Genomic DNA, 288,358 nt, shown 5'->3' with positions numbered 1-288,358 from the left:
GAAAATGTACAACAGAGATTTGAAATGTTTAATGAAGAGAAATTTGGTTTGCATTCATACAGTGTTTTTTATTTTATTTTCTGAAAATAGAACAAAAGATGGTTTTATATGTGGAATTACAGAACTATTAAACTAACATTGCCTCAATAGCAAAAGCCATTGAAAATATTTTTAAATTTTACAATGAAAACTCATATAGTTTAAGTGCTACAGAAATTGTAATTTTTAAATTCCTCTTTCCTCTTTATGAATTTAGTGTAAGAAAGCTATGGCTTGATGTTGATCTAATTGAGCTGCCTGCGCAGTTTTAATTTTAAAATAATCACAAAATGTAGGTCATTAGCTGTTAGCTTCTGAATTTTTTTCAATATATTTTTAAAAAATAAGATTTAAAAATTCAGTTGCTGCTTCAAGCATCTTTTAAAATTTTTTAGTTCACTCTGACAATTGAAACATATACAAGTACAAAAAATAAAAAAATAATAATACAAACGCATGTAAAGTCCAAATGATATTAAAGAACTTGAAAAGTTACAATACTATTGCGAAACAATGTTTTTGTAATATTAATAGTTCTTTTGTAAATATTAATGGCATAATTGATAGCAAAACGTTTTGCTTCTCACTTCCATTCTATTCCTTTGAGTATAAAAAAATGTTACTGCAATTACAAAGTTACAATAAAGAAAAAGATTAATATAAATACGTACAAAAACCATGACCATTCCGGAATGCGGAACCGTTATAAACCCTAGAAATCTTATGAATGGAAATAAAAACGTGCAGCAAAATGGCTACACGATGCACTATAGGATTAAGTACACTTTTTCCCTTTTTTTACATAAATATCAGATATACCAATGTCTTAACCATGAAAAAGTACTTATTTATATGACCATTTAAAAAATTCATTTTAGAATATTTTTCAGTAGGGCTTAATTTAAAGAACTTCCATTGCAATTGAGGTGACATATGCTTATATTTTAAGGGTATTGTTACAGCTTCACGCCGATAGATGGCGTATCTGTCGAGTACAAAGTTTCTGTTAATTCTTTTTGTATCTGAACGTAGAATGTGTAAGAACGATTCTGTGACCTGGACGTGGCACCAATTGCGAGAGGTGTCCTAATCTGTAACAGTCTACATGAAGAGGCACAAAATATGTGTCCGAAAATAAAATGGTGTTCACCAGAAGGAAATGAGTATTATTTGAAGAGAATTACAGGTATCTCAAGGACTCCTTAAGTTAATTCTAATTTCTTTAATACAAAGTACTTTATAACTGTGTTTATTTTGAATTTTCAAATATTTTCGACTTTTATTAAGATTGCTCTGATGAGCTCTGGGACGGTATATTGAAGAAGAAAATGTAATTAAAAAATGCATCGAAACCTGTAGTTTACATGCACTTGTAACTGCATGTACTGAAAGAGATTTACGAATTCGAAAAGGGGAGAAACGTGTTTCAAAAAGTGAAATTATCTATTTTTTATCAGATGCAAAAGGTTTGCGACTAGAAAACTCGTAACTGTTTTTATGATTCAGAAACTCAGTTTTTATCATCAACAGTGCAGTGGGATTCTTTCTAGTAAATGTTTTGTATGCCATCTTTAAGGTTACTGAAAAAAGGGTATAAATAATATCTTTAATTTTTCTTTTCGCGAACCGTAAAGGAATTTCTTTCGGTTACCTTCCTTAAAGGAATCCTTTCTTAGATAATTTGGAAGGGTTTAGGAATCATATTGACACAAATAAAGAGATGTGGTAGCATTCATTTATCAAAATAACAGGGGTTACCAGAAATACAAACTTTCACGCATATAATATATATAGCATGTGTATAGCTTCTAAATTATTACGACTTAATGTCTATCATAATTTGATGCTTTAGAAATGCCTTGATGTGGACATTTTGATAATCAAATTGTACATCACAGATCTAGTTGAAATTAAAAGCAGTCAAAATTCCGAGGAATAGCCAAAGACTTTAAATAGACAATACTTCTTACATGAAATATTCTGAAAAATTATTTCATGAATTAAAGGTAAAATCTTTTCAAATTTCCAATTCTAATGCAAGTTTTCTACGTAAGTCTAAATAATAGATATAGTGAAAGAATGTTTTATTAATGGTATATAAAACTATATTTCTATTAATCGAAAACCTTTAATAAGATGACACAAATAATTTTATTTTATCGCTTTATAAATATCCAGAATCATAAAAATTATTTTTTCCCAATAACCATCATTAATTTATCTTCCCTACACAAACCAAAAAAGAGACAAAGATTGTCACTTTTCATTTTCTAATAATCTTTTTCTTTTTTTTTTATTTCTAGAACTCTATTTTTTTTAAACAGATGTATCCTATTTATCTATCTATATCCTGTTACGATGAGAGAATTTTCTGGTTGTCTCTAAAAGTCTCCCTAATGATGGATGAGGACTTCGGAATTCAAAATGGTGAAGACATCTATAGACAAAGGGTATCGGAGATTCGAATCGGGACTTAAGCCTGCTCGTCTAAACTTCCTAATATATTAACTGAGGTGTTCTTTTTTGAAAGGGGTAAGGCTAAGGAGAATTAATAGGTTCTTAAGTTCGTTGTTTCCTACTCGAAGGTTATTGAATCATTTTCTCTATGCTCATTTGTTTTACTATGCTGCTGCTCAATCAACATGATGTTAAATTATTCTTCAGCTTCTTAGGTTTCTCTACTATACGATATTGTTAAAGAATCAATACTTTATTGAACTTTAGATGTGAGATAATTTGACTGCAATCTTTAGAAGGCTATCTTAAGAAGGATTTTTGATATTTTTATCATTCTCGAAAGATCTTATAATTTTCATCAAGATTTTAAATATGCCTGACCTGATATTAAAATAAAAATGCATTGCTCTTTTACTTATTGTAAAACTTTTTTGGTTTATATATATATATATATATATATATATATATATATATATATATATATATATATATATATATATATATATATATATATATATATATATATATATATATATATATATATATATATATATATATATATATAATATTATTTGTTGTGAAGCATGATGCAGTTTGAAGACAATGAAGATACTTTAATTTCGTGACGTCGTTTTATTTCATTTTGAAGAAGCAAGCATATGAAAGTATAGGAAGCACAGAAGGACACAGAAAGGAATGAGGAAAAAGCTCTTGGACATTTTATCCCTGGTCTTATATAACCTATGATTTTGATAGGGAAAATACTTCTTTACAGTGCTAATTTATTATGAGATTTCGATAGGGATTTTCGTTATACGGTTGGACAATTTAGGGGAAACACAGGGAGATTTTAAAAAAGAATTTGCTTGATCAGCGGTATGTTATCTCTTCACGCGTAGTGTGGGAAAGTTAGATTTTAGCTGATTCAACAATTTAACAAAGCTTCTCTTGAATTAATTAAGTAGAGACAGTGGAATTGGATCACGAAATAAGAGAATATTTTAGAATGAAGTTACTATGGGCTAAATTAAGATGAAGTTACTATGAAAATTAATTAAATTGAAATTAGAGTTAAAATATCATTACACACACACACACACACACACACACACACACACACACACACACACACACACACACACACACACACACACACACACACACACACACACACACACACACACACACACACACACATATATATATATATATATATATATATATATATATATATATATATATATATATATATAATATAATGATATTTTAATTATAATTTCAATTTAATTAATTTCCAAGATTTTATCTTAATTTAGCCCATAGTAACTTCATTCTAAAATATTCTCTTATTTCGTGATCCAATTCCACGTTCGTTTTAATTAATCCCTTTGTAAAAATAATGCGCTATCAGTACTACATATTAAATGAAAGTGATACTTTTACCCTTCAAAAGGTGTCAAAGGTCACACGTGTATTGAATTGGCGCCTGGCCAGAAATCCAATGTTATATAAGGCTAGTGATCATCTGTTTGGCCCTTTTTTCCCTTTTCTTACTTCTGTGAGTGTGGCGCTGCGTTTTCTTGAATATAATCATACCAGCCACTCGGAATAGAATAAAACGTAATTAAAAATGCCAAGTCTTTTCACTGTTTCGAACCTGCATTCTACTTCAATCAAAATATGTTACATATATATATTGAACGATAACTTAAATGCACAAAGTATTTCGTTATGAAGTTAAAAAAAAAGGAAGCATCTTTCCTCCTCTTCAAACTATATTTCCTTTTGAATCGTTGGGAAAAAAGCCACAAATGGGAATGGCTGAATCAGATAGTATTCATTGTATGTAACATAAGTTTATGAAAATTCCAAAAAATTGTTTAAAAGAATACCATGATCATAAAAAAAGCTGTCATCACCAATGAATACGAAGAAAATACAAGATAAAGGGTGTTGAGAAAAATTTAGTAATGTTTAAGGAAACTTAATGTTTGAAGGATCGGTGAAAATATGAAAGAATTTAAATTTGACCTCAGTCGCATTCTATCTTTTAAATATCTTGTACTGGTTCAATTCTTTTAAATGGAGACACTAATTGCACTTATTTTCATGCAGATTGGAGATGGATTCCACTTTTCAAGTTCAGTGAAAATATTTCTCTGGATTGTTTAGTAGATAACTAATGATAAGGTTGTACAATGACGCTAATAGTAAGGCAATAATATAATAAGATCAAGTGACAACCACAGTCGTCAAATTTGAATCTATAAGATTTGCGATTATGGGAGGTTATTTAAAATTCATTTTACACCAACTCATATCTGTCATTTTCTTACATGATATTTGTGAGACCATTAGATGAATACATCCAAAGACGACCCACTCTACCACTTCTTATGTGACTCGCTTGGTTTTGCTTGTATCATATAATATATACCAAGTTCACAATTTTTTTTAATCTATGTAAGAAAAGTTGTAATGTCGTTGTCTTCCAGTAACCTCATGTTTTGACTTTCATAAATACAATTGTCTTAACAAAAGATCTAATTATTAATGGAAGCCAAACAGGCATAGGATCATGTATTTTTATAACATTTATGAAATGTAACCGAATTTATGCAACAAACGCAACTTATACACTCCTAATAAGTCCATATAAGACGAGAAGCATTTTCCATCCTGATCAGTTGAACTCGTTGACATATTAATTAATTCTTGCTTCCATCATCCGTGCTTAATTTGTTGTGATAAACAGGTTCGGTGCTCTTTTTTAAGTGAGTTGTTCAAACAGCATTTACTTGGCTTCCAAAAGACCCATAACATTTGAATTTTAATTGAGATAGCAAGAATTTTGATGCCCATATTTAATTTCAGACTGAAAGCCGTTCTCTACTGCCCGAATTACCGAACTTCAAAATCATGTATTCATAGGAGATTGTTTTAATTCAAATTAAAAGGCAGTATCACCTGGCATCGGCAGCACAATTTATTGAAACCCAGACAACGTGTCAGGATGACCCATACTCAGAATATTTTGATTTTAAATTTAAATTAAACATCAGCTTACTGAGCTTTGTAAACACATTTTGTCGAAACCCAGGTAAAATCTTATGATGATACTCTTATCAGGATGTTTTTCCTTTTTAAATTCAAATTGCATGGCTTACCGGGCCTCGGCAGCATAACTTATCTTAAACCAGAGGAGCATCTCCTTATGACCTATTCTCAGAGTGTTTATTATTTTGAAATACAAAATAAGTGTCAGGTTTATTGGTCCACTTTCAGCACAAATTATCGAAAAACTAGATCGTGTCTCATTATGAACTATTCTCAGGATTATTTTATTATTAAATTTAAATTAATGCCAGGCTGATCGGATCTTGGCAGCACGAATTGCCAGAAATCAGGAGGGTCCATGATGATCTTTCTCGGGAGAACATTTTAGATTAAATTAAATGCCAGGCTTAAAGGCAAGAATTGTCGAATGTCTGAAGATGCTTCTAATCTGCTAAGTTCAATTGCTAAAAAACTTAGTTAAGACGAAGATGTTTGATCTATGCTGATAGCGGGTATAGAGTCATAACAGCAAACGTTTTACTTATTTACTTTTTTTTTTTACAATTTCCCATATAGTATAGAAAATTATAGAGGAATTCAATATAAAAATTTTATTTTCCTCAAGATTGTGGTATGAAATTCAAAAATCAAATTTCATTATTCCAAAAAATAAAATATATGAAAAATTTCATGAAAAAATACAACAAAATTATAACTGAAACCTTGGTGTAGAATGTATTATAAACACCTCTGCTTTAACAAGGAAGAAGCAGAAATTTTTCATTCATATAGAATAATAAATTGAAATAATTAAGCCTTTTTTTTCTGTAATTTAATTTTGGGATTCTGTGGCATCATGATTGTCTAAGAAGTAGTATTTTTCCTGTCCTATTTCTACTCTTTATACAAATAGATGCTAGCTGACTTCTAATTTCTGCAATGGTTTCACAAAAAATATTTAATAGAATATAAATATTTGGCTTATAATTTTTTTAAAAAATATTATGTTGATTTAAGATTATCAGAAAGAATTAACCATTCCATATTTAGTTCGAAAATTAACTCTTTTCACAGCATTTTAAGTTAATTACTTTGTCTCTAAATAATTATAGTTTCCTTATTACACTTTTTTACGATGCAGATAAAAAAATAACACAAAACAAATTAATTGTAATCGTTTGTGACGCATAATTATAAGCGTAGTCCAGAATTCGAAATTTCTTCTGCCCTTAAAAATAAAAATCCTAAAAATAAACATTATCCTTGCCATAAAAAATTATATTCAAGGAACGCAAATCTCATATATCCATAAACATAACTATTTATAAATTATTTTAGGACTTTTTGACTTCACTTTAGGACTTTCGATGGAGATAAAATTAAGGGCTTCTGATGCTAAAATACATGACAAATACATAAACTTTAACGATGCTTTCAGAGTTTCTGTTTACTTAATTTTAACTTATTTACTTAAACTACTTCATAATAACTGCAACTGTGGATGTTCAGATAATATTCCCATTTTATTACGGAATTCCGCGCCAAATGTACACAGTTAAAAAAAAAATAGCAACAAACCCGTTGAGTATCAGAGACACTCGTAATCCTTTGCGCTAAAAGTGATTTACGAGGCTAAAACAGTGTGAAAAGTATTTTTAAAAAATGAAATTACTTCATGTGTTTTATCAACTTTGGTGGGGTTATCCAGGAGAAAAGTCGTAAAAAGTTTTATGATGTCGAAAGTTGTTGGCCTGAGTTTTTATCATCGGGTATGCAGCTTTTAATGCGCATTTCATTTTCAGGTTGAACTTATGCACGGTAACTTCAATTTTATTAAGAAAAAAGTAATTTTTTTCTGTTATTAATTTTTTTTTCAATTATTCCAGTAGAAAATGACTGTTTTTGGATACCGGAACATTTAGTTTTTTTAATCATCATTAAACTAATAAAAATGAGAGTTTGGCTTGATATTTTATTTAATTAGAAATTTATTATTCGAAAAATAGAATATTATATATTTTTCATTTTGAAAAATTCTTTCTTGAGAAGTAATTTTGTTTCTGAAGTTTTTTAGTGTTCTTTTATTATCTTTCATCTTATTAACTAAGAGTCAATAGTATTTTTTCGTTCGACGGTTATTGCCTTAAATATTGATATACAAAGATCCAAAGAAAGTAAATAACGATAAATAAATACATTGTTTCTTTATTCCTGTTTCTTTATTCTTTATTCATATAAAATCCTTTTTTAGAAGGAAAAAGGAATATTTTTTAAAAAAATTAATGACACAGAGAAATTATTGCCTTACTTTGTTATACCGAGCAATCTCTATAAAATCTAAATTTTGTTCAGAGCTTTTAAATTTTATTGTAATCTTTATTAAACATAATATTTATAATGAAGTATTCTTTCTCAAAAATATGATAATCAAGATCTAAAATGACGATAATCATTTTGATAATAATTAATTAAAATTCAATAAAATATTAAATAAACAATTCAAAGAATTCCTTTATTATTTAAAAAAACCATTACTAACGAATTATCAATTTTATAACCTATATTATAATCCTGTTGCTGTTGTATTACTCTATCTTCTTTTTTGGATAATAGATGGCAGTGCCTGATTAGGTACGTATCCCATAGTGCATTGCGATTTAAATAATCAGATGAGAGGCTGTTCTGTTAAGCTGTGGGCACGCTAATGTCTTGCATTGTCTTCGTGTTTTATGTGAAATGTGATCATTAAACAAATATTTTCGAAAACATCTTGCTTTTACTGCACGGATCATAATGATCTTCATTCCATCACAATCCTCGATATCAGAAGTTAATAAAATCAAAAGTTTTGTTTCATAAAGTCACAGAAACTTAAAAAGATTTTTAAAAACTTTCGTTACAATTTTATTTACACTCTCATGTTCATTTTAATAATCTGATTATTTGCTTTGTAAAATTCCTGTTAATAATTGCATAATAAATTATTTTGCAATATTTCTCACACCTATTTATATGTTTATAAAATCATAGCTAAAAAAAATTAAAAAATTGAAATTAAAAAATCAATCAATGTTGTACATGTTTCGTGTTTATATGTAATGATATTTTAAACCCTTAATTTAATCCAATTTAATTTAGCCCATAGTAACTTCATTCTGAAATATTCTCTTATTTAGAGATCCAATTCCACTTTCGGTTTAATTAATCCCTTTGTAAAAATAATGCGCCATCAGTACTACGTATCAAATGAAAGTGATATCTTCGGTGCCCTTGCCAAGGTGTGAAAGGTCAGCACGTGTATTGAATTGGCTCGAGGCCAGAAATCCTATGTTATATAAGGCTCGTGATTTGTTTCGTCCCTTTTTCTTCTTTCTTACTTCTGTTTTTGTGCCGCGCTGCGTCTTCTTGTAAAATAATCATTTTATCTCCCGGGAGAGAAGAGAGAGAATAAAACGAAATTAAAAATACAATGTCTCGTCTATGTCTTCAAACCTTCCTTCTGCTGCAACCAAAATAATGTTATATAAAATATATGAGAGAGACAACTATTTCGGTTCCTGCAGAGGATAAATATATTTATTAATGCTAAGTTAACATTAATAAGTGTGCTTGATAAATATGGTATATAAAATAAGCTATGTGTAATATGGTATATAAAAGCTATATTTAAATATAATTCGAAAATTTTTTAATTGATTTAAAGACAGAAAAAATCTACAAAATTTTAATTCATATCGAATCATAAAATAGCCTAAAAGAGAATTTACTTTTCTTGGTGGAAACCTGCAACCTTTAAATTAAACTCTTTTTTCCAAATAATATCAGGTCTTCTTCTATCAATTAATCTCCCAGCAGAACCACTTCGAATCACGTCTTCCTTTCATTTTCAATTTATCTTCTCTAGACCATATAAAGAAGTTTAAAAAAAAGTCGCTTTTTATTTTCCATTTATTATTTTTAAACAAACCTTTCTCTCAATTTTGTAATTTATCACCCGATTCCAATTCGGTAATCGTCATCGTAATCACTGATCTCCCTTAAACCAAACTTTAAAAAGATTGATGAGGATTCTTACGTGTTAAGTTGAAAAGACATCTGTGGACAAAGGATGTCCGAAATCTGAACTTCACCTTAAGCTTGTCCTTTCAAGCTTCCTAATAAATCAGCTGCAAAGCCCTTCTACAAAAGGATCAAGAGGAAGAATTTATCTTACGAATCAATGATCTTAAAGCCATTGTTACACACTCGAAGGCTCTTGGTCACCACTATGATTTTCTACGAAGAAAATGGCATTTTATTTCATCGATATTTGATCAAGTTGATTTTGAATTATGCGACAAAATGTATTAATTTATAATTTATTAATGTGTTTAATATTTTAATAGACTTTTAGATATGAGAGAATACAATTCAAAATTGTCGCCGCATACTTCTACCTTTTGTGTTTTTATTCAGATTCTTTTTTTTTGAAACCCTGTAAGTTTTTAACAATTGAAATAGGACTGTGAAAGCTTGTATGAATATTCATGAATTGCATGTAAAACTTTTATGAATTGCATATTTTATAGAATTTGGTATGGAATTAACTCTAAGAAGAACTAACTCTAGCAAAGATATTATTAGCTTTAAAATAGGCATTTAATATATTGTGTCAGATATTTTTTGAAAAAAAAGTCAAAATTAATGAATTTTTGGGAATTTTTGTGCATTTAACAACAACAACAACAAAAAGTAAATACTAGTAGAATCAGTTTTGTGTAGGCTATTATGAGATACTTGGGAGAACATTTTTTTTAAAAAAATTGCATATCTAAAAAACCCCTGAATTTAAAAAAAAATCAAAAATTCAAAAACATTTTTGTCGGGTGATATAAAAATATTAATTTACATCAAATAATTTATAATATAATTTCAAATATTAAAATTATAAAACGGTAAACCTTCGTCTTAAATTGTTCTTCTTTTAGTTTTTATCATTGAAATAAATTCATGCGTTTAAATATTTTAAGAAATAATAAAAACGGTTTGAATTTCATTACAAGAAAGAAAGATATTATTCTGAACACAGTTAATATCTTTAAATAGACATTTTTTTAAAAAAATTAAAATGGTGTAAAAACCATTTTTGTTCAAATATAATTTTGGAAATTTGTAGTAGAAAAGCATCAAAATATTTCTTACTTTTTTATTAAATTTAATTCGAAATATCATTTCGAAAATAATTTCGCCCAGCGCACATTCTCACCCTCCATAATATATTTATGTCGAATTGGTAAATCTTACTGTAACGGTCATGACTATTGAGAATCAATAGCCACATATTCTTTTATATTGTTGGTAGAGGCGAAGACCTAAACAATTATATAGTATTAATTACAAAGTGCTTAACAAATGATTTCGTTAATATATTCGCTTGAAAATTTTAAAGAGAGTTTAAAGGGAAAATAAATTTTTCGCGCTACAAAATTTTAGGGGAAATAAACCATTAAATCTTAATTCTTTTTTTAAAAGAATTTTATTCCAGCTTTAGAAGGCAATTTTGTAGTCATTAAATTGTCACGAAAGTCTGGAACTTTTTAGGTCGAGTCTGGAGGAGCTTTCCACGCAATGACTAAAAAAAGTGCTGAATCTGAGGAAAAAAGCATTTTTCAAAGTGCTTTCAGGCTCTAAAGAAAAGTCATTACTCTCTTTAGATTTCTTTAGATCTTAGAATTACTTCATTTTGCAATGAACGGATTACATTCAGCTAATCGAATCTTCAATTTCTCTTGACTAACACCCACATTCTGTTCCTTATTGCTTTTAATTTTTCCTTTACAATCTCTTTTGGAGAACTTTCTGCTTAATTTTGTATTAAATTCCATCGAATTTATTTCTTATTAGTCCGCTGAATTATAGTGATTTTAAAAGATAAAATTAAACTGGTGCTTATTTTATTTTATATAAGTTATTTTGAAGGAGGGGTTATAATGATGTAGACGAAATAAGTAGATTAATTAACAGCAATTCTATTTTCTCTTTACATTCTCATATTTGAAGCATAAGAAAAGAAAACATTTAACTTACAATATATCCTACCTTCATATTTTGATGATTTTTTTCTATTTTTATAGTTTTAAAACACCGAAACAGTAACAAAAATTTGATAATACACATGTGTGTCTGATATAACTAAGAAACAGAAAGAGATAAAAATACACATTTTGGTTATGGTATTTACAAACAAATAAAATTATCGTCTTCCGAAGATATGTTTTGTCTCTTTCGTCTATTTCTCTACAGAATACAATGACTCAAAAATGAAAAAAAAGGAATATGGAAAATTTGTCTGGTGAGTGGACGAATAATAATATTAGAGAAATCAATAAAGTATAAAGTACAAATCATTATTAAACAATCACAATACCATAAAAGGACTTTGAGAGATCTCATTGGAGATCAACATCTAAACAGAGAATTCATTCAAATAATCATCCATATGTGCACTTTCGCTTTTATAACGTCCATGATAGGACATGGAATATTCTAGAAGAAACTGCGAATCTAGGGTTATAATAGAGATGTCGCCAAAATTCGTGTACATTCGAGATCCATCATACTTGTCAAGGTTTTCAAAATCACCTAGGCTGGCTTATTGATGTGGCCTTGTCTCATTGATTCATTCAGCAACCCTTAGAGCTATCCGAAAATCTCTCTTCCTTCTGTAAGACCAACTGGCCTGAGAAGTTATATAGCAGATTCGAAAAAATTGATCAAATTGTATATATATATATATATATATATATATATATATATATATATATATATATATATATATATATATATATATATATATATATATATATATATATATATATATAAATATTTATATATATATATATATATATATATATATATATATATATATATATATATATATATATATATCCAGAATTGCATATTTGTGATGAATTTATCCCGGAATCTTGGAATACGAATTTGGCATATTCTTGTTTCATTTGTGGATATCGAGCTATCTATCAGTTTAGGTAATCCGCTGTTTACATTTAAAGAGATACATTTAAAGAAAACAATGCCTTTATTAGTTTTATTGTATTAGCGTGAGAATGAATTTCAGTACTACGTAGAAAGTAAAAGCGTGAGAAAAATTCCGATCAGTATAATCAGTTGTAGTAATAATCATACCGATTAAAATTTTAAATGAAAATTAAAAAGAAGGATTTATTTGAAGCAAATTAATTTATTTTCTATATACTAAAAAACTGCTACTGTTCGTTTCCTGTTTAAAAAAAAGGAAGTATTGACAGTAAGAAAAGTACTGGTTTAAACATCATATATACCGAGTACGATTTAAGAATAAGGTAGTGAATGTAAGCTTGGAGTTTTAAAAAAATTAATATATTAGTCCCGGTTTTTACGTATTATGCTTAAATCGTTTCATGCAATAAAAATTCATCAAACGTTCACTATCTTCGAGTCAAAAGTTTAAGGTTAAAATAAAAATGAATCGGGCTACCAATTTTGGCGATCTACCTCCGTAGAATAGTTAGTTCTCTGACGCTGCCATATATCTCAGTATAGAAATTATTTTAAACATTTATTATGTTCATTAAATCAGTAGAAGGTTTCTCTCTAGAATGGTGCGAAAATTTCGAAATATCTCACTGTCATCCGACTAGAGATGAAATGTATGTGGTGCCTTCTGAAAACAGTATTCTCTTAGTTTCAAAACGGATGTTAATAGTCGCTACATTTGAGTTTAAAGAAATGGTTGACAATTTTCGATAATTTTGGAATACTACTCATTCGATTTTGATAATTTGCTAACAAATACGCTTTTCATATAAAAAATACTTATTATTCTGATTAAAGATAACTTGCGAGTTATTACTTCCATGCTGGTTTGACACCATCATTTCAAATTCAAAAGAGAGAATTTGTGTGTGTGTGTGTATTTGTGTGTGTGTGTATTTGTGTGTGTGTGTGTGTGTGTGTATTTGTGTGTGTGTACGTGTGTGTATGCGTGTGTATTTGTGTGTATGTGTGTGTGTATGTGTGTGTGTATTTGTGTGTATGTATGTGTGTGTGTATTTGTGTGTATGTGTGTGTGTATTTGTGTGTATGTGTGTGTGTATTTGTGTGTATGTGTATGTGTGTGTGTGTGTTTGTGTGTGTGTTTGTGTTTATGTGTATGTGTGTGTGTGTATTTGTGTGTATTTGTGTGTATTTGTGTGTATTTGTGTGTATTTTGTGTGTTTGTGTGTATGTGTATGTGTGTGTGTATTTGTGTGTATGTCTGTGTATTTTGTGTGTTTGTGTGTATGTGTATGAGTGTGTGTATTTGTGTGTATGTGTGTGTGTATTTGTGTGTATGTGTGTGCGTGTATTTGTGCGTGTGTATTTGTGTGTGTGTATGTGTGTGTTTGTATTTGTGTGTGTGTATGTGTGTGTTTGTATTTGTGTGTGTGTATGTGTGTGTTTGTATTTGTGTGTGTGTATGTATGTGTTTGTATTTGTGTGTATGTGTATGTGTGTGTGTGTGTATGTGTGTGTGCATGTGTGTGTGTGTATTTGTGCGTGTGTATTTGTGTGTATGTGTGTATTTGTGTATGTGTGTGTTTGTATTTGTGTGTATGTGTATGTGTGTGTGTGTGTATTTGTGTGTATGTGTATTTGTGTGTATGTGTATGTGTGTGTGTGTATTTGTGTGTATGTGTATGTATGTGTGTGTGTGTGTATATTTGTGTATGTGTATGTGTGTGTGTGTATTTGTGTGTGTGTGTTTGTATTTGTGTGTATGTGTATGTGTGTATTTGTGTGTGTGTATGTATGTATGTGTGTGTATGTGTATGTGTGTGTGTGTGTATTTGTGTGTGTGTATATGTGTGTGTGTGTATTTGTGTGCATTTGTGTGTGTGTGTGTATTTGTGTGTGTGTGTTTGTATTTGTGTGTATGTGTATGTGTGTATTTGTGTGTGTGTATGTATGTATGTGTGTGTATGTGTATGTGTGTGTGTGTGTATTTGTGTGTGTGTATATGTGTGTGTGTGTATTTGTGTGCATTTGTGTGTGTGTGTGTATTTGTGTGTGTATGTGTATGTGTGTGTGTGTGTGTATTTGTGTGTGTATGTGTATGTGTGTGTGTGTGTGTATTTGTGTGTATGTGTGTGTATTTGTGTACATTTGTGTGTGTGTGTATTTGTGTGTGTGTGTGTGTATTTGTGTGTGTGTGTGTGTATTTGTGTGTGTGTGTGTATTTGTGTGTGTGTGTGTATTTGTGTGTATGTATGTGTGTGTGTGTATTTGTGTGTATGTATGTATGTGTATGTATTTGTGTGTATGTATGTATGTGTGTGCATTTGTGTGTATAATTCATTCCTAGGTATCATGCGCATCTTTAAAATTATTTTGTAGCTGCAATTCTTTTAATTGAATTCCTTAATATAAAAGAAACAGTAAATAGTATTTACATACGTTTAATATTTGTAGGTTTGTTGTAAAACATAGTGTAAACCCTTTCTCATTTTCTCCTACACCAAATATACAAACAAAAAGTCATGAAATCGTCAAAGAATTCAAACTCGAGATTTTGATGATTTTTGAGAATATCCGGTTTTCGCAGCCTCCTGAATCCGAAACATGGATTTCTGAAGTTATATCTCTGTAGACACGATAAAACACTGCTCTGGGTGGATTTAAATTGGTATCTCACCGTTATACCAATTTTATGTTAAATTAAATTTTGGAGAAAATCCATTTAGGAAAAGACTATCTGTTCCACTGTTGGAGTACAAGTAAACTAGATATCTATGAAACATAAAGAGCTAGATAGATAAAATTTGATATATTGAACTAATATCTAAACTGTAGATAAATATACAATTTTTAATGAAGTCTGTAAGAAGGTGTAACCGTTTGTAGGTATGTATGTACTATATCAAGCATGTAAATGCAATAACACAAAATCCTTGTGACAGTAATTATAGTCAGATGTCAAATAATGATTTGAAAGGGTAGAATAATACACCCAAAATATAATACATATTCTATCACCGTGCATGGGAAGCGATTAATCGCTAATGATTGTAAGCTAGATTATGTAGTTTCACGCCAACAAACTATATTATGCAATTATTGTTTGCCAATGCCTTATTCAAAGTACACAATTTTAATTAGGGTTTTGGAGGTTAATACCATAAGCAGAAAGTTTATAAGAAGGTTTTGAGGAAATTATTAACACTTGTTAAGAAAAACAACTGTTGAATTATTTTTTAAAAAATGTACCTTATCATTTTTAAATGGTAATAATAAAAAATATCCTTGTACCTTATCATTTTTAAATGGTAATAATAAAAAATATGCTTGTACCTTATCATTTTTAAATGGTAATGATAAAAAATATTCTTGTACCTTATCACTTTTAAATGGTAATAATAAAAAATATTCTTGTACCTTATCATTTTTAAATGGTAATAATAAAAAAGATTATTGTACCTTATTATTTTTAAATGGTAATAATAAAAAATATTCTTGTACCTTATCATTTTTAAATGGTAATAAAAAAAATATTCTTGTACCTTATTATTTTTAAATGGTAATAATAAAAAAATATTCTTGTACCTTATCATTTTTAACTGGTAATAATAAAAAATATTCTTGTACCTTATCATTTTTAACTGGTAATAATAAAAAATATTCTTGTACCTTATCATTTTTAAATGGTAATAATAAAAAAGTTTCTTGATGAAAGAACTATGAACTCCTATTCCAAGACATCTATTGTTTTCAACAAACTCAAATTGCATAAAACACATTTAAATGAGAACGCAAAAAAAAAGAAAAAAAAGATGAACGCCTTATTTGTGTTTCGTTGGGAAACACAGAACTGTTGAGAAATGCATGAATTATTTCTGCTTTATATATATATATATATATATATATATATATATATATATATATATATATATATATATATATATATATATATATATATATATATATATATATATATATATATATATATATATATATATATACCCCCTGTTTCTAAACATTTCTTTAAAGCAGTGTTCATTCATTTATCCTATTAAATCACGGAAAGAACATGCCATCCGTACTGTTGTCATCGCTATATTCTCTCATATCGTTTAAATGCTAATCTAAATGAATAATTTATGAAACAGAAATGTCATCTGTTTATGATCCGCAGTTCCGACAATTTGTATTTTAAAATTTTCTTATGCACCCTTTCATTTTAAAAGGAATTAATTTTATTCAACCTAAATAAATTATATGCTTTCATTTAGTATGTGTTTTTCTGCACAGAAACTCGTTGTTTTTTCAAAACATCCTTTGATGCCTGAATATAAATAAGAAATGTGCGTTGAACTGTTGGTTCATATTAAAATATTTCCAATTTTTCTCATCTGAAAACTTTTTTTATAAGTGTGTAATATTCATCTAACTTTATGACAATTATATAGATTGTGAACAGTTTATATCCGTGCCATTTGCCACACACACTATCTACATTGCTCAAAACAATTAAAAGATATTGTAAGTCTTGTATAAAATAACAATATAAGCATTTGTTTTGCATAAAATGGGAGAAAGACACATATTTTCTTATTTTCAAACATCGCAGTTAAATATTTTGACGTCGAAGACGACGCTTTAGCGGCAGCGAATTTGATTTGGCTTTCAACTTAATGTAAGAGAAAGCGGAAAAGAATGATCGACATCCAGTAAGGGCGTTGTTTCGATGAGAGCGACAAAAAACAAAGTCATTTAACCGCAGTCAACAAAGTCATCTAACAGAATCAGAAGCGTGTAGAGTTGTTGACCGATTAGAGGAGGCGGAGGGGCAAACACAAGCCGAAGTAGCAGTAGCCATTGGAGTTTCACAAAGTGCGATTTCCAGGATCTGGAACCGCTTTTTTTTTTTTTTTTTTTGGAGACTGTAAATGCAGGCCGAAGATCAGGTCAAGGAACTAGACGTTCAACAACGTTCAATGAGAATCGTTATTTAATGCTTACAGCTCGGAGACACCGAAGTATGAAGGTCATTCTCCTACACCAACCACTCCTTCACAACCCACAACTACTGTCCTTCACCTTCGCTCGGCTACTGCCACCTCAGTTTTGCATTCACGCTGCAGATCTGCAAACCGCATTCACGCTGCAGATCTGTATGTTCGCCGACCAATGGTGTGTGTCATGTTAACAAAGCACCGTGGTGCCCTCAGGTAGTTGGCGATAGAGCATGTGAACCGGAGGAGAAATGAATGGCGCAATATTCTTTTCTACGACCAGTCTCGTTTTTCTGTTCATCCTGATAATAGGCATATTTTCATCTGGAGGGAACCTGGCACTAGAAACAATCCTGTGTTCGTGCACGAACGTGTAATATTTGGCGGTGGGGGAGTGATGGTCTATGCTGGCATCTCCACTGACTCGCACTGATCTCCATATCATTCGATATGGAGTTCTGACCGGCCGCCGATATTTCAATGAAATCCTGATAATTATTGCAGTTTTTTACGCTGCAGCAATTGGAGATGCCTTCATGTTAATGGACGACAATTGCAGGCCACATCGTGCTAACATGGTGAATAATTTCCTTTTGGAGGAAGGAATCATACGAATGAATTGGCCAGAGTGTTCTCCGGACGCGAACCCAATCTAGCATGTTTGGGACATTCTAGGTAGACGAATTGCTGTGGGCCTACCATCCCCACAAACTCTCCAAGATTTGGAAAGAGATCTTCTGGAAGGGTGGGACAGAATACCCCAGCCCCTCATTAATAGCCTCATTGAATCGATGCCTCAATAGTGTCCGACGTTGCTGGCCCTCCGGGAAACCTATATCCCATACTAAAAATTATTTTCATTTAAGGAAACACCTTTGTTTATTTGTTTTTCTCATATACACAAATTGTGTGGGTTTTATTTTCCATTTGTACATAAATTCACAATAAAATGCCTTTTTTTTCTGCCAAACAAATGTCATTTTTATTCTATATAGCCTACTACGTCTGTCCATAATGTATCAATCATTCATACAATTTTCCAAGTGCAAGATCAACCCACAACCTGAATATTCTTTCATTGTTTTGAGCAGTGTATTTTACATATATAGGTGTACAAAAATGTTATCTGTTTTAGCTATCCAATCAACAATCAAATCGTTCACAAAACAAAAATTTTTCAAATAATTCTTCTATATTGTGTATCTATCTTCTTTGAATATATCGTCAGTTTATTCATTGATAAAATATGTTATTTACTGTTTTGTTTTGTATTTTCTTAATAATTAAAACAAATAAAAATTGAATGTCAGAGTATAAAAGCCCTCTCCCCCCAAAAAAATGGCAAAGTAGTTATGTCTAGATAATTAACAATTTTTTCTCTTTTATTAAAAAAAGAAATATCTTAATATTTCTCTATAACACAATCTAGCTTATTTATTTTAAATTTTAAGTCACCGAGTAATGTTTGCATAGCTTTTAAAAGTTATATCTTTATAAACGATATTAAACTATAAACGAAATCTTGATGATTAATTTTTAGTTAACAAATTTTAGTACTCACTTCATTACATCTTTATTTTAGTTTCATTTTCAAAATGTTCTTCGAAATTGCTATTAAAATGAATTTTTAGGTAATAATATTTCCATTTTATTAACAAACTTGGTGTCCTCTCTTCAATAATGTTCTTTACATAGAAACGAGGGCATCCAGACTCATGGTAACGTAATCGTTTGCAGTAAAAGTGATTTACGAATTCAAAAGTGTGGAAAGTGTTTTAAAAAAATGGAATTACCTCCTGTCTTTTATCAGTTATAGCATGGCAAGCACTCCCTTAGCTTCACCCTACAGAACGTCGTAAAAACTTTACGATTCCCAAATGTGTTGGCGCGAACCTTTATCATCGGCAATTTGGCACGTTTCTTTCTCGAGTTAAAACTTCGAATATCCACATTTAGGTTTATTCGAAAAAAATAATGGAGATTTCGTTCAAACTTTTTGTTTCCGCCGGCGAGACCAGTTTTTAACTCCTCAGATTCTAGACGCAGGATTTTATGTGAGGCAGCTGTACTCATTTAGAAATTCTTCAAATTCAATATTTGTTTTCAAATTAAATGTTTATTTATTTTTCGTTATCAAATATGCTATTCGTCGACTCGAGGAAAAAAATTAAAACTTATTCTTTACTCGTTATAATTTATTTATTACTCTGTGTTTATATATATATATATATATATATATATATATATATATATATATATATATATATATATATATATATATATATATATATATATTCTTTTCTACTAATTGTTTTGTTTCAAAATTTTGCTATATGATCATTCAATTACAAATTAAATGATTTTGTATAATTTTGTTTGTTTTCATGCTTATAAAAATTAATGCTATCATTTCGTGCTCATTTCAGATACACCAGACTTAATTTTCTATGAGATAAGTTTTCCTTTAAAATTATATTAATCAGATATCTTTTAGGACGATTCTCTTTCAATTAATTAATTTTTATCCCATATGAAGAACGTCATCTGGTAGCGAATCAGTGAAAATAAAAACATTTTAAGATTCTATAATATTTGAAATGTTTTATAATAAAATATAAAATATTAAAATTTAGAAAAAAAAAATCTAAAATAAAATTTCACTAGCCTGCTAAAAAGTGTGAAAACAAATTTGTATCTATTTAATAAATAATCAAATTGTTATTATTTATTAACAAAGCCATAGAACAGTATAACTCTTAATAAATATTCAATTTGATGGTGATGATGATGTCGTGTCCGCATTACAATGGAAAAGGGGGTGCAGTAGCTTCTGAGGGCAGAGACCCCTGAACATCCGAGGGTAGAAGTTTGACTTCTAGCTCACATGAAGATGGCATTCACGCATTCGCTTGCACAATCCCTTTTTACAGGGGGGCTCTTTGACACACCGTATAGATGGAGTACAAAGGGAACCACAACCATGCCCGAACCTGGACTCGAACCCTCGATGCCCAGATCACGGGGAAAACGCGCTATCCCTAAGCCACTACTCCTGCAAATAATCAATTTATTGTTATTTATTAAACCAATCGTTGTAGGAAAATAATTAAAATAGAAATTATAAAACTCTTTTTTTTTATTTTCATATGACTTTAATATACTGAAAGCTTCTCCAATACATGCCCTACAAAATGGTACAAATATCTCTAATATCAGTTAAGTATTTTTCGAGTTTTTTTTTCTTTCAAACATACAGACGCTTTCAGGAGACTTCATTTTATATTATGTTTAAATTTATTTTCATCTACATAAGCATGTCAATCTTCCATTAACTAATCAATTATAAAAATTTAAATTCCATTATATAGGATTCTGATGGTCAACATTAATTTTAACTTTCCCTATTATATTGAGAGCTGAAGAAAAAAATACTGTCACTTTCCATACTCTTTTCATCCTCTCGAAATAATCCTTTTTTTGTGGAACTTATATCCTCTGTCGAACCCACTCCCTCCTTGTATTATCCGATTACGGTTAGAAATATCAGCACCCTCTGTAAAATAAACTCGCCCGGGATTGATGGGAATCATCCGCTCTAATCTACGAAGACAGCTGGGGCCTTGGGCTGCGAACAAAGAAAAGACTCGAGTCTTAAGCTTGTTCCACGAAAACCCTCAATAAATCAACATCTGGATCATTCGGAGCTTATGGCCACTGTCCCGTAGTAACAAAGAATTGGATTGGTCGTCAGAATTCGTTTTCTTTTGGATGTCAAATGTAAGATATTTATCGCATAACTAGCCGTTTTGGGCAATCAGCTGGTTTACCAAAGTAATGGTTATACTTAATTTAAAATAATTCTTTTTAGCATTAAATTTTTATATACATTTAAGTCGTGTTTTTAATAGCCTTACACATGGTATGTTTATCGTGTAAATGAACCATCATAATAAAGTCGATCTTCTAGAGAATATCTTAGAATCATTAAAAATTTAAATGTCTGGGAATCTATTTCAAAATGTATATTGTCTTTTGCGATACCGTAATTTTCCTTTCTGATTCTTCATCGAAACTGCACAAATAATGAGCGAAATCTTTCTTCTTTCATTTCTATATGGAAGAAAATGTTCGTTGAATATTTTTTTAAAAAGATGTAAACAGTTTATATTTCATTTCAACAACGAAATCAATTGTCGAAAATCATGCAAATATATATATTTTAAAATACTGTCAAATTTAAGACGTATTTGCAAGGTAACGAAATATAATCATTAAAAAGAATTTTTTTTTTTTTAATTTTAAAAAGGCGTGAAAATTAATTTTTTGGAATAATAGTTTTAGAAATTCAAAATTAAAAAAAACATACACAAAAATTTCAAAATATAGATTAATTTTTATTTAATTAAAATTCTATTTAAAATTTTAGAAAAATCACCCTGATATGAATATTTTCTCCTTCTTAAATATAACTGAAAAAAAAGATTGAAATTTTATACCAAATTGTTTGTCTCATTAAATACCAATATAAAGAAAGGCACACTCATCTACTTTCTCTTTAAAAGTTAATAGAAATATGAAAAGCCCTTAATCAATTTGATTTCGAGCTGTTGCTCTACTTTTTGCTTAATCGTGTACATTTTTTTTTCAAAAATTATTATTGCAAATTATACTAAATACATTTTTTGCGCACAAAAAAATTTGAAATGAGAAGAATTAAATTCCGGATCGCAATTTCTGCTCTTTCATTATGCGTAATGTGTATTTTGGAGTTTGTAATTTCCGTACACTATTTAAATCAATTTTCTACAAGTTGTATAAATATGATTAAAATCAAAATAAAGTAAACTATAAAGGAATCGCAGAACCTGACTAAGGGAGGGACATACGGGGTTAGTTGCCCCGGGCCCCCACATCAGAGGAGGGGACCCAAATTGAATAGAAAGTTTATTTTACGTTTCTTTTTTTAATGAACTTTTTTTAACATTGCTTTTTAAAGACAAAAAAAAAAAAAAATACATACGGGCGCCCCAAAAAACGTTTTGCCCCGGACCCCAATTAGGCTAAGTCGGGCCCTGAGGAAGCGTGAATACCTATTCAAATTTCGCTTCTATTCACGCCAAAGAATTCCAACACATTCAAACTGAATTATAAAGAATTTCGAGCTGTTTTTAGTTACAGATCAAAGTGACTTTAAGTGATATTCAAAAGCATTCATTACACTTGTCGAAATGCAAATTATACAGTTATTAGGAGCAAATGATGTTTACACCATTTTCATCGGAACTTCAGGGTTTTAGGGTTTTGCAGCTACCAGGGAAAGTAATTTGTTAGAAAATATGAAATTAAAATTAAAATTGGAATAAAACTGATATATAAATTTGATATATAAGATTTGTTCTCATTATAAATATAAAAAACTGAATTTTGAGAATGTTACAATAATAACAGTAATAAATGTGTTTAAAATCTGCAAATGCCTTCTTAAATTAAAATATTCGTTTTTTTAAAAGACTTGTTTAGGTACATTTCTTGCAATTCTTTTAAACATTTAAAACTTATTTGGAAATTTAAATCATATATCAATCATCCCATACATTGTAAAGAACAGGAAAATATTTATTTCAATCAATTATCATCAGAAGTTAAAAAAAATTGTTACTTTATTTTTCTCGTATTCTTTATAGAAGCACAACATGTAATATTTTCTGGAATTAATGATAATCTAATACCTGGAATATAGTCATCGTTGCAATTATGCAAAATTAAAGTAATATTTCTCCTTTCAAATGAGTAATGTGAGAAAATAGTAAGAAAGACATTTCAGAACACAATTTAGAATTCTGCAAATTTTTAACGTTATTTTATGATGGAATTAGTAGCAACTTTGTCTTTAATAATTAGTCAGCGTGCACATAATTAAACGTTAAGTATTTTACAATTATTAAATAATATGTTGTGAATTATTTTAATTTTACTTCATTTCAAACCTTTTTGTATTTTTTAATCACATTATACTTAAATTTTGCTGCTAAATTTATTTCAGTAATTTTAAAACGGAATATCAATTAATTTAATGAAATAAGTTATTGAGAAAGTACTCAATAGTATACCAAAAAATTAAAATTTCTCAAATTCAATTTTTTTGTTCTGATTTTTAATTTTTAGATATTGTAAAAATATTGGAGTTATGTTTTACTAATTTTGAAAAATAATTTTGCAGATAATTAACCTTTAATTTTGAAAAATAATTAAATTAATGGATTACTTATGAATGAGTTCTAAAACACAATAAAGCATTATATCATTATAAATAATATGCGAAGTTTCAAGACCATGCATATGAATAAAAAAGGGAAAGTATCTTAAAATTATTTAGTAATACAAAGCTATAATGTCCTGATCTTGACTGATCAAATAACGAAGAAGAATTTCCAGATAATTCTTTATTTTACAGCCCTATATATACAAAGAACAACTTGTTCTAATCTTGGTTAAATAAATAGTTATTTACACCTGTAGTAGGAGATACAACAGTCAAAGTTGAAGGGTTTCTTGAAACACAGTTGGTTCACGGACTCCGAACTCGTGGGCGTAGTCCAACAGTCTCCTGCAATTCGTTTCTTCTTTTCTCCTAAAAAAAATATCCGCACTTTATTTCGGCGACAATCTCCGCCTTTTAATTTACATTGGTCATTTGAGCTCTCTTTCGGCCAATCTAGGTTCAGCAATATACTTTCTCATCGGCGCCAGTGGGTCGTGGGAAGGTCCTTTCACAAAGAGAAACATCTAGCATCCAGATGTTTAGGCACCCCTTTCTATTTGAAGTTACTATCAATACCTCTTGGACGAGGAATTCCACATGTGGTCTTTCATTGTAGTCGCTAATGAACAGATGCAAGACCACTCAGTTGAAAAGATCCACCATCTGGCTACCTCGAGGAGTTTAGTAAGTAACAGCGACGACACAGCTGGCTGTAAATGTCTTATCAGTACTAGGAACCGGGGAATGTTACAATATTGTACAGTATTTTATTTCAACTTTATTTTAAACATTTTGTATTTATAAATCACTTTTCACTCAAATTTTGAAGCTTATTTGTTTCGGTAATTTTAGAATTGCAAAACAATTAACTTAATAAAACAAATTACTGAAAAAATATACTTCAGTAATAGAAATTTTTCAATTTTGATATATTTCTGATTCTTAATTTTTAAATATTATAAGTATCTTTGCAAATTTTCAAAAATAATTTTAATAACTAACCTCTAATTTTGAAAGATAATTAAATTATTGGATTAATTAAAGAATCGGTTTTAAAAAGTAACAAGAATTATATAATTATTGATAATATGAGAAGTTTTCATAGTTTCAAAACCCTGCATATGAAAAAAGAGGAAAAAATCAATTTAAAAATTCTATCTTTAATAATATGAAATTAGACAAGTTCACTAAAAGCATCTAAAAACTAATGTTAAAGGGAAGATAAAAACTGCAGTTAATATAAAAAGTTAACATATTTAAAAAAATTCTGCATATGAAAAGAAGAAGGAAAAATAATTCCATTTTTATTCATTCCGTATTTACAAATATGAAGTTAATCAGGTGAAATGAAAGTATATAAAAACTAATATTAAATGGAAAAAAATCTCTCGCAGATTATGAACATGCAATTTAGCTTTAGATATCTTAGTCATTGCATTTTCTGTAGATATTTGTAGAAGTGTATTTCGTGTTTACATATTCTAATTCGTGTTACATATTTTACATATTCTAAACATTTATATTATTTAAATTTAATATAGAATTAGTTATTAATTATCTCGCTAAATATAGCATTCAGTATCAAACATTTTAATTTTAACATTGTTTTTCATGCAAATATCGCTTATATACCCAATGTTCCTTCCTTTGAAATCTTCCTTTGTAGCTTGAAATATCAGTTCTCGAAAACCTAAAAGATCTCAAATTACACTTCCTACAGTAGCTACTAGATAGCAAGCGAGTGTGTTTGCTTACATGCTTTTAGTCTAGAACTTCAACTTTCAGGGGAAATCAGATTTCTCGCCTGAGAAGGAAATGTGTTTATGTAACTTTGGATGGAAACATGTTTTTGCCGGTTCAGAGAATGCATCTTCAGGATACCCAAAGTCCCATTACGCATTCAGTTCACCAGTGCTCTTTCAGGCTGGATACAGATTTATATATAAAAACATGGATGGAGTTGGAGCCAACAAAAAAGATACGGTGATTTTTTTTTCAGATTAAATCATATTCAAGTCTTCTATAGACTAAAAAATGTTGCAATTGTTGCGTTTTCACATATTTTTGCCGCAATATAAAATGTATAAAATGATTTAAAATCTTAAAAAAAAAAAAAAAAAAAAAAGAACAATTGACATCGAGCTGTTGAAAAGCATCGTCACTACAGACCTTCCAGATTCCAATAAAAGAAGCATTTTTTGAATTTCGTCTGTCGTTTAGTACATCTGATTGTTTATGAACTTGAAAATTCAAAAAGATCGTGCTAGAAAAATGAAATTTGGATGCGGTTATTGTTATGTTTATTGTGTCGTTGTTTGAAAATTATTTGAATCAATTTTTACATTGAATTTACAAAATTTTGTAAAATTTTCTGCAAAATACGTCAAAAAGAAAAAAAATCTATGAAAACATAAAGCGACGAAACTTAGCGTATAATTGTATCATCAGAGTTATAAATGCACCTCAAGTTATAAACTAAATCGGTAATTGTGTTAATCGCCTCTATATTCGTGATTTGTGAGCCATATAACTTACAAATACAATTAACAGGATTAATGAAATGCCATGTAAAATATTTATAGAGTTTTTTTAGTTCTATATTAATTTGTGTACATAATGGGTAACATTGAAGAGGTCCGAAGACATTTCACTTCTCTGCTATACCTATGAACTTTATTACAAAACGTGCTATATTATGCATGTGTAGAAGAAAGGGGAGGAGATAAAACTTTCATTGGTCAAATTAATGTTATTTCCTCATCGAGAAAACAGCAGGCCTTTTTCTTTACAAGCTAATCGTTTCAAGGATTGAAATATCATAGTTAGCTGCCAACAATTTATGCAATAAAACATTTATTAGGTATAATCAGTAAATTAAGTGCCAGTAGATATTTCAGAGTAAATATTTTATGAAATTAGAAAATAGTGTTCTCAATTGTTCGAACTTTGATTCTACTTTGATGCTAAAAATAGAATGAATTATTTTCGCTCTTGTTTTAACCAATTGCGCGTACACTCGTTAACTTCTTAGTCCTATTCGAATTTTTTCTCAATAATAATTTTTGAGCTCATTGAAAATGTGGAACTCGTATGGGAACACACAAATTGGATATTCTGGATTTCCCTCCTTCTTGAAATTCCGCAGACGCTCCTTTTCTGTATCTGATTTTTCCTTCAGTATTTCAGAGATGTGCTAAAAAATCTAAACCCTTTTATTCATAATATCACTAGAGTTCAAATACATCGCAACACTGAAATGTTTGAGTTTCTTTTTCAAAGATAAGAAAATTCTCTGACATTAAAAAAAACCCCGTGATATATGTCTGTTTTATTAAAGGATTGTTAAGCAAAAGACATCTCCGCTAATTATTAAGCAGACGCATGCCCAGACATTCTTTGAGTGTTCTTATAAAATGTTTTTGTCCCTCAAATGCACATGAGTGAGTATCTCTAATGACACAAAACACGAACCATGATCGATCAATCATACTTAACGAAAGGGGTAGGAATTTGGCAATGATATTCAGATAATTAGAGCAGATTCCGTACATTCGGCTTTCCGTATATTGATAGATATAGTGTTTACCAAGTCGACGTTTCGTTTTGATTGTTTTTCTGAGATTTTTTGATGTCTTATTCCTTTGATTCAGCAAATTTCGGAAAAAAAATACACAATATTTCATGTCATGGGAAAAAATAACTCTTTTGTTAAGCCAGAGAAATTGCATTGTTATATCTTTTTCTGTGAATTGTTGGTAAATGTTGTGAAACTGAACCCCGCCGGCCGAAGACTCTCCGTGTATATGGTGACTGGTGCGCATATAAATCTATTATATCCACAAAATCCTCCAAATCGAGACAATAACAACACCACTGGGGGTACTGGATCAGAGGTGAACGTTTTCTGATTTAGTCTAAATTACGATCTGTATATGAGTAAATGAAATGTCCGTTCCGTGAAAAGAGCTGAGCCGCATAAGTAGCTAAGACATACTCTTGGCCCTATCTGGTGATACTGAAACAAGAAACGCTAAAATTCGGCCGAAAATCGCGGACTTCGTCAGCGGGTTTGTCTGTGACAAGTGCCATAAGCAACAACAACAGCAGGCTTTACTTTGCATTAATCTTGCATATTTTTAGTGGGTTAGAATCTGTATGTTTCCACTGAAGATTCGGCAGTTTCGACTCGAGTTCAAAGTGATGACAACATCATTTGTAGCAAATTCTAAGAGAAAATCCATTGTAATTGTTGTTTATTGATTATACCAAAAATTTACTTTAGTAAATTTCTAATACATCTTTGATTCTCTATTATGCTCGAAGAATCGTAGCAGGAAACATATATATGAAAAAGATGAAATGAAAAAACTTTCTTTTGTCAAATTAATATTATCTTTTGTTGAGAGAAGAATGAAATTTTTCCAAACGAACTAAGCTTTTTGAGAATTGAAATAACATGTTATTCCTAACAATTTACTTATTTATTTAATTTACTTAATTAATTATTAGTTTACTTATTTTCTTTTACAAGGTGATATTTTGTATCTGATGGTAACGAAACTTTTCCCCTAAAAAAACATTAATAATAAAGTTATAAAAAATATGAAAGCAATACTTTATGTGTGGTAATAATTTTATATATTTCACAAGACAGTGTTGTAAAGCAAATCTCTTTCAAATGGAAAAATCGTTTCACAAAATAAGAGCAAATACGACAACACGAGTTGTTTCTTCAGACAATATTAGCGGTGAATGGGAAATTTTCGTTATAATCTAATATATCTTATGACAATGCTTTTCATTAATATTATTTCAATAAAAAATATAAAAAATTCAATTCAATGATTTTCCTTTAAAATATTTTCACACAACCATTAAAAGTTGAGTTGGAAGCGATATTCTGGAGTAATTTTATATGTACCATCCTACGTTAAAAACACTGGTTTTCGACCACATTGGCGAATTCTTCTTTTATTATTATTTCTTGTAGTTCAGGCTTTCCTCTTTCCAAAATAGTATTTTCTAGGAAAAGGAAGGTCTGACCTATCATCCAGGAGAATTTTAAACAATTTTTTAGCTAAAATATTTCTTTAACTTCAATTTTCTCAAACTTTAATTTTCATAAAAATTATCCACCGTTAACATGATATCTCAAAATCTAATTGAGGTATTTACACAAAAATTTCAGCGTGTGTTTTAAATAATATGGGTAATGAAATGAACCAAAAGTTTTATTGTTGGGAAAATACGTTTTCATTTATAGGGGTTTTTAGATAAATTAAGTTGTAAATTTATGGAAAAAAATGTATATATACGTACGTTTTTACCCATAATTTCTTTGCATCTCAAAATGTTTCTTAGATTTTGGTTCATTTCATTCATCATTATATTCTATAACTTGTGTACAAAGAAAAATAGGATTGCTGCATTACAATTGTGTGTAGAGTTGTAACCGTTTAGGTTAAATTTCATTAAAATTTACTACAAATTTTCCTATTTCTCAAAATATATTATATTTCCAAATAATTCTTTTGTATATGTAGTGTTTATAATTGGCAATACATCTAAAAACCATAAATAGTTTTTAAAAAAATCCAATTTTTCAAAAATATTGCTTCGAACGTAGTCGGCTACCTTAAATGGAGAATCAATTACCGTTTTCATAGACAAAAATTTCACAATTTACATTTAAGTCTGCAGATCTAATTTTGTTGAAATTACGCTGGTATCTTGGTAGAAATACGACTTTGAGGCCAGAATAGTACGGCTTCAAGACACAAATCCATGGTATTGATACAAATTAAAAATATTGCTTACCTGCATAGTTAGTTTCCTGTTCTGGTAGAGGAAAGTAACTGTATGCAAATGAGTGATGTCTTGGTTCAAAATATGGTGAAACAAATTAAACCATAATATTCAAGAATTTTGATACTATTCTTATTAGAACTCGACTTCTGCAGTATTTTACAGAGCATTGTACGATCTGACAAGGGATATACAAAAAAAAGAAGTCGAGAAAGGTGTAAATAGTTGAATTGAGCTCAATGAGTAGTCGAGCGAAATCTCTTCTGTGAGTTTTCATTTCCTCTACGCAACACTTGATATTTGTGCTTTGTTCTTTCGTGTAGAGTAAAGTGTCCTTTTTTTTTACTGGATCTTCTTGGACTTTCCACCGTACATCCACTGAATGAATCTTTTTCTCTTAGTAATATCACGCAAATAACTGTCTTAGACTAATAGGAATATATCTTCACATGCTGATTTGTCAGAATTTCATTTAAAATGCGTCATTTTTGTATTCTAATTTTAAGGATATAAGACAAAAATGTTATATAAATCATTACATAATTAAGAAGAAAGTAAAGAAATTGTCTGCAAAGTTTCGAAGGAAGTACTACATAAAGTCAACAAGGAATTTCATTTTTTTAATGAATATAACCCGTTTCCTCATTAATACAAAAAGCAACAGTCACGAAATCTAATTAATATCATTCTAGGATTTTTTCATTTCTAATTCGAATAAACTAATCGACATCTTTAATAAAAGCGAGAAATAAAAAAAAGAGATTATCACGCTAATCAAATTCACTTAATTGCTCTGGTAAAGCAATTTTTTTCTCATGAGCTTAGAGTAAGTATTAAAAAGGAAGTTGAATTAATCTTCTTAAGATTTTAATTACATCTTCGGGTTTTAACAGAGAAAACGTAATTGGTAGAGATATTTTCTTTCTTAATGTCATTGCTTATAATTATCTCTGTAGTCTTGGTGTTTTTATTTAATAATTAAATGTGGTTTGTGTAAGAATTACCTTGATTTTTAGCTTTTGTGAAAGGTATTTGATTATTTCAAACCACTTATTGTAAAATATTAAGATTAAAGTCGTTTCAAATGTATTTAATACTTAATTTGAAATTGAATTAAAAAGAAATATGCCTCCAGATTAATTTTAAAGTTAAATAAATTATATTTTTTAAAGTCGTAACAAATTAAGAAACAATTTGTCCATCGAAATATGGAAATAAAGTTGAACAAAAAATTTATCTTATTATCTATCCATTATATAAATATTTTTTTTATGTAAAAGTTGCGCTTTATTCTCTTTGTGATTTATAAATATCGAGTCATCTGACTCATGGCATTTGATGTTTGTTTTGCTTGTATTGTTTTAATTGTTATATATTTGCAAGTATTATAATTATTGTTACATATATTGCACTTAACAGTAAAATGGTGACAGGAAAAAAAATCGAAGATTTAGTTAACAGCAAATGAGTATAAAACAATATTATTTGTTAATTCTACTTTTAGACAAACATGTTTTGGCAACTCTAATGAATAATGTTCCAGTTTGTTTATTTTTTGAAGTAAAGTACTTTTTTTTTTTGTCTCTCGGGTAGCAATCGTCTGAAATCTGAGCAATACACGTGTTCATCCTGCATTGTTTTAAATGGGGACGACCAGCTATATAAGCGGAAGAAAAAAGGCAAAGAAAGTCCAAGCAAGAATCTGGCAATTTGAAAAGATAAAGCTAATCGCGAAGCTACTAAGGTGGCGCAAAGTGAGAGAAATTGATTCAATATTTAGATATTGGTGATGTTCGAAAATAATGTTCTTATTTTGGGATTTCCAGTTTTGAAGTGAATGTAGGATCGGAAAAAGTATGTTCTCATCATGGAAATATTAAGCTTTCAGCACTGAACGAATGGCCAATGGGGTTTTAAAACTTGCTAACAGATTTTACGAACATCGCGTATAGTATCGGACAGCATCGGGGTTGGGAGCAAAAGCGAGTAGGAGGCAAAGAACCCCTAATCTATAAAAGACGACAATCTTTATTTTTATTATGTTATTAATCAAACAGAATTTTTAGGGTGATATCGAGATAGCAATATTGTGGATTCTAAGGAGGTATATTATGAGCATCCTTGCCAAGGTTACACATTTCTTAGAAGGTTAATTTACATATAAAAAATTCAAAATTTTATATCAATGTCCTGTTGGAAATGCTTGCCAGATATGGAATTGTGCTTGCTTGGATTTTCCAAGCGCTCTTACAGAAATTCATCATTTGCCTTCTATGGCAATTCATAAACATTGACGGCATATCATAAACAACAATTAAGATGTTAGCAGCTAGTCATTAAACCATTTTTATACTTCTTTTTTGAAATTTATTTTTTGATGAAGGACAAATACACAAAAAAGTGGTCCTCGCTGGGTGTTCCTTCTCATGTTTTCTTCATATGATGTTGCTGGATGTTTATTATTATTTAAAATCATTGCTGGGTTAACGCGTTTATTACTTAGGCATTTATACGATTGCTAACCGAGGGACAAAAATATTCTATTATTAGGAGAAGGTAATCAAACCGGAGAGCTATTCGTTAGTGCTGCCACAAATGGTGTGTCTAAAGCAGAATTAGCAAATAATATTGTTTCAAAGTCATTTAGTGCTAATAAAAGCTTTACTCTTCCCTTTTATTGTCTCTTAATAGCTTTATGTTTGTAATTGTGTACATGGCATTTCTAGTGAAATCCCTTTATCGTCATAGATTATTAAAAACATAAAAGTCCAGATCACGTATCTTCAGATTTGTCGATATTATCACATAACATTTTTTTATTTTTTAGACAGATATTAAACAGAATCCTTCTTCTTCAGCTTTCAACATTCGAAGAAAACGGCTCGAATTACTTGATAAACAATGAAAACGATTTGAATATCGTGAAAATGCAATCTTTTATTGGATAAATATAAATAAAAAAAATATCATCATTTTCCTCAAAAATGATTTGCAATAACTGTACGAAACATAACCAAACAAAAATTGAAAAGATCTGGAGGCTCTGGTCGATATTTATCATATAAAAAAATTGAAAAGAATGAATATAATTTTAATGTAAGATAAGAATTTTAGAATACATTTTAGGAATTCCCATCTTTTACAGAAGTTCTTGATCTCCAAAATTTATTCCTATGTTCTTGGATGTTATATCTTAATTTTTCAAGAGAATATTTTCCCTTTTGTGTAAGAATTTTTGGGGGGAGGGAGATTATACTTCGTAAGATTAGCAGTGATGAATTATAAAAGAAGGGGAAAATGCTGGCAAAAATTCAAAAGCTCGCTTTGAAACTGTATTATAAGTTAGGATTATTTTATGTTCCATTGTATGTTGCAACAAGCATGTAAGATCAATTTATAAAATCCAGTTTGATACTATGTATATTTTTAAAAAAAATCAATTTAATTTTTTTAAATAATTATACATAAAAACTTGCGTTTAATATTTTCAAGAAATTAAAAATTGAAAAAATTGAAAAAAAAATTAAAAAATATTTTTTAAAAAATGTATCAAGCAAGAATAATTACAACACTGAAAATAGTATTCTTGCTGAGAGGAATATATAATTGCAATTTTAAACTACCCAAATCGAATAGAATCAATTGATCTTCAAATCACGCACATCAAATTTGTCTTAACGAATTAACTTTTCTATCTACTAAGCATATCACGAGAGAATAAAGGAATTTTATATTGAATAACTTTTTTAATGATAGAAACCAAATATATTTATTATGGTTTCAAATATGATGTTATATCCCTGTAAGTAACTAGTTCGAAGATAAATAGCTTATGACAACTTAAAACTATTGATAAAATTATTCAATTGTTGATTACATCATGCTCCTCATATTTAACTTTGCCTGATTTAACTTTGCCATCTGTCGCGCATACTGCAAGGAAACAAATGAATTAGAACTTGATATTGCATACATTTATTTTAAATAAAAGCCAAATTTATTTACTAAGGTTTTCGGTGAAATGGTTACAGTTCCAAAAATAGATTTCCCAAAGAAAAATTGTTTATGGTAGTTTAAAACTATTTTTTTTTAAATATTCAATTGGTGTTTCTATCATGTGTATCTAATTTATTCTATCAGATTAACTTCGCTCTCTACCGAGCATATTGCCAGAGAATGAACGAATTGATTATTGAATTTTATTTTTTAAATCTTACGTATATATATATATATATATATATAAATAAACATTATTTTTTTTTGGTTGCAGCAGAAAGCAGGTTTGAAGCAGTGACGAGATTTGGTATTTTTAATTTCGTTTTATTCTATTCCGAGTGGCAGGCATGATTATTTACAAGAAGGCGCAGTGCGACACAAAAGCAGAAGTAAGAAAGAAGCAAAAAGGACCGAAACAAATGATCAATAGTCTTATATACCATAAGATTTCCGGCCGCGCGACAATGGAATGCATGTGTTGACCTTTGACACCTTTTCAACGGCACCTAAGTATCACCTTCATTTGAAATGTAGTTCTGATGGCGCATTATTTTTTACAGAGGAATTAAATAAATCGAAAGTAGAATTGGATCATGAAATAAGAGGATATTTTACTGTGGTCTAAATTAAGAGTTTAAAATACCATTACACATACATACATACATACATACATACATACATACATACATACATACATACATACATACATACATACATACATACATACATACATACATACATACATACATACATACATACATACATACATACATACATACATACATACATACATACATACATACATACATACATACATTAAACAAAGATAAATGGGTAGCTAAAAGAGAAAGAAAGAGAAAAAGCTAACATTAATTTAAAAGTAGCCCAAAAAAGTAATCAATAGATGCATACATTTCAAATTAGGCGCATCACGTTCTTAGCCTGTCCTATCTACTGTGAATATTAAAAGAGAATAAAAGATGTGAAATTACAACTCTGTGAAAGAAACTATACAATTAAAAGACAGTATTTATTAACAGGTTATGATATATCTAAACAGAGTTTACTAAGCAATATATCTAGACTTATAGGCATTTATTCAATAAAATAGAAAAAAAAATTATTAAAGCAACAATTTTGTTATAAAGCATTTCTTTAAATTTTTAACAATTCTTTAAGATCCTTAAATTTTTTTAAAAATATTTAACAGTAATTTATTTTATTTCCCAATACTACTGCCAATTTTGAATCCAACGGAAAATACCCACCCAAAACTAAACAATAATAATAATGTTGTCCCCATGAATGCCTTATTTATTAAAGTTTATGAAGGCATAAATTAAAAAATAAATAAGAACAATTCTAAAGATTTTTTAACTAAAACTAACCATTCGCAATAGCTAATTAATGTCTCCCTTATTATTATTCATAAATATATTTGATTTATAGGAGGGTTATTAAAAACGAACTAGATTGTAAAAAAATGAATAAATGTTTTGAAACTTGGCAAAACATCAACATATCTATTGCCCTATTCTTTTGTTAAGAATAAATTGGACATGACTGTCACTTTTAACGGTATAATAACCGGGGTGAATTACAGATGATAATGGAAATTATTGCCATTTTTCACGTTAATAATATATATAGGAAAAAAAATCAAGCATTGACATTACTAAGACACTTTATCAAAATTCAATTAATGAATCTTAATTATTGACCTGCTTCTATTTACAGAATCTTGGTTTTAGGAAAATACGAAGAAAACCAGCCGTAGGGATTTACACAAAACTTTGTCGCATACACTCTAATAAAGATATTATCTCAGAGCACACCTTGTATTGTAGTGGCGTATATTAGTTTCGAAATATTAACTTTTGGCCTGAATTTAGCATTTTTTACCGAATCCATCGAATAATCCTTAGCGAATTTTATGACGGATTAATCTTAGCCGTATGGATAATAGTATCTAAAAATAGAATTTCGAATTTTAGACCCATTTGTCCAAACCGATTGGAACAAAAACGTCACATGAAACTACACTTTGATATATTGAAATCACTGCGGTTTTGATTTGTCGCGTTTACATGTTTCTGAAAATACAAATCCTTTCTACACTCTACTTACGTTTTGGTGGATTTAGCTCAAAATTTGATAAATGTCTACAAAATAGATGTTAGATCTGTGTAACGAATTTTATTTATCTACCTCTCCTTTTTTGAAGTTATCCTGTTAACATATATGTGAATAAACGAACATAGAGATCTCCTTTCATCGTATTTTACTCCAAATTTGATAGAAATTTACTAATTTTGTATAAAGACCATATACCGAGTTTCATTCACCTAATGCAAAGCGATGTTAAGTTATCTTTGTCAGTGATGGACAGACATTCTTTTTAAATGTGTTTTTCGAATTTATGGTCTGAATCGTGGAAATACTTCAAAATTTCAATTTCCAATATTTCGAAGATGACTATACTTTCTATGTACTTGGTATATGGGAGGTAAAATCTCGGACAACCAAACACAAGAGGTCTTCTCCATTCCATTCTTACACACTTTCCAAATAAAATATTATTTTCTGGTCTAAATCGAATTTATGGTCTGAATCGTGGAAATACTTCAAAATTTCAATTTCCAATATTTCGAAGATGACTATACTTTCTATGTACTTGGTATATAGGAGGTAAAATCTTGGACAACCAAACACAAGAGGTCTTCTCCATTCCCTTCTTACACACTTTCCAAATAAAATATTATTTTCTGGTCTAAATCGAATTTATGGTCTGAATCGTGGAAATACTTCAAAATTTCAATTTCCAATATTTCGAAGATGACTATACTTTCTATGTACTTGGTATATGGGAGGTAAAATCTCGGACAACCAAACACAAGAGGTCTTCTCCATTCCATTCTTACACACTTTCCAAATAAAATATTATTTTCTGGTCTAAATCGAATTTATGGTCTAAATCGTGGAAATACTTCAAAATTTCAATTTCCAATATTTCGAAGATGACTATACTTTCTATGTACTTCGTATATAGGAGGTAAAATCTCGGACAACCAAACACAAGAGGTCTTCTCCATTCCATTCTTACACACTTTCCAAATAAAATATTATTTTCTGGTCTAAATCGAATTTATGGTCTGAATCGTGGAAATACTTCAAAATTTCAATTTCCAATATTTCGAAGATGACTATACTTTCTATGTACTTGGTATATGGGAGGTAAAATCTCGGACAACCAAACACAAGAGGTCTTCTCCATTCCATTCTTACACACTTTCCAAATAAAATATTATTTTCTGGTCTAAATCGAATTTATGGTCTAAATCGTGGAAATACTTCAAAATTTCAATTTCCAATATTTCGAAGATGACTATACTTTCTATGTGCTTGGTATATGGGAGGTAAAATCTCCCAAACCAAACACAAGAGGTCTTCTCCATTCCATTCTTACACACTTTCCAAATAAAATATTATTTTCTTCCCGTTTAAAATCGTGGACCTAAGGTACAGCAGCGAACGCTTTGCATGGTATTGGCTTATATCACTTACGATATTTAGATCTTTGTTGAAAAACTAACATTTTTACTGAATATTTATATTTTTTCCAATCGAGTATAACCAAAATTTGACACAGAGTACTCATTGTTGTTGTTGTTTCTAATGGCACTTGCCATGGACAAGGTCTCTGACGAATCAGTAAATTTTAAACCGAGGGTGCGTCCCTTGTATTTTGGTAGCGCCAACTAAGGCCAAGAGAACGTCTTAGCTACTCACGCATCTCATTCGCTTGCATAGCCCCTTTTTACAGGGGTGCACATTCACACATCTCACAGATAGAACAGATGAAGAACAACCATGGCCGAACCGGGACTCGAACCGAGGATGCCCAGATCACGGGGAAGACGCGCTACCCCTATGCCAGGACGCCGGCATTTGTACTCATAAGATCACATATCAAATTTCAAGGATTTATGTGAATTCGTTTATGAATAATTATTTTTATTGGAATGCGAAAGTACAAACAGTCAGCCTTTTCACATATTTGGTTTAAAATTTTATAAGTATATACATTTTAGATGCTAAACCCGCGAACTAAATTTTATACACTTCACTTCAGACTTTGAAGTATAGTTTCATTCGACAGCCGAGCTGACAAGACTTCCTCTGGATGGATTTCGTTCGAAACTGAATAGAAATCTAAAAGCATGTTCTAAAGTTCTTATGCCAATTTTTATCCGTCTAGCTCAAAGCAATCTTTTTTTCACCTTCAGCGTAAAACCTAAACTCAAACTGAAACTTCAGAGTGTCACAAAAACACACAGACAGATAGATTAATTTTTTCAATAATATACATAAGATCAAACTTTATTGAATTGTGAAATAATTCAATAAAACTTTAGTAAAGCTTAATTATAGAAGAATTCAATAAATAATATTGGGAAATATGTAAGAATATATTTAAAATCGAAGCTTTAATTATAACTAACTGTGAATATAACTAACCCTCGATTAATTATTACCCTTTTTTAGCTCTAAATAGCATTGGTGTAACTTGGCGTAGCAAACATCGATATTGTTTGCCATGGATCTAAAATCTATTCAATGATTCGCCTTTTTAAATTTTTCATTTTTAACTATAATAATGAGCTCTTATGGGACTGAAATAAAGTATTTTTGTAAGACAAATTATAACTACAATACGTTAAAGGTAACTAAAAGACAAATATTGAATGCGAAGATGATAGCACGGATGGATAATTAAAACAATTTTTACAGTCATATTTTTATGGATGTACTAAAAAGAGTTATTATTGTTAATATTTTCTATATTTTGAATCTTAAGAAAAATTATTTTTTCAGAAGCAAGTGACAAGCAGATATATTTAATCTAATTGATAATCAAATAATAATTAAAATCTGCAAATTTTAAATAATGTATTGTCATAGAGAACAGAAAAGTGAATGAAAGACTCTCATGAACTAGAAATTATTGAAAAAAAAGTAGATTAAAAATGACTACTTTTAAAATATAAAGTAATTTGACTTAAATAAAAAAAAGGTTTAATACAACAATTGCTGATGTTATATATATATAAAACTTTATTTTGGTTGAAGCAGAATGCAGGTTTGACAAGCAGTGAAGAGACTTTGCATTTTTGCAGTAATTTTCACACAGCCTCAGTTGAACCAATTAAGCAGAAAGTGGAATCTCGTCAGGAAATAAGAGAATGAAATCATCATGGGCCTAATCAAGACAAAGCACCAGAAATCAATTTGGTTTTAAATCAAGAGTCCAATATATATATATATATATATATATATATATATATATATATATATATATATATATATATATATATATATAATCATAAGAAAAATATTATTAAATTTATGAAACTTAAAAGAAAATATATGAGACAAAAGTCAATAGATAAACTACGAAGATTATATAAATTTTTTGTTCTTTATAGCCAATAATTTTTTAAGTATATCTATAATTCTATAAATAAATAAATATCTATAGTTCTTTATTTTAAAACAAACATATAAATAAAGGACTTTTAGAATTGCAATTGGAAAGTCATCGATTGCCTTTGAAATATAATTTTTTTATTGTTAATATCTTTAAATATTAAAAATGTTATACCTTTAAACTTTTAAATGTCATTTACTTCTTCAAAATATCGTAGCTATTATTTATAATTTAAACATGTCCCCCCTTTTAATATTTTTATGTTTGTATTAATGCATAGCATTCATGTGTAGACTCATTAAAGTGATTTTCCCACCTCTACCATTTTATTAGAAATTTATTGGATTTCTGTAACTGCTTTTTACAACTTTCGACTACATATATATGTATATAAAAAAGCAAAATATTTATGAAAAAATCCAAGAAACAAAATATCCAAGAAACAAATATCCAAAAATAAAAAAGCAAAATATTTATGAAAAAATCCAAGAAACAAAATGTATAGTTAGAATGTTCATAATTAAAGCGAAATATAATATTTTCTTTACTTTTAACCCATTTTACAACTTCAAATATTACCAAAAACTAAATATTGAAAATACAATTGATATAAATTATGAACCTTCAACACGGTTTGGATGTAAATAAAATATTAATTATTTTACTCAAAATTACAATATAGCTTAATTTCTGTATATTTGACATATTCTAACAGTAGAAAGATCATTTTTTTAAAACAATAAACATTTTTTACTATTGTTAATACATTTTAAAAATGATAATGATAGTTAAGAAATCTTATTATTTCTCATAAAATGTATGAAGCATAGAAATAATTTTAAGTTTATGTAAAAATTTCCAATCAAAAATTTAATTAAAAAGAAATTTAACATTTTCATTGCTCATTTTCAAAAGGTATAAAAATATATAAATTCACTAGAGATTTAATATCAAAATAAAATTGAGAACAAATTCTTATTAAAATATATTTTACCCATTATAATGGAGTTCTTGGAATAACAATTTTAAGCGTATGATCCGAAAAATAAGTTTTATTAATTTATACAGAAAAATTGAGATAATATGCTTGTAGAAACTTATTATTTTCTGGACGTTTTCTTCAAAATTCTTCACTATTTATTATCTACTCAAGAATGTACGACAATAAACATTCAATTAATTATTACTAATATTTTTAAGAAAATAAATCTATTGAAGAAGGGTAAATTACCCATTTTTAGTTCACTCATTTTACTTCAGCTCATTTTAAGTTAACTGAAAATATTTTCCTTATTGAAACCTTAGAAATATAATAGCTAATGATGAAATTGATGAAAAGAATAAGATTTAACTGAATATTTCAGGAAACTCAGAATTTGTCTTTTTGAAAAAGAGATAAATTATAACACTTCTTTAAAAATAACTTCATTCTCTTCTATACGATCAATTAATTTTCGTCTGCTAATTATATAATACATATAACACTCGCATGGTATTCAGAGTCCAATAGTCAACTTAAAAATTTTTAAAGATAGGCATATGTGTTGTTCCAATCTATAAAAAAGGTTTAATTTGTGTAAATAATTATATTTTATGCTGTTTGAGTCAATAAATTTAATAGTAAAAAATTTATAATGTCCCTTTTTTTTTATTAGAAATATATTTTGAAAAGCATTTTTGGCATCATAGTATTTCAAAAAAAAATCAAGTTCTACAATCTCCCCAAATTAAATGAATATTTCTATTTTAAATTATTGTTTTTTCCTCGGAGCATTTCATCTGTTGCCTCAAGAAAAAAACACCAATCAAAGGCTTCCAATGGATTATTTAAAACAATAATACTCATAGTTTTATAACTTTATCAGCTTTGGCATATATTTATTGATTTAAACTGCATAAAATACAATTCCTTACAACATTTAAAATCTTTTTCAAACTGAAATTATGTACCAATTTTTAATGATTTAGTAATTTATTATTGGTCCAATAAAATTTTAAGATAAATATTAACTCATGACAGTACCGATACAAATGCTTTTTTTGAAAGAATAGATAAAGAATATCAGTAAATAGACAACCTTTCTTGCTTCAGAATAGTGACTATGCACTTAATTAAATCCTTTTTTTAAAATTCCATTTCCATTTCTCGTTCAAATTTGTTTGAATATCTGGTATTATTGTAAAATATCCTTTAAACATAATTAAAAAATTGAACAATTATCTAGAAATTTCCAAATGGAATTCTTGCACCATTTCTGCAGCAAATCATTCGATGGCTGTTTAAAATCCAACACATTTGACGAAAGTTTAACAAACATAAATTTTAATTTAAACTTCAAGTGACATTTAATTAAGAACTTTTGCAGAGTATCTCTTGACAATCTCGTTTATTTCACAAGACATACGATATAAAATGCCCAAAATGCAATTTAATTCTTGATGTCTGAATCGTAGAGTTTCATTTCAAAATTAGCATTGTGACAGAACTGTCGTTGCAAATAAAAGGGAAGATACTAATTTAAACATGGCTTAAACAAAATTATTTCTATATATATAATGATTAAAGAAGATTTCTTTCTTTTGTAGATAAATTTAGAAAAGAATGAATAGTAAAAAATATATTTAATTAATAAATAATTTAATTTAAAAACGAAATTAGATATAAATACTTACTTACTAGATTAAGTACTTTTATTTTGATAATTTCATGCTAATACATTTAGTAGCAGAATTCGAAGTTTGAAACTTTTCATTTATAATTAACCATGCATGAATATTAGGAATTCCCTTTCTCTAAAATCTGCTCAATCCTTAAAATGGAAATATATAAGATTTGGAAAGCTCCAGACAGCCATGCAGGATAAAGATTATAAAGTGTATTTTCAATTCTAGAGCAAATTTACCAGAAAACAGCAGACGACTTTCTCACAATGTATTAGTGAATACATCAACGCATACATTTTCCAGCTTATTTGCGAATTCTTTAAGGAATGCAGTTGTTATAAACTACTTAAAACACCTTCCCTTACTCATTTTTGATTGTTTGTGTTTCATCAATGGCAACGATTTAAAAGGACTCGATTATATTTATCAATTTTTTTTAAAATTGTTTCTTGGTGATGGTGTCGCAAAACTAGACGCCAATTATCGCCAACCTCTCGCAGAAAAGTTAGGACTTTCTTTTTTTTTAAATATTGTATGAATTGTAAGCTTGTAATTTGCATTTCGATATCAAATAATTAGCATAAGCAAAGTGTGATTACATCACATTTAATTATTTGCGTTCTGTTTTTCCTTAGAAAATGATTTGAAACTATTCGGAAACTGCCTTAAAGTAATAAGAAGTTTTTAAAGACTACTAGCTGCCTTTGGCGACAAGATGGATCATTGGGAATTTTGATTATATTTAACTTGAATAAACCGTCATTTCATTTCGTTTGTTTCTCGTTATTTTTCTAGACAATTACAAATAACAGAAATTGAAAGTTCACCGAAATTCTACTTTATTGTGTAATTATGTAAAATTAGAAGAGATAGGGAAAACGCATATTAGATGGTAAGTATATATTTAAAAGAAACATGTAACAATTACTTACAAAATTATATTTTCTTTTAAATGAAACATTTCCTGTAATGCATTACCTTTAAAATATAGGTTTAAATCTTAAATAGGCATTAAATATAATTAGAAAAACATCATTTTTGAAAATAAACTAAGACAGTATATATTTATAAAATGCATTGCATTTTTTTCATTGAAAATTTCAGCAAAAGCCGTTGTGATTTCCAATGATTTAATAGCTATTTTACTATCTCACATTCAATGGAAAACACAGCATTGGAACGGCGCTTTTCAGAGAACTTGTGATGACTTTACAGCATAAGCTGCGCTCGTATCAGTTTTATGTGACCAACAAAAGATTAAAAAGAACAATCAAAATAAATTGGAAAAGGTTTTATTACTTGAAATACAATCATCATGTTCGATAAGAATTTCCTTTACGCTGATAGATTTATTTCACAAGATAATACTTACACATAACTGTTATTTCCAATCAGATTTCCATGTTTTTATTTGATTGTATTGCACTAATTTTATTCTTAACGAAAATCAATCGTTTTTTACTATAGTAGTATAAACTAAGTGGAGAGAAAATTAGTATATGATTGAAGTAAATAAATTTAAAATCTATTTAAATAAAAAAAGATTTAAAGCACTCTATTATCTAAATAGAATATTTTTTTTTAATTTTTTGCTTTTTCTCGTACATACAAGGGGTGTTCAAATGAAAAGGTGCGAAACGACACTATGGGTATAAAAGAAGAATTCAAATGATACACCATAGGCCTGAGCACACCGATCCCATTGATTAACGTTCCGAAGGATTCCTTGTTCCCGAATTCCTGTGGCCGTGACGAGACCCAGTCCTTCATAGCATCCATGAGTTCACCGTCCGAGTTGAAACGCTTCTCTTTCAGATGTTTTTTCATGGTACCAAACAAATGAAAATCGCAGGGCGATATGTCCGGGATGTAGGGTGGATAGTCGAGCTGCTTCTACTTGAATTTGGCCAGTTCCGCGTGTGTAACCCTGGAGACGTGTGGATCCTCGTTATCGTGGAGCAGAACCATACCCTCCATGAAAAGCCCGGTCTTTTGTTCTTGCTGGACCTGCGTAGTCTTCAGGGTGTCTCATTGTGCACATCAGAGATAATGGTTTTTCTGCCCTTGCCATGATTGCACTGCCGCGTCAATTGGACGGCGCTGTTTATAAGAGTATCTGCTCTCTCCTGCGCATGCTACGGGGACTTCAATCGCATCCCTAGATGTGTCGCTACGTTTTTCCATAGCGGCATAGGCAAATTTGTTGACGGTTACGTTGTTACGACGTTTCGTACCTTTTCATCTGAACACCCATTGTAGTATAGACAAAGCATTATAAGCGTCAAAAAATTCGAAATGGCGATTTTGACTAATCTTGATGCTTTAAACTTCCATGCTTTCAACAAATTTGAAAAATTGTCTGTCTGTTTGTCTGTGACAAAGATGATTCAAAAATTATTTGAACTGCATAATTGAAATTTGGTATGCCGTCTTTAGAAAAAAATTCAGATTTCTGTCAGATTTTGTGTAAAATCTGATCATCAAAAACGGTTGTTAACTCTTTGAGGCAAACAGTTAAAAAAAAATCTTTAGTACGCAGGCACTATTTTTTTTATTATAAAAATCGAAAAAAAAAATTATTTCGAATATTTATCATAATACCTTATGCAAAATAAGCAAACAAATAATAACATTTTAATAAGTCCCTTCTTACAATGTGGGAAATAGATAATCAGATTACTTCACAGTTTCCAAATTAGTATAAAACATCAAATAACATTTTTACTTCCTCGATACGTTGTATGGAGAGAGTATAGTAATCGAACATGAGATTTTGACGAATCTCCACGTTTTAGACCTACCGGAGTTCGAAAAACACGTTTTTGGAAAATGTCCGTCTGCCTGGGTGTAACAAAGATAACTAAAAAAGGATTTGAGCTAGTCGGACGAAATTTGCTTATCGACTTAAGACCAAATTTGCAGATTGCGGTCAAATTTTGAGTAAAATATGTTCAGAGGAAGTCAGTGTGTCTGGATGTTCAAATATAAGTTAATACGGTAACTAAAAAACGAAGAGAGCTAGATAGATAAGATTCGCTGCATCGATTTAACATAACATCTATAGTGTAGACACCAGATCCAACTAGATAACTGTCTATCGGTCTGTATTTTCAAAAATAGGTCAACTCGATAACGGAAAAATGCAATGATATAAATATATCAAATTTGGTATGAAACTTTTGATAACAAGTGAAGATTTGTGTCAAATTTTTATTTAAATCAATAGGGAACACAAATTTTCGGATACTATATAGAGATAACTCGCCAAAATTATCGCTAAGGATCCCCTTCCCTTTAGCGTTAATTTAGCTAATGGCTAAGTTGATACCAAAGGTTAATATTGGTAACAATGTCATACAAAGGGTAACGACTTTATTAGAAAGTATGCGAGAATGTTTTAGAGAGACCAATCCTGCCGGTTACTATTTACGATTTTGTAGTAAGTGTGAAATCAAAATTTGATATATTTTGTTATGGATTTTTAATGAAGCTTTAAAAAAATGCATACGTGCAAAATTTTTCAAACTTTTAGTCCAGAAATAATAAAAAAAAATCAGAAATCGCTAAAAATAATCAGCTTTTACAAAAATGAAAGAAATCAAATTAAATAAAAGTATTCGATAAAAAAATAATGTAGAATATTAATGTAAAGTAATAATTAGTATAATTAATGAATAGTAAATAATTAGAATAAATAATGTAAAATCAGAGAGAGGGTACGTAATCTTTCAAAGAGCATCTAAGTAATATTATATTTCAAAATATCTGCCAATTTCTTAGAGTTATTTAAATTGTATAATTGGCGGTTTAGTGTTTTATAGTTGCATGTCATATTTTCGTTGTTTTCCAAAAATTAAAGTATTAATAGGTGTTGTATTATTCTTGAAAAAAAAATACTGCAATTGTTATCACCTATGGAATTAAATTTCTTTCTAAATTTAACACGGGACTGAAATGAATCAAAGTTGCGTATTGATTACAATTTTTTATTTCACGTTTTACCCACTTGAAAAATAATTTTCATTATTGTAATTTTAACCAGTTTAATTAATGGTCATAAAGCATGTTTTCTTCGTTTCATTTATTAAATATCAAAATAACGATCAAAGAAGAGAACATTATTAATTATTAGTTAATGTAAAAGTAGTTAATAAAAGAAAACACGGCTTGTTATGAATGTTTTAACATTCAAATATTACTAGTAAAAATGCGAAATATATAATAAATCATATTTGAAGTTATAAAAATAACAAGCAAACCAGTTACAAATTTTCATTTTCAATCAATCCGTCGAATTCTAAAATTGATTTGAGCAACGAATTTATCAAACTCATTTTCTCGAATCCAAGCATAAAAAATTTCTTTTTCATTTTTTATGGGTCCCTATCAGTACATTATTAAATAATAATTAATTAACACTAACTTATTATTAAAAGAAAATACTACTTATTATGCGAGTTTTACCATTCATATATTACTAATACCAACTGGATAGTTATGCTTATATTTTGAGTTATATAAAATAACAAGCAAACCAATTGTGATTTTCATTTCAAATAAATTTTCTAATTCTAAAATTGATTTGAGAATTGAATTTATCATATTCATTTTCCCGAATTCAAGGCTAAAAAATTTCATTCCCGTTTTTTATATGTCCCTATCAGTACCTCGTTAATTAATAATTAATTAAAATCAGAGTAGTTAATAAAAGAAAAACGGCTTATCAAGTGTGTTTTCCCATTGAAATATTACTAATACAAACTCGAATGGTATGATTATATTTTGAGTTATAAAAAAATAGCAAGCAAACCAACGGTAATTTTCATTTCATATAAATTCTATAATTTCAAACTTGATTTCAGCTTTGAATTTAACATATTTATTTGCTCGAATTCAAGAATAAAAAATTCCACTCCTATTTTCTTATTAGTCCATATCAGCAATTATTTAAACAAAAAACAGATAGAATATATAACTTTTATAGAATAAATTAATACTTTTATATAAACAAACACTCCTCAACAAATTTCCAATTAAAACCGATTAAATCTTATTCCAATACATTCTTTTAAAACACTAGAGTTTCAAATGAATAAATGTATTTACCTGCTTGTACTCCACCATAATTAATTGCATTCTTCTAGTTCGAATTTAAGAATAACAGCAAACTTCGAATGGGGTGTTTGAATTAACCAAACTCATTCCTTATTTAGTCTTATGCTTCAGCTCTTTCCTCCTTAAATAAAGTATCTAGTTAGGATAAGTGTGACGCCTAGAGTCAATTTTATTCCTGGAAATAACCTAATTGATTTCCTTTCATTGGAATCTTTCTTCTCTTTCAAGATATATCGCGATTGCTGCGAAGTATTGAAAAGGAACAGGTTCGTTAATTAAATCGCAAGCATTTGTGAAAATATTTATCCTAATTGTGTTTTGCCAGAACTAATGCATAGGATAAGGAGTTGGAATCTTTTATTTAGGATAATCGAGTCGAAATTTTGAACATATAATGATTTCTACCGGAATTTATGACCTTCAAGATTGGAAACATTTAAGGTACTGAGGGAAATAGTTTGTTGAATTAATACTTTGGTAATTGATTAATTTGATTTAAGACCGTTACAAAATGATTAAGGAATTACTAATATTATGTTTAAAGTCCAGAATTTTGACTAGATGCTTAAAAGAGATAAATCGCCTCTTTTTTTTTTTTTTCTTTTCTTTCTTCTTTTCCAAATGTAACTTGAAAATTTGTATTTATAAGGGATTTTGTCATAATTTATGGTTTTAAGTATAAGAGATATTTAAGTTAAAAGGATAAAGAATTCATAGAATAAATGCGTTAAGGATTTATTGATTAGATTTGTGATGTTTTTGGTAGATTCCTATAGGAAGACTACCTATTCCAAAGAGTCTCATGACAAGACGACAAGACATCGAGAAAAATTTTTCATTTCTTCACCGATCATAGTTTGTAAAACTCCAAATTACTTTTCATTCAAAAGTTATATATATATATATATATATATATATATATATATATATATATATATATGAGTATAACACTTCGTCCATGATATCTTGTGAACAGAACTAACTAGAGTAATTTTGTTTGAATTTTAACTGGCTTGGAATATGTTGTTAGAAATGTAAAACTCTCTCAGACCAGTTCGTAAATGGTTCATCCAGCTGAAAGGGGTTAGCAATTTTCATTTCGCTGTAACTTTCTTAATACTGAAAATTGAAAAATAAATCCCATTAGTCAAATTGGAGCCTCATTAAGACGAACAACTGTTGTATTTCCGGTAATTTCAATATCTTAGATGTTCGAAGCTATAATGTGACTTTCAAGTCCTACTTTTGACTGTTTCTAACATCAACAGTTTTTGTTGCCAGAGAGTAACTTAAGGATGTAAAGAAATCTATCTATGCCTTCCAGCTTACTGAGAGGAATTTTTTTTAAAATTATCCAGATCGTTTGGTATTAAGTTTGAAGCTCAGAATTACAATCAAAATATGAAGAGACCTAAATGCTGGGGAAGCCATACAAGCTCATATCCAAATGTATCGATCAAAGTAATTTATTGTTTATTTCAATTTCGCAGCGAATTGTTACCAAAGAAGTGAAAATCTTTACAAGAACGAAGAAATATAACTTTTAAAAAGATAATTAGTGATTCCCGAAGAATCCCCTCTTTTGGAGAATGGAATGTTTATGCTTCTAAAGTATAGCATTTAATTTTCGCATAGAATGGTTTGAAAAATCTCTTCTGGAATAATATCGTTTTATTCTAGAAAGATATTAAAAATTTTGAAGATATTTCCGCACCACTTTTATTTATACAATTAGCGTAATGAACGCTGCCTCCAATGCAAGAATTTCTGTTTAGCAAAATTTCATTGTTAAGTTTCTGAGAGTTATAAATAGTAAGTACTGACATTTGCATGGATAAATATTGACAACAAACGCTTTAAACTAACTTTGTGTCATCTAAATGCAAATGATGAATGTCTCTTTCATTTTTTTAAGTCGGTTATATTAATTCTATGGGCATTTAATTTTATCACTGGAAAAAGAAATTTACAGAAATTTATAAATAATACTGAATGGCGATAGGTTATTAATCACAACTTTGGCGAGACTTTTTGAAGAATTAGTGACTTTGGCAATAAAAGCGAAAGCTTTAAAATTTTGCAATGATTTTGGCTCTATCTTAGAGAGCGACATCTGGCAGTTTTCTGAAAAATTCCGCGCCTTGTCAGAAAACATATGTAAACATGAGAGAGAGACTGAAGCGATTCAATCAATCCTCTCTGTATGTTGATCGTGGAGCGAGCTGCCTAGCTATTGCTTTTGCACTTTTCTCCAGCTATTCCTATTTCTCTTTTCTCTACCGTATATTGAACCACTTATAATTGTATTCACCGTATTGAATTCACTTATAATAAGTCATTTATTGTACCCGCCTTATAAAAAAGAATCTGGCAGAATAAACGCCGCATAGCATTAATCTATATATTTAATATTTAAAAAAACCGTATACTTACATTGCACGTTTATACATGCTCTTTATACAAGGCAATATTTTTGCTACTACTGTCTCATGTTTTCTTGTAGAATATAGTGTCTTCTTTCTTTATCCAACGTTTTGAAATTTTTTTATCATAAGTCCACTGTCAGATTTTTCGTATTGATATTATTAAGTGGACAATATGTTAAAGCTATAATGTCTGCATTTTGGGGACAAAATTCTTATCATTTACTGTCTAGAAAAAGCATTTCATTACTAAATGTTAAATATTAAAGTTAAAACAGTGTGAATTAACATTTACTATATTCACTACCTGAAACATATCTTAAACACATAACTTATGACCACCACATAACACTAATCTATGTTTTATATTTAGAAATGCCTTTTATTTATTTTTCCAATAACTACAGAAACCTAAAGTATAAATCTTGCTTATAGTTCCTAAAATAAAATTAAACTTCTAAAGAAGTAAATACTGCATTGCTGTGTAATTCTAAGAATTATATTTTGGCTTTTATCTAAGAAATATGGGACAGATCATAAGTTATTTATATAACGTTTTACTTACTTTTCTGAAACATTTCGAAATGACCACCTCAGGCTCTTGCTTTGTTGTGAAATGTGAAATTATTAAACCAAATTCTAAAAGGTGTAAAAAGACGACCACCATTAAATAGGGAGACCAAAAAAAAAAGAAGCAATAAAAGTGACAGTGGAATATTTTTTTTTCTCTGAAAAGCATTCGTTCCTCCTTATTGATACCCACTGCATTTTTCATGATGTGTTTTCCATACAATTTTCCCTCTTGCTTTCTTTTCTACTTCATAGGAGTGGGAATGTTTTTCCAAGAGTGTCTTCTCATAAATATCGTAACACATTCTCAATTGGGATTGATCAGATGCAAGTCACCTTCAGGGTAGCCATATTAGGCCACGTCTAATTAATTTGAAGGATGTTTAGATTGTATATTGTGAGTAATTCGCTTAAAATTAAATAAACACTGGAGATTTCAGAAACTGAATTAACTTAAAATTTTCAAGAATAGAAACAATTAAATACAAAATAAAGACAAAATTATCTTCATACTATTGTTGGTTTAATCTTTAAAAGAGATCCATTAATTAATTTACAAGTACTTAGAGAGAAATCGTAAACTTCCAATAATCAAATAATTCTAAATATATAATTTAAAGAGTTATGTATTATTTAAATCAATGAATCTATTATAGATAAATTAGAACTCCTAAATTTTTACGCAGTCCAAAAGTTCAATCAATCATATCTAATAAAATAGTTTTGACTCACTAACATTTTAAGCAATAGAACATCATCTGTTTCCGTACTGAAGCTGATTCTATAATGGAGCTTTAGAAACAGATTTAGACTATATTAAATAGGAGACGAATTTAACTACCTTATTAGCTGCCTTCAGAAACATCCATGAGCTATTGTGTAATACAGAGACCAATTTGTTGATTGGTTCAGAATAAAAGAACTCAAAACTTCATAACTAGGTCAACTTTAGTTTCAAAATAACTTTTTTTTCTGTTTAAAGTATATGTGCTTCAAAAAAGTTTTATAAAATACAATTAATAGAACCAGGATTTGACCATTTTTAGATAGGGAACTGTCTAAAAATGTAGACTTAAAAAATTTCCTAAATATTTGCTGAATCAAACAGTTAAAATATAATTATTTAGCCCAATTAATATGTTCTATTGAAATCATATGCTTTTTTAATAGTTCCGTAATTTACCATTCAGATCATATTTAAAAGCAACACCTTCTATGTAAAAAATAATAAAAATACAATGAATTTTACATTCGCGAACATTTAATGAAAGTTAAATAACAGAGAAAATCTCGCTAAGACACATGAATTAGATACATGAGTTGGGATCCTTATAAAAAATTAAAACTTCTTTCTTTTATTCCTTGATTTATTATATTTCCTTTGTTTTCTTACTGTTAATAATAATTTTTCTTAAGAACTGAAATGTTATTCACAGATATTAACCACTTATCTAACAAAAGGATAATAATTTATTTCATTCTGATATATTTTCCTTTTTTGACAAAAACGATGATATCAGAATGATTTGACCTTTGAATTTTGTTATAATTATTTGAAAGAAAAATCTTCTTTTAATCTCAGTAGCACAGGATCATTGACAACAACCCTTTCCCCCAACCTCCAGAATTTTTAAAAAAAAATCAAATTCAGAAAACTTGCAATTTGGCAGAAAGGTTCCAGTTTAATTCCAACAAAATGCAGATATCAGAATATACAAAATAAATAAATAAAGCTAAAATGAAAACATGAAACTAACCTATTAAGAATAAAATTTCTTAGAGAAACATTATTTTTGAAGGAAAACGGATTTTTTTGATTCATTAAACATAGATAATTCTATCTTAACGATTCAGTGTTATCCAAAACAATTAAAATTAAATGAGATTAATGAAAACCAGCGCAAAAATTGGATATAAAAATAAAATTTCCTAAAGGAAAGACTTTGGAATGATTTATTATAAAAGATAAAAATTTGTTCGCAAAGTTACTAAACTTAATAATAACCGTTAATATTTAAATTATAATATTTTCAAAAATTTAATTATCTTGCTATTTAATCGGATTAAAAAAATTAATAACGGAATTTTTTATATTGAGTCAAGAAACAGTCTTCTTAAAAATTTTATATTTTAAAGATTTTCCTTAAAATTATTATAATAGAAAGATTAATAGTATTTCGCAATTGAAAATATCCTTTCTAGTTCTTTTTTTCGTTTTTTTCTCGTTTAATTTCATTTTAACTCAATAGATGGCGCAAAATCTTTTCACACTAATTCGCGTAATGTAGGTTTGCTTAGTTTACACTTAGTGGGCGTTTCAGCCTTATACGCGGGATCTTTCAAATTGCTTGTTTTAATCTGTAATTGGGGGTAAGTTAAATTTTTGATTTTCGGTTTTTGTATATAAATGGTTTTAGAGAATAATTAATGTCAACTTGTTTGTTTACATTGCAATATGATTGCCTAAGTTTCTGCATTTTTAATGTGTTTTCACTAAATTCAGAATTTGGTATTTCAATTCTTGCTTATTTAGATTTAAATTTCTTAAATTTATTCGTTCTTTACTGTATTTAATTCTTTTTTCAGATTTTCGGATATTGAAGTTTGAATTTTAAAATGTCTTTTACCAATTTCTTTATTTATTTTTGTAATTTAAGCATTTAATTTTTTATATGTATATTGTGTGCATTCAATCTTATCTTCCGAAAGCCTCTATATCATGGGATTTTTTTTGTCACGAGAAATCAAAGTTTGGATGAAATTCAAACCCTTCAAATATTTTAAAAAAACCTTCTTGTATACTTATCTCGATAGAGTTTCAAAGTAGGATTCACTTTTTTCTATAGTTTCTTATTTTCATTCCAATCTTTTAGTACACAATAATCTTCACTCTTATTTAATATTTTTTCTACTATGGATAGATTTCTTTAAATGTAGCAACATAGTTATACCCTTAATGCTGCGTTCTTTCTGAGAAATTATTTTGTTACCACTATAGGTTAGTTTCATAAGATATAACTTTATCGTGTATTATTTTGTATTTAAGGTTTCTACGCAGGCAATCTAAAAACATTAAAAATATATTATGAATTTAGAAATTGTGAACCTTGAGCCTTAAAGCGAAATATTTTATTTCCGTTTAAATAATCATTGAAGTTAATCACTTTAGAAATTCAAAGTAATCACTTTAGAAATTCAAAAGTTGAAAACTTTCAATCATAAATCTTTAAAAGGCACATTAAGAATTAAAAATTGTTTTTTAGAATACCAAATTACATATTAAAAATATCAGGTTCTGCAGAAAATTACTTGAACATTTTAGAAAATTTATATAATGAGAAATTATCAGTAAACTTAATCAAATACATTTCAAACACCATGTTCACTCTAGTATTTTAGTTAGTGGAGTAACATATTGTTCGGCATGACACTACTATTAAATATTTCGTTAGTGGAGTAATATATTGTTCAGAATGACACTACTATTAAACCTGCTAGTGCTGAATTATAATCCCGCAAGAAAAATCATGGTGCGATTTCAACTTATGAATGTGAAACACATTACTTGGATAAGCTTAAGTTAAATTATGCGAGTACAATATATCATTTTTTGTAAAGCAAAAAATCGCATAAATTTAATTGATATTCTAAAATTTCAATATTTATTGCTAAGATCAAAGCTCGATCTGCAATAATCGAAACTTGATCCATGTTAGAGAAATATAGAACTTTTAAAGACAGCTCATTACAATCCTGTAGTTTTACGTAAGAAAAATCCGAGTTTTTTTTTAATAAATTTTTGAAATTGTGACATGAGCTTGCTTTGAAACCTTTTATGTCAACAGCTCCAAGACAAAAAACTGAATCTTATAACTTAGACGAAGCAGGTTGATAAATAAGAAACATTCTAAGTAAAAATGAATATAACAAATAAGATTTAATGTTTTTGACGTTTTTTCAACATAATTATAATGTTATGCATTCATTTTAATAATATTTTGAATAATGTTTCTGAAATTGTAAGAATACGTATGTCGAACAAAAACACAGAACAGATAGCCCCTTGCTAAAAGTTTTGACCAAACATGGTGACCAGCGGTGAGATTGCGATTTAAACTCAGTTTTTCCGAACAGCGATAAAAATGAATCGGTTGAAAAACAAAGCAGTAAAAGATTCTTTTCGCCCACAAATGGATATTTATATTCAAGAAAGACAAAGCGATGCTCTTCGGAACCCATAATCAATCAATCAAATAGCGAATTGGACATGCAGGAAAGACCCTGAATTCACTTTTCCTTTTCTAAAAATGTTTTGTTTTAAAGAACTCTGAATCTCAGATATGTTTTAGTTCACGAGTGTATTATTTACTTATGGATTAAATGCATCTCAAATGCTTTAGGGTATAGTAAAAACTCCAATGTTTCAAACTGATGGCTTAGCGAAATGTCCACAAAACAATAAATAAATAAAATTAAAAAGTGGAAATTTTTTTGTAAATGTGTTTTTGTGAATAAGAATAAATTTTTATGGAAAGAAATCTATTTTGGAGGGATATTTAGGATTGAGGTATATTGGATTAGATTTTGTTAAAAATATTAATAAAAAAAATAAGTTCGTATCATTATCAAATGAATGTGTGTGCGAGTGTCTCTGCGTGTGTGTTGAAGCTTACCAGGGTAGATCATTTGATCGGAAATGAGTACACTGGAATAAATTTCTTGAAATAATTTAAATTTTAATTATTTGAAAATTATGCAAAATTCTGTCTTTTCTCGATAGCTAACGGCTATATTATTTGACAAGTAACTATTGCATCATTTTAAAATTTTAATTTTTAATAGTGCCAATTAATTTCCTGACATTAATAGTGCCAATTTAATTTTCATATTTCCAAGAATATATTTTTTAATTAAAGGGAAATTAAAACCGTAATTATTACTTCATCAAATATTTAATGATTGATTGATTTTTTTCCACTGTTAACTCTAAAGAAGGAAGATTTTGTTAATTATCTGTGCAATTCGGATGTGAAATTTTAATTTGAGATACATTGCGTACAATTATTGTTTTTTATGACATTGTTAAATAATTGGGTTTAACCGTCCATTAAAAATATTGTACTCCATATTGTACTCGCATAATTTAACTTTAGCTTATCCAAGTAATATGTTTCAAACTCATAAGTTGAAATATTCATTTACATAATAAACGGACTGTGTGGAAAGCTGTTAAAGTAATATGATATCTATCATAATTTGACGTTAAAAAATTATTTGATGTAAGAACGATGAATATCAAGTTAAAAATAAGGGATTTTTCTGGGAAATAATCACTGCTAATATTCTTGGATAATCAGCTAGTCGTTGAATATTTTCAAAAACGCCTGGCATATTATGGACAATGCCTGCACCATATCCGCAGAAATATGTAGAATCAATATGATGGAGTTTCAGATCACAGCACAATTGTAGCGCGTGATTACTTGAATCGAACACATTCGGAGCTCAATGGACAGGTGGAGGTGGACCAATCGCTTGGCCACCCAGATCACCTGATTTATCGCTCATGTATTTCTTTTTGTGCTGGGTCGTGAAAGACCATGTGTAGCAGACTTCTGCAGACAACAAAATGTATCTTAGTGTCCGTGTAGTGATCGTCTGAGGCATTGTCCGTGATATATCAGGTGTTTATAAAAGCGTTCGGTGGTCAATGCAACGGCACTGTGAATCCTGTATTCGTGTAGATGGTCACAATTTTGAGCATTTCCTGGTAACGAATGTATTTTAACTTGTTGGAATAAAAATCACATTCGTTACTACTTAACTGAACTGTTTCTTTGTGTTCACTACCATTTTTTGTTTTGCCCAAGCAGATGACGTTTGTGGACATACTTTCCTATGTGAAATCAATTTCCTGAAATTTTCCTTACCTCCTCACGAAATGTGAACGATAAGTTTTGAATCATCCTGTATATGAAATGCTAACGTAAATGGCATAGAAACTTTGGAATGGTTTGTATTAAATTATCATGCGAGTTTCATATTGATTCATTAAGCATTTTTACAGCTGCATTTAGTTCAACAATTCTATTATCTAATTAATGGATCTGCAAAATATTGTTAGAAATATTCTGGAAAGGGTTCGCCATATCATAAAAACATCCATTCAGTTAGAGGAAAGAGGATTTAAAAGAAATAAAGAAATATGCTTCAGGCAAAAGTTTTTAATTAAAGCACAGAAATAGGCTTAACTATCGCCAAATAATCGTAATGACCTGCCTACAGAAACTATTTATATTTTCCAAAACAAATAACTTACAAAATTAGTTTTTGTATAAAGATTCAAAAACTTACATTTTTAGTTGTATAAATTTCATTGTTGTACAATTTTCTTTCTATCCAATTTCTTACTCTATCTATAACAATGGTCTTAAATGATATGATGGAATTGAAACTCATCCATTAAAATATTCAATCGCGTATTTTTTTACTAATAATTATCTCCATAGTAGGATTTCTAATTCTATATTTATTTCATAATAAATAAATGTTTGATTTGCAGTAAATTTAATGGATTAAATCCAAGCTTTTCATTTCTATCAGACAAAAGGTGAACTATTTATTTTATTAATAACATTCCATATTTATCATTGAGAAGCACAAAACTCTAATAATCTGAGAGAACAAACTGGTCGCCGAAAGAGGCTAGATCTTTTAAAAAGAATATAACAGAACAAGATTGTATTTCACTATCGAAAAAAAATTGTGGATTGACTGGAAAAGCTGAAAATTTTAGTACGGGAAATTTATAAATGATAAATACTTAGTAAATTTCAGAATAAATCACTACTGATAAATCTATGCATCCATTGTTGAAACGAAACTGATCCTGCTTTACATTATTCATGTACAACCTTTTCATATCAAATTTTCAAGGCATTTTTGTATAATATTGTTATCACTAGATACAGACATTGAAACACAGATGCAAGCCGTAATAAAAAGATAATACTAAAACTATCGCAAATTATTCCTTTAGCTTTATTTGCAGAGGAAACACATGAACTGGGTAAAGAATAATTCTAGTCAAAAATTCTTTTTCTTGTTTTACACAATGAAACTGCCAGATACCGAATTTGCTAACTTTAGCAAAATTTCCTGCGAAATGCTAAAAGAGGGAAAAGAAAGATAAATCAAACAATCGTTATCGCATTTATCTGAGGGCAAAAATGTAAGGTTGGGGTATTCATCAGACCATCGATCATCGTTAAATAATGATTTATTTTTCCGCGGTGCATTTGAATTCTCTGGTGAAAGTGAGACCAGAGAAAACTTGTTTTTATTATATTTCTATGCTTTCTTTAGTTTCTGCAGAATTTTGAATGCAAAGTGTTCACATTTGCTTGCTGTTTTTCCCTCCCGTGAAATTCTAAATGCTTAAAAAGAGGGCAAAAAGTATTTATCACATCAAACTCCGCTTAATATTCAGAGTACGAACTTATTTTTTTAGTGCATTTATATTTTAAGATTCTCCAGTAAAAATTCCTTGTATTATCACTTTCAGGATTGGTAAGACCGTCTTTGTCCCACCTTTTTAAATATTTTTTGAATAAAAGATTTTTTATCATTATTTTAACAGCTTAACTATTTTGCCCGAGTACCATACGTGAACCGATTTATCCAATTTTGATAGTTGTATGCAAAAAATAACCCATTCATAACAATTATAATTCAATATTAAAATTACTTCGAATACATAGATAAGTCAAGTATTCAATGGATTTCCATTTGAATCAAAATAAGAAAATATTCCCAAAATAGAAGATATCATCTTATTAGATAATAAAGAAAATAAAACAGTCAAATGGTTAATAAGTATTTGAATGCTTCTAACGTTTTAAAAATGCGGGAGTATTTCAAATTAATTAGAAAGTCTCAAAATTAATTTTAAATGTTTGTCATTTCAGATCCTAAATTGTTATTTGTATTTAAAGAAAATGTTTTTGTTTTTTAATGTTGAAAAAAATTTTTAATATTTAATATATTTCATACAATTTCACTGATCAAAATTTCAATTTCTTTAATAATTACGGAAATTGAGAGACAAGTTGAACTTGCTCCACTAGCCTTCAAAATTTTGCCAGCCAATAAAAAGTTTCAACTTAAATTTTGTGCATCAGTTACTTTTAGGTTCCATTGAACCATATACCATTTTTAATAAACCTTTTAAAATTTTCACTAATTTTTATCTTAAAATGATGATATTTACAATGAAATTAATATATATATTATAGGTTATTAAAGTAAAAGTAGTTCACAAAAAGTAATTCTTCAGAATCAGAGTATTTGTAAAATAACTAGCATGTGTGATCTCCCCAAACTCCCCCCCTCCATTGGGGGGAGGACATCAGAAATGAGAATGAGAAGATTCCGGTATGGTGGTTGGTTCTAGCCTCTCAGGTGGATATAGAAAAAGATGGGGTTGGCTACCTCCCATCGATAACAGAACGTCCTTCCTTCGCGAAGGGTTGTACAGTGGCAGGTGATGACCTTTAGGACTCAATGACGGTACCCGCCAGTGTTGCTGTCGCGGTGGTCTAGTGATTCAGTATTTTTTCCTTCCCTTTCGCCTTATCGTGGGTAGGAGAAGACAATTTGTGATTATAGCGCTTGTCTATTTTATTATACTTAGATGCAAAATTTGTAGCAATAGTTGTAGTTTAATCATAGAGGAGTAGAATATCTTGAATGCATATCATGTACATAAAAATGTTCAATACAACAGAATGTCCACACTATAATTATTCAATCGATAATAAACGCATATATCTTTAATGCAAAACTGAAAAACATAAAGCTCAATTTCGATTTCTTTTTTTTTAATGCCACCGCTAGAAATAGAACAAATTAACCTGACCAAAATCTGCTGCCATCTGAAAAAAGTAGGACAAAAGAAGAACAATCAAAGAACCATTAGCACATTTATCAGAGGACAAAATGTGTGGTTGAGGTATGCTTCTGCTCATTGATCTTTTTTAAGGAATTTTTGTTCTTCACCTCTAGGCAAGGGGTGGTTGAGGTTAGAAGGTAGGTCAAAGAAAATCGTTTTCTTTCTGCATCTTTTCATTTTTTTTTTTTTTATCTTGGAAGTAATTTGAATAGAATGGATTTTGCTCCCTATCTAATGTCTTATTGAAAGCTGAACAAAAATGAATAATTTTTTTTTAGATGGCATCTCAAAATTCTCTGGTCTGTACTATTTACGTTAGAGGTTTCGATTTCACTTTTTATTCTACGAATATACAAAAAAGTATTATTAATGTAATGTAATCATTAATGAATTAGATGTGGCTGTTTTGACAAATCTTTAATTTCAAATCGTTTCTGAATTCAAGATAAAAAAAGATTCTTGAATATGTTAGTGAACGCAATTATTTGATAGTATAAAAAGATGTAAAACCGACTTGTTGGCATGCAATCTTCTCACAAAATTTAAATGCCAAGTCTCCGATGTATCTGTGAATGGAAAATCTATATCTCCATCCATTTTCGACCTGTATGTCAAAGTCGCAAAAAATTATATGAGCGAAATATCGAGTATTACTAAAAATTAGAACAATTATACATCAAATTTTAGAAAATTTTCCAAGGGCTGAAGTCGGCAAGTGAAACTATTCGTATGTAGTTGCGTTAATAAATCAAACGGTACAAGTTTCATGGTAAAACCTGATATGCGGTTATGACACAAACTACATATTTTTATCAAATTTCAACTTAAAAATATATTTGATTTATTTCGCTATAAATGATACTAAAGTTAAAACATGCCATGTTGCATAATTCCGTAAGAAATTCAAGGGCACACGCTTATTTTTTCCATGTTTTACTTTCTGTATAGCGAGTGTAAAAAGAGGATATAATATTGTAAACATCAAAAAAATTTCAACTCAAAATATTGCTGAATCTCCACGTTTCAGAACTTTACAAGTCGGTCTGTCAATCTACCTGTAAACATAACTCAAAAATATTTTGAGATAGATAGATGAAACTTAGTACATAAACTTAAAATCAAATTTGGAGACTTTTCTCAATTATTGAATGAATACCATTCAGAGGAAGTCTGTCAGTCCGGCGGTCTGAGTATAAGTGAAAAATATCACTACAAATAAAGAGAGCTGGATAAATAAAATTTTATGCGCAGATTCAAAATTTAAAATGAAGATAGGTATCAAAATTTGAATTAAATCCGACAAGAGTTTGTTCTTCTGTCGGTTTGTTCTTTCGCTTTTATGTAAACGCTTATACACAAAATCACCATAAATGTTGATATATAATCTAGTGAGCACAATTGTTGTTATGTGTCAATTTCTATCAATCGTCGGTAAAGACATTTTAATTGAATATTTCATTTTTTAAACTAGTGTATTAAACAGAAAGCAGCAATTAATCACAAAATATCGCATTCTAAATTCAGTAAAAGCACTCCACACGAAAGATCAATATTTCTAATTATTATTCGCCAATGTGACGAAAGGCATTTACAGCCATGACCAATATTTACAATTATTATTTGCCAATGTGACGACAAGCATTTACGGCATTGACCAATATTTACAATTTTATACGGGGACGACCTTAAAGACTTCGCGAAAGGGTTGGTGAAACCATTCCCTTTGGTTTTGACTACTGATTTTCATTTCTTTCATTTGTATACTTTTATATTCTTCACTAAATTTTGCCCTGGAATATAGAAAAGAATCAACAAAAAGGTTAGATGCTTCATTAGCATTTATTAAATTACAAAAATAGGACTCTATTTGGAAATATTAATATCTTCATTGCCTTTTTTAAAAAACTGTTATAGAAATCGAGTAGTTTTTGTGATATACTGTTTCTAATAGCACATTCTGAATCCACAAATTGTTTTAAACGCTAAAAATTCTGAATTCCGCTACTTATTCTTGTCATAAATTTCTAATAGCGTTTATTTAGATTTTAAAATTTGTGTTTTATGTTTAATATTTCCTTTGTTCGGCAGATTTCTATTTTTGTGTAAATTGCTTCTAAACTTAAAGGATTATAAAGAATGCTTGATTGAAATTTTTGATACTTCAATAAAAATTACTAGTTTTAAACACGAATAACTTGACTTTTCTGTCTAGAGATATCAAAATATTAATTAGTTTTGCTTAAATTATGGAATGTTTTATTCTTTGACTCAGTATTTATCTTAATTGATTATTCAAGTTCAATTATTGAATTACCAGTTAGTTACATTGAATCACCACCCCCAAAATTCTGAAATCCTTCGTTTTATTTCAAGCTGTTTCTAATGGTGGTTATTTCATTTTAAAATTTACTTTAATTTTCTCGCATTTCCTTTCAACTATTTCTATCAAGAATAGTTCCTTTTATAAAACTTCTCTCTCTAGTGCGCGCACTTGGCCTGATTTCAGAAATGATGAAGTTTGGGTAATCCTTAGATGGACTAGAACTTGATTATGACTGCCATAATGATGCATTGTATTTTTGCAACGACTAACAATGCTTTTTAATTTTTAAGTTTTTGATAATATTATAACTCGGTTAGCAATAAAAGAGAATGTATGTATGTATTGGCACTCTGAAGTCCAGACCGTTTGACATAATACTATCAAATTTAATGCAAATTGAGCATGGAGTATGGAAATGGGCACCTCGGAATTATTTTTAGGAAATTACGACTTCAATTAATTAAAAAAATTTTTTTTTTCTCCAACTCTCAAAAATATTATTGCAGAAAATTTGTTTTTAAATAAAAAAAAAAATGCTTTAATAACAAATTAAGTTATTTTCTAAATTTTGATATTTTTAATGATTTTAAACAATAAATTTCACTTCTTACACTGAAATTCAAACTGCTTTCATTGTTTCATCAAATATTTACTCGCATTCTTTACTTTTATCTTTAGGAGAAAGAAAGATTTTGTTTGATAATTTGTATTTTACATGAGGGGTGTAAGAAAATGAAGTTATCATAATCGAACGTTAGAAAATAAATGAAAGGTTTTTTCTTTAATATCAATATGATGGTATGATAGTTGTTTCCATTAGGAAATTTATGCATAAAGCGAACAGAATTCGCTATCGAAATAGCACAACTTTAATATGTTTCAATTAGATACTTAAAAATACGCCGTGGAGATAATCCTAAGTATCAAGTTATGTATAAGAAATTTATTTGAAATTAAACACAATCAAAATTACAGATGACAGATTTGGTCACCGAAGACAAATAGCTTAGTTAAAAGTTAAATTTGTTGCCAGAAATAAAGTTGATTAATGTAAGTTCTTCAAAATTAAAATGAACATGCACTGACTTTCGGATTTCCGTTGGTTGTTGCCAACATATGCCTTATTCTTAAGAATTACTTCAGTGCTGCCATATTGGAGTACCCTCAGAAGTGATTTTCCACGAAGTTTCAACAATTTTTTTGATAAATAAAATAGCTGTCATTGCTACTAAACGTTGGTATTGTTGCTAACTAGAAATGCCTTTGCTATCCAAATAAGAATAGATGAGTTGTATAAAATGTTTAAAAAATTGTAATTCAGATATGATTCTAAATAGCAAAGCAGGAGCTTATTCTATTGTTAGCTTGATTTCTAAATCAATACCTCTAAACACATTCTGAATCATTCGCACTATTATGAAGTTAAATACGTATTCTTATTTAAAACATGTTACAAACAAGAACCCAGGTAATTTTAATATTATTTTTCATTCTGATTCTACCCTGTTAACTCAAGATTTTTTTCGAACAAACGATATTGTTGGATATTTCAATAACTGTATATTATCCTGAAGACAACATAATAGTATTGATGGGAATTTTATGCTATTAGGACATTTTCTGAAATATTAGCTATATATTAATTCTAAACCATTCACTGATAAAAACGAAATTAAATACGCAACTTTATATAAAACATGTTACCGACAAGAGTTTTTTTCCCCCTGATCACTTTCATTTTGATTCCATTTTCGAAAATTATGAATTGTAAATTCATACTAAATCATTCACTGATAAAAACTAAATTAAGTATGAAATTTTCATAAAACATGTTATCGACAAGAGTATTGTTAACATAATCATCTTCATTCTGATCCTGTTTCTCAAAATCATTAATTGTAAATTCAGGCTAAATCATTTACTTTTAAAACTGAAATTAAATATGCAATCATACATAAGAAAAGAACATTTCTCATGTAATCTTCTTCATTCTCGCTCCATTTTCCAAATTATTATCTACAATTCATGCTAAATCATTCACTGATAAAAACAAAATTAAGTATGCATCATTTCATAAAACACGTTATCGACAAGAGTATTGTTAACATAATCATCTTCATTCTAATCCTGTTTCTCAAAATTATTAATTGTAAATTCAGGCTAAATAATTTACTTTTAAAACTGAAATTAAATATGCAATCATACATCAGACATGCCACTGAAAAGAGAATTTTTCGTATAAACTTCCTCGTTCTCGTTCCATTTTCCAAATTTTTATCTACAATTCATGCTAAATCATTCACTGATAACAACGAAATGAAACACGTAACCTTACATAGGAGACGTTACATATAAAATTATTTTTCACATAATCATCTTCATTCTAATTCCATTTTCTAAAATATTAGCTGTATATTCATTCTAAATGAATCATTGATACAAACGAAGGTAAAGATACAAATTTACATAATATACATTACGTACAAGAGTATTTTCCCATAATCATCTTCATTCTTATTCCATTTTCCAAAATTATTAATTGTAAATTCATGCTAAATCATCAACTTATAAAAATGAAATTAAATATGGAATCATACATAAGAAAAGAGCATTTTTCATGTAATCTTCTTCATTCTCATTCCATTTTCCAAAATTCTTATCTATATTCATGCTAAATAATTCACTGATATAAATGATTTTAAATGCATAACCTGTCATCATTACGAGCAGGAGTATTTTCCATATAATTATTAAAATCATCTTCATTCTTGCATGCTCATTCCTTTTCCGAGTAAAACAATCAGTTCTCTGAAATCCTTCAACTAATCTCGCAGTTTTCTCTCAATGTACTCAACTTCTAATCTCGACTTCATGAACCATGGAAGCAATGTTCCCAAAATGCCTTCATTATCTTAATTGTTCGTTTCCATGGATTAGGCAAGCAGTGGGACTAAATGGATTTTAAGAGGAATCCAATCTAGAATTCCAGATAAGCCGTTTATACAGCAGTGCTTTCCGCAAGAAATATGATTAAATGGACTTTATTTCGTACTCGAATGGAGAGGTACAGGATTTATGATGCGGGACTTGCCGATTGCAAATGTAATTAGCAGTTAAGTATTCGTCAATCAATCAATCTTTTTTAAAATGTTGCTACACAATCCATTTGCGATATAAATTTAACTGAAAGAAAGAAGAAATTTAGGTAGAAATTAAAAAGAAGATATTTAAATATCCAAAGCATGATATGATTCTGATAATTTAAATGGTCTTATTTGTTTTTAATTTTTGATCAGAATATTCTTCTAAACTTAAGGCTTTTAAGTAATGATTTGATGGAATAAAGGCTTGAATGTTCACTATTTAAGAATATTTAAAGTAATGAACTATATCCATTGTTAGGCAAAAAGCAGTATTTTCCTAAAATTTTTATCTGAAAAAATTATATGCCATCAAAAACATAACTTGTAAAAAAAAAACCAAGTCTCGCAACTCAGTTCTTCTATCGAAAAAAGTTTCGAGATCCATGTAATACCAAGTCGGTCAATTTATTCAGTCCCTACTTAAGGGTTCTTCCGTCTTAAGTAATTATGTAATTAGCTAACCTAACAACATCTTATAGTGACCATATCAATATTAAAAATCTTTTATGGTAGTCATAGAAACATCGTCTTCATATTTTTTTATGCATTCACGAGCTCTTTTTGTTAGGTATCTGGGGCAATCTATGCTATCTACAGCTGTAAGTTTTATTTCGGGATGTGGAAGAGATTTAAGCATTGCAGTATTTAATTGTTGACACATGTTTTTTGCAGGTAATAAACAAACGATATCATCAGGAAGTTACGAGAGGTGTTCAATTATTTCAATTAATCTGTTTTCATTTGAATTGGATTTGTGAGTTATTAATCTAGTCGAGAGTAAGTCGCGGTCATTTTGTGTAGTCACACCAAATCTTATTCTATTTAGTATTTCAAGAAAGTCAGAATCATTGAGCTGTTGCATGTTAATTCTAAGTTCATCGTATATAAACAGTCCAATCCACAGATTTGGTATACCTAGGGAACCTAACAATTTGTTAATTTAAACAGTTGATAGTTTTTCAAAAGGTGACTTTTCACTTACCGGCGGAAGCTGTAAGAGATATCAGAAAACTAAAATAAGCTTTTTTTACAAACCACCCATTCTAATCGTCGCTTGTGTCAAATATTTCGGATAAGCGTAAATGAATATATGTTAAAGTAACATTGGATATCATCGGCACTTCGTCTATGATAAACAACACTACTTCTTTCAAATCTGATCTCAGAACTTGGAGCACTTCATGAGAAAGTGGCTTGTACTTCGGTGTTTGCTTGTGTTCTACAGGAAGATGCAATAGTATATGTATAGTCAATCCATTCACATTGAATGCAGCTATTTCTGTTGTAGCACTAACTGCCATTTTTTTGTTTAAATAGTCTTAACCAAAACTTTCGGAGTTTTTATTAAAAACTCTTTCCAGTGCCACCAATTCCACTCACAAAACAGCGTAAAACGTCAGCGTTATTATCAGTTGTGCCCATTTTATTTGTGATCAGATCGAAGACTCTTTTTTGATCGACATTAAGTTTTGCGATCATACTTTGAAGATCAGTTTGTTCTTCTTCTACCAGATTGATTCTCTGAAAGTCAGCCATTGCGTTGGCAGCTTCCACAGCTTCAAATTGAATGATTTCAAATTAGATATTGTTACAAACCTGTAATTTTGATTCAAAGCGTGAATAGTGTCATCATAAGAAAGACCGTTTAACAGTAATCTGTATTGGATGCTGTTGGATGCCGAGCTAGTGATCCCAGAACTTGGTAACAAACTTGGTGACCATTTGGCGACTTGGCGACGAATTTGCCGACATAATAGATAATACTCGAAACTTCGAGAAATTTGTCGATCCATCCATTATTACACGCATATTTTAGTTTTTCCTTGATTTATACACTAAACACTAATTGTATTCTAAATGTGAAGCTTCTATGTCTGCTAGAAGTGCCCTAGAGTTTTGGTGATCGGTCAGTCAGTGACAAAATTCACAAACTTTTACTAGTTATAATTCTTAAACTACTGGATTAAATTTAATGAAATTTGAAATATACGGTGTTTATATAATTCCTGCTTGGTTACTGAAAATTCAGGCTTCTAGTTTTATCCACAACGATGTTATAGGGGGTCGAAAATGGCCTGAACTGCTTCGAGAAAAGGATGGTACGGCCGTGCGGTTTGTTTTTGCTTGACTTGGCGGGGGCATTGCCGTGCATTCAGATACTAGAAATAAAGACTACAAATTTAGAAAAAAATGTGATAATTTATATTATAATACATAACAATTCATTATTAAGTGAAGTAGATAATGTGCAAAACTGAAGAACATATAATCAAGAATATATACACCGGAAATGTTTTGAATTTTATCTGCTTCAATGTGATATTTAACTACTTGTAGTGGAAAGATGTTCCTCACAAGTAGAAAAGCTCTTATCTCAGATTCGCCATGCAGAAGTAAAAATGATGCGAACCGTCAACTGAAATTGTTTGTCAGAACACAGTTTACAGAAGCAGAGTTACAAGACGAAAATTAATTCCTTTAGAGCATTGAGATCTTTTCCCAATTTCTGTAAGGTTTCTAATACTTGGAGTGGCCACGCTGAGAGTCACAGTGGAGCGCATACGCACGTTTGAATTGGCACATGCACGTGTGAATTCCCTGTCACTGCATTGTCGCGGTGGCCTGGTGGTAAGGTCTCGGCTTCGGAACCGGAGGGTTTCAGTTTCGGGACACGATTCCACCGAAGAACCGTCGTGTAAGAGGGCCTGTTGCACGCTAAATCCGTCCTGACCAAACGCCCTTCCGCTGGTGTGGTGTGGTGTGGAGAATGGGGTGCCAGCTCAGGTTTCGTCCTCGTCATCTGACCCGCGGTTCAAAATTACGAGGTCCGTCCCAAAATAGCCCAAGTATTGCTTCAAATGGGACGTAATATAACCAAACTAAACTAAACCCTGTCACTGCAGATGGTTAAAATTCATGAAATTAATCACAGAAATGATTAGCGATAATTAGATCATTCTAAACTGATTTTCAACGCTTTATACCAGGAACAGATTTTTTTTTAATATAATAAATAATGGACCTCAAGTACAATGTAGACATCGTAATTCAGTATGTGCGTGTGTGTTTGTGAGTGTGTATGTTATTACTTAAACTAGATCGTTTGATCTAAAACTACAGGGTTTGTTTGTTTGTTTTAAATTTTAATTAGAATCATTATAAATTAAATATTTTGCAAGTAGATATTCCTTATTCACTATGCTTTCCGGAAATGTCAGCATACTAAAATTAAGATTAAACAATTTAAATTATAGCAAAAATTTACTATTTTCATGATACTAATTTAATTGTTATATACAAATATCGTGAATTTGACAATTTTTTTCGATAGAATTTTTGCAATAATGGTTTTCGAAATTTTAGTAAAATTCAAACCATCTTCTATATTTCATTAAATGATTGATCATTTTCATTTTGATCATTGATCATTTTAATGGTTGATCATTTCTTGATAGATCATTGATCATTTCATTAAATGACGATTTTTATTCTACTTCTTGGTAACTGAAGACAAAAGATTATGATTATCATCTGTTTAATGTTTATATGATTCATAAAAATGTGACAATATAGCGAAAATATTAAACTACTAGCTGTTCTATCCTCGGCAAAACTAGTCTTATTTGTTCTACGTGTATATATGAAAAATAAGCACAAATACTTTAATATGGAATTAATCACAGTTTATTTAAATCAGCCTTGGAAAAATTTATTGAAAAAATGAAATAGATATTCAATTTTGATTAGTTTTGCATATTTCATATTTCTAAAGAGGTAATTTTATAATAGATTTTTCGCTCAATTCTTTATATGGAGAAATTCAGAAATTCCGATTAGTTGTGTATTCTTGGTGACAGCATAGAATTACCATATTCTTCTTCCTTTCAGACAAATTATCCATTTTAATATTGAAATGCAAATCTGATAAATTATTGAATTTTCAAACAGAATATCAAACGCAAAAATTCATATCAAAACAAAATGAACAAAAATCAAAATTATTTATTTCAAACACTATTGTAAATAAAGGAAACTAAAAATTATTTTGAATTAAATCTATAATATTATATAAGGTATGAAATTATTAATTAGACATTAGGAAATTGTATTGATTTACATAGTTTTTTCAAATACAAAACTGTTCGTATGAAAGTACATGTTCGGGAAGGTGATATTTCTGATTGCGCTCTGAATAATATAGAATTTTCATCACTCATTAATATGCTTATTCTATCTTTGGTCATTCCTGTATTCCTCAGCATTCAGTTAACTATTTAACAGGTCTCAGGCAGTCGAAGTAGCGAACTAAATGGTTTTTAATTTGTTCCTCCTCAAATAATCATTAGAAGAATAAAAGCATTTGCAAGCAATCATCGTTCACGGAATAGTTCTTTGTATTTCCGGCAATTTCAGCGGACAACTGATCTTGATTTAATTTCCAGAATTATCATCTAAAGAAACGTAGTGAACTCCACCATAGTGTCATCATTGTGTGACACATATAACAAACAAGAAGCAGTAAAAGAATGTGTCGAAAAAATATATGAATGATTATCCCTCGCTTATTGTTGTTTTTTCAGTCTTCGGGTGGTCCAGGGTTCAGTAGTTCTCAGCCAACTTCTGAGCCATTTCCTGGCATCCGAAGAAACAAAGCGAGTACTTTCTTTTCTTGTTCCTCCAATTAGTAGCAGAAGAGACAGGCGTAAAAGTCTGGTCATCAATAAGCAGTTCATTGAATTGCTCTTTGTAAGGAACTCTCACCGATCTTTCAAAAAGAGAAATCGTCATCAGAAGAATAATAGTGAGCTTCCTTATAATGTCATCATTTTGTGTCAATATCACAAATAAACAGTAATAGATGGAAATGTCAAAAAATATCTGAAATAGTTGCCCTTCGCATTTTGATTTGTTCTTTCAGACTTCGGCTGGTCCAGTGTTCAGTAGTTCTCAGCCAACTACTGAACATGTTTCTGGAATCCGAAGATAAATTCTCCATTTAGGAACGGAGTTTGGCTTTGATTTCTAAGGAGGCGCAGATCATGTAGACATCCTTAGAAAATACGACTGGAATTTCGCCATTTTTGGTGAGCTCATAATCATTTGGAAATTCCAGTTTGGCTTTCATGCTTAGCTTTTTGCAGAAACTCCAAACTGTTGAAGAGCGCACTGTTGGAATTGATGTTTCAGAGAGCATTCCAGTCTCGGTATCAGTAGTATGTGCCAGTTCTGCTTTTATGCCCAGAGCATGACAGAACAGAAATACAGATCGATTTTGTACTACGGGAACCGCAGTGTTGTTCTCTGCGTTTTCCTCAAAGACGTCTGTTTCGCACATTATCATAGATTTTGCATATTTAAAAAGTTCCATTAGCAAAGCATATACCAATATTGGGAGTACAAAAATAAATTCTCCGTATGTTGTGATCATCATACAGCACAACAAAATATGCAGATAAACTGCTATAAAAACAAAGGCATCCATAGTTTTTTTGTTCCAAACTCAAAATTCACTAAAATAAATTATGCAGCAAATTTCACTAGCACGAAAGACCACTCGCTCAAAAACAATTATAAAACATTCCATTATATGATTGTTATTGATTTAGCATTGTTTCAAATTTTTAAATGGATCATTGTTAATAAAATAATCATGTGATATTTTATTCTTACATTTCAACAATATTGCTATTACTGATAAGTCTCAACAATATACGATTGAAGATTTATATTTCAACAATATTTAAATATGCAAAAAAAAAATTCCTTTCATAATTATAGTAACTATTGTTCATAGCATTTTTAGTGATTTAAATAAGTAGAAAAGCTGGAATCTGAAACTCTATGAAAACTCTATTAACATGAAATTTGTTCATTTGATTCTAATAAAATGATAAGACAATTTTTTTAAAAAATAGTGTTTCTAAAAGAAATTAAAATGGAAGATTTTAATATTATTTAAGATGAATATGACTTTAAAAGTTGGTGCAATATAATATTCAGTTATTCATTAACTGCCTCCTTTATTATTTAATGAATCCTTATTTATTGAGTAAATCGGCATGATTAGAATTAGATTTTATCAAAATAGAAGTGATATCGAAGATACATGAAACGCCTATATTTGCTTTGCCATAGAGCAAATCCCAATTATTAGTGTAGTTTTACCCAGACCAAGCATAGTTAATCAGTAAAATTGTATTAGTAATATGAATAATACGCATTTAAACTTCGGGGCTAAAAGAAAAGAAATAGTACAGAATTTACAAATTATGAGATATTAATTTAATATAAATTGTATTATGTTTTCTACGATATTATCCTTGCAATACTTGAGATAATTATAAAATTACATTGATAACAAGCATGTTATTAAATTTCAACACTGTTTTGCGATACGCATAGATATACAGGGTGTTCATTAATTATTGTCGGGGTTTCCGTACCTCATAACTTTCGAATAGAAAATATTACACAAAAACCGATTACGTATTCGTAAATTACAACTCAAAGAATTTTATGAATGATATTAAAGTGTAACGCTTGCACAATTTGCACTTTGTAGGCATTCAGCTGAAGACGATTATGTATTCGTAAATTACAACTCAAAGAATTTTACGTGGCAACAATGCGAAGAGGTGGACCAATCCCATAGCCTTCGAGATCACCAGATATAACACCGCTGGACTTCTTTCTATGGGGGTTTGTCAAGAACATTGTGTTCAAGACCCCTGTGCTCTCCCTTGATGAACTGAAGCGCAGAATTGTTACTTCGATCCAAAATGTTACCCCACAAATGCTGCAGAACACTTGGAGGGAAATCGAATTTCGTATCGATGTGTTACGAGCCACGAAGGGCAGCCACGTGCAAATTCATTAATCATTTTAATATCATTAATAAAATTCTTTGAGTTGTAATTTACGAATACATAATCGCCTTCAACTGAATGCCTACAAAGTGCAAATTGTGCAAGCTTTACGCTTTAATATCATTAATAAAATTCTTTGAGTTGTAATTTACGAATACGTAATCGGTTTTTGTGTAATATTTTTTATCCGAAAGTTATGAGGTACGGAAACCCCGACAATAATTAATGAACGCCCTGTATATTTTAAGCTCTGTTCCCCACCTCCAACCATTTATTCATTCTATACACTACGGCTGCGAGGAATAGTAAGTACGCTTTTTTTAATGAAACGCAAATGCGTCCTTTACGAAACTTCGATGTCCATTATATTGATATCTTTCTTTTGTTCCGATTTTTACGAGGGCCTGACATCAAATGGCTATGTTAGTTATGACACAATTCTTTCATGTGATACACATATTGTGGCTCAGCAATTACTGCTTAATTGGTGTTACATCCTATGCTCTACGGAAGATTTCGAATTCTTCTCAACGAAATTTGAACCATTTACAATTTAACCGATAGCATGAGTGCATTAAAAGTGTTTTCTTGCTACAACTATAGGATGTTTTTAATTGCAATCCAAACTCTATACACTTCATTTTTGTAGGCGGGTCCAGATTCGAGACGATTCCATCTCTTACATTATAATGCCATGTTTTATATATATATAGCTCATTGTTCTGGTGTCGTCCATTCGCATAATTGGTTTTATAGTTGGACAAATCCTTCCAGACATAAAATATTATTCATTTCACTGCTCTTAAAAAAATTAACGAGTTTCCGCCACAGAAAATTATCATTTTAAATTTTAATCAGGCTTTCGAAATAGGAAATAAATTGATGAAACTAAATTGAATACATTTTTTTCTGATAGTCGACATCAGTTATCCGGCTATGAATCTGTTTTACCGATGATTAAAAGGCCGACAGTCTTCTGGGTGATACTGTACATATCAGTTTAGTTTAGTTATATTAACGTCCCGTTATAAAGCAACATTAGGGTTATTTTGGGGCGGACCTCGTAATTTTAAATCGCGGCCAGATGACGAGGGAGACACCTGTGCTGGCACCCTCCTCTCCAAGCTTCCACATCACACCAGCGGGAGAAAGTTTGGCACCGAGGGATTTAACATACACCAGACCTGCTTACACGACGGTTCTTCGGTGGAATCGAGACTGAAGCCCTCCGGTCCCGAAGGTCTCACCGCCAGGCCACACTGTATATATATCAGAGGCACAATCATTTCAGTGAAATTGCTCGAATTTTACTCTTTATTTACATTGGGAACATATTCCATGTACAGTGTTGTTAAAATAGTGGTCACAGATCACAAATTATTTTATAAATAGATTCAAAAAGCGGAGTTGAATCGATGGAAATTTTTTCTCCTTCAAACAATTCTTTAGCCCGAAAATGCATTGAACTTTTTTTTCTATTTTTTTAAGGCATGCATGTAGATGCTTTATTGGATTCCTGAAAATTCAGATATTGCAAAGAATGAGATTGCTTATAAAGTTGCTGCGAATCCAATAATAATGGTTGAAAATTTTGTGCTAATAAATGGCAATTTGCATGCCATTTAAAGAGCGATTGGCAAAAAAATGAAGTATTTAAGAAGAATAAAATCATGATAAACATTATAAAATTAGCAAAAATCTTTAAAATTTGGTAATTTAAGTCGAAAACAGACTATCATCTTAAATGCCCCTGGAATCGCACATACTAGATGAATTCATAAACATTCATTGAACTCCATCAATATGTTCGCAAATTTCAGTCTTTCATCACTTAAACATTTCGGAAGGAAATGCTGACATTTTAGCAAATATAGAGACTCAAGTTTGGTTGTTCTGACATCAGTATAAAAGATTTGATTGGAGATAATCCGCAACAGCACTCATTTTTTTACAAAATATTAGAAAGAAGCCAATTTGAGATTCCTTTCTCCTCAATGCCCCTTTTGATACTTTGCATTTACTGGTTCTTGGTTAACAACAAATTTGGACATAAATTATTTTTCTGCGATTTAACCAAACTACCACTACCTCAGGTATGTAATACATTATCAAGTAAATAATTATGTAATTTCTTATATCATCGCAATCCGAATTACATTTTTACTGTCTTTACTTTCTCTCATACGTAGTAATCGTCAAAAAATTCAAATTTTGACAAAACTCCTACTTTTAGACCTCTCCGACTTCGAAAAACACATTTTTGGAAGATGTCCATCTGTGACAAAGATAACTTAAAGCTTTGATGAAATTTGGTATATAGTCTTTGTACCCGATTTGTAAATCTCTATGGCATTTTCAGCAAAATTCGCTCAGAGGAAGTCCATCTCTAAGCTCTAATGCTACAATGCTACAGAGCTCTAATGCTACAAAGCTAGACAGAAAAAAGTCAATGTATTGAATTAACTTCTATAGTCTAAAAATTGTCAAATTGTGAGGCAAATCCAATAAGGGATTCATCATCTACCTGTCTGTAATTTTAGAAACATGTGAAAGCAATAACTCAAATGCATCCAATATGACACGTGATTTTTCGGAAAACAAGTTTTTTTTTTGGTCAAATGTTTGCTTCAACCGCTAAAAAGGATTTTAAAACACAAATTCAATATTCGGACACTATTAACCCCATGCCGGCGATTATTCTCTAAATAATTCGCCAAGGATGACACGAAAGATTCAGTAAAAAAGCTAACTTCACCTTAAAATTTGATATTTGTAACTATTGCACGCCACTGCTATAAAGTCGCTATTAGAGTATGCGAGAAAGTTTTGTGGAGACCATGCCTGTTCGTTATTAACAGATCCAACATGCATTTCCATGTTTACAGACTTCTCTCGGGATGTATGTAGTATTTGCATAACATATGCTGTTTTATCAGCAGAATCAATGGTGATTTGAATTGCTATGGAGAATTTATCTACCATTGAGGAGACGCTTTTTCATTCAACATTTTACACACTCTAGTGCTTTGAATAGCATTTTTTTTTACGTATACTAATGATTATTATATTTTATTCGGTTGATTCTCATGTCCCTTGGGTATCCATGGTCATTTCCCTCAGCAGACTTGGAAAAAAATTACTCTTGTTAGAGTCAGTCATTAGCATCAATAATGTGATATTCAAGGCGCAAATAAGCTCCTTTCCAACCTTAATAAATCTCCGGTCATTTAGCAGTGGGCGTATGCTAGATGTTAAATCGATTACATTCACCTTCGGTGCACTCGTTTCAAGCAGAAATATTGTTACGAATCTGTGATGCTGCTTTCCAGCATAGTTGGTTCCATCATCAGAAAAACTGTTTTACAGTCATCTGTATATGACGAAGTCCGGGTGTCGCGTCGGTGGTCCCATAGCTTGGCGACCGTTTGGCGACTTGGCGACGAATTTGGCGACTTTGGCGCCAAAATAGATTACACTTGAAACATTGAGAATTTTCCCGTTCATTAGGAACCGAGATACGCCTCGAACTTTCCTGATTGGTTGAGAGGCTTCTAGACCCGCCTCCCGTGACCTATAAAAGGAGGCAGTCTGCAGCTGATGGAGTAGTCGTCACATCCTGTCATAACGATCATACTATTCACCCCATTTCAGTCTTTTTAACAATCCTTCACGAACGAAGTTCTCCGCCCGCCTTCTACATTCGTCACTATGAGATTAGAAGAGAACGAACGCATGTATGTGCATTTCTGAAAGCCATTAGCCTTTATGATTTTATATGGAATTAAGTGGTTTTAATTATTTTTGAATTGATAATTTTAACATTTTGTTTAAAATCATATTAGAGCTATTTTATATTTTTTTCCGATTTATAGCTGAAAATTTTCCCGCTGCAAGAGCAAGCATGATAATAAAGAATTTCAAATTTAGGGTAGGTTTAGTGGAGCGTGACCAAAATTGAATTTTGCGGAAAAACCCCAACAAGAGCCATCTGTTACAATTTTCGAGTTGCGGCTTTGAACTCTTTGAATTTCCACCGCCGAAGAATTTAACAGTCGTGAGGAACAGTCATTAAGAAATTTCAAAGACGGAAGCAGATATATAACTAGATAATAAAAAAAATGTAATTTTTCAATAATTCCGAAAAAATTTCGTTTAAATACCGTTACCATTATGCTGATCGAGAAAATAACCATTTATCTTGCAATTATATTAGGAGATTATTCCGTGTTTTAGGTGAAGTGTTCAGAATAGTTCAATTTTCAGAATGTCTGAGTTTAATTGCCTATTTCGGATGTAGTGCAGATGGTGAGTTCTACAGGCGTTGCAATTTTTAGGACAATGAGAGAACTTCCACCTAAAAGTAATCCCATCAGAAAAATGAACGAAGAAAGCAGAATTGACGAAATTGGGGCAACATGAATGATCCATTTTTATGTCTAATCCACCTTTTTCAAGCTACATTCACATTAAAAATTTCAGCAATGCTCCTAATAAAATTTTCTCTTTTGGTTATTAATAAAAACTAAGCATCTACAATTTCCCTGTACTATACTGTTTTTATCTAGAGCATATTGTAACTTTTCATTTTGTTAGGGGAAGGAAATTATTTTACTCGTCTTGTTTCAGACATTATTAGACGCCTCGAATCAGGGTAGGGAAATGGTCAAAGCAGTGTTATTTTTTTCATAAAAAGGTTCACGTTGCTTTGTTTCCCCTTTTAAGAAAAGACTACAATGACGATCACACTTAGCTGTCGCATTCCGGCTCATAACTTGAACCAACAACGTCCGAATGCGAGAGATACGAATACAAAAGAAGATTCTATACAAAAAAAATCTGTAAACAAGATGCATTTTCTTTCGATTTTTACCATAAGCCATTTTTGTTTTTGAATAAAGGTTTATAACACATGGAGGAACCGGAATTTGAAGTATGTCAACAATACTGGGTTTAGAGGTAATCTTCCGATATTCATTAAGAATCTTTTGAAGGTGCAAAGAAATCTTTTTATAGTGCAAATTGAAAATATTTTATCTCAGCTTTCATCAAGAAGACGTTCCTAAGAGCAGAGTTCTTGCGTTATTATATTTATTAACACCCACCTATGGCAACCACCCGGGTTATCAGGATTAACCGCGTAAATTGATCGTCGCTTGTGTCGAATATTTCAGATAAGCGTAAATAAATATATGTTAAAGTAACATTGAATATCATCGACACTTCGTCTATGATAAACTACACTACTTCTTTCAAATCTGATCTCAGAACTTGGAGCACTTCATCAGAAAGTGGTTTATACCTTCGGTGTTTGCTTGTGTTTTGCAGGCAGCTGCAATAATCTATGCATAGTCAATCCATTCACATTGAATGCAGCTATTTTTGTTGGAGCACTAACTACCACTTTTTTGTTTAAATACGTCTTAGCCCAAACTTTCAGAGTTTTTATTAAAAATTTCTTTCCAGTGCCACCAGTTCAAGTCACAAAACAGCGTAAAACGTCAGCGTTATTATCAGTTGTGTCCATTTTATTTGTGATCATATCGAAGACTCTTTTTTGTTTGGCATTAAGTTTTGCGGTCATACTTTGAAGATCAGTTTGCTCTTCTTCTACCAGATTGATTCTTTGAAAGTCACCCATTGTGTTTGCAGCTTCCACAGCTTCAAATTCAATTATTTCAAATTAGATATTGTTACAAACCTGTAATTTTCCTTCAAAGCGCGAATAAGAAAAACCGTTTAACAGTAATCTGTATTGGATGCTCTCGGATGCCGAGCCAGTGATCCCAGAGCTTGGTAACAAACTTGATGACCATTTGGCGACTTGGCGACGAATTTGCCGACCAAATAGATAATACTCAAAACTTCGAGAAATTTATCGATCCATCCATTATTACACGCATATTTTAGTTTTTCCTTGATTTATACACTAAACACTAATTGTATTCTAAATTTGAAGCTTGTTATGTCTGCTAGAAGTGCCTTAGAGTTTTGATGATCGGTCAGTCAGTCAGTCAGTCAGTGACAAAATTCACAAACTTTGACTACTTATAATTCTTAAACTACTGGATTAAATTTAATGAAATTTGAAATATACCGTGTTTATATAATGCCTGCTTGGTTACTGAAAGTTCAGGTTTCTAGTTTTATCCACAATGATGTTATAGGGGGTCGAAAATGGCCTGAACTGCTTCGAGAAAAGGATGGTACGGCCATGCCGCTTGTTTTTGCTCGACTTGGCGGGGGCACTGCCATGCCCTCAGATTATTTAAAAACTTTCTAATGCAAAATATTCAGCATTAGAATTTCTAATGCAAAAATCAGTATTTTTTACATTATTAATATACGCTTTTGAAATCTTAGATACAAATCTTTTGATTTCATATATTTCTGAAACTTGGTTTTATTAATGAAAATTCTTCTAAAATGATGTAAAATTAGAAACCGAAAACTTGATTTCCGTAATATTTCAATAAATTAAATCGCCTGAAAAAATAATCCGAATTTATGCATCTATTAGTGTGAATTTTGTCAAATAATAATAAACTGCTTCACATTGTAATAAACATTTATTTTAAAAACATGTTTTGAAAACAAAGTATAAGTAATCTTCATATAAAGAAGATAATATTTTCATTTTAAAAATGTAACAACCCTGTTAATGAAATAGATGTGACATAATAAATACATTTACCATGCAAAGTGACAGCAAGAATCAGAGATATAAGGGTAACATCCAAACACTTAATATAAGTTTAAATGCAAAATGTTTTGGTTATTGATGTCAGCTGGAATGATGCTCCATAGGATAGTCATCAGTAGGAGTCAAACGATGATTATAATCTTTTGTTCTGTCGTCGGTATCGGTGCTACCTTCTCGATTTTTAAGCCGATGTCTAATCAATACCCATGCAATTATCAGGCCTGACGCAAACAAAACAACTGCGGCCAAAGTTATGATTAGTGAAAGGTACTGCATCCCTTTTGCCAGGGGATGGCAATTAGCTGCAGATTCATCGAAGCCAGATGGACAGTGGTTTGTACCATCGCACCATAAATGTGGATCGATGCAAGCTCCGATTTCAGGGCACTCAAATATGCAGTCCACATTTCTTAATGGCCGCCCAGTCAAGCTTCTGTAGAATGGTTTGGTCACTTCCATCCAATGAAAATTGAGTTTGATGCCTTTCCAGTTTGAGCTGGCTACTATTTCAATGAACATAAAATCTCTCCGGTTGTCTATGATGCTATATGAATCATTATACCAAGATTGTGAAAAGACGTGGTACTCTTTCATTGGCAATCGATTGCTGAATAACTCAGAAATGACGCAAGCACTGACAGTTGGCTTTATTAAATGAGTTTCGAGATATATTAACACTAGTATACCATCTTTGCAGTTATCCACGCTAACCTCATAGCCACTGAATTGAAGATACAAATATCTTTCAGTCAAAGCTTTAATCTGCCAGCGGCATCGAAGAGGCTGAAGCATATCTTCACCACTACTAAAGTTTGTTCTACCTTGAGGCACATGAAATTCAAGGTTACCTTGGGTACTTAAACCTGTGCGGCCATCAAAAACGTGGGTGTTGCACAGAGTTGAGTTGAAGAATTCAAACTTAGCATCGAAATTAAAGTGATTAAAATCTTCAAAGGAATTCATAGAATTCACTGAAAATACAAGTTTGACGTTGTTTACCAAAGAGTCGAATACAAACTTTCTGGATTTATCCAAAGAAGTTGTATTGCATATGCATCCTATTATGGATGAGTGGCTGTCCCAGTATTCAATGCCACGAAGATATGCCATTCTACCATAACGATTGTTTGAAGATATAGCACATATATGTCTTTGTGTAAAATTGTCATATTGTGCTTCGCAGTGTAATTCAGACGAATGAACAGCCAATCTTGCATTGAAAATCGTAATACGTACCCTCTCGGAGGGTAAACCAATGAAATGGAAAGCACATGATAAATTTTCACGGCCACCCCTTCCGTACAGAAATATATTCTTGGGATTCGATATGAATCCTCCTTTTGCAGATCGACTGTCAAATCTTCTGTCACACTCTGTCCTACCAATAGCAATGCCGTCTTGTCTCGTATCCACAAATTCATACCGCACCACGAAATTACTGTAGCTGAAAACATCAACAACATCTAAAGTTGAAAGAAAAATGTGCTTCAGGGCAAATGTCGGTCCAGAAGAGAGATAGCTTTCTTCTGGGAATTTGCATGGTCTTCCAGCGGAATATAATGGTGGAAAGTCTGCTGCATGAAGGCACATTCTTGGAATGTTGATTTCACCACAGAACTGCAAAGGAAAACTATCGAAGGTATCACTGATATCAAGCATGGGCCATCGTTCGTGGCTATCAAACATTTCCAGTTTGCTAAATGTACACTCATCTAAATCATCTTTGTTATTTGGTGTCCTCTGTTTTGTCCTTGAAAGATAAGACACGAAGTACAACCATATGCGATCGTAACTGGATGCTCCTATAAACTTGTAAATACACGATGAATTTTCAGGCATAGTGTACTTTGGGCTGATGATCACACCCTGGCGCCTATGCCTGTTAGCATCTATGATATAAGCACATCTGCTTCTATCCTTTTGCATGAATGGTGCTGTTTCTGGTTCAAATTTGATGGAAATTTCAATCTCCAGTCTTGAACTGCACAAAAAACTGTATGGAGCACTGTACAGTTGAACAAGCAATTCAGGGCCACTGGATATCACAGAAGGCATTGGTCCATCACCACAGAACTTAGCGAGAAGAGACATATCTGTTGTTGCCCCATCATAGACCCTGACTGCATCACTAATACCATCAGCACAATCCGTTGACAAAGAAGAACTTCCCCTTGTATTCAATGTAGTGCTTGAGGGAGAAGATTCTCCACCTCTAGGAACGAATATCTTGTAATCGTTTGGCTGATGCAGAACAATCGAGGCAACACTACCATGTGGAATCTGCATTTGTTTGATGTGGTAATTGCAGGTGATATTTCTGGGATAAAATCCTGGGAAATTGGGACTCCTCAGTCTGCAAGGACGTAAATGGCAGTTGAGGAACATCCTGTCACAAAATGTTCCTGGTATAGCCGTTCCATACTGGTAACTTAAATGACCAGAAATGGAGGAAACCGCTTGCTTCTGGTACCGAGTCAAGAATCGGTAGGTGAGAAAGAGGCTGAAAGTTGTAGAGGGTATGAAAGCTCGGCTTGGAATCACAATGAAGAGAGAAACATTGTTGGATTTGGAATGAAAAGTGGCACTCCTTTCTGTTAGCCGGCCGCAGAAGCTTCCAAAGTAAGGATATTCGACTGGATCGTCATTTGTACTTGGAAGTGGCTCATATATCCTCATGTAACCTTTCTGGCAGGCAGAGGTTAAATCCCTAAAAATAGAGAAAAAGAAAAAAAAATATAATATTATACATTTAAATGTAATATTGGGTTCAGATTTTATGTAATAAATTAAATATGTTTCAAAAATAAAATTAATTTCTCTCGGCAAGTTGGAAGCCAAAAATAACTTCATTTTCATCTTATATTTCATGAATATAATTTCAGATAAAATTTGGACATGAAAATCACTTTCTAGGCCTTAACTTCTACGCTACTGCAGTTATAGAAAAACTTTAAATAAAAAATTCGTTCGTCTTTATAAGGCGCTAACTTAACTCATATCATTTATTTTTCCTGTCTTCAATATTAGGGAAGTTATAGCGAATTGAAAATTTCAACTCCCCCCCCATTATTTCCATCCCCCTTGAGATAGATGGTCATTTACAAACTCATCCGATGTTTTTACATTTCCTATGATATGTTACAAGCCGATTAAATTCTAAACAAAATTACTTTGGTTACCTTGTACATAAGATAACATGGGCAAAACATTATACGTAAATATAAACTTTTGAACGAAGAGTGGTTTTGGATTCCAGGGACCATGATAGATGAAGATCTGAAGAAATGTTTTTAAAGTCATGTCATGAGAACCATTCAATTCTTTCTATAGAAATCTACGTAAAATTCGTTTTGTTCCTATTAAATCAGAGCAGTAAAATTTGAAATCGATGTGTTAAAAATATTTTATTATTTACACATTTCCTTTAATGTTTGTCGTTCTCTTCTACAAGGATAATATTTACTTCTTTGCTGTCATAAATTTAATGTAAATATATTGGAAATAAATACTACCATTTGACGTAAATAGCTTGTGGAATGAAATAGAATCAGATTTGCGTTTCGTTGAACGTAATTTTGTTTTGCAGTATTATTTTAAAACTCTTACAGAATCATTTAAAGTATGAGAAATGTTTCGCCCTCGTTCGTTTATATTGCTATTTCAAATGTGCAAAATTGGAGTAAGTAAATGCTCTCATTATAAGTAATGAAACAGAAAAATGTATTAACTATTAATATTGAAAATGTTCGCACACAGATGTTAAAAGTAATTATTAATAAAATAAATGGTGAAAAATATTATAGCAACAAAATCTCTGGTACTTAAGCATTCATACCTTTATATTTAATACCTATTTCTGTATAATTTTATTTTTACATTTCGCAATTGTTAAAATGAATTTAGTCTATTTTCACTACTGTAAAGAAAAGCTTTAATTTTATTTAAAAATATTTTGGAATTAGTATTTTGGTTTAGTCTAGTAGAAGAATTATATTTACAAGCGCAGTATTATCTGAAATGTTTATATAAGATTAAAATATTTTCATTCGAAAACTGTAATACAAATTTAAGAAACATTGCAGCATAAAAGATAAAAATGTAAATTTATATGGGAAACAATAGATTGTGGTGTTTTATTCAATGAAAAAGAAATTTTTGAAAAAAAAATATTCTGTACTTTTCTCAACTAGAAATCGCATTTTTTTTAAAGTTCATCTGTCAAAAAGTTCAGTGTGATATAATATCTGAAAAATTGTGAATGGTAGGCATTTTTTTAAGCATCGAAATTTCCGCTTCGACAATATTTTTTTATAAATAAGACACAAACCAGCAGCAACATATATCCAAATACGTAATGACTGTTTGAGAGTTCGGGAAACGCTATTTTCAAATCTACAAAAACATGTTTCTTTACGATATATAATCATATCTTCTACTCAAACGTGAAATCTGATTTGCCATGAATGTTGGATTTCTGAACTAAAAGCATGTAAGAAAACACATACACTCGCGTGATGTTTTAGAGAAATCCAATAGCTGCAAGAAATACTATTCCAAATTTTGTCTAGGCGACTGATATTTCGAGCTTCAAAAGAATATGCCAGAGAAGTCTTTCAGTAGGACACAGACGATGCCATCAGTTGACGGTTACGCTTTATAATCGGAATGATGTTTCTTAACATCATTCGTGGTCTTTGATAAAATATATCATTAAAATGTCTGTGACTAGATGAATGTTTTTGAAAAATGCCTGAAAATAGTTATATTTTTGAATATTTGCATCAAAAAGATTGTATAAATATCTACGACAGTAAAATATACCAATTAAGTTGTAATTTTTAATTTGAAAAAAAAAAACCTGTCATTTTTGGATGTAAGGAGATGTAAAGTAAAATTCTTTTAGTTCAGAGGTATATCAAATAATTTATTCAAAATTTTGCAAATAGCTTAAAAATATATTATCTAGTTCTTAAGCTTTGAACTAAAAATAAGCTGTATTTTTATCCATTTTTTTAAATATTGGGTTCGACTGATAAATAATCCGAAATTTCCATTTTTTTACAATTGTGAAGCACTAAAAAACTATTATAAAATATTTCGAAATGAGTATATTACTTCTTCTCTTGTTCAGAAACTGTAGAACGTATGGAGAAATTATTATGATATATTTGATCAAAAATTATGCATTAGATTTTAATTTATGAAGGTATTTTTGTAAGAAAATTCTGTGAAGTATTAGAATTTGAGAAAATAGCATTTAAATAAGTGAAATATATCGCTACAAATACAAATATCTGTATAACTTCCCAAAAAATGGAATTAGAAACAAAATTTTAATTATTTTATACAGAAACTTGTTCAACTATTAAGAATATTAAATAAAAAAATCATAGTTCCGCAAAAAATAGACTTATTAAAGTAATCACTTAATTCTTTTTTAAAAAAAATGCATCTCTACAAATAATAAAAATAAAAGTATTTGTGTTGTTTCTCCATATGTTTTACTGTTAGAAATGGAGCAGCCAAACTTTTAACAAATATACTAAAAAAGATTGCGATTTGCACCTTGGACAGTTTTGGAAATTTTGATTTAAATTTTAATTATTTAAAAAAAAACGAAATATTGGTGTTTTCTCGCAATAATTTCTGCGAGAAAAAGGAATTTTTCAAAATATGAAAAGTTTTTTAATACCATATTAAGTATCGTGTAATTTTCAGGAGAAAATTATTAATTCAAATTCTTTTATCTAATTTATCACAATAAATAACATTGTTGCTTTGAAATTCAAACAGTTTTGTTTAATCCAATATTTAATCACCTGATTTTCTACCATTGCTGAAAGAGGAAGAAAAAGGAATCTAATTTCTGAGTAATTTAAAGAGCAAATAAAAAGTGAAATTACAATATCGCGAAATGTATATGAACTGGATATTTACTTTTTTAATAGCGATATAATGTTATGGGTCTGTCTCCATTACAAAGTTTCATGCACACAATAACTAAACTCGGAACAATAAGAATGACAGTTAAAATATTATGGGTTTAATTCAAATTAGTTTTATGGTGTCTGCGCTTGCAGTTAGCCAGATCCTGGCGCTTTATTTACGGACTTTATGTATTTTTTTTTATTTTGATAAAATTTTATTGTTAAATAGTGATACGTGTAATGCCAAACCTACGCTATTGATTTAGCTTTGATTGTCAATCCTGATTTTAAATTGAAATTTGAGATTTAAGTTAATGCAACTCTGCATGCATTGAATAATGAACTAAAAGAATTAGGCTGATTATTCCGTCAGAAAGATAATAATAGATAAAAAAAAGGACTTCCTACTTTCAATTCTCGCCAATATTCAAATTATATAATAAAACTATTAAAATGGTTTATTATTTCTAGTATCTAGGAATGATTATAAATAATCGCCTTTGTGGACCTCTCATATTCTTAATTTACATAGAAATATTTATGTTCTGACTAATAATTTTGATGACATAATTAGGCCCAAATGGGATACAAATATTAACTTATTCAAAGAATAATACTATACTGTGATAGAAAAGGCACTCCTTTATCAATACTGTATACTCTTATACTGCTGTAAGGGAACGATACTTAACTACGAAACAAATTCTTACTTTTTATATACCCCACATATTCTTAATTTACAAAGAAATATTTATGTACTGACTAATAATTTTAATGACATTACTGGTCCAAATGGAGTACAAATATTAACTTATTCAAAGAAAGGTACTATACTGTGATAGAAAAGGCACTCCTTTATCAATACTGTATACTCTTATACTGCTGTAAGGGAAAAATACTTAACTACGAAACAAATTCTTACTTTATATATACCCCACATATTCTTAATTTACAAAGAAATATTTATGTACTGACTAATAATTTTAATTACATAACTGGTCCAAATGGGGTACAAATATTAACTTATTCAAAGAAAGGTATTATACTGTGATAGAAAAGACACTCCTTTATCAATACTGTATACTCTTATACTGCTGTAAGGGAAAGATACTTAACTACGAAACAAATTCTTACTTTATATATACCCCACATATTCTTAATTTACAAAGAAATATTTATGTACTGACTAATAATTTTAATGACATAACTGGTCCAAATGGGGTACAAATATTAACTTATTCAAAGAAAGGTACTATACTGTGATAGAAAAGTCACTCCTTTATCAATACTGTATACTCTTATACTGCTGAAAGGGAAAGATACTTAACTACGAAACAAATTCTTACTTTATATATACCCCACATATTCTTAATTTACAAAGAAATATTTATGTACTGACTAATAATTTTAATGACATAACTGGTCCAAATGGGGTACAAATATTAACTTATTCAAAGAAAGGTACTATACTGTGATAGAAAAGACACTCCTTTATCAATACTGTATACTCTTATACTGCTGTAAAAGAAAGATACTTAACTACGAAACAAATTTCTAATATATATGCAATTCTATTAAAATAACTGTTAAATGAAGAGCTTAAATAATAAGTATTTTTCTTGGGAATACCTCCTTTCAATATCGTTGCGAAAAGTCTTACGTTCCAAATTTGGCATCAAAGGTCTCTAAATATTTATTTTAGATGTTGATAAATTAGATAAGAACGTCAAAATTAATGATATTTCTATAGAACGTATAGAAAACTATCGAATTTCCACCTTGTATCGAATATCATGAATTTGAGGTATACACCGATGGCTTAGAGATTGACAGCAATATTGGTAAGGCAGAGTGTATTTTTAAAAATAATAAACTAATTAGTTTCAAACTAGTTCCCGATAATTTTGTTTTCCAGGCGCAGCTGGCGGTAATGAACTTTTAAGTGGCTGGGAATAGGGAGACTGTGTTAAAATTAGCATTTTTAGATATAGTATTTCATAAGTTGGAATTGTAAAGCCAAATAAGTGTAACTCGAAATTCATTAATGATATTAAACTATACATGCTTAAGGCGGAAAGGTGAGTCGGCTTGTCTTGGGTTAAAAGACATACCGGTATTCTTGGTAATGAGTTGGCTGACCAATTTTTTAAATCTGCAACCGTCAAGGGAAAACTAATTGCTTCCAGCCCCTTATTCTTACTTAAAAATGCAATTGAAGAAAGAGTTTGTTTTCGATAAATGTCAGCTTCTTCTTTCTTCTTGCGTACAGCCGACCACCCCGCCACCACTGAACGTAGCAGTATCGACAGGATGATAAATGTCAGCTAACTCGAATGGCTCAGACAAAGATATAAGAGTTAAAGGGTATGGTCCCATAGTTGATTTTGATATATTAATATATAACAAACACATATTATATATTTTATCTGGGCGTGACCTGGGAGACGCCGACCACTTCATCTTTTAATGTATGCTTACCAATTCTTATCTAATTCGACCCTCCAATAAATCCAAATGTATCTTGGCGTAGCATAGCCAAATTTGGTTTTTGCGCCATAAAAATCCAAAATTCAATTCAATCCAATCCAATCCAATCCAATCAATCCAAATCTCACTAGTTCTGTAATATACTCAAAAACGATGTTTTGTTGAGGACGACGGGGAGATATCTGAAATATCGAGATATATTTATAGTGAAATTAAGAAGGTGAAGTGATGGTCTATGCTCTGGTTGCTTGTGGACTTGTTTTATATAATGATTTATTTATTTTGGAAGATTTTCTTTTATGCGCGGATGCACTGTTTCTTTTATGCACTATTGAAAATTTTTGTGCACTTCTGCACATGCTCTTAATTTAATTTATAATGTTTTTTTTTCTTGCTATCTATGCCATATTGGAATCAATTGCTCAGTTTTTTTTTCTGTTAACTCTGTATTTCTACCTTGCCAGTTTTTCGTATTTTAACTATTAACACCACTATGGCTGCTCGCACAGCATGTGCGTGACAGCTGGAATAATTGCTATTGCCAGCTCACACAGCATGTGCGTGACAGCTGGAACAATTGCTTATGTTAGCTCACACAATATGCGTTAATGCTACCGATGCGTTATTAATGTATATTCGCATATATTGAATTATCTCATGAATTGACATTAAGTTTTTTTTATTTCTCCAAATTTCCGGTCCATGCTATTAAATTTTAATGTTGATGTCTGACATTGCTGTACAATAAACTATATATTTCTGCCTTTTGGGAGCTGTGACTATGCCTTTTTATTATTTTTTATGTAAATTTCAATTTTAATCCCTTGACTCCAGAGTTTGCTTGCTTATTATTTATATATTTTATTTTAATCAAGCGAAATATAATGTATACCCTTAATCTCTGCCTGTATTCTGGTGATGGCTGTAAGTTTTTTTAGCAAATAATGATTCTCTCTCCAGTGGCCTTATACGTCTGGAGGAGCCTTTCCGGATAGACAGGTTGTCGGGGGGTAAAACATGAAAAATATTTAAAGCTATTAACCATGTTTTCAACTGTTGAAATATTCCACGAAATCAGATTAAGTCACATCACAAATGGTATATAAGTTTGCCAAAAGTTTAACATATATAAGTGAATATATTCTGTTTTTATATTTCTGCTCCAATAAAAGCCCATTTTCTTCTTTTACCAAATAATGCAAATGGATAAAAAGCAGAGTCTCTTTTAAAACCTCATTAAATTTATTTCCTTTCGCTATTCTGAATGAGTTGCTTTAAGTATCAAAAACATCTCCCACCTCATTACTTTCTTCGCTGAAGAAATGTGCTAAAAGGGCACTTTAAGATCCCCATTAACAAGACGACGTGTTCCAGTATCGATGTGTAACAAATAATTATTTTTCCTTTTAAAAGGGTTTCAAATTTTTCACGTTAAATTGTCGAATCATAGCATCAATTTATTTTAAAGCATATATAGAAACGCAACTACAACTTAATAAGAATTTTCTATGAAAATGAAGAATTTTCTATGAAGCGGATCGATTTCGGAATTTAAATCTTTTTTATTATATCTGAATGTTGGACTATGTAAAAATGTGAAAAGAATAATTTTTAAAGCATAATTAAATTTTTGTCGTTTTAATCTTTTAAGTGATGGAAAATTATAAGATTAAAGAGAATTTTGGAGTAGTAATAGTATAAATATGTCATGTTTTGTGTTTTTCATCACTTCTGTGCAATATATTTCTTACATCAGTACTTGTCAAGTGGGTGTATGATATAGAAAGTTCAACAATTTCGGTAACGTATAGCGATTCTTTATTTCTCGAAGCTGAAGAAGCAGAAGTAACCAAAATATAGATGTAAGATACACAATGTACAAAATGTGTAGACACCATTAAAACAACATACAGAATGTAATTATTGCGCTAAAGATGCAGCTAGAGATCTCGCTCCGCGATCAATACTCATAAGAGAGAATTCGAACTCGTACTAACGCTTACTCTTATATAGTTTCCATATCAGGTATAAAGTTTTCTACAAGGATATGCGGGGTTTTGCTCCTAAATGAGATATCACCATCATTATTACATTGACAGAACTTTCATTTTTTCGCCGCAGTAGTATTCGTCATAAATTAATGGCCATGTCGGGATCATCGACTTGGCAACCATTATAAATATGTTTTCAACAATGTTACTATCATTGCAGAAATCAATATTATAGATTTGTAAAAATTTCAAATTATGCATAAGCGAATTAATTGAAGTCAAACACATCCAATATTCTAGACGAATCGGCTGGTCACAAACTACAACTAATATAAAATAAAGACACATTTTAAGTCGATCATAATTGGTTGGTTGTTTTGTATTTTTTTTTTTTTTTTTTTTTTTTGGCACAAAAGCCACCTTTGGCCATCCATGTGGTAAAGAAAAGGTTAAATATTAAAAAAAAAAAGAAAAAGTGGATGATAAAGTAAAAATTTTCTTCTGTATGTTTCACTTATCCTAAATAACTTCCCTGTATATTAGAATCTTCCAATATAAAATGAAAGCAGATATCTAGATATTTTTGCTTTGTTAAAAACATTATTGAGCTTTTTTACGTTTCATAAAGTTAATTAAAGTATTTTTGAAATATGTTACTAAAAATTTTACGAAGACAATATTTTATTTTTATTTATTAATTTACTAAAAACACTTCTAGCTATTTATTGTGTTGAAGCAGATCTAAATACATGAATATTAACTACCACAATACAAGTATCTAAAGACATGTTCATCGTGTGAAGTAAATATCAAGAAGTAAATGTATCTCATTTTATAATCAGTATATTTTAGATATTTGGTAAAATGAAATAATAATAGTGATTTTTCGTCTTCAACAATTGATCCAACTTCAGCATTTTTTTTTCATGTGATAGCTTATGACTCCTGAATATATCATAACATTATCATATGTTCTCCATTCCCATTTTCAAGAAAAATCTTAAAAGTGCTACTTTTAATATTTTTATAAGGAAGAAGCCACGACATTTCCTTAGCTCCATTCATTGAATCGATTTCCCCAGTTTTTATTCTATTTAAACACCTACATCATTTATATATGTCATCAATGACCACTGCTCTCCTCTATCCTTCATTTTCTAAAGATATAATAAAACAAAAGATTGATGCAGAACCCCCGTCTCAATAACTGGGTCGATTTTCCCAAGTAATTTCGCCACTTTGTATGCTTAGCAAATCAATCAGATCCCTTTATACACAAGTATAATTTAAAATTGAAATTTAATTTATTTTCAAAAAATGTGGCTTATCAATGTTGGTTGGTATTACTAATTTAATGCGATTAATACCATGGGAAAAAGCTGATAGACGAAGGCGGCTAATATAATTTTAACTTCAGCCACATTTAATTGTTTAAAAGAAATATAACTTTCTTTAAAAATTATTTGTCGCGAGCTATTTTTATCATAAAACAAAAGGAAGTTAAATATATAAATTCTCTATTTTACAGTTTTTTATAATCAAAATACGTTAACTTAAGAAAAAAATTAATTCTAACTTTATAAAAAAAATTGTTAAATACTAAAAAAAAAAAACTATTTTAATTCTTTTTTTAACTTATAAATTATGTTAGTAACTTTTAATAAAAATTAAATGTATTGTATTAATGAACTTTTATTAGGTTTTGTTTATATTTGTTCTTAGTGATTAAAAGAGCCTTTCTTATTTTTGTCTATGATATTATCCCTATAATAATTACTTTTAAGAAAATTGATAAACTGTATCGTTATAGACCACGGTGGCCTGGTGGTAAGGTCTCGGCTTGTGAGCCGTAGGGTTTCAAGTTCGAGACTCGATTCCATCGAAGAATCGTCGTGTAAGGGGGTCTGTTGCACGTTAAATCCGTCATGTCAAACGTCCTCCCGCTGGTGTGGTGTGGAGAGGGGGGTGCCAGCTCAGGTGTCGTCCTCGTCATCTGACCCCGGTAAAAAATTAGGAGGTTCGTCCCAAAATAGCCCTAGTGTTGCTTTACAACGGGACGTTAATATAACTAAACTAAACTGTATCGTTATATGCAAGTTATGAAGTTATAGTTAATATTTTGAGTCTGATAAAAATTATTTAATTATTAATGCAATATATGGAATTGAATTTAACTTTCAAATTCGAAAACATCTATCATCTTATTAAAATCTAAATCTTTAAATCTAATTATGTAACAAAATACTTATGCAAATATTCAACAAAGTATTTATATTTTCGGTCTACATAGAAATTATTTAAGGAATAATAACATCTCTGGAATGGAATTTATTTCAACCATAGTAAATATTTACTATCTTATTAAAATCTAAACATTTTAAATAAGTAAAACAAATAAAGTTTTGTGATTTATAAATTTTTGCTAGCAAGTTACTAAAATATGCAAATAAAAATATTAGAACATAATGTTTAAATATTTATGTTCAAGAACAGGAAACAAATTTGAGGAATTTATTTAACTCTTGAACATTTACTGAAAAATTCAAATGAATGAATACATATTGCAAACTTTTAAACACAACATTTTAACAAATACGGAAGAAAAATAGTAAAATTTCATACATTAATTTGACAACAAACTATTAAAACATGCAAATGGAAATATTGCAGATAGAAAATTTTTCAAATTTATCTTTCAATGCACCTTCAGAACACAACGTGGAAAAATGAGATATTTCATCACAACCCCGGGTGAGCAGTAAATAATTCTAAAGAGTTGAGATGTTTCCAGCCTGCTGCCAACGAAATTCTTAAGTAAGCATTGAATAAATCAAGAGAATAAAAATCGATTTCCAGCTGCTTGGACTAATACTTCTCAAGTACATTTTCGAAGTTTTAAATTTACTCTGCTTGTTTATGATTATACTTTTCATAATTTTCCGAACTTTAGCAAAAGAACAAGATTAATGTGGAGCAATTTAGTTGAAGAAGTAGTTTTCTGAAGAAAATGAATGATTAGGAAACAAAAGTTCATCCTATGAAATAATTTAAGGGGGAGTTGTTCAAAATGAAAAGTTCTTGATTTATTATTAAATTCCTGATGGTGCCTTTTCTTTAATGGGGCGTTCAAAATCTTTTACTTACGGTAATGAGAATCATTAGTCGATGCGTTTCCTATTATAATGATTTTCTGAAGGAGGTAATAGGGGGTTTTATTAGAAGAAAATCAGAAAAATTGGTTCTCAGTAAGGCAAATTTTAAGGATCATTTATTTTTAATTCGTTTCCGACGCTTTATAAAAAAAGGAAATTCTTCTGTTTTTACCTTATTAATTTTCTCAAAAAGCTCAGTCATTTTTTTTTTTACTGCATATTGAATTTTTTTATAAATACATTAAAACGCATATCTATGGCTTTACATATATCAATTGCGGTATTTTTATATTTAATCACATTACTAATTGTAAGTGAGTCTAATATTTGATGCAATTTCTTTTCACAGTAGGAATTTTTTTATATTGCCAACGGATTCTAAACCCTCCGCGCTTTTACGCATGCGTTAGAATAGGTTTAATTCGTCAAAATAGTTGTGAGAGGAAAGAAGATGTTTACATTTAGCCATAAAGTAAATTCGGACTACTCACAGACTAAATTAAAATAAAATAATAAGATAAGAATCGACACGACACTCATACACACGTGAAAAAAAAATGAACGAAAAAGTATCTACTAAGGCGGAAATCAGAGTTAAAGAATGAATAAGAATTCCGGAAATGCGCTCATCCTTCCGCGTCTCACCCCTTAGTGAGATAGAATCGACGAAAAGTGATCGTCTCATGATATTGAATAAAACAGAATTTTAATATATTTGCGTTTAACCCTTTCTAAGGCCGTGCGAAGTATGCTACCCACCAGATTTATCAATCTTCGTGTGAATTTATGCAGGTTGGCATAAGTTCTAACAAATTTTTTTTAGAAAGACAGAAACTTAAGATGCTTCAGTTCTTTATCTCACACAAAATGATGTGTCTTGGTTTGTCACTTAATTATTAACAAAATTAATTAAGAAATCAAATTAAATTTATCTAATAAGCTAAATGAATCTCTTTTCTTATTCTAATTTCAACCTAAAAATATTTAAACATAATATGACTAGAAAAAAATGGCCCTTTAAAGGGTTAAATTTGCATATGAAATAGACAATCATTTCAGATGATAAAGGTTTTTCCATTTTCTTTTTCAAATATAAGTTATTATAATGTAAGTATTATAATTAGGCATGAAATATTCTTGTTGAGCAGATTCAATATGAGACTTATTTCATCCCACATCATAATCAGTTAAATTAAAATATTTTTTGTAGTTTTACATCGAAAAGAGATGCAAAAAATTTAATGTTTGCTATGAAGGACAGTTAGTCGCAAAGGGAAAACTGGTAAAAAAATTTAAAAAGCTTGCTTGAAATAAAAAAAAAAATGCTTGAAATAATGAAAGTAAAAGGATTAGTGCTATAAAAAATCTCATTTAATTGAGAAAAAAAGTAGCAAACGATTGATAATCATTAAGTTTTTTTTTTTGTGAAAAATCAAGATTCGAAATACTCAGTGCATTTTAACCAAGTTAAAATGTAATCTGAATCTCATCTCAAATTAAGGTTTCGTTAGACGTACGTATTAAAAATTAAGAAACGTTTGTTACGTTTTTATGCATTATTAATACTTCACTGCAACATCACTTTTTAAGCTGAATATTAGTTTTTTTTAGACAGAACAAATTATTTTCATAAATAATATTTTTATATCAAGCATAGAATTGTGCTGATATTAAAATATAATTTAAAATTTTTAATATTTGCTCTCCACTATTTCTATTTTAAAATAACTGACCAATTCTGTGGCATCACTATTATTACATTTGATGGTGATTCTTATAATATTGTAAATAACTTTACCTATGATTGTTATAAATAATTTTAATGACTGCAGGTCAATTCTTAGCAATTCCATCATTTAATCTGTTTTGATATCCTTTATGGTATCATAATAGTGTTTCAAATGAAAATGTAGGATTGCAACTAATTTTTGATGAATACAATCTTTTATTGTGAAAATTGAGCATATACGAGAATTATGGCAAATTGTTTGACTCGGAAACTCTTAAGATGTTATAAAGAACACATAAATTCACTTTTTTATTTTAATGAATTTATATTTGAAACAAACTTTTGTGTTTTAATTAACTGATTAAAATTCTTTAATCATTGTAGTTTAAATATGCAAGTATTTACAAATTGATAATGCTAGCAAAGCTATTCTCTTTCAAAAGCTAAAAATATTAAATCCAAGACTTTTGTAGTTCAATTGCACATGCTCTATCAATTCTAATGGCAATAACTATTTCTTTAGCTGAAATAATATTGCTAGCAATTTTCTATTTGCTCTCCATGTTTCTCTTATGAAAGTCATTTAATATTTCGAGAAAATCATATGTCATCACTTTGAATGGAATGTGACTTTTTTCTGTGTCTCCTCTATTTGTAAATTTGTTGTATCATTTGTATTTGTTGTGTGGTGAAAGCTTATAAGCCAGTTAACAGCAACGCTACTGGAGCAATTGCTTTTGTATTGTGGTCATGTTACTCGGCTGCGAACCACAATCTCCCAGGTTCTATCCTCGCTCATGCCAACCCGCTGCATTGGTGACCTCGGACAATGAACCTTCGTACAGCTGTTGTGGCGCCATCTATCCGCAGCAAACCAAAGTCGCCAGACTCACTTGACGCAGCAACACAAAAAGGTCGCAGCAACTCAAAGTCGTCAGACTCACTTGACATAGCAACAGCAACCACTCACCCACACACTCCCGCCATAACGCTTGGCGCTACTCAAAATGCTCAAATGAGTAGAGGCCCATTAGAATCAACAGCTACTACATCACCACTCAAAAGCCATATCGTTCGACTAACTGAAGGAAGAGTCTGTTGTGAAAGCTTATAAGCCAGTTAACAGCTACGCAACAGGAGCAATTGCTTTTGTATTGTAGCCATGTTACTCGGCTGTGAACCACAAGGTCCCAGGTTCTATCCTCGCCCAATACAATCTGCTACAGTTGTTAGGCCTTTTTCTTTTAGAAATTGAGTGATGCTATCTAGTTTTGCAACAGCAACTGCATTTTGTCTATTTAGATCCTACATTTTCCCCTTCATATTTTTTTTTTATTGATCGTCTGTAAATTTCCTCTAAATTTATGAGTTATTTCTGATTTTTCTCCGTCTATATTGATATATATTCACATGATAACACTCTCACGTTTTTACCTCCTTTACTTTGCATGGCTAGATGCGATTTCTATTTTTTTTTTTAAAGAAACCAAATATTGATATTCAGTATCGTTACCACAAAATCATTTTGTCTTTTCTGATATCCTGTGATTTTTCACTCAAAAGTTATTATTGCCTGTGATTGGCCTCTAAATTTGTTGTTGAGACTTCTCTCTCAAATTGATTAATATATCCTCGTTTCACATTGTTTTACCTCCTACATTTAATATATCTATACAAATGCAGGTTTGAGTTTTTCCAGAGATTAATGTTGAGAGAAAACGTATCTTTTTCAATTAATGGAGAAAGTTTCTTGAAACTAGTTTGTCTCTGCGGCTGTATTTCTTTTCAATTTTACTGATTTTAGTTCTCCAGACATAACAAATCGAAACAGTTGGAGTTATAATAATAAAAAAATAATTTTAACATTTGTAAGCAAGATCTACATTTAGCAAAATTCAGTTTTATGAACCGAATATAAAATATTAAGTGGTTATATTGCAATAGCGTTTTCTAAATTTATTGTGATAAATGCGATGCAACTTTATTCAAAAGAAACTAAATATATAATGTAAAAAAGCTAATAAAGGATTTCATTTATATTTTTAAAGTTTATATTAATAATAAAAATCTTTGTAAAATATTTAGTTAAATAGTTAATAGTTGTAATAGTTAAATAATTAAAGTTGGTGTTTATGTTTGTGATTATATTGGCTAATTAAACCAAAACAACGCATTAAAACACATTAAGAACGTAATTACGTGGAAATAACTACATCTTGAATTTACTATATCAAGACAATTTCTCATTTTTTATTTGGAAGTTTCCAGATTTTTTTTCTCAAATTTATTTTTTAATTACTTTGGAGAATTTGAATATTTTTAATGTTTATATTTTCTTAACTGTAAGCAATTTTTTTTTCAGACAAGAGGCCTCAAAAACCATCTTGAGATTCAAACATTATTCAAGAAAGGAATATTAAAATTTCGATATTTTTTTTAAAAAAAAAAAGGAATATTGTTAATCAAACATGGATAATTATGAGTAACACATATTTCTCGTATTATCAAAACAAACTCTTACAAAACAATAGAAATAATTTAAATTATGGAGTTTAAGAATTTCTAGTTAGATTAGACTTAATCTCCTAATTTAACAAATGCCAAGAGAATAAAAACATCTTGGTAAGTGATAAAATCAAGAAAAGCAATTTATAAGTTAAAGCAACACTTGCACTCTTCCACTGATACTTCTCTATAACAAAAAAGATATTTAATTAAATTTCTTAATGCCACCTTGGAATTTATTATTCAGAAAGCGTAATTGCTAGAAAGCATAATCCCTTTCTTTCTTAATATGTTTACTTGTAATTATCTTTAAATGTTATTATTCTTTTTTAATAAATAAATGCATTTTGATAATAATTAGTGTCTCTTATAATTTATAAGATTTATCGATTTTTCTTAAGCAAATTTATTATTTAATAAAGCTTTTAAAAAATATGTGCCGTTGGATTTAAAAGTGATTACTAGCAGCTATTAGATAAATCATATTTTTCTAAGAGCTGCTTGTACAATAATAATTTGTGTGGTATTAATAGACAAATAATAAGAAAATATTAAAATATAATTTAAACGACACATATTAAATTTAAAAAAAATATCCTGCAATTCTTAAAATTTAATTTCAAAAATTAATTAATTTCAAATAAAAATTCAAAAATTCAAAATTATATTTCTTCTTCGTTGTCTGCCATCGATGCTAAATTGTAACGACCAATTTTCTGATTCCACTGCAAAGTGTTGTATTCGAGATTCAATCCATCCTGATTTTTTTTTTTTTTGAATGATTAAATACCATGGTGTCGAAGGAGCTTTGTAATAGGCACAGTTTTGAAATAGGATAACCAGGTGTTTATTCCGTCTAAGGCTTGTCTTGTGTCCCGTTGGAACCCCTTTCTTGTTCGAATTCCTCGTCTTCTTATAATGGGAAATGTTTGCTAATACGGGTATAATGAGTATTTGAATTTCTTCATTGTTTGGCATCGAAGTGAAATTATAACGACCCTCATACTGATTTCATTACGAATGTTTTGCAAAAACATTTTTGCAGTGAAATCGGCAGGATGGCCGTATATGGGATTCAATCTTTTCATGATTAAATATCACGCCATTAGAATACTTTTGCAGTAATCACATTTTTAAGAAAGGATAACCAAGTATTCACGATTCAATCCCATCTATTTTATCTATTTTAACATCTATCTGATCCATTTTGACTATTTAATCTCAATTTCGGTTGAATGTAATCTTGTTGGGTTAATGAAAGGTTTAAATGGATCGTTCTCTTTGTCTGGCAACGAGATGAGATAGCAATTTTTGATTGCATCATTGATATTTTGTATATGAGAGTTCAAATAGCTTAATCTCTTTTTCTGATCAAATATAGTGTTAGAGTAGTTTGGTGGTAGTCACATTCTTGATATAAGGCATCCAAAAGCAAGAGATCTGTTTCCACCTAAAGCTTGTATTCAATCATATTAAATCTTATTTATGGTCGAATTGTATCGCTTTAGTGTAATGTGAATGGTTTAAGAATGAAATGATAAATTGGACTTTGTATGAAATAGTTGCAAAAATATGGATGGCCATCTTCAATAACTTCATACAACCTCACAATGGAGCATCGATTTGACAAATATATTTTTTCTCTTGCATTCAAAATACTTCAAATTTAATTGTAGTTTTCAGTTAATGGCATGTACTAATTCAATTATTCTGGGTGGTCAATCTGGTATTACTTATCAATATGTGATTCTTGAAGTTGCCAATAAATTTTAATTTTAAATCTTAATTTATGCATTATTCCAGAGATATCTTCAAGTGTTGCAACATACTTAACAGAAATAATGATGTCCTGCGTAGTTTAACTCACTTTAAGGCAAAAAGAACCCTTTAACTCTATGTAATATTCAGACGTTTTTGTTCGTCTTGCTTAATATTTAAATTCGTCAGAATCCTTTCAAATTGAGATAGAGATAACTTCCAAAACACAAATATAGATGAAACTGTATTTACCCAGAAGTGTAGGAAATGCTCTAAAAAGAAAATCTTTTCTCAAGTGAGGATCTGCGATTCGAACCTCGGATTCGAATTTGTGATTATCCTCCATCAATCCAATTAACTTATATATTGGCTGTGACTGTAATGTGTACTTGAGCATAAAAAAAGACAATATTGGCAATAATTTTCAGTATTGATTTCCTCGTGTTGATATGAAGTAAAAGCCTTTGCTTTGTTTTTAAAGGGGTGCGCCTTATCCATAATCTCATCCACCACACCCATATATTTGAATATTGGTTTCTGATCTAAGTAAATGTATCAAAATGAGGAATATAATTCTATATTAAGACATTTTGGATCAAACTGCAATTCCAATTGGATTCATTTGGAGTATAAATTCATTATTAAAATTCGATATATCAAAAAATCAACCGCATAATATTAAAGTTTGAATTAATGCCAACTACAGCAGTTCAGTTTTTTAAATGAAATGAATCATCTTCTATTCTGTCTTTCTGACCTAGATTGAATGATCATTTTTAAAATCCTGACAGCTAAGTTTTCCAAAAATGAACACGTTCTTTTCCTTGAATTTTACATGATTAATATTAAATTACACAAGATTTAAATAATTCCTGATAGTGTTATTTACTTTTTAGTTTCTCTTAAAAACCTTTTTTTTATATAAAAATCGATATTTTTTTCACATAATTCATGAATTAACTATTTCTACAATACTCTAATACATTTTTCTCTTTTGCAGATAATAATTAATTAATGATTCTTGACATTGACAAACGTGGCGATAAGTCAACGCATCGATCTTTTACCCAGAATCTAAAACTTTTGAAATACTATAAGAAAAAAAAATCATGTAGTATGAATACATACATAAAGATTTTTCCCTTTTTCATGTAACTTCAAGTTCATAAATATTTTATAATACTTATTAAAGGGCAACTTTTAAATTTCTATTATTGGTAATTGCGTTTTATATTAGTCGCTGAAAATTATACACAAAAACTAGTTTATAAGAGGAAATTTCGAAATCAGTTCAAGAAATCTGCTTGTTTATAGAAAAAAAAAATATTTCTCCATGAACATAAGTTCAGAACAATATACTTATAAGTTTATCTTATATTTATTTATTTTATTTGTTTTTCCAATTTTCTTCTTTAAATATGAAGAATATGACGAAGAGGGCTTCTCGGGTCATCTTTTCTTATGTTTCAGTGTAAATCATTTTCTTGTGTTTAGATTCTAGCATTTAGATTATCTATAGTTTAGGATAAAAATAACTATACAAAGGATTTTCAAGCTAAGTCAATTTTAAGCATTTGAGTTTTTTTTTATTTTCAATTTAGAATTAATTGAGAAATTTTGGAATGTCAGTATATTTATGGAATATCAAAATCAATATTCTTAAAACAAACTGTCTGGAAATAAGTTATTGTGAAATTAATGCTGATTAGATAATTTAAAACGAACCAGATAACTGCTGTAGTTATTATTTTATTATCAATTAGCTGAATTTTCTGAAAATTTCTGAAATAAAAAGCGAACACACAAATGTGCATTCTAGGCATCCATTTCTTAACATTAATGTATATTAATGTAATTTTTGTGTTAAAGAAAAAAATGTAGAGTGCTATCTATTTGACTTGTATCGTTTTTAAAATAGGAATGCAAATTTCGAAATTCGCCAGTATGTGGCGCTGTTAACAGGCGCATCGTGTAGTAACTTTTTTCTATAATTAGACATCACTTTCAGAACAAGCTTTCGTCGTTCTGTAAATAAAGGAGAGGGGTGGCGGTGAGAGGTAATATATATTTAAAAATCGTCCAGCTTTTTTCCCTCATTTTATCAAATTTTTATGATACATTTTTGTTTAATTTACAAGTCATCACTTTTAAAAACCACCTTTATTGTTTATTTGCACTCTTATTGTTGTATATTAATGAAATGACGAATTTGCTTAAGTTTTCATATGAAATATCGTAAGGAATTTTATATCTAATTATTTTCCATTCGAATATTTTGTGGATTGCATAAACAATTCTTTTTCTGTATAAGTAATTTAAAATGTCTTTTTAATATCTACTCCATATTGCAATAATTTATATTTTAAATATAAATTTAAATGGTTTTTTTTTTTACAAATTTGATAACTAAAGAGCATTTAAATCATACTATGTCCCTTATTTCAAAATGGTCACTGTAAATTCTATCCAAATTGAAACATACATGAGTAATTTTTTTAACATTCTTAGGTATTGCTATATACGTTTTAGATATTTTTCTTGAAATGTATATTCGAAACACCTAAATTTATTGAATTTGAATAGCATAATATCCCTTTTCTCTTCAGAAACTATAGAATATTTAAAGATAAATTTCAGAATGTTTTGTTTTTGAATACAATGAAAATTTCAGAAACCAAAATTTTAGTTATGCTTCTGTTCGTTACTTAATTTAGAATCTTAAGAAAAACCTTCTCTTTTTTTTAATAAATTCATATATTTATCATCACGTTGATAACAAAGATCTAAAAAATGAGTTTTTCGAGTCGGAATTTAATATTTTCTTTACAATTAGTATTTATTAGACATCGTCCTTATTAGTGATAAAATGGGGAAAATAAGCAAATAATATTTAATTTCAAATATAATAAAAATATAATTTTATGATAACACATGAAGATAAAAGAAACAACCAGATCTTTAGCTATCTGATATCAGAATGAAACTGGGAATAAATACCTGTTGAAACAGACTTTGTGCTTCTATTGTAAGAAATGATTAAAGCGTTTATTTAGAGGATAATTATAAGAAACTCATATTTAGTAGATTATTTGAATGTAAGAAAAAAAAAGATAGAATTCATTAGCAGAAGTTAATTAGAGGCTTTTTTGTGACTTGATATTTTGCAGAACTATCTTTAATACAATCAAACGAAAGGGGAAAAAAACTCAGTCATCACTTCAAAACTAACTAATGAAACCGAAAAGAAATGATACATTTGTTAAGTATTTCTTCGCTGTTTTTTGTATCAAAATGCTTTATATAATATAAAAATAAAGAAAAATATTGAATTAAGCTTTGAAAATTTCCTTTTTCAGCAGTAAAGTATTTTATAAACTTCATTAAAGACTATAAAGGACACGTTATAAGTTGTATCTGAGAATTAAAACTCAGTATAAATAATATGAATTAAATTCAGTATAAATAATAATATTAACAATTTTTTTACAGACAAATTTTGAAAAAAAACAAAGTATGAATATTTTTAACGATAATAATAACGAGTTCCAAACGATTTAATTTTGATATGCTTGTGAACTGAATCGGAAAATGAAATGTTGCCAGTTAAGAATAGGAAATCCTTTTCTGATTGTAAATAGGAAAAGAAGTTAAAGCGTGACAATAAATAAATGATGCAGTTTCTTTGACCCAAATGAGTTGAATTTCAAGAAACTTTTAATCATTATTTTTGAAATATCATAAACACATTTTGTTGCAATTGAAGAACTAATGATAAAAATTCTTAGAAGATTCTTTTAGAAAAAATTTAGTTTATATTTCTTTAAACTTATAAGTTTAACTCAGTTTTAAATAATACATATCAAAATTTTGATAAAATTCAGAATTATTTCATAGATAACTTTCAAAATAACTAATTTTTTAATTAACTATTAAAAATAATAAACGAATTATATATGTATCATTTTCATTTAAAAGTCATTGTACTGACTACATTGTGCAGAGACAGCTTAAAGTTAAAATATTCCGCAAAAATAGAATTCAGTAAGATATAACAATTATTCACTCTACATACTTTAATAGAAATTTTTTTAACTTTATGACTTTTTTCCGTAAATACAATATCTGAATCTATCCAATTCCACTTTATTTTATTACTTTTTATATTTTCATACACTATTCTAACAATTCTTACAATGCAGATATTTTTTATCATTTTTGTACAATATGGTAATAAGTTTACTTTGCTGGCATTTCAGTTATTGGTACTGCATTTTTTTTCTTTCTTTTCATTGTGGAACTCTTGAAAGGAAATGTAACTAATGTAAATCTCGTACAAAAATATTCTGAAAAAGGTTCAAATATAATTAAAGTACCTGATTAAATTAGAAAACCCTACAATGTAATCAATTCCAACTACTTTGACGCTCCTGAATCATTTCTTTAATCCTCTACGATTTAAACATAAACTAAAGAATGACTAAGTTGCAAATACAAAAAAAGCATATATTTGATCCCTCCGGTGGAAACTTGAATGAAAAGAAACAGTTTGTGAGTTCTAATATTTTGTTGTATTTCCAATTTTTATCTTCCATTTCTTTTTTTAAATTAATAACATTAAAATAAGTTCTATATTTTACTCAACGTTTTTATTTGAAAAATTATAATAACTCATATATCATATTATATACATTAATTTTATTATTGTTCAAAGATTTAATTAATATATACTTCGAATTAAAGCTCTAAATGATTATTTTTCTTCCGTGAGAAACTCATCAAGGTACCACCATACTTTTAAATTAACCTCTTAATCATTATGTCCGTGCAACATTTAGGCGTAGAATTATCGTTTCTCAAACTCATAATCTGAGATTAAATAATTCAAAGCCACTATAATCCAATGCAAAATTTACGCATAATCCACAAACACCTTAAGAAATCTACGGAATATTAGTTGAATCTATGAAATAGTATATCCCCTAAACAATAGGTGTCATTTAACACGTTGACTGCCGCGTTGAATTACTTATAATGTAATTTATTGTTCCCTCCGGTCACCGGTGAAAACCACGGCAATCAATGTGTTAGATTCTGAAAAAAGAAGAAAAAAAAAAACAGTTAAGGGGTTTAATGAGCTGTAATTTACATTTTTTCTCTTTTCGTTTTGAACTTTATAGTTTTTATGGTTTATGTAAGTCAGTGCGATACTCTTTTTAAAATTTCATTTTTATTTTGCTAAAAATACTTAAATAAAAAAAGTTGGATCTGAAATTATGAATGAACTTCCTTTCATTCATTTAAAATTCATATTCTTGCGTATATGCAGAATGTACAAATTGATTTTATATTGGTTTTATTTCGTTAACCCTTTCAAGGGCCATGGGAAGTATGCTTCCCACCAAATTTATCAATCTTCGAATGAAGTTATAAAGATTGAGATAAGTTCTGACGCATTTTTTCAATAAGACAGAAACTTAGATGCTTCACTTCCTTATCTAGCACAAAATGCCGTGTTTTGATTTGCTGCTTAATTATTAATCAACCAAATTAATTAATTAATCAAATTAAATTTATCTATGTTAGATGAACTACTTTTCTTAATCCAATCTCAATCTCAAAAATATTTTAATATGCCATGACCAGAAAAAAAGGGCTCTTTAAAGGCTTAACTTGTAATCAAAGAAATTTTTCAATCATAATACTCAGAATTCAATATGTATTGGTGAAAATACTAATTAGCCAGGGTAGTCATCTTCAAAAACAATTTCTCGCATACACTCTAATAAATTTGTCACGCTATAGAAAGCCTTACATGGCATTGGTTTGCAATAGTTATAAAATATTAATTTTTGGCGTGCATTTCGCATTTTTACTGAATCCTTTGTTATCCTTGGCGAGTTTTTTGGAGATTATTCTCTGGCATGCATTAATAAAATTTTTTGCAACCGACTGAAATAAAAATTTGACACAAAACTGCACTTATAGTCACAAACTCCCACTCCAAATATTAATACATTTAAGTCATCGTGTTTTTGACTTATCGCGTAGTTCTGAAAGGACAGATTGATAGGCAGTAAACCTTTTTAATGGATTTTGCTCAAAATTTGAAAGGTGTCAACATTATGGATGTCAAATCTGAGTAGAAAACTTTATCTCGCTAGTACTCTTAGTTTTGTATCGATCGTGTTAAAGTATATTCGAACAGCCTAGCAGACGAACTTCCTTTGAGCAGATGTTACGCAAAATTTGACAGATATTTGTACAGTTGGTGTAAGGATCGTATGCCAAATTTCAACCATCTAGCTTAAAGCGGTTTTGAGCTATCTTTGTCATAGACAGACAAGCTGGCATTTTCTAAAAATGGTGGGATATATCAAAATCTATGAGTTCGAATTTTTTGACGATTACTATACTTTCTCTATATTACGTATAAGAGAAAAAAAAATCAGAAGAATATTCTTCTATTCCAGCTATGATAATCACAATAATTTTCAGAGTCATATCTTGGAATAACAAAAATTAAAACTATCAGTAGATAAAAGAAGAATTTAATTAGAAAATTATTTCTTACTTGGTGAATTCGAATCTTCCAATCTGAAAGGACAGGAAGGAGAGTTCGACGAAATCTCCAAAATCTCCTCCCATGGCCACGAAGTTCACCTTGCAGACGAATGGCAGGAACCTCTGGAAGGGTCCGGTCACTCTGATGGGATACTTGACTCCTGCTTTACCGGAATATGTCTTGTTGCAGTCTGTAAAATAGGATGGATTTACATATTTATTGTATTTGAAATTTCTACTACAATATTTGATATTTTAATATTTATTTAAAAAAAGCATCAATATAGAATGATTCATAGTTCTTTAGATTTTCAAATGGAATTTTATGAAATGAATGTATGGTCTGCTTCAAAAGGAATCGGACTTTAAAAATAAACATATAATGGCTAAAATTATCATTTCATGAGACTTGCCTCTAAAAATACATTTATCTTCCATTTATACATTGCTCATAATATTCCATCCATTGCTGGGACGGGTATTGTGAATCCTTTTCTAGGATAAGCCTCGTGGGAAACTTTCTTTGCTCTTTTTGACTGTTTTAAATCATTAACTTTTCAAGACTAATAAATGTTTAAACCAACGAAACAAATGAAAATGGAAAGAGTCAAATCTAGAAAGTTGCGACCTGATGATAAGTTTTAAATTGTTTCCATTAGTACTTGAATAATCCAACAATACCCAACTATTCGTTACATGTTCCATATTTTAAAATTCAGTAAAGCGAATCAGGAACGTATTGGGTTTCAATGAATGCCGCTGCAGAAAAGCAGTCAAAATTGTGTAAAATGAATTATTGTTGATGTCTAGATCTTTAGCAAACTCATGACGTTGGAAAAAATGCAACATTTCCTGTATGACATTTTTTGTGGATCAAAACTCAAATTTCCTCCATTTAAAGATTTCCTAGTTTTGGATCGTCAATGGTGACCGTACTGTCATGTAGGGAAATATAGCACTGGAATTGGCAAAAATAATAATCTTCGTATTGTTCATTCTTGGATTCGAAAAAAACATCTGGGGTTTTTTTTGTCAACGTGCTAGGAAAGGTGTATTTCATCAAAAAAGGGGTGAGAAGAAAGATGAAAGTGGAAGTGTATTTTTAACAATAGGATGAAATCAAATTATTCTCAAAAGTATGACGCATAATAGCCACTCGTCTTACTAAGTACTATCCCTTAGCAAAATATGATCGCCGAAATGTTGTAGAGTTGGGATTCTGAAACGAACAATATAGTGGAATATCTAAATGTGGCTTTTACTCAAAATCTACTCAAGAGATAAATTTTCATAGCAATTTTTCAAATGTAAATTATCCCAATAACACAAAATACTAGCTACACCCTTCCACGGATAAAACAGTAATAAGCTGAGGAATCGTTTTTGAAACCAGTGGCACTCTTAAGAATTCAGTTAACCACGTGGTCTTCCTGGGCGGAGCTTGCTACCAATCATGTAAATATTACGTGGTCTCCCTGCTGATGCTAGAATACTTTTTTTTTCCAGCAGAAGGGAACATGACTCCTGTACTAGGGGGAGTGTGATCACGATTCTCTCTCTCACCCGAGAAATTTTAAGTGTAGTTCTTTAGGCCTACTACACTATAGCGTAATCATGTGCATTTTGTTGTTGTTACCAGTAAACCACATAAAAGACAACATGTGTCTTCAAGTCATTTCACCCAGGCAACAATCTTCACTATCAAATTATTGTGTAACTATGAAAAGCAACAATATTTTTTTACAGGCACTCTTCTCTCCGAAATTTTCTCACATAATTTCCAATAAAGTTCTTATCCCTCTTAGGCCGTATAAAATTAAGGCCGTGAATGACTTATATGATAATGGTTTACATTAGTCATGAAATATAAATTTTTAGTATAAATCTAATATTTTTATTGAATTGTCGCAAAAGTTTTTAGGACGTCATTCCCGTTTGATTAATACTAAACTTCGACATTAACTACAGTTTTAGTCACAAAATCCTATACCGAATTTCATATTTAAATTACTGCATTTGTTTGTTATTCTGTAGTGAATAGCATGTAAGCCAGTTAACAACTACGCTACCAGAGTAATTGCTTTTGTATCATGGCCATGTTACTTGGCTACGAACCACAAGGTCCCAGGTTCTATCCTCGTGCATCACAATCTTCCACATTGGTGACCCGGACGTGATGTAGTGAATAGCATGTAAGCCAGTTAACAACTATGGTACCCGAGTAATTGCTTTTGTATCATGGTCATGTTACTGGGCTGCAAACCACAAGGTCTTGTAAATTTTATTGCTTGTAAATTTTAGTTAATTGCCAATCATTTTGTTGATTTAATCATTTATAATGCAAAAAAGAATTTTAAAAATATAGTTTATTCTTTATTAGAAGCTTTATTAAATATCCTAGAAACTAACTTACTTTCAATCTCGTCAAATAAAATTTCTTCTTTCTTTTAAAATTTCTTTGTTTCTTTTGTTGAAAGATAAAATTAATCTTATTCTGTTTTCATTAATTTCTTCAATTTCGGTAATTTTAGTTATTTCAAGAAAAAGATTCGATTCTGAATGTTATAAATAAATTATACTATTTCATGTTGGTATGATTTTTTTTCCCAAAATTTTCTCTTATTTTATAACACAAATAATTCAATCCTTTTAATTTCGAAAGGATCAGATCACTAAAAATAGAATATCCACATGAAACACAAAAAGAGAACCAATTATTGAAACTGAGAAATAATTAAGATATTCTTTTTTCTATAAAATAAAAATTATATTAATAAGCAGCAACTAAAACATTTTGAGAAACTAGTCACTGCTAATTTAAATTGTTTACGTCTGCAAACCACAAAACTGATATCGTAAGGCTAATTAGGACAAATATGGAAGTTACTAATTTTATATATTTCTATTACAAAAGATTTTAATAAGTATCAACATAGTGAAATTACTATTATAAATTTTAAAAAATCATTTAAAAAAAATTTCTAGTTGTGTACATCTAATTATGGTCGGTTTAATTTTCACTCCCCTTAATTGAAGGATTCAGCAGATAATTAAATGTTCCTTGCTGAAATAAGACTCCCAATTAAGAGAGAAATAAATATAATCTAAAGAATTTTCACAAATAAGTAATTGAATAATTCTCTTTATACAGAAAATAACTATTTAAGGAACTAATTCAATTATTTATCAAATTATCCATTTAAGTAATTTTTGATTTTTTTTAAATAAGATATTTAGTTCATGTGTTATTTACATGTAAGTTTTACAGAAAAAGAGAATGTGTAATGGCATTTGTTATGGACAATATGTATTAAAATTCTGGATTAAATGTATAATTCTTAAAATAAATCTATAAAATGTATAAATGCATAAATAAATAAAATGTATAATAGTATAAATGTATAATGAAAGTTTCTTTTTAAAATTCAAACTGAATTGTGAAGTGAAACGAGAATAGTAAAATTTCTCTTGAATGTCTTCCATCCTGATATATATCTTAGTTGGTAAAATGTGCATTTTCTGCTGTTATCTATATATATTTATTAAGTGTGAAATGAAAATGTTTATAATTTATAGATGTTATTGCTTCATACCAATTACTCTATATATACTTCCTATATATTTTTACTGGCCAAAATGATTCATATTCAAAATAATTCATTCAATTATAAAGCCACTCTATAACTGAATTGTTAATTTATTCAATAATTCAAGTCTATTTTCTATCATGTACCTTCTTCGTATGAAAAAAATATTTTAGTTTTTCTGTGCTTACGAGTATGAAATTTATTTTAATTACAGAACATTTTGAAACAATTTTTCTTAAATAGCATGAAAAATTTTAATAAGTATTTGAAATTCGCGTTTCATTAATTCCTTCTTCTCTATATTAAATTTTAGAAAACAAATTCTCTTTCCGATTTGTAAACATAATTCTTCCGAAAAGCAGGCAAATAATCGTCTGCTATTATTTCAACTTCAAATAATTTTGTGCAAATTGTAGTATTATCAGTTTTAATCATTATTTTATTCTTACATAAATATAAATGATTACTGTGAATAACAATGTGACTTATTCTAATTTGATTATATATTAGTATAAATAGTAGTTTAACAATTAATTTCAAGGTAATTATGAGTATTTATAAGTATATTTAACACTCTGAAAACAAATAATAGCATTAGTTATTTGAGTATTAATTATACTATAATATTGTTAATAACTCAGTAATTTTCACTTAAGAAATAATGTAATTGTAGTAAATAGCATTATGTCATTTGACATATATTCAATGGGAATAAATTAAATTATTTTCATTTTTAATGTACGATTTTTGTTATAAATTATCAACGTACTATTTCCTAAATAGATTCCCTTGTTACCATGCTACATTCAAGTTCGTTTTAATTAAAAATTATTTTTATAAAAATGCAGGTAATTTTATAATTGTTGCAAATTTCCGTAAAAAGAATATGGCTCAAAACATCGGAAAAAAAACACATCGGTTATATACACATTTTGAATTTTTATACACAAATGTTTTAGGATAAAATTTACTATAATAGAATTTTTAAAAAATAGAATAAAAATTAACTGTATGCTCTATTAACAAATATATTTATGAGCGCTGACATTTGGTGACAATGGCGAAATTAATAGGTATAAATTTAATGGCGAAATTACTAGGTTCAATTCAAGATAAGACTAAATTCGAACAATTTAAACGTCTGCTTCCAATAAAATAAAAGCTGAATTTTAAAAAAAAATATATTGTTTTTATTTTTCAAAAAAACTCAGGGATTTTTTTTGCTGCAACAATAGGAGTTCTACTACGTATGAATCACCAATCAGTAAAACAAAATTAAATAGCAAGATTTTAACTCCAATTTGAATTCAGAATTGAATAGTAACTATAATATATTTTTGTAAACAGAAAATACATAAAGCTAAGATTCATGAATAAATTTATTAAATAAACTAAAAAATTTTTATGCATTAATTAATGCTTACTTAACACTATTTACACGGTTACCATACCACGTGTAGCAAAAAAATCAGTGTCCTAAATAGAAATTTCTTCCATTTAGACATTACTAATTTTAATCCACGAATATTCAAAGTAATTTTTTTTGCTATACTAATTGTTAAATTTATCACTTTTTTAAATGAAAATTTTCTCAAATCGACAAAAAAAATTAACTTTAACGAATTATTACAATAAGAAAGAATATTTGTCTTCCATTTAAATCAATTTTTATGTTTTCCATTTAAATCAATGCCTTTCATTATTTTTACAGTATTGAACATTTAAAACAGTATATTGTAGATTATAATTCATGGCAAGTACTTTATTCAGGTCAACGGAAATGCTACTTCTTTTACTTTTTGTGTACTTTCAAAATATGGGGCATTTTAAGTTTTTTTTTCCCGTTATGTAGGATATGTAAATGACTAAACAATTTTTATCTCTATCGTTCGTTAGTTGGGCTCTAAAATGTGATCAAGATTAATCCTCTAATTCGGAAATCATTCGAGTTCAGGAAATCATTCAGGCTCAGGTATCATTCGAGTACTGGAGCGTCCAAGTTTCTTTTTCAAAAGTCAGAAAAATTCTTTACTTTTTTAAAAACTGCAGTGATAACCTGTGGAATTTATTTATAATACAGGATTCCACTTAGCTGAGGGTTACTAAGCAAATATATGGCTCGGATATCCTTTGAGAATTTTCAAAATCCTTCCTGTCCCTGAAACCCATTTGACCGAGCTTCTCTAGCGAATAAAGCACGCATTTCAGGCATTTAATAAATTACAATAAACAGAGCAGTGAAGGGATATTGCAGTAATTCAAGCATTTCGAGTGCTCAATTTAATTTAACTGACCCGGCCTTTAGGGCCTTTCAGTATTGGCAGAGTTAATAGTTTGAATCAACCCCACATATTAAAATTTATCTATGTAGCATCAATTTTACTGATTTAGAGCTTTTACATATAAATGAATAGATAGACAGACCCAAAGCCCTCATGTTAATATATTTTTATTCAAGATTTGTTAAAATTCATTATTTCTAGTGATGAAATGTTACTCCAAATTTGATATATATATATATAGCCTGTTTTCCTTTTTGAGCAAATGTATTCGCATTACTTTGATAATTACACATTTATAATTGTATTCTATTGTAAATATCCAATTTGAGTCAATAACATACGCCAAATTTCATTCATATCAATTTTGATTACTTAAATTTTACAATACAACGGTGTAAAACCGCAGGCAGAAAATAATCTTAAAATGGCGTTTTTAACTTCAAATATGTGTAAAGCGAGGAGTTTCATCAAAAATTTAAAGCTGTATTTTTTAAAATTGTAATAACCTCTTATAATATTTTACATAGAAGAGAATAAAAAAGTGAGGTTTTTTTTTTTTTTTTTTTTTTTGTATTTGAAAATAATTTATAAGCTCTTGTTTACAAAACAACTGCCAAATAAAACATTTACTAACACTTGAAATCGTCACCAATACAAGGAGAAAACTACTTCTGGCAACTGCGTACTTCCATTTCCAATTTCAACGATGCATTATTATAAAAAAAAGTCATTTTTAACATTAACTAGCTCAATTCACAATGTTTGTAAGAATAAAGTTTTATTTTTCCTGCCCTTAAGGGCAAACAAACAAATAAGCATATAAGAAACGAAATAGCTGTCATTTATTTATTTATTTTCTATCTTGGTGCGTTCCAAAATTACCACTTCAGATTCTCTTTGTGTCGTAAAGTATGGAACTAATAACCCGAATTCAAAATGAGTATAAAAATGACAAGTCATTAAATAAGGAAGAAAAGTAAGAAACAATAAAATATTCTGTTCACTTTTTTTCCATTTTTAAAAACAATCGTTTCTACTCAATTTTACCCATTCCATTTTTCATGATCTGTTTTCTATGCCATTTTCGTATGATTTTTTTTCCTTATAGAGGTGGGAATGTTTTTCTCTCGGTATAAAACTCATAAACATCGTAACATGTTTCCAAATAGGAAAAATGAAATTCAAATCTAGATGATGTTCACCATTTATGGCCACATCTGATAATTCAATTTTAGATATGTACTAAAAAGTTACCGAAAAGTTCTAGATAATGAAACTTTTTAATAAATATTTTGAAAGTAATGTCAGCACAAAAAGACGCAAGTTACTCATCGTTTTCTGTATATATTCAAAAATCAATTTAAAAAAATGAGAATTTTAATTTTTGAAAAGTTTTTATGCACATTGGTTTGTAAATCCTTTTGATTAAAAAGTAATAAACAAAGAACAAGGAATGTGAACATGTAGTGACGCGTTTCAAGTCTATGAAGATGGAGTTTTTACACTTTCTGATGCGCTAGAGTTTTGGATTTGGGCACATTTATGAATAAATTCATCAATCTGACTCAATGGATTTTGGAGTCATGTCCACATACATACGTACACCCCTCTATATTATATCTTATTCAAAATTCGGCATATATCAATTACGTTGATATAAAGGATATATACTGAATTTCAGTTTTTACCAGATTCATCCGTTTTTACACTTTTTTTATAAGTGTGTTCAAATCACGCCCGGGTCACCAATGTGGCGAATTGTTCTGAGTGAGGATAGAACCTGGGACCTTGTGGTTCACAGCCGAGTAATATGACCACAATACAAAAGCAATTGCTCGTGTAGCGTAGCTGTTAACTGGCTTATAAGCTTTCACTACAAATGTAACAGCCCCCTTGACTGTAACTGAACTGCTAACGCCAACTGGTGACGCGTCAACGTTAAAAAGAATTTCCTCCTCTGGTAGTTGTGCGTGTTTTGTATGTCTTAAGTATTCTTGTGATATGATGTATTCAAGTGCTGTGAACCCAAAAATAAAAATGTTCACTTTAACCTGGATGAGAATATCTTCATCCAAATGCTCAAAATGCATTTCACTCAAGCATGCGACTTTACAAATTTAGTTTTTAAGACAGAACTCTGCAATACATTTTTACTCATTTCTATGTGAATTTCGAATGACGATTTCAGGAATAAAAGTATTTAAAGAGTCTATTGTATTTTAAAAAAGGAATTGTGAATTAAAGATGGAAAAAATAGAAAATAATAAAATTTAAGAAATGAAACTCAATGTACTAATAAAATTATTTGCTAGACTTTTTCATCAAATTTCTTATATTGCGATTAATAATCAGTTATTAACGCTTGAACTGAAATCGATATAATTTGAAAAAAATCATTAAAGTCTTATTTACATAAATCATATTTCTAATGAAAAAGAAAACAATTTCTCTCATTTCTCGGGAAAACAATTCACTTTCTACCATATTAAGGTAGCTTTTAAATTAATGACATTTTTATTCTATGTCATTCTATTTACAATATCAAAAAAACTTTTCGTATTTATTGATTTCAACTGATAAAAAATATTGATGATATCCTTATCCATAGACAGAATCAATCCGACCATGACTATTGATCAATGTTTATTTGATACCCGATTATCGAATAGGATATCGTGATTGATAACTTTCCCGAATTTGGAGCAGCCTCTAAGCGCATATGATTGATTGTCTCCAGGATTAGCTAGTCAAAAGAATTCTCCCATCCGGAAAGCAAACAAACCTGGTGCTTTCATTTATCATTCGGATTCTACGGTTGAATGGTTCAGAAGCTTTTTTCGATATCACTTTCCTAGTCTGAGAAGTAGATAGTATAAAGATATAAATTGTGTAATGAAACCATCAAAATATTAAATGTATGACAAAATTTAAAATTTTTATTTGGGCATGTGACTACGTTCCGAATAAAAATTTTTGAAAAACATTCGAAAATTATTATATTTTTGAATATTTGCAGAGAAATGATTGAAAAAAACATCCCTGAAATCAAAATATACCAGTTAAATGACAAGTTTTTTTTTTTTTTTAATTGGGATAAAGTTTTTTGCTTGAAAGAGATATATAAATCAAAAATCTTTTAGTTTAGAGTTTTATCAAATGATTTGCTTAAAATTTTGCAGAGAGTTTAAAAAATATTTTAATTAGTTCCTGAATTAAGAAATAAGCTGCATTCCTATTCATTATTTAAATATTGGCATTCGACTGATAAGCACCACGAAATCTTCAATTTTTTCACATTTCGAAGCACTAAAAGAACTATAAAATATTTCAAAGTGAAAATATTGCTTATTCTTTAGTTCAGAAACTGTAGAATATATTGAAAAATTATTATACCAGTTGTGAACAAAAAATGTGCATAATTTTATCATATTATATATTTGAGAAAATGACATCTAAAAATTTAAAACAATGTTAAAAGGTATGTAAAGGCTAATATAAAAATCAGTGTTACTTTCCAAACGTTAGACGTGGAAACAAAATTCTAACGCTTTTATTAAAAAAACACATGTTTAAAAAATTAAGAATATTAAATTTTTAAAAATTCCTAGTTTCGCAAAAAAAGAATCAACTTTTTAACGTATTCAACTATTTGATATACTGTTGAGTGAAAAATGAAATCCATGATCAATAGTTTATATTTAAATTTTCTTAGAAAATGAAATAATTTTCATCAGTTTTGAATAAAATACAGTTTTAAAATAGCATAATATATTGATTTTTAGTGTACGTTTACTTTCTTTAGAATGTTATTTTTCATACTACAAGCAGATATTGAATATTGAATAGTGACGGACGTAGAAAAAACAGCATTTTATCTTTTATTAACATTAAAGTGACTATCAATAATTACATATATCTTTTAATAAAGTGATTCGAAATATTAAAAAACAGAAATTCAAATTCAAAAAATTCCTTTAGATAAGCTGAAAGGTAAAGTTAGATTCCTTTACATCTAAGTTATGATTTGGCAACATAAATTGTTGATGTTAGAAACAGTCGAAATTAGAGCGTGGAAATCACTTTTCAGTCTCTAACTTCTAAGATATTGCAGTTACCGAAAAACTTCAAATAAAAAAGTAGTTCGTCTTGATGAATTTAGCTCATTGGATCTATTTTTCTATCTTGAATATTAAGAAAGTTATAACGAAATAAAAATTTCAGCTCATCACAATTTCCCTCCCCTCTTTAGCTAGATGGGCCATTTAAGAATAGTTACACCACACACGCACACGCACGCATGCACGTTTGAAGCATTTCTAACAACATATTCTAAGGCAGTTAAAATCCATATAAAATTACTCTAGTTATCCTGTTCACAATATAACATGGGAGAAACATTACACCACACACACGCGCGCACGCGCACGCACTTTTGAAGCATTTCCAACAAAATATTCCAAGGCAGTTAAAATCCAAACAAAATTACTCTAGTTATCCTGTTCACAAGCCAACATGGGCGAAACGTTACACCACACACGCATACGCACACGCACACGCACGCATGCACGTTTGAAGCATTTCTAACAACATATTCTAAGGCAGTTAAAATCCAAATAAAATTACTCTAGTTATCCTGTTCACAATATAACATGGGAGAAACATTACACCACACACACACACACGCGCGCGCGCACGCACGCACTTTTGAAGCATTTCTAACAAAATAGTCCAAGGCAGTTAAAATTCTAACAAAATTTATTCCAGTTATCCTGTTTACAAGCCACTATGGGCGAAACGTTACACCACACCCACACACACGCACGTTTGAACGAAGGTTGGTTTTGAGTTTTAGGAACCATGATCGGTGAAGAACTGAAGAAATTTTCCCGAAGTTTTGTCCTGAGGACCACTGTAATAGGTAGTTTTCCGATTGGAATCTATGTAAAACAATGTCCAATGTTCCAGAAAAAAAAATTAATATATTTATTATTATTCATCCTTGTAAACTAAAGTAATCAAAATCACAAATTTGCCGTTATTATTGCGTTTATAAGCGACCGAAGAATTTCCATACTTATTATTTATATTTCTGCCAGCAAGTTTGATGAAATTTCTAGAAAAAAAAATGAATAACCTTTCAAGCAATCAAATTTCGTTCATGTTTTTTTTTTTTTTCTTTTTTTTTTATGTGTTGAAAATGATGGCAGTCGTATCCGTAGAAATCACTGAAGTTAAAAAAAGTCTGTAAATATTATATGCGACAAAATTGATTTTAATGAACCAATTTATTTTAAAATTTAAGTCTGAGTTCAGAAATTAGATAATTTTGCAATACATTTTTCGATAAAGTAAAATGTCATAAAAAGTTAAAATCCATACCACATTTCAATCAAACATAGGTAAGGAAAAAAAATGGTATGAATAAAGAATTAATATGCTAATGAAAAGTTGAGGAATTATATAATGACTTAAGATTAGCATTAATGGGAAAGAAAATTTTGTAATTTACGAAAATGATTGAAAATCTTAATAAAATAGTAAAATAATAATAATAATAAATAAATAAATAATGGACATTTTTAAAACAATCATTGCATGCATTCCAGGTATATTAGAAATTATTTCAAAAACTGGGATTTGTAGTTAAAAATGTTCAATCATAAATTTGGAATTTCTCAGTTTTAATTACGAATTTAAATTTGAGGAAATGACATTTTCGTAAAAATAGTGCAATTTTGTGAAAAAATAATTCTATAGTTGCTTTTAAAATTGAAGTTAAATTTTAAAACGTGATTGTTATTTAATTTTTTTTTTCGTTTTTATTTAAAAATATTTGCTTTTGGTGATAGTTTGAAAATACATATTTCTATATTATTTAAAAGTCCAGTTTTGCCTATGCTTAAAGCAATCTAAAGTTTTTATATCATATTATAAGTCGTAATGCAAAATTTATCGATTTGGTACATGTGATTTTTGTGAATGTTTTAAAGGCATACTCTTTTTATATTCCACAAAATATTGTATCGATATTTATAAGAAATCATGTGTGCATAGAATCTCATTATTAATAAATAAAATTCTTCTCAATATTTTAAACCTTGATATAGTCTTGAATACATAATAAATGAGTATCCTTAGCTTTTGGAAATCAAAAGTAAGTCGAGATTATTTTATTTTTGTCGCACTTTAACAATTATATTTAAAATCCGGAAAGGAGTTTCTATTTCCCTAGCTGGCAAAGTTTCAGTTCACATGGTTATCATAAAATCTTTGTAATTTAGTATTAGATAAATTTTGTGACTTAATTCTGTTTTCTTATTTAGAAACATTTGAATTAATGCGCTTGTGATATTCTCAACGTTGTTAGTTTTTAATCATTATATATATATATTTCTACAGAAAATAGAATATATTTTCATATGCATTTTAAATTTTTTATGATCTTTAGAGAAGAGAAATGAAGAAAACTATTATAATGATATGATTTTGAAAATGGGAGTAGTCTGTATAATGTATCTGAAAAGTTTGTTCTGTTAATTTTATCAAGACTGGTTGATGACCAGAAGTATTAACATGCCTCTAATATACCATATAAAATAGGCAAAACACAAAGATGGACGGTGAATTTTAAGTGAAACTTTAATTTAAGGTACCTCTCATTGTTTCAAAGATGCCAACAATGCCAAGTCGGCAATATTAGAAATGGTTTTACAGAACTATTTATTTGGCAGACTTGATTATTTTTTTAATTGGTGACTTGGCTTTGTTGGCATCCTTGGCGATGTAAAGGAGCTTCAACTTAGTTTTTAAAACAGTATAATAAATAAATATTAGCAATTGTTAAAATTTTAATTCCTTGTTTTTGTACTATATTTTATCGATAGTTCATCAAGTTTGAGAAACAATTATTTTCTGTAAAACTACTTGTAATCTTATGGCAATGACTCTGTATAAAAATAATTAATCTATGGATAAATTGTATTTAACAGATACATCATTAGTTCCGTTTTTGTAAAGAACAAGAACTAATTTAAGACAGAGGAAAATAGTGCTAAAATTATCTGTCAAACTGAATTTTTCGAACGAATAATTCAGAAAAGATCTGTTATTAATTTTCGAAGATAAGGTTATTTACTACCCTTATCGCATCCTTTTATTTTAAAATTGCCTGAAAAGTAATATTAATTACCACTTCAGTGCACTGAATTCCATCGGGTAGTGTCTTATTACTAACAATATTATCGATTGGCCAATTTATCGGATATCAATTAATATGATTTCTTTCTGTGAATTTATTTGAAAAATATTTTTAATGGACAAAAAGCAAAGGTGAATATGTAATTATAATAAATTTTTCTTTCGTGAATAAACAATTATGCGTTTAGCCATTTTATGCTACATTGCAGCTGATGCAGCTAATTCTATGTTTCACATGTAAGCGGGTCTTTTTACTTGGTTAGATAATTTAATATTCAATTCAGCACAACAAAAAATAAATTTAAAAAATCATAGTCACTTTTTTTAATTTCTATCAAATGCAACAACTTTTAAAAAAAATAATTTTAATTAATGAAGCGGGATTTTATCAATTTTCTACGATAACTTTCATAAATACTGCTGTACAAATGCAATTTTTATATTATCTTAAAATTATATATATTCTTAGTGATATCAGTTTAACTCTCGTGCACTTTTTTGAATTCGAATTCTTTGAAAATATTTTTTTTCTATAATTATTGACAATATATTTCAATGTTTCATCAAATATTTAATTTTTTTTCTTCTGTTGTTGTAAATTAAAGAAGAAATATTTGCTAGTCATCTCAACGGTTTAAATGAGATGTCAGAAAATTAAACTACTTTACCCCAAAAGACAACATGCAATTTAAAATAGATTAAGTAGACGTTTAAATGTTTAGTATGGTTATAGAGGTATTCGATTTTACTTTATAAATCTTTGTTGAGAGAATCTATAGACATATATAGAATAATGTATAAAATACAATGTACAATAATGTATGTAATAACAATGCATACAATAAATATGCAAATAATAATATTCGAAACTATTACAATAACATAAATTTAACATCTGTCACAATTTCATGCTTTGAAGTACTTAGCTTGAAATGGAAGATTTAATGGAAGTTAAATACAACAAATATAAACCATCTGATCATCAAAAAAGTTATTAACCCTTACATGCGCACCATTTTAAAATAAATAAAAACCTTAGTTTTCACAGATATTATTTTACTATAAAAACAGAAAAAAAAGGCATTTTTTCGATTATTTAACATAATGCATTAAGCAAAATAATAAAAAAATAATCCCTTTCTTACAGTGTGGGGCATATCTAATCCCACCATTTCACAGCTTCAAAATAAATATCAAATATCAAATGATTTTTTCATTATAAAACAATTTATGTATTATTTATTTTAAATTATTTATTTAAAACAATTTATCAATTTATTTACACAAATCGTTATGCACGAAAAATTTTTGCAGTACATCAGATAATACGCCAACCTTAATCATGACACTAAAACCAAATCACGTTAGCGTTTTGGCTTGTGTAAATTTTTTCCACTGTTAAGGCACTTTGGTGCATAATATTGTCTCTTGAATGGATATCATTAAATAAAATATTAAACTGTATAATTATGCTTAATTTAGGCTTTTCAACTTGGCTTAAGATGTATATGTAACATTATTTGGTTGAAACAGACTGCAGGTTTTAAGACATGGAAGATGCTTTGGATTTTTAATTATCTTTAATATCCATTCCAGGAAAGCAATTTATTTACAAGCAGGCGCGGACAAGGCACGTCCACATCGGGGCGAAACAAAAGCAGAAGTAAAGAAGGGGAAGGAGGGACAAAACAAATGATCACTAGCCTTACACAACATGGGATTTCCGGCCACGCGCCAATTCAGCACACGTGTTGACCTTGAGAAGAGCAACGGGAGTATCACTTTCATTTGATACGTAGTACTTACTGATGGCGCATTATTTTTACAAAGAAATTAATTAAATCGAAAGTGGAATTAGATCAGGAAATAAGAGAATATTTTACAATGGGCTAAATTAAGATAAAGTTTTGGAAATTAATTTGGATTAAATTAAGAGTTTAAAATTCATTACATATATAATAAACTAAACAAAACAAAATAGGGGACAATTTTTAAACTCTTAGCCCTAAATAATTAAATAAATAATGAACAAAAAAATACTCGATTAAATATCCTGAATATTTCCAAAACCTTTTTTATTTTGCCCTAATTTCTAAATTGATAATTTAAACTAATCTAAAAAAAACCGTTAAATATAAAATTATCTATATAGCAAACAAAAAAAGGAGCCAAGATTCTTCTTTTAAAATGGTTGGCCAAAGATGGCTACCAACAGCGAGGTTGGCATTTCCACTGGGTTTTTCTAAAATCATAATAAAAAATGAATCGGTCGAAAAAACGCGGCAATAAAAGTTTCTCTTGCCTCTCTGATGGATATTTATATTCGAGAAAGACAAAGAACTGTTCTCGAGGACCCCTAATCAATCAATCAAACAGCTAAACGGACGCGCAGGAAAGATCCAAGATTGACTTCTTCGCTCATAATTTCTTTAAGTTTCAAAGAGTTCTGTATAAACGCTTCTTGCTTTATGGCCTTTATATAGACAGATGGTGTATTATTTTCTTATCATAGAAATAGAAAGAACTAAGCTAAAAAAGGCATCACAATCTGAAAAGTTTAATGATGAAAGTTTTGCAAAGTTTTCTCGAGATATACCATAGTAGCGAGGATTCATTCATTAGATGGGCAATTTGTAAACTTAGAACAGAAGAAAAAAATGTATTTTCTTATAACTTTTCTAACTGAAGATTACTGATCCTTGTTATAAGAATATTATATTGATATGTATTTAATATAATAAACCGATTGTGTGCCATACTGTATCCGATGTTCGTTAATTTCAGTTAGTAAGTTTTTAAATTCCATTGGTTATTCGTTCAACATTGGAAGGCTTAATCGTTCTCTGATGAAAACATACATTTTCCGATTGGTCTACTTCTGTTTCAAAACTCAAAACTCCACAATAAGAACATTCTCTGCTTATATCTCTAGCATCTAAGTATTGATTCAAATTTTAACGTTCCGCATCAAGATTAGCTTTTCAGATTGGCAGATTCCTGTTTGGTCTTTCTTCGCATTTTTTCTTCATTTGATATCGTTGGATACCCCATTAATATTTAAAAAACAATCCAGGACTAACATGTTATTGCTTAAGTATACAGATGATTACTAGCAGAGAGACGAAAAATTTCCGTTATTCGAAAACGGTAAGCAAACCGGAAACCTATTCATTAGGTAGTTCATTAGGTAGGCCACAAGCAGTGTGTCTAAACGCAGATATATGAATTAATATTGCTGTAAACTCATTTGCAGTTAATAAAATATTTCATTTTTTTTGTCATCATTTTGCCGTGAAGTGCAATATAAATACTTACTGCGACTTAATAATAATTTTCTTTAAATATTACAAATATTACTGACAAAAAAAACTTCAAATGTCATAAGTCAGCTGACTCGTTATCTACCAATCACAAAGCCAAAAAACGCAATGTTTACATACATTTTTTATATAATAAAGTGAGGTATAAGAATTAATAGCCTTTGCTACTAAAAATCACGAATTTTTCATTTCAATAATAATAATAATAAGCTATAAGAACTCCTTCGAATTTACTTTGGTTATACTAAAAATAAAATAATTTCTTTGCGTAACTTTCATATATCTAGTTAGAGCGCGAATGTGAATATACGTAGGGGATAAACAAGAGAAGAATTTAACTTTATAAATTTTTACCACAGAGCACAACAATGGCATAGTTTCATCTTTTAATGAGCAATTAGTAATTTTTTAGAATTCGAGGCTTTAATAGAACTTTGTGAATTTGCTATTTATACATCAAAGATACGTGCAATCGTTATCTTAAGTTTTTGTTAAGTCATTTTTTTAGTTATTATAAAAAAAATTATTGATTAAAAATTATGAAGTTGAATTCAGTTGTTACAATATTCATTCAACAAGTAATAAAGAAAAGCTTCTAATAAAAAAATATCTTCGAAAACTGACAAACACTCGTTCGGAAGGAATACGTTGAACGAATAGCATCTTATTTTTCTGCAGAGGGAGCTAAAACTAAAATTAGATTAGAAAAAGTTAATGAAATATCATTAAGTAAAAGTTAATGAAATATTATGTATTGTGATACATCATAGATACACAATACACCATAATTCATCATAATTACATTAATATTGAATCATTCAAAGTATTTCAACTTCCAGATCCAGTTTTGAAATTACTTTTCGATATCTGCCTGGGAATTGAAAGAAAACGGCAGCTGAGTGGGAACCAAAAGACATTCTGAATGACGTGAATAATCTGGAAGAACAACATTTGGGGAAAACATCAGATGGGACAAACATTTCACATTTAATTCGACAGCTTCTTCCATTGGCTAGGCAACATGTGGACGAGCATTCTCATGTTGGAAAACAGTCTTGCCATGCTTTCGCCATAACGTGTTACCTTTCATTTCTCTAATTGATCAGTTGTTGCCTGTAAGAACTATTATTCAATCAAGTAATGTTTACAAATCATTATCCTGGATTTCTTTTGATGATTTACAATGCTTTTTGTTATGTGTATCAAAAATCATCAATTCTGAAACACCAAAACCACTCCTTGCGAGTTGTTTTCCATGAGACATGTTAAATATCCAACAGCAGCCGATGTGTTTCTGCTACATTTTTCATTACAATGAGATAATATAATTTAACATCCCACAATCGCTGTTTGCTTGATATAAAACCCGACATGTTTTCTGAATTAAAAAAATATACATTTTTTTAAAATAATTATCAGAGATCATACATAAACTTTGAAAAGTTGTTGTAAAACTTTTCAAATTCTACTTCTCCCAGTTATTTTCAGGAGCTCCTGTTAACACCACTTATTTAAAATGTACGGAATTATATTTATACGCCCAGTATAAGATAATAATGGAAAAAGAAAGGTACAAAAATATTAAAAAACAATTGAATACTTTAAGAAGAATATGATGACTTAATTTCTAAAAAAAACTAAGAAAATGATGACAGAGAAAAATCTTCAAAGAATTTTCATATAAATCTTTTTGATACTTCGTTTCTCAGCAATACTTTTGTATTTTGGTTGCACATTGAACAAATACAGAATGTTTAAAAAAGAATCATTAAACACATTATCATTTTGGGAAATTTGAGCGCGAAAAGAACCTTCTTAAAATACCCTCATCCCATTACTTGGCCATTTCAATAAATTATTCAAACCATTAATTTTAATGGATAATTAAATAAGAGATTGACTTAAGAAAACTATACAGTTTTTTTTCACTGAATATATCTCAGAGGGGCGTCTTAATCAAGCCATTAAGTCTTTTATACCAGCACGATTCATTAGAAAAATGACTAGAATGGTATTTTTTTACAGTGATTAAAGCGATAAGACCTATGGTGCCATATTCAATTGCTTTAACTGTCTTTTGTACCTCGTTTTGTCGTTAAACTGTTTTTTATCTATAGTTTTCATGTCAAAGATTTGACTTAAAATTTCATTGTCTTTTTTTCACGACACTATTTTTTTTATTGATCTATATTTATATTCAATCGAAGAGCGGTTTTCTAAATTTTAACTAATAAAGAATATTTGACATTTCAAATTCGAAACATGCATGTGAATTAAATAAATTGTAAGCTTATTATCATGTGAGAACAATGATGTTGTTTTGGTTATGAGGTTTTGAAGCTCGAAATCGCGTAGTCAATGAATAAAGCATAAATGGCAATTTTCATCATCATTTTTTATTCCATATATTTTTTTACTTGCTTTTACCAGTATTGTATTATTATTATGTATGCTTCTTTGAAAGCAGATGCGTTTTTAAAAGGTTGACCTGCTTTTACCAGAATTGCTTTATTATTTATTACGTAGGCTTCTTTGACAGTAGATGCGCTATTAAAAGATTGACATAGAACAATTACATTATAGCTGTTATTTCATCTGAAAATCGGTTGAGTTCCAAAACTTTGTTTGCCAGCTAGAAAAATTGAAAATGAAAGTTTAAATATATATATATAGAGAGAGAGACCAATAGAGAAGTCTCGTGATTGCTTCAAACCGGTTTAAACTGGTTAATGATTTAAATTAATTAAGACACATAATGGCTTAAAAATAATAATGTTCGCATATGATAACTTTAAATTAGCGATCGTAAATGTCATTTTAATTAATTTTTTTTTACTTTCTTTATAATGAAGGATACTGTAAGAAAATATTGTAATCGTCAAAATATCCGATGGTAAAAGTTTAGCAAATCTACACATTTTTAGATCTATGTCAGGAAATAAAAATTTTAGAATTATGACTGTTACACGATAACTCAACTAAATTGTGCCAGGGAAATGAAAATTTGGTATGCTATCCCAATACAAAATATGTATGTTGGTGAAATACATCAAATTGATGTTTAATTGATTGTTTGTCCGAGAACATCCGAATACGACAAATAAAAAATTTTGGAAGGTGGATAATCGAAATTTAATACATAAATTTTTCATAAGAAATCTAAGTTTTTATCATATTTTGGATCAAATCATTCAACGATCTCCCATCTATGCTCTGTACATCCGTGTGTAAGTAAACGTTATAGCTCAAATAGAACATGCATAAAATTCTATCTGTCGCTTTATAGCCAAAATTGCCGATTAATGTTAAAATTTAACACGGATCTGTAAAAAATAAAACCTAAAATTCGTATGAAGTTTTCTTTCTTATACTACGAAACAGAATGCAAGATATTTCGTCATTGGAAGAATCAGCACGACCTCTTTTTGCGGACTTGCTGAGACTTTGAAGGGTTTACCACTTATTCGATTTGAGAGGATGAAGATTTCATATATAGAGAAAAAAAGATTCCAAACAGTTCGAATATATGATAAAATCCAGAGGAAAACAAGTGTGCTGATTTCATTAGAAATCTTCAAAATCATGATAAAGACAACGAAATATATCCTATGGAATACGGCTTTTCAGAATTTATTGAACGTTTGAATAAATAGATTAAAGTACTCGATCTAAAAAGTTTGAATAAATAGAAAAGGTGTTACTTATTTCGTAAACACCATCCTTAAAATTTGAAATACTGAAAATAATCTATAAAGATATGTTAACAGTTTATTGCTACCACTGATTCAGACCTCCTATCTGATTAGGTGACCCGTCTATTGCTGTTGTTTAATTATAATATAGAATGGGACATCTAATCGAAATGTAGGTACGAATTACAAACTATTCACATGGAAGCTAACGAAAAATTAAACCAAAGTAACAGGTTACAAAACAAATCTTCGCTCTAACTCATTTCATAAACACCTTACTTGAAATGTGAAATAATTTTCACATTTAGATAAAAGTTGCTAAGAGCCATGTTCACAAAAATTCGCGGCTATTTGTAGAAAGTGATTACAAAAAATATCTTTGTTCTAACTCATTTCGTAAATACCATACTTGAAATGTGAAATACTGAAAATAATATTTTTTTCCCTCTATCAAAGTTAAAAGATGCTAAATAAGCTAAATTCTCTAAAAATTCGATGTTATTTGGGAAAAGTATTCGATTACAAGAGAAATCTTCATTCTAACTTATTTCGTAAACACCAGATTTGAAATGAGAATTGTTAAGTTAAAATAAAATTTCTTTTTCCTGAATCAAGCGTAGAAAGTACTAAACTTGCCCAATTCAGCGAAATTCTCAGCCTTTTAGAGAAAAGAAAGGAATCAAACAACCATTATCGCATTTATCGGGGGACCCAAATGTGCGGTTGGGGTATCCTTCTGGTCATCGATCATCTTTAAATAATGATTTCCAAGGTACCTCGTTGGGATCTAGGCTGGAAGAAAGGTCAAAGAAAGCGCTTTCGATCCCAATTCTTTTCTTTTATTTGGTTCATGGGGTAATTTGAATAAAGAGTTTTGACTTTCTTTTACTAGACTTTTCTGATGGGTTCTTGAAAGCTGAAAGGAAAGGAAACTGTTTCTTTTTTATCACGTCAAAGTCCTTTTGGCTTATCATTTTTCGGTAGATCTTTTTTTTTTTCCCCAATATCAATCTCATTGATCTCCAGATTTTGCATATCTTTGGATTTTTTTTTCTCGTATTCGAGGCAAAATTTAGAGAAAAAAAAAATTATTGGACGGAAAAAAAACTCAGTTTATCAAGTCAGTAAGATTGTGCATCATATCAAAACCATGATAAATAACTTCAAAAATTCAAAATGTATCAGTTTATGATTAAAGACAAATCACTGATTTAAATGTTTGCAAACACGGTATTTTTTTCAGTTGTGTAGTTTAAAATATGCAAAATATATCTAAATTTTAAGGAGTCTAGAAGTAATAGTACTATGGCTTTAAGATATATATGGTTAGGTAAAATATACAAATCAGATTCATGGGACACATTAAATTAAATTTTGATATTAAAGTTCTATTTATAGCTGATGTAAATTACTTAATTTAAGTTTATTAGGTAAAATTATTATTATAGGTATTATATAATTAGGCACCTAAATGAATACCTACTTGCTTAATTAGACGTTATTTTAGGAATTATATATCACCAAAACCTTTACCAATTTTATTTCATTCATTTTGCTTTCTTAAAAAGCTTTTAAAAAGAAACTCTGAGATAAAAAAAAATATTTTAGACAAAGTGATTATAATTTTTTTATTTAACACATATTTGTACCTATAAAAATGGGTGGCATGTTTAAAAACATTTCATGATTGCAAATTCTGAGCGTTTCTTGAAATGTATTGTTTCATACTTAATATCATTGCAAAATATAAATATAAAAGAAAAAATTAAAATAGTAAAGAAGTATATCTTAACAAAATAAATCGGTTCTTTTAACATATATATATATATATATATATATATATATTGAATAACATTTTTATTTTTTTATTTTATTATATCTAGATTTTTGCATTTTTATTTTTTTTATTTTTTATTTTCGCATACATTTGCTTATTGTTTCTTAAAACACAAATATACCATTCCATACTATATTTGTATGGAAGGGTATTTTTCACATGGAAAAACAACGTAAGGTATAAAGTTAATGCAAATAAAAAAAATTGATCAGTGGAAAATTTTTAAGTAATAAACAATTTTATGAATTAAGTTACTATAATATGATATTTCTGCTATCAAAATCAATATATGCATAAAAGTATTTTACAACATTTTCATTAATTTCAAATTGTTTTCATGTAACATTGATTTCGATTTATTTATAAAGAAAACTATCATCTATACAAATATCAGAAAATTTTGGAAAAGAAATCCACATATATACAACTACTAACACATTTTTTGAAGCATATTTTTTATTTGACTAACATAAAATTAAAATATATATATATATATATATATATCTATATAACCATCAGAAAATTTTGAGTTTCTTTTATCCATGCTTAAATAGCTAAAGAATGATACAATTTTTCATAATAAATGTTCATGCAATAAATCTGCAAAATTTAATGAGTGTATATCTGAAAAAATAAACTTAATATTTTTTTGAATATAAAGCGTAGAAGTTCAAAGTTAAAGCTTTTATTTTTCTATAAAACTAGCCATTCTTAAAAAACATTGTAGCGAACTGAGTATAGAGGACGAAATAGGACGAATCAAACAATCATTGCATTTACTGGAAGACAAAAATATGATTGAGGTTACTTTTGGTCATCGATCATCTTTAAGTAGTGATTTTTAGACTTCAATGGTTAAATCACAACTTTCTAGGTTAGAAGGGAGAAAATCGTTTGCTTTCTCTTTTTTTTCTTTCTTTTAAGTTGGAGGCAATTTGAATGGATAGTTTTTTTAGGTGTATGTATATATTTTCGAATGCTAAACATTCGAAATTAATTCACAAGTACTAACAATAAAGATATGGAAACTGATTCTCTTTTTTTTTTTCGTCATAATAAACTTCTCTGTCACTTACAAAAGAGTTTCAATTTATTTTTTAGGAGAAAACTTTGAACTGTATCAGAATTCATCAAATTTCATTTTTCTCTTCTAAATTTGAGTTTAGATTTTTAAGAAAATTTTCGTTTTCAGGTACGATTTTTGATATAAATTACTCTCCAGCTGTGGCAATCAGCTGGTTTATCGAGATTCATGTTTGTTTAATGCAACTTGCTGTTAAATGGATTCCTCATCAAAGTATTTTTAAAATTTAAATTTTTATAGACTTGATCTTCATAATATTTTAGAAGGCTTACTCTATTTTATTTATTATTTTATGCAATTCTTTTATTTTCCCTCAACTCGCAAAAATGTGAACTTCAATTTCAAATAATTTGATTACACTTCAGTTAGAGCAATTACTTTTGTATTGAAACTATACAACTTCATTAAAATTATAAAGATCCAAAGTAGAATCACTCGGCAATAAAGTTTTTACTTCTATTGTTTAATAAATATTTTTTTGATTAAACAAAAATGAGTTGTTGTGCAGTAAAATAGCAATTTTCTTGCAATAACAACCATATTACTGTATTATGTTCTTATTCATTAAATTATCTTATAGGTAAGAACTATAGTATTTAAAATTGGGTGCCTTTTTAGAATTTGTCATCATTTCTTATACTAATGTTGTACAATTTCTAACAATTTTTTTAAAACACTAATGTGAAAGGTGTTACTAAGCGACGGTCTCTCGAAATGAGGACACCTTTTGAATATTCATTTTGATGTTCTCAAAAATAAATTTCAATCTTATACAGACTTATGAATAAATGCGTTAAGAATATTAGAATACGATCTAAGGATGTTTTAAGAATTTAAAAAAAATCCATATTTAAGTAAAACAATTGGAACATTTTAAATATAAATTCAATCTCAATTAAAAATGTAATAAAATTTATAATTTAAAATAGTAGATGATATTAATAATGATTTTAAATATAATTTCAGTGGATAACTTATTCCATAAGGTACCATCTATAATTCTAAAAGAAAAAGAGATGTTAATTATCTAATAATTTTGGGGGCGGCCTGGTAAAAACATTACATTAAACAAACTCTTAAGAATGATATCTTTAAAAATATATATATAATTCCTTATATTACTTACTGAACGCTTGCTGCTGGAGACAAATACTTTATTTTCCTTACGACTTGTAAATCCGGAATTTTATATGTATTAATCTTAAAGTATTGACTAATACAAACATGTGGGAGTTTGTATTAATCAATGCAAACTCCACTCTCCAATATCCCCGAAGCGTTCTCCCATACGCTTACTGAATTTCTTATTCCTGTCCTCCCAGCATAAAAATGTGAATTTTGGATCAGACCACAAATACCTTACATAGAATGGAAAATGGAAAAATGTAATCATGAAGTATCGATGTTTAGTACGAGTCTAGCAATTTTACTGAATCTAACGTGCGAATATTTTATTTTGGAGGCCTTTTCTCGGAACAATTAATCCAAATTATGGCAAGAACTGTATATGTAGTCAAAAGATCACATATCAAAATTCATTGATTTAAATCATTGCCTTTTTGAGTTACTGTGTTTACAGGAATGCGAAAGTACAGACCGATAGACAGTCAATTCTAAAATAGATGTTATTTAAAATTTTATAAGAATCTACACTTGCAATGCAAAACTTATGTACCAAATTTCATCTATTTAGCTCTATGTTTTGAACATATCAAGTACACAGGTTTTCGGATAGACAGATTTCCTCTGAATGGATTTCTTTCAAAATTTGAATATAAATTTATAAATTTGTTCTGAAGTCCTTATACCAAGTTTTATCCATCTAGCTCAAAACAATTATCTTATTCATAACCGAATTTAACTCTTAAAATGTGTTTTTGCATAACAGAAGGTCTGAAATATAAGGATTCGTCAAAATGAATTCGAATTTTTTTGACATTTAAAATATTTTCTCTTTATTTCGTGTACAAGAAGATAATTATTGAAATTACTAATTACTATACTTTTAAAAATTACTATACTTTATTTACTATATTTTTCAACTGAATTCGCATCAGTAATAATAAGTAAACAATTAACATATTAAAGAATAGCAAACGTAAAATAACACCTAAAGAAGTCACATTTAATCCCATAATAAATCCTATAATTCCTAGAGAAGTTTGTTTTAAAATATTATTTACGTAATTACAATAATAAAATGAAGAAATTTTATAATCCGATTGTAATCATTTGTATTTTTCTAGCAAAACCATGAAAAAGCACCGCTAATTTCATCTCAAAACTTTTACCGAGAGTATTCTAATAATTCAGGCTTAACGAAACATGTAAGCACAAATCCAAAAATGCCTTCTTTATCTTAATTGTTCATTTTCATGGATTAGTCAAGCAGTGGGCCTAAATGGAATTTAGAAAGAATCCAACTTAGAGCCCCAGATAAGCAGTTTACGGTAGCAGAACTAATCAGAAATATCATTAAGATGGGTTTATTTCGTGCATGTAAGGAAGAAGACTGGATTTGTGGCGAGTGGATCTTCCGCCGGAACTGCATTTGCATTTAAATGTTCCTCGTTCAACCGTTTTTATCGTTTAGCTAAGTGATCCTTCTGGAGAGTTAACTTGAGATTTGACTAAATAAAACTGGTTAGTCTCAGATTTCGAAATTGGGAAATCAATGCAAAGGATGAGGCATCTAAAAGTTCTAAATGATTTTGTTCCATATTATTTTTCGATCCACTGTTTATCTCGAGGAGACTGCATTTTCAGATACTATCTAAACGGAAGGTTGTACAAAGTAAATTATCAAGGGAAAAAGCTGTATTTTACAACCGTTCTTGTCAAGAAGATTGATTCATTTGAAATGGAATAGCTGTGATTTTAACCTTTAACACTCCAATGGCGACACAGCGAGAGCATTAGGTTGGATACAAACGTATACTAAAAATACATATATTATTTATTCAAACAATATAAACAGATTTTACTGAGATTTCAACAAGTAATTTAGTTTGCTAGGCGAAGTAATTGCATTATCTTTTAACTCTATTAATACTAAAAGGTTCCAAACACCTTTTAACAAAACTACGACGGACGCCCGAAACACCGGGGTATCGCTCCGTAATCCCCCACCCCCTTTTTTCCGCTAAACTGGATTAATGTGGTGCATTCTTCATTCATTAGTCTCTCGTCGAAATGAGTTTGAGGTAGATGTATTTTTTTTAATTTAGAGCTCTTTGAGGATATTTTAACACATACAAGGGGCCGCGGTGACCTGGTGGTAAGGTCTAGGCTCGTGAGCCATAAGGTTTCAGGTGCGAGACCCGATTCCACCGAAGAACCGTCGTGTAAGGGGGTCTGTTGCACGTTAAATCCGTCAGGGACAAACGTCCTCCCACTGGTGTGGTGTATAGAGGGGGTGTGCCATCTCAGGTGTCGTTCTCGTCATCTGACGGCGGTTCAAAATGACGAGGTCCGTCCCAAAATAGCCCTAGTGTTGCTTAAAACGGGACGTTAATATAACTAAACTAACTAAACTTGAACACATACAGGTGATTCTACGATCATGGACTAACTTGGAAGGGCAGTTGATTGTATTAAAATGTTTTTTTTTTTATGGGAATACAGGGTATGAAAGTAAAAATGGAAATAATGACATGGAAGCAAAAAAAAAATGTTTCACAACATTCAAATCATTTACAAAATCAACGCAAAATATTTCTTTGCAGAAATACAGTGCTAACAATACACTTCCAAAGTTTCTATCACTAACAGTAATACGAACTAAAGTAACGACCGGGTGGTCTGGAAATTTTTGAATGCGAATTTTACCATATGATGGATTGGGCATGGTGGACCAATCTGATGACTACCTCGTTCATCAGATTTATACATCTTGGATTACTTTTTTACCTAGGAATCTGATGGACATCATTTACGACACTCCTTTTGACTTAGTGAATGACCTCATTGCACCACTACCCATTGCGGCTGCAAGCATGCGTGAAATGCCTGTCTTTTTATTAAGTATTTTCCAATCCCTTCTACGTCGCTACCAAGCACGTATTCCTGTTGATGGTCGCAATTTCGAACATTTATTGCGAGGATGTATTGCTGCAAAGAAGTACTTTGCATTGATTTTATAAATATACACATTTTTCCTACTGCGCCATTTTACGATCTTGCGTTAACATGTCACTTTAGGTTCTACATTCCTATACAAAAAAATATGTTTTAGTATGATCAACCATCCCTCTAATTTGTTCCTATGGTCGTTGAATCACTCTGTATATGCTTAATAGCCAGCAACTAAGCGTCTTTTGTTCATCCACCCCTTAGAAACACGGGCTATCACAGTGGATTTTGAGAAGGGGATTTTACTTATCTCTGAAAGAGAACCTCGAATGTTCAAATATTCTGAGGTACCTAAACACTTATGATCTTAGTTAGGAAAGGAGTGAGGAATTTAATCGTCGAATATATAATGAATTAAGGATTATAATAATCAAATTAGTTTTCTGATTGTAAAGGAGCGATGAAGTATGATATAATTCTGACTATTGAGAGTTGAACATTGATTTTGAATGTTTATTTAGAATTGATTCCAATTTCAAGCTGTGCCAGTGATTTAGGAGTAGAACTCTTAATTTATAACTCTCTGTCAAAAGCAAAAATTGCATAATAACCGTTGCTGAAAATTTATAAAAGCAAAAAAAAGTAAAATATTTTGTAGAACATTGAAACGAAATATCGTTTGGTATTCAGTGGAATGAGAACCTAAAACAGATAGTGCAATAAATATAAAAATAACGAATAAATATTTTCTAGAAGGTTAAAAATTCTAAATGAAATATAAATAATGTATAAATTGGAATAAAATCAAAGAAAAAGAGAAAACCAACATACAATATGCCCACTAAAGTCACTTGCTACATTCTTAACTTTAAACGGCTATATTTCTAAAGTAGTGTCTGGTATTGTAAAGAAGCTATGTCCTATTAAATGAAACTGTACTAAATCGATGACCCACTGCATCTTTGTTAATCATTTTCTCCCTTAAATCGTTTAGTTTTCGAGATAGGAATGTTAACTCTGCAGTTCCCACCAGGTGGCGCCGTAAGCGGCTTCATTCATGTGGAGCATGGCTTCTTTACTAAACCTCAAAACCAATTTTATGAATATAGTTGCAACCATTTCGAAATTTAGAGGGTGGTAAGGGACTTAAGTGGAAGGTTAAGGGAGTTCAGTAGGAAAACCATGAGAAAACGGAAATTTCCGATGTTTTTTGCCGTAACTGACATTCATAAATAAGGTTTTTGCTCTAATAAACGAAACCAAAATGGGAAATTCTCAAAAGAAAATAGAATATCAATAGAAACAATTATGTAGCCTTTAAAACTCGACTAAACTCATAATATTTAAAGTAAACATATATTAAAATAAGAAAATGATAAGAAATCAAGTAATAACCAAGAGCAAAATTTTGCGTTGCTCTTGATATAATTTAAATTCCAATTTTGATAGAAACTTGATATAATTTTAACTTGATTATAAATATCGATAGAAACTTGATATAAAATTAGAAATTAAAATTATATCAATAAGAGAAAATGAAATTTTATTTTTAAGAATATTGATACCTTGATATTCATTGAATCATTTTTGCAACAATTAAAGCATCATTTGAAATTCCTAAATAATCCGAAAATCTTTCTAATTGTACTCGACTTCTAATCCTAGCTTTAACAACTAGTTAATAACTCATTACTTTAATGGTTCGTTTCCGTGGAGGAGATAAACTAAAGACCTACATGTATTTAAAATGGAATCGTGCACTGCGTCTCAGACAAGTCGTTTACTGTACTTATAAATATGATTAAGAAAGTTTTATCGCGTATTTAAGTTAGAAAGGACTGGATTTGTGGTAAAGATTGCATTGACTACAAATGAAAATCGCATTTAAATTCTCGTCCTTCAACTGCTTGAATCGCAGAGCTACTTAATCCTTTTAGGGAACGATACTGCGATTCTACAACAGACTGACTTTAAATTTTGGGCTGAAAGATAGATATCTCTAGGAAGGGAATGATGTTGTGTGCTTTTATGATTCGATTGTGTTTCTGAAGCAAGAGGGGATTATTTATTTAAGTCAATGTTTGTCGAAAAAAATCGATTTCTTATTAATTTTTATTATAAAAACGTATTAAATGCTTTTGTCGAAAATGCAATTTCTTTGAACTGTTGTTTCGATGGGGGTTTTTTTTATTATGTTTCTTATAAAAATGAGTTATCACGAGAGATAAAACTGTTTTATTCTCCATTTGCTATTGTTCATTTCTGTTTAATTCTCCATTTTCTCGATTTTTTCAAAGAATAATATTGAAATGATCAAAACTGCATTATCATTTTAATAAACAACTGATACCAGTTTGCCAATTTGAGGTGAGTTTCACGGAGTTCTTGAACTCAACGTTCTTAACCTTCGGAAATAAGAGGTGGATAGAGTAACGGCATAGCAATGTGTTTACTTAGTAAGTGGTGTGCTAAGATAAATAGAGGATTTATTTAACCTTTAACTAGGGAGGTGAAAATTTAGGACTTAACTGGGGAGGTGGGATTTACGAGACAGCATTTTCTTTCCACTCAAAATACTTTTTCTAATAAAAGTATGAAAATCAGCCAATACATTCTGCAGATATTTTTGATATATAAATATGTTTTAGAAATTTTTCAAAATATATTATCATTGAAAAAGGTAATTGAACATGTATTTTCTTCTCAAATTACATGTTACAACAAATAATATTCATGTTCAAATAATATTTAACGTAAGGATTTATTAATTTTTACGTTTTAAATAATATTTATTTTTTCAGTAACCAAAGGTATCTAGAAAATAATAAATAAAAAATTCAGCAACTATATGGAGAAAAAAAATTGACAATGGGTAAATTTGTCCCTTTTTTTATCGACATCATTTCTACGTAGAAACTTGTGAACATTCTTAATATGGTTTTTGAGGGCATTTTAAACATACAGGTTAAGTATTAGTATAAAAATCAGTCTGTCAATTCTGTAAGTATTGCACTTGGTATATTAATATATTTTAGAAATTTTTCAAAATAAATTATCACTAGAACATTTAATTAACATTTGAACATACATATCAGAATCGGTCGAATGCGAACTTTGATCGAAAAAATCTTCTGTACAATTATTCTCATTACTAAATTCATTTTATGATTCATTTAAAAGTCTCTGGAGATCTGCTTCATAACGAGGGACAATAGGTTGGGTATTATTTCGAGGAGAAAGTTTCAGAGCCATTTATTAAGCCTTGTATAATACTGGAACACTAAAAGGAAGGTGCGGTCTCACAGGTGTCACACAAAAAATAGCTGAAATATTTTAAAAAGCATCTACTGAAACCGGTTGAAAAAGTGCACGTGTAGTGAAGGAAATGAAACAAGAAGCTACAGGGTCAATCCATTCGACTGAGCTAAAAATAGAATAGGGGGGAGCTAAAGTCCATCTTTAGGGGTCTGAGATAACGCCTCTCCCAGGTTAAGAGTTAATTGGTAACATAATACTAAAAAAATCATGAAGAAGATAAGAGAAAATAAATTCTGAGTGAATTTTAGAAAATTTGGTCTAGAATCAAGTCCGTTGGTAAAGCTATGGTGAAGTTTTAGACATGAAGGAGATGACGAGGTCTCGTAGCATTTTTTGGCAGTGAAGGATCGTAATTTTCAATTTTTTTTTAATTATGATGTTATTTGTATTAACAAAAAAAAACTGATAGAATCGACAAAAGAAATGTTATCGCATTTGTCAGTTTTTTTTGTTTTTTTTTTTGAAGGAAAGTTATTGATGGTGTCTTGTCCTGCAAGTTTGCGATGCTGTGATTTTTTTTTAATGTCTTTATTCTTGACAGCCTACGGAAAGTTGCTGATTTACCTAACCGTAAATGATTGATAAAACTGTTTTTTAGTAACTTTTATGAAGAGCTGAATCAAATTTTATTGCTAGAGGTCAAAACTATTCCATTCCTTTTTAGCTGCTTGTGAATTATGTCATGAAATATCGCAGTAACGTTAAATCCACTGTTATTCGCTTTAGTTTAATAATATTTAACTAGCTATTTTAGTGACTAGATATTATTCAATGATATCAATATAATTAATTTGCTAATACAAACTTAATTGAGCTAGGTCTTACCATACTAAATAAAGGTTCTATTTTACATTATACTTAAACAATAAACAAGACATTTTGATTCATTAGCCATACATTTAATGTTGATTTTCTTCTACAACGAAATAAACCGTTGAATTAAATTGATGAAATTTTTCAAGTTGTTAAGTTAGATATAGCTCATCAGAATTGGTTGATATGACGAATTTAATTCTGTTTCGAATTTATAATATTGCATCCCTATAGTTCTAACTGAATGTGTGTCAATTCAATGCTCCCCTGGCATTGGTAACAAACTTGGCGACTAATTTAGCTACACAGGCTACAAAAATGTAAGTTCTAATATTTGAGAAACTTGGCAATAGCTTCATTAGTGTTCGATTTTTTTCTTTTGTTCTAGAACATCCGATGCTTTGTCACGAGAGTTGTACAAAGCGATGTCTAATCGAATGTTAGTTATCAGTTGAGTTGGGCTCAAGTGAATAGGCAAGCGAAAACTGCTTTTAGAGTGTGGATTTCCTGCAAATTTTCTGAGCGCTTGTGCTACTGAGATCCTTTAACAGCGATAAGTTGCTTATGTGTTGCTATTTAATGCAACTGCTCTTCTTGTCTACGTGTCGGCTAAATTTTGCTATTGCCTATAAGAGTTTTTGTAGAATGAAGTGTCGTTATCCATTATAGAACTTTTCAATGTACACCCAATGGTCGGATTTTCCATTACAATTCTATTAATATTCTTTACAAATAGCTGGGAATAAAGAACATAGATATTAAAGAAGATTTTAAAGATAATCTGACTGAAGATTCAAAAATTTGCTTTTCTGCATAACCAACAAATATCGAAACTTACCTGCTTCTATGCTTATGTATATTTTAAATCTTTCAAATGCCAAGGACATTAAATATGAAAGACGATCTACAGCGGCATAAATCTGATAAATAATTCATACGAAGTGAATTTACTTTAAATGCCATTCTCCGATCGGCGGTCCTTGAATGCCATTAAGTAAATATCAAAATTGAATGGAGCCTTCATATTCTTAATGCCCAAACGTTAATACTCCCATTCGAGAATTAATTTATAGCCTTAGCTTAAAGCAGTGAAATACATTAAATGCCAGATGAATCGAGGGAATGTTTTACATAAAATGTAATTAAAAGTAGTACCAGAGAGAGTAAGTTATGGATGTTGCTTGCTTAGAAAAGCGTATCAATCGTTTATGATTTATTTGAAATGAATATGAATGATTTTTAGTTACATAATAGGAAGTATTTAATAGAAATTACGGTTTTGGAATTTAAATTATGGTTCATTAAGTGTAAATTTCAATTAAATGTCTTGAGAATAATCTTTAATAATTCCTTTCCAATTCATTATTTTCATAATATTTTATATAGAATATTTTTAAAATGCCATTAATTAGTTTATATGCAGGGTGGTTATAATTAAACGCCCCTATAAACAGCATTATGCAACACAAACGGGTGAACGGATTGCAACTATACACAGGAAGCGCTCACGGAATTTCAAAAAAAAAAAAAGTTCCAAAATGTCCACCAGAGGGCGCTTTTTCTAGAAAAACATTAATTTTAACCAAATAAAACGGAATACAGAAACAATATTAACATTTATTAACTAGCTTCTGATCACCTTGTCATCGAACCTATTAAGTAAAGTTAATGAAAAAATAACACTATGCTACCTGAGGGGGGGGGGCAGTTCAGTTTGCAGAAACAAGAACAGATTACGACGAAATTGCATAATAGGAGTAGTTGTTAATCGTGTTCAGGACGATGTAGGGAAAGGTGCTTCATGTGACCACCCGTATTCACCTGCAAAATTTCAAGTCGATGGACAGTGTGTTCAACAGCAGATCGTGACTGATGAGTTGTGATACTTCGCACGTGAAGCGTTATGGAGTTCTTGAAGTCATTCAACCTCGCAACGAGATACCGTCATCATTATAGTCAAAAACCTCGACATAAAACATACGACAGCAGGCATTTCTTACCCTAACCTGTATTGCATAAAGCTTCCTCTTCTCAAGCCTGCAAATCACGATACTTTTTCCTAGAACTGACAGCTTTTTTCGGTTTTACATTTTATTACTCACAATTCTTGTTCTGGATTGTTAATATTGTTTTTGTATTCCATTTCGGTAGTTTGTTTTTTTGGAAAAGGTGCCCCCTGGTGAACATTTTGAAACTAATTTTTTTTTTTCTTTTTTTCGAAATTCCGTGAGGGCATCTCGTGTCTATTACCAAATTTCGTTGCAATTCGTTCATCCGTATGCGTTGTATAATGTTGTTTATAGGGGAAATTTAATTATAACCGCCCTTTAGATTGTCTAACCCTCTCGCTCATAACTCGGTTCATCCCAGCCGAGTAGTTTCCATACTGGGCAGCAAGAGTTTAGGCCGGTGTCTACTGTAAACGGGGGAAGGGTGCATGTTATCATTAACGGCTTTTTAGAGGAAGAATTGTCAGCTATTTATATTTGACAGTGATAAATTAATTTTACACATGCGATACTTTAAAAAGATTAAGGAAAGAATTGGGAGATAATGTTTGCAATAATCGAATGTCATATAAAGCTAATTTTCAAAATAAGAAATGTTATTATAAAATAATATAATATTTTAAAAAGTTATATTATTTGTTAATTAACTTCTCTATTTTTACGAATGAAAAAAATAATATAGAGAAAGAACAAAATTTTAATCCATACAAAAATTTACATTTTTCGGAAATTAATTTACTGAAGTTTATTTTGTCGAAAATTTTATATTCAAGATAAGTGTTATTCATAACGATAATAGATATGCAATACTTCTTGTAAGCTGTGTTAATTTTTACTCCAGGAAATAAAACATTTACTTTTAATTACCTTCACAATTTTTTGGATAGTTAGGTTTTAATTTTAAATATAAATAAAATTTGATAAGCCTTATTAAATTTATAAGTAATAAAACAGTCTTGTAAAATGCATGCTTTTTTTACTGTCAATATAATGTAATATTTAAATATTTTCGTTATCAGATTATCAATTAAGAAATCAACTGAATTAAACTATTTCATATATGAGGAATTTTATATTTGTTAATTAGATAATTTAAGTGATTTTGAGATTCCATGATATTAAATTTCAAATACAGACTTAACAGTAAGAAATAATAAAAATATTTTTTTTTCCTTCTTGGTAATCTAATAAAATTCCATAATTATTTTTTTTTCTCTTAATACTAAGACTAAATTTAATTTAGAAAAAAAAATATATGTAAATTACAAGACATTAAATTTTAATATCAAGGAATTAAATATCACATTAACAAAGAGAATATCTATGATGAAAGTGCATTTCTTAAAACCTTATCTTCTTATAATGATTTAAAGTTTTCAAAGTGGATTTTGAGATATCAGTAATTAAAACCCCCGTTTAAGCTAAAATATTTCATAATTCTTTAAAATTAAATTAAAAAAAATATTCGTTAAAATTTTAATAGTTTGATTAAAAGAGAAGAAAATAAATATTAATGAAAAGGTAAATAACTATTTTTCCTTTTTACGAATCTAATACAAAGGGTGTTCAAATGAAAAAGTACGAAACGACACCTTGGGTATAAATGAATACTTTATCCAAAGTATACATTATAGGTCTGAGAACAACGATCTCATCGATTAACGAGCCGAAGGATTCCGTGTTCCCAGAATTACTGTGGTTGTGACGAGACCCAGTCCTTCACAGCGTCCTTGAGTTCGCGTCCGAGTTAAAGCGCTTCCCTTTCAGATGCTTTTTATAGGGGACAAAGACATGAAAATCGTAGGGCGATATACCCGGGCTGTAGGGTGGTTTGCAGAGCTGCTCCCACTTGAACTTGGCCAGTTCCGCGTGTGTGACCCTGGAGATGTGTGGACGCGTGCTATCATGGATCAGAACTACAATATTCGTAAGTAATCCCGGTCTTTTGTTCTTGATGGATCTGCGTAGTCTTCGGAGTGTCTCACAGTACACATCGGAGTTAATGGTTCTGAAAAAACAACTCAAAGGGAAGAGTTTCAACTCGGGCGGCGAACTCAAGGACGCTGTGAAGGACTGGGTCTCGTCATGGCCACATGAATTCTGGAAACAATGAATCCTCCAGCTCGTTAATCAATGGGATCGTTGTGCTGAGGTCTATGGTGTATACTTTGAATAAAATCTTCATTTATAACCATAGTGCCGTTTCGTACCTTTTCTTTTGAACACCCCTTGTAAATAATAACTTTGAAAACAGGAAAAAATGCTTTGATTAAAATATTTTACCTTGACATTTTTAAATATATACTTAGAAGTATATGATAATTTCCACCAAACCAATCATGATAATACTTATTTGAGTATAAGGTTATAATACAATCCATATAATACTTATCTAAGTATTATTCTAATTTTTTGAAAACAATATGCTACAAAAATCATCAAATTGCTTTTGCACTTTTTTTGCGCATATAAATATAGTCTGGTTGATGTAACTTAATAAAGCATTATTTTATATCTTATTAATAATATAACATTCATATATATTAGGGATTTGGATATTTTCCATCTACAAATAATAAAAAATGTATTTGTTTCGACTTTAAGATTAATGCACGAAGGAAATAATTACAATCTGAAGTGGTTAAGAAATACTTAATAATGTGCTTGTAAATACAAAAGTTCTGAAAAGTTCTTTTAATGACAACGGTATTTTTTAGTATTTTATAATTAGATATATTGTTTCAATATATTTAAAAAATAAGTAGCCGACGTCCTGGCCAAGGGGTAGCGCGTCTTCCCCGTGATCTAGCGTTCAGGGTTCGAGTCCTGGTTCGGGCATGGTTGTTCTCTTCCTCGTGTTCTCTCTGTGAGGTGCGTGAATGAGCCCCCCTGTAAAAAGGGGTGTGTGCGCTATCTTCATTTGAGCTAGAAATCAGACTTCTGCCCTCGGATGCTCAGGGTTCTTTACCCTCAGAAGCTACTGCGCAAAATTTGACTTAAAATAGTCACACGGCAAAAAAAAAAAAAAAAAAAAAAAAAAAAAATGACATGAAAAAAAAAAAATTGAAAATCCTTACTATCATCTAAGAACGAAAAAAAAAATCCCCTCATACATTTTTTTCAGGCTTAAGATAGAGTAGCACTCTATTTCAGTTACAATTGTATGGGTTAATTAGTGACACCTGTGGAATTTTAGCACCCGTAGTGAGGGATAAAGGGCGAGTTCATTGCAATCTTCCAAGGGTAAACAATTAATCGTATACATCTGAACTCAGATTTAAACTGCCTTCAGGAATCAGAGGGTTAATCAAAATTTTTAATTTGAAGTTCTGAATTTAATTTTGCAATATAATGGAAATAATAGCCAGCGTCCTGGCATAAGGGTAGCGCATCTCTTCCGTGATCTGGGCGTCCCGGATTCGAGTCCCAGTTCGGGCATGGTTGTTCTTCATCTGTGTTCGATCTGTGAGGTGTGTGAATGTGCCCCCCTGTAAAAAGGGGTTGTGCAAGCGAATGTGTGAGTTTCATTTTCATATGAGCTAGAAGTCAGACTTCTGCCCTCGGGTGCTCAGGTGTCTTTACCCTCAATAGCTACTGCATTCCCTTTCCGTGGTAACATGGACACGGCATCATCATCAATGGAAATAATTAGTATACATTTCGAACAGTTCAACGATGGAATATTGGAATCAAAATTTGATACATACTATATGTTGGTGTCAAAACAACAAGTATACTAAATTTCAGTCACTAATCTTAATTCATTCATTAAGGAATTTGGTGGAAAATTAAATTTTTTATAAAATTATAAAGTAAAATACAAACTTTTATATGCCTATGCTGTTGCATTTTATTTTTAACTATGTGTCCATATACACTTGAATGGGAAGAAAATGAAATTATGATTGACAGATTTTGCTCAAAATTTGATACCCTTATGTATTTGCAATGTTTTTTTTACCTATCTCGGTTAGTTAGTTCGATGATAAGGAAGACAGTTTTACTTATAACTCTAATAGATGCAGAAGGAATGATGGTTAGATGACTCTTTCCTAGCCGATCCTTTGGCGATTTTGCTTAATTGCTAGTATGGCAATCTTTCAGGAACTTCCTTTCTTCATTGAATTCAATTAAGCTAATAATACTTTTTAATCTACCGCAGCTATAAGCAGCTGCCTGGTCTGTCTAATCAAAAATCCGCCGTTGACTTATTAAATACCTAAGGACTAAGATCTCAATCTACACTGGCGCCATCTATGTAATTACGCATGTGTGATGAGCCCCACCGTCTCCTGGCATCTTGCCGAACATTCTTCCCTTTTGGTAAATTATCTGAAACGAAGGCAGTTAATTTGAGATTTTTTTTTGTTTCTTTCCAGATGGAATAAAGAGCAGCAATTCAGTAATAAAATAAATATTATAATAATTATAGTAATTAAATAGATAAGAAGTTTTGCTCTAACAGAAATGGTTTTGGACGGATGAGATAAATTGGTATATGATAAATTTATTGTAAGACCATGTGAAGGCACTTGAGATTATTGAAAAAAAGACATAATTTTGTCACAAAAAGGCGTGCGTCACTAAGGAAGGTGGATGGACAATGAAATGATTTATATCATTTTGTATGAAGTTTTAAAAATTCTTCTATATTTATTCCATATACGTGAATCAATAGACAAAAATAAACGAAAAAAATATAAATTTCGGCAGATGAAAATTATCGATACTTTTAAAATCGATTGTAGAAAAATTGTGATTTAAAAATCGATAGATAGATGATTAAAAATATTTTAAGTATGATCTTAAAACAAATCTACAAAGTTTAAAATGGAAATAAAAAAATGCTCATTAAAAACAAAAACGCAAGAGAAGTTCATTCAATATCAAAACAAAGTTCATTATATTCTTCAATAGTAATTGTGATATTTACGAAGAATAAGTTATAACTGGGAAGCAGTTATTATTTTCTGTCCTTTCTCCACAGAACATCTCCGAATTTGGAATCTCTAGGATTCCCTGTAAGTTGAATGAATATAAGTGGAAAGATTTATTAAGAAGAAAAAAAAATTACGCAGCAGTTTCCTTACAGTATACCAAATAACAGCCCAACAACTATACACAATACAATAATGAAAAAGAGAGAGTGTTTAGTGGGGAATATGAATTCAGGAAGTTTGACGAAGTTAATATTTTTTGGAGAAGGGCTGGACTGAGAAAGGAGGGAAAAATTCATTCTGTACTTGAGTCTGGGAAAATCAAATCTTTGTTATCTAGCAGAAATCGAAAAAAATTATTACTGAAAAGTACTTAAATCTTCTGAAATTTTAAATGTTTATTTTCATCCATATCGCAAACAAAGACTTAAAAATAATTTGATACGCTGCGTAAATAACTAACTTTTTGTTATTTATAAAAATATTAAAATCTTTTGGGAAAAAAGTATTAGCATTTTTATAACTTTCTTCCCTACGTGTTTGCACAGTATGAGAGTTATCTAACGTTTCAGTGTCTTAATGTTTTGGAGAGATGAGAAAAATGAATCTTAGCGATGAGATTACAAGTTCTATTTACTTACTGTCATCTTAATCAGGATTTTTCAAAGTTTTGTAAAGAAATAAGGGGGAAAAAGTATAGAACTGATGGTAGAAAGATGTCTCTGAATGTTATAGAAATGAGTCATGAATTTAGGTAATTTATACAAAAGTCCTCCCATGGACAACCGAATTTCATAAATTGATATTGTCTGCTCCTGTTTTGGGTCGCTTTCACCAATAATTGATGGATAATTCTTCTTTTGATTTACATGAAAGAAATATTTGATCGCGAAGATAACTTGCTTCTATATATAAAATATAAGTCATATATTTGTCCCAAGTCCATCTTAGGTTCTCTGAATCGCTTTGGGTAAGAGAGAATGACATACATTGTGCAAATTCGTTGGCACATTTCATCTTTATCTTGAAATTTGAACAAAGGGAACCGGCTGCATTTGGCTAGGAAGCCCCAACATAATCCTAAATATAGAAGGTAAATCATATATTCATCTCAGGTTCTTCCTAGTGGTCCTGTTGTTTCTTAAGGCACTTGCCATGGTCAAGCTCTCTGTTACGAAGTCAGCTATTTAAGCCGGTGGGGGAGCGTCTCTTGTTTTTTTTTTTAGTAGCGCCAACTAGGGCCAAGAGTACGACTTAGGTACTCACGCATCACTCATTCGCTTGCACAACTCCTTTTTATAGGAGGACACATTCACACATCTCACAGATAGAACAACGGAAGAACAACCATACCCAAACTGGGACTCGAACTCAGGACGGCCAGATCACGGGGAAGTCGCGCTACCCCTATGCCAGGAAGCTGGCCCTAGTGCTCCTAATGGAACCAAAAGAGGATGGCATTTTTCCTTTATCCCGAGTGACTGATAGATGGATTTGACTCAATTTCGTCAAGAAGCCGATTACCTCCATACATAGGAGATAAGTCATATTATTTCAGATGATCTATGCCAGTTTTACAAACAAAATTTGACAACTTGACAAATGGATTGGCTAGATATTCTAAAGCAAGTATTACCACCATAGATTACATTATTACTGAGACCATTTCAATAATTATTTTTTATAATAGCTTTGCGTATTGAATACACTGAGATGGTACCTCAAAAAGAAATGGGTTGATGATGGTTGATGTTGTATAAACCACAAAAAGGAAACAAAAGGAATACATATACAGAAGTAATACAAAATAGTTCATGGTTTCGTAGGAAATAGGTTTCAAATAATATATTTAAAAACCTTACATAGATTGAGATCATGAAAAATTTCAACCAGTTATTTTACTTGTCCGTTTCCATTAAAATACGATTTTATATGGAAACGAATAAATCTTCTACATTTAATGTAATCAAATTTTCTTTCTCTATTTTTACTCTGTAAAAGAATAATGTCTCTATTTTAATATTTTTCCTGCTTTCAATAGTTCATATTGTTGCGAAAATTCATTTTATTATTATATATGCCATTAAAGCTAAATTTTTAATTAATATTCGCGATTGCAGATTTATATTAAATATTTTTCTGGATATTACTATTTTGTTTTCAACAAAAAAAAAATTTCTTTGTGTGTTTATTAATGTGACGATTTTATATGGAAGCGAATAAATCTTCTACATTTAAAGTAATAGAATATTTTTCTGGATATTACTATTTTGTTTTCATCAAAAAAAATTTCTTTGTGTGTTTATTAATGTGTGGACTTGTTAAAGCTAAGATCAAGCAAAAAATAATAATAATAACTAATAAACAATTTAAGAATTATAATATCAAATATATACGAAAAATTCAACGGCAAAAGTTTTTTTTTTTCACATAATATGAGAAAAATTGGAGGCATGTAATAATTTTTAAATTATACGTTTGTAATAATAATACATTTTATTTTTTAATTCTGCCACATTCCTTTATAAAAAAACTCTGCAGGAAATTAAAATTTAAAAGAACTAATGATCTACGTTACATATCTCTTAAAATACATTTAATGCAACAAAAATGAAGAAAAAATAATTTTTATTTTGAATAAAAATTATCTTTTCTTAAACAACATCGTTTTCTTTTCTTTCTCTATTTTTACTCTGTAAAAGAATAATGTTTCTATTTTAATATTTTTCCTGCTTTCAATAGTTCATATTGTTGCGAAAATTCATTTTATTATTATATATGCCATTAAAGCTAAATTTTTAATTAATATCGCGATTGCAGATTTATATGCCAATATCATCTACAAATAAAATAAATTTTTATTAATTTATCTCTTTATAAAGTGATGGACTTTCATAAATTCAAGCATCTGACTTTTGAAATAATATTAATCTAAGCCAAAAGCTTCATAAACACAAATCCAAGTCATATAGGCACACAAAATATTTGAATTTCATTATAAAATTGATAGAAAGAAAATCAAACTTACTCGTACACTCCGAGGGCTCGTCTGATCCATCCGGGCAATTTCTAATTCCATCACAGAACTTATTGAGTGGGATGCATCTCAAACCTTGTTCCAAGCTGTAGCAATTCCACTCCCCCGTTCCGCACCGGCCACCTCCATTAAATCCTTCCCCGAAGGCCCCGCACTCGATCAGTACGATGATGACGATGATCACCTTAATCGTAATCGAGTAAGCTGACATCCATCCAAGTGAACTGATATCATAAAAAGAATGTTAAATAGTTCGAAGTTTGGTAATTTAGATAGATACGGAGTAATATCTTCGTTTTAGTCAAGCAATTCTTGTAAAAAGCTCTGGCTCTTTCATGTTTAGAACTTTGTATAAAATATCTGAAGTTTGTGAAGTAGAATTTTTCATCGTTATTCGTTCATTGAATGTTTCAGAGAATAAAGAATGTTCTGCAAATTACACTTTAAAAATAATAGTCGATGGCTTCATAGTTCTTCAGTCATTTTTCTTGCTTGTAGCCATTTTATAAAAAATGATAAAGATTTCATTGATTCAATATTATCACATTATGGAGTTGAGAACTAGAGAAAAAAAATAAACATAAATTATTTAAATTTGATATTGAAACTATACATTCATTTTATTTTCTTAAAATCCTCAACACTTTAATAAGAATTACCATTCAAAAATCAAGATTCATTAACTTTAAATTAACTTTTGAAGACAATTTTTTATTATACCGTTTTTATTCTCAGTAAGAATAAATTAAGTTAATAAATTAATGATTAATCGTAAGCATCAATCTCTTATATGAATAACTTCATATAAAGACTCTAATTTCAAAGTTCACTGTGGAAATTCTTGTACTTTAACACAAGGAATTCTTTTTGTATATAAAATATATTTAGCAAGATTGTTTTTCGTCTGAGAAAGATAATATAAGATAGGTGAATATTACTATAATTTAATTAGGACTAATTCATATTATAAATCTTCGTTTACTTTCTTACACTCGAAGTAACATGCAGCTTCTCTTTCTTTTCGTTTGAGTCTACTCATTATATATATATATATATATATATATATATATATTGTCAAACTTCCATTTTTAATTAAGAAAGCCAGTTTTAATATTTCTTCCAATCCATGATATTTATCCATTACTGCTCCATAAAATATTAAATAAATAAATACTATTTCGGTTTCCTTTTTTCTTTTAATAAGAAGTAAATATCCTGAAGAAAATCCCAGACTTTTAATCAAATCCTCAGAGACAAAAAGATTTCAAGTCAGAGTTAATAAGAAATCACTTTTGACTGAAAATTGCTTTTTTGAAGTAATAGCCTAAAACAATATTTTCTCCCAAATTACTCCTTTATGCCTAAAGTCCTGTTTCTGACAAAACAAATGGCTTTACCATTAAAGTAACAGTTTCCTATTAATTTTACTGACATCCAAGGTAATTGAACTCCTAGCTGTGTGACAGAAGATCTTTTCTTGTGTAGTTGTCATATCCACCAGGGAAAAATGATGGCATCTTTGTCAAAGTGATCAAATCGTGTAAGATAAATAAAATGTCTTCTTGATATATTTTCCGAGTAATGACTCGAAACACCCAGTTTTAATGAATAGAAATACAACACATTACACTTTCAAGAGCTTGTTTATACATAGGAGGTGTCTGTATATTTAGTAAAATTTATTCTCGCCTGAGCCTATTACAATAAATTAATGAAAGCGCCTGAAAAATATATTAGCATGACACCGTGTTTCAGCAAATAGTCTGTGTTATGCTAATTATTAATATTTATTAAATAGAAAATTCACTTTCAAATATTAATACATGGATAAAATTATCCCTGACTTATATATGCAATTTATGTTGAGACAGCAATTGAAAATGATAGAATTATAATTAACAAGAGCAATTTATATTGCATATATAATCTTGCCTGATGAAATATATCCAGAGTAAATATTTCAGATTTATTAAATGTAAATATCACACACATTCATGTTTAAACAGATAAAAATCTGTATATTCAGAAAGATTTAGTTCAACTACGGTTACAATATGAAACGTCAAATACACTTTATCTTATTTAATATAATATTTACAGAGTGTTTTGAAAAAAAAAATACTTTTTTTGCAGGTAAAGATGAAAATTAAATTAAAATGTTTTAATCTAGAGTTTTGAATTAAGGATTTAATAGTTTCCAGAAATAATATATGAATATTGTATTTAGTAGTTAAATAAGTTAAGAAATGACATTAAAAAATCAAATGATTATAACTTACTTATATGGCAGCATTAATATCAATTGTTCTCTTTTTTTCTTTGCAAATTAGGCTGTAAATAATATATTGAGATATATTTTTAAAGTTCATGACAGGTAATAATAGGAAATACACTGAAAATGAAAGAAGATACTTCAACTGCCATTTTTTTAAATCAATAATTTTCTTTCAAAAGAAATATGTAGCTATAAAACTTCCGTTTTCCATGATAAATGGCGCAATTATTCCATTAAAATATTGTTCTTACTAAGCTGTCGAAGTTTATGGTATGTTATAAAACACTACTGACGTAAACTTTCAACATGAACACAACACAAAAGAAGCCTTAATCACATTTTTCAAACAAAACTGTTGAGGGAAATTTATGAAAAGGGTTTGAAAAGAGAGTGTTCCACAGATTTAAATATCAAACCTCCTTTTCTTTGAAAATATTACCTTACGTGAGCTTGAGAGCCTCTTTACACAATCCAGTTGAAAAACAAAATGATCTCGCACGAGCGCTTAGCTCGCCAAAAGTTCTCAAACTGAACGAAAAGTTTTCTTGATATCTCGCAATTCTACTACGATAATAACATTATTCTCAGTCTTTTGAGTGTTCACTTGGCGAACTTCAAGTGCCGTGCAGTTCGGTGATATTAAAGGGAATTTTCATTCTCTTCTCCTTGAGAACTTCGCCATGTGGCACTCTTGAGCACGATTTGGCGATCAATAATGAAGCTCTGGGCGAGTCAGCTTTTCAAAACTCACGTGCAAGCCTTCTGATAGATGGCGCTACAGTTTGTACCGAAAACGAATGGCGATGAAATTTTCTATCTTAGTTACTGTTCTTTTTCTGTTGAAAAATCACGGAACTTTTCGTTTTTTCCAATCTTGGCAATTAGTAAGTATGTTATAATTGGACAGAATTTATTACATAGATGTATCTCTTCTTCTAGACATTCGATTTAGGGAAAATGAAATCACTGGAACGATATTAGTTTTCATTTTTTAATAATAATATTCGAAATGAAATTTTCTTTGTTTTTCTCATCATGAATATTCTTTTTTGTTTGTTTCTTTTCTTCTTTCAAAGAATGTTGAATATTCTATAAAGAGAAACGACAATATCATTTATAAGTATTTGGAATAAAGGAATAAAATTATTAAAAATATTGGAATGAAAAAATTTAATTAAATTAATGAAAATTTAATTTAAAAAGTTGTAATTTAATAATAAAAAAACTTTAAAATATACAATACATTAATAGAATAAATATACAATACATTAACAGAATAAATATACAATACATATACACAAATGCAAAATATACAATAATAACATCGATACAGTTCTAGTGTTGATCGGTATTGTAACACATTTTTCAAGACATAGTGATTCAAATTATACAAAAAAAAATCATCATAATAATAAATATTTCGAATATAATTACTATATTATCTGGTTTAGATTAAAATAAATATTTTTCTTTACATCATTTAAAGATTAATATTATTTAAATTTACTTTCATTATTTCCAATGCATGAAATTTATTTCATAATTGTATATAATAAAAGTAACTTCAAAAGGAAAGTAATTTATTAAAGCTATAACAGACAACGTAGTCATTTAAATTGTTTCAACTTAGTAAGTATAATTTTAAAGAAAATATATATTATTTGAATTTTAATCTCTCTTATTTTCTTTTATTCTCTTTTTTAACATTCTTTAAATTTACTCTATATTTAGAGACCGTAAATATTTTTATAAAATGTATTAATCCAGATTTTTTATTTATATATCTGTGCGTGCATGTGTGTGTGTGTGTGTATGTGTGTGTGCACGTGCGTGTGTGTTATGTATCGTTTCTCTTAAAATTTATTTATTATTTTTTTATTTAATAACAGCTGAAAGTTCAAAATTTCGCTATAAAATATATAAAAATAAATGAAAATTAGTGATAGGGTCATCGTTATTACTTTCATATCCATCTCTTTATTAAATAACTTGCCATTAATAGTTATCAGTTAGTTCCTCTGGAATATTACTTGTTTTTTTATTTCAGTTTCATATCTTAAACATATTTTTCATGCCTTTGATTCCTCTCAAAACTTATTTTTTTACTTCGTATTATGATATACATTAAAACCAAGTATTTTAATAGGCTTAAACTTGTGTTATTCATTGTGTTTCTAAAAGGAAAATTCTCCAATGATATCATGATAAAACTGTAATGTAAATTCTATTTTAAATGTACTGTAAATCTCGCGGTATTGTAATTCCAGTTTCTATTTCATCAGGGAAACTACATAGACTATAAACATAATGTTTGTTCAAATAAAATTTATGAATTTCTTCAAATTGATGAAACGATAAACACAGTTGAATTTCTTTGCAATAGTGAAATGCCTCTCACAATGAAATGTATTATTGAAAATCATACAAAAAAAGTGACACTTCAGATAAAAATTTTGTGGTAGTTAAATTGATATCTTTAAATACATAATTTTAATTCTTTAATACATTACAGTTATCACAGATTGTTAAGGAAAATCTTGTAAATATTGCTTAAAGTTTAATTAATTAGAATTCCAATTATAAATTGAAGAAATAACTTCGAGATGCACATTCTCAAAGTATAATTTTTACATATTTATGTTTCTCCAAATCAAACGATCTACCCTAAGAGGCTCCCAAATACATTTTGTTTTATTTTTAGTAGAGATTATTTTCCTAAAAAATGGCCGCTAAAGATATGGAAAACTCACATTATCTGATTAATGGTAAGCTGTAGTAGTTATAGGGAATGAAAACGATATCACTTTATAAAATACGTAGTCACCTTTTTATGTAGTCACCTGTGTATGTTTTTTTCAAACTTTGTATAAGTGATATGGATAAAGAAAGTACTTGTAAAAATCATTCAATTCAAAACAGTTTTTCAGTTTTATTATTTAGGAAATGCATTTCAGATTTCTTGCATATATTTCATCTCATCTGCTATGACTTCGAATATATAACTATAAAAATGTTATTTTTCAATGAAATTCTATAAAAAAAGAACAGCATCATATATATTCATTTATGCTAATATAACGTCAATTAATTTATATAATGTCATTGCCATTTAATAAATAAATAAGCATGCCAACTTATAGTTAACAATATCATGCCTTTTCACTTGGTACGAAATTTCTTCTTCGGATAAAGGTATAATTTCAAAAAAAAACATTTTCAAAATTGTAATTAAATTTTTAATTAAAAATTAATCTAATGACTTCGAATATATAATTATAAAATTGATATTTTTCAACGAAATTCTATAAAATAAGAATAGCATCATATATTTCCATTTATGATAACATAACGTCAATTAATTTATATAATGTCATTGCCATTTAATAAATAAATAAGCATGCCAACTTATAGTTAACAATATCATGCCTTTTCACTTGGTATGAAATTTCTTCTTCGGATAAAGGTATAATTTCAAAAAAAATATATATATTTTCAGAATTTTAATTGAAGTTTTAATTAAAAATTAATCGAAATGCTAAAGAGTTTCTACAATAACTATTACATTAGCATTAACTAGAATATTAGCATACAAAAACTATTTTTGAGTCACTTAAAGATTCAAAAGATTAAAGGTTCACTACTAGTATCATTTATTTCATTTAGTTTATTTAAATTTTAATGAATTCTTCAAATTATTTTTTTACGTGCAGTTCATATTATTAATTTTCATTATTTAATTATTGTATTTAGGCCCTCGCACGTTGTGAGGATATGTATTATTTTTGAGTTATCATTACTATATTAAAATTTAAAAAATAATCAAGAGAAATTAAAAGAAAAACTTTATCATGTTAGTATGTTTTGGACTGGAAATTTTAAATTCTTTTGAGAAATTTTCCTTTTTCTTTAACTCCTGAAAGAGATTTTCGAATTTAATTAATACGGTTCACTTGACATGTATCATGTGATCATAAATAAATATCACGTCATTAAAACATAAATTTAAATCATAAATTCCTGATTCAATAAATTCGAGTTTATTCATTTGAATTATAATAATTTTGAATATTTATTCAATTTGAGCAAATATTACTAAATAGCATAGTAAAATATGATGCGCTTAAAAATTTAATATTAAAAAACAGTAGACTCCAAATTCTCTATGCCTTAGTTAATTAATTGAACTGGAAATTACACATTTCTGTAGCTAATTTATAATTTCTTTGAATTATGATTCACGAGAAAAATTCACGAGCTATTTATTTATTTTATTTTAAAGCTTTAAGAGCTCTTTTTACTAAAGAAACCAAAGAGTAACTATTCTCTTTTTTTGTTAGTAGTGAAATTTATTACATTTGTGTAACATAATTTACATTTGCTTTATAAAACAATTTATAATTTATTTTCCAGATCAAGAAACATAAACCAAAGAATTAAAATGCTTTTTAGAAAAAGAATTACCAAAAATAGTATTGATCGCTTGTAATGTTAAAAATGAACCACCTTTATTAAATCAAAACTTAATTGCTTTTCGAAAAGCTGGATCCTAATTTTTTTTTCCTTAGATATATCGACAAATTTCTCATGAAATGAAGAAAATACTCAAAAAGTTATTATTTAAAAAAAAGTGTTCTTAAGTAGCCAATATTTTGTTAGATGTTAACATTTGGAATAATATAAAAACAAATTACTTCAATTTTATAAAGTTAAGAGATTGAACTCTGTTCAGAAAGCTGAGTAGCTCCAAATTGCTATTTACAAAATCCAATAAATGAGGCTCATTCATCATAAAATCTTATTTGTCGTTTATAATACAGGGTGTTTATAAAGTCCCGGACCCATTTTGATGTTTAATAACTCATAAAATAATAAAGATATAAACAAACTTATGGCATTTATTGATGGAATAACTCATATATTTTCCTTTTCAGGTTTGAATATTTTTACTTTTGTAAATATCGTCTGCACGTGTGGTTAATTTCAGATAATTTCATTTTCCAGTCTAAATATCTGTACTTTTCTAAATATTGTCTGATTATTAATTGCATTTTTGCCTCTTTTGTTTTTGGCAACTATTGCAATGTTATGTTTACTTTTGATGTGTTTGTTCTATGCAGTACTTTTGTATGTGATGTTTTATTCTAGCGGATATTAAGGATAATGCATACAAAACAAGAGAAAGCACAGATTTTATGGTGGTTAATAGAAATGAAATCGATAGTGCAAGCACTGAGAAATTTCAGAAGAATTTACCAAAAAGATCCTCCATCCAAAAACAGCATCTTGCGGTGGAAAAAGAATTTTCTAGAAATTGGAAGTATCGAAGATAAGAAACGTTCCAGACGTCCTTGCACAAGTGATTTTGATGTTGAGCGTGTCAGAGAGACATTTTTACACAATCCTAGAATATCTGTGAGATCAGCGGCAACAGAATTGGATATGCCAATTTCGACGGTGTACAAGGTTATTAAGAAGACTGCATGCATACAAAGTTCAAATTGTTCAAGTTTTGGAACCGAACGATAGACCTAGGAGGATGGCCTTTGCAACAGATATGCTAAGGAGGATAGAAGATGCTGCTGATTTTCTGAAGAGCATAATGTTTTCCGATGAAGCATCCTTTCATGTTTCTGGCATTGTTAATCGCCATAAAGTGCGCAAATGGCTCTGTGGATGCCGACATGCTTGTCGCTACCTGGCGTGAAATTGACTATCGACTTGATATTCTCCGTGCGACGAAGGGGGCACACGTGGAAGTTCATTGACAAGGGTCATGAAACTTTTTGAGTCTATTTAACCATTTATGTTATTAATTTAAATCTATCTTTATTATTTTATGAGTTATTAAACATCAAAATGGGTCCGGGACTTTATAAACACCCTGTATATTGAATCATTTATATTACACTAATGGAAAATAAACTCTATTTCCCCGAATAAATACGAAATCCATGTTTTTAATAAAACGACTCGCTGTATAATAAAAAAATGTCTTGCTTCGATTTCAATTTTAGGCTAATTGAAAACTGCTTTAGAAAAGAGCTTAGTTTCTTTTAAGCAAATAAATATAGGATGGTGTTTTGGGGCAGATAACAACTGTATCAATAAAACCTCGTTAAATTCTTTATGAATTTTATTTCCCGGAAAATTCTCTTATTCGCTAAAAGATCAAACGAGTTTTTGCTTTAAAACTAATTAAAGTGTTTTGGAATTTTTTGTGATATGCCGAAAAAACTCATCATATTTGCTCATCTTTCTGTTTTGAATTTGCAGAGTAAAATTATAAATCTACCAATATATTTTAAAACTTTTTACTGAAACTGACGACGTTTATAAGTTTTCTTTGAATACATACTTTGAATAGCGAATTTAAATCTAATAAATTTATGCTTTACTTTTATTTTATCAAGCTTCCAAATTTTTGAGTTTGAAATACAGCCAAACCTTACTTTTAATGAGCACCTCGCAGAGCGAATAAATAAAAAAATGTTAAAAAAAAATGACTCGCTTAAAGGATGTTTAGCATAAAAAGTAATAAACATCGCAACGTCATATGTAGGATATGTTTATTTATCTTGCTCTATCTTTAAAACTTGATGAAGAAATTTATTTTTTTTTTCAAAGAAAAGCTGGAATTGAGTGAATTTAATTTTAATAAATTTAGTTTAACGTGTATTTTTATTTAATCACACCACCAAGTTTTGCATTTAAAATACAGCCTCGCTTAAAAAGCACCTCGCATAGCGAGCAAACAAAAATACAAAAGAATGACTCACTTAACGAGAGATGTTTTGCATAACAAATGATGAAGAGCCATTGTGACGTCACATTTAGGAATACGTTGATTTATATTGCTCTATCTTTAAAACTTGCTGGTGGAAATTTTCATTTTTTTTTTCAAAGTAGAATTTAATTTTAGTAAATTTAGTTTAACGTGTATTTTTATTTTATCAAACCACCAAATTTTGCATTTAAAATACAGCCTCGCTTAAAGAGCACCTCGCATAGTGAGCAAACAAAAATACAAGAGAATGACTCGCTTAACAAGAGATGTTTTGAATAACAAATGATGAAGAGCCATTGTGACGTCACATTAAGGAATACTTAATTTATCTTGCTCTATCTTTAAAACTTGCTGATGGAAATTTTCATTTTTTTTCAGAGTAGAACTGGAAGTGAATGAATTTAACTTTAATAAATTTTGTTGAACGTGTATTTTTATTTTATCAAACCACCAAATTTTGCATTTAAAATACAGCCTTGCTTAACGAGAAACTCGCATAGCGAACAAACAAAAATACAAGAAAGTGACTCGCGTAACGAGAGATGTTTTGCATAACAAATGATGAAGAGATATTATGACGTCACATTTAGGAATAAGTTTATTTATTTTGTTCTATCTTTAAAATTTGCTGATTGAAATTTTCATTTTTTTTTTCAAAGTAGAACTGGAATTGTAAAGCATATAGATTTGTGAATATTTTTAAAAAAACTATAAATACTTTGGTAAATGCCATAGTTTCAGACTGTGAAGACAGAAAAAAAAATCAATAAAACATGGCTTAATGAGCACTTCTCATAGCGAATGATTCATATTACTAACTAAACAAAATGTAAAAAATTGACTTGCTTAACGAACGATGATTTGGAGAAAGAGTAGCGAACAATCATCATGACGTCACATGCTGGATTGTTCTATATCAATCTTGTTGTCATTATATTTACATGGCAAAATGTTGAACAGATATAGTTGCCGAACGCGACTTCCGAGGTTTGAACAAGTCTTAATAGACGAGATCGTGTCTCTGACAAAGATTATGAGATTAGAGATGGATAGTAACTACATCGATGAGCTGGTGGAAGTATGTAGCAGAAACTATAGAAAAACGTATGGAGCTGCTTTTTGTGTCACAGCAAAAAGTTACAGAGAGGAAAATAATAGACTCAACAGAACAATAAACTTATAGTAAAATGAGGCAGATATTGAAATCATTAGAAATTATTGCATTGTGCGTTGAGAAGCAATCCCCTAATAAAGCAGTAGCCACAAGTTCATTTAACGTTAATACTGGGTCTCATTTTCGCCAAATATTGAAACACAACCAAAAACAAATGTTTTTACTTAACTTTCTTGCCAAAAACGAGGATTATAAATAATGAATTACATTATTATAAATCTGATTGAATATTTTATTTATTCTTTTTTTTTCGAAATTCATCGAAATTTCTATTTTACATGCGTTTTTCTGGAGGAAAAAAATTGTTTAGCAATTACAAGTAAGATTAGGAAGATCTTACGTTGCGTAGTTATAGATATTTTATTCATGACAAGTGAATCATGTAATTTTATGTTATTAGCTGTTGTGTGCTTAGGGTAGGTGACTACGCTAAAAAGTCGATTTTCCTGCGAAATTATGAATTTTTTTATTGAATATTCATCGTTTGAAGGGGTTTCCTTATAAAACTATTAAAATTTTGTTTCTAAATCTATTTTTTGGAAGTTGCACTGATTTTTACATTTGCATTTACACACGTTTCAATGCTAATTTACATCTTTAGATGCTATTTTCTCAAATATAAAATATGGTACAATTTTCTTACGAAAAATCTCATAAATTAAAATTTAACCCTTATTTTTTGTTCAAATTCAGTATAATAATTTCTCAATATGTTCTACAGTTCTGGAAATAGAGAATAATTAATCTAACCATTTAGAAATATTTTATACTTATTTTAAGCTGTCAGCAGAAATATTTCTCAGTATAGCAGCTGTAAAATTTCGCAGACAACTTTATTTAGTTGCCTGAGAAATTTTAATCAAATCATTTGATAAACCTCTAAAATAGAAGATTTTTTTTCTCTTTTTTTTAGTCAAAATAAAAAGCTAAAGGTTTTATAGATTTTTCAATTTTTTGTACGCAAATATTTAAAAATATAACTATTATAGAACGTTTTTTTTAAAAATCGTCTTAAATTAATTTTTCAAAATTATTAATTATTGCAACTATTGCCGGCGTCCTTGCATAGGGGTAGCGCATTTTCCCCGTGATCTGGGTGTCCCAGGTTCGAATACCGGATCAGGCATGGTTGTTCTTCATCTGTGTTCTATCTGTGAGGTGTGAGAATGTGCCCCCTTGTAAAAAGGGGTTGTGCAAGTGAATGTGCGAGTTTCATCTTCATATGAGCTAGAAGTCAGACTTCTGCCATCGGGTGCTCAGGGGTCTTTACCCTCAGAAGCTACTGCACCCCCTTTCCGTGGTAAGGCGGACACGTCATCATCATCATCATCATTGCAACTATTCGTAAAATTAGAGTTGCTGAAATAAAGTATCAGTATAAGCAATCAGATTTCTTCATAGCAACTAATCAACATTATATTAGGATGCTGGTTTTTATGTCTTAAAGCCACTTAACATTTTGTCCTAAATTAACTCCTTGATTCACATTTAACCTGAATTGCAAAACTAACGCATTAATAAGAAGCAAACCAATTTACTCATAGAAACTGAATGATTTAATATTGTTATTTTGGTAATTATGTCTCAATATTATTTAATATTTTACCTTAAATTAATTCTTTGACACATTCAACTTGAATTATAAAATAAGGCATCAATAAATCTCCGTTCCCATGGTTTCATTGCCTTTAGTGAAATGTCGTCGCCATTATAGAACCACTCTCGCTTTTGGACGTCGATCGGAAACTTCCCGCAAACTGTCTGTAAGATGTTAAAACATCAAAGAGCTTCAAATAACCACATGAGGGAAAATTGGACAAAATGCACCAAGTCAAATGGCGCACACGGGACGTCGGAATTTCGCTTAAAAACAGTCAGGTTTATTTTTGGCAGAGCTAAATGGCATAATATTGTAATAATGTTCTTGTGTCTAGGAATTACTTAATAATTTACCCTAAATTAATTCTTTGATTCCCATTCAACTTAAATTATAGAATAAATACATCAATAAAAGCTATGACAAAATATTGTGACGCTTGTTATCATGTCTAAAAACAACTTAATATTTTATTCTAAATTAATTCTTTGATATTAATTTTAAACCTGAAGTAAAGAATAATGCATCAATAAAAGCATTCAAGTTTATTCTTAGCAGATAAATGATAAATAATATTGTGATGCTAGTTATTGTGCCTTCGAACTACTTTTTAATTTATACCATACATTAATTCTTGGATTCTCGTTCAACTTGAATTATAGAATAAATACATGAATAAAAGCTATGACAAAATATTGTGACGCTTGTTATCATGTCTAAAACAACTTAATATTTTATTCTAAATTAATTCTTTGATATTAATTTTAAACCTGAAGTAAAGAATAATGCACCAATAAAAGCATTCAAGTTTATTCTTAGCAGATAAATGATAAATAATATTGTGATGCTAGTTATTGTGCCTTCGAACTACTTTTTAATTTATACCATACATTAATTTTTGGATTCCCGTTCAACTTGAATTATAGAATAAATACATGAATAAAAGCTATGACAAAATATTGTGACGCTTGTTATCATGTCTAAAACAACTTAATATTTTGTTCTAAATTAATTCTTTGATATTAATTTTAAACCTGAAGTAAAGAATAATGCATCAATAAAAGCATTCAAGTTTATTCTTAGCAGATAAATGATAAATAATATTGTGATGCTAGTTATTGTGCCTTCGAACTACTTTTTAATTTATACCATACATTAATTCTTGGATTCCCGTTCAACTTGAATTATAGAATAAATACATGAATAAAAGCTATGACAAAATATTGTGACGCTTGTTATCATGTCTAAAACAACTTAATATTTTATTCTAAATTAATTCTTTGATATTAATTTTAAACCTGAAGTAAAGAATAATGCATCAATAAAAGCATTCAAGTTTATTCTTAGCAGATAAATGATAAATAATATTGTGATGCTAGTTATTGTGCCTTCGAACTACTTTTTTAATTTATACCATACATTAATTCTTGGATTCCCGTTCAACTTGAATTATAGAATAAACGCGTCAATAAAAGCGTCAAATTTATTCAAAGCAACTAAACCGTATAATATTCCGATACTGTTTGTCATTTTATCTTAATTTAATTATCTGATTCACGTTTAACCTGAAATACAAAATTAACATACCAATAGAATCCGTTCGTTAGAATCTAATAAAGTCAAAAATTATTTAAAACCTGTATTTTATCGAAAACAATCGTGAAGACCTTTTGCCCTATCCAATCATATATCTGAACGATAGCGAGCAAACGATAATTAGAGCACGATGAAATATTTCCTACTACAAAATTCTTAAACAATATTTAACCAGGGCTTCTTTCTTCAGTTCTTTTGAATCCAGCTAAGAAAAAAATATTTAATTTCCACCGATTCAGGAAACAATGTCCTCTCACCCAGACGAAAAAAATCAGTGAAGAGGACAGGAAATATAGTTCTTAAGAACGAAGAACTTATAGATTTGCTGATTCCCATTTTTTACAAGAAAGAAAAAGAATATCTAGAAAAGAAACCATCGGAATCACATTCGGTTCAAAGTGCTCGAAAAACTAACTTAGAGGTTGCTGTGATGGATTCTGGTTATACATTTTCTTGATAAATGTATAACCTTGATGAGATCGAATTCAAATTTTTGGAATTATCAGATTTAAAGGTCATTAAATTATATTTTTTAAAGAACTTATTTACATTCTTTTATGGATATAAAAAATTTCTGGTGAAAACAATTGTTTTAATATTTTTTTAGGATAACGGTATTTCGCAATTATTTTAAAACGAATTATTTTAAACGTTTTCCCATAATTTATCAGATGAATTACAGAGAAATAGTTTCAAATTATTTCAACACTTGAAATGAAATTTAAAATTTGGTCTAATCTGAATATCTAGTATTAAATTCTGAATTGAACTTAGAAATATGGTCTTTTATTAGTTAAGCATTGTTATTTTCCTCTACTTTGTTTAAATTCATTCAAAATTCCAATAGGAAGCAATATAGGAATTCGATTTTATACGTTCGAGTTATGTGAAGCATTACAAAACTATGCAAAGCAAAAATTAAAGAATTAGAAGCAAAATATCTTACTAGCTGCAAGAGTTAATAGCTCTGAATATAATATAACTTGTGTCCTCTCCCTATCTCTCATATATAATAATATACAAAAAATTTTATTCCGGCATATTTCCTAAAAAAACATCTGAGGATTTATGAATCGAATAGCAATACCTACATATTAATATAAGACATCTGATGTGTACAATCTTTCACAAACCTTCACCTGAACAAATCCAAAGAAGTAACTTGCATATTGAATGGCATGATTGCAAAATTACTTTTTTTCCTACTATTTACTTCAGGATATACCTGGCGCCATCTATTAGATTCTGTGAATAACAGTGTTGAGAAGCGTAATTATACTTGTCGTGTTACTCATATATGACAGCAAAATTTTTTTTCGTTATATTTTATGTAATTTTATTGTTTTCTTACTTATCATTTTATAAAAAATAATATTTTAAATATTGTTTTATAATTTACTCATATTACTTACAATACTTATTTTTCTCCAATAATGCTTGAGTTTTCTGTATTATAGCATCGAATCTTAAATTCACTCCGTGAAATTCTGATAAAAGCGATACAAAGCAGAAGTGCAGATAATATATTATAAGCTTAAAGCTGACAAGTAATCAACTTAGAAGACAACTGACTGCATAATTGATTATGACATAAATCTAATTAATATAAGCCTATTATAATGTCAGGTACAACGCACTTATTCGCCGCCTGTAATATAATAAACTAGAATGTCTTGTCGCAATATTATTAACCATAAGAGAATTTAAAAGAAAATAATATCATAAAAGAAAAAATTGATTAAAATTCCAAATTCTAAAAAGATGTTGTAAAGTGTTGAAGGTACAAATAATGTTACAAATGTTGTTATGAAATAATTTTAAATGTTTTATTTGTGTGAAATTAATTCAAAATTCTAATTATATATTATTTTACATTGAACTAACTGAACATTCGCACTTTAAAAAAGAGTGATTTTTAAGTGCTTTCTTTTTATGCATGTTAAAATGTATAAATTACTTGTAAAAAAATCTTGTAAATTTTCGTGTTTAAACGTTTTATTTATATGAAATTATTACTAAATTATAATTATATATGGTTTTACATTAAATGTTCGAACTAAGAATTTACACTTTCTTAATTGAAAAAAAGAGTAATTTTATTACTCTTTTCATGTTTTTAAATGCATAAATTACTAGAAAAACATTCTTTCTCGTAGTAAATTAACTATCTAAAATTTCTTTGTCACTTTTATCATGATTTATTAATTAAAGTATAAAAGTATTCTTGTTTTACTTCCATCTGCCAATGAACAATAAGATTAAGTTCACTAGTTTCAATATTCACTGCAACGAAGTACGATGAGAGCTTTCTTCCAATGTAATAGTTATGGTATATAGTTATTATATGCAGTATTAAAAAATAATACAATATAAGACTAACAAAATAATATAACATTGGATAATATCCTGAACGACATTTTAGGAAATTTTAGCCATATTTCTAGTCGTAAGTATTAGATAGGAAATCCTCACAATTTCTTTTCAGCTACTATAGAAACATTATTCATTCACTTTCTTTTTAAAATGTTACTGAGAATGATAACAATTTGATTTGAATCTGCAATTATTTTCTCCAAGTAAGGAAAATTATTGCTATCATTCGATTCACTTAGTCTTACATCCAGCTGAAATGCATATCTCATTTGCAAACCAATAATCAAATGTTCCCAAATTTTGACTAAAAATAATATATGCGTCATCGTTAACTTGTAATGAAATACCTAATCACAGTATATTTTTCTCAAAGTTCGAGCTAGAAAAAAATCTACGAGCTAGAACAATAATTAACTTTAATCGAGACACATTTTTTAGCATACATTTTACTTCAAAATGAAATCAAATAGTTTAATAGTTCTCTATTTGAAAGGTTAAAATATTGGATTTAATATGTGTGTTTGAAAATGTTTTCGTTACGGAAATTCAACAGGTAGGTATAAGATGAAAACAATGTAGCAAATTCGGTGACAGATAAAGATGCTTTATTCCACAAAAGAAGTGAAAAAAATCTACGAAACACTGGTAGAAAAATACAACCGACGCGTATTTAACGATGGTATTTACAAAAACAAGAAAAAAAAGCAAACAGAATTCAGTGAGCTACTCCATGTCAAAGCTACTTCAGGCTTGCAAGTTTCTGGTATTAATCCAACATTACAGTTAAGTGAATTCGAGTTATATCAACTTCCATGATTGGACATATTTCCTACGAGAAAATTTTGCCATAAAGGGATAATTTTTAGGACTGATTCATAGTTCCCGCCTCCTTTCTGCAATGATGAAGATTTCTCAGTTTATCCTGAATGCTTAGGCATGGTGGGGGAAACTCTGACAAGGACTTCATACCACCAGAATATCCCAGTTGGCAGAATAGCAATCGTAATAACAACAACCAAACGGAACTGAAATTGAGTCCTAATAAACAGTATTGGCAACTGGACAAATATTTCTGTAAGAGATACATCTAGACATGGAAATAAATGTAAATCACATATCTTAATATAACACCTGAAGAAAGACCAATCACCATACTAGAATACCATGGAAACTTCCCATCCTCGTATCTGAGTTTACCTCGTTTTGGATTATAGTAAAACATCAATACATAAATAACTATAAATATCTACTGGTAAATCATATCTACTAATCGAAAGTATTTGTAATATTTTTTTCCTCTAACAAAGAAATATCTACAGCTGATATCGCCAAATTATAACTGCAGTAAACATAAGCGCACCACACTATAGAATATTGTATATGACAAAGAACAGCGCCAAAGAATGGTATGAGCAGATAAAACTAAGTTATAGCCTAGAAACAAATTTTGATCACACCTCTTAATTTTTGAGATTAGATTCTTACGAATTATAAATAAATACTTTAATTTAATGTCGTATGTATCTATGATTGAATATCAATGCGATTAATTGTATTATTTCAAAAAAGCTACATGTTGTCATAAAATTAAGTATCATATCCACAACAGAAATCTCTCAAACATTTATTCCTTTGCAGAACCCTACACATATTCTTCCTCAGCAAAAATTCTAATCATTTCCATTAGAATCTGATGCCTTTCCATCAGGAAAGTTTCGAATCATTTCTGGAAACTTCTTAGTTTTAATATATGAAAGAGGAAGTCATCATGGCTCTCAGGAATCAGTCGCCGTAGTCAATGACTTAAAGCGATTTTTAAGAATGAGACTTCAGAATTTCTTATTTATGGTTGAGAAGTCATTAGTAACTACAGGCACTGATTAAATGGGTCCCATTTAAAGTAAGAGAAGAATTCTATATTTGGAATTAAACTCAAATTCTCAGACTTTGCTGACTTAGCTCTTTAAGTATCGCATTCAACTGAATCTGATTAGTGAAATATTCAAATTCTGCATTTAAGCTTCTAGTTTCAGTGGAGTTTAGCTGTGTTTCTTTCGAAATGTGGATATTGATATTTTGTGAAAATGATTTTTAAGTAGGGAAGATATGTATGAAATTATATTAAATATTATTAATTATATATTTCATGAACGGTTTGAAACATTGAATTCATGTTTGGTCAATGAATGGTCCAGAAATGGTTTTTGCTAAAGATGTCATTAATTTAGTTTAACATGGTTGTTAAAAATGTTAATAATTTTGTGTAATATGGTTGCTGAAAATGTCACATTTTGTTAAACGTGTTTGGTAAAAATGTCATTAATTTTATATTGCATGACTTTAATGAGTTTTTTTTCAGCAAAATGTTTTTAAATTCACATTTTGAAGAGATATTCCTCAAATTGTTTTAGAATCCTTATACTATTCTATTTGATTATTTTGTTATGTATTTTTCTAATTTTTATTTACATTTTATACATTCAATTATATCACAGGAAAGGGAAGGAACAGTTAAAAATATATGCGTTTTAAAACATTTTTATCATTGCTTGATTCTTAAGTTAAACGTTAATTGTAAATATTAGAAAATTTCAAATTGTTTATTAAAAGCATGCCTTTACTTACACAATGTGCGAAATTAAGCTGAATCTATCTTCAGATTATCAACAAAATGCTAAGACGGATTATTATTAACAACAGCAATTAAAACAATTTGGATTTTATTCCAAAATGAACTATATTGTTATGAAATATGCGTAAATATTTTTAATTAGATTAACCAAAAAAAAAAGACTTTTTAAAAAATGGAAATATTTCAAAAGATAATATTTTGAATTTTTAGATAGTATAAAAATAGATGATATATAGATGAAAGTATTCAGATTTTTTCCCCTCTAAATTATATAACATTTTAAAATCTAAATTAAGCTCTAATTAATTTCCGTTTTATCTTAATTCAGCCCATATTAACTTCAATCTAAAATATTATCTTATTTCCTGATCCAATTTCACCTTTATTTATTTAATTAATTCAACACGAGTTCTAAAACTGCTGAAGTCGACAAGTTCCCACACTCAAAGTTAAAGGGATAAAAATTTGTCGATCCAAGACATTCTTTCAAAAGATCCCTATAATTCAAAAGATCCCTATAATTCAAAAGATCCCTATAATTCAAAAGATCCCTAAACCAACACGTGGAAAGAAATCTCTATCAAAATCTCATAATATAAATAAGGCGGGAAATACATTTTCTCTCTTTGTTTCGCTCTTGTGTCGTTCTGTGAAGTAACGTGCCTCATCGCTCCTGCTTATACATAAATCATGCCTCCCGGGATGGAATAAAAGCGAAGTTTAAAATTCAAAAGTGTCTTCTCTGTCTTCGGACATGATTCTGCTTAAAAAATTATGTTAATATTGTTCATATGATTCGTCATAAAGACGAATGTTATGCCAATACATAAACATTCGTCTTTATAATTAGAAGATGTATATGTACTGCAAATATAATATATCGCTTGCGAAAAACAAAACAAGGCATGTACAAAGCAACTTCGGAAAGATACACTGTACACTTCTGTAAACACTACTGCATAAAAATACTTTCAAATTATCTTATTAATCATACCAATTTTTTGTAGTAGATTTTTTCTTCCTATTTTTAATCAATTTTTGAAAAATACCATAAGCATATTTTGAAAAACATAATTCTATAAACAGAATGTAAATGAATTATTTTAATATATTCAAAGCCTTTTTTTATAAATTTTAGCACCGTTTTCAGCAGAAAAGATAGTTCAACAATTTATATTCTTATTTATAATTATGCTTAAAAATAGAGGTGATATTCCATTAATTTTATTTTGCATTACGATTTCGTTAAATATAAAATGAAATTTAATTTTCAATGAATATTAAATTTTACATTCGAATTAATTCTCATTTCTTTGAATCAAGCATTAAATGCAATTAATTTATATTAAACTTCATTCATTGTAAGGTAGAAAGTTAATTAAGTCTCAACAGTTTTCATCTTCCTAGCATGTCAAAATTATTTTTTTTTAACCTTAAGCGGTACTTTGAAAGTGTTATTTTCATTTTGAACTTTTTTTTTCTTTCTCTCTTTTAATATCATTTATTAACCCAATCCTCTTTAAAAAAATGAATCGATTAAAAAAAATATTAATAAGTTCTGTTTCTCAAGTTTTCCATTTGGTTTTACTTTTCAACATGGGTTATAATGTTAAGAATTGAAAGAATTGAGGCAAAACGTAATGTAACATTTAAAAATATCGTATTTCTTCTTATCATTCCAATTGTTTATTTTCATTTTTAAAAGATTCAAATTCCCTCTTAGAAATATCTTCGACTCAGACATTTTCTACTCTTTCATTATAGTTTTTAATTCTTTTCGAGATTTTCCTTAAAAGCCCGAGTGATTCGACAGAAAATGTTAAATCTCATTTGCTGCATTTTTGAAATACGTGCAGACAGACAGATTTCTGACACATTGTCCAAACTTTTACTAAATCTACGATTTATTATTATTTTTTCTAAAGACCATATACCAAATTTTGTTTATTTCGTTCCAGTTCTAAATTACGGAACGAAAAATTGAAACTGAATTTTTCGACTACAAGGAACAATAAGTTGGAAAATCATCGTATTATCGTGGTGATTTTTTTTAACAATTACGGATTAAACTTTCTATTTTTTACAATTAGAATAATAAAAACCAGAATGTTAAAAACAATATTTTAATCAAAACATTGCATTAAAATTGGATTCCTCAAATGTTTTAAATCAAAAAGCGTTTTTCATCTATCGTTCATTAGGAATTTCCATTTTTATTTAATCTCTGAATGTACATTCTTAAATTTTTTTCTTTTAGCAATGCAAACTTGAAATGAAGGAGTTTCGGATGCTATGTCCTACAACATTTACTGAAGCAAGTTAATTCATCTTTGAAATATGTCTGTCAATGTTGCCAATACAATAGCAGGTAAGAAACTAATTTTCTAAGAAAAACAAAGTGAAAATGCAAGTTTTTAAATCAAATTTTACTAAATTAGAGGATTTTAAATAATGTTTTCTAAGTCCAAAGCATATGAAATTCGAACTACAAGATTTTTTAAACTTTACTTCAGTGTGTTTGCCTACATATATTTGCATATGTATTTTTGTATTTGTATTTGGAATACTTTATTTGATCATGCTTCTACAATTGTTTTATATCATATACAGTATGTTTCTGTTACTATGCGAGCAATTTTGTTTCATTTTGCTTTTGTTTGTGTATCTACTGGTTTCCCCCTCATTTTTCTTTCTTCTTTCTTTGCATTTGTGCCTGCGTCCTTATATTTGAAATTTAATCTACTGTCAAATGTGTACTGACTTACATCTGTAAGCCTTGTGGTATACTTGTTTGCACACAAGTTTGCACACAAGGCGTTTATACATCGAGAACAAAGACAAAGTATTTCAGACCTCAGTTTTTATCAAATAAAAAATAATTCCCAAAAAAATGAAAAATCAAAGCAATATTTAAAAAATAGAATTAAAAAGGCATAGGGGCCCCACGATAGCATTGACCATTTAAGATATACCATGGCTTTAAGTCGCATGTAGTGATATCAGGTAAGTGACCGAAGCTATTACAAAATAATGCTTAAAGTTTGTTTGTGTATCAAAGTTTGCTGTATCAAATGTCTGAAAGTTCGAATTATGTGGGTGCAATATTTACCTTGGTATCATATATATATTATATAATATTAAATAATATTCGCAATATTGTATAATATTGTTGAATATTGAATATTATAATATCGCGTAATACAGTTCAATTTTGTGCAACAACATGTATTCATGGGAAACATGAATAATCCATTCTCAATGGAGCGACATGGTTGAAATTCTAACATCATACACTTTTCAACAACCTACTACCATTATCCAGTGAAGAAACATACTTAAATTTCTGTAGAAGTCATCCTTTCCAAAATTAGGACTCATGTTTTTAATTTTTAAGAGCTTTCTGTGAAATTTTCTTGCGATTCATTTGCGCATATGCTTGCGCTGTAAAATCAAATATTAGAAAATATTTGTTTTTTTTCTCTCTTTTTCTTCTATGCAACATCATCTGGAAAAAGCATTTTTGCATTATCTTATTAATATGGCGACAGCATTATTTGGAGTACCCATTACCTAATTCTTATATCATTTCCATTAATAGAATTTTCACCACAACCCTATTGACCTCCAGTTTAATGAATTTTAATTTGAGCAACTGTCCATTATAAAACAAAATGGGCACATTATAATTAACTAAAACCAATGAACTGAATAATATAGAATTTCCTATGCAAAGAATGGAGGGCTTGAACGAGGAATTTCTGAAAAAATATGAGCTAAAAGTTGCTGTTGCATATCTTGTGCCCAAGGAAAAATCATCAAATTGAAAATGTTTTTTTGGGGTAGGTTGATCCTAACGATCAATTGCAAATTACTTTCTGCGAGATTCATGATGTTACTTATTCTTTCCTAAATGTATATTTTTAACTTTTGAGGCATAGTGGTTTCATTTGAGTCCACCTAGCTTTTAAATTTTTTTTCATACGTTTATGTCGCAATGATTTGACACAGTGAAGCCACACTCTAACTTGTTTGCAGATGTACGGAAAAATTAATAATTATCATTTTTATTTCCGTATTGTGCATTTGATTCAATTCAATCAAATACGATATGAAATTCAATGGTTTTATGTTCTGTGCACCAAAGGGTTAATCATTCGAACATAATGAGGCTTTACAAAGCCATTTTCCATGCTTTTCTTTTCCATTCTAATAGCCTGTCAGCTTTCGTTCCAACAACAATTGATCCCTGGTGACCTTGTTTTACGGTTTCGGCTTCGGGATTGGAGAGTTTCAGGTTCGAGACCCGATTCCACAGAAGAACCATCATGTAACCATCGTGGCACACTAAATCCATCGGGGGTAAACGTTCACCCGCTGGTGGGGTGCGTAAATTTGGAAAAGGGGTGTCAGATCAATAGTCTTTCTCGTCATCTGATCGCGATTCAAAATTACGAGGTCCGTCCCAAAATAGCCCTAGTGTTGCTTTAAAACGGGATGTTAATATAACTTAAATTGGTTCCAACAATGCCAAAATCTCCCAGACTGGTAATTTTTATTGCACAATGTTTTTGCAGAATTTGTCTCCCGATGACTTTTGCAGTCCTTATATGAAATTTAGTTTTTTTTTCCCTCATTAGTAATGCAAACAGATATTTTCAATCTTTGGATTTTATGTATGGCCTATGGCCATCCTGTATACTTACAGTTATGTCTTCAAAGAAATCCTATGTAAGGAAGAAATCTTATTTAAAGCTCCTTAAATCACTTTTTTTTTTCATGCTCCAACATAATCACTCTTCAAATTAATTTCATTCAAAAGAAATATTTTGCATTAAGTTGCAGGTGGTGGTTCTTAACACTCTTATTGCCATAAAACGTTAAACTACTTTTTATTAAAAAGATGGGAGGTGAGTATTTTCTAAACAATGTATATCATGGTATATCTGTATATAAATGAAAACGTAACATGATCCTTTCTACTATTTAATCTCTGAAAATTATTTAATTCAAGGTTCATGTTTAAAATTTTCACAGATTCACTTCAGAAATAAACCAGCAAGAGTGCGCTTTCCAAAACTTTCTATCATACTTTCTAATAAATGTGCTATCCCCCCCCCAAAAAAAAATTCCTTGAATGACATTGGCCCACAATAGTTACGAAATTTAACTTTCAGCGGGACTTTAATATTTTTACTGAATCAATAGTGTAATTCTTGGCGATTAATCTCTGGCCCAAAATTTAATTTATGTTTTAAACGAGTTTTTTTCCCGCCAATTGTAACAAAAATTTGAAACAAAACTACAATTATAATCGCCAAATCCCATACCAAATTTGACATATTTGTCATTGCGTTTTTGAATTATCGCCTTTACATGTTTCTGAAAGTACAGATGGACAGATAGTTAACCCTTTGTTGGATTTAGCTTAAAATGTGACTGGTGTCTAACACTATAGATGTTAAATCTCTGTATAGAATTTTATTAGAAATTGTGAATACAATTGTACAATATGTTTTATTGTGTGGATTAAATGTAGAAGTAAATGGTTATAAAACCATCGTCAGTGGACTCCGACAATCTTTCTCGCATATGCTCTAATAAAGAGATGGCTCACAGTAGTTACCAAATATTAAACTTCGACGTGAATGTAGAATTTCCACTGAATCTATCATGCCAACTTTGGCGAATTATTTGGGGGATTAATCATTGGCGCTAATAGTATCCAAAAATTGAATTGCTGTTTTATACATGTTTTTCTCAACCGATTAAAACAAAAATTTGACAAAAAGTTGCAGTTCTAATCACCCAAAAACATGCCATATTTGATCAATTTACATTATGTTTTACATGTTTCTGAAAGTATAGACCGATATGCAGTCAACCTTTGTTAGATTTGGCTTAAAATTTGGCAGATGTTTGCACAATAGATGCCGAATCTTAGTCTGCCGAATCTTATCTATCTAGCTCTCTTCGTTTTGCAGTTATCCTGTTAACTTATATTCGAACATCCGGACAGACGTACTTCATCGAAAGAGATTTTACTCAAAATTTGATAGAAATCCGCTAATTTGGAAAAAAGACCGTATACCAAATTTCTATCCGTGTCACAGATATGAGGACATTTTTCAAAAATATACTTTTCAAATTCACGATGGTCTAAAAGGTGGAAATTCGCTAAAATAGTGTGTTCGAATCTTTTGACGATTACTATACTTTCACCATATTACGCATACGAGAAAGTAAAAACCAACCAATATTGAACTCTGCTATATTTGGGAATATGTCCTTTATGTCAGACAAAAAACGATGGTGGGCTAGAGATTATTTAGGTCTTGCGCTTGAAGACATTTTGCCTTTGCTGGCTCTTATTTTTTTACTACCTCCTCGGAGCAACCACCTTTAAGAGAAAAAAGGAATATCTAGGGTGGAAACCTTCTGAATCCAATCCGTAGCGGAACGTTCGAAAAAACTCACTTAGAGGTAACGATGATGGATTCCGTAATGGTTCAGAATGAAAAAAAAAAAAAAGATTTTTTTTTTTTTTCATTTACTTTCGAAAAAAGTAGTTTATTTTTGTGTCGTTTACCTGATTGCTGGCCCGTGGTTTCTTTATGACTCTTGGTTGGTTCGTGTTAGAGGGCACGTTTCTGGATGTGTCATTACTGGTGAGGACTAGATAGCGGCAGAAGAAGTTATGAAAGAGAAGACATCTTGAGGCTTCTTTAGATATGTCTTGATGTTTCTTCCGTGTTTATGCACTGTGTGATTAGAGAAAGATGCATATAAGGACATAAACTTTTAGTTTTTCTGTAGATATATCGTATTTTATGTTTATTATTATTATATGTTTAATTCTTATATTAAAATTTTAGATATTCCAGCAGTACTTTTTCGATATCCCGTATTTGTTGAGAAGTATAAAGTAGTTAATTGAATATAATATATTGGACTAATTTCAGTCGTTAGATAATAATGCAGTGGTGATATTTCTATAATGACACTTGTAGATAAGTGCTTTAGTTCATTGGAAAAGAATATACTATTTGATATATTTGTAAGAGATATATACGGTATTGTATTGTAAACGATATTTTTGTAAGGATTAGATAGCGACAGAACAAGTTATGAAGAGAAGACATCTTGAGGCATGTTATGCCTCGATGTTTCTTCAATGTTTATGCACTGTGTGATTAGAGAATGATGCATCTAAAGATATAAACTTTTAGTTTTTCTGTAGATATATCGTATTTTATGTTTATTATTATATGTTTAATTCGGATATGAAAAACTTGGTTATTCCGTTCATGCCTTTTTCCCCAGCATTGTTTCCATATCCATATTTGTTCCGAAATATAAAATAATAAGTTTCAAAAGATATGCTGTACAGAATTTCTGTCATTATATAACTATGGTAATTTTTCTATAATGCTACTTGTGGATAAATGCTTTTATTTATTGAAAACGAATACATTAATAAAAACGGTTAATTTTAATTTCATAATTAATCTTTGAAAAAATTTACCGAGCAAAACCGGAACAAACAACAAACAAACTGGAATTGAAAATCTCTTTTTTTTTTTTCTATATATTGAACCTAATTTTAATACTTAGATAAAAGGGAGAGGATGATATTTCTGTAAAGACATTTGCTTATAAAAGCTTTATATTGTCAGTTACGAATATATTTATAAAAATGTATAATTATAATACCTTCAAGTGTTTATTTATACAATATTAATTACATATTTATTGTTTTATTTTTTATAAATAATCAAGAGATACATCGATAAAATCAATGCAAAAATATAGTTATATTCTCCTGAGAACTTCGTTTTTTCAAAAGCAAATCTTCCCTTTTAGGGTTTAATTAAGCTATTTGTTTATTTTTTTTAATTTTTGAAATTATTTTCATTCATTACATTCAGATAAAAATACTTACTAATATTAATATTATTTGATAAGAGAAAAAAACAAAATAAATATACAAAAATAACAGCAAGTGAAAAATATGAATATTAATAATGAATTGTCATCAAATCCTATTTATGTGCATATGTGTAAAGTAACAAAACGTTTATATTTGTAAAAACTTTTGAATTTTCATTATTGAAGTTTTTTTTATTAATATTTTAACAATAAAAGTTTCTTTTATCGTAGTTCTTTGCAAGGATGATTTTAAAATTTCATAAATTACTTTACACTCAGTTACTTACACTCAGTTATAGAATAAATGCCAACTGTATAATCAATCTTGTTCTAGTTTTTGAAAAATAATACAATAACAATAATAATTTTGAAAAATAATATAATAATACTTTTCTGTCAAGAAATCTTGAACATAATTGGAAATTATTCCCGAATTGTGTTTTATCAATATGGTAGAAAGTACTATGGGCTCTGCTTCGGTGTCAAATGATTCTAGGTTCGAAACCCACTTCCCTAAATTCTTCCTTTTAAATATGAATTTAAAGATTGAATGTTGTCCTCTAATCAATTTATCAGACACATAATTCAACTGAGCCCCGGTGCATGCTGATTATCGCGTTTCATCAAAACTGGCCTTTAATATTATCGAAATTAAAATGAATCCTAAATAAGTTTAACATATATATTTGTCAACAATTTAAGAAGAATAGTGGTAAATTGAGAAATCTACTGGAAAATCAGCTAATACATTTATCTAAATTTTGTGAGTTATTATATTAACTAGTAAATAAAATGGAATAACAAGTTATATATTTCCCTACAATTTAAGAGTGAAATCGTGAATTCTAACAGAACATCAATTTATGCAATTTTTTACAATTTATGAAAAAATTGTTATTAATCCTAAATTTCAATAGAATTTCAAGTTTAAATATAAAATTTTGATAAGATGTAAATTTGATTTAAAATATTAGTGTCCGAAATTACTGCATTTAATTTAAATTCCAGTTTAAAACTATACAAGATGAATAACTACTTCCATTCATTTATAAAGTAAATTAATTTAATTCATCAAGAATTCAAAGATTTCTCCAGATACGCGGATGTCCAAAAGACAAATCTGTGAATAATTTCTCAAAACTGAAAGGACATTTAATATGTGAAAGGAAAGTAATCTTTGATCTTAAAGCATTTGCGGTAATCAATGGCATAAATCAATTTCTAAAGAACGAGTTGAGTCTCAGACATTCATTTCGTAAAAGTCATTAGAAAGTGCAAGTAATAATTAAATGCGTCAGTTTAAATTAGAGAAGAATTTCATGCATTAAATTCATATTTTTAGACTTGGGAAGACGTGCTTTTAAGAGAATACAGAAGATTTAGTTTCTCGAATTTATAGAAGAATTGGAATAGAATTTTTTCAAATCTTATTTATTGTAATTGATGAAAACTAATTTTCGTTAAATTATTTGTGTTTTTGATAATAGAATGTGAATTAGGAAGAAATATCAAGGTCATTCTTAATTAAAATGTGAATTTTGAATTTAAATGCTATCAAAGTCATTCTTAATTCTAATGTGAATCTTGAATTTAAATGCTATCAAAGTCATTCTTAATTCTAATGTGAATCTTGAATTTAAATGCAAACTTTTGTCAATTAAATTATAATAGCGACATGAATCTTGTTTATTTAAAAATATTTATAACTACACAAAAAGAATTCCGATTTGATTTTTTTTATATAACGCTTGATGAATTCAACTGTTCAACATAATTTTTCAACAAATATTTCTATCCTTTCAAAAAACAAAGTTGTAAATAATTCCATCTATCAAAAATAGAAATTCATTTCAAACATGAAAGGAAAGTAATCTACTCCAGAAGCACTTGCGGTAATCAATGGTATAAAGCAATTTCTAAAATGCAAGTTAAATCTTAGAAATTTATTCTGTAAAAGTCATTAGGAAATGCAAATATTAATTAAATTCTTCAATTTAAATTAGAGACGCATTTCCTGAATTTAATTGAATTCAAATTCTCAAACTTGACAGGATCCACTTTAAAATATTTGTTCCGATTATAGAAGTTTTCAATTAATGAATTTAAGTTTATTGATTTTTTCCAGAATTCGTCTCAATTTCTATCAAAATTCTTTTATTGCCTTTAATGAAAACGATTTTTAATATTTATATTTCTATTGTTCTTTTTACTCTATATGGTATTAAATATTGTGCTTAGAATGTAGATTTTAGACTTTGGAAATATGAACTAAAAGCGGATTTTATGCTTCAACCACATTAAGATTTTCTAAATTATTTATTACAGCCTAAATAACACCATTTCAATTTAATAAAAGAAATTTTGATTGCAGATTATATTTTCACTTTTTTTTTTGTTTCGTTTTTTGAAAATAATCATTTTGTGAAATGATAAAAAGCTACTCAGAATTACTATATAGAATATTTATTGCCTAATATAAGGGAAATACACTCTTTTATACAAAGAGAGAATATTGTAATTTGCAAAATGTTCTACTCTCTCTAATTTTTGACGAATATCCACAATGTATATCTCATTGATGCTGATAAACTCATTTTTAGTATTATGTCCGTCAACGAAATAAGGGGAAAAAAGAATGTAAAAAATTCTGAATTTAGTAAAAATGTCTAGAATTTGGTAATTTAGAATACCTAAATTTAGGTATTCTAAATTACCAATTTCATAGAACTGTTTCAAATTTTGGGACCAATCTTCCAAAGGACTAATAATCTTTTCGCTGTCTATCTGATTAGTTTTCATCTAATGAGCAATGCAACCAAAAATAGTTGATGAATAAAATTTGGCATGCTGCATTAACAAAAAAAATTTAGTTCGGTATCAAATTTGGTATGATGCATTAACAAAAAAAATTAGTTCGGTATCAAATTTGGCATGATGCATTACCAAATTTTTTTCAGTTCGGTATCAAATTTGGCATGATGCATTAACAAAAAAAATTAGTTCGGTATCAAATTTGGCATGATGCATTAACAAAAAAATTAGTTCGGTATCAAATTTGGCATGATGCATTAACAAAAAAAATTAGTTCGGTATCAAATTTGGCACGATGCATTAACAAAAAATTTAGTTCGGTATCAAATTTGGCATGATGCATTAACAAAAAAAATTAGTTCGGTATCAAATTTAGTATGATGCATTAACAAAACAAAATAGTTCGGTATCAAATTTTGGGCCAAAATTGTTGAAAAGCACATCTGCTGACATTTTGATATTTATATACAAGTGTTTTGTCAACAATAACACTGATCTAAGGATCTAGACAAATGAAATATATGCATCCTTTCATAATATAAATTTCATAATATAAAATAAATTCTTGAGCATAACACTAATTTCATAATATAAACACTTCCAAATTCCATAGTTTTATTATTTTTCTTGGGCACTTGTGGGCAAAATTTAAACAACAAATTAATATCTTAACATACAGCTATGAAATTTTAGAAAAAGGTAATTTGTGATCATTAATATACCAACTCAGCAGAAAGTTGATGCATATTCAAATATCAGGATCATGAAGTTGCATGACACGCGAGAGCAAACAAAATGGGTAGGACAATTTAAAAAGAAGTATGAAAGTCTGACATCTTTAAACGAAGTAAAATTATTGGAAAACTAGATGGGCGTTATTTGATGAGTATTGCCTAAAAGAGTGGAATTGACAAAACTATTTTTTCACTCACTTGGAAACCATCTCAAAGTTACATACAGTTGTAAGGTTGACGATGGACGGTCAAGTAAAAGAACGGCAATATCAACTTCATATATTGCCCAGCTGGGGAAAAAGGGTAGAAATTAGACAGCATGCAACATTGTACAGAAAGGTAATGACAGCCGGAAAACCGGTGTTCAGTTTACTGTAATCCGACGACTGCATACAATTGACCTATTCGCCCGGCGTTTAGAATGTTACATACTATTTGCAACAGGTCGTCTGGAATATTGTTTACAGTCATGTAATGAACACAAAGTCATGTCATCTAAATGCAGTTATATTCTCTTTACTTATAAGAGTCGTTTTAATCTCACAAGCTATTTTCGACGCCATTTGACAGGGAGAAATGTGGTGTTATATTTTTATCAGCCACTGCAAGGAAAAAGACTGTTCTAATTATCTTAATCCTTTAAAGGGCCATTTTTTTCTAGTCATATTATGTTAAAATATTTTTAGGCTTGAAATTAGAATAAGAAAAGGGATTCATTTAGCTTATTAGATAAATTTAATTTGAGGAATTAATTAATTTGGTTAATTAATAATTAAGTGACAAACCAAGACACATCATTTTGTGTGAGATAAAGAACTGAAGCATCTAAGTTTCTGTCTTTCTAAAAAAATTTGCCAGAACTGATGCCAACCTACATAATTTCATACAAAGATGGATAAATTTGGTGGGAAGCATACTTCCCACGGCCTTAGAAAGGGTTAAGAAACCTGTGTGAGAAGGCAAATGTAAAGAAGCTCAGTGTTCATTATTACTATGATGAAACTATTCTTCACTATATGCGTCTGCTCCGAGTTGCCATAGACTTTCACTAACTTAACTTCCATCAAGTCTATGAGTAATATCTCTTTCTTATTATGAGACTAATATTACTAATATAAGCTATTTTAACTATATAATTACGATTAGATTTTTTTAATGACGAATCAGGTCTTAAACGTTGTCATATTAAAGGAACGTATGGCTAATATGTTTCGAATTTTCTTTATTTGTTCGAATTTTCTTTATTTGTTGTAAACAATATAGGAAGATTTAATTAAGATGATTAAGCACAAGAAATTATGAAGATTGAAATTTCCAACCGATACAAACGTAGAGAATTAAAGCTTTAAAAGAATTAAAAATTAAAGTAACCTATTCCTAAAGAATTAAATTTTAGTTAATGGATAAAACTATTTAACATAAAATGTAAAAACATGTAATGTCGTTTTTCAGAAAATTATGAAAAATTCCTAGATTTTTAAACTGAAAAAATGTTTCATAAATTTTGTTTTTATAGATAAATCATTCCATAAAAATAACGAAAATTACTTATAATCTACACAAAAAATGAGTCAATTCAGAATTCAGCTGAATTTCTTTAAATGTCTTAAAGTAAAACGATTTAAAAATTTAATTTAATACAAAGCATTTAATATAGGGACATAAGCTTTAATTTCTCAAATAATGTTAAAGTAGGATTATGAAATGAATTTTCTTCCTTTAGAATTTTAAAAATTCATTTACAAATATTTTATTTTTGTTGTTAAATAATCAAGCTGACACATATATAAACTTATGTCTCTTATATTAAATTTTATGAGTTGGGAAAAAAAAATACATTTTTTTTTCTTTTAATCTGCTTAATATTAATATAAAAAATAGTAAGATTTTAAATGGTGTAGTTTAATTGCATATTTCATTATATAACAGAGCGCTAATTAAATTTTCCACATTTTTATCCTGTCTACGAAGTTTTCAAAAGTGGTTTCTGCTGATTTTTTCCATTCAATTTTAATTCACTGAGATGTTCAGTTCTTTTCATATCTTAACAATCCCAAAACCCTTACAAAGAGAAAAGGTTTTTGTTTTTTTCTAATTCAAATGCATTATTTCTTAAATTTTGTTTGATTCATTCTTTACTCCCAAGTCATTATGATACAAACAGAAAATAATTAGAAAACGCTCTAAAACAACACTTTGTTTGTTACATTTATTTTAAAGTACGTCTTATTTAAACTATTAAGGTTTAAGCGTATCTCTTAGAATTGTCTCACAAGTGGTTCTATCTATTGTTCCTTAAAGAACACCTTATCTTGCCCCTTTGGGAAATTGAAGACAAAAATTGCCTGTGAAAGTCCCTTAATGGGTGTAAAGAAGAGAATGTCGCAAATTAAATTGTGTAGTAAATAAAATTATGTAATTGGGTGGTTTGTTTACTTCTTAATTAAGTTAATATAGTTGATTCGCAAGAGATTTTCGGACCTCTTTGGCCTGGTGGTAAGGTCTTGGCTCGTGAGCCGTAGGGTTTCAGGTTCGAGACCCGATTCCACCAAAAAACCATCGTGTAAGGAGGTCTGTTGCAGGTTAAATCCGTCAAGGTCAAACGTCCTCCCGCTGGTGTGGTGTGGAGAGGGGGTGCCAGCCCAAGTGACGTCCTCGTCATCTGACCGCAGTTCAAAATTACGAGGTCTGTTCCAAAATAGCCCTAGTGTTGCTTTACAACGAAACATTAATATAACTTAACTAAACTGAATTCACAAAAGATTTTCAGCAATCACGAACTCCACCAATCTCTCTTATATTATACTCCGGCTTTGTTAGAATGTTAAATGTTAAGAATGTTAAATAGAAAATGAATCATTACAAATAGATATCAGTCGTTATGGCTCAACATAAATGCTCAGGTTTTAAATCTATAACGACCGATTGAGCTTTTCATGTTGTCAGATACTTGCAAAATAATGACAAGAAAAGCTAATTGATTTGATTCCTTTTTGTAATACTTATTATGCATTTATGGGATATTTGCCTTGTTGTCCATTTATATACTGACAGAAATTCAAAATCGTAACTATTACGATTTTGAATTTCTCTCAAATTATATCATTTATGGAGTAAATGCTATTTTTAGTGTAGTTCCATTATACTAAATCCGCAGATCTCCTAAAATTATAAATCAAATTCGGTATTCAGAAATGAGTAAAGCATATTATGTGATTGCCACAATTGTAAAATTATGTCTAAATTTAAATTCGATTGAGTAAATAGCAGCGGTTCAAAAAGAAGCCGAATTCCTTAATTGTAATTAGGGATTGCAATATCGGACTAAAATTTCAATACCGGTATTCGGTATTTTTTAGATCTTAATACCGGGATACCGGTTTTAATACCGGTATTAGAAATTTTATAAAAAGAAAGAAAACACAGGTGTTTCTTTGTTTTATTTGCAAGTTTTATTAGAAGGTGTAAATATCATAAAAAATAATTTGTAGCTTATAAATTATAACAGTATATAAAGAATCACAAAAAATGTAAAGGAACATCTTAAATATCACTATTCAGTCTGTGGTACTATTACAAATTTTTGAAATGTGATCTTAAAAAACATAATGCATCAATTGTACTGTCATTAAGCCTGAAATGTAATTTTGTGCAAAAATTACCAGCTGTCGAAAAGGCTCTTTCGGCATATATGCTAGTTGGTGGTACTGTCAGCAATGCGCGATATACTTTTTCCAAGTATTTACCTCTAAATCCCTTATTTTCAAATAAATAGATTTATCGTCGGATGTTTTTGGATATAGCTGATTTCTGTATTGTATTTTGGTTCGTTGATTTTTTTTTTTTATCGCTAATACTAATTTTTGTTCTAAAGACAATTCCTTTCCACTATCGACATTAGTGTCATCATAATCTTCGATAACTGAACCGAATTCTTCTGAATGTGGATAGGTTTGTGGGTAAAAAAAGTTTAAGAAAATTTACTATAAACTTAAACAGATTTGAATTGGTTATTTTCCTTTCTTCTTTTTCATTTTCATTTTTAAAATCATTATAATTATGTAAATACCATAAGACATTTTCTATTTCGGTATGCCTTTCTTCTGTGCGATTTTTCAACGTAATATATAATTCTTCAGATAGTGATGTGATCTGTTCTTTCAGTGACTGCAACATGAAATTTATTGTTGCATTAGCTGTTAATAAATTAGAATCTCTCCGTCATAATGCCTCAATAGTCAGTTTTATTGGAAGTAGAGCTGATACAGTTCTGGATATTAAGTCGAATTCACTATCTCAAAAATTAATTTATAGGTTTAAGTCGATTATTGCTTTTTGGATTGGATTTCTCAGTTTCAAAAATCGTTCCATCATTAGGAGTAAACTGTTCCAACGTGTCTTAGAATCTAATATTAACATATATTCTGTTTTATTTTCAGTTAGTATATATTTTAGTAATATGCCATTTTTCATAGGGGAACGTTTAAATATCTTAACAATTTTTCGAACTTTATAAATTATAGGAAGCAATTCTTGATGGGTTAATATTTCATCCTCATTAGCAATATCTTCTTCAACAATTACTTTGTCATTATCTTCTTTGCCAATATTACTCTCATTCTTACTCTCTTCAAAGTTGGAATCCGAAGTTTCTATATACACAGTATTTGGATTCTTCTGTTCTCTATTTTTTTTGGTATAATACATCTATTACTTCTAATTGAATTCCATGAGCATAGCACAATTGCTGATTTGCACCAATCAACTTTCGAACTTTTTTCATAACTGTTGCTCCATCAGTCGTTATGGATACAGTATCTTCTTTCAAGGATAATCCATGTTTCGGTAATTTAGATTTAAGCAATTAATGAAGCCATTAATTAGCTAATTAATTTCAACCGTTAGGGAGACATAAAAACAAAAACGTATACTATTTTGCTATGTTGAACATATAGTGGAGACAATTTTAAAAATTTCTAGTAAATAAAGGAAAACCTCTATTTAATTTTGTGAATACCGGTATTACAAAATTGTAGAAATGGGTCAAAATACCGGTATTCGGTGTCCCGATATACCGGTATTGTAATCCCTAATTGTAATGCTTCCTTATCTTCTTTAACGTGATGTAAATAATAAATTGTGGCCACCACAATTTAAGATCTTCTTCAATTTTTTTTAATTCAAACTATCAAACGGGAAAGCTTAGAAACCTCATATGGAATTCTTTCTATATAATATTTGGAATATGATATCAACAATGCAATTCTATATTAGTATCAAATTTTGAATCCGCGGTGGATCTAAGAGGTAAAGTTAAAATCAACAGTATGTAACGTATATCAAAAATCACATTATATATACTTCACTATGTAACATGTCATGTGATCCTGACACTACAATTATAGATCCATATAACATTTTGAATCTCCTAGGTCAAATCAAAAATGTCCAAAACACATACTCGAATTTTTGTACTATAAGACAAAAATAAGAATAAAATGTACGATATTGGGAAAGCATACTAAAAAGTAAGGGGATGAACACATCTGTAGCACAGGAAACAAGTCAAATTGAATTATTTTATCATTGTTTTTCTTTTGATTTTTTTCAAACCGAATCCGCAAAGAAAGACAGGAAATTACGTTCCAGAGAAAATAAAAATATTTTTTCATTCTACCAGTTGAAGGGAAAAAGAAGTGCTGAAATTTTCTTTTGCTAGCTCTTAGTCTTTGCTGCTTTGTTCTTAGCGTGATACTTATAACTCAGGTAACACAGTTTTTAGCAAATTATTGTGCGATATCATATTCTACAATATTTAACAATATAATACAACAATGTATTATATTGTATTACAATATATTCTATCTATATGTTCTATGCCAATGGCTGGATAAAGAAACTCCAAAAAAGATAACAATGATCGATTTCTTGATAATTTACAATGAAAATAGAAATTGTTCAATTTAAAAAATTATCATTCATTTTCTTCATAATTACTGTGCGACATTACATTCTTTAATATTTAACTGTATTTTACAATATCGCGAATATAATAAAATATTGCACAATATGTGTTTTCTGTTAGATAAGGAACTCAAAGTGCGAAAGAGAGAAACGTATATATGCTTATAAACTTATTAGGCCAATTGGCTGGATTAAAAATAAACTCCTTTAAAGGCAATGATGTTCGATTTTTAATGGTTTTTAATGGCAGAAGTCGTTCAAGAAACATTTCCTTCTGATTCTTACCTTATTGGCAGAAAAATAACGTTTGTATAATGACTCGTTATAAGGTAGGTTTCATATTCTGGTATTAATTAAGATACTAGAGTTCATAGTGGGGAGACTAATTATGAATTAAAACTTATTTTAAACCATACTAAATTTTCTATTTAAATTACTTTTGAATTGGTACAATAAGTAGTGGATGATTTATTTTAGTAAAATTTTAATTCTATAATATTGTTATATAGAATTATTAGTCAAATTTAATAATATGTGGAGAAATTTCAAAAATGATGTATTTTAACATTTGCTTTAAAAAAAACTCTTATTCAAATCGGATTCTATGCTTAATATTTTTAATGACGGAATTTTGAAATTCCTTTTCTGATGCTTTCTAATTTTAATATTTTCAACAATCATGATTTTTAACAAATATATAATGATTTAAGAATTTGATTATCGAAAATTCAATTTAATTTTTGATTCAATACATACGATGCCAATTGGTAGAGAAATTTAAAAAAATGGTTTAAAATTCAATAATACTTATAATATTGAATTATGAAAGATATGCAAGACTGCAATATTATTATCTATCTATACTTATAATAAAGCTCAATGTGTGTGAGTGTGTGTGTGTGTGTTGGCGCTCTACAGGCCAGACCGTTTGACATACAGCTACCAAATTTGGTACATATATACCTTGGAGGTTGGGAATGTGCACCTGGGGTTTCTTTTCTCGAATTTTTAATTAGAATTTTAATTATTAATTAAAAACTAACTTTCCCGCCAAAAAAATCTTCCATTTTCCCCACCGCCAACTTTTCCGCCCAAAAAATCTTCCATTATCCCCAGCGCCAAACGAGAAAGGCTTCAGTTTTTTTTCTCCCAACAGTAATGAGGCTAGGGTTAAAATTTTTCGGCGGATTATTTCAATCGGTTCTGTTTATTTTCTTAATGTTTGATGCATTTAAAATTAAACATTGTTAATGAATCAATCTTTCAGATTCATTCTGAAGTACTTTTGAATTAAAATAAAACAGAATAAAGGAAATTAAAAATTTCTAATCCGCATAGCGTTACCCCAACTGGCGTAGAAAAAATCACGTATTTGCGTTACGTAAGCGGCGAAGAAAATTCACGCATGCGCATTCTGTTCTGATTGTTGCCATGACAACGTTATCAATGGATGATTTAAATTATTTTTGGGTTAGTTGCATGCTTTTGTAAGTAAATTGTATTTATGTTAGTTATATATTTTTTGTATATGCTTATAGTTTTAAGTACATCGTTTTTTAAGTAGTTTTTTTAAAACCTGTTTTCAACCATTTATTTTAAACGATTCGTTTATTTTCTTAGTGTTTGATGCTTTTAAATTTAAACATTGTTAATTAATCGATCTGCTCATAATGAATCTAAGAAAATTTTGTGGACCAACTCTTGAGATATTACATAAATTTAAAAAGATATTCTTTAGTGCCCATAAAGTTTAAACGCTGAGTGACTCTATTTTCAGTAATCAGATTATAAAAAAATGCTTTGTTTCAGTAAAAAATATTATTATATTAATTGAAGATAAATTCTTTCCACTTTAATTTAAAGCATAAATTCTACGGGTGCTAACAGAAAATGAGAGAGATACATATTACGTTATGACTGAAGGCCTTTATAATATAATGAATGAATTATATGATAATCAAAATTTGAAGTTTTAAAATATTTTGATGAAGAAGCTATTAAAGTAGGAATTGCATAAAATATTTAATTATTAAAATTTTAACGAACATTAGGATTGGCGAACCGGCTGGTCGCCAAAGGCGGCTAGTACTTTTAATAAAGCTTAATGTGTGTGTGTGTGTGTGTGTGTGTGTGTGTGTGTGTGTGTGTGTGTGTGTGTGTGTGTGTGTGTGTGTGTGTGTGTGTGTGTGTGTGTGTGTGTTGGCCAGGCCATTCAACCTACAGCTACCAAATTTGGCACGTGTATACCTTGGAGGCCGGGAATGTGCACCTGGGGGTTATTTTTTCGAAGTTTTAATTAGAATTTTATTTATTTAAAAATTAAGCGAAATTTTGGCGTGTTCTGCTATAACTTTCGAAAATATTACCGCACAAAAAAGATTTTTAGAAGTTAAAGATCAAAAATATATCTTTTAAATGATACCAATGTTTTAACCCTAAAATTAAATTTCTTTTTTTAATGAATTTTTAAATAAATATTTTAACTATATTTTTCAACAATTTTTTTCGTACAAAATAAAAATAAAATTTAAGCTGCACGAGCACGTTTCGCATTCATGGGAAAAAATTAGCTTTTTTCAAAGTGTTGCCATCACATTGATTAAAGCTCCAATTAAAAATAAATTAAATCCTTTTGGAAATGAAATCTGCAAATATATAATTTTCGGCACGTGCCTGTAGGAAATGAAACAAATATGAAATATTATTTTTTCTAAAAAATAAATTCAAGAAAAATTATTTTATGATCTTTTACACACTCTATATAACTAATCCAATAAATCAGTTTTATTTTAAGGCAAGTTTTGTTTAATATGAACAGGATATCCATTGAAATCAGGGCCACACAGCTAATTTGTAAACCTTTAGTAAGACACAGATCTTTTAAAATGGTCTAAATGGAAAATGATTATATTTTATGCAACTTGATTCAGTAAATGCTTTAATAAATAACGAATTTTTGATTTTACATAAGCTTCTGATGTGGAAATCACGATTAACAAAATGTTCTTGAAACACTAATATTTTAAATAAAAAGAGTTAATTTCCAATCGACTAAATCAATCACTTAAATTGACTGATTTATGAAAATTTGAATATCACTATTCAATAAAAAAAGGATAATTTTAAATTTTCCATCGATCGTTTCAAAGAAAATACGCCAATCAGCGCGCAGGTTTCTCAAGATTAATTCGCCTAAGATTATGAAAATGTTGAGTTTTTCTAAATTTTTAACATTCAAAACTTCATAAATAAGTCTTAGTTGATCGTGGAAAATAGAAACATTCATTCATTCATTTATTTAAAATTCGGTGTGTCCAGAATATTTCTTAGAATATGATACCTTACTGCATTAAATTTAGACTTCATAATTTTTGAAATATATTTATAGGAAGGAACAAATTATTATTATTGATTTCATTTCAATCCTTTTGAAAGCAAAACTAAAAACTGAATTTTATGCTGAATCTGATAAATTTTTGTAGAATTATTCTTTGAGATATTACATAAATTATGAAAAATATTTTGTAGTTCACATAAGACTTAAATACCGAGCGATTCTGTTTGCAATACTCTTATTCAATAATAATAATGATAATTAATAAATAACAATAAAGATGATAAATAAAATAAAAGGCTTGGTTTTATTAAAAAAATATCTTTATATTAATTGCAATCTCAGCATTTCCACTTTAAATTAAAGTTGAAGTTTTACCGGAAATGACAACAAATTAGCAAAATATATATAGTAAATTGAACGAAACGATCTAAACAACAGTATAAGTTTGGTTTGACTATTAAAATTTGAAGATTGAGAATGTTTTGTTTGAGAATCTATTAAGAGACCAGTTACTTAAAATATTTAATTGAAAATTGTAGCGATCGCTAATACTGGCAAACCGGCTGGTCGCCAAAGGCGGCTAGTAAATAATAAAGATATGCGAAATTAATATTATAAAATAATAATAAAAAACAATTATAAAAACAAGATTTTCATATGCAATAAAAGCAGAAAATAATTTGTTATTAAAATATGGACGTCAAAAATAATTATACGAAAGTGGCTGAAAATAGAATATACCACCATTCTTAGCATCCATTAAACTAAATTTAAAGTAACCAAAAAAGTAGAATGAGAGAATAAGATTCCTTTTACATTACTGATTTAAAATACCATTTAAATTTTAAAATTATTTTGAGATTTCTTGTTACATAAATATTTATACAAAATTTGAAAACTTGCATCTAACAATCGATGGAAATTTAAATTCACCGCATAAAATGATTTTCTTATTATTCCAATCTTTAAATACATTTTTACGTTGCCACATATAATAATGAATAAAATTTTGAATCAATATAAAAAAAATATTAATATCTCTTATAAGCGATTAGTTTTTCCGGTTTTTAAAAATCGTTTGGGATGATATTTCGTTTTTCAAGATGTTGCATGGATTCTAAAATTCTTTGGCTGCAATACATCTTTTCCCTTATAGTTAATAATATACTTTTTTTTTAAATTTAAATAAATTTATTTTTATATTTCTGTATATATCATTTGTACATAATTATCAACTTCTGATTTGATATGAGATAAAATTAACCTTTGCTATATATATTTGTTATGCTATTAGAATATTTTATTTATAAATATTGAAGTATAAGAAATTCTTTAATAATTTTATGTTAACATTTATAAGATATTTATATTTTTTCATTCGGAATTATAATTAATCGGAATCAAACATGAGATTTATCTCCAAATCATCTCTATTCTTAACAGTTACCTGCGGATTGTGGTTAATTAATTCTCATCTGAAACCATATATCGCTTCATTATATCTCATGCCTTCGTCACTGTACAAGCATTAACGGCAGTTCAAAGCAATAGTGCAAATGATTATCAAAAGGCTTATAGCTTTCCGTTACTGGTTGCAGCGGACAACTAACTAATTGCATATTAGAATAAGATTAAGTACAGGGTTAATAATGTCAGTTCAATTTGCAATGTATTACACTGCTTAGTTAAATGCAGTAAAATTGATTCGGCATACTGTTAAAGTTATTTCGACTTTACCGTTATAATTTTTTGTTTAAAATAAATTCCCTAAAATTTTCTGACGTAATGACATGAAATCGATATAAAAAATCAAATTTGGCTTTGGAAAAAACATTAAAAATCAGTCATTTATTAAAAAATACAAATGATTTAATGTAAGACGCTATGGGTGCTGACATTTTCAACAAATTCAAAACATCGTATTGTTAATAAAATGTTAGACTCGAAAGTTAATTTAAGAAAAAAAAATATTATTTTTAGTAAATTCTTATAAAAATCCATGTATTTATTTTAAATAAAAATAATTTGATAAACAAAGAAAATAACTTCGTTATCAAGATGAATCGTATTTATTTTATTAACTTAAAAATTTGCTTTGAGTCTTTAAAGAATGTGATTTTTTTTAAAAAAGAAGTAAGTGAAAACTGAAGATGAATGAAATTTTTAATTATATTGAAATGAATGTTTTAAAATCATATTTATACGTTAAAACGTTAGTATATTTAAACAACTCGTATTATTTTATTCTAAAAGACAATGAAAATCATCTTTTTTATTTGGACATAAGTTAAATATTAAAAGAAATACAAGAGATGATTAAACAAGATGAATTCGAGTTAGTTACACAAAATATAATTTTTCAAAAAAAAAAATTTTCTACGGAATTACATTTTTAGAAGAGTTTAAAATTAAAAACGTTTTCCAAAAAATTAAATTTTAGAATCCCGAGGAAAATTTATCAAGAAATATGAAAAAGATAATGTAATTCCTTCTAATAACGAACAAAAAAATATTTTACAAAAGCGAAAAATATTTGTTGAACAAAGGAAAAAAATGTAAAAAAAAAACCTTCTATCAGAAATTTAGAATGCTTAAAAAAAAAATTAAAATTAAATAGAAATTTACTACTAAAATATTATGTAGGAATGAAATTAAAAAAGTATTATGGCAAGATAATCAAAATAAAATTCTACAAATTTCAGTCTGTCATATAAAATTAAGCTTAATGTTAATGAATACCATTTTCATCTTTAGCTGCTTTATGTTAAGGAAAGAAATATAATTTTTATTTCTTTTGAAAAAAAAAATATTAAAAAATTCAGACGCATTCTACACTTTTTTTTTCATAAAAAAAGCTAATTAAAACTTTTCCTTTTATAACTCATCTGTCAAGTTTTTTTCTAAACATTTCTTCCTTTGTCTTTTTACAAACCTATATGATAAGTACACTCTTTTTTTTTTTAACTCATTTAGGTTTTTCATTTTTTTTTTATTTTAAAGATTTCCCTAGTTTAACAAATAAAAAGAAGACACTGTACTTTCTAAAATGAATCAAAACATTTTTTATTCTTTCATTGGATTTTCTGCTACCACTTGAGTCAGTATATTAGGTCTCTAATCGAATTTGGCCAATTAATTAATTTCTAAATCACTAGAGCCATATTCTTATTTTTGAAAAAAGGCTTTTTATGATATAAACAGTTATTGATATATTAAATATTGGATACATTAAAATATTTTATTTAAAAAATTAAGCATTAAAAACATTGATGAAAGAGAAAAAGGAATCGATTCAAAAAATTTGTCGAATTATAAAGTCTTGAATTTTATTATTTTATGAAATAAATATAGAACTCGAAAAAACATCTGTTGATTTGTATCTCTTAGATACGATTTTTGTAACTATCTTATATAAAACGGCCGTTGAAAAATTTTTCAAATCTTCGAGATTTAATTAATTTTAATCACACATCAGTGGAATTTATTTTGTTTTAAATATTTTGCATGCATATTTTATTATATATAGCTAAAAGAATCTATTGTATCTAACTGTATAAAACTTTAGATATTATAGATTTTTTTGAGTATATTTAATTATTTAAAAAAAGATAAAATAAAATTCTTTAAATCGTTTATAGTATTTTTTTCTATATGAATTAAAAGAAATATTGCTGTTTAGAATGGTTTTGCAATCCGTAACTGCAACAGAATTAGAATGCATGTTTTATATTAAGAGAGCAAAATACTTAAAAGAACTTTAAAGTAATCGATTTTTTTTCTAACCATTTTATGTCTTAAAATTCTTTTCATTTTCACTTTCATTAAACTGAATGCCTCACATAAAATTGTCTGGCACTTAAAAGCAGAACTTTCGATCTTTCGCTTAAAGCCCCTTTCGAAATTTGCTATAAGGGTCCCTAAACGGATAGAAAGAGGCACAACTCATAAACTAACTTGTTCTTGAAAACTCTTAATTAACCTGCGCTTAATTTTCGATTTTCTCTTTCGCCTTTAAGCAGGTTGTTGAAATATTTTTATTTGTGTCTAAGCAAAAGTGATGAATTATTCTTTATTGTTTATTTAGAAAATAAAGCTTTTAATTTCATAAGTTTGCACTTGGGTTCATTAAGTTTTTAAAGTTAATATAGTCGAGTGACTGGTTACTTGTTTAAAAACCCTTCGAACTACAAACGAAATGTAAAATACAAATAAGTAGCTTTTTGAAATATGTTTTTATAGGCTTATTAAAAATATGAAGAATGTTTTCAAAAATTCAAATAAAGTAACAAGATAATTGCGTAAATCCTTTGAAATAAACAATCTTAGAAAATCGGAATTATATCCAAGTGTATAACATATTTGAATTGTTTAAGGAATTTTTAGAAATTTATTTCCTTATGTTACTTATCAAGGTTTCATTTTATATTTGTTTTCATTTTATAATGTTTTGCGCTTTTATTTTGAAACAGGATTTTTATTTAAGAAAGATTTTTCCAGCTTTTAAGTCATCAATAAAAGCATGTTTCAAAAATATTTACATTAATCTTGTTATGCTTTTATTATTCAATTTTTAATATATTTTGCAATATTATAATTATTAAATTTAATTTTTAAGATTAATTTCCTCCTTGTTTTTATACTAGATGGTGCTACTTAAAAAAATCACTGAAATTAACTAGTCCAGTTGATCATATATTTTAATAAAAACATAACTGTGACTTTATTGGCTGATGTTGTTAAGCTGGTTATCTAATACAGTAACCGGTAAGAAGTGGCGGAAGTCTTGATGTTGGTTTTTCGCGTTCAAATAAAAAACTTTCTTTGAGAGCAGAACTTAAAATATAGAGTTACGGATATTAAAAGGACCTTTAACATGACCTGTATAGAACAAAATATAGCTATATTCTAGAAATGTAGTATATAATGATATTTTAACTACAACAAGGTCAAATTTTAAAACGTGCAAATTCAATTTTTTCGTCTTTAATTAGAATAGGAATAATTAGAATTCCAATGTTAGATTCATTTTATCTAAAAAGAAGTAAAAAATAAAATATTAAAATAGATATTTACTTTACTTTTTGAAAAAGTCAGTTTTGTTGAAAAAAATAGGTTCGTCGAAAATTTCCTCAAAACGAAAAAAAATCCTATTAAAAATTTTTTTACGGTTTCAAGTGGTACTAAGATCCATTTAAAAAAATGATTCTGAAAATTAAATTTCTATTACATCAAGAAGGATAGAAAATTTGATTATCTTGATACGCAGAACATCAATGTTAAATCAAAATATATAGAACTACATTTTCGATATATACATGTATTTGTTAGCAATTAAAATTAAAGTAAAATAAAATCTATTTGCAGTATAATATATCCAAATTCTATCTCAATTTTTCGGCCTTAATTAAAAAGAAATACTATTGAATTGTGAGCACTTGAGGTATATTTTCAATTAAAATCCTAATATTCTATATAAAAAAATTGAATCCCATTTTCCTATTTAAAAAAATCTATATGTATATAACAAAATTTACATGTATATAACACAATTTATTCTGCGCACGATTTTTCTTTTTTCGCTTTTACGTGTGTTTAGTTTCTGAGACCATTTTAATGGAAAAATCATTTCAAAGAGAGATTCTCGGGATCGAATCTTTTGTCGAATGTAGAAAAAAAAAATGTAAATCTCAATTGATGATAGCGATGTTGGATTTCTAAATGGCTCAGAGCAAAATAGGATTCTTTTACCTTACGTTCATTTTGTGATAGTACTGCATTCGTGGTATGTGGTTTCTTCATATGGCAGTAAGAAGGCACGTTGTATGCTCTATAATTTGTTGGGAAGTAAAGAACAGTGACAGAAAATTTTGAATGGGAAGAAATCTCAAGAATATGATGTTTATTTTTTACGTTCATATGTGTTTGAAATCAATATCTTGGTAAAAAGTGATAAAAGAACAAGAAGAAAGTAAGAATTTGTTTTCAAACAGTTTGGGCAATATTGTATCTTTAGAGAAACGAAGCTAATTTCAGTTTGGGAACTTCATTTCAGAAAACATAAAAAATATTGTTTTTTTAATTTTCTTTAGAAAAATTTAATATTTATTTTACAAAAATAGCAATATAAATCAATTTTTAACATTATTATTTATCTCTCTTAAAGTAAATAAAATTCCAGTTTATAACAAATTTACTTTACAAAGTAGGAATAAACCAGAAATACCTGGAATAAATAAAAATAAATAATTATATTTAATATCAAAGTGACAAATTATTTATATATAGTTTTGAATAGTGGTTTAAAAATTTAAGCATTTACAGGGCTTTCCATTAGTATTTCCCATACATTTCCACATATAAAGGGTGGTGTCTCAAAACGTATGATCAAAAATTATTGTTTATACTTAAAATTATAAAATTTTACTATTCGTTTATCATCTCAAAATATACTCTGAAAACTAGTTTTTTTTCAGATTTAGTATATATTATACAATGTTAAAAGGCAGCTTTATCCCTTCATTGCTTTGAGCGAAAATCTGATAAATATCGACAATTTCGGTGTTTAGATCGAATGCACAAATTTAATATTCTGGATTATAATAACATGATATTGCAGATTTTATCTTATTCTTTATAGATTACCCTTACAGGTTTCGTCCGAAATTGACCGCGAGTAAACGATTTTGATTTAGAGCTTTCATTTCATATAGTATATTCTCTTTTTGAATATTATTTTCGTATATGCATAGATAAAAAGCAAACAAATAAGCGTAATTTAAAAATTAGTTTCTTTTTCCATTCAGATTTATTTAAAACTCGGAAATTCATCAAAATCTTACATTAACAATTATTATATTTTATCGTTATGTACTTCACATCACAAACGATAAAAATTACAAAAATAATCAAACGATTCATATCAAATTATAATAAAAGATAATTTTGAAATTCCTCGAATGATACAGAAAATTTCTTGAAGAACAAAGGCTGAACAAAGAGGGCATTTTTATTCCTTTAAAAATGATTTGACTCCGAGACTAAGTTATATAATTAATACTTTTATATTTGTAACATAAAAGTGTAATTTAGTTCTTTATTTACTTTATTCTACTTATGTTTTTTATATACATTTTAACAAATATTTCTGACAGATTTTTAAAGATCTCATTAAATATCAATGATAAATCACAAATATGTTTCTTAAATTTTATCGGTACAATTTATAACCCTCTAAATATCTTGCAAGAGGTCAAAAATTTAAAAATTAAAATTTAAAAAATTAAATGCAGCAAAAAAAATATACATTTTGCTTATAACTAAAGAGAATTTGTGCGTTGGCGCTGTACAGAATATATATATATATATATATATATATATATATATATATATATATATATATATTCTTGTGTTTCCAAATTTGGCACAGATATAAATTGGAAGGTATTAGATTAAGTATGCGCCCGTCTGTGCCATTTCTAGGAATTTTAATGAATTGACAATTAAATGGTATTTCGTCTTTTTTTCCTGGATAATTCCCGAAAATTTAATTGCAGAAAATTGGTTTTTACACAATTAATAAAATTTACAAAATAGTTTTTGACAACATCAGTTTCTTTAATGCAAAATTTTCCTGAATTTCAATCAAATTAAAAAGAATTACTTAATTTTTCAGGAATAAATTTTATTGTTGAAATTAAATCCAAACCGTTTACATTGTTTTATTATATACTTAATCTACTAATTTTCTGCCGGCGTCCTGGCATAGGGGTAACGCGTCTTCCCCGCGATCTGGGCGTCCTGGGTTCGAGTCCCGGTTTGGGCATGGCTGTTCTTCCTTTCTTCTATCGGTGAGATGTGTGAATGTGCCCTCCTGTAAAAAAGGGTTGTGCAAGCGAATGAGTGATGCGTGAGTGGCAAAGTCGTACTCTTGGCCTTAGTTGGCGCTACTATAAAAAACAAGAGACGCTCCCCTCCGGCTTAAGTGCCATAAGAAACAAACAACAAAACAAACAAACTAATTTTCTTACAATGCTATATATATTTCATACAAAATTAACATTCTTAATCAAAATTAATAATTAACTCTTTATCAAAAGCAAAATTGATAATCAATAAAAATTTTTCAATTTATACACAGTTTTTACTTGCATAGATAATCGAAAATTAAATTAATTTTGTATGCAAAAGCAAAAAAAATAATGTATAAAATTATTTAACTATTGCGCCTCCCGTGGCATTTTTCCATGAATAAAGTTCTAGATAATAATATAGCTATTGAAACAAATTCTTTTTTTAGACCATAATATATAATAAAAGAAATCCTGTTTTGAATCCTTTTAAGAAAATTACCATGAAAGCACTACTAAATTCTGTAGTCTCACTCACAATATTAAAGCACAGAAAATAATTAATTCTTTCTTATTTCTTTCTATGCCGATCAAGATTTTTTTTTACCAAATTGCTTTCAGAATTAAAGTCTTCTTTATACATTAATTTTCGCTTTTAATTCGGCTTCTTGTTTAATTTTCTTTTTTTTATAATATCGTGGTTACTCAATTATTATACGTACAAAAAAGTTTTAATTTATTTTTATAGGAACAAAAAAAAGTATTACTTACAAGCGTTTTGTTTAACTTGTTTTTATCACTTGAATCATTATGTTGCGAAGCGAAAGGGATTAAAAAAAGCTGTATCACATTCGATATTTTTTTCGCACCTCTGCTGTTGCTTCTTTTCGCCTTTGAAAAGATTGAGAGTACCACCTAAAATCGTTTGCTACTTCAAGCCTCTACTTTTCGTTCACTCTTTTAAGCTCCCTCTCTCTTTCGTCTAAAGCAGCTCCTAAAGATTTCTAATTGGATAAACAGATGAGTACAGCATAAATTAGGCTTACCTAGAGAGTTGTTGATGATCATAGGCTTTAATTGCTACTGATTTTTTACCATTTTTGCTACTGATTCTTTATAATGATCATAGGCTTTCTGTTACTGATTTTTTACAATTTTTCTCATCTTTTCGTCAAGCCACAAAAATTGCAGGAGATTAACTAGTTTTGCTTATATGGTCAAGAATGTGAATACTGTGAATACTTTTGTTTTTTATTTTCTGAAATGAGAGGTATAAATCTCTACTAGTCGTTAAGATGAATGTATGTCTTTATATTGGTGCTCCATTGGCCAGAGCATTTGACATACAGATTTCACATTTGGCATATATATATAGCTAGTTTGTTAAGTTCAGAATATCCAATTCGCATAATTTTCTTGAAATTTAGATTAGGATTGTAATTAATTAAAAATGAAGTAGAATTTTAGCATTTGTTCTCGGTAACTTGCGGAAATAATATTTCACAAACATAAATATCACACCGTTTCAGAATTTTGAAATAATATTATAGATATTAATTTTATAATCGTACACATTTTGTCTCAATATTGGAAATATTTAAAAAAATATATATTTTTTGCATTTTTTCCAACAGCAGATTACATGATTGCCTTGAAATTTTAACAGTTTTCATTGTTTCCTAAAAGATTTAATAGAGTAATTACATGCCATTAGTCAAAATTTTCACGATAATATAATTCTATGTCTTATTACTCATGTAAAATATACAAAAATTAAATTGAGGGGTTTTTTTAACTTCACTTTTAGAAAAGAAAGAAAATCACACCAATAAATTTTTGGCAAGATAATGAAAATGATTACAATTTCAATGGAACAAAAAACCCTCTGTTTTTTTAACTATGCAAAGAAATGTTATAAAAATTCAGACAAAAATCCACGGCAATTAAATTGATATCAGTATAATTATAATTCTTTGAATTAAAAAACTAGCGTAAATAATCTTCTCTATGAAAGATTCTTTTAGAAATTAATTGCAGGAAAATGTTAAAAACTTTCTATACATTTAATTAATAAAAATTCTAATTAAATTTCCAAAGAAATTATACAAAGGCTCACATTCGCATTCTTCCTGGTAAATTTGGCTCAAATCTACAAAAATTTACATATTTCAGCCAAGATTTGGCTCAAATCTACTAAAATTTACATATTTGAGCCAAGATTTGGCTCAAAGCTACTAAAATTTATATATCTGAGTCAGGATTTGGCTCAAATCTTGGCTCAGATATAACAATCTCAGCCAAATCTACCATTAGAAAGACAATGCAGTCAGATTTGAAAACAATTAAATTTGGCATATCAAATTGTGTAAATGTTCAGTTTTTCTTATTTGTGAAAGCTGTTATTTTCACTAATGTAAGTAAATACATTTAATCTCAGCAATGGACTTGATAACTGAAATGAACCGTTAGAAACAAGGAAAGATTGTGTCAGAAAATATTTCGGAAGAAAGCATTGATTTTAACATTGTCCATGTTCTTTCAAGATTGTATTTTCTAAATATACTTATACTGCTATTACCATATTTTTTTCAGTTTTCTATCCATAAAGAATCTAGTAACATTTATCTCATACATGATTTTTTTTAAATCTACATATACAAAAACATTTTATGCACGTTCTGAAAATGCTAGAAACAGGACAAATAGTGATAGTATAAAAGAAAGTTGCAAAATTTAACTGATATTATTCACTTCTTTACGTATTTAAAAAGAATTTGGTTTCGTTACCACTCATTTAATGCTGATTAATTTATGATTATTTAATTTATTAATTACATTCTTTTATAGACAATAAATATCTGGCCCAAAAGTAGCAACCAGTTTTGAAAGAAATAACATAAACACAGCTTCAACATGCATTTTCTCTTCTTTTCTCTAACCATCCTCTTCATCCCCGACATAATTCTGCAAATACCACCATTGTAACGATTTTAGAATTTTTTCTATATGGAAACACATGATATCTGAATGACTTATTAACGAGCAGCTGCCCTGGTGCCCATCATTTTCTATAGAAATGGAAAAATAAAACTTTGACAAAACCATCCACGACTAAACTGACGTGTTATATTAATTCTATAATTTAATAATTGCTTTTTTAATGATAAGATTCATCGAAACTGATAGCTAGCATTAAAAATTATAAAAATACGTCAAAACTTCAGTCATTATAGAAAAACGTCAGTCATTATAGAATATATAATGCAACAGCACAAACAAGGAATATAGACAATGATTATTACTACTGTTAAAATTCTATATAAATGATAAAAAAATTTTAACATAAAATTAAAAAGAAGGAAAGCTGAGAATTTAGAGCAAGGGTCTCTTTAAAAATATAATTGTATCCAATATAAAAAAAAAATGTTTTAAAGGCATAAAATGATCATGTTAAGATACATGCTATCTAATCTTTCGAAAACAATAGTTTATACAAAGTATTAAAAAATATAAAATTAAACTTTCTGTTATATAATTAAAATCACTTTAATTATTCTAAATGCTCTTCATTACAGTACAAAAAAATTAATAGTCTCTTAATTTTTTTTTAATCTTATCTGTCAAGAATTTTTTAAGAATTTTTTTCCCTCTAAACTATTCTTTGAAAATTTGAAGGTGAATAAATTCTCAACTTCAATTTATTTCCTTCCTTTTCTTTTATCCAAGCACTTACACAACCCTCTAAAAAGGAATTTTTAAAAAACTGCGTTTAGAAATACCAGAAAAAAGGAATTTCCTGTAGTTTTTGTTTGTTTTGTTTCATTTGCGCTTATCACCTGAGTCATTATTTTGCATAAAAAAAAAGAAACAAAATTGATGATTTCCTTTTTCTTCCTACTTGATGTTCATTTTAGGTTTAAAAAAAATTAAATGTGCTTCTGAAAATCGTTTGTTGCTTAAAAGAGATATTTTCTACTGTCTTTTTTAAAGTTATTTTTTTTAATTTCGTTGAAAGACGAATATATATATACACTCAAGGGCCAAAACATTATGACCACCTGTCAATAACGAGTTAGCCCACCTTTGGTTCGCAACACAGCTTCAACCCGCGTTGGCAGGGATGCCACAAGTAATTGGTAGATGGCCGGAGACAGATTGCACCAAATTTTAAGAAACGGTCACGCAAATCCGAGATATTGCGAATTGGTGGTCTTTGAACTCTGAGCTGCCGTCCCATGTCATCCCAAAGGTGTTCTATCGGATTTAAATCCGGTTAGTTACGCGGCCAGGACATTAACTGGAATTCAGCATCATGTTCCTAGAACCATTCCAACACAATTTTAGCCTTGTGACACGGGGCGTTGTCTTGTTGGAACATTCCATTTCCAGCTGGAAAAACAGAGGCCATGTAAGGGTGCAACTGGTCCGCAATGATGTTCAGATACCCTGTAGCATTCATGGTATGCTCTACCAGAACCACTGGTCCCAGAGACGCCCAAGAGAACGTCCCCCAAAGCATAATACCGCCAACACCGGCCTGTGTATGACCTACTGTACATTGAGGGAGCAATTGTTCGCCTGGAAGACGGCGTATCCTGACACGGCCATCGGCGTGATGCATGACAAACCGCGATTCATCTGACCAGGCAACTCTCTCCCACTGATCCATAGACCAGTTGCGATGTTCCCGGGCCCAGCGCAGGCGCAGTTGGCGATGACACTTGGTCAGCAAAGGCACACGAGTGGGGCTTTTTTCTGCGTAGCCCCATATCCAACAGTGTCCGCTGAAGAGTGTGCTCCGATACTATTCTACTTAACCCGGCATTGCATTGGGCTGTCAGCTGAGCCACTGTCTGGCTCCGGTTTTGCTTCACCATGCGAGACAGTCTCCGACGACCTTTTTCTTTGATAGCGTGTGGACGTCCAACACCATGTCGTCTACTGCTGCTTTCACCGCCATTCATTCACTTTGCATAAGTACTAAAAACTGTAGATCGCGCACAACCCACGAGTCGTGCAGTTTCGGAAATACTTGTTCCGAGCCTTCGAGCCATTACAATCTGCCCTCTATCACAGTCGCTTAGATCCGCAGCCTTTCCCATCACACACAGAAGTAAGCGAAAGAATGATTCTTCAGACTCTTCAGCAGCAGTTAAATACCACTTCCACCTGATCACGTGCATTCCACGTCATCCAGGCGAGTTCATTGCAAAAGGCAGGGGTGGTCATAATGTTTTGGCTCTTAAGTGTATATATATATATTCGTCTATTACTGTAAGAATAACATACTGTAAATAACAGAAAAATCCATATTAAAATCCAATATGTGAATACGGTATGTAAATCTAGATTGGATTACTGTAAATTCCAATCTGTGACATGGTGATACAAACTTGAACTTTTTTGAACATAAAATCGAAAAATTAACACCAGGCCATCGTCCCATCCTATCTTGAGCAGAAGCGAAATTCCTTACATTACAAAGCAATATGAGCAAGATTTAGAGGGAAAAAGATAGGTATATGAAAATTATAGACGTTGGATAATAGCACGAATCGTTGAACAAACCACTTCAAAGAATTTAAAAATTCCTATTTGCACATGTTACTGTTATTATAGATGATATTTATATAAAAATATTGTTAATAACTTTCCCTTTATTTAGATAATATATCAACTTAGGTTCTCCTTATAAAGGTCTCTCTCCTAACCATATCAGATGGTTATGTGTGTAAAGGCCACAACAAACCCACCAAGGTTATAGAAAATAAACGAGAGTGAGTACTCTCCCTCACAAAGATTCCATGTGCTGTGTCTTATTAAATATCATTTTATGTTGTTTAGCATAATGAAGAAAACCCAAGTATGATTTTTCACCATCTTGGGCCCATATTGTAATGCAGAGTTCCAATATAGAATTGCGAAATTTGATCGAAAATGCCATGCCAGTTTTCTTTTATTTTAAGTTGTTGGGTTTTCAAATATATAGAAATAAACAGGCCGATATTTTACTGATTCTTTGATGGATGTGGTCAAAATTTTAATGCGTAAGATTATATAATAAATTTCATCTGCCTAACTCTTTCTGTCTTTTAGTTGTGATGTTCAATTGTACAAAGACATACAAAGATACTTCTCTTCAAAAATTATTTTATCTAAACTGCAACAGAAATCTAGAAATTCATTAGGACCGCGAAATAATTTTAGCCCTCTAGCTAAACGTATCTTTCAGTATTTGTGTTTAAAGGAACAAGAGAGACAAAACCATGATTCTAATTATCGGGAGTTCTCTCCTAAAAAATTTCTTCTCCAATAGTTACGAAATAATTTTTGGCAAGTATTTACCATTTTTACTAAATCTATCGTTATTCTTGGCAAGTTATTTGGTGATTTATCTCTAGAACGCGTTAATAGTATCTAAAGTTTTGTTTTAGACACGTTTTTCTTAACCGATTGAAACAAATTTGACATCAAAGTGCACTTGTAATCACAAAATCCCGTACCAGATTTGGCCGCGGTGGCCTGGTGATAAGGTCTCGGCTTCGGAACCGGAGGGTTTCAGGTTCGTGACCCGATTCCATCGAAGAACCGTCGTATAAGGGGGTCTGTTTTACGTTAAATCCGTCCTGACCAAACGTCCTCCCGTTGGTGTGGTGTGGAGAGGGGGGGGGGTGCCACCTCAGGTGTCGTCCTCGTCATCTGACCGCGGTTCAAAATGACGAGGTCCGTCCCAAAATAGCCCTAAGTGTTGCTTCAAACGGGACGTTAATATAACCAAAACAGACAAACCAAACCCGTACCAGATTTGCTATATATAAGTTCTTGAGTTTTTGAATTATCTCGGTTACGTGTTTCTGAAAGTATAGACCAACAAACAGTCACTAGTATTTGGATGTGACACAAAATTTGACAGGTGTCTAGACTATAGATTTTTATTCAGTGTACCGAATTATATATGCTTATTGTAGTTATTGTGTTAACTTATATTCGAGTAGCGTGACAGACAGACTTCCTTTGAATGGGTTTTTCTCAAAATAAAAATCTGCTAATTTGGTTATACCAATATTCAACTTTCTAGCTCAAAGCATTTTTGAGCAATCTTTGTCACTGGCAGATAGACGGGCATTTTCTAAAAATGAGTTTTTCTAACTCAGAGAGATCTCAAACATAAAGATTCGTCAAAATCTCGAGTTCGAATTTTTGATGATGACTATACTTTCGATATACTACGTAAAAATGTGCTTTTCGCTCCCATGAAAATATGAAGTGAAATTTTTCAATTTCAAAATCGAATTGTTGACAATTGCAATACTTTCTGTACATACAATGCTATTCTCTTGATATAATAATCTTGTATTTGCCTCATATAAAATATATTAAATAAGAAAGCTTTAAATAGGAATATTTCAGAATTATGTTGAAACCATTTATCGGCAAGAACTAAAAGTAATCTTTGACAAATACATTTTATCCCACATAAGAATTTCCCATTTCAACGGAAACTGTCCATCAGGAATTCAGAAGAACTAAAAAAATAACTTAACTGTTGCATTTTATCGAAGCGAGAGACAGAATGTGCGTTGGATGACGGGACTGGAAAGATATATCTTGACGTTACAAAACCCGAAGCATGATGGGATCGTTCCCAAGATCCTTGAACGATATTTAATTCAAAAACTTCCTCTTTTTCCTTCCGGTTCAGAAAAACGCCAATATTGAATTCCGTCCAAATTGGAAAAAATGCCCTCTTTTCCGGACAAAGAAAAAAATATGAAGGGGCGAAGAAAATTTAGGTCTTACGCATGAAGAGTTTTTGCCTACCCTAGTGCTTATTATTGCCCTTCCTTCAGTGCAATCATCTTGAAAAAGAAAATGTAATATGCGGGACATAAAAAAAAACGCGGAATCTGATCCGGTGCCGATTGTTTGTAAAATGCCACTTGGATGCAATGATGAACGGTTCAGAACGAAAAGAGGATTCGGTTCAAGCGGCGATTCATTTTTGTGTTTTTTTTTTTTTCTGGTTAAAGTTTTTTGTGGTTTCTTTAGAATTCCTAATATATTAAGAAGACATATTTTGCTTTTGTTAGTAATGAAATTTAAAGCCAAATTAAATATTTACCCTCTAAAAGATCTATTATTCTGTTAACAATATTTCATAGATCAGATAGTCACAGAAAATTAAGCGAAGCCTTTCTAAGTAAAGAAACTTAAAGCCAGTTAGAACATATGCTCATTTAAACGGTTAGTTATCCTATTAACAATATTTGAGATTTGATTGTACGAAGCAAATTATACGAAGACTGTGTTAATAAAGAAATCTAAAGCCAACTAGAACATGCGCTCGCGTAAGTGGTCTATTTTCTTGTTAACAGCATTTCAGATATTTTTACATAAGCCGTTATTAGTAAAAAAATCAAAAGCCAACTGGAGAATGCACCCGGATAAACGTTCTGTTATCTTGTTAACAATATTTCAAATCTAATTATACGAAGCAAATTATACGAAGTCTCTGTAGTATGGAAATCTAAAGCCACCTAGGACATGTGCCCACCTAAACGGTCTATTATCATGATAACAATATTTCAGATCTGACTGTCACAGCAAATTATGCAAAACCTTTGTTAGTAAAGAAATCTAAAGCCAACTAGAACATGAGCCCATCTGAATGGTGTGCATATCCTGTTAATAATATTTCAGATCTGATTGTCAGAAATTAACTAATAAAAGTTCTTGTAGAAATTTTTCGCTGTATTGGCAGAGTGATTAAGAATTAAAAAAAATATTTACAGTATATATATATATATATATATATATATATATATATATATATATATATATATAATATGATAAAGTTAGAAGTTTTTTTCTACAATGAACTATTTATCCTTAAGTTTGATATACTCTCAAATGAAAACTAATCCATAAAATATATTCGGAACAAATAGTAACCAGCTATCAGGAAAAAAGAATTGTCGAATACAAAATTTGAAAAAAAAAATAATGAAAGAAAATATTCATTTTAAGTTACATCAGTAACTGTAATTCAATGACTGCATTAACAAGATATTTTCAAAATTGAATAACTATTTTAACTATTGATTAAAAAGTCTCAAAAAAAGGTGAGCTGTAAGGGTCCGTTTTTGGTGGAATCCCATTCAATTTAATTAAATGCCAGTGAAGTGATAATTCATGACGTTTTATACGAAACTGTCTAGTCTGTAGAGTACCAAACATATACACATACTTTTATCTTTATTAATAGTAAAGATTATTTTCTTGTCATTTCCAGCTGTGCAGCTGATAATTTTTATTTATTATTTAATAATTCTAACCTCCATGATGTATCAAATACATGGATGAATAGTCGCCGGATAAGTAAGCGCACTCTCGCTTCAGTAGACATTACAGTTATAATCGTGAGGTTCTGTTACTGGCATTCCAATTGTGGCTCAAACTTCATATCGGAGAGATGAGTACATTAATCGGTGGTGGCTATTTTGTAACTAATCTTAATACTGGCGTAACTATTCACGGATGCCTGTCATTCAGATACATCGACCTCCCCGAAGTTCAAGGACAATTTTATATCTTATTTAATACTTCATGATCAGATGTACTTTATATTTATACAATAATAAATTCCTTCACCCTGTAAGACTTTCATAAATCATAAGGATTCTTTTTAATTATAAAAATATTATTCTTGAAACTAAAATGTTTCAATCTTTTGAAATTATTTTTAATAAGTAGAATTATATTTTTAAAAAGTTAAAGATGATTTAAAATCATATGTGAAATCGACTTATTAGTAAATCGTTACGCTGTTCTAAATAATACAACCATATATTTCCCAGAAGGTTGAAAATGTATTTTTGTAATGAGAATAATGAATATATAATGTAAAGCTTCTTTGATCATTTAATATGATTTAACTTTTATCAATACTAAAAGGCCCCAAACGCCCGGTCAAGGAAATTATGGTAGACGCTCTAAATCCCTGGTTGTGTATGAGAAATTTCACCCCTCATTCGTTAAATGTAATTAATACTTCAAGCGGGAAGATTATTGGTAAAAGATGCTCGCTTAGATATGTTTTTTGAGGACTCTCAAAAATGCCCAGCCTAACATTTATTAAGGTATCCGAACACTTTAAAAAGGTCGATTTTCGCCAAAAGTGACATTTAAAAAATTCTTTTATTGCATAGACCAGTCTTTGAGCTATCCAAAACAGGTTTACTTTTGTCTCTATGTTAATTAGAAGTCAAAATATTGATATTTTAGTAATGATCAGATATTTAAATAACATGAAGTACCGATTTAAAAGGCCAAAAGCATGTCAAAAATTTGTATAAATGGAAGTTAAGTTTTAACATTCGAAAAATGTTTTGCACAGAAAACACAAAATGCCAATGAGAGTTATCAACGGTGTTTTGTGGAAATTTGCTGAGCTCCGAACCCTCAGATTAGAGACATTTATGTCTGTAATACATTTTAACGAAGGGTTTATAGGATTACTGATTATCCTTTAGGTTACTGAAGTACATCCTAATGCAAATGCAGTTAGAGCATCTGCTGAGCTCGACAAAGACAGAATAAATGAATCTAGGCGGCAATCCCTGCCAAATGCAAAAATTGCCATAAAAAATTTAAAAGATTAAAAAAGTCAAATTATTAAAACTGTGGAAGAAGAAGGCATGACCTAGAAATGTGATGAAATTTAAGTATGTACAAATATAATTTGTTATTAAAAAATGTTACTGTATACTTTAAATGCATTTTTCCTCAAAATTGATTTTTACTCATTTGTTGCTCACTTCAAATCAAATAACTCAAAATATAATTATCATATTACTATGAAATTTGGTGGAATTTGTCTTTGTACTATATTCTAGGGAATAAATTAAAATAATTTAGATTGAGCGAATATTTTTTTTAATTTACAGCCGATTATTTGAATAGTTACGTCATAAAATTACTAAAATTTTCATGATAAATTTTCGGCTGGTTCTAAAATTTATATTTATTGTTATAATCATATGTTTGTAATTCATTCTCTAGAGAAAATTCTGTAGTTTACTTTGGTATAAGTTTTGGTGGGATGAGAGTGATAATTTTTGATGTAGCCAATTTGAAGTTTTAAAAGAATTTGCTAAAATTTATGCTATTAAATGCCAATTTTCAAAAAAATATTAATGTTTTTTTTTTTTTTCAAATATTGACATCCTACTACTAATTTTGAATAGTCATAAAACCAGAAATATGATTAAAGTATGTCTACACCATGTTTTTCTAAAAAAGGGCTCCAAACTGAATAATCATTAACTGAACTTATTTTGGAGCTTTATTAGGAATATATATTTAAATTAATATAATAAATTAATTAAATGAATATTTTTTTATTTTAAAATTCTTTCGCTTTTTAAAGCGTTTTATTACTTAAGCATCTTGTCTTTTAGCAGTTGTAAAGACATCAGATTATAATCAGTTTTAAAAGCTTTAATTCAACATTCATATATATATTATAATAATAATAATAATAATAATATTGCATTATAAAATTCTCTTTTTCTCTTTCATTCGATAAAATAAATCACAAATCATCGGAATAAATTTTTATTTCTGAAAGAAACTAAATGAAATTATTTTTTATACATATAAAGTAATGCAAAAAGAAGCAAACTTCTTAGGCAAGCTTATTTTTAAAACCATTACAGCTCCATTTCAGATGACAATTTAAAAATAAATCATCTATTTTGAAATAAAAAAATCGCAATCCCTCAGTTTTTCTATTTAAAAAAAAGCTACTATTATGAAAACATTCTTCATAAAAATAAAGTTAAGTAGCTTCATTTAATTTACCATCCAAAAATTTTTGAAGTCATGCAAAATCTTGCTATTCAAATATGAAAGTATTTACTTAAAAACTTGAAAAAAAAAATGAATCTTTTTAAGGACTACTTAACAACTACTTACTACAGTCAACGTAAAAAAAAGCACTTAAATATTTAAGCATCTCATGCCAAATTAAAATTTCTGAGCCTTTTGAAAGAATCTTAAAATAGTACCCAATATCTAAAAAAAAAAGGTTTTTTTTTTTTTTTTTTTTTTGTATAAGCCTATAAAAATGTTGCTTAATACAACCAAATATCTTTTATCATAGCATAAAAAGGTAATTTATCGGCATTCGGTTTCTTCTGGCATCCGTCAAGTTTAATTAAACCAATTTGACATGTTTTTACTAAATGCTTATATTTATTGTGACTTATTTTATGTTCGTAAAAATGAACTTTTGTGATCAATTTTTAACTCACTCCGGGGATTTTTTTTCTTGACATTTTATACGTTTGAGTATTGACTATGAATTGTATATGACATTACATTATTTTAATAACATAGACGACAACACATTATTTTAATCATTTCAGGACTTATTTATTGGTTTATCAGCTAATAATATTCATTTTTTTAATTCTATAATTTTATCCACATTTGGTATTAAATTTGAAAAGAAAAAAAAATGAAAATTCCACAGTATTTATCATAACAAATTATAATTCAAAAATTCAAAAATAAATAATTATTTCACAAAAATGAAATAATTTTAATGCAATTAATTATAAAAATGCTTCTTTAAAAATGTAATTTTAAAAAATATGCTTATGCCAAATGTTTTTTTACACTTTTTGATATGCCTAAATTTATTGTTTTAGCTAATTTATTTTATTTATAAAGAGGAAAATTATTAAAAATTGCTTTTAAAAGTTTTTATAAACTGTATTTTAAAAACTGATTAAAAATACTTTTGCCATGTGTTATTTTTAATTTTAATTATTCCGAAATTTATTCCTTCAGTTAAATCTATGTTTCTTATTTTTTTACATGACCTTTGAAGCCTTTAATTAATAACATGAAAGCACGTTTTCAATATAAAATTTTATTTAATTAGTACTTATTAAACGAATTATTAAATATTGAGTTGGCGCATTAGAAAACTTAAATATAATAGACATTTTCTTGCCATTCTTCCTCGATGCTCTTTGGTTTTTAAAACATTTATTTCTTTAAAATTTTCTGTTACTTAAAAGAAGCCCTAACGTCCCTTTCCTTTTCTTTTCTCTCTATAACGCTCTTTAACATCCCAGGATCTAATGTCCCTTGTAATTTGAATTAGCACATAAGAATACGCGAATAAAAAAATATCTCGTAAACTTTTATCTTGAAAGGTGTTAATAACCAGGTTTGAATTAGCTTTTTCATTTCTTTCGTAACGGTTTTTATGCGGAAAGTTTTCATTTTCTGCTGGAAAAAAGTGTGATGTTTTAAATTGTTTTCCTTGTGTAACAAAGGTTACAGAAAGGACATTTTTGTTTTGGTTTAATTATGTTTTATATGATATATTCTCATTTCACTTGAGTTTAATTAACTTTCTGAAAAATTAGCCAGTGCATTAAATGAGAAATGCAAAAATATATATTTATGGTTTAATTAAGTTCATTAATTAACCAGAAAAAAAAATCAAATAAAAATGAATAACAATACGGTGACTTGTTAAAAGTTTTCGCATTTTTTTTATTTCTTATAACCTCTACAAAAAACGCTGTAATATATGTATACTTATATTGGAAAAATTTATGATTACCTATTAGCACCATTGCCAAATAACTTTTAAGGTTTTTGTTTAATATCTAAATATTAATATCATGCTAAATAATATTTTCAATGGTTTTTAGCTTCGCTGTATAGTATATTGTTTTAACTAAGCTGATCGTATGTCTTAATTTCAATGCAATTTTTCTTTAATTCTTGTTTGCTTTTTTGCTGTTGTTTTCTGATATTAACTTTCCATTTTGAAATTATTTTTGGTACTAATTGTGTTATGCTTCTACAAAAATAATAATACTCCAATGCGCCAACTTTTATCTTTTTTAAAGTAACTTTGTATGCCTCGTATCTCGATAATCATTCCAGGTATATTGCACTATATTTATAGAAAAAGGGCAGTAGTTAATCTGGTATTTAATTTTCATAATTCTTGTGGTATGAGTGGCATGGCATTTGTTCGAATTGATTTAGAAAGCCTAGGCCTATAAACGTAGAGAATATTTAATATGTTGTCATCTGGAATGCTAAAATTCCTAGAAAGCAACTAGTTATAACAATATACCTTTATTTGAAATTTTCAAATTCTCATCTTTAGCTGCATTATACATTTGGAATCTCGTCTGAATTTCATATTGAATACGTTGAAGCATAGAGAGTGACACGCTAATACAAACGACAATAATACGTTGTTCAATGTCCTTCAATGTTTTTAGAGGCGTCGCAAACACCTGTTGTTTCAGGTAGGAAATAGTCTAGAGGAGTCAGATCAGGTGAACGTGTAAGTTAAAAGCCTAATATTACCACTAAGTTACCGTTATCTTCTATATAATCCTCATATTTTCGGTTCCTAAAATAATCAACTATAACATTAAGAATCTTCTGTGGAAAGTAAAAGCAACACAGCTTGAAATATATTCGGCATCTCCTGACACGAAGGAAGAGATTGTTCTGCAATAACGGTAAAAAAAATGATGCCAGCTTTTTTTCCCCCAAGAAATCTCTCAAGCAAGAGAAGTAAATGGTTGACTCTCAACCGCACTTCAATACTTTCCTGTAGCCATCAAGAACTAATACAAAATCAAACTCAGAAATGCATAGTCAATTCTAGCACAATATTAGTCCATAGATTGGCAGGGAGACTCAATCCTTTTAAAAAATTAAAATGAAATTATCAAACATCTGGAATTTCAAATAGTTTTGAAATTTCCGAAATTCAAACTTAGATCTTTCCCTTATAAAATAACATTAAAGGCTCCATGGAACATCTATGATAAAACACAACGTGATAATTTGAAAATCAGCAGTCTAAGAGTTTCTGTTCTGAAATGTTACTTCCTAATTATGGTTAAATAAATGTCTAGAAGTATTGCTTCTATATCAGTGACAAATATATTAGGCGTCACTTTACCTTTGAATTCCAATGAAAATAATATTTAAATATATCATTTTCTTTTGCGTTTAGTCATTCATATTATTATTTTTATGATGGCATTTCTTTAATACATTTTAGATGTCACCAAACATTGAAATTCACTTTTCGACATGCCATAAAAATTCACCGTTTAAGAAATGCATATCAAAAAAATGACTCGCATGATCCAAGATAAATATAGGACTCAAAAATATATAAATGTTGAATTTTATTGAAGTAGCGGAAGATCGTGTTAAGGGGGATTACCAACCCCTTGCAAAGCAATACGTGGCGAACATTCGGTAACAACAGCAAATCGTTTTTTTTTTTTCTTCCTATCCCAGAATTCCTAAAAGATATTTAACTCAGACTTTCCGTTCAAAATTCAATTTCAGCAAATTTCTTATTATTGAATTCCGTCAAATTCAGGAACAAGTTCTTTTTAAGACAAAAAAGGTTATATGAGAAAACAGAGACAGAATTTGAGTCCTACGCATGAAGAATTTTTGCCTATGATGATTTTCATTTTTTGTTGCTCACATGGGAGGAGAAATAGAATATTTACTAGAATAGTAGAATCAAATCTGATGCAGTATGCCAGAAAAAAACTCACTTAGAGGTAACGACGGTGGATTCTGTAACAGCTCAGAGCAAAAAGAATATTCTTTCAACTTCAAAAAGAAAGGTCTGAATGTACCTTTCAGACAGCGTTTATTTCTTTGACGTTTGTCTCAATGGTAATCTGAAACTTCTTTTGCAACTCTTGCTTAGTTTTTGTTAGAGAAAGCATTTAGTTTCTCTGTTCTTGTCTTGGAAAAAAGGAGGAAAAGGATTGTATTTATTCATTCAAAATATGGCATGTCTGTTCGTTTTAAGGATTATTACATATAGCTTTTTCAAACGGTATTTTTTGTAGATATTGTTATGAATTTGCAATATTTCTTCCCAGCACAATTTTTTCCACGTGTCTTTCCTTCATTAAAGAGACATTTTATGGACGAACTCTGCTACATGCTGAACGGATACCCGATTAAGGATCCCCAGCCTTGATGTGAAACTTGGCATTAATTTAGCATTTAGCAGCTTTGCGACAAATTTGGTGACAAAATGGAAATTTTCCCAATCAGCAGTAATTTTGGCGATAAGGCGAACATAAATTAATCTGATTCTTCTAGAAGTTTCTGCTTCCTCCTCTGAGAGCTATAAAACTCTAGGAGAAACGAGTTTGTGTCAATCTTTTGAATTGAATTAAAGCGATTTGTCAGTTGAATCGAGCTTAACCGATTAGTTGAGTCTAATAGTAAATTGTGTGCTGAAATTCCAGACAGTGTCGAGTCCAGCATTGTGGATATAGTGAATCGGCAGTCGAGAGCGGTTCAAGACAGTAAACAGTGAAGAACAGGAGGCGTTTGAGTGACGTAAGAATTGTGTGAAGTTTGTCTTTCCATAGAATTCTCTCTCAGTACTTTGTGCTGTTATGGTTGCTTATTACCGATTAGCTTGTGTGCTGCTCTTTACTGTTTGTGCAATTCTTGTCTATGCTTCGTTTGGTTTAGTTGTAGGTTTGTATCCTCGTGTTGACTATCTTTATTGAGCCTGTTTGATTTTTTTTTTTTTGCCGTGTACTCACTATGTAGAAACCGTTGATTGCCGTTGAATATTCGGATTTTGCGTAAAACTTTCCCGTAACAAAATTCAAGGCTATTTAAAAAGGGAGAAATTTGAAATATTTATTTTTAATAAGTGGCAATAGATAAAGACTAATACAATACATTATTTGGTAGAAGTACAAGGGTTTATTTTTTGAATTCGGACAATCCCGGTAAGAGTGACCATGTTTATTTATGAGAAAATAGCGATAGCTTAGAAAGAATCGTTTTGTATGTTGCAATATGCGTAGAGTTACTCCGTTAGCTTAGAAAGAATCGTTTTGTGTGTTGCAATATGCGTAGAGAAAATCCCTTAGCTTAGAAAGAATCGTTTTGTGTGTTGCAATATGCGTAGAGTTAATCCGTAAGCTTAGAAAGAATCGTTTTGTGTGTTGCAATATACGTAGAGTTAATCCGTTGGTTGTGCGTTGAACAAAGAGTTTCCATGTTATCAATATATTTACAGGTGGTACAGGAGATTCCGAGGAGTTAAATTGGTAAGCAAGAGGAATAATTTCAGCATCAAATACACGATCGAAATCCCGCCATAGCCGAAGCTAAATGTTAAAAGATCGGATACCGCGAAGTAATATAAAATTGAAGACAGGCCGACGACTTGTATATAAATCCTTCAGCATGCCATGCAATGTCAAAGCAAATCATAAAAACAAAACAAAAATTGAAATAGAAAATTAAATAATAAAGATAAATATAAAATGATACAGAAGTTAAAAAAGGAAGTCCATAGTTATTCATGTCTAATCATGATCCAATTCAATAGTTAAAAACTTCTTAACAAACAAAATGGTAAAGTCCTTTAAGTTGAAATTTTCATTTCGTTTCTGTCCTGCCAGGAGGCCAATATTAGGGTTGATAACACCAAATCTCACACTCCTTGATTATGTCGTAACATTCATCACCTTTGCCAAATAAGCAGATCTGACATTTAATAGCATATCAGATGAAAATTTTGAACATATCGAATTGCTATCGAAGATAAATAAAGAAAATTTATGCGAGAAGAAACAGAGAGCTTAGAATTTAGCAATCAAATGTATGGTGAGTGCATAAAACATATTCTTGTTATTTTTCGAGACATTCAAATTTGAAGTTTTACAGCTGAAAATTCAATTACAGGGGACAAGTTTCTGCATATGTTGTAAGAAAAAGACTTGGGACTCAACGTTTATTAAATAAAAATGAGATTAAATTCCTATGCGTAGAATAAAAATGTGAACTTTTGTCTAACTAATTAGCACATTGTATCAAACTTGAGACTGAAATGAAACTCTATAAAAAGCTTTTAATTTTGCGTGATAATAAAAGTCAAAATATGAAAAAAAATGTTTTTCTTAATTTTTTTAGCTCAAAATAAATTTTAGAATGATCTACACTGGAGTTCTTAAACAACCTTAATCCATTATTAACCGATGATACATTAACCCTTTAAAGGGCCCTTTTTTTCAAGTCATATTATGTTAAAATATTTTTAGGCTTGAAATTAGAATAAGAAAAGGGATTCATTTAGCTTATTAGATAAATTTAATTTGATTCATTAATTCATTTGGTTAATTAATAATTGGGTAACAAATCAAGACACATCATTTTGTCTGAGATAAAGAACTGAAGCATCTAAGTTTCTGACTTACTAAAAAAATGTCTCAGAACTTATGCCAACCTACATAATTTCATACAAAGATTGATAAATTTGGATGACAAGCATACTTCCCACGGCCCTAGAAAGGGTTAAAGCACAATTATATATGCTGATATCTTCACAATGTGACTAGTATTTGAAAGAACACAAGGAACGTATTTCCAATAGAAAGCAGCAATGTTTCAATGTTATTTTTAGGAAACTAAAAATAACATTGAAATTTTTAATTATTAATTTACTTAATTTTAAAAGTTTTTTTCTTCCTGGGTTTATTTTGTGACAAAATTTAAGTAATGGTTCGAAAATAAATTTGAAAAATTGATGGTAAAATAATTCGATTAATGGAGGGTTAAACTCTAATAGCTCTTTAATGCTGTAGCAACAAATACTCTTCATTTAAAAAAACAGACCTAATTAATATCTAGATGGTGTGAACTTCTTTGTAAAAAAGAGAAAAATAATAGAAATAGAACTTATTGATTTAGAATTACTGAATAGTACAGATCCATTGCAAATCCTTACCTCTTTCGTTAACCTGCCTTGTTGTGGTATATATCGATTACATGATGCAATGTTGACTGCCGGACATGTGTTTTCAGCGTTCGTCTCTGCATATACAATTATCTGCGATTTCCGGCTAATTAATTCCCATGTGAAACAATATCATCTCATTACATCTCGAGTTCTGTCCTCTGGGTATGTATTAATGGCTGTATAAAGCAGATGTACAAATAGTTATCAATATCCCTAGAGCTTTTCGTACAAATAGTTATCAATATCCCAAGAGCTTTTCGTACAAATAGTTATCAATATCCTTAGAGCTTTTCGAATGAAGTAGATGCCTTACTTCAAAGAAAATTAATATTTAGTTCGTTTAACGCAATTGACATACAGCAGTAGTTAAATACATGGCGCTTTATACTCTATAGACGATTGCAATAAATATATCAAACATGTAGTCAAAATCTTATCAAATTTTACAAGCAAACTAACATTAATAACTTCTAAACATTCGAATGAAATTTAGCAAAAAAGTATCAAGAATCTAGCTATTTAAAAGTCTTTAAATTTAGTGGAACATTATTCATTGAGGCTTTGATTTCCGTTCGGCTTATTCGTGTCGTAACATGTAACTAACTCGAATCTTTTTTTTTTTTTTTGCCCCTGAATTCTTTAATTATCTGGCATAAATGTAAATAGTTTAAGAATCCTGATTGTTTCCTCCCCTCCATTGCTATGATAGAAGTTCTTCATATCGTGGTCTGAAGTACCATTCTCTTCCTTTTGGTGTGTATATGCCTTGAAAGAAAACACCATATCATTCATTCTTCTTTTTCTTTCTGGATGCACTCGAGGAACTCAATAACCTCGAATGATTTAAATATTTAAAAGGTCGCTTTACGTATTTGTGAAATTAAACGAAATAATGCATACTAGTTAAAACAATATAATTGGATTTCTGTGTGTTCGTATTAAAGGAAATGCATGCTACAAAATTAAAGTGGATTGTCCTTAAAAATGAATGTAGATGCATGTTTAAAATGTAGTGAAATATAACTGCAGAGAGTCCATGCATTGAAATTTTTTCAGAGTCTTTAAGTTCAATACGCAGAAACTTGATTGTACATAAAGAAATATATGCGGTACAATTAATTTGTACTAGGGTAATTACAACACAGCTACATCGGCCACAACCGAAGACATACGGAAATAGTTTAAATTATTTGAATGTCTTGACAGCATTAAGGGAAACTATAGTTATCCTAAGGACGATCACCGGTCACCCTGCAACTTCTCTTGAAGGAGGAACGTCCCGTCACCGGCAGGGGGTAACAACCTCGCATTGTTACTATACTTATCAAGTTGGAGGGAAGCAGTCACCAGTTTGGAGGCTGATGTGCCTCCGGTGCAAGTTGTACAAGGATAAGTGTTTATTATGAGATCAAGGACAAGAGTTTATTTTATTTTTTGAAAGACATATATGTCTTTCAAAAAATAAAATATAATCAACACACATAATTCAAGTATTAATGAGTATTCTGGTAATAAGCATTGTTATAATTTGTTAAAATAAAGAGTTGATGTAATTGTAAAAATAAAGCATATAACATACATTTTTCAATACATTCTCTGTGCTTCAATTTCCCAGAATTTCCAGCATGTCCTCACGGAATATGGAAATGCTTCATCGGAAAAATTTCAAACCATTCCTAAAAATGTATAAAAGTTTTAATTAATGCAAAAATAATAATGATTCACTAAATATTTTTTGAAATTATTGATATCCCGAGATTACTAAAAAATCGGAATAGATTAATAGATATCTTTGAAGAAATAGCAATGAGAAAATGCAAATATTGATTAAATTAGTTCATTTATATATCTAAAAATAATAAAGAAACATCTATGTTTTGATTTTGTTCAGGTTTTTATGCTTGATTTATAGCAGGAAAATTTGAAAAAATTATATTTGAAAGTTAGGAATATCCACTTCAGTAAATTTATTCTTTATATTTAGTTAAAATTTGAATTAAAAATTTTACCATTTTCCTGTGATAAATTCTGAAAATATTATTGCATATATTACAATTATTGCATATATATTGAATTCTTTAAACCTTTAATTGGTAAACGAGGAAAAGTTTTAATAAAACTTTTTTGGGTTGCATACACTAAAAAAATTAGAATAAGTATAATATATTTACGTGTTCTCTTTGATTAAATAATATACCAATTAATTCTTAAAAATCCATGTTAATTAATTCATTTTTATTATTATGTATATATATGTGTACGCATTCATATTTGGGCATATTTACAATAAATCTATGAGGCAACTGAAGTTGCAGATTTCCCATAAAAGACAATGAAAGCATTTTTGCTTCTAAGCAACAATACCAAATAAAAGGTTTTTTTTTTTATTTTCGCATAATTTACAACAATACATTTTATTGTTGCAATAAAATAAAATCCATTTTGATTACTTCACCAAATATTTAATCTCATTATTTTCTTCCAGTACTTAAATGTATAAGACAAATAATTTATTTATTTATTGAGCAACTTAATTTAAGTAAAAGAAAATGAAATTTTTGTATCTCGAATGACAATATGCAACTTGCTTCGAAATTGCTGCAGGAAATTAATATTTCGGTTAATTTCTAATTAATTGAAAACTTAAATCATTCTTGCGCTTTCAAAGTTGAAAGTATTTTTTTTTCATTTCTGAAAGAATGAATATGTAATGTTTAGTTGAAATTAGCGCAGTCATTTAATACGTTTACTGCCATAATTGAAGCCTGTGATTCGGAACCCTATATAATAAGGTGCTTACTTATTTGCTCACTTTTAATTGTAGTAGATAAGAAAATATCTAATTAGATAATATGTATGAATCACTGGCGATACACATGCTGGGCAATGTGTTAAAACAAATAGATATGAACTAAACATAGTCTTCCTCTACTTGCATCAATTCTACATTGACTGGGGATTGTGAGTGACATGGCAGTCATGTGTTAAGAGGAGACGTGTAACATACCTACCTAACTACAAAGAATTCCATTTATATTAAGTAATATAAAAGAATAAGCTTTTCGAATTTTTGGAAACATTATTTAAGGATATGCAATTTAAAGAATAATTACTTTCTGAAACTCGAACATGACGTAGCTTTATAACTTTATGACACATAGCATTCAAAATTTTTAATTTTAATTTAACAAGATAATAAACTTAGGTTGGATGCGACTTTAATTTCCATCGTACTTGATAGAATATGCATGATGTCAAAAATCGTGATGTCTACGCAAAATGCTCTACGGCCAGATAATGGTATCAAGAATTACCAATTTGGCACGTTATTACTTTTTGGGTAGTATATGTACTCGCTTAAAACCTTATTGTCAAAATTTTAATTCTATTTTTGAATGAAAATTTAACAATTTCTCTTATATTGTCGAAGGATACTCTTAAACCAAGTATTTAAAAAAAAATCTAAACATTAACTTTTCACTCATATCATGCTTACTTTTGCACAATTTTTTTTCTCTAATTTTTATAAATTTTTTCCAAAATATAATATATCAAGGTACATTTTACAAAAAAATACTTTTCATTGATTTACTGTGTGTATTTTTGTACAAGCGTATATGTACAGGCGTTATGTAGTGTGTACAAGCGTGTTGCGACGACATTTAATACATTTTTCTTTGTGTGTACACGACATCATTGCCATAATTAAGATGACACTTTTATAATAAATATAAAGATGGATGACCCTCTTTACCCTCAAAACCATCAACCCCTCCCCCTTTCAAAATTTTACCACATTACTAAATTTCGGGTCAAATGATCGAATCTTTTGTTTAATATTTAATGATTTAATAAGTAAATTCCAAGAGATCTAATATTCAGTATTGTTGTTTATTTTATTAACTAAAAATATTTTTAGTCAAATTTATGGAAAATTGGAAACAAATTTGTTATTTTAGAACTGGTGATAAAATAAGGATTTGACCCATTATTTGTAATTATATATAAAGTTTAACGAGAAAACGAAACAATTCTGATATAAGGAATTTTGGTAAAATGTAAAGATCCATTGGCCACTACAATATAGTTAAGCACTGAGGTACACGCAAAATGCACCCCCCTCCTTATTGTGAAAAGCACGCAATCAACACTCACGGAAATATACTATCCAACATAGGGATGGGGGCAGCTCAACACCAAACCATTACTATACATATCGGGAAAGTGAGAACATGTTTATTTATACAATAACTTTTCCTTCCGTTATCGGAAATGCAAACAGTTGGATAAGATATGAAATATACATATTATCAAAAGTAATTTTGTAGTTAAAGTAAACGTTTGATTAATTTTAAGAAAAAAAAATTGCATAATTCCAAAAAGTTGTAAAATTTGTGAATTTCTAAATTATTAACAATAACAAAAAATATAACATAAATGTAAAAGTATGTCAAACAGACATATTGTCGAAATCTTCTGTTATATCAAAATATCTTATGCCAAAAAATATATTAAATGAACATAAGATATTTTAATATAAGAAATTAAATAATTTGACATATGATATTTTGATACATTGGTAATGAAATGGAGTTTTTATTTTGAAGCTCATTAACAACTTTCTTAAAACAATTAACGTTTTTTTAATGAAACAAAATTCTAAGATAAAAATCTTTTTTTCAGAATTTTTTAACAGAGTTTCTATGATAATATATTTAAAAATTTAAACATCATATAAAATAAGCAGTTTTTATAAATATCAATAGCTATAAAAAGTACTTATAATTTGTAATGAATTGTTTACTTATGAAAAAACACAATAATTAATTAATTTGATGCCTTGAAAAATTAATTTAAAGTCTTTTTTATTTAATTCATTTGCTGCGTCAAATAACGCGATAAAATACTTAAAAACTTAAAACCAAGATAGAAAGATAATCTTAACTATTTCTTCTCTGTGTTAAAAACTTCTTTCTTTGAAATTAGGCTCATTGAAAAAAAAGTAATACTCCATCAAAAAATTTATCCTCCAAATTTAACTTAATACCCTTCGTTATAGTGCCAAGGATAATTAGGTATTTCACTTATTTTTTATCCTGTCTGCTAAGTTTTTTAAACATTTTTTTTTCTTCATTTCATTATTCGGACACTTTGAAGTTTTCATTATGCATTAATCTTCTTTAAATCATTTTCTTACATCCATTCTTTCTTTCTTTTTTTTTCTTTGTTCTGATAATTGCCCGACCCTCTCTCTGAGAAAAAATACTCTTTAGTTTTTTTTAAAGGGATAAATATATATTCTTTTCGAGCTTTTTTGTTTAATTTTCTCTTACCAACCGTGTCATTATGTAAAGAAAAAGAGGATTAAAAAGAAGCTTAAGTATATCGTACTTTATCATCACTTCATACTCATCTTCACCTTAGAATATTGAGCGTAATTAATAAAATCGTTTGTTTTTTTAAAAACGGCACTTTTCCCATTTCTTTACTACATATTCCCTTTCATTATTAAGTTCTGTTAGGACCACTGATTAGATAAAAGAGGATCATCTTGTAAATTAATTTCTTCTTGAGAGCTGTTAATAATTTTGAATTTCATTTTCAGTTTTCTTTCATTCTCTTTCGTTAGTCACATTGGGAGTTTTTATAATGAATATTATTGCAAAGTGGATTAATTTATTTTTTATTTTTTAGCATAGAGTATTATGTATATACATTCATTTAAAATTGTTGCGAATTTAATATTTTTTCCCTGCACAGTTAATCCTATACTAACGAAGAGAGATTTTTAAAGATTTTTAATGGACTAGGAAACGTGCTGGTCTAAACATATTGTTATCCTGTTAAAAAAGAAATAAATTTTAACCAATGAAAAATTTACTAAAAACACTCATAAATATTGAGAGGCATATTTAGAAATTAAAAAAATATTTATAATTTGTTGCTCACTGTGGATATTGTAACGTTAAAAGCAAACAATAAAAGTCCGGATTTCTATAATCCCGCTGGTGTGGTGTGGAGAGGGGGGTGCCAGCTCAGGTGTCGTCCTCGTCATCTGACCGCGGTTCAAAATGACGAGGTCCGTCCCAAAATAGCCCTAGTGTTGCTTCAAACGGGACGTTAATATAACCAAACCAAATCAAACCGGATTTCTATGAACTAAAAAACTTCAGGAACACTTATATCAAAATTAATCATTAAAAGCCGTATCGGAACAAATAATGACCTATTAACCCTTGTTGGGAAGGGAAGTATGCTTCCCACCAAATTTATCAATCTGTATATGAATTTGTGTAGGTTGGCATCAGTTCTGACAATTTTTTTTAGAAAGACAGAAACTTAGATGCTTCAGTTCTTTATCTTACACAAAATGGTGTGTCTTAATTTGTTACTTAATTATTAATTAACCAAATTAATTAATGAATCAAATTAAATGTATCTAAAAAACGAAATGAATCCCTTTTCTTATTCTAATTTCAAGCCTAAAAATATTTTAACATAATATGACTAGAAAAAAATGGCCCTTTAAAGGGTTAACAAAAAAAATTCGCTATCAAATACCAACTAAAAAATGCTGAAGAAATACTAGAAATAACTACATGCTGTCCCAGTGTGAGAATATGATAAATCGGTATACTAAAAATTGCAGACATCAGTTCATTAATTTTTCAAATAATTTAACTTAAAAATTAATATTTAAACATGAAGTTTACGATCATGCCATAACTGTATTTTATATATATGCATAGTTTTATTTGCATATATGTTATCGCTAAAGTACAGAAATCAGTTATGCAGCTAGCTAATCTGCATATTAACTAAGATGATACGTTACAGTGCGGAAAATTGTTTCATTTCTCGAATTACTTTGGTAACCTGCGAATTACCGAGATAATCTACACGTTCATTACTAGACACATGCTAATCTGCAGTACAATATGCCAAATTATCCATCGGTATGGACAAACCTTTTCACGCTTCCTCGCACATTTGACAACTGCTTTCATAGCCTTGCACATCACATCTTTGAATCATTCGATAATCTCGAGATTTTCCTTTCTTCTAGGAAACTTTTACTCACTTTACATCTTCAAGTATGAAATCATACTTCCGTTTTGTCATTAAAATACTGTTATATTTTGAATCTTATGTAAGGAGATTTGCGAAAAAAGCGTTCTTCATTTTTCTCACCATATCGGTGCTTGCATACGCGGTGCTAATTTTTCTGGTTTTAAAAAAACATCTTTGAATTATTCGATAATCTCGAGATTTTTCTTTCTTCTAGGAAACGTTTACTCGCTTTACATCTTCAAGTATGAAATCATACTTCCGTTTTGTCATTAAAATACTGTTATTTTGAATCTTATGTAAGGAGATTTGCGAAAAAAAGTGTTCTTCATTTTACTCACCAATGCGGTGCTTGCATACGCGGTGCTAATTTTTCTGGTTTTAAAAAAAATCGCAACGAAAATTGATGTTTTAACATACAGAAGCGAATTTGGAAAGAGAACTAGTTATTGGAACTTGAACTAGTCGCACTGGCAGTCGATGCAAATTATAAGAAATAAAATCAACCTTCTACGAATAGACGCTGATGAAACCAAACTAAATGTTGAGGGAGAGGGGGATGGAGTAGTGAAATGAAATGAAAGAAGTAAACTTTTGAATTTCAACGATACATTACCTACAAGTGTGATTCCGCACTTTAACTGAGCAAATCAGTTAATAACAGAGTATCATTCAGGGATTAATAAAAATGAGAGTATCAGATTTGTATTCAATCAGAGGCCTCCGGCAGTTGAAGTGAAATGACGATAAAGAGTAAAAATATTGTAGCACATTATTATTTTTAAATTACAAACCGTTTTGAGAGGTCATGTTGTATTATTGCTTCAATACCAGTGGCGTACGACAATTTGTATAAAATGGCGAAGAAAAAGGAAAAAGTATGGACAAAAAGTGTTACCTATAAGTAGCAGTTGATTGAAAGTGGCGACCGAAATTTCAATAATGCACAGCAGAGGAAGGGTGTAGGGATTAATTACTTCAATAATGCACAACTTGAGAAGGGTGGGATGGATTAATTACGAAAAAAAAACTTGGTTAATCTAAAGAGTTTTTTTATATCATCTTTTCTCGATATAATGACTTTGGTAATAAGAACAAATCAAACAAAAGCTTAAAAGTTCTTTATTGCTTTTTTATTTTCCATTAAAAAAAAAGAAAAAGTTTTTTATAATGTGGGTAAATATCCAGAAAAAAAATTAATTATGTCAGAGAATTAATATACAAGCAAATCATTAAAGTACTTGAATAAAAATTGAAAGGAAAAAAATGACAGGAAGGTTAAGAAAGTGAAAAATATAATTATCTTTTTTTGTGCAATATAGAAGAGTATTAAGTTAAATTGAGATATAAATTTTTTAAAGTTAAAAAAAAAAAAAAAAAAAAAAAAACTTTTTTTTCTGACCTTGATATTAAAGAAGACATTTTTTTTTACATTGATAAAAGCTTTTTTTTTAAATTTTAAATTCTAGTATTACCTCGCATGAGTCTTAAGTACTCTTTTCGTCATCATTAATTTAGGATAGAAAAAAACTGTCTTTCAAGTTGTTAAAGAAATTTATTGCTATTCATTTTTCTTCAGTTCCTCCCTTCTGGATTTGACTACACAAGCAAAATACTCAAGGAATTCATTTATAAATATTAGTGATTAAACTACCGCTTTAAGAAAAATATTTTCTTATTTACTTACATAAAATATGATTTAATTGATAAATCGAATTTAATCATTCCAGAATAAGTTTCAAAAGTTTTTAAATGAATTATTGATGTAAATATAGTTAAGACATTTTAAAAAAAGTTATTAAAAAGTAATTAATTCAAGCTTGACAAATGTTCTATTTTATTTTCAGCGCATGTATGCAAACCAGTAACTGCTGTTTGCTTCGAATTCACTGTTTACTTCCAATTAATAAAATTTTAACATCATGTTTCTTTAAAAAAAAATCTGAATTTGTACGCTGAATGGCAAGTAAAAGAAACAAATACTCTGAGCTGAATAAGGGGCATTAATGGTATAAATCATGTTAAAAAAAAATTTAATAGAATTATTCTCTCTTTAATAAAAAATTAAATTTGACTAAAAAGATTCTGCTTTTATTCTCTCTATCGTCAATATTTCATACTTTATGTAAATGAAAAATGAATGAGTTTTGAATGAAAATTTAAGAGTATTTTTTATTAATGCTTGAAGTTAGGAGAAACTTAAAACTTAACTAAACCATTAAAACCCTATTCATTATAAAAAATTATTCATTAGAAAAATTAAGGATTAAAAATTAACGTTTGCCTCGTTCCAATCAAGAGGTCCGATTTCGTCAACTTTTATTTGATTTTAAATTTTCCTTAAATTAATCATCAGTGATCGACTGTCCCCCATTATCAAAATTTTGATCGAAATTTCAAAGGCACTGATCATTGTACATTCTCTTGGAGAATAAAAAACACCTGGAAGATTACACTGGTCGCAACTATTGCACCGATTCCTCCAATTTTTATATCATGTAAAGACTCACGGCATTTAGATACATGATCATTGGTTTCCTGCCTTTTTCCACTCGCCAACTTCTATAGATATTGGAAAATAACACATTGGCGTTGATCCTGACTTCAACAACAAGAGAGCATTTAACCAATTAATTTCGTTATTCTGCGTGCTTAACAAACCAATCATATTGCTCGATATTTAGTGTAGAAATATAATTTAAAATTGCACCTTCAATTAGCGCGATAAGATCTTTTCCATTAAAATTTCTTCTCATAATTAGATTAATGCTATTAACATTTTTGGCGAATAATTATTCTTACTTTAATCGATTACTTTAAAATGACAACTATTATTTTCTCTTTATTGGAAATCATAATATACTTATATATAAAAAAATAATGATTGTAATTTAGTTCATAATGCCTCTTAAAAATGAGATAGTGAACAATAACCGTTCTACAGTATTGTTTATTTGGTTAGCCATCTTGATTTGGTATTGTTGACAACTTTGTCGAAGTAAAGTGGTACTCTAAACTAGAGTTGAAATAAAATACAAATTTTATTATGAATATTGTCAAGTAATATAATAAATAGTTTAAATCTTGGTTTGTTCTAACAATTTTTGGTGCTTTTGTAATCATATATCGCAAAGACGGTTTACGAAATTCTGTAATAAATTACTATGATACATTTCATTTAACCATGTAATTGAATACTTGATGATATGTTAATGTATTTAAATACTGATAGTTTAATCATTGAAAATGAAGCACATTCTTAATATTTTAGTAAAGCGATGGAAATATTTTTTAATTACAAATATTAAAAGTTAAAGTAAAAAATATAAATAAAAGTAAAAAATAAAAGTTAAAGCAAAATTCATGAGGACTGAAGATGCTAAAAGAAATGTGCTACATAAAATTAGCTTGTGATGACAAGTGTAATAAACTGTAATTCTGTAATGAATTATCAGCAATTTCTCTTAATATTAATACCTTTTTTTCATGTTTTTATAAAATACTTTTTTTAAGTTTTTGATTTATGGTTTCACCATTTTATTTTTAGCTTCAGATTTTGGAAGAAAAAGAGTTATTTTATATTTTTATATATGTAAAAACGTGGTTGATAAAAATATTCGTTTTTAAAAGTTAGCTTCAATTTTAAAATATTAATTTAAGTCAAAATTCCTTATTTAAATCAATCTATAGTTTATTACAAATATTTCTCAGATTTTCTCTCTAAATTTCGCAATTTTTCTGAAATCAAATTTTGAGAAAATAAATCAATTAAGCTTTGAAAATGATACGTTTTGAACGAAAGCACAAAAATAACAATATTTAAAAAATTATTACCGAAAACGAAAGAAAAACGGTTTCCAATATTACATCTTACAAATAAAAAAAACTACAAAGATAAAAAATAAATAAAAATGTTTTAAATAGGAATATTCTTCAATAAATTCAATTTCAAACATTGATTAATATTTTAAAAAATCTATACTTAAAGGAAGGAAATGAATCAAATCCTACTTGATTAAGCCGTACTTCCATTTTTATAACCATAGTCATACAAACAAGACAACTTAATCCATTACGGTTTTTGTATAAAGAATGCTAACGTTTTCGAAAGTCTGTTAAAGATGAAAGTAAAAGCGGGAATTAAGACGCAAGACACATTAACAGCTTTCAACTTGAGCTTAATTTATGGGATGTTCGCTTTTCCATCCTTTTAAGGATCCTTACGGGCAATTTCGAATGGAAGGGGGCTTAAAAGAAAGATCGAAAACTCTACTTTAAAGTAGCAGACGATTTAAAGAGATGCACTCAATCTTTTAAAAGCGAAAATGAGCAGAACGGTAAATGAAGCGAGAGAAAATAAATAAATAGGAAAAAAACTTCGATTATTTTAAATCGCTTTTAATGTTTGTTCTTTTTTTTCGAAAGTAATGAATGGAATGAAGAGCTAAAATCAAATAAAACTCTTTATGGATAATGTGGAGTCTTTTATTAAACTCTTTTAACAATTTAAGATATATTATTTTTCCTTTCTCGAATGCAAAGATAAATTATTTCAATCATCAAAATATTCAATCTCGAGATTTTAATGAATGATTTTAGTTCACATTTCTCTGATTCTCAAAAACACATCTTAAAAAAAATTACAGTAAAACCACGGTTAACCGAATTTGGATGAACCGAAACCATGGTTATCTGCAATGCTTCTGCAATCCGGAAATCCATGAAAGATGCCATTTACTCTACTACGTGGAAACTATCTCTATTTTAGATTCTCAAAAACACATCTTAAAAAAAATTACAGTAAAACCACGGTTAACCGAATTCGGATGAACCGAAACCATGGTTATCTGCAATGCTTCTGCAATCCGGAAATCCATGAAAGATGCCATTTACTCTACTACGTGGAAACAATCTCTATTTTAGATTTTCAAAAACACATCTTAAAAAAAATTACAGTAAAACCACGGTTAACCGAATTCGGATGAACCGAAACCATGTTATCTGTAATGCTTCTGCAATCCGGAAATCCATGAAAGATGCCATTTACTCTACTACGTGGAAACTATCTCTATTTTAGATTTTCAAAAACACATCTTAAAAAAAATTACAGTAAAACCACGGTTAACCGAATTCGGATGAACCGAAACCATGGTTATCTGCAATGCTTCTGCAATCCGGAAATCCATGAAAGATGCCATTTACTCTACTACGTGGAAACTATCTCTATTTTAGATTCTCAAAAACACATCTTAAAAAAAAATTACAGTAAAACCACGGTTAACCGAATTCGGATGAACCGAAACCATGGTTATCTGCAATGCTTCTGCAATCCGGAAATCCATGAAAGATGCCATTTACTCTACTACGTGGAAACTATCTCTATTTTAGATTCTCAAAAACACATCTTAAAAAAAAATTACAGTAAAACCACGGTTAACCGAATTCGGATGAACCGAAACCATGGTTATCTGCAATGCTTCTGCAATCCGGAAATCCATGAAAGATGCCATTTACTCTACTACATGGAAACTATTTCTATTTTAGATTGTTGAATAATACAGAGAGTGAATGCAAGCTGACGTCTTTTTGATGAAAGAATGTCTAAAAATAGCAATCAGAAAACGTGTGAAAGAAGCAAAACTTTTAATAGCTGAGATTTTTAAAGGATTTATTCAAGTGCTATAAACAATCACTAAGAATATATTCATGTACCTACTGTAATCTTAAGAAACGTAAAAGGTCGAAACGAAACTTTATTGCATACGCTAATAAATGTGTCATTCTACTTCTTTAGATCTATATAAACTTATGGACTTCGGCAAGACCAGGAAGGCTTCCAGTGCTCAGTTTTTTTTTTTCAGGGTCAGGTTTTACTTTTCTTGAGAGTTGAGAGCATAGAAGTATTGCCATGAAATCCGGTACCTGTATATTTATTATAAAATATTTGCGAAAAATAATTAGTAAATAACAATATTTGACTTGGACCTAGTGTTTTTTCTGAAACTATTGTGACCTTCGAAAAAAAAAAGATCTGGCTTAAGATATTTATGCTGAGATTAATTGCTGGTATGCGGTTAATATTCAATTACCAGAAAATCTGGTAAGTAATTTGCATGTTTTTTTCAACAATTGAATCAAAATTTTGCATTGTAATTAATGTTCTTAGAAAGTATCATTTTTCATATTTATTTTATTTCATATCACTTATTAAAAGGTATACATTTTTAGTCTTATTTTGTAGTGAAATATAATTTGACCTTTTAATTTGAACTTTTGTCAGCGTGAAGACAACATGTGGATAAAAGATGCGCGCTTAATTTTCTAGTGCAGATTGAATTTTATTTTTATTTTATACGAAATATATATACATTTTATTAAAAATAAGTATATGTACGGCAAAATAATAGGCATCGATTAAAAAATAATTCTTGGAAAATTAAAATAATGTAAAAGACATTTTGTAATGTAATATTTTCTTTCGCAATAGTGTAGCGAAATTTAAATTGGGTCAAATTAAGGCCAAAATATGGTTTGATTTTATTTAATTAAATTACAAATTAAACTTTTAAAATGTTAGTTTAGAGATGCATATTCTCATCCTTCAAAGTCTGTATGTGCCAAATGTGGTGGATATTCTCTAGAACAAAGGCTTGTAAACACACATAGACATCACCATCTTCAAAGTACATTAGTACTAAATTTAATAGCTCTAGGTGAATTAACCATGACTCGCTAATTGTTTAAAAAATAATGAAGACAACTAAGTTTGGGTGCCTTCATTTCATATATTGTATAAAAAAGTTTGGCGCAGATATATAAGATTGCGTGCCAAATTTCTTTACAAACGTTGTTGCGTTTTAGAGTTGTATGACATTATACAGATCCCTTTAACATATTTTACCCAAATTTGAATTAGCATTCTGATTATAAATATGTATAACACATTTCCTTTATTTAGCTAGCGTGTTCGTCTATATAAGCGAACAGCCGAACAAACAGAATTTTTATTAGTGGATTTATTTCAAATTTAATAAAAATCAACGAATCAGATACAAGAACTACATATATTTCTTTTATTGCTCTAGTTCAATGCTTTTTAAGGTTTACCGAACGATGTTATTTCAAAAATGCCTTTTTCTGATTTAAAAAAAAAAAAAAAAGATCTGACATGTGAATATAGACAGAACGAACGATATTATTCCAAAAATGCCTTTTTCTGATTAAAAAAAAGATCTGACATGTGAATATAGACAGAATCTGGAAGTCGAATATTTTTAATCTTTTTAATATCTCTTTAATATTCATTGCGAGAAAGTAAAAAAGGGCTGTAATTTATGATTTCTCGAATGCAGAATTACACTTACAGCTAGGTTTATTAGATAAATACCAATAAGTTAAAGGGAAATGATATCAATATTATATACTAGCCGCCTTTGGCGACCAGCCGGTTCGCCAATCTTAATGTTCGTTAAAATTTTAATAATTAAATATTTTATGCAATTTCTACTTTAATAGCTTCTTCATCAAAATATTTTAAAACTTCAAATTTCGATTATCATATAATTCATTCATAATATTATAAAGACCTTCAGTCATAACGTAATATGTATCTCTCTCATTTTCTGTTAGCACCCGTAGAATTTATGCTTTAAATTAAAGTGGAAAGAATTTATCTTCAATTAATATAATAATATTTTTTACTGAAACAAAGCATTTTTTTATAATCTGATTACTGAAAATAGAGTCACTCAGCGTTTAAACTTTATGGGCACTAAAGAATATCTTTTTAAATTTATGTAATATCTCAAAAGTTGGTCAACAAAATTTTCTTAGATTGATTATGAGCAGATCGATTAATTAACAATGTTTAAATTTAAATGCATCAAACACTAAGAAAAAAAAACGAATCGTTTAAAATAAACGGTTGAAAACAGGTTTTAAAAAAACTACTTAAAAAACGATGTACTTAAAACTATAAGCATATACAAAAAATATATAACTAACATAAATACAATTTACTTACAAAAACATGCAACTAACCCAAAAATAATTTAAATCATCCATTGATAACGTTGTCATGGCAACAATCAGAACAGAATGCGCATGCGTGAATTTTCTTCGCCGGTTACGTAACGCAAATACGTGATTTTTTCTACGCCAGTTGGGGTAACGCTATGCGGATTAGAAATTTTTAATTTCCTTTATTCTGTTTTATTTTAATTCAAAAGTACTTCAGAATGAATCTGAAAGATTGATTCATTAACAATGTTTAATTTTAAATGCATCAAACATTAAGAAAATAAACAGAACCGATTGAAATAATCCGCCGAAAAATTTTAACCCTAGCCTCATTACTGTTGGGAGAAAAAAAAAACTGAAGCCTTTCTCGTTTGGCGCTGGGGATAATGGGAGATTTTTTTGGCGGAAAAGTTGGCGGTGGGGAAAATGGAAGATTTTTTTGGCGGGAAAGTTAGTTTTTAATTAATAACTAAAATTCTAATTAAAAATTCGAAAAAAAAACCCCAGGTGCACATTCCCAACCTCCAAAGTATACATGTACCAAATTTGGTAGCTGTATGTCAAACGGTCTGGCCTGTAGAGCGCCAACACACACACACACACACATTGAGCTTTATTATAAGTATAGATTATTACTAATATTTCAGCAATGCAACAGTCCTAAAAATTCGAATAGCACAACATATGCAGTATCAATATGGAAAAGTGTTATTACTTTACCGTTTAAAACCAGCAAGAATGATCTACTCGAAAGTTTCTCAAATACTCTTTAATAAATGTACTGGTACCTTATTAACTACATGTATGTAATTGGTGAATAATAATGGTGAAAGAGCTTATTGGAATGTGATTAATAATTGTGGATTGTGGCAATTAATAATTGGAATGCTGTTAAGACTTAAATACAAATGGACGCCTTTTTTCTAATCGATTAAAATCAAAATTTGACAGAATAACAATTTTAACCACAAGAATCACATACTAAACTTCATGCATTTACGTTTCGAATTATTGTGATAACAAATTTGTGAAATAGCAGACCGAAAAATGGATAACCTCTAGACAGATGCTTTTCCAAATTTTACACATATTACACTTTAGATGTTAAATAGGGACACTAAATTTCATCTAATTAAACTCTTTCATTTCGTAGTTATTTAAAATGTTAAGACAATCGGATCATATTCCTATAAAATGGATTTCTTTAAAAATTTGATAGAAATCTACACATGTGGAATAAAACCCATTACCAAATTTCATCTGTCTAGCTCAAAGAGCTAGTGAGTTTTCGTGTTCATTGACCTGCAGATAGACAGATATTATTCCAAAAACGTCTTTTTCGGTTTTAGAGAAGCCTGTAACGTGAGGATTATCATAATCTCAAGTTTAAACTTTTTTAACGATTACAATACTTTTTCTGTTGTTGTTGTTTCTAGACAAGTCCAATCGTGATTTTACGCCAAGTGTACGTCTTTTGTTTTTTCAGTAGCGCCATTTAGGGCCAAGAGAACGACTTAGCTACACACACGTCACAACCCTTTTTAAGGGGCGGACTTCATTCACTCATTCACAGATCGTAATTTAGACATGAATTAGAGAACGATCACCTCTGATCCAGTACCCCCAGTGGTATTACTCTCGACATGGAGGACTTTGTCCCCATGACAGATTTATTCGCGCGTCAGCCACCACACACGCGGGGAGTCTTCGGCCAGTGGTGTACGAACTCGCAACCCAAGGGACGTGAATCCAACGCCTTACCAACCAGGCTATCCCGGACTTCATACTTTTTCAATGCATACTCTTTAAAGGAGAAAATAAAAAAAAGGAAAAATTAAGGTTATATTTGTATAACTGCACATGGACATTGAATGCGGTGGTGCTAGCTGCAAGAAATCAGTCAGTATTGTAGCACAAAAGAATGATCATTGGTCATGCCGCCAAACTAAAAAAATAAACGTCATTAATATTTATAAATTAATTTTAAAGTTTGCATGTATATGTCAGTCATTTATAATCATAATAAAATGTAATAAAAATTTAATAGTTTTTCATAACAGTAATAAATATACATTACTTTAGTACGACTCCGATTTAAAAAAATTATTACTTGAAATTAATTTAAATTTTGATAATAGTTGGAAAGTGTATTGACAATAATTTAAACTAGGGAGTTAAACTAGTTTTAAGTGACGGCAGACGGAAAATCAGACTTTGAATATAACAATATTTAAATATTAGAATAAATACTCTTATAGATTTTTCGGAAATATGTTCAGCAAAATAAGTTAATTTTTATTTTTGTTTTTGCTGCTTGAAGTACAAATACAAGATGTAATCATACAAACTCATTTATCAAAATTGATTTGAAATATTCTCAATTCTACAAATGAAATCAAAGTTTTAATTAAAATAAAATAGGAGATATATATATCTCGACTTTAATAACCCGATAAGTTGTTGTTAATGCTTTCAAAATTCGTAATAAAGCATATACGGGTTTTATTTTGACAAGAACTGCATTTCAGTATAAAACGAATATGAAAAGAAAATTAATCTAAATAAAGTATAAACGGATAACTTTTTACTTTGAAATTTATTTTGTATATTTTCAATCAACGAATTTCAAATGAATTCGATGAATTTTACGAAAATAAATTACTTAAAAGCATCACCACTTAAAAGCTTCTAGATTCAGATCCAACTTACAGAAACTTACTTCATATAAATATCAACATGGCTTTAATTTTATATATGAAACTCTTCCACTACTTCAGACGAATTACTTAATCATTAGTTATAATTCTATTAACATTTATCTCTGAATAACTTGATTCAAAAGTAGAAAATTACTTCGAAGAAATGTCCACTTTGGAGACTGTTCAAGTTAAAAGAAAAAATATTTCCTTTTAGAGTGATAATGTTGCTATTCCGTTAAACATCAAATTATCTTCTGTTTTAAATTTCAAAAAAAAAAAGTATCTTGACATATTATATTAATGAAATTTTCAAGTTTCTTGAGAGATTTTAGAAAATGCAGACATTAAAGGAATCAGATTTTGAATTAAAATGTGCATACTTACATTACATTGTTTTTTATCCGCAGCAATAATGCCAGTTTTAGCAACATTTTTTAGGCCACTATTAGTAATTTGCCCTGAAAATGATAATTTATCTATAGCTCAATGTAGTAGCTCAAATGTAGTAGCATAGCTGGCGATTTTATAAAATTCAATGCACTGGTAACAATTTCGACACGCATGCTATTTGAATTTCAATCTGTTCAGTTGAATTTATTTTGAATGCTATCGATTTTTTATGCTGTATTAGAATTATGTAAGACAGATTTTGAAAAATCATATGTCGATGCTGTTTTGATTCAAACTCTTCACAACTCAGCAGCATGTGTGAGGAGATCGGATTAATCGGTTCAAGGTCATTGAAGGTCATTGGATTGAAATAGTAGAATGATAATTAGATGTTAAAGAAATAATGTTTTTTACACTGTCATTTGTGTTGATTCGACTTCATAATTCATACTCATTGGCAGAAATTTTACACCGTCCTGTGTTTAATATAATGTTTAAAAATCATGTCATTTTTTGAGAATAATAGCCTTCACGTATTATAGGATTAATACATAACTTCTGATATATATTGAAGCCTGCTGAAAATCTAATTTAATTGATACGAATTTAAAGGATAACGAAAACGTTATGTGACATTTATATGATAGAATTCCAACTAATTGGATAATGGTGAACGGCGTTTTTCTACCAAAAAAGGACAAAGCAAAGATAAAAAAAACGCAGACCCAATTTACACAAAAAGCAACATTTGCAGAACACAAGCAGACAGAAAACAACAACTGTGTTTAGAGTAGGCTTCGCAATCATCGCTCCAGAGAAGGAAATTAACAGCTCACTCCTTTCTAATATTTAGCGTTTGTATATATGTTACCGTTAAAGTATATAATGCAGTTATTTAATAGAATACCTAGTTATTCCATGAAATAACTGATCGTGTCCGTTAGAGTGTGTAATATGTTATTAATTTGACACTTTAACTAGTTATTCTATGAAATAACTAGGTATTCTATAAATTAACTAAGGAGAGACAGTTAAAGTGTAAAATAAACAATTTATCTAAAATGAAATTAAACTAATGATAGACAATTAAAATGAAAAAGAAGCAATTTATCTAATTTATGCAGCGTATAAATGGTATTTATGGAAACGTATCATAAAATCATTTGTTACAACAAGGATTACTAAAATGACACTTGGAATTACAAAGAACATTATTTCTAAAACAAAAATATTTTTTGTTGACACACTGAGGTTTACACGAACATTTTTTAAATCCCTGACCAGTACCTAAACTTTGAGCTGTAGTTCATAAATGCAGTAGAGGTGGAAGGTAAATGTATTTGTCGTGCGAGATATATGATATAGATTATTTTACACTTTAACGGGCTGCAGATTGTTATTCTATGAAATAACTAGTTAAACCATGAAATACAAGAGAGTTTTACACTTTAACGGACGCGATAAGTTATTTCATGGAATAACTAGGTATTCTATAAAATAACGGATTTCATACTTTAACGGTAACATATATATTTTTTAAAATGTTATACAATTTTCTAGAAGAATCTACAGATCTCAAGTCCTAACAGCGATATCCCCAAAATTGCTGCATTTTCTATAATCAAGGAAATTAGTTAGTTTAAAAGTTTTTGTTACTTAATAGGCAATTTCTTTGCTAAATCGCCAAATATTTGCTAAGGTCGGGTTCATTCTCTTGGTACCATTCAACATCTATTAGGAGTATCTGTGAATCTTTCTTACAATGAAATTAACTGAGTAGGGAAACAATATTATGCATTCGTAACATTATACAATTAAGTGAATTTCAAATTTTGAACAATTCTGTGAGCTAATATTAATGTCAATATTTTGGTAATCTATTTCGATGCAATATGGTAATCTATTGAATATATTTCATTGCAGTCTGCTTGATAAGTTTGAGCTCCTTATCTTACAACTTCATACTTATCATACCTAATATGTCATGCAATTACATGTCTATTCCTCTGAGGACAGGAAATGTAACCCTCCAAATAATTATTTGCAGTTCTGCTTCATACAATCATTAATCATATTCAGGACGTCGAATACGAGATGTAATTACTCGATATTGTTTCAGATAGGGAATTAATTGACCTCAAATTGCAAGGTATTGAATAAATAGTATCCAGTTGTAGAAAACATGTTGCGAATTGATATAGATTTTCGTAATTTATCACAACATAGTAAATCAAAGTGATAGGAAAATGTTTTTATAAAAACTTAATAATATTAATTGCTTTTTTTAAAAATAACTGAAAATTCGATTTCAGCAATGCATTTACTTTACATTTAATTCACTATAACCGTCAAATAGGCATTTTCGAAATGTGACTTTTTGTTTCAATGTAAAATAATATTTTTATTATTAATATTATTTTGATTATCAATTTGGAAAATTTAAGTTTTTCATTTATTAAGAACTATAGACACAAAGCCATCCTGATAACTAAAATGAGTTTTGTTATTTGTCACAAATTTAATATTTTGTTTAAAGATGTTTTCTCATATTCAAGAAACATATCTATTTCAGTCATCAAATAGAAATTGATTAAGACGAGAGATTTTGTTTATTTAGTGTAATATGACTACTTTTAAATTATGATCTTCAATAAATAAACAATTAATTTAACAATTGGATATTCGGAATCTATACTATTTTATCTATAGGTAATTCGGTATTCTCTCTATTGGTAATTCAGTACTTATCTATTGGTAATTTCAATAAGGTATAACTCTTTACATTAAATCTAACGTTTTTTTAATTGAATATTTATTACTAAAGAATGCATTTCATTAATTCTATAAACGCGTGATTTAATTTTTTAATAAATAAAAAATTAAAAACTAATTGCGTTGTTAGGAATTTTAATTTTTAATTTAATTCTCCTTATCACTATTATCCGAAACCTAAGAGCAACGTCACATTACAGCCAAAATTCATATCAAACTATTCTTTCAACTCATTGTTAAGTTTTGAGAATATAATAATATTACATTGTCATCGAGAGTATACAATAGAGGAAAATTTCAAAATTCCAGGATATATAAAGAAGTGAAGATTTGGTAATAGATTTCCACTTCACAATATAAAAACAGAAAAGCATCCAGAAATAATAAAATTTTCGATATACTCAGTTTTAAGCAAATAGTTTGGTTCAATAATGCATATATATCAACTATAATTTGTAAATCTAGACATTCAAGTCTAGTTTTTATAGCTTGAATTAACATGGAAAAAAGCTTTAATTCATTGCAGAACTTCTTTTAGGACGGAATATTTCAGAAAGTGTCTCAACAAAGAGATGGGAGTGGGAATTAAAACTCAAGAATAATTAACACCTTTCAAGATAAGAAAAATTTATGAGTTGTCCCTCTTTCCAGCCATTTAGAAAGCCTTGCGGGGAATTTTGAATGGAAAGAGAAATTTAGTGAAAGACTGAAGTGCCTCATTTAAGTAGCACACGATTTTAAAAGGTATACTTTATCTTTGATGGAGAAAATGAGCAGTACAGTAAATGACGTGAAAAAAACTTTTCGATTATTTTAAAACTTTTTTTTACAATCGTTTTTTTTTGTAGCAAAATACCGTGGGTAATAAGACCAAATCAAACAAAAGCCTCTAGGAAAGAGTGTTTTTTATTCCCAACAGAAGAAAAATCGCTTTTTTAATGATAAGGTTCAGTAAGTGTGAGATTAAAAAATAAATACAAAGCAAAATTAAAACATAGAATTAATGCATAACAAAGATTTTAAAGATCCCAAATGGAAAAAAATGGTTAAAAAACTTAATTTTGTTTTCGCGCTATAAGAAAGAATATTTCCCTGCATTTTTTATGAAGTAAATAAATAGAATAGGGTGATTCTATAATATTAGATTTGATTTAAAGTTTTTATTGATAGCTAAGAAATGCCTAAAATAATCAATATTGTTAAGCAAATATTGAAATCCCTATCAGTTCTATATAATATTGAATACAGAGATTCTTTAATATCAGATTTTATTTAAAGTTTTTGAAGATAATTGAAATGTGCCTGAAATAACTCTCAAAAATATTGATTGTATTTTTATAAATTCTATAAATTAAACGTATTTTGAATAAAAAATAAGTTTTGTAGTGCAAATTTGGTAATTATTTTGGAGATTTTATGATAGACTCAGTGATTATACTAAGCAAAATTTGTATTCTCTTTCAGGAAGCTCGGGAATCTACTAAGAGAACAGAAAAGCCTTTCTGTAATCAACGATCAGAAAATTATCGTGATTTAATTGAGTATGAGCGATATACATCTGTTTTTCGCCCGGGTCAAAGCTGAAAATTCAGCCAAGAACCTGAACCTGTTTGTAGCAAATTTGAATATTTCCCTCGCACTGTGAGTGAGCTAATTTGAATTTTACAAGTTTATTTTAAACTGAATTGTTTTTGAGGAATAAATATTCTTAACTAACAACGAAATAATTTCCCACTGGATCCGTCCTTATTAATTCACGAGACTAACTTAAATGTAACAATATCTTAATTCTGCATATTTTTATAACATTTTGCATATTTTTTTCCAATAACTCTCTATTGTTATTGCAAAATTAAATTGTTATCGCCAAAAAAATTATTTTTATACTATACCATTTTAGCAATTAAAATGTCATCGAATATCAGTTTAATTACCGTACAATTAGTCTTTTAATTTTAAAATTTGTTTTTCATAATTTTTAACAAATATTTCAGTGAAAATTTGAAGTAATTCTAATTAAGAATTCAAATGCTTAAAATGTTTATTAAAAATTCAATGCATTCCTACCCCTCCTACAACGAATACATTAAAAATTCATATTGCAATTAATTTTACAATTTAAGTGATTCACGAGTATATATAGCAGCCATTCGCTTTCAATAATAATATAAATAAATTAGAAAAATCTGAATAATTATTTTCACTTATAAACTTTCCAATACTGTTGAATTATATTTGTCATTACTTTTAATCAGTTCTCCACAGAGTTTTAACTAATATTACACTTCTCAATGACACATGCCAATTTATTTTCTAATACCTTGCATCAAAATAATTTCTAAACGTCCCCGAAAAGCAAATAAACACATGAAGAATAACATCTTATTTTTAAAACTGATTAAAATTCACACATTCCAATTCACTTCGTAATTTCCAGCATTATTCATATCAACGGAAGTTTTGAAATTAATCACCTGACATAATTACGGCTTATGACAATCGAACAATAATATTATTCTAGAATAACAAGAAATCTTAAATCTAATTAATATTCATTGCATTCCGAGTTGGAATGCATTAAATTAAACTAAGAGCATTATTTCAATATTTAAAGAAAATGCAAAGTCAAACATGCAAAGTAGAAAAAAGAAAAAGTAAATGCAAAGTAAAGGCTCTGCGAAGAATTTATTTGGATGATATATATTTATTTTCGTTTAACTCCATGTTTCGTTTCTCGCTACGTGAACCCATTTACTGAAAGCATGCATAAGCAACTGTTTAGTGAAGAACGCGTTATCTTTACTGCTTCTGCAAGCTTAGGAAAATCAAATTACTGCTTTTAATCTCGAAATGCAACGTGAAATTGGCATTTTGAGTGAATTCTTAAAGCGAGTTAAAAATTTTCTCAGATTTTTCCTTAATGAAACTGTTTATTTCTATCTGAAAAGTGGAATTTCATTCCAAAAAAAAGGGAAATTGTTTCATTTTATTTATTTTTTAAAATCAAATCTGGAATAAGCTTTAGTTTTAAAAAAATGATACAGTGAATAAACTACAGTTTTTAAAAACATTAAATTTTATCTATCAAGGAATACTTGGTTATTAGAAAGGTAATTTTATATCACAAAGCGACTTTGATATTGTCATTTTTAATTAAGAATTTATTTATCAACTTAAATTATTGTAAAAAGAATGTTTGATATTATACAAATATCTCCGTGAAATCTTTAAATATTATCTTCCTCTTCAAAGCAAATCTGAATTATTTAGTCTGAAAATATGATCCAGAATTCTTTCGATATATCTGAGTTGAATTTTAATTGGAAAAACGTAAATCAAGAGAAGAAAAATACTGGCTGTTTCAAAGCTTCACAATAAATTTAAAAATGGATAAATTCTAAAGAAATAAAGATGGATATATGCTTTTTCACACAATGAACATGGAAATGAAGTTGATTGTTTTTTTTTATTATGATACCAGATCTTATTTTGTATATAAAATACATTTTAACTTAAAATAGTTTTGTTGATATAGGAGTAAAATATGTTTAATAAGACACTGATCTCATTAACATGTTGCAAATGTTCAATATTTAATTTTCTTCAATAGAACTCACATATCAAATGAAGAAACACAACTCTTTTTCGTGATCTGTTATCCCACGGGAAATCCCACGGATTTTCGAAACATTTTGCTTCTTTTTTTATGGTTGTGTTTCTGAATGAGAAACAATAAACTGCTATTTTTTTCAATCACTATTCCAAATAAATCTATCTGATAGTTTGAATTGTAAACTATGCAACAAAACAGTTCTGATTTCCAGGAAAAAAATACATTTTTTTCCATCAAGTGAAGCATAAGACTTTTATATAGTCAATATTCCCGATGGACCAATTTGTCGTGAAAACGGCTATTTCTTTTTACATGATTTTCATTACGTGTTCCTGTGTGTAAGAAATGTGTTTTTCTCATAAGTTCAAGATTATTCTGCAACTAATTTTAAGACAGATTTCGTTCAAATATATGAGTAATTTGAATTTTTGTAAACAATTTTAATCACCAAAATACCAAAAAACACTTTAAAATGCAATATGCGTTCTCAAAACCTCAATATATTTTAAACTTTCTCTCTCAATCATGTTTCAAAAATTTACTTCTATTCTTTAAAATTAAGATTTAATACGTCCTTCCTTAAGAATTTGTTCAACAACTAATTTAACTTTAGTAGAAATTAATATATCCGACAAACACAAAATTTAATTAGAGAGATCTTAATCTTCAATAACACTTTTGTTACTGAGGAAATGGTCTATTGAAATGACTTCTAATGTTCGAAGAAAATTTCGATGCTGATGTTTTTAATTAAAAGCTATCTCAATACCTGCAATATAACTGCATTTTTATCGAGATTTTTTTTATATAAATCACTTGAATTTGCAAAAAATAAGAGCTTTTGAAATAGGCCCCTGAAATTTACCATAAAACTTTAGCAAAACAAAGCCATTTTTTCCCTTCAATAGTTCCTAAAAAATAAAAATAAAAAGCATTTAGAAATTCTGTCGTGAGGTATTGTGAATTTTGTTTTGATTTCCTTGGTGTTTTCTCGAGTATAAAAAGACGTTTAATTACAAGAAGGAAGATTTTTTTGGAAACCTTTAGGGATTTTAATATCTTTTTTAGAAAAAATGATTCGCTGCATAAGAGGTTAGTCTATCGCAGTTTTTTTATATGAAATCAATGATGTTAATTAGCGTTTATTCATAGCCTGTGCATATTTAATGGAAAAACCTTTATTATAAATTTTGAGTTTGATAGATCCGATTGTTTTAAATGTGAAATATATTGTTGAAAATATTACTCATCAGCGTTTTAACATGATTAAATAATTATTTTTTTTAAATAAACATTCATACACGTTCATTTGAATTCATTTTTTAAAAATTGAAGCATTTTATTTTCATTTTTTTTTAATTAATGTAGAACAATATTACTGAAGAAAATAGAACTCTTTACAAAAAAATTATGTACTTTTTTAATTAAAAGAAGAAATTTTTACATGCTTAGAAGATATTAAAAATTAGTTTTGATAATTTGCTTACAAAGCGGCTGATATATTTTCCACTATTCAATAATTAATCACATTTTCAACATTAAATGTAATACTAAAAATTTGCAATTATAATTTTTGTGTTCAATTCATGATTAGAACCAGTTTAACAAATGTTCATCCGTGCAAAATCAAAGAGAAAAATGCAAGATACAAGCCAAAAAGAAAAATACAAAGCAAATATTTGATATTTAAAATTTATTTATTGTAGTCATAGAGAATTAAGAATGTTCCTTATATCAATAATGCTTACTCCATCGCTATGCAGATACTAAATTTTTATTCATTTCATTCTACGTTTTAAATAAAAAAACATGTCGTATAAGAAAACTATAAATTAAAAAAATATTTCCATCAAATTCGAAATATTAATTTTCTTGTTTCAATCTTTGTTACTTCTCATTTATCTTTCATTGCATTTTTATAAGTATGATCCACAATGCTAATACGCATTTTATACGAAAATCGCCTGCCCTCCAAACAGGTAATAATACTGTAACTGTATATAGCTGTAGCACAAGGAGGGAACCGTCGCATTTGTACCTTCGCGTCTATAAACTGAAGTAATGTAATTTTAAAAAAAATTCGAACTCGAAATTTTGACGAATCTCCACGTTTTGGACGGCTCCGAATTTCCGGTTCCTCCAGTTTAAACGCAGCTTTGGAATTATGTCTGCCTCTCTGTGAAAATTATAATTCAAAAACTTTTGAAGTCACTTGAATGAATTTGGTATATGACCAAATTTATAGATTTTGTAGTCAAATTAGTAGAACAAATTTTATGCGATATCTGCCCAGAAGAAATCCGGCTATCCGAATATAACATTATAACTACAAAACAAAAAGAATAGATGTTCAACATTTAGTACACAGTTTAATATATAAATAGTAGATACTTGATGGATTTGGAACCAAATCTGTCAAGGTGTTAGAACGCCTTGTTGTTATGTACTTTCACAAGGTTACAAATGTGATAATTCAAAACGTAATGTTTTTAATATATGAATTTATTTGTGTAAATAGGTAACTTAAATTGTACTATAGTGATAAAATTTGGTTTTATTTGGTTGCCGAAAAGGTGCCTAAAATATGCATTCAATTTTCTGCTATTTGGGAATTAACCGAGTCCTAGCAATTAATCGCCAAGAAGTATCGCCAAAGATTGCATGCTAATATACCTTTTCGTAATTTTGTTCGCCAAAGGCATGCGATTAGTAATACAAAAGTATCTTTATTATAGAATATATATTATAATGTTTCAATAAAAATAATTCCGCTGTTTTTTTATTATTATTGATGTTTAATCTCTTGGGGTTTTTTTTTGCCCAGTTTAAATATGCAAGCTTTAATTCAAGCAGAAATATTTTCCGTATAAGCATTATTTATGCACGCGTTGTTGAAGTGCACTGTTTAAATATGATATCCATATCTTAAAAAATCATTTATGACCTGGAGAAAAAAATCTCTACCTTTATATGTAGCAAATCTTGGACAATTATGGCTCTTAAAACCTGTAATGAATTGGTCTATTACTTCAAGCTCTATTTTATTCCTTTTTTAGTCCACACTAATGTGAGATATTAAGGTCTAGGCATCGATTTTGCTGTCAGCCTTACCTACTTTCAAGTACGTCTCTAAGTTACTAATAAGTTAATAAGCATAAGAAACTAATAAGTTAATAAGCATCTGACAGATCTCTTTTTTGAAACTAAACTCAGTTTTAAAAATATTATATTATATCTTTATTAAAAGAATGTCCGTTTAAAGAATGGAAAACATTGGATTAAGAAAGTATAATGATGATTAGAGGTTCGAGAAATGGTGTACTTTTATGTACATTGTCATTGGTGTTTATTCGGCTTTATAATTCATACTTTTTAGCACAGATCATACGCCATTGCTGTATTCAAATGGTTTGTATGTCGTTAAAAATTATTTTTATTGTGGAAGGATCACAAATATTAACTGGAAGGATTACACAATATTGTGGAAAGATCACAAATAATATTTATTATAGGCTAAACGTAGAACCTTTGAGAGATATTCAAGCTGCTGAAAATCTAATAAATATTGATACAGAAATCATTTTGGGATAATAATGTGACAAAATTCCATTGCTTTGAATAATGAAGAACAACACTTTTCCCCAAGAAAGCACGAAGCACAGATAGAAAAACACAGGTGAGGAGTACAAACAGAACGAGCAATTTTTTTGAAACTCGCAACACGAAAGGACATCAACAAGTGCTGAGTGCTGATGCGATTCGCGATCAGCACTCAAAAGTGGAAAATTAATAATTTATTAGCTTCAGCTCTCTAGCGTTTATACTAGTTTTTCTAAGTGGTCATATAATTTTCTAGAAGAATCTACGGATCTCAAATCCTAAAAGATATCACTAAAATTCCAGTTTTTGTTCTTATTCAAACTCTTTTATCGCCATAATAGGCGGTTTCATTGCTAAATCGCCAAATGTTTGCTAATATCGGGATCATTATCTTGGTATTATTCAATATCTATTAGGATTATATATGAATGTCTCTTCCTTAGGGTGAAATTAACTGAGGAGGAAAATGATATTATAGATTCACAACGTTATAAGGTTGTTAGGACGAAATTTAAAATCGTCGACGATTCTGTGAGCTAATATTAATGCCAATAATTTCGTAATCTATTTCGTTACAATCTGTTTGATAAGGTTGAGCGCCCCATCTTACAAGTTCATACTTATCACATGCTAATACCTAAATATGTCATGTAATAACATGTCTATACCTTTGAGGACAGAAAATGTAATCCTCCAAATAATTATTTGCATTTCTACTTCGTACAATCATTAATCATATTCAGGGTATCGTATGCGCGATGTAATGACGCGACATTGTTTCAAATAGGGAATTAATTAACCTAAAACTTTAGAGAATTGAATAAATAGCACCCAGCTGAGAAAACACGTTACGAGTGGACATAAGCGTCGTAATTTCACTCCGGTTATAATACAAGATTTCATAATTAATTTCAAGATAGCAATCAAAGTGATAGGCAAAATATTTTAATCGAAACTTAATAATATTAATTGCCTTTTTTAAGAATAAATAAAAAAATTGATTTCAACTATGTTCATATAATTTACTATAACCGTCAAATAGCCATTTTCCAAATGTGATTTTTTTTTCAATGTAAGATGGATAATTTTAAGATTAATATTATATTGATTATCAATTTGAAAAATTAAAGGTTTTTATTTATTGAGGACATCAGACGCAAAGTTTATAATATTAATAATTAATATAATATTATATATCACAATTATAATATTTAATTCATAAATGTTTTCATCTATCCAAGGAACATATTTATATTAGCAATGAATCAGAAGTTGCTTAAGATGAGAGATTTTGTTTATTTAGTGTAATATGATTACTTTTAAATTATTATCTTCAATAAATAAACAATTAAACAATCGGTATTTCTATTATTCTATCTATTGCCATGGTATCTATTGTTAATTATTGGTACGGTAATTGGTAATTATTGCTATTTATTGGAATGCTATCTATTGGTAATTATTGATACGGCAATTGGTAATTATTGATACGGCAATTGGTAATTAGTGCTATGTATTGGTACGGTATGCTATCCATTGGTAATTCCAATAAGGTATAATTCTTAACCTTAAATCTAGCGATTTTTTTTATTTACATTTATTAAATACTTATTACAACAGAAATAAATTCATTTTGTTGCATAGAATTAAAAAAGAAATTACTTCTTTATGTCCTTGATTTAATTTTATTTTTTGATGAATAAAAAAATATTTAGAAACTATTTCTGTTGGGTCAGAATTTTAAATTTTATTTAATTCTGCTTATCACAATTATCTGAAACCTAATACAACATCACGTCACAGTCAAAATTCATATCAAATTATTCTTTCAACTAAGAATTAAATTTTGGGAATATTATAATATTGCATTGTCATCGAGATTATGCAACTTTGGTAAATTTCGAAATTCCAGCACATCAAAAAGTGAGTGAAAATTCGATTACAAACTACCATTCTGCAACAAAAAACAAATAAGCATTTAAAAATTATACAGTTTTCGATATACTGAATTTTAAATAAGTAATTTTTTTCGATTATACACATATATCAGCTATAACTTGTGAATAAAGGACATTCAAGTCTAGTTTATAGTTAGAATGAAATTAACAAGTAAAAAGCTTTAATTATTTGCATAATTTCTTTCGGGATGGAACGTTTTAGTAAGTATATTAAAAAAAGAAATGGAAGTGAAAATCAAAACTCAACAATAATTAACAGCTTTCAAGATGAGAAAAATTTATAATATTTCCCTCTTTCTAGCCATTTAGAAAACCTTACGGACAATTTTGAATGAAAAGGAGGAACTTTAGTGAAAGGCTGAAGTGCCTCATTTAAGTAGCAGACGATTTTAAAAGGTATACTTTATCTTTGATGGAGAAAATGAGCAGCACGGTAAATGACGTGAAAAAAAAAGCTTTATAAAGCTTTTATTTTAAAGCTTTTTAATATTTTTTTTCCTGTAGCATAATAACGCGGGTGATATGACCAAACCAAACAAAAGTCTCGAGGAAAGAGTTTTTTTTAATCCCAAAAGAAAAAAAAATGGCATTTTTTAATGATAAGGTTCAGTAAATGTGAGATTTAAAAAATAAATACTAAACGAAATTAAAATACAGAGATGATACATAAAAAATATTTTAAAGCTCCCAAATGGAAAAAAATGGTTATAAAAATACTTAATTATGTTTTCGTTTCACGATTAGATTTTTCATGACGTAATTAAATAGAATATGGAGATTCTTTTATACTAGATTTGGTTTAAAATTTTTGAATATAACTAAAAAATGCCTAAAATGACTCTCAAAATTATTGACTGTATTGTTATGAATTCTGTAAGTTGAATGTATTTGATGGTTGGGTTGACGGGGCGCCTAGCCCCGGCAGGGGCTTATCCCCGGTAAGGAGAGACTTCACAGTGCTTTGCTGTCTATACTTTGCCGTGGCCGAAGTTGAATGTATTTTGTGTTCAAAGTAAATTTTATAATGGACATTTGGCGATTGTTTCATAAATTTTATGTCAGACTAGATGATGTATTTGGCGATTTTTCTTAGCAAAATTTCTATTCTTTTTCAGAAAGTTCGTGAATCTTCTAAGTGTACGTAAATGCCTTTCTGATCATCTATCAGAAAGTTGCTATCGCGCTTTCAATGAGTATGGGCTATATACATCTGTGATTTGTCTGAGTCAAAACTGAAGAAACCAGCCAAGAATCTGAACCTATTTGTGGAGTGAAATTTTGAATATTTCCCATACAATGTGAGTGAGCTAATTTGAATTTTTAAAAGTCTATTTAGGATTGAATTGTTTTTGTCTTTTTTTAATAGTAAATATTCGTAAACTGGAAATAAATTCCCGCTTATACCGTCTTAATAAATTTACGATCCCGACAATATCATAATTCTTAATAAATTTAATTTTAATCAATATGAAAAACATTGCTAATTTTCCCAGAAACTGAATATCTAAGAAGACAGAATAAATCCCAATATAAAAAAGCTTTTATTTACAATGATATTATCCGTTCAATTCAAAATGTAGATCGTTTCCATAAACTGATTACAGCCTTTTCAAAGCTTTCTAAACAGTTAAACGAAAGATTTTGGAATAAAAATTTAGTATAGATATTTAAATCTTATATTTTAGATAAAATCCATTCTTTCAGAAGACGGATTGTTTCAAATTTGCCTGTAAATATATCAAATAATAGCTTATATCAAAACTACTTGAAATTATTCATATTTCTTGAGCCAATTTGGATGAAGATAAGACTATCAGATATTGAACAAAGTTTGTTGAAATTTATTTTGAAAGTTCACGTAAAGTGTTTAAAATAGCAATATAAATTCCATTCGTTTATTTATCAAAGTCAATTATAATATTTCAAGGGAAGAGGTTTAGTTATAAATTTATAGGTCCATATTTTAAGTACATGTTGCTAGCGTTGATTAAATAACAACCGATAAATTTCAGAAAAAATTAAGGATTTTTAAAAAGGTATCAGTTATTTCAAAAAGAATCTTATCGTTACGCTACTGTGATAACCCTTTAAATGAATTTCATTAGGTTTTTTATTTCTCAAAGATCAGTTTCAAATTGTTTGAACATTTTAGCTTCGAACTTAAAAATTTAGAATCTATAATTGTAAGCATCGTATCTTGATAATATTTTGTGCCACACGTTTATAAATTATACACAAAGCGCTTGCATCTTATCATAGCCATCCAAGCACATATTAATTTGGTAACAATAAAAACACTTATTTAAAAATGAACTTTTAAATATTTCGAAACATCTATTGTGCGACATCGATTTTATTATGTATTTATTATACAGAGATTAAATATATGTCAAAAAAAGTATATTTAAAAAAAAATTAAATTGTGGATGTTTTACACTACCTTCCTTCACTAATGCTAAAGAAAACTTTTTAATTTTTAATTAAAACTTTTATTGGAAATTTACAAATGAATGTCTTAATAAGCGTATATATATATATATATATATATATATATATATATATATATATATATATAAAGTGAAATTGCTTCTTGCAAAGTTTCAACATACCACGAGTTGGAGGATGCTTAACCCATTAATATCCAAAGTCTTATTTAAATGACAGTTACATTTCACCTCCATATTATAGACGAATGCATTTCGTTATTTATTCCTTACTTTTAATCAGTAATCAATAATTTTTTTTCGAAATTTCCAAATACTTTTTGACAGGGCGTATACCACCACTTAACAAGATTTTGAAATTAGTTTAATCTTTTTCATTTTTTGTTTATGTTTTACTTTGATTTATTATGGAGTTAGAGAAATGACCTTAAAATCAATCGTTATTTTCTGATAACAACAGCCTGCAAAAAAAAAATTGTTTGTAAAATTTTAATTGATTTATATCAGCAATGATGATGTCATTCCAAAATGCAAACTAAATTTTATGTAACACGTAAGGAGTTTTTACAAATGACGATGAAAAAATCAACAAAATGCAGTATAATGCATACAGTAGCAACTGTAGTTACTATTAACTTAACACAATAATGCTGTTCATTTACAATATTATGATAACTTTTATGTTTTTCTTGAAGTCAAGAAGCTTCTTTTTCGGGTTTTTCGTTTATGGTCCACATCACTGTCTCTTTTTAAAGACCAACAGTAATCGGCCATCATGTTAACATCCCACCATCCTTGATATCTGCGTTCCGTCTCCTTTATATCCTGGTGGAACCTTTCAACTTGCTCGTCTCTCATTTTTCCTAAATTGTCAGGGAAGTATTCCAAATGTGAGTGAAGGAAGTGAATTTTAATGCTCATATTGCACCCCAAAAGATGATAAGTACGTAATAACTCAGTTAAAAGTTCTTTGTAATTTTCTTTTCTCTCATTTCCCAAAAACCCTTCAACGGCATCTTTAAATGCAACCCACGCCTGCTTCTCTCTATTTGTCATACATTGTTCAAAATTGGAATCTTTAACTAATTTCTTTATTTGTGTTCCATCAAATACACCTTCTTTAATTTTAGCGCTAGACAATTTTGGGAACTTCGATATAAGATACTCAAAATATTTTCCACCTTTATCCAAAGCCTTCACAAACTGCGTTATGAGTCCCAATTTTATGTGAAGTGGGGGCAATAAAATATTTTGTGGATCTATTAAATATTCATTTAAAATATTCTTCTTACCAGGAATCCATTCTTGTCTCTTCGGCCATATCTTTTTTATCCAATGACTTTCTCTGTCCCTGCTATCCCATTCACAAATAAAGCACGGAAATTTAGTAAATCCACTTTGTTGCCCGAGAGGCAGATCTATAACCTTTAAGTCACCACATATTGCCTACTTGTGTTCAGTGTATTTTATTTTAGTGAGAAGCATCTCCATACTTTCATATGTTTCTTTCATGAAAACGGAATGTGCAACTGGAACTGATGCAAGTTTAGATCCGTTATGCAATAAAACTGCTTTTAGACTCCTCTTTGAGGAATCTATAAATAGACGCCAATCATTCGGATTATAAGGAATATTATCTTCTAATTCACGTAACAAACCAGGTATGTCAGCACAATAAACCAAGAAGTTATCAAATTTGAAAAATGATAAAAACTGCTTTTCTCGATTCCTGTACTAACTAAACGACGTATGTGTCGTTAATAAATTTTTCTCTTTTAACCGAGAGCCTAATAATTCTGCATTTTCTTTAGTTAAACCTAAATCACGAATTAAGTCATTTAATTCGGCTTTATTAAATTTTTCAGGTACTGCATTTTTCACGGTAAAATCCAACTGCCATCTATGTTTTGAATTTTAAAATAAAAGGTTTTTTTTTAAATACAATTATAAGTATTTATTCAATATAAATGTATTATTTAATTTCAATGAAGTAAGAGGTTTTCAGAATTTATTAAACAAATAAACATGCATACTTGATTAATTTATCCTATCCAAATCGCAAAAAATCTGTGTATTTTTAATTATTTAAAAAATTTACTTTTCAAAAAAACTGTACGTGATATGTAAAAACTGATATTATTTTTGAAATAAACATGCGAAAATACATAAAAAACAACTATTACTTTTAAAACAAGAAATTGTTGCAGGCTGGTGTAATTTACTTTAAACAATTTTTTTTCTATGAATATAGAATAAACTTTTCCAAATAGTTTTTTATTGATTTTTTTCGATAATTCATGTAAAAAAATTTAAAGATCAAATAGAATAGAAAATTAATTTTCCCATAATTTAATTTTACTTCACAATTATCTTCATTTTGGTGTTTTCAACAGATTTTAAAATAAATTTACTGAACTTTATTCATTAAATGAAGTATGTGTTAACTAAGATCGGCGAATGGCGATAAAAACAACATGAACGTAATTAACCTATGAATATTCTAGCTTCATTAATAACTGTTTTGCAGCAATCGTTATAAATATTTATAAGAATTTATGTTCATATCAGTGTAAGAATAACAAAAAAAATTATTTAAAATGTTTCATTACGAATTTTTCGTATAAATATATTAAATAAGTTATCACTACTACTAATAAAAAAGAATTGTGTGATGATGAATATGCATGTAGGAATTTTACAAGTTAGAACTTTTATATAGAGCTATAAAATTTGATGCAGGCACAATTTTTAAGGTAAAATATTTCCTTGGAAAAAGTAACTTAAGATATAATTAAAATTCTAACAATTTAAAAATTCAGTGTCATTTTGTCATTTTCCAATGATAAATCCTAAAAATATTTTTTCCATCAATCATTTAGCTAATCTAGAAAGAACTGTTCTGCTATTTATCTGCACAATATTCCTGAGGAATCAGAAAATGTTATATACTTATATCAAAGTGATATATCATGTACACAATAAAGAAAACATGTGTAAGGATTTTGAAATAATAAGGCTTTATATCGGTTATTATTGATACTGAAGTGTATTTTTCTGAAGCAATCTTAAACATCAAGTTTTGCATAAGATACTTAATTGAAATTCCTATTACCTAGTCGGTTGCCTAATGTGGCTTGCAATATATATAAACTGCTTTTCAAATGTTTCATTACATAATATAAAAATATGTGCTAGAAAAATTTGTTAATCCGTCTTAACTTCAACTTTCCAAACCAATTCAACTTATATCATTCTAATTCTCAACTAAATTTTTCAAAAAGTTTTAGACCTTATAAAAAGTTTATGACAAGCTATACCTTCTTACATGCATTACATCGCTTTAGAATGGATATTTTATAAAGGCGCATTTTTTTTGTACCTTTTTAAAAATTTAAAGCCGAAATTCTTCAGAAAAGTTTGAAATATAATTTTGGAAACGTATTTTTCCTAAGCATCTCCTAGCAACGTCAAAGAGCGCAAGGATCATTGCCCCTTGGCAGATTTTTATTTCGCCGAAAACTCACGAAATGCTTACTTTGATCATAACTTTGAAAATAGCGTTCAGTAAAATGAATTCAACAAATTTCTTTCAAGACGTGTGCCAATTTCTTACGAGATATTTTCGCGAAAGAATGGAGTTTTGCCTTTTAAAAATGTTTCTGTGTTAAACCAATATCCGGGCAAAGTAATTTCGGTGGAAAATTTTCATCTTTTTCAAGTTTCATTTTGAAAGCTTTTACAGATCGCTTTTAAGGGAATTTAAACAAACTTTAGAGAAATGCTCAGGGTTTTCTGAAATATGAGTTTAATAAGTTGTTGATTGTTGAACTACTACAAACATTTTTTCATTGTTCCTAAGGTCTCATTTTAATTTTAAATAAATTAAAAAATAGTATGTTGATATTTTTAACGCACAATTCAAAGACAAATTTTATATTATGTAGCTAAGTTTAACCAGAAAGATTGGTAACAGGATGTATTTATTTTGATTTTTAAATGTTAATAATATTCAACACATAAAACAGCATCAAAAAATGTATAAATAAGATGAATTCTATGTTTATAATAAAGATGATTTAGCATAGAGTTAAAACCATTAACTTCGGAAGGTAAAAATGTGCGGCTTGTAACTGCTGTTTATGAGCGAACATTTGACATATATTTTTCCAATAACTTCAGAATGTTATTACTAAAAATGATTTTTATATTTAAATTTTATATATGCATGTAACATTATTTGTTGTGAAGCATGATGCAGTTTGAAGATACTTTTAATTTTTGTGACGTCGTTTTATTTCATTTTGAAGAAGCAAGCATATGTACAAGCGATGAGCACTCAGAACGACACAGAAAAAGAATGAAGAAAAAACTGTTGGACATTTTATCCCAGGTCTTATATAACCTATGATTTTGATAGGGAAAATATTTCTTCATAGTACTAATGTATTATGAGATTTCAATAGGGATTTTCGTTACAAGGGTGGACAAGGTAGGGGAAACACAGGGAGATTTTAAAAAAGAATTTGCCTGATCAGCGATATTTTATCTCTTCACGCGTAGTGTGGGAAAGTTAGTTTTAGCTGATTCAGCAGTTTAACAAAGCTTCTCTTGAATTAATTAAGTAGAGACAGTGGAATTGGATCACGAAATAAGAGAATATTTTAGAGTGAAGTTACTATGGCCTAAATTAAGATAAAATCTTGAAATCTTCCGACGTTATCCCGGAAAAACAACAATATCCAGCTTAATTTTGATTAATTAAGTTACGAATAGCATTTCAAAAAATTCGCTCTGAAGCGCATATTTCTAATATTTTAGTTGTGTATGCACATGCCAAATTTGAGAACTGTAGGTAAAATGGTCTGGTCTCTAGAGCGCCACCACACAGACACGCACACATCAATTATTATTAGTAGTAGAGAATAAAAAATTCATATTGCAATTAATTTTGCAATTTAAGTAACGCGCATAAACATAACACACATTCGTTTTTATTAATAATAGAAATAAATTAGAAATATCTAAATAACTATTTCCATTTATAAACATTCCAGTCCTGTGAAATTATTTAAATCATTAGTTTTAACGAACTCTCCACAGAATTTTAATTAATATTATACTTCGCAATGGCACCTGTCAATTCATTTTCTAATACCCTCCATCAAAATAATTTCTAAACACCCCGAAAAACGAATAAACACCCAAAGAATAACAACTTATTCTTAAAGCTGATTAAAATTCACACATTCCAATTCACTTCATAATTTCCAGCATTATTCATATCAACGGAAGTTTAGAAATTAATCACCTGACATAATTACGGCTTATGACAATCGAACAATAATATTATTCTAGAATAACAAGAATTCTTAAATCTAATTAATATTCATTGCATTCCGAGTTGGAACGCATTAAATTAAACCTAGAGTATTATTTCTGTGTTTAAAGAAAATGCAAAGTCAAACTAAAGGCTCTGCGAAGAATTTATTTCGATGATAAATATTCATTTTCGTTTAGCTACATGTTTCGTTTCTCCCTACACGATCTCATTTACTAAAAGCATGCATAAGCAACTGTTTAGTGAAGAAAGCATTATTTTTACTTCTTCTGCAAGCTTAGGAAAATCAAATTACTGCTTTTAATCTAGAAATGCAACGTGGAATTGGCATTTTGAGTGAATTCTTAAAGGAGTTAAAAATATTCTCAGATTTTTACTTAATGAAACTATTTATTCTAGCTGAAAAGTGGAACCTCATTCCAAAATGGAAAAAAACGTTTTATTTCATTTATTTTTGAAAAAAAAATCTGAAATAAGCTTTACTTAAAAAAAAAGATGTAATAAATAAATACAGGTTTTTAAAACATTAACTTCTATCTATCAAGTAATACTTGATTATTAGAAAAGTAATTTTATATTTCAAAGCAAACTTTGATATTGTCCTTTTTAACTAAGAATTAATTCAACAACTTAATTTCTTTTAAAAAGAATATTCAATAAAATACAAATATCTTTTTGAAACAGTTAATACGATGACCCTATTCAAAGCAAAGCTGAATATTTTAATCTGATATTATAACAAAGAATTATTTCGATATATTTGAGTTGAATTTAATTAAAAAAACTGCATCAAGAAAAAAAAATGTTGAATCTTTCAAATCTTCACAATAAATTAAAAATGGATATATTCTTAAGAAATAAATATATATGTATGTCCTTTTAAATGATGAACTTAGAAATGAACTTGATTAATTTAAGTCATGAAACCAGGCATTTTTCTTTTTTTGAAACATAGAAATGAAACTGATTAATTTAAGACATTAAACCAGGAATTTTTATATTCTTTTTTGGAACTTAGGAATGAAGTTGATTAACTTAAGTCATGAAACCAGACATTTTTCTTTTTTTGAAACGTATAAATGAAGTTGATTAATTTAAGTCATGAAACCAGGAATTTTTCTTTTTTTGAACCTAGAATAGAATTTAACTCCAAATAGTTTTATAGTTATCAGAGTAATGAGATGTATTGAATAAGACACTGGTCAAAGTTATGGCTTGCAAATATTCAATATGTTATCCTCTAGAATGGAATTCATTTATCAAATGAAGAAACATAATTTTTTAGATCATGCCCTGCCATACAATTAGAAATGATACTTTACGTTTCGAAAAATGTGGTTATGTCTTTGACGGTTGTGTTTCTGAATGGTGAGATATAATCTTCTATTTTCTAAATCACTATTACGAATAAACTCGCCTGATAATTTAAACTATAAGATATGCAAACAAAGAATTCTGTCTTCGCAAGAAAAAAAATCTAATTACATTTTTTTAAATGTTTTCTATATCTTTCTAAACACATTTATAAATTATTGGGATCTCATCAACGTACTACATTTGGGTTTATTTATTTTGGTATTAGAGTAATATGTTTTCGTGCGTGTGTGTATGATAAACTCTCTATAATACGGAGCGTTATCTTACAATTATCAAATTTGGAACAAATATACTTTGAAGAATGTATTGTAAACTTCAGATTGACGATTTTATAAACATTAATTAGAATTGTAATAAATTAAATTTTAATCGAGGTTCAAGATTATTTTACGATAGATTATGAAAACATGATTGCACAAAACTGAATTTTATACTAACCAAAAGGTTTTTTAAATTGTTCTTTTGAGTGATACATATTTAGTTCCCATACAAAATTTTCCTGAATATTTATCTGTTTCTCGATTCTTGTTTTTTTTTTTTTTTTTTTTTTTTCTAAAATTTTCACCAATATATTTCTTTTTTACAATGACTTTAAAATCGTTTTCATTATTCCAGGAGAAGCTATAACTAGATTTTTTCCAATGTTGAAAGCTAAATAAGAAAGTTTATGTTTATTACCTGGTATAAACAATAAAGTTTATGTTTATTACCTGGTATAAACAATAAAGTTTATGTTTATTACCTGGTATAAACAATAAGAAAGTTAAATGACAGTAAACGATGAGATTTTACTCCATTTCGAAAAGTATATTTGCCGAAATAAATAAAATTGATGAGAGGTTAATCAATTATCGATTTTATAACTTCTATCTCATTTGAAGTTTAAAAATATTTTGATAGGAATTACAAAAACCAAGTTAAACATAAAACTTTCTTGTAGTCAGTATTTCCGACGGACCAATTGGTAATCAAAGCTGTCTATTTTTTATATGATTTGTAATACATGTTTTACTCATAAGTGCAAGATTATTCTGCCAATAATTTTAAGGAAGATTTCCTTCAAAAATAAAAATTATTTGAATTTTTGTGAAAAGAATATAATCACTAAAATACCAAAAAACACTTTGAAATGCAATGTGGGAGTCTCAAGACCTCGATATATTTCAAATGTCTATGAATCATATTTGAAAAAATTCGCTTCTATTCTTCAAAATGAGCTTTGATACGTCTTTCATTAAAATTTAGTAAGTAGTAGTAGAGTTTACAAGTATTATGACTTTAGTAAAAATTAATAGAGCCGACCAAACACAAAATTTAATTATAAAGATCTTCTTCAATAAAACTCCAGTTACTGAGGAAATGGTCTATTGAAATAACTTCTGATGTGCAATGAAAATTCTGATGCAGATATTTTTAATTAAGAACTAACTCAATATCTACAAAATGATTGGATTTTTATCATGATTTATTTTTTATAAATTACTTCGATTCACAACAAATAAAAGTTTATAAAACAAGCCCACGAAATTTACCAAAAATTTTCACGAAATAAAGACATTTCTTTTCTTCAATAGTTCCTAAAAATAGAAATAAAAATATTTAGGATAAAAACAATTTACAAATTTTGTCGCAAGGCATTGTACAATGTTTTGATTTCCTTGATGTTTTTCCAAGCATAAAAGGACATTTAATTAGAAAAATAAAGATGTTTTTTGCAAACCCTTTAAGGATTTTAATAGCCTTTTTAGGAAAAAAAAAGAATTCGCTGTAGAAAAGGCTAAATCGATCTCAGTTTTTTTTGTATGAAATCAATGTTGTTAATTAGTGTTTGTTCATGGCCTGTGCATATTTAATGGGAAAACCTTTATTATAAATTTTGAGTTTGTTGTGTCTGAGTGATTAAAATGGGAAATACGTTAGTGAAAAAATTATTCATTAAAGCTTTAACAAGATAAAATAATTAAAAAAAATATTAATACAAGTTAATTTGATTTTATTTTTATAAAGTTGAAGCCGTTTATTTCCAGTTTATTTTTATTATTGTAGAAAAATATTACTGAAGAAAATATAAATCTTCACAAAATTTATTGTAGTTGCACTTTTAATCGAAAAAGGAAAAATCCTTACATGCTTAGAAGAGATTAAAAAAATAAGTTATTATCATTTTCTTACAAAATGGGATGATATATTTTCCAACTCCAACAATGAATCACATTTTCAAAATTCAATGTAATATTCATAATGTACAAATACTATTTTTTCGTGTTCATTTCATGATTCTACAAGTTATTCTTTATTTTTGAAAATTTAAAAATTAATTTTCTCAGATATATTATTGTTGAAATGAATATTCTGAATTTTTTCTAATAAAAAATAATTTAAAAAGACCTAATATGGCAAATAATTAATCTGTAGTACTGATAAAGTATAATATATGTGTATATTTTCGCGTTCTATAGAGTAAACTATATAATCTGGAACGATAGGGGTAAAAAAAATACTTTGGACGGTAGAAAAGTACAGCTTGAAGTAATTTTAAAAAATTAATTACAACTTTAACAAATTAAAAATATATCAAATTTTAATAATTTTCTTCGAAAATTTCCAAAATGGTATATAACATGAAAAATATTTTTACTCCACTTTAAATTTTTAAAAATTATCTTCTTAATATTCATTATTTTGCATTTTTTTTTGTTTCCTTTTGGTAAATTTAAATGTATGTTTTTACTGCATAAATTCTCAATTTTTCTTTTTTACAGTAAAATGCAGAACATTTTTATTATTTTATGAAATGATTCTCAGAAAAATATTTTTAAGTTCCAAAATTTAAAAGTCATGTAACCCTACTATATTTGAAGTTTTATATGTGCCATTGGGCTTTACGCCTCTCTAATTTTCTATTCATTTCACCTGAAATCGGAAATTTCATTTTGAAATGTAAGTGTTTGAATTTCAACTCACCCAGTTACATTCTTGTTGAATCAAACAGCATATTCGTAAAATACATAAAAATATTCAATTTTGGATGTATTACAAAATATACTTCATAATGTATGTAATATATCAGAGAACGATTAAATAAAAATGACATTTTATTATATTTATATTTTAAAAACGAAGAAAATATTGAAAATATTTGTAGTATTGTTTATTTTTATTATATATAATTGCAAATGCTGGTTAGTTTCAGAAGAATATTAACGTCGTTTTGCCAATTTACAATATCCTTCTAAAAAATGTATTTGCAGAGAGATTTAGAGATTGCAAATAACAGAATTCTTACTTGCACCGGCAGGACACAGCCTTATATAAAGTGATAAAGAGATTGACATATTATCTTCTTTAATTTTCAAGCTACCCTCATGCTAATTTGGAGCATTCCGTATTAAACTGTTTATTACAAACAGCACACGGCAATATTTAAATTGTACTGGCATCTATATAGCATTTGTGGACTCCATAGATAAAGTTTATCACATCTTACTTTCTGCAAATAAGAATGTCTCTTTAATTGGTATGTAAGCATCAATCGCTAAAACAATCCCTTTTGAAATGAAAAAAAAAATCCATTCTTGGTTCACCATTCATAACAATTTTCTTTAAATATGTTTTGTGGTATTTTTAGAAATTCTTTGATTGGTTTTATTATATCCATCAATACTATGGATAGCAATCGATTAATTCAGTAAATTTTGAATGGCATCATGTCTGAACTCTTTAGTTATTGACAATTTTCCTATAAATGTATTCGCAAATAAATGGTATTCCATTTTTGAAGGTCATTTGTAAGACGTTGATTGTAAACTGAATTCCTTGATAGGTGGACTGCTTTAAATGGATCTGTTGAATTTCATTATATGTCAATGGACTTGAAATGTATTGATTTTTAATTATTAGGTTGTTATGTTCTCTCGCATATAAATCGTGTCTTTTAGACACAGCATAACATTGATGACGATTTGCCGAGGAGAAATTAAATGCCATTAGAATAACGCAATTTTGTATAGAGGTCAGAAGGGTTCATATTTTAAAAAGTAATTTTAAGTTTTCTTGTGAAATAAAGTGTTGTTATCCAATATCAAACTTCTTGCATCTTTCATCAATTGAAAAGATTTACTATAAAGTCATGCTGCATTCTCTGAGTAATTTCATTGCTCAGAGAGTGCGAGTCATCAGAGAATAAATAGAGCCCAAAAGACATCAGAAAACATCATCAGAAAAATGTCATCAGAAAACAAATAGCGAGTCCAACAGACTCCAGTTTTCAGTTTTTTTGAAACTCTAATTTTAAGTATTTTTAGCGAAATAAAGCATTGTTATACATTATCGAGCTTGCAGTACTTCTTGTACCTTTCACCAATCGAAAAGATTTTCACAACAATATGAAACATTGCTCATAGAGTTCGAGTCATCAGAAATTGAATAAAGAACCAAACAGATTTGTCTTCAGAAAACGAATAGAGAGCCCAATAGACTCTGGCTTTCAGTTTTTCTGAAGCTAGAGGAGAATGAGACTCATTAATTATTGTGCTTTTGAATTTAATTTCTAGATATTGTGAACTTCACAATGGGAAGTCTGTAATATTTCTATGTAGATAACGTAAACAAAATATTCTATATTTACTAACTTTGCATAGTGACGCAAATGAACCTTACTTTAAGCATGTCATAATCCCTTTATTTTTCAGACAAGATTTTAAAAACCAAGTTAAAACGAGTAAGAGTGGCTTTCTCAAACATTTCTTGCATACTCTTTGATAAAGATGTTATCCCAGTGAGCGGCTTGCATGGAATTAATGTATAATAGTTACAAAATACTAACTTTTTGGTATCAATCAGCATTTTTACTAAATTTTTCGTGCCATCTTTGGCGAGTTATTTGGCGATTAATCCATGGCATGCGGTCAAAAGAATCCAAAAATTGAATTGGGTTTCAGATGCTTTCTTTCCAACCGATTGAAACAGAAATTTGACATAATACTGCAATTAAAGTCACAAAATCAAGTACCAAATTTGATATATTTAAATCCTTGCGTTTTTGATTTATCGTGATTAAATGTTTCTGAAAGTATAGACGACAAACGGTCAATCCCATCTTGGAATTCGCTCAAAAATTGGTTGCCATCTAATTAAAGATATTAATTTGTACATTAAATTTGTATATCGAATATATCTAACTCTCTTAGTTTTGTTGTTAATTATATTCGAACAGCCAGCCAGACAGATTTTCTCTTAACGGGGTTTGCTCAAAATTTAAAGGGCCGCGGTGGCCTGGTGGTAAGGTCTCGGCTTCGGAACAGGACAGTTTCAGGTTTAAGACCCGATTCCACCGAAGAGCCTTCGTGTAAGCGGGTCTGGTGAACATTAAACGTCCTGTCCAAACGTCCTCCCGTGGTGTGACGTGGTGTGGAGAGGGGGTGGCAGCTCATATGTCGTCCTCGTCATCTGACCGCGGTTCAAAATTACGAGATCCGTCCCATAATAGCCCTAGTGTAGCTTTGAAACAAGACGTTAGTAAAACTAAACTAAAACTCAAAATTTAATAGGAATTTAAAAATTTAGTGTAAAGCCCATATACAAAATTTCATCTGTATATTTCAAAACGTTTTTAAGTTATCTTTGTCATAGATAGACAGACGGACAGTTTCTAAAAATGGTTTTTTTGAATTCAGAGAGGTTTGAAATTTGGAGATTCGTCAAAATCTGGAGTTCGAATTTTTTGACAATTACTATGTTTTCTCTATACTTCGCATACGAGAACGCAGTTTAGTAAATGCTAAGCAAAACTTTTTTAATAAACATAGATCGAAACAGATAAGTAACTATATTTATCGTAGAATACAGAAATTAATGTTCCAGGGAATACCGTTAGATGTTAATAATAAATGGAGGAGGGAAAATTGTTATGGATTGGACTACTGTGAAGCAACCCACTGTAATTACTCTCAAAGTGCTTATAGAAAAGCAATCAATCATGACCAGAGTAATTATGAAGTGACATGGTTGTTGGTTATTCTAATCCCTGATATTATAATAAAAGTTAAAGGAAAATAACTGTGTTTGTAACATTATAAAACTAATCAAATAAGGTAAGAAAATAAATAATTTATTAAATAAATATTTATAATCATATTATTATTTCCTAGAAGCAGAAGAATTATAGACAGTTGATCGACATAAGCGAAAACACAATTGAAACAATCCTTCGAGGGAATATTTGTCTTTTATTTTTAATTTTTCATCCCTCTAAAGATTATCTTTCGGTGGCTGTAAAATAATTCGAATAATTCTTTGTAATTCGATAACTAAGATTACATTTATTTAAAGCACTTAGATATCGTGCCTAAAGCACATTTGTGGAATAATCAAAAGATGCTACAGTATTGCTCTAATAAAATTGAATCACAATTCTGTGTTTCTCTTACCTTCTATCTGTATGAGTTTATTTTGGAAATTTAAATCTAGTCGATTTTCTAATTTAAATAGAAAATCTAGTCGATTAAAATTGTTCCATGCGATTTAGCTATTACATATATAAGACAGGAACTATTCTTGCACAAAATTATAATAATTTTTTAGAATTAAAGATATTTATTTAATTACGTGTTTTTCAAATTTAATTTGAATTTTCGCACAATTTTATTTATTTTTTTAGTGTTTTTATCTTTTAAAAGCTAAGTGCGGTAATCACTTTTTATTCAGTCACTTCTCGTGGTTATAATTTTTTTAAAATTTTCTGAGATTCCGTAAGCAATAAAAAGTTTCATTATTTTGATAACTTAATTATAAATTAACACATAAATTTAATTAACTCTTCATTTTATCACAGAGGCGCCATCTAGTGATGAATTTTTTAAAAGAAACATATCAGAGTAGCATAATAATTAAATTATAAATTAAATACTAAAAATACAAAATATGATTATAATGTTTAAAGATGCTTTTCAATAGACCAATAAAAGTTATTTTTCACTTTCCTGTGCATACGACGTAAACAAATGGAAAATATTGTAATCATTCAAAAATTTGAATTCAAGATTTTGAAACATCTCCACATTTTAGTATTCCTGAATTTGAAAACCACTGTTTTAGAATTATGTCAATCTGTCTGTCTTACACATTGTATGTTTGTGAATATGATAACCGAAAATCCCTTGGAGCTAGAAGCATTGAATTTGATATGCAGTTTATTTCCAACAAAATTTGCAAGATATTTTAAAGTTTTGAATGAAATTAATTCATATGAATTTGTTTCCTGAGTACTAGTGATTAAGATAATTACAAAGCTTAAAAATATACATAAATAAAATTTAGGATACAGTTTTGGTATCTAAAGTGTTTATCAGTATCGAATTTTGAATCAATACTGATGTCAGCCCTTTATCGAAATCGTCAGAGTTGACTGTGTGTTGATCTGTTCTTTCACATGCCTGTAAATACGAAAACTCCTAAATGCCTAACTCATTATGTAATTAAATTCATAAGTGTAATTAATAATAAACAAATAATAAATAATAAGTGATATTTGGTATCTGAACTTGATATTGAATTTGTAATTTTTTCTTGGTTCCAGTGGATCGAAAAGACATTTAAAATGTATATTCAAGTCTCTTTGTTAAGAAGCACAATTCTTTTATACATTCTAAAAATATTATATTGGAACTCTAAAAATAAAAACTCTGAGCACTCGTGGAGTTGACAGATCTGTCTATCTAAGGTCTATTATTCTATGTGATAGGAGGTAGGGGCAAAATATTTAATAGAAAATATGCGAAAAAGTTTTAAAGAAGTCATTCCCCCTGGTTTAAAAACTTTAATTAATTTCATTTAAAAATAAGAAAATAATAATCTTTCTTGGCCAAAATAATAGACCACATAAATATAATTTTTATGATTTCATAATTAATGCCTCATAAATGTTTCAAACATTCAATTAACTTTTAGAATATTAATAAATTAGTTTAGAAAAATAATAATATTTTGAATAAAATTGACGAAAACAAAACTCGAAATGATGCATTCAAACAAAATGAAGCTCCCTGACTGTTATCTTTATAATAATGTAATTTTATAAATATTTTTTTTATAAAAATGTTTTTTTTATTTCAAAATTCTTTGATTCTAAAAAATACATTTTTAAAACTATGTCTGTCAATCTGAGAATGCGTTAATTTAAAAATTCTTTCAGTTAAAAGAATGACATTTGAGATAGGACAATATGTGATTCCAAATTTATAGATCTCACCCAAAGTTTGAACGAAATCCATTCACAGAAAATCTGTATATTTCTATGTATGAATACAATGGGAACACGATAATTTCAGAACATAAAGAATTAGATGAATAAAATTTTATATACAGATGTAACATTTGAAATGTATACCCGTATTATATTTGGACATAATTCGTCTACGAATAAACCGTTTGTTTTCCATCATGCGCGAGAACTCAAAAACATCAATGACTGGGTACGTAAAATTTCGCACACCGTATCAGCAACCAATGTTCAGAATGCTTACAATTTTTGAATCAAATTCATCAAAGGTTTATCGTCTGTCGGTGTGCTCATTTTAATGCGAATTAATGCGATAATCCAAAAGAATTGCAACTTATTAAAATGAAATTTGGTATTTAATTTTCTTATTACAATTATACTTCTGTGTCGAATTCTGGTTTCCAATCAATTGAAAAGAATGTATTGTTACGAATCTGTGATGCGGCTTCCCAGCCTAGTTGGTTCCATAGGAGATCCCAGAGCTTGGCTACAAACTTGGTGACCATTTGGCGACTTGGGCGCCAAAATAGATTATACCAGAAACATCGAGAATTTTCCCGATCCGTCCAGTAGGAACCGAGTTACGCCTCGAACGTTCCTGATTGGTTGAGAGGCTTCTAGCCCCGCCTCCTGAGACCTAAAAAAAGAGCTGCAGCTGCAGGGGAGTCGACGGTGAGTCGAGTGGTGAACCAGTGGTGAATTGAGTAGTCGGAAGCGACAGAGAAGAGTGGTCGTGGACCAGTGGAGTCGTCGTAGTTGTGAACCGACGGTGAATTCAGTCGGGGACCAGTGGAGTCGTCACAGTTGTGAATCGACGGTGAATTCAGTCGTGGACCAGTGGAGTCGAAGAGTAGTCGGAATCGACGGTAAAGAACTGGCCTTCCAGAGAAAAGCGGAGCAGCGACGGAGTGAAGCTAGTGCTGAACTAAGCTGTGCGCTACTGTCTGTCTGTCTTGTTATATGCTGCTGTTGTTGCTGGACGTCTCGGCTGAAGATAATCGTCTTCTGTGCTGTATATAGTTGACGTCTTTGTGCTGTCCTGTGTGTCTTCGTGTAAATAAACGTCGTTGTTTTATTTTCTACTGCTGATTGACACATCCACACCATATAACTCCCGCTATCCAAACGAACCCCCGGGAAATTTCGTAACAGTATCCGAAATACACACTCGGTTTTCTACAGTAAGCTTAGAAATGCTAAACGCTTGTGTGTGGTACTCGAAGACAAAAATTCATTCTTATGGCTATACGGTTTTTCTAATGTTCGCAATTTTATAAGGAGGGAGGGGTGACAATGTCTTTATTAAGTAGTATGTGAGATTGATTTTAGGAAATCAAAGCAGTTGGTTTTATATATCGCAGGTAGAATTAAAATATCCTTATTATTATAGCTGTGGGCACTGTGGTAATTGTGTGTTATAAGGGAAATTTTGAAACATAGAAAAAAAATGTGGCACAAGACTAGAAAGCTAAGAAAAGAGTTTTCTGGTAAAAATGTCCATATTTATATACCTTTATTAATTTGAAATGCCTGTGCTTATGTTATATTGTCGTATCGATTTCACCACAACATCCCCTCTTTTTTTCTTTTTTTTTTTCATTTAACACATATAAACAAAAGGGGTACATGTCACGTAAAAGTCAACGGGGGAAATTTACAATAACATAAATTGCATAAAATGGAGTAAAAAAAAAACAAATAAGATTGATCAGAATAACATCGAATATTATTGAATATATCTAGGTATTATATGTGAATATAGTCTTAATGAGAATGATAGAAAATATTCTCTTAATAATGTTTGCGAAATTTCGGTGATTTAATATTTTTATAGTATTTTCTCTACTATACAAAGAATTCCAATATGTTCATACGTATATGTAAGCAATATGAATTTAATTATGATATGATATATATATATATTTTTTATTTTATCTGTAGTATTTTGAATAGCGATAACTTCATTCTAACAGGATTAACTTTCATTCGGTTCGGGTCGACCTTTCATTCTATGCAGATCTATCTATATGTAAAAAATATTAACATTATTTTAATGATGATGATAATAAATATTCTCTTGAAAGTCCCAATTAATATGTTATTGATTTTTTTTAATATTTTAATGGGAGAATATTTGTTGCACTGCTTTGCTTTTTCTCTGCAGCGCTTTAAAAAAAGGGAGAGTGAGAGAGAGAGATCTATGAAATTACTGCAGATATCGTCTAAATAACTATGGAAGAAACTTTTTTTAGATTCGTGAAATTTAATAATGCAATATTTCTTATTTTCTATATTTTTATCTCTCTATTTTTCTATGTATTTACTATGTATTTTCTCTATTGTATTCAGAACATAAATATTCGCATTGTAACGTGCATGCTTTTACGTAAGGATTTTGAATATCATTGTAATGACAATGATGGTAAGTATTTTCTTTAAATTCATATTGAATATTTTTCTTATGTAATGTTTTTTTTTACGATTTCTTTTATTTTCTCTGTGCCGCATAGAAATGATAAGGGCATTTAATGAAGACAATGTGGGCACTTTCTAAATAACGATGATAGAAAATTTACTCTTGATATTCTTTGTGAGCATTTTAGTAATTCAATATTCTGAACAATGCTTTGCATTTGGCTATAATACTTTGAATAAGAACATTTTCAATCTAACCGGCAGATAAAGAATCTGAATGTTATCTTAGTCATGATGATAGTAAATATTTTATTGATATCTTTGTGAATATATAAATGATGAAATATTCCTTCCAGTGCTTTGCATTTTCTTTGTGGTACTTAGAATATAAATTTTTTAATTCTAACTAAAGATATTTATGAAAATCGTGCAAATGATATAATAGAAAATAACCCACTTTGAAATATCAGTGAACAGTTTCTGGATAGCTGTTTGCATTTTTCTCATCATGATTTGAATGTAGATACTTTCATTCTAACCATCAAATATACATTTAGGAAATATGAAGGCTATCTTAAAGTGGTGATGAAGTGATGTGAAGACTTCTTGAAAATCTTCGCTTACTTTGAAAATCGTTACTTTCATTATAACATAGTTTTTACGAAATAATGCGAACCTCATCTTGATAGCGCAAATCTTCATGAAAATTCTTAGAGGACATTGTAATAAAAAATATTCTTTCTTTACAGTGCTTTGTATTTTCTCCCCAATGATAAGAGTAGGAATACTCTCATTTTAACCTAGAGGTGTTTATATAGAACGCTGTGAAACTTCTATTTGAAAATTTTCTTTCTTTTTTATTGAGCATACTAGCCTCTTGAGGCGACCATCTGATTCTGGTTATATTTGATTTCATATAAACCTTTTCACTATAAATGGAATGCCCATGATTCCGCAAAACTGACTGACATTAAAGTCCTGTTATTTTACTTACCTCATATATGATTTGTTCATTGTGTATATAAACCTTTTGAAGGGAGACTGGGGCCATAATATTATAGCACTTTTACAAAATTAAATAATCGGATCGTCCATCTTCTAAATTTCGGAATATTGTAATTTCACTTTTTTTATATTTGTCTTGTAAATTGCACAGATACTGAACAGAATCTTTCAACAATTGAAGAAAATCATGCAACTAAATATTTGATGAAGCATTTAATCACGTTTAGAATTTCAGAGCAACAATGTATAGATTGCTGGAGATTAGAAAAAAAAATATTTTAAAAATATTGCTAAACGAAGGAATGGATAAAATATAGGAAGATAATTTAAAAATATTGCTAAAATATATTAAATATTACCAAAATATAGGAAAGATTGTTTCAATAAAAATGAAAAAGCATAGCATCAGAGAAAAAAAAATTCTTAAATTTGAAAACGGAGACACATTCATTTTTGCACTGAAATATTTTCGGATATTATGGTGGAAAACATCAGAATTTCACTTAATTTTCAATAATAAATTCTAATTAAATTTTCATTTTTTTTTCTTTTTAAATGCACGTTTCCACCATCCAAGTTATACAAATGACACATTTATTAGCTGTATGTCAACCGATCTGCCTTTAGAGCGACAATTCACATACTTACATTCATTTTTATTATTAGTAAAGATTAACAATGAAATATTCTCTACAATCCTTTGCATTTTCTCTGTATTGCTTAGAATAGATATATATTTGTATAGGTATCGTAACATAATCTAAATGACGATGACTGAAAAAATGCTACTCAAATTCTTAGCGAACATTTTAGTAATGCAATATTCTCAGTAGTATTTTGCTTACTTCCCGTAATGCTTAGAATATGGATACTACTACTATAATTAACATATAGTCACAAAAAGAATGTGAAAAATATCTTTATGCGACGATGATGATGATGATAAATATTCTCATGAAAAATCTCTATATTTCTGTTAATATGAGTGATTTCATTAAAACCATTCGGTATAAATGAAATATGAACCTCAATAATATTCTCATGAAATTCTTAGCGTACATTTTGGTAATACAATATTTCTTCAGATATTAAGTTTATTATGGGACTCATTCATTCGAAAGGGGGGGGGGAGAAAGGAAAGAGGGAAGTAGAAAGGCGAAATACAGAAGATAAGTCACCTTGGATGAAGTCCAAACAAACAACACATGAAAAATTCATATTCTGTGGTCATGGTATCATTTTGTCACTAATAGCAAAGGGACATAACACTTCTGGCCTTCTTCTTCCACTTTTTTTTATTTAGTTGCTTCTTGTTATTTATTTTATTTATTTATTCGCTCTTTCTCCTGCCCTTTTTTAACTAAGGAATTTTATGATGAAGTATGTTTTTATTTACATAAAACAAACAAAAGATCTTAAAATTCGAAAAGAAATATTTGACTTCTGAAAATAATTTAATTATACGGAAAATTACAAAGAGAATTTTTTTCAAATATTTGTAGTATTATATTATATATACAATACACTAATAGTTAGTGATATAAAAAAAATCTGATTAAATTTGTTTCTGTTATTGCTACATGGGAAATAAAAGCAAAAAATGCAAAATGAAAGATACTAAAAATTATACAATTTCCTTGTAAAAATTTCTATAATCATTTATTTTTTTTACTTTAAAGAAAAGTAATGCTCAGCACGAAAATTTTCATATTCTTTTTTTCCAATTCTCATGTCAATAAATTAAGGCTTGATCCTTTCAACGCTGATATTTTGCATTTTAATATGGAAGCATGTATGGACTGGCATGCTATTTGTAAATTGTTGCACACATGATGGAAAAATCATTCAAAGTCATTTATAGGCAGGATTATTCGACCGGAAGTTACCAAATATGCCAAGCAGATAATTCTGGATAGAATGCGCAGAAATGAAGTTTCAACTTTTTAATTATCTTCAGATGACAGTAGAGAACTTTAATTATTAATTATAAATGAACAAATTTCAGTATTTCCTCAAAAATCCCGAAGCTTACTTTTACATAAAAAAACCATTTTACTCTACTTTAAAACAATTACATTTTTAATGATACCAATTTTATTAATATTAAATATTTTACTGATATTAATATATTTCATAAAAGAATTTTTTTTGGTTTAAATCCAGTTACAAAAATAAATTAGTAATTAGATTTATAATCATGCATCTTGGGGACATATAATTGTTTTTCGTGCTCATATTATCACTGCTATATTATTAAGGATATGTTTAAAAATAAAATAATGCTTGGTAGATGAATCTAGCCTAAACCGTTATCATTCTACGATATTCCTGAATACAGTTTCCAATCTCCTTTAATTTTTCTGTGCTATTTTTCATAATTATTTCTTGGAGTCATAATTGGAACCGTCATTATGCTATAAGATAAGAGGTATTAATCTAACCAAATAACGGTAAAGGACGCAATGATTTGTGACTTATAATGAAAGACTATGATATATGCATTTAGGATTTTATGAATATACATTATTTGAATGTATGAATATACATTATTTGAATGCATGAATATACATTATTTGAATGCATGAATATACATTATTTGAATGAATGAATATACATTATTTGAATGCATGAACATACATTATTTGACGCATGAATCATGATTTGATGTATATGATGCATGAATATACATTATTTGAATGAATGAATATACATTATTTGAATATGCATATGATGCATGAATATACATTATTTGAATATGCATATGATGCATGAATATACATTATTTGATGTATATGATGCATGAATATACATTATTTGATGTATATGATGCATGAATATACATTATTTGATGTATATGATGCATGAATATACATTATTTGAATGAATGAATATACATTATTTGAATATGCATATGATGCATGAATATACATTATTTGATGTATATGATGCATGCATATACATTATTTGAATATGCATATTATGCATGAATATACATTATTTGATGTATATGATGCATGCATATACATTATTTGAATATGCATATTATGCATGAATATACATTATTTGAATATGCATAGGATGCATGAATATACATTATTTGAATATGCATATGATGTATGAATATACATTATTTGAATATGCATTTAGGAATTTATTTATAAAAGTAAATATTATAAATATTTTTTTTCAGAGGGAGTGGTCAATCCAAAACTTTCTCCCATATTCATTAGCAAACGTGTTATTTCTCCCTCTTCAGAAAAAATGTAGTTTTCAATAAACTCGTGAATGCCTTGCATTGCATTGGCGAACAATAGTTACAAAATGCAGATAGATATAAGGCCTGAATCTAATATTTTTACTGAATACATTATGTGATCATTAGGGCTTAATCCCATGTATTCAGTTAATAAACGAGTATCCAAAATTCGAAAATGTAATTTGGTAATATTTTTTCCAACCACTTGAAACCAAAATATGGCATAGTACTACAATTGTAGTCACACGGTTACATACCAAATTTTATTTATTTAAATCACTGAGCTTTTTAGTTATTGCGTTTAAATGCATGGAGAAGTATAGATGCACGCATGGTCAGCCCTTTAACAGATTTAGTTCAAAATTTTGTAAGATACAGTTTAGATGGTAAATATCAGTTTAAAATGTTAACCTTCTGTTTCTTAAGTTCTGTAGTTATCTAATTCATTGTACCCAAATTGAAGGATAGACTTTTTTTTAAATTCGTTTCATTCAAAATTTGATAGAAATCGAAATTACAATACAAATTTCATCCATCTAGCTCAAAGCGGTTTGGAGTCATTGTGTTCACAAACACAGACACATATTTCCAAAAGTGTGTTTTTCGTATATAGAGTGAACTGGAAAGCATAGATTCGTCAAAATATGCAGTTAGAATTTTTTGACAATTACAATATTTTCTCATTCTATATTTCGTATATTGGAGAGTAAAAAAAAAAAAAAAAATGTATACCTAATGAAATTTATAATTTATTACGAAAGAAGAATATAATTTATTATAAACGCAGATATATATATATATATATATATATATATATATATATATATATATATATATATATATATATATATATATATATATATATATATTAAATGAAATGAAATTTGTCTTGATATGCTTACCACGATTTCTAGGCAATTTCTTATAGTTGCAATATACTTTATCGTTTGCATTATATTTACTCGTTTACTCTCCAGACAATTTCATGGCGACAATGAACATGGTAGTGAAAAGCTTTTAAAATATTAAAGTTAGTTTTTTTCAATATAAAAGTTATAGGTTTGTCTCCATTTGAAGTTTAAAACTACTTTATTAAGAAAACTATTAATATTAAACTATCCATAAGAATTTCCATGTAAGTCTGAATATAATTCTTTAATGTAATTTCACTCATAAAGAAACTTAAAATTTAATAAGAAATCACAAAACATTTAAACTGTAAGCTATTTTTAGCTCATGTAATTAACTTATACTTCGACGCTAATCAAGAGAGCTCACACTCAACTCGGAGGGTCTCGCCCTTGACGATAAATTAAAGATTCTTCCCTTTTGATGGCGTAAATATCTATTATCACTCCACAAAACTGTTATATCGATATTCGATTTCCCTTCAGGAAAACATATCGATTGCTCCATAATATCGATTAGATTATTGCTCAGAACTGGGAACGGTTGTGAAATATTTTATTAATTTAAAGACATCTAATATAAAAGTTTCGGCTGAGGTAATAGAAAATTGTCTTCTAGTTTTTTTCCCCCACCCACTTTCTCTTGAACCAATGACCTTTCATCTTCTGCCGTTCTATCCAATCAGTGGCATCCTTTTTCATCTGATCGTCGCTTGGAGTGAATTTATATGGAAATAATATGCAATAGTTGTTTTGAATAATGCAACAGATCCGAATGCATAATCTGGGCATGAAACGGAACATACTGACGCCATCTTTTTTTTCAGAAATAAGAAGACTAAAACTTCGCTGTGTGAGATTTTTTTATTGCGTGTTTTCATTAACTTGTTTTCGAATAAATTTAGGCTTAATTTATTCATTGATGTGTTTTAAAGAAGTGATATAGCTAATGCAGGAATTGAAAAAGGGACTTACTTGAACTAGAAGCAAGAAAACGCGCATGGAAGTTTTAGTTCGAAAATAAAGTTAAGGCGTGTTTTGAATTGATTTGAATGGTGGATTTAAACGATATGCATCGAATTTTGTTATCGTAAACTAGTTAAGTAAATGGAAAGCTGGCGTATTCATAAAAAGGATATCATCTTAGGAATAAATAAAATTCCTTTTTGAAATTTAGATATACCACTTTTAATTAAAAATCTTATTTCTCTGCAAGGCATATATTTACAAAACTCGGTTTTTATAAGATTAAGAATGTGAATGTGCATTTTAATTTTTTAAAATAAATTCTAGAAATGAAATCAAAAATCATAAAAGCTCAAGAAATTCATGTAAATAATTTTAATAAAAAGAAATATGAATAAAATTTATGAATATTTCAATAAATGAATTACAGGATTTTTAAAAAAAAATTTGACATTTTTAGTGATTTATCTTTTGGGGGTTGAATTATTATGTTTGGGGGCATTTGAATTCTTTATGATTTTAACAAGTTTTACTTTAAACTTTAATTTATGATAAGGAAAATCATGCCGTACATTTTAGTTTACTAATAAAAATTTGCATTTAAATTTTTATGATTCTCTACTTTTTTAAAATTTTAATATTTTTAGTTCTTTTTTATTTAATTCACTAGATAATACAGCTGTATCTTGTCAACATAGAAACTCAAATTAAGCATACAGTAGCTTATAAAAAATAAATAATCAATTAGTTAATATTCGAAAGTGGCCAGCTATTCTTATGCCTCGGTAATTAATATTTATGAAAAGAAGTTTAAGTTAAAAAGTACCTCACAAACCTCTTCTTAGAGAGGCGCCGTGAGCTATTGAAATTATCCCAATAGCTATGAATCTATCACTCATTTTCTAGCACATTTTAACCCTTAACTGGGGACATGTGGTCTGTGAGACTGCTGGCGATGGATTTTCGGTCACCACTTTCTATTTTTAGCTCACTTGAATGGAATGACCCTGTAGTTTCCTGTTTTGTAACCTTCAATACACGTGCACTTTTTAAACCGATTTCAGCGGATGCTTTTTAAAATTATTCAGTTATTTCTTTGAGCGCGGTTTCTAAGACCGCAGCTCCCTGTGTCCTAATGACAAACAAGGCTTAGCAGATGGCGCTAAAACTTGGCCTCTGAAATATCATCCCATTTACTGATGCTTTTATGAAGCAGTGCTCCAAACATTTTTAAATGAAGCAGAAAGGGATTTTAGTGATAAGAATAATTGTACAGAAGAGTTTTTCGATGAAAGTTCGCATTCAACTGATTCTGATATGTATGTTCAAACATAATTAATTTTTCTAGTCATAATGTATTTTGAAAAATTTATAAAATATATTAATATACCAAGATATATATATATATACAGAATTTATAGAGTGATTTTTATTTTCTAGTTCTTAACCTGTATGTTTAAAAGGCCCTAGAAAACCGTGCTATGAAAGTCACACAATCCGTTAAAAAAAGGGCCAGTTTTACCTGCTGTCAATCTTTTTATTTTTCATATAATTGTTGAATTTTACATTATATTGTCTTCTATATACCTTAATATACTGTAAAAATAAATATGATTTAAAAAGTAAAAAGTAATATGTTTTTTTCAAGAATATGTATTGCAATGTATATTGTATATTTATTGTAACATGTAATTTGAGAAGAAAATGTATGTTCCAACGTATTTACTTTTCTTCAATGATAATATATTTTGAAAAAATTTCTAAAACGTAATATATTGGCAGCTTTTCATACTAATACATTCATTAGAAAATTTAATTTGAATGTAAATGAAATGCTGTCACGTAGACTGCACCTCCTTAGTTAAGTCCTAAAATTTCACCTCTCCATTTAAGGGTTAATGCAGGACAAGTATAAATTAACGGTTCACAGCCGATTTACGGATGTAGAACACTTCTTGTGTAAAATATATATCCTAATAAAATGCTAACTTGCGTGGCATAGAAATCGTTCTTTTTTGTTTACTATCGAATGGCAACAGTCAAATGTAAACCAACATCTTAATAGCTATTTAGAATGTTGCGTTTTATGAATAGCATGGACTATTCATAAAACACAAAATGGTTGCACAGAATATATATAGATACAAAAATATGCCTAAATGAATGGAATCAGTCAGCAATAGAAATAATAAATTTTCGTTCTGAAAATTCAAATTATATCTTAGACAGTCATAACAATTACAAGCATTCTTGCGATATGATTCGCATGTTTACCAATGTAGATTTGGGTAGCCAGAGACATAACAATGAGGGCAAAGAAACTAATACAAATTGCAGTAGTAGCAGAGAACCAAGATAGCTCCTTCAATATCCAACATCATTAGCCAGTAAAATCACAAATATTCGTAAAGAATTCTACAATTCTTTACGAATGTTTGCGATTTTACTAGCTAATGATGAATAACAATCGCAATTTTCCGATAACTATTAGAAGATACTTAGGTGAGTCCGTGATAAATCATGTGGCAATAGTTTCATGCCTATAGAAATAATACTTATCAGACAGGTATGAAAATCACGTGAACAGTTCCTGCCAATATATATGGAACAAAAATTCAGTTTAAGTGTTGGCAGACATCATGCTTAAGGTGTACGTACCAACTAGAAGATTTTTAAAAAATTTTAACTTTAAAAATCCATTTTTTTTTCACAGTGGGTCATTAATATATGTTCGAACGCATGTCAGTGAGAAAAAACCATATAACACTAATTATTAATTAATTAAATAATATTTAATGAGCTAATTAGCATATTTTTGAAACATGATATCTTAAATTCTAATTTGTACAAACACACAATTTTATTTGGAAATTAGGCCTAATATTAGTCTTCATGTTGTCTGCCTCAATCAAGTTATAAAAATATATAGTTTTTTTAACAATTTTTTTCATCAACGATGAATAGAAAAAGCGAGACTTTTTCTGTAATTTTAAGTTTTAAATGGCTATTAAAAATTTATTTCTATAAATATAAATTTGATTGAGACACAAAACATCCACTGTTTCATACGGATTATTTTGATATATAAATAATTGTATTTGATTAATTTTTTGTTAAGTTATGATTGTTAGAATGAAGCAACACAGTGGAAAAATTTCATTCTTCATAAAATGAGTTAAAAAAAAAACCGAAACTAGAGTTTTTAGTGAAAGTACCTCAATAAAAATAATTATAACTCGAGAAATATTCCGCATATTGACAATATTTTGGTATCGTTTGAAAGCTAAAGGACCAGAGAACATTTTGAAGCAATAAAAAAAAATTTGATATTTTGAACGATTTTCGAAGTTTTAAGTGTGTACGTATACCTTAAATTGAGCCAAAGCTCATTGCACAAAATTGACATTTCATCACGTAATAGCTATTTTGTACTATTTAACTAGTGTTCTAAGAAAGGATCTTCTCTAGATATGTGGAAATGCCATCTACTGGATCAAGATGATGTTTATGAGTTGCATGGTGTGAAATTTCTTTTAACTGAGTAGCCTTTCTTTGACAGAATTAAAATACCTTGTACCTATTAATTGGCTACATATGTTCTTTTATACAATACCCGTCTTATACAAATATAGATGCAAAGTTGTGGTGCACATATTTTACGCATACTTTAAATTCCAGATTACAAATATATAAATATGCATAATTCAACCTACTTTATTACACACCATCATATTTATCTTCTTTATTCTAGAACTATTTATCCGTTAAAGAACTCTCCCCCCTTCTGGAATATCCCATAATTCTTATGATATCTTCCTTATCCAAACGAAAATGTTTGTATTCCTCAAGCATGGCATAAATAATTTTTCTATCTCTCCTTCTCGTTTCGGCTTGATACGGGGCTCTAAGAAATACACTCAAGGGCTGGGACATGAGTCCCGATGTATGTAGGAGAAAAATTGCTATGCTCAACACACACGTGAACAGAAAGATCGTGAATAAGAGAACGGTTGAGTCCGTCTCATCCGGGGATTTTTTTCCCTCTGTTCTTTTATTTACTGAGAGTTAAAGGCGAATGTCTCGTAGCTAGAAAAGGAATCAGTAAATCAGCCGTCGTTCGACATCAAAGTATCATCCAGACGGGACGTGGTGGGGATTTACTATCAGAATAGGTAAGAAAGAACAAAAATCAAAAGGTGATTCTATCTATGTTCCTTATTTCGGAACCATTTTAGAACGTGATTTTATGTGAAGGAAATAAAATTCATGAAAAATTTATCTACAATATATTTTTTGTGATAGGTAATGGAAGTTTGATATGTAATCGTGGAGATAAGTTATTTCAGAATGAGATATAAAGCATAATAATAATAATAAAATGAGACATATATAACTCTTTATTTTTGTACTAAAAAGTTTAAAATAATTTTTTATCAAATATTTGAAGGTGAATACAAAATTGTAAAATCTTGTAATGCTGATGGTTAACCCTTTACAGGCACATTTTTTCCTAGTCATATTATGTTAAAATATTTTTAAGTTTGGAATTAGAATAAGGAAAGGGATTCATTTCATTTATTAGATAAATTTAATTTGATTAATAAATTCATTTCGTTAATTGATAATTAAGTACAAATCAAGACACATCATTTTGTGTGAGATAAAGAACTGAAGATTCTTAGTTTTTGTTTTACTAAAAAAATATGTCAGAACTTATGCCAAACTACATAACTTCATACAAAGATTGATAAATTTGGTGGGAAGCATACTTCCCACGGCCCTAGAAAGGGTTAATTAGAAGTGTAATTATACGTACTGATGATAATTTATAAGTTAAAAAAAATATTTGTGATATTTTGATATTTATTGAAGCTAAAATATTTTATAATATTGCTTTTCGACTGCTCCAGATTTTTTGTAATTTTGTATTGACTTCCAAATTCTTCATAAAAAAAATAATTTTCCAATTCTGACAGTACACTGACAAGCTGAAAATTATTTTTTATTATAAAATTATTTTTATAAAAATAATTTTCTACTTCTTAGTACATTGACAAGCGGAAAATTATTTTTTTTTTATAGAATATCAGTTAGTTAAGAATTTTATAAAAAAAATATTTTTCCACTTTTTATTACATTGACAAAACTATGTTTATACGAAACACCAGAATATATTACTCAATAAAATAATTTTCCATTTTCTTATAAAATAAATTTTTAGAATTTTAATATACAGACAGAATCTTGTATTTATGTTTACCATCATTGAATTTTTCTTATTAAATCTTTATATTTCTAGGAACATTAATCCCGAACATTAGTTTACCTGTTCAATTTTATTGATCCGTTAAAAAACGTGCAGTACTTTTAGATCGTAAATACAAGCAAATATCAACATTGAATCTTTCATATATTTCAAGACGAAAGTTTTCTATGGGTGCGTTCGAAAGTTTCCGAGGATTAAGACACAAAAATTGTGTGTGTGTGTGTTAGGTCGCTTGACTCAGAGGAATTTGCACATATATGCTTTGGTAGTTAACATTTTTATTAATTAAAAATGAAGCAAAATGTTACTGTTGAAAAATAATAACGTCACTTTAAAACTCCAAAAAATCTTTTTAATGATATAAATTTAACAATAGTGCAATAGTTAATCGAGACCAGATCAGGCAAACACAGTCATCACGGCTGATCTCATCGATAAGGTGGAAGACCTAGTGATAAGTGATCGGCATGTCACATTACGAATGTTGGCGGTGAAGTGGATGTCAACGTTGGAACAGTGTAAACAAATGTTCACGACAGGTTGCGTTATCGGAAGGTTTGCGCGCAGTGGGTTCCGATGCAGCTGACAGACCAGCACAAAGAACTGGGGGCTAGCACTTCAACATATGTTTCGGTATCATGAAGACCGCGCTTTCCTGGAGCGGATTTCCTGGAGCTGGTGCCATCACGACCTTTATACAGTAACGACTCACAAAATTTTGAAGTACCAGTAGGTTATCCTCCTTTAGCAACAATGCAAGTACAACAAAATTCATGAGATTGCGCTATATGATATTGTCAACATGAGAGAAGATATAAAAAGACTCTAAGAGTTTGTTATAAAAAAATAGAGAGAGGGTAAGTAAAAATCGCTTTATTTCAGGATAGATACCTATTAAGATAAACTTAAAAAGCAAAACTTTACCTAAATATAAAATTTGAACCAAATCATTAGAGCCGATTCCGAGATACAAGAAATCAATTTATATATGTACAAGGATTGCTCGATTAAAGTTATAAGATTTCTTAACATGCATGGTATCATAAACTTCTTTGAAGCAGTTTCCTCCCACCCCCAACTTTTGTGCGTCGGAACTTCCCCCAGTATAAATAAAAGAAAATCAATTTACTTTACATTCTTCAATTTTGAAATTCGGAGAAATAAATAATTTACATCTGTTAAAGATTTTGGAAAGCTCTTATAAATAGACATCAAACTGAAAAAATCAAAGCATAACGATGTAAAGCAGTCTGTGCAAAACTCATTTTTGTATTATTTTGATTATTTTTGTTGATGCCAGTTGAACGTGTTAAATTTCAGCATGTACGAACCAAATTATACATTAAAAGAAAACTTGCGATGAAAAATATCATTCACATCAGAAGTGATAACTTTTTTCGTTTCTCTACTGTAAAATTAAAGAGCTGATAATATTAACAATTTCTCTTTTTTTTTTTTTTCACCAACTTTCATGTAGCTTAATATTCAGTCGTTGGATTAATAAATAGAGCTAGCAGAGTCAGAAATACATAGCCCTGATCTGATTTAAAAATTAAAATAAATAACTGAGAATGAAGGCACTCTAAGAAATGGAGAGAGAAAATGAAATAAGAAATTTTGCTGCGAATGATGTTATTAGAATTTAAACTATTCAAAAATAATTTACAAAATTCTTGACGCTATAATCATGTGCCTTGCCAAATCGGTGAAGAAATAAAAATTCTCTCTATGGATCTGCATTTGTTGACGTGAGGCACAAAAATCTTTGAACTTGCCAGGAAAATAATTTGAATCAATTTAATTCAATGGAAAAGATATTTCGGCTATTCGTGCTTTTAATCAGAGAAAACAGTTCAAATAAATAATAATATCAAAAATTTCAGAAATGTAAGGGAAACAGAATATCAGATGCAAGAATTTTAATTTTAAATCATGAAATATTTTGTGAAAAGTGCTAAGTTTTAAATATTCAGATTAGAGGTGCAAAATAAACCCTGCAGATTAACAAATGTTTTTTCTCTTTAATGTGTACTATTTTTCCCCCTATTCCCACTGGCAACTATAACATGGACAAACGCGATTAAAAAAACAGCCAAAATATGAAGAAATATTTTTCTTCCTCAACTTTTAAAATTTAAGCAACACAATTGACATTTAAGCAACATTTTAACTCAATATAAAATGAATTAAAATAACGACAAGCTGCATATCGAATTTCATGGTTATAATTGCTACAGTTTGGTCTGTTCACAGGGGACATACACACATACGCTATACACAAGTACTTCCTTTATAGGTACAGATAGCGTCATAATTTAAATTTAATGCAGTTTTTTATGGTCAATATGAATTCCATTTAAGCATAACACATGTAAATGTTCACATACATTAAATGCATTAATTCAGAATTGATAAGAAATACTTTTGTGATAATAATTTCCGTTGTCTTAATGACTCTTCTGCTTTCAATCAATACTACAATTGAAATTAAATATTGAGCAAAAATTGCATATAAAAACACATGTGTTTTTTTTTTCACTTTTTTGTATGTATAGAACATATTTTAGTCGTCAAGAAAATCGAACTCGAGATTTTGATAAATTTTCATGTCTCTGACTTCCCCGAGATCGAAAAAAACGCACGCACGCACACGAACACAACACGCACGCACGCACATATTTACACACACGCACACATTCACAACACATACACGCACACAACACAGGCGTGCGCACGCACACACACTCGTACGTAAATTTGGTGTACGATCTTAACAGAAAATTTGTGTATTTCACTAAATTTTGAATTATATCCATTCAGAGAATGGACTGTTCGAACTTAACTGTTCGTATACAAGTTTGTTTGTTTCTTATGGCACTTGCCACTGACAAGCCCGTTGTTACGAAAACAGCGATTTAAGCCTGAGGGGGAACGTCTCTTATTTTTTATAGCAGCGCCAACTAGGGCCAAGAGTACGACTTTGCCACTCACGCATCATTCATTCGCTTGCACAACCCCTTTTTACAGGAGGGCACATTCACACATCTCACAGATAGAACAACCATGCCCAAACCGGGACTCGAACCCGGGACGCCCAGATCACGGGGAAGACGCGCTACCCCTATGCCAGGACGCCGGCTCGTATACAAGTAAAAACGATAACTTCAAAACGAAACTGACTAGATGGATAAAATTTAATACACAGATTTAACATCTAAATTGAAGATCTGTTTCATATTTGGAATCAAATCCATCAAAGAGTTGCCATCTGTCTGTCTGTACTATTGTAATACATTATAATTCAAAACCTAATAATTTTGTAGCATTTGATGAATGACACTTCAAAATTTTAGCATCAAAAATGCTCATTCTGATTAAATTTGAATCATATTTGTGAACGGATAGAGGAATGTGCACACAAAGTATAATTTCGGTAATATAGTACTTGTGTATTAATCGCATCTCACATTAATTGACAAATATCACATGCCGTTAGGTTCTGTCAAAACTACTGTTCTCCAATTACTTGAAGTAAATTATATAAAAGTGCCGGGGTGTTTTTTTTTAATTATTATTATGCTACGAAAAACACAAGTCTCTCCGTGATAAGTGTGGAGGAAATAAAAATCTGAATACTCAGGTCATTCACAGTCTTGTCCGTTATCTACAATTTTATTATTAAAAATGTAATTGTTCTGTTCATCTATCAGCTAAATTTCATGATATTGTAACTTCATATTCTTATTTTTTATATAAACGACATGGATATTGAGAAGAATAGATACTAAAAAAATGGAAGAACATTATTTAATATATATAGAATGTAAATATTTGATGTAGCAATGAAAACGTTTTCTTTTTTTGCAAGCAAGAATGTAATTATGTCATTAAAAACATTTAAATTAACAATATTGCATGGTTATTAATGTAATTAATAACAATGAAATGTATTATTAAAAATAAGGAAAAAAAATATTTTTTTGAATTGCTAAAAATAGTTAGGGAAAAATTTGCTAGATTATTAAATTCATATTATTAAAATGAAAATTCCTTAAATTTTGAAAAAAATATAAAAACTATTTTAAGCAATATTTTCGGAAATTATCGCAGAAAACCCGCAAATTACAGATAAAATTTTAACTACTAATTTAAATTTCAAAAATTCTCTCTTTGGTTCACATTTTCTCACTCCAAGTTAAGTATGAGCCAAATTTGGTATTTATTTATTAAAAGCTCTGGTCTGTTTAGCACCAACAACAGGCATATGCACATTCATTAGTAGTAGTTATTAGTAGTAGAAACTACAAAAATAAATTAATTAATTAATTAAATGAAGCTAGAAACAATAACAATACAAGTAACAAATATATTTCCTCCAAATCAACCACCTCTTATTTCTTCATTTTCATATTTCATTCAATTTTTCTTTAAATTTATTCATTTAAAATTCATTTAAATTTATTCATTTAAAATTCATTTAAATTTATTCATTTAAAAAAAGTTTATTGCATCCATAACACAATATATAATTTATTTATTTATTATCGTAACATTTTATTACCTAAGAATAAAATTCAATATTAGAACAAAATGCAAAAAATAAAAAAACAAATACTAGTTTGTCTATTTATTTTAAAATGTCTAGTTTGTCTATTTATATTTCAAATTTAATATTTAATAAAAGACAATATTAAAGCATTCAAACGATTCGAAAATATATATTTTCTTAAAATTTTATAATCGTCAGCAATATAATTTAATGGTTTATTAATAGTTTTTTAAAAATCGGGCTTCTTTTTCATCTGCTTTGGTAAATTGTTAAATGCCTATTAATAACTTTCATAAAACCCGAAACATTTTATTAACTTTTATATTTACATTTCTGATCTTGATAGTCATAATTTAACTAATATTGTACGATAACAAAACTGAATGCGACGAAACCCATATGTACCGCACGCAAACCATCAAATTACACCATGTGGGAAAAGAGCAAAAAGTAATTTATTTTTAAACAAATATTAACGTGAAAATGCATATAAAACTTACCATATTGAAGAACGAATAAATTCATCTCCCAATCATTCCAGGAATTTTAACGATAAAATCAAATTTAAATCATATTATCATTTAAAATTAACGAAATAAAAGATAATATTTAACTCGTTGATAAGCAAAGAGAGAGTTGTATCGTCAGACGAACGTTCAAATGCAGAGTGATGAAAACACGAATCCGTCGCCTGTTGAAATGGTTCTATGATAGAGCGCCATCTGACGGATAAACCCTCAAGTTACAATTCCTTTTTTTCTCTTTAATGATCTTAGAACGAGAGATGAAAGTTATCTTTTTAAAGAAAAATGTGAATAATTTTGAAAAAAGGTAAATTGCGTTAATTTCAAAACGTCAAAAGTTATTAACATCTTCATAAAGGGTAAAAGAATGCCAAATATTTCTTTAATTAAATTTAATTGTTCGAATTTTGAAAACTTTTCTGCTTTTCTAAATTAAAATACTTTTATTAAATTCTGAGAATCAGTTGTTAGGATTATAAAAATGTCAAGTTTGAGTAAATGTAAATGAAGTTTATTTATCAATTAGTATTGCAGATTTTTGTAGAATATAAAAATTCTTGACTTATAATACAAAAAATTCTTTATTGTTAAAATTCTTGACTTATAATACAAAAAATTCTTTATTGTTAAAATTATAGAATATGTGTTTAATAAATTTGGAAAAAGGGCGATATTTTGTAACTTAGTTTCTTTTCTTAAGTAAATCAAGACAAAAGTTAACAAATTTTTATTGATGCGAGAAAATAATTAATTTAATTGACAAACATTTTTATTCGATGGACAAATCAGAGAAAGATAAAATATGTATTTAATAAAATGATTTTAGTTGTCTTGTATAGGTTGAAATGGAAATATAACTAAAACATATCAGATCTATAATTCAAGTTAATCACTCTTTTTAATGTAAAAAAAAAAAAAAAAATGAAATTTCAGAGAATGTTAGTGCCATTTCAGCCAAGTCGTTATAATGTAATTTAAAAATCACTCTAATGGTAAAAAATTGTTTATCGTTATTTTCCATCTGTTTTAAATATTTCTCTCAATTTTGCTTTAATTCACTTTTTTAAAAAATCGTGAAAGATAAAAAAAAAAAAAGTTACTTATAACGATAGTTAAAAACTAAAAACAATTAAACTCAAATCGATTTCTACTTAAATTAAATTAATAATGTTTCAAAAAATGTAAGAATAATAGCATATTTGATTCATTATTATAATATTAAAATAATCTCAATTTTTTTATAAATTTTATTTTATAATGGAATTGATGCACTCCAGTTTATGTCAACAGAGCAAATTTTAAAAATAAAGCCAAATACTCATTCTTCGATATTCTTCAGGTATTCTGCCTTCCAGTAACCATATACACAGGGTGTTTCAAAATACCTTAAACATTCTTCAAAAAATAATTCATTATCAATCTTAAGATCTTGGGTTGTTTTCCAAAAGGAAAGTATTATAAGAAATACTTTCTATTGAAAGTTGAAAAAAAAGCAAGAATTTGGTACATGTCTGTACATGAAAAAGTGTAAAATGCCATATGTTTTGCTTTTATTTGAATTTTTCTTTCTTTTTATATCCTGCTGTTCACAAAGATAACAAGTGACGAAAAATCTTCCACGAGAATTTTTCTCCATTTTTATTGAGAAATTTAACTTCCTCTCGGAAATCACTAAAAGCAATTTATACTTATACATTTTTTTTATTTGAACATTAATAAGTAATTTTTTTAACAAAAAAAAGTTAAAGACATATCGTAATTGTGTTCACTATCGTTAATGAAGCTAAACTTGCACTTTTGAAAAAGCCCACTTGTGGGTTCTGGTACAGTATAGCAGGTTTTAATGTGTGACATAATATACCTTTGCCCAGACTTAAAACTAGTCTACGTTTCGTGGCAGCAGTGCTATTTGTGCAACAATACTGCTCTCTTTTCTTGATTCTACGTCTTAGTAGAACAAGACCAGCTTTGAGTGTGGTGGTCCTATTTTGCTTGTTCTGGTGATTCAAAAAGCCAACTGGGAAAGGTCACGCCACATTCGTGCATAGTGTAAGTAATAGCTGGCAAGGGACAATTGGGATAGGAATGTTCTTGTTGAAATATAACTTGAAATTGGCCAAAAGACAGATATCATCGTGAATACTGGCAAGGAATCTGAGAGTTTTATGTGTATCTCTTTGTATTAAACTGCGTTAATATTGATGAAAAATATCTGATGATAGTCTGAGAGCCGCAAAGGTGTGTTTATACAGGATAAATACAAATGATGGACCCGAATTTAAAAAATCACATTTTTGAAACTGCTGCATAAATGAAAATAAGTGATACGTGAATTTAACGAGGAAATATACCAAGCGTTTTTAATCCCAAACGTTTTCCATGTGTGACTCTATTGTTACATGGTATAAGTCCAACCTGTAATCCAGTTCGTTCCAAACATTTTGTAGCATCACTCTGTCAATGGTTCTGAATGCTGCACAAATGCATTCTTTAAGTTCTGACAGTGTTTTCGACAGTGGTGGTGCATAAATAATGTCTTTGACGCAAACCCACACACACAAAAAAAAATTCAGAACTTAAAGAACGCATTTGTGCAGCATTCAGAACCATTGACAGAGTGATGCTACAAAATGTTTGGAACGAACTGGATTACAGGTTGGACTTATACCTTGTAACAAGAGAGTCACACATGGAACGTTTGGGATTTAAAAAAAAAACTTGGTATATTTCCTCGTTAAATTCACGTACCACTTATTGTCATATATGCAGCAGTTTCGAAAATGTGATACTTTTAAATTCGGGCCCATCATTTGTAATCACCATGTATTTAAATGAAGTCTTTAAACCGGAAATACAAGATGCAGTTTTAATTTTAAAATTTAATCTGATTAATTATAGATAGCATTATTTCATATGGTGCAATCAAATGAAATTTAGACTGCAATTGAAAAGGAATTATTTCGGCTGAATGTATAAAGATTTATCGAGTAGATGGCCCTTCATGCCACTCCTATCAAGATGAAGTTTAAACTAACCAAGATACAATGTTTTAAGGTAACTGCCTGGGTTTCTAAGTCAGTTTTTTACTAAAAATCCCAATTTTTTTATTGTTTCCATTGAAAAACCATTTATTTAGGTTTCAAAATATGTGTTTGTTTTGTTTCTACGATTATTATATCAGAAGATATAAATGTTTTTTAAATCAACATCAACGAAAACGAAACTGGTAGTAGCACGGAAATACCCGGAAGTCAGTTTTTTATTCTTTAATACCATTAATATTCACTGACCAAAATTCACTAAAGGTTCTGTTGTGAAATGTGAATGTGTAAAGCATGTTCAAAAGCGAGTGGGTACTCAATTGAGAGCTTTAAAACTATCCATTAAAGGTCTCGAGGGTAAAGAAAAGCTTATACACAATGTCATAAATAAATTACAAAACTATTATGGCATTGCAATAAGATCCAATGTTGGTAATTTATTGCAGATTCAAAGGGCAACACTTGCTGCATTTGCTCATGTTTGCTCCAGTAATAAAAAGCCAATACATGGACAATACACAAAGTGAAAGAATTCTTGGTGCAAATACCAACGTGCACTTTCTGAAGGCAAATATATATATATATATATATATATATATATATATATATATATATATATATATATATATATATATAAAGACTCAAATATAGGACTACAAAAACGTATTATGAAGCCTACTTATATTAAATTATGTGACCAAAATCTTCTGAGAAAATGCCTTTATGGGAAAACACAAAATGCTAGTGAAAGTTTGAACAATCTATTATGAACAATTATTCCCAAAAACACGTTTGTTGAGTTGAAACCTTTGCGTTTTGGGGTTAATGTAGCTGTACTACTGTTATTCAATGATGGTTTTTCTGGCAAAATAGAAATTTTTAATCAAATGGGTATTATTCCATGTCATCACATGCTAACACAATACAGTATCTTCGTCAACGAGCGAATTATTGCTGCAAAGAGACAGTCTTTGCCTGCTACAAAATTGTCCAGAAAAATAAAACGGGCTATTAAAAAGAAAAAAAAAATTAATAAAACAGTGAATAAGGAAGGAATTTGCTACAAAAATAGTAAATTTTAAGTATTTAAAATGAAATATTATTTCAGATGTATACTAATAAAAACTTTAAATGCATTTTTTAAAAGAATGTGTTTTTTGTGAGATTTTTGTTACACAAAACATAGTTTCACAAAACATTATTCATATATTTTCTTGAAATTTTGTATATATATTACCATAAGTGTTATGAAGGCAATAAATTACAGATTTATGTCTAATGTTAATAGTTTTTGACTTCTAGCAGTTTATTGCCAGTAGTACTTATGATTTTTACAATATTTTTACCATAAAAATGCTCGAAGATCCATAATATTTTTTTCATTTCTATATTTTTCTTAAGTTTTAGGTTCATTGCCTTTATAAGTACAATGAGTGTGTTGTGTAGAAAAATAACTTATATTGGAGAATTTGAATTTAGCGTAGAGCTTTTAGCGTTTTGCTCTAATTTCATTAAATTTTACCTAAAGTACCTCAATTTAGTTAATTAAATTATTTTTGAATTTTTCTCATTGATGTTATTCATTGTTTTGAGTCATAATCATCAAGAAAATCTACTAAAATTCATAATCAAAGGATTTTTTTAATATGCCTCCATACCCGGGCAGATAACTTAAAGTCACTATCGCACTAAACAGTTTCATCATTCATAAAAAATACTCTCTATATGTTCATCTAAAAGAATGGCGTACCGATACCGAAGAAAAACTTCATTTTTCAAACACCTCTCAAAAATACCAAAAGATACTAGAAACACCTGCGCCCATTCTGTCGTACGTGATCAACCCTTCACTCATACCTCTTGCTTACACACTCTTGAACCACCATCGCTATATTCAGACGATATCCCGTAAACTCACTCTATTTCACAGGAACACGAAAAACACTTCCTATAGTCGACGGATGAAATTCGTTTTTGGAGACAGCTTTAAGATAAAGAAGGAGTAGCTTCTTTTTTTCGCAAAGAATCGTTTGAGAAGATTTAGAAGGGATGGGATATAACCTTTTGGGGAGAAAAAAAAGATGAATTTTACAGGCAACTTAGATTTTCAAGTCATGCTTTTATGGGCTGTAGTAAAAATAAATTGTAGAGGAATTCCATATTTTTCAGTACTAAAGCCTGTCAGAGGGATTTTACCTGTTGTAAAGATTGGGGAAGAGATTAGAAAAGTAAAGAAACGGTTGGCTAAGCCTTTCTTTTATGCCTCGTTATAGCGAACTTGTAAGAATGAGTTGTCGTCTTTAAATTTAGGGGATTCTTTTTTGCGAATATAAAAGTTTTAAGGCAAATATCAAACATAAAAGTTCTTTTCTAATATGGAATATAATGGCATTTTGGATGAAGACTGACATAAAGTTTGGATATATAATTCTTTAGGAAAGATTTTCAAAATTCTAAAATAGTTTTAAATCCCAAAAAACAGAAGATACCAGATAACAATAGAACGGAAAGCTTTCTTTTTATTCTTTATGTTAGCAAAAATAGGATGCTCGTTTCATATTGGGTCTTTCTTTCCATCCGAATGCGTGTACACAAACTGTTGATGATTTGAACCCCGTTCGCAACGATTTATCACATGAAATAAAATGATGTTCCCAATTATTTATGCAAGATGTTATTTGACGGTTTCATGCAAATGTTATGCAAAGGCTTTTTCACTCTATGTAAGAGTGTGCGCGCTTATTTAGACGTAGATTCAGATTATTTTTTTCACTTGTGTTCGTAGTCTGTGTCGGTGTAATATGTGATATTTATAATGTATTAAATGTTTGTTTGTCGCAAGAAATAAAAGTCTGTGTTTTTAAGAAGTCTTCTCGACCTGCAGCATTTTATAAGCACCAGTCAAATGCATTTTTCACTGTTATTATTAAAACATTTTACTCTGCGGGCCTTACAGACGATTGATCTTGACAATTACAGGGGTTGAACCCAAATATCGTCTGACACTTTATATTTGGTATTCATTTTTTACCCTGGGAATAAAAACAAACCTTGTAAAATCGAATTAAGAAGGAGATGCAATAATCATTAAACATGCATTAAATTCAAATCAGATTTTCATATGACAATTTTTTTCAGAAAAATGACTGATTTAGAAAAAAATTATCTCTGGGTGATTTAAGCAATATATCACGATTTTCAAGTCACCAGAGGCCCTGAGTAAACATTTTCAAGTGTTCCATGGTGAGGTGACCATAAATATAGAAATGAAAAGTGAAACCGGACATAGTAGGCCGGTTCTAGCTTCCTCTAGGAATGTAACTACTTTCTAGATAAAGGGGCTTATATGCTTGAATAGAGGTTTGTGCGTATATGAAAATGGTGTTTATTTTTAGAATATTGCTATACCTGTATTATTATTTGCAGAGAATTGTCGTAATTCGTATGATTCTAAGATCTGTGCATTGCAAACAGAAAGATAACATCAGGAATTTATAGGGACTGTCTTACTGTCTGCAGTTTTTTTATGGTAAATTTATTTGCTTGAAAGGCTCGTTTTGTAACATCAGAGGTTATATTTTCTCTCTTCGCTTTAAACTGCGTTCTGAGAAGAACACAACATCCAGAACTTTTCTTTCTAAATTTTGTCAGGTAAAGGATTTGAATTCGACGATGAATTTAGCGGACCAATGCTCCATATACATCAGGGAATCTGGTGCAAATCGCATCTCTGGTTCTGTAGTGGTTTTGTTGCTGCAAGTTCAGTGCGCCACATTTTTATTGTATATCTTTTTTTAAATACTTTTCTTTTTCTTATATATTTCGCTCTAAGTTCCAATGGGACAACATTTTTTACATACTATCTAATTTCTATAAGAAAAGACAATATGCTTTAAAAGTCTTCGTTATATCATAATTGCCTTTTATTGTTTAAAATAAATAACTTCCAAATTTTTAAATAAATAACTTCCAATTTTTTAAATAAATAACTTCCAATTTTTTAAATAAATAACTTCCAATTTTTTAAATAAATAACTTCCAAATTTTTAAATAAATAACTTCCAAATTTTTAAATAAATAAAGAAAATAAATTAATATAACTCTCATTTGAATGACAATCCCAATCATTCAAGGGAACTTTTCCAATAAAATAAATGAGCATTAAAAACATCATGAAATGCATTTTCTTTTTTCGGTAATATCTGCATTTCTTGCGCAAAACAAAATATTTGGTAGTTTTTCATTCCCTTTGTGATAGCTACAATCAAGATTTTTTTTAAAACTTATTTTGTATAAGCAATGATTTAAATTCACAAAAATGCCATTCTATAATATCCAATATTTTATTAAGATTGAATATTTGTTATTAAATATCAGGTTTTCTTCTTTGGAAGACTCGCGGTTTCAAAAGGTTGCCCTGTGCCTCTCCTCACCATTGCCACAAACCAACCAACCTATAGCTTGAAAAAAAAAATCTATACAGCTTTTAACTTAGACGACTTAATTGTAACCTATTAGTTTTACTTCTTAAATGCTGCGCTGTGGTTACGTGTCTGTACGTATCCTTTAATATAAATTTTTCTTATGCACTCAGTTTTATTTATAAAATAAATATGATAGTTTTTTCAAATTATAGTTTACTTTCTGATCTTATATTAATTATAATTTGATTTTATAAATATTATTCTGTCCTGAAAAACTATTGATATCTAATTCCTTGTTAGGCGGCTCGCTTTACGCACAAAACACAAATTACATAAATCAATTGATTGATTGACAATTAAATTCCCAAAAAATTAAAATAATGTATTTTTATCGAGAATTCATAAGTAATCAATATTTCGAAAGTCTAGTACAAAAGAAATGATTAAAAACTGAATTATAAATATTATTTTTATCATGGAACATAATATGTTCAATAAAAATATATTGTAAACAGAATTTATCAATCGAATCATGTTTGCATAGAAAATAATTCAGGAAATATTTTATGATGGCAAGAACATTATAAAATAACGGTTATTTTAAGGGAATATTTTACAACGATAAAAAAATATACTGATATAATTATTATACAGGATAAAAATAGAATATTAGAACTATTCTAAATATGAATATATTTATTCATATTTAGAATAGTTCTAAATATGAATAACTCGAATATTCAAATATATACCAAATCCATTGAAATTAATCCTTTTGCATGCAATTATTTCCCTCTATTATTAATAAATTTTATTATCATGTGATTTTCTTTTTTATACAACATCAAGAAATGTTGGTAAATGCATCGTAATACAAAAAATTCGAATTTTATGTCAATATTTACTCCAAGAACTCACACATGTTTCAAAAATTTATATTCCAATTATTTTTTCTATTAAAAACCAAGAATCTAAAATTGGATTTCTTTTACACGCTTTTATTTAACTTGAATCATTTCTTACTTGTATTTATATAATACTATATAAGGTATAGTGATGCTTTGTATTGAAATACCGTAGACGTGGATATTCAAAATAACAAAATAACGTCATTATATTATTTTAATCAATTAATTAACAAAAAAAGGCATTTCAATTGTATTTTGATTTTCTGCGAGTGATGCCCTTATTGGCGAAATTTTTCAAAAAGTGTTTTTATTGTCCCAGTGTAATATAATAATGAAATTCATATTAAATCAAACAAATTCCATATTTAATAACCCTAATAAAAGATTTTTAAAAAATTCCATTTATTCCATTCTGAACTTTGTAGAAATATCAAATGAATATTGCATCATCATTTATTTAAACTTTCCTTCGCTGTTTTCCTCTCTTTATATTTATTATCTCCAGGAAAAAGCAGATGATTTATTTATTATTGTTTGATAAAGACTTTTTTGCGGTTATATTTTCAAATTTAAAGTGAAGTGTTTATAAGCATTTATATTTGCTGTAGAACTTTCTCCCAGTTTTATTATTCAGTGTGCCACAAAGCGCATGATATATAAATGTTCATGCGCATATTTAGCGACATAGCACTTGAAGTTTAAAACCTTTGAATTGTTCTCCAGAGCTTTCAAGTTTCGGAAGATAATATTTACGACTCGGAAAACATTAACCCCCAAACACCACTTGACGCCAGGAATATTCATTGTTTATAAAAGAAAGAGCATTGAATTGAACTTAGAAAAGTTTATCCAGCATTTTATTAAATGGTGGCTTGACTTTTATAGAGGCTGAAAATATGCAGTTTGAATTAAATATAAGTCCTTATTTCAAAGATTTATTGTTAAACATATATTTGCAACATTTATTTAAGTACATACAATCATATTTAAAGAGGTAAAACATTCCAGTTTGAATACAACTCTTTTTTTTATTTATTTCTCACTAGCCGATCTTAATGCTCGTTAGAATTTTAATAATTAAATATTTTATGTAACTCCTATTTTAATAGCTTCTTCATCAAAATATTTTAAAGCTTCAAATTTTAATAGTCATATAATTCACTCATAATATTATAAAGGCCTTCAGCCATAACGATATATATATTTCTCTCATTTTCTGTTAGCTTCCGTAGAATTTATGCTTTAAATTAAAGTGGAAATGGTTAAATTGCAATTAATCTAAGAACATTTTTTACTGAAACGAAGCATTTTTTTTTAATATGAGTATTGAAAACAGAGTCGTTGAGTATTTAAACCTTGTGGGCACTAAAGAATATTGTTCTTAATTTATGTAATATCTCAAGAAGCTTTCGACAAAATTTTCTCAGATTCATCATAAACAGATCAATTAATTAACAATGTTTAGTTTTAAATGCATGAAACTTTAAGAAAATAAACAGAATCGTTTGAATTAATCGTTTGGAAACATGTTAAGTCTTTAAAACCAAGTCCGTATCCATTGAAAATAGAGTTGTCAACAATCAGAACACAATGCGCATGCGTGAATTTTCAACACCAATTATGGTAACGCAAATGTGTGAATTTTCTACACCAGTTGGGGTAGCACTACACAGATTAGAAATTCTTAATTTCCTTTCTTCTATTTTATCTTAATTCAAAAGTACTTCAGAATGAATCCGAAAGATCGATTCATTAACAATGTTTAATTTTAAATGCCTCAGACACCAAGAAAATAAACATAATAGTGTGAAATAATCGGCCGAAAATATGTTAAGCCTATCCTCGTTAGCGTGGGGAAAAAACTGAAGCCTTACTCATTTGGCGAGGGAAATTAAAAGTGTTTTAGCGGGAAAGTTAATTTTTAATTAATAATTAAAATTCTAATTAAAAATTCAAAAAAGGGATCCCAGATGCACATTGCCGACTTCCAAGTTATGCATGTGCCAAATTTGGTAGCTGTAGGTCTAACGATCTGGCCTGTAGAGCTCCTACACACACACACACACACGTTGAGCTTTATATAAGTATAGATTTCTCCATAATTTTTCTAGAAGTTTTACGCCGAATCAATAATATATCTACACTTATACAACATATTTGCTATAATCACTTAGTCACTACCCTTCGGATTCTCTTTATGTTAAATTTAACTTGCGTTTAAAATTCTGTCGGCAATCCGATGCACTTATTTAATTAAGATATCCTCTCTTGTTGCTTGAATTTGATATAATTTTATTATTTAACTCTATAGTGACGGTTAAAGATGTTTCCATGAGTCTAACGCTTTTAATTTAAAGACGGAGAAAGTTGTTTTGATGTTAAATGAGTATTTGCGACCTCATTATTAATACTGTTCATTCACGGATTTTAAAATTCTCCACGCTTTTGCATCA

The 288,358-nt window shown here is 29.0% G+C and overlaps 1 protein-coding gene across 3 annotated transcripts; it reads right to left on the bottom strand.

Annotated features, from left to right (window-relative positions):
• Positions 1-77,821: 77,821 nt before the first annotated feature.
• Positions 77,822-277,604, bottom strand: LOC129974822 (uncharacterized). Of its 3 annotated transcripts, XM_056087584.1 has the most exons (6): positions 277,509-277,604; positions 212,667-212,763; positions 147,896-148,545; positions 145,173-145,742; positions 104,008-104,188; positions 77,822-80,594 (listed from the first exon to the last, which is right to left on the bottom strand). In XM_056087584.1, exons 4-6 carry the CDS (start codon positions 145,390-145,392, stop codon positions 77,969-77,971), a joined length of 3,027 nt encoding a protein of 1,008 aa, XP_055943559.1. In that variant the 5' UTR covers positions 145,393-145,742; positions 147,896-148,545; positions 212,667-212,763; positions 277,509-277,604; the 3' UTR covers positions 77,822-77,968. The 3 variants fall into 3 exon arrangements, with proteins under 3 accessions (XP_055943559.1, XP_055943561.1, XP_055943560.1); XM_056087586.1 differs by lacking the exons at positions 212,667-212,763; positions 277,509-277,604 and adding an exon at positions 170,199-170,265; XM_056087585.1 differs by lacking the exons at positions 147,896-148,545; positions 212,667-212,763; positions 277,509-277,604 and adding an exon at positions 147,461-147,502.
• Between the last annotated feature and the right edge of the window lie 10,754 nt (positions 277,605-288,358).

Source organism: Argiope bruennichi, chromosome 7 (assembly GCF_947563725.1).
Source record: "Argiope bruennichi chromosome 7, qqArgBrue1.1, whole genome shotgun sequence".
NCBI classification, from domain to species: Eukaryota; Metazoa; Arthropoda; class Arachnida; order Araneae; family Araneidae; genus Argiope; species Argiope bruennichi.
This window is presented reverse-complemented; position numbering and strand designations above follow the sequence as displayed.

Coding starts and splice junctions, on each gene's coding strand:
- LOC129974822 (XM_056087584.1), bottom strand. CDS start 145,392: ATGTCAGCTTACTCGATTACGATTAAGGTGATCATCGTCATCATCGTA. Junction 104,189..145,172: donor CGAGCCCTCGGAGTGTACGA/GTAAGTTTGATT, acceptor CCTATTTTACAG/ACTGCAACAAGACATATTCC. Junction 80,595..104,007: donor GGAAGATTCGAATTCACCAA/GTAAGAAATAAT, acceptor CTCTATTTTTAG/GGATTTAACCTCTGCCTGCC.